We start from the raw sequence: 243793 nt of genomic DNA on the forward strand, positions 1-243793 counted from the left end.
CCACAATGGACGTACAGTGTTCTGGAAATCATGCCAATCGCGCTTCTATATAAAGTGTGTACAAGTGTATACTTACACCAGTGTTTTGACTTGTTTTTTTTTATAATAGCCGGGTTTTTTTCCCATTCTAAACGCATCCTTTAGGTAATAATAATAATAATAATAAATAAATACAGCCTGTTTCGTTATACTGCAACGACAACGTGTCCGTGATACCTCTGGTAATTACCGTGCAACCGATAATTACCGTATTGAACTGCCACGGTATAGTAATTGGTCGCTTATGGTTATAGGATATTACTTATTATAATGGAGAACGGAGGCCGTGCGACGAGGGGTAAAGTCGTTTCGTCAAACCATCATCCTGACGGGTTGTTTTTTTTCTCCACTCCTACGCATTACATATTATCCATCGCAATCACGTATAATTATCCTCGTTTGGCTACCGAATTATACCCATAATAATAATATAAGGTCGGCTTAATACCGCCGCCCACCTGTAAAGGTGGCGTTTGGCACCAGTTACCACCTATATTTGTAACTTTATTGGTTTATACCTTATATATTATATATATATATATATATATATATATAATATATAGGCTGTTATTGTTACCCAAAAGTAGGTCACAGATACGTGGGAGTTTAAGTAAAAAAAAGAAAAGTATATATATATATATATATATTTTCCCAAAACACAATATTTTCTTATGATTTATTTATTTAAGTAATATAGTAATTAGTGAGATTAATTATTTAGAGGAAGCGTAATGTCAATACACACTTTATATAAAGTACATACGTCATACGTTTATAAAGTATACATACGTTGTGTGGGAGAAATTTCGAAGCCATCATGCCTCTACCCGCTATCAAGAAAACTGGAAGCCTATATGGCCCTTGCACATGTTTTGGTAAAAATGTAATATTATTGATACTGATTTACCGGCTTACTTTAAGAGAGGATCAGATAGGGTCTCGACTCAGTGGGCAATTTTTAAGTCGGCAGACATCATTTGTTAAAAATATTATATACTTGTATTTTATAGAACTAGATGCCAGCCCAGAATGACCGACCTAGTTATGCTAGTAGTTATAGTTTTAGAGCACAAAAAACCAATAAGTAAAATCATTGAATATATATTGTACAATATATACTCAAATATACAATATATAATCAATGGTAAAACTAAGTGCAAACGTATTAGAATTTGTGATTACAAATCTGTTTTATAGGTTAGCCGTTAGGTCAGTCTACATAATCGATTTTTATACGCCGTTAAATATAATCGGCCTGGATAATTAAAGCACTGGTTAATTGGATAAATGGTTAAATAGCAATTAAGTAGCAGAAACAAGATGTTTTATTTTATTACTTAAACGACTAAAATTCATATAAACGCAAGTGTAACCAGAGTTAGTTGTCATTTAATGTTCTTGTTGGGTTTTTTTTTATTTTAGTCACGTTGTATGTATAACGCGATATTATTTTTATTGTTTTTACAACTTGAAGTAAACTTTATAAATATTAATTATATTAGCATTAAAAATTATTTTAACAGCACGCTATTTTATAATTGCATAAGTAAAGCAAATATTTTTTTCATTATTTTTATTATTATTCTTTTAACCATTTTATCATTTCTTAGTTTAGTTACAAAATGTAATTTAATCCAATTTCGATAATGATAATTGCCATAACATCTTAATATCTCAAATTTTGTTAATTGTGATATTTTAAAAGTATTTAGAATTGAAATAGATCTACTAAAGATCCTAATTAATTCATCACACTATATTTTCAAAAACGATCTTGATTCGAAAATGAATTGTAAATATATATTATGAACAATTTATCTTTAAATACCATTGATGTTATTATATTAAAGAACCTGGAGACATTAGCAGTTTACAAAATAACAATTATATTAATTATTTATTATTATATTTAATCAAGTTTTAGCGAGAAAAAAAATCGCACAATATGATTTCTTTTTATTATATTTGGTGTATTGATAATAATAAATAATGACCCTTTTACACGTATTTCATCTCAGAATGATTGCATCGAGCTTCAAAGAGCGATTAAAAAAATTAAAATAATATAAATACCGTGGTTGAACACTATAAATTCAACATAGGACATAGGTGGATTGGGCTGGGTGACGTGTAAGAAAAAAAATGGCAACACAGCCGGTCCACTGATGGCCAACTTTGAGTATAAGATGGAAAATTAACAGAGACATAATTTAATTCCGAAAACAATATTTTATTACCAACAAATGATTGTTTTTGTATTTAAAATAATGATGTTTTATACTTTATAATTGCCAGGATAATAGTATTATTATATAAACATTATTTGTTGGGGTTTTTTTTTTAGTTAAAAATGTATTGGAAAGTGTGATTGAAAAAAGGCGTACAAACACTAGTATAAATGTAAACAAGCAAAATTAATTCTAATCGCATCGTAAATAGTCGTTACAGTTTAAAATGTAAATTAAAAGTAAACCGTAGTCAATAATTATGTTTATTTGGCGCTTAAACCTGTGTCACACATTTTTCATCTACCAACATATCTATTTACTGTGCGGGACAAAATAAAATCTGTTCGATTAAATTCAATCACATCAAAACTTGTTATACCCAATGCTTATACTATATTGATAGGTACATATTACTGAACTAAAATTACAATTTAAACTGTAAACACATAAATAAAGACACTTTATAATTATTTCATATATTAATATAAAACGGTTATAGGATACAAAACAAATGACACTTTTATTAATACAATATACACTATAGTGTATATTATATATGTATTTATAAAGAATATAGGATATGCACGATTATATTTATTATTATTATACATGTATACAAAACACAAGAGCATATAAATTAAAAAGCGTGATTAAGTACAATAATATTATATGTAAGCAAAATATATTTTATTCACTAACAGATCTTTGCCAATTCCATATTTACATTGCACGGTTGTAGAATATAAAATATTATGTGACCAGTATTCGTATATGAGTAGACCAAATGTATAAAATAATATAATTAGTCATTTATCTCAAACGCGCTAAAACTTGAAATTCCATAATCGCCTACCACAACAATAATTATAAAATATTCGATGTTATGTGCAATGGGTAATAATATAGTTATTATTTTTTAGTACCCTCCTAGAATGTATATCTGTATACAGCATGTTTGCCAAGTGTGAGAATAGTTTTACAAAGTACCTACATAATAAGGCATTTGGAGTAGTCCAGTATTCATAAACGATAATAAATTGTGTTACCTACCATAATCTGCAAAGTGGAATAACTTGGGAAAGTTCAAATTTCCGGTAAAGTGTCCATTCCTAGCTAAGCTAAGTTAAGTCCAGTCTATGTAAGTATAATATTATTATTGTACATACCTACTAGTACATGAAGATTTGTCCAACTTGGTTTCTATATACTTGGCGTAGCGATGCATTAACCCCTTTGTAACATTTGACATTATATTTTACAATTAGCACGTTTGAATTGACTGTACTAAAATTGTTTTTATTCATATATACAGTATATTATGTTTTTTTTTACATTGTATACATACATATATATATATAATATTATGTATATGTTTAATATAATATAATCGGCCCCGCTCGTTTCTTGGTCCGACTGCTAAGGTAATTTACAGCAGTTGTGCGCGAGTCGCATATTAGATGAGGCCTGGCCAGTTACCAAACAATGAATGTGTTTAACAATGGTCGTTTTAGATGTCCAGTGTGTGTGTATACACGCATTTTATTCCATAAAACCCGGTTTGACACCGTGTCTGGAGCTATTTTGTACCAACAACACAAAAGAGAGTATAATATGTTTTAGTAATAATGTTAATAACAGCGGAAAGTCACACCGAACGTTTATTTTTATTTATTAGTAGTCCTGGCATTAATAGAGACGGCAACCCAGTGAGTTGTTAGTACGTGGGAGGTACACGCGATAATGATAGTAAATTTAAATGGGATCGTGTCATGTGTTCAAAATCAAAACTTTTAAAAAAATGTCTGAAAATCAAGCGTTTGAATGTTTATACTTTTAATATTGGTCAATGTTTAAAAAAATACACATTTTACAAACAAATAAAATTCAACTTCAAATGTTAAGTTAAATGTGATTCCGCTTAAAAAATTATAATATTTTCATTTGTCCGGTGCACACGAGATGCGTGGCAAAATATAAACACGAATTGCGCTCAAAATAGCAGCCGTAGTTAAGTAATTTACATAAATTGCGCCTATACCTCTTTTTACTATTATAAAACAAATTATCAAGGTCTCCCAAACTATTTTGGGAGCCTCTCGTGTGCATTGTAGATAATATAATTTTAATAAATCATAAAGAAACGCCCAGTTATCTTGAGCGAAATGTTTATCACATTATAGTATAGATTAGTTATATCATTTAATTTTTGTTACATAAATATCACTGAACTCAATACATGGAACATGTATTGCCTATAGTCGGCTGCTTATGGAAATGTCCCCTGGTATGAGGCAGCCATTTTGTGTACAAGTATTGTTTTTTCTATGATTTGTCAAATATATGACCACAGACTATATATAAATAGTGTGAGATAAGACGATATATATTTCCATATTATATATCTTGTCATAAAAATAAGTATTTAAAAAATGTTATGTTAATTTAATTATTTAGTCAATCATAATTCATAACTAAATTTCAAGAAACGTTTCTTTTTTATAAGGCTTATTATACGGAATTTTCGGGGGTGTGGTTACTGGTAGTATGTACTTTTCTAGACTAGACTTCTAGATTTCCTACACCTGTTCAGAACGTCTACATCACTACTAAAATATAGCTGTTATATACTTATTTTAGTTAATATAGTCATATATTTATATAAGATTATGTAGGAATTTAAATATTAAAAAAAAAAAATCGTTAAATTACAGTGTACAAGAAATAGTTTTAATAAATAATAATATATCAAATATATATTTAAATTATACCTATCTTATATATTTTATCACACAATCTATTATAAATTTGTATAATATAATATCGTGTTAAATGAATATTAATTAATTACAAACTGAATTTTTTTCTTCATTTAAGTGTTTTTTTTAGAATAATTAATTAAATATACATCGATTAGTAAAAGATTTGAGTTCAAGAGTATGGATACGATATTACAAATTCTTACACCATTATTTTTCCATCTCGTATTCAATCAGTCAACTAAAATTAACTACCATATGAAAATCATTTAATTTTATGAGAATATGTAAAAACAAATATTATTGCTTGTCAAAAAAGTATTCAAATCTTATACTTATATTTTAATTTCACATACAAGTTTTTGTAAAACACGCACAATTGTAAGATTGATTAATTAATACTTATTAGTTAATACTTATACATTCGTTCTTATGAAGTTTATTTTAACGATTTTCGAATTATTTACTAGCAAATAATTTTATGATTGAAGTATATAGATAAGAAAAATAACTTATTTGAAGTTTATTAGCGAAAATGTGATAATTTTCCGGTTTTAATTTTAGTAATTAATTTAGATTTAATGCATTTACACTTTAGGACTTGTATTTATATTCAAAAATTGTAATGATATGTATTTTGAATTTACATCAGTGTAAACCACATAAATATTCAAACAGTAGGTACATAGTTGTACATAGCGTAAGACCATAATAATTGTTATTGTTATTGCCATAATATCTTAAATTTATATTTTTAGACCCCAAATTCAAGTGGGTTATCTTTATTACATAATATTAAGTATTAAATCTATTGTTACGGTTTAGTTTCACACAACCCTTAATTTATGTATACACACACATACATACCCAGGTTTATTAAAAAAACGTGGGTTTTCTACGTGCTAGGGCGTCAGTATTTGTCATTTATGAAATTGGCTGCTCTTAAAATTAGTACTTACTAATGAGTAATATGTGTACAGTGTTTCGATATATTAATATAACAACTACATTTTGTTGTTATTAAAATTGTTGTTGTTTATCAGGTATTTAGTAGATTGTCTAGCAATTATTGTTTTCAAGTACTGTAGTCTTTCCTCGAGTTCCTTATTTTTAGACGAGTATTGCATTTTTTTTTTATTCAATAATACAAATTATTTCAATTTGAGGAAACAATATTCATTTTACGTTTGTAAAATTGTATATTACTGACTATAATATATAAATTATTTCACTCTCGTAAATAGTGACCCTTTGGCCAAACCCGCTAGGCTGAGATGGTGACCGTTACATTCTCAAGAAATATTTGTACTTTATAACTTTATTTACCCTATAAAAATATAGTGTGCATTGTATTCGAGTTGTACACAAAAAAACCCAAGGAATTAGTTATACAAAATTCCCAAATGTTTAGAACTGTTGTGTAGTGTAAAACAGGAATATGCTGCATAACATTACGGAGAGTGATCTAACAGCTATAACTTTGAAGAATTTTTTATCAGGAATTATTTCAACCACCGTTTGATGAATTCGAAATAATCATATTGGGGTATTTTTAAAAAAACACATTTTTGAATATTTGTAGGTATTTTGGTCGCTTCAGTTGTCAGATCGACACTTAGGCTAGTGCATGTATATACCGCATACAGTGTAACATGTTAACTTCAAGATTTATTCGTGATCTTAGAAGTCATATTGTGTAGGTCGCATTTAATTTTCTCGCATTATTATTAATTTTTAATTCTGTTTTGACCTATCGGGTGCAAGTGAGAAACAACAATATAATATTATAATAACGTGCGATGACATATTTTAGTCGAATATAGTGTTCTCTGGCCAAAGGATCTGTTACCTACTTAGGGACGTCGTGTGACTACTCCGGTGACGCGGAAGCGACCGGTGCCGACACCATGGTACCTTGTGTATGTGTGCATTTATATCTATTGAAAACAACATTATACAGAGGCGGTGGCGGGTGACGTTTTATGGATATGCATTATACACGTTGTGTGTGTGTGTAACCGGTACCACGGGCATTATGTTATTATTATTAGTATTATCACTATTATTATATGGCCGTCTCCGTGTGCTCGTATGTGAGCGAGGACGTATTTATCCCCCGAACGGACAATCCGTTTTTTGGGTGGTCTGTGTCAATAGGTATGCCCATACACGTATTGTGGCGGTGTCAGTGCGATGGTAGCCGCAGCCATAGCCATTGTGTACAAAAATAATATAACCTTTTCGATGACTTATCCGACTTGTACTTCAACGTCCGGTGTCGATAATAATAATGTAGCCGCATTTCCGCGACTACTGAGACTAAAAACTCCGTCGCCTTTGTCAATAGAGATCCCGTACTTGAATATTATTGGCCGGCGGTGAACCAAAAGAACGCGGGTTACGTCTAACCTAACCTCTCGAATCTCTAAAATAACTTCTCGAGATTTTGCATTACTCTGACTCAGTGCCGCAACAGAGGTCGGCAAAAGAAAATATCGGCGGTGTTGGCAAAGGCCGTACATGCATTCGATCTTGACTGTAATTGTATCTATAGTATGTATCTACGTATAATAGGTAGCTGGGTTAACCGCAAGCGTGGAATAGAAATCTACCGCGTGGTATCTGTGAAACTCGCGCAGTAAAATATAAAAATTATTTTAAATAAAAGGCAAGCCATTTTGCTAAATATTGCCATATTTTCTATGGACACAGTGATAATCAAACCCAAAGACGACACAAACGACAACAGTTTATGTGAGCAAAAAAAAAATAAAGGTTTTGTGCACATTATGTCAGTGTTATACCCTTAAATAAGGCCACTTCACATAATAGACAAAAAATGTACTATTGGATGTTTAAAATATTTGTCTACCGCGGTACCTCCCGAATTGTGATTTTTCAAGACATTTAAATAAACGTTTCAGATCGGCGATTGTAGGTAAATACAAAAATAGGACCTAGGTAACATACTATACTTATGTTATCCTTTAATGGCTATCCTTTAACGTGTCTATCGCCAAATAGTTTAAACACAATATAAATATTCATCCCATTTATCTTTTATCTTATTAAAATATTTCTCGTTACGCGTTTATTTCAATAATATTTATTAAACCTTTCTCACTTCCAGCTTACAAAAGACAAACCTCAACACAGATGACTGCGGCGACAGTACTAGGATTAAATTACATGTTTTTCTAGGCGAAAATAATAGTTTGCGTAGTATAATGATAAATTTGGTCTACCCTACTTGTAAGGAGCTTGACGAAGGAGCAATAAATTATATAAAAATCTATGATCATGATTTGTTTTATGTACTATTGTTTAAATTTAACGTGAATTTTTTTAGGGTTATCTCATTATAATATATTGTGGTCATTGTGTGTTTACAATATTGACCCTTCTCTTGGAACTGTCAGGCCTGTTTTTTTTTGTGGTAGAAAAATTTCGGCGCTACGAGGGGGCACTTCGACTACTGTCGAGCCTGTGCTTAGACTACCAGGGGCTAAAGGGGCGCCAGGGCTCTACAGTTTTCTCTAATTACCTTTTCATAGAAGGCACTTTTTTCATTTTCTGGGGACGCCAAATACATAAATCAAATTCTGGCAACTATTGTGATTTGTGGTTACCTACAAATTGTAGTCAATAAATCACAAGGAAACCGTTATTTTCATAGAGATCGTTTTCAGTTATTAGGTTATGACAAAGGCTACGAGGAAACAGTATTAATTTATTAAGAAGATGTGTTTTTCTTTTACTAAGTAGATGATGTTGAATTAGTAATAAATACTCATTTTCGATTAAATACACTTTTTTACAATTCCCATAGTTGTACGTTGTTTTTATAACTTTAATCGTAATATTATAATATGTTATACGGTTACAACCTCTGATACACGGTTAATAGTGAGAATCAATGAGGTTTAATAGCGAGAAACATAAAAAAAAATGTATATACTTGCGTGACTGAACACTATTTTAATCTCATATGTATAATAAACTATTAGCTTTCAGAATTGTCAATCTCAAAAACCAGTTTGAATTAATCCGGTCGTTAACCATTGGTGTCTTGAAAAATGTATTAATCCCCTTGTACGACACCAATGTTCGATATGTACTTAATACCACACACACTCACGTTTTGTCTCGAAAACCTTTAAAATGAAAACTAAGATTACACCGGTTTATAGGATATATGTTACGGGTTCGAAAAAGCACGGATCCAAAGCATTTAAGTTTTATTTTATGTTTCGATGTGTTAATAATACAAAATAACATGGAAAATTGTCACCTATTGAAATTCATGTATAGAGTGGCTAAAGACACCCATATTTTTTCACATTATAATATAGTGATATTATTTTAAAAGTATCAACAATTTAAAGTGGATGAACATTATCGTATATTCGACGTATCACGTATAATTAACCCTAAAATTACATTCCATAAAAACTAATAACCGTATACAATGTGTAGAAACGATAATTAATTTTAAAAAAAAAATTATTATTTTAAATATTTACAAGCAGATTTTAAGAAAGATGTTTTATAAAAAATATTTAATTTTGCAATAACGATGACTAATGTCTTGTTATAAAACCTCTGACCATTAAATTACGAAGTTTTAGATAAATGAGAAAACTTCCGTTGGTTTGCTTATTTTTTCCTTAACAATTATAACTGTTTACAAAAAAAACAGTTTTTTTTATAATACTTCTTTTATAATATTAATTATAAAATAATGTGTTAAGCCAATTAAAACTCTTTTTTAATCTCATAATAATAAATATGCCATAAGAGAACATTTTCTTTTAATGTTTTGTCCATTTTGTAAATTTCTTCTATACAATTTTTTTATTAATTTGACTTTATAAAGAACTAAAAATCATTTTTTTTCTTCTTCAGCTTCAGAGACCGTTCAGGCCCATTGCTGCAACACACACTTCCTTCCATCTCTCTCCATCCATGCTACCTCCCTGTAGTTTTCAACTCCTAGCGTTGTTAGATCCTTTGAGACTTTATCGTTATTTTATTAACCAGTTATTTTATATTAGAAATAGAAGATGTTACAGAACTGTTAGAGATGCCTGCTATCATATTTGCCTATATAGTCAATTAAATCTGTAAATAAAAACGTAAAGGATTGACACATTTTTTAACAAATATGCGTGCAAATATTTACACAACAACTAAAAGTATACATTATTCCCAATAATCTTACACAATGCAATGTTACAAATTACCAGTTGTTTTTTATTAATAAGTAATAAACTGTTTTGCTCAATCCCGTGTCACATAAACCCAATATGATCACAGACAAAATGTTACCTTTTTTAACAACAAAATGTTGAAATTTCATTTTTCGGAACTTCAGGCAACGCCAAGTGGATGTAACATGATATTATGATTTCATCCATGAAATTATATACTCCAATTCAGATTTATTGCTCAACAATATAAAAGACGGATATAATTTGTATATTATGGTATTACTAAATCAGAAATCTAATATAATATCGATTTTATTTCATACCGAGAGTGTTAAATCTTTATATTATTACATGCTATGATGAAGTAAATTATCAAATATTATAATAATTATAATTAAAATAACAACAATTAGAAAGTTATAATTATTAGATTTCTCTATTCTGATATCAGATTAAGGCAACCGTTAAAAATTGCATTTTAATTCTCACATGCATTACATTAAAAAAAAAACAAATATTTTATATACAACCCTAGAGTTTTAGGTATTATAACTATTTTATAATTAATATGCACTTGTAATGTCTCCCATGCATATTATTTATGCAGTACCTAATTCATACCTATCCGTTTTTATTAATGTGTGTCCAAACATAATTATTGTTTATTAAATACATTTGTCTTTGGCTTTCTTAATGTATTTTACAAAGGGCTACAAGGTAACACCCTCGTACCTTAAGGCAGTATAGGCGCGCCCACGCTGCCATAACTCAACTAACATTTAAAACAAATATACTTACGTTTTTTCTGATGTATAATTTATACAATTTCAAACGATCTCCAGATGTCTAATTAAAAAAGTAAGTATAATTTTCAAATATATATTCGATTATAAATGAAACGCATTCTGCCATGAGGAAAAATTATAAAAACACCGAGCAGCTAAATAGATGCAAATAAATTAAAACTGTTATTCTAGTTTTCTAAAAAATACAATATAAATTATACCGCATATTTTACGATATATTAGCGAGTGCAAAAATTAATATAAAAAAAACTGTAAAAATATTAGGTAATCTTATTTTATTTAGATACTGAAATAAAAGACAAGTATTTACGACAGAACAACAGGGCAAATTGGCACTAAATAATTTATACTTAATTTTTACACATACTTTTTTAATAATGGTTAGTCTAGTCTAAGGGACAATTTCGAAACTGTATTTTTTTAAAATTAAATCCATGTTATAGGCTAATTGATGTAAATTAATAGACCTCTTATAGTCTTGTATTATAGATGCAATTGTTTAAAAAATAAATTTCAATTTTCATTTGCATTTACTTTTAAACGCTTAAATATGCATTTATCGCAGGATTTAAACAACTGCTAACAGCTAAAGTATTATTTTTTTAGTACAATCCTTATAGTTTGTGTTCTATTGGAACTGACCGTACAGGACATTTTAATGTGACGCCAATCTTTACTATAATATACATTTGTATTGTTAAATAACAACATTATTATTATTAGATTTCAACATTGTTAGGCGTGGGACCCAGAAGGCGATTAAAACTCTAACTATATAGAATCGAAGAAACTCTATTGGGCGTTTCGTTGAAATGATAATATGATTATTGATTATATTAACGAAATTGTTACCAAAAACTAGGGACACTCGAAATAAGGTAATTTAAGCCGTCTCGATTTTCAACTTCTATACATATTCATTACAATATTATAGGTATATATATATATATATATATATATATAATATTATGAGTGCTATCAAAATAATGTACACATATTTTCTTATACCCTACAGCCGTAAGTGTGTGTGTGTGTGCGCTTCTATCTCCGCGTGGCATCGGGTCCGTCGACAATGACACAATCTTCCAGAACACACAACAGATGTTAAGTCGCGATAATCTCATGTCCGACGGCTTGTTAACTCCGAGATAATTGGTCTATCAAAATATAATATGGACCTATTTAACCACCCCAGACTCGTTTTCACGTGGGTTTTTATGTTATTTCGAACCGAGAACAGAGTGAGAGAGCGAGAGAGAGAGAGAGAGTGAGAGACGGATACGACTGTTATAACGTTGAAAAATCATATAACTCTATAACACGGTTATTATATCCTCTTTATACACACACATTTAATAGTATATAATATATACATTTATAATACACCGGGTTAAAATACGATTTCGTATTATTTTTTTTTTTCTACATACAGTTATCCGTATTATTATTTACACGACCAGTGTGTGTGTGTGTGTCTGTGTGTAATATACCGGGCCGTCTCTCCGGTCCATGTACAAATGCGGTCCAACTCAATTATCTCGTTGGAATCATTCTCTCATATTAACACGACGCGCGGACGACCGCGACGATTGCTATGGCTAGCCGCGCGCGCTCACACACACACATTCATATAATATATATATATATATATATATATATATATATATACCTATATTTATATACACACATACTACATATAGGCTGCTGGCAACTTTTCACTGTCACAAACAGGTATTTCTACATAATTATACGCTATCCGATACTTCTCGACACGTATCGAAGAAGAAGAAGAAGAAGGAAAGAAAAACCTCCTTATTTATAAACATAATAATATACCCCTTCCCGCCCTCGACCTCCCACACCCCCCCCCACCGCCCCCGCTTTGGCTAATATTGTTTGGTTTTATTTTTATTTTATTAAATCTTTATTTTTTTTTTTCAAACATCGTATTGTTATTGTTATTACAGATACGTGCGACTTGCGAATGCCTATACAGCACACTCCGGCTGATCATGATTACACGCAACGGTTGTGTATGTGTGTATAATGTATACTATACGTGTAGGCAAGTGATCAACAACCCATAACGTTATCCCGGCACGAGCACTAAAGGTATAAACCGCTCGAATCGCAGAACAACGTTTGTCGCTCGCCGCAATTATTATACCGAGACAAAAATGACGATCCAGCTTTTGTGTTGGTCCCGGCCCACTTGACTTGAAGAGACAGTTTGATTTGGGCATACTTAAAATAGATATTATTTTCAACCGAAAGTCAGCGAAACCTTTAAATGTTTCTGTTCGGATGATATTTTAACGCGAGTAGGCTATTGTTGGTGTTTGCAATAGTCGGACGTAGGATATTCGTCGTCCTTGGACCAAGTCAAACTAGCGCCTCTGCAGTCCGCTAACCACAGCTTATATTGTAATCATTTATGTTTCCATTTTGTTAGCGTGTAGCTCGTCGAAAGCCCACCAAAAGTCTATGTCGTCAACAATTTCTATTTGAACCTGTACAGATCCAAAAAAAAAATTTCACTATTGGTTCTTGTAACGCTAAAAATAAAGTACAACATGCTCTCTCTTCGTCTAGGTCTTAGTACCCCCAGTCTATATGGCTAGTATTCGGACATCTTTGGACAACATTGGAGCTGTCATAGATTTTGAGCTCAAAAACCTGTCAAACCAAATGGCCGAGTGACCGTTTAATCAAACAGTTTTGATTCTGCCTTTGGTCGCTAGACAATATGTCATTGGTGAGACGTTAGTCTTGTGACGACTAATGATGTGTTGCAACGATCGTCTCTGGCATTGGATAAACTTTTCGCTGAGCACAGTCTGCAGAGATGTACATAATATGATACACAAAGGCGAATGAAAGATGTGAGATGCAGGAGCGACAAATAACTCGGTGTGTTTTGACGTGGTTGTGTGCAAGACGTTTTACTTATCGGAGGGAAGTTTTTTTTCTTCTGGTATTCTCAGTAATCATACGGTAAGACACGACGCGAGGCAAACATCTATTCAACACACTCTCTCTCACACACACATATTACACATAAATATATTATACGGGTACACGATTAAGAACGAAATATAAACGAGTCATGATCTACGGTGGCCAACGTGTAATCATACACGTTTATAATACATACAAATAATATACATATAATACGTATAATTTATGTTGTGTAGGTATGTATAATACAATACAAATCCCAACGGTGTGCGGTATTACTGTTATTACTCATTGTGTGTGTTTTAAAGAAACTCTTTATTATACTATTATCATTATAAACAAACGGTTTTGATTGTATTAACGATATCGCCTTACCGTTTATTTGTTCATCGAAGGTACAGGGCGTAACGATTTTTTAATATTTCACCACAACAGCACATTTATAATTTCTATATTTTAGCTGCACCGATGTTATACCCGGTATATCGTACGTATGTGCTATAATGCCTTTTGAAAAAATACAATAAAAAATTGAAATATTTTTAGCTGGAGTGTTTTCACGAGTCTCTGGGAAACAAATGCGCGAACGCTGTATTTTCATAATATACGATAACGTATCAACTATCATTTTTCGTACGGCTTTACAGTAACACAAAACTTAAACGACCATTAAAATAATAACATAATTATAATTTCAAGTGGAAAAATAAATCAAAATAGGCGTGTACCTATGTATATGGAACGAATAAAACATATTTGTAAACGTCACTTCTCAAATCGAGATATAGCAATGTTGTTTTAATTATTAATTTTAAAGTTCAAAGCGAACCGTTTAAATACGGCTGTTGTAAAGAACCTGTCTGCAGTATATTTTTACTCTCCACTCGTCGTGCAATTAAATAGCTTTACCTTTTTTTTTAATTCGATTGGGTGTCTAAATTCGATTAAACAAATATATTGAATGTATTATATTCCCGTATAGTTTCATCAAACATTATATTTCACAACAGAAACTTAAAAATATTTGTGTAGTTCAACCTTTTTTAAATAGTGAAAATACAAAAAACAAATGTACATACAATCCAGGAGTCTTAACTGAAGTCTTCAAAAAACAGCTCATTGTCCGACAAACTGTCATAATGACAAGTGGGTTATGCGTTTGTGTACACAAGAAAGCAATAATTACCGCTTCTCAGTCGATGCCGCCCTTACCATTGCCTCCGGTATTTTTTTTTTAGACATTCAAACTCACGACTGGAGTCAAAAATAAAATTAAGTCGTATAAATATACTGCAGTGGTATAGATGATACGACCGATGCTATGGCGCCCGGTGTTGTTTCATTAGTGTATAATATTTCACATCGAAACAATTCACTAAAATAACAAAATATTATAATTACACCACCGCGCAGTACTTAGAAGCATATTCCGGCGTGTTTTTGTCTCTACAAGAGAAAAAGAAAGCAACGCGCGTACCCCACATAGGTACGTTTATTCATTATATTAATGAGATTTTTTAAGTTTAATTGGTACCGCTGCCGGGAGTCCGTTGACGTTTACATGACGTGTACTTGGCGTATAATATTTTAATTTGACGCTTGTTGTCTATATGTTGTACCTGAATAATATTATATTACATGCGAGTTGGTAAAGACCGCGCGTTGGTTAAACCTGAAATTCGACTTAATTTGTTGTATTTGGTTTTTTTAAATTAATATTTTAAGCATTAGTTACATGGGTTATTAGCTATAGTAATTACATTGATCATTAATTATTAATTATCCATACTATATACATAAGGTATATTAGGTGAATAAAATTAGTGCCTTTTTGAGGAGAACGTATTGAACAGGATACAAAATAGAAGGAGGCGTAAATAGTGGTAAACGAAATTTCACACAGATACTCTGTGTTATATTTTTCGCTTATAAAAGGCACGTGAGAGGTTATTCTTAGCATGTCGAATTGAAGCAATACACAGGGGCGGAATTTTCAGTTTTCTCTAGAGTGAGGCATCCGTCCAATAGATACACCAGAAAATGACTTTTCATCAAACTTTCGTCATAACTCGGAGAAAAATAACTTTAAAGGTTATATAACTAGATAAACTTAATACTTTTTCAATTTAAAATTAGTCAGCATATTTAAAACAGCTAAACTAGATAGAATATTGCCTATTATTTGCCCCTTAATAACTAGCGCTTTCTGTTCCCCTTTACACATGTTCAAACATAAAGTTCTAGGATGACAGTGCCGGCCTTAGAAAAATGACTGGGCCGTGGCCCCAACGGATAACCTACCACCTTACCAACGGCACAATCCACCACTGCTCGTCAACAACAAAAAAAGTTATACGATATAATTAGTCAAAAACTATGTTACCATACAATAAATATGTACCAATTAAAAAGTGTATATAGTGTTCTGTGAAACGACGCCGTCTCAAACATATTTGATATTAATCACAAAGGTACACTTTAGTATGGTACAATGTAGGTACAGTTGTATTTCACATTTTCATTAAACAACAATCTGTAAAAGGTAAATTTCATATCGGCCCTACAAAAGTGGAAAAAGAAATCGGTCCATGATAATCATAGGGTGGGGCAAATGCCCAAGTCTGTCCCCCCAAAATGACGCCCCTGGTAATACAATTATAAGAAATGAAAGGACAATATAAGAAATGTTTAAACGACAGCCGAGTGTATATGTTAATAGAGAATTTGTGAATAAGATGAATAAGTACAAGGCAAAATGAAATCGTGTAAACGCGTTTTAATTTATTAGTTAAGTGTTCGGTATTTAAAAAAAAATCACATAAATAAGTTGTTATTAAGTCATTCTGGTCGTGTCCGGACGCTGTAAGTATTTTCATCAACTAAACGTGGCATGCTATAAGCTCGTTAATTCAGCTCGGGTGAAAATTGAGAAATACAATTATATATATATATATATATATATTCCCATTCTCATATAGCGTGTTCCAGTTCACCTGCTGCACTTAAGCGTTTAATTACTATCTTTTATTGCGATTGTACCCAAAGATACATTCAAATTACACTAACACGTCATTATCAACACAAAACCCTTAAGTATACAAAGGCTCGTTATTTTATGTATTGCACGCGTAATGTATATTTTATCGTTGTGTGTAATTAACACATTTATTTCATACACTCGACCGGTATTCACAATTGCTGATTACGTTTGAGTTATTATTTTTATTCGTTACAGTTAACTATTATGCACTCTGTTTTCAAAATAACCAACAATTCTACTTGAGTAAAATCCATATAAATTCATTGTAGTGTAAAGAAAAAAATAGCCTTTACATTATTACATTACATATTCACGTTATTCGGTAAAAAAAATACATTATCTAGAAAATCTTCATACATTTATTTTTACAGACATAAATTTAACCAGCACGGTATAAACATCTCATTAGTTCCATACAACCAGTGAGTTATAAATATATAATCGATGTACACTTAATGGAGTAACTCATTATACTTGAATTCTATAATAATTGTAGCATTTGTAATAGCAATATAAATAATTAGTTTACGTTAAACAGTAATTTTTCAATCGAAGAAGAATTATAATTTTCTTTTTAACATTTTCATGTTTTCGCTCTGTCACATAACCGAAATACTTGTCATGAAAACTTGTCACGCTGTTATCTGATAAGAGATTAGAGATAAGAGATATGTTGTATTCACAACGATCAAATTATAACTGAAAAATAAACGCAATGTAATTTAACAGGTCATATTTCCTATGAATTGTTTAAGGCCAGATATTATGAAAACTCTAAATTATAAACTAGAAACTTGATATGTTTACTAGCCACCTTAGATACTAGCTTGTTAATATACTATTTCATTATCTATAATTCCACCACTACTCTAAATTTATTCGGTACTTTAACGAGACATGAAAATGCTCTTTCGTGGTTGCAGACTCGGCTGAAAAGCTTTTTTATTTAGCTTTTGACAAGTTCTTAGCTATTTAAACAAATTAATTTGTACCTGTCGATTTATATCAATGGTTTTAACTGTTATAAATTGTATTTGCACGCATAAATTATGTTCGAAAAGAATTTGCAATAATTCTGCATTATCATTTTTAGACTACAATATATATGTGTATAATATATTTTTACCCAACGCGACGGTGCTCAAATTTTATTTATCCATTTTTAAAACTCGTATCTAATACCCTAAGTATTACGTTTGATGTTACTTAACGAAAATTTGGATACGGTAATTGATATCGTTCCTTAAGTTAAACGTTTCCAACAACAATACAAAATAAGAAACGACTTCGGTTCTGTACGATTTCGAATAACCCGACATAAGTCACTTGTACCATGTCCATACGTACCTAGGTAGTAGGTACTATAACATATATATCTATAACTGAATGCCGCCATCGACACTTGACCCGTTTCGTGACTCGTAGCCGGAGCGGTTGTACGCGTGCCACAAGCGTTATAGCAATAATATCATAAACTAGGATCCAGCACGGAGAAAAGGTTAAACTAAATTATAAAGAGCAAATAAAAATAATTGTTACCTATCTGTAGTGGATAAGAATTTCGAGTTTGCTCGGTGGCTTCCCTGCCGACCCAGAGGCAGACCTAGTTGCAGTCGAGTAGCGTTTAAAATGATTACCAGTTTGTTTTTTTGTAACTGTTATTATGTGAATAGTTTAACAGACTTGGGTTTGTTTCTGACGGAGATAGGGGAGCACAACATAATATAGTTCAAGTAAAATACGGCAATTCTTGGGTTTAACTCAAACTTCACGAAGCGCAGTAAATAATAACAATAATCATACTGACGGTATAACAACAGTGCAAATCATATTTATCTTAAGTTCTTTGCAGTACGGACCATTGGGTAAGGGAGCTGAGAGTGTACAAACACGTTCAAGTATATTTAAAAACTGAAAATTGCATGGAATTTTGCCTCGGACAAGGTTACAAAATATTTCTTTTGTGTTCCTTTTAAACAAACAAGCGCTGTAAATTTGTTGTTTTTTATTATTTTGCACACTAAATTAGCTACGTAAGATTTTATCTTTTGATCCCATGACTTCACTTTTTGTGTATTGTTTGTATATTTAACCGAAGTCGGTGAACACTCATAAACAATAAGCGAATTCCAACAACTAGTTGAGTGTATAAAGAAATGTATTTTGAAGTGGATCAAATAAGTTACAAATACAAATAAATGCGAAGGTGAACTATGTTAACACATTACAGAAGACAATTCGGTCGTCGAAAATATAATCGTAACGTGCAAAATATAGTATAGAAAATTACCTATAGGCTATAGTGGTTATTTAAAAAAAACATAATAATAATAATATACTGAAGGTAGTATTAATATAGTATTAGCCTGAGCATTTAAAAGCTTGAACATATTTCATTGTATACATATCGTTTTGGTCATTATTCATAATTAATATATTATCATTTTTTGTTTTAAACATAAAAGTATATACCTAACACATAAATTATACAAATTACCTACAGTAATAATTTATTAACGACTCTTATAATAAACTTCTTGTATAATATAATAATAATTGTAAAATAACGTTTAAAATCTTAAAAAACTGTTTCTACGGTTTATTCTTCCTTTTGCTTTAACGGTAAATTAATTTGAAATAAATTGTAAAAATCTGAGTACTCGATAAAATGGTCTTAAGGTAGGTACAGACTATATATGCTATATAGGTACTATAGTATATGATAACTTCTTTTTTTTAAAACTGTTTTTCTTTTTATATTCATACAGTTAAGTATTGTATAATTTTAGAAAAGAAAAATGATTTTTTTTTTTTTGCTTAACTTTTTAATGAATATTTGTTGATATAAAATCACGTACCTAATGGTTGTTAACTTTTGCCAAAACATAAAAAAAATCTTTATTCAAATGGCCAAAAGCTTTGTGTACAGTGGGCATGGTAAGAACCTGCACGCGGCGCCCCTGCATAGCGATATAATCCATACTAGAAAATATCGCTAACGAATCTTACCACCACCGGACGAATAAAGAAGAAGAAGGCTTTGTATGTAAAGAGACTTTTATGACAAACGTTTCAATTCTATTACGTTGTGAAATGTCAAGTAGTCATCTCGAGTTATCTAAATATAACAAAGTTATCATCAGTGCTATTGTCCGCGTTTATAATATTAATAGTCTTCGGCGTCAAAGTTTGACTAAAACGTAAAACGTTTCTTACGACTTTCTGAACGACCTAGGAACCGAGAAAACTTATATTATAGTTGGAAACCGTTAAATGTTATTAACAAATGCATCATTCGCCATCTAAAAGCATTGTTTGGTCATGAATACACGTTGACTTGGCCGTGGTACTTGGTCGACTCGCCTTGAGCAAAATATATAAAGTGAACCACAATAAACGCAAACGAATTTAAAAATATAGTTAAATAATTGTCGATTAGACGTTCAAAAATAATTTAATCCAATTACATATTACAGAGTCCATATTATTAACGTCCATCTTTCATAATAATAACAATAATAACATATTCGGTGTTCCGTTTAAAAAATGTCGATTACAATAATAATTTGAATAATATTTGTAGCTTAGGGATACGCTGAACTGGGTAATTGCATATAATACGTGTGCAGGTTATAGGTACGACTTCTCGCTGTATACTCTTTTTTTAAGCACATTATGTATATAGAATAATACATATATGATATCTGTTGAACATCTAACATAATTGGTTTAATGTTAATCGGTCGGTTGTCCTGAGTTAATTGTGTGTGCTATTTTAACGTTGAATTCTTCCTCTGAGTAAATTATGGAACCATGATACTTCTTTACGCTGGTAAGTAATACCGTCGTACTGCTGCTAATAGTTCAGTTTAATCGTCAGTATACATTACAAATAAAACAACAAAAGAGCGCGAAGACTCTTTAGAAGGATGTTAATTAAAACCCGTGTATGTGTTTAATTTTCGTAACGAACGTCTGATTATGTAAGCAAACAAAACGAAAATTGGTCTGTTATAAAACACAATGGTCACACGGCACCATATTAAGTTATGTCGGATTCACATTTCACGTTCAATATTCAGCCGGTGTAATTACCGGCCGTCACTAATACATCCTGTTTTCTGCACGGTATATATATATATATATATATATATATAATATATATATACATGCGTGTATAGTGTGTACATCTATTATTTTTTGTTATTTTTTCCCCTTCATGTTTTTCTATTATTATCGTCAATTTGAGTAATTTCTGAGACTTGAATACAAATTGACCTTAACGTCGCCACCGCTACCGTCAACAGGCTATGCTCTAGTATACATTAGTAAGCAGCTCTCTAATGTATAATATATATTATATTGTTTCTAATTTGTGTAGTCCGAAATTCTATCGCGTTTGTCATATCAGCGCAGAACCGTGCGTGGAGGGAATCGGTTTAAAGCAGCCATCGTCAATCACTGAGTATATTTCGTACATAAAAAAAAAAAATGTAGGTATGTGTGGAAAATAAGCATTGTTCTTGAATTTTTCTAAAACATTTAATTAATGAACACGGTTAGGTTCTCGTTGAATATAGAAGGTACAAATTACAGTCAAAATTCAACCATAATCCAAAAAAACTATACTACAATAATTTCACATGTTATGTACCTAACATGTGGAATTATTGAAAATATTTTATAAGAAATAAATGTTAAATCGAAAATACATTATGCTTTCTCCCACGATTGAAAAAATGTATAATAGTCTGTGTTTCTTATTCAATATTCGCGTATGCGAGTATATTTCTCAATATTATGTCTGCGTGTTACACGTGTAAGGATTTGAAAAGAAAGAACCTCTAACTTTAGTCAAAATCACCACGCATCTATACAGTATTCCACCCTCTCGGAATAACCATCTATGTCAATAATGGGAGTCCATTATTTGTGTAGTTTATTATTTGTAGTGTAAAACCCGTGTTTTGGTACCTCTTATTGGTGTTTCTGCGAAAAACTGATCCCCGTAGAGATAACATAATATCATTCTGAGAAATACCAAAAGTATTGTTAGGATATATTTATTAACATAAAATAATTAATGTGTTTAGACAGTTTTAAGAATACGTTTTATATAACATCTTCAATAAAATCAAATTTATTTGACGAATATTTTAACAATCACTAAACTACACTATTCAGTAAAAATTTAATAGATTAGACCCATTCTTTGGGTCACGAATGGATTGTAATATAAAAATTATATTAATCAAATACGATTTATGAACGGATTCGTATGAACAAATTGTCATGTACTTACACTAGGATTTCCACAAGACTTATAAAACGTCACATCATTATCATTTATCATTTAACACGTTATATTCGCATGTTAAACGTTTCAGTTAATTGCCAGTAAAAATCGTCGAGAACACAAAGAGTATCACGCGTAGATCACGCAAATAATAACATTTAGTTGCTAGATTTAGTAATTTAATCAACGTTTGATATAGGACATATTATAATAATAACATCGTTAATTGTTATAAATTTAGGACTTGGCTTTTATCATGTAAAAATAATGTAATTAATTATGTTTTAAGTTATGTTAATTGTGTCATTATTATTGTTAATAGTTCTGAGCAAACACTTGGAAAATTATAAGTGTAAAGATAAAGCGACGAATTAACAGTAGCGTTATGTGTTGAACAACAACCAATTATAAATCATATTAACAACAATAGCTATTTCTCATTATAGCTAGTGTAATTATGTAGAAGAACCGCAAATAAACTAATTGGTTTTTATAGACCCATACGGCATCCCAACAATCTGACGTTTAATTGCAAAATAAAGAGTTTTTATGACAATAATGATGATAGCTACACGTTCTACTCGGTAGAAAATTACAATTTAGTTCACAATAAGTATCAGAATAATTTAGAACAAATAACATGAAAAACAAATCTATGTAAATAAATCAAAAAACGATGTGTAGCGTCTTCCACACGTCAACGACGCGATGTCAAAGAAGTCTTTTTTAGTTATCCTTTTTTTCTTTTATACATTCATCTTCCATAAATACTTTTACTGTAAGTATCTTTTTTATATCTCCTCGAAACATTTCTGAGCCAACACCATCAGTTTTCCTTTATATTTTCTTCTTAAAAAAAAACACCACGCCTGAGCTTCTTTTTATTTATGTATTCTTTATTTTATCCATCTTATTGTTAGTCACTCCACCCATACCTGCACCTCAACACTTTTTCTTCAAATCACATATATATATATAAAAACAAAAGTAACTCTTTATAAATGTTAACGAACTAATAATTAATCTAACTATATATTTTATCGCGTGTAGGCAATACTTCTATAGTCGGGGCTAATAAAATGGAAATCTTTTTTGGAATCCACGACATTCAAATACATATAATTTATTGAAATTTGCTCGACAAGAGTATGTTTTTTTTGTTGAGTTGTATTATATATTTATTTTTTATTTGATCACTGTAAATCTGTGTTCTCTATAATTGGTTATTGTTAAATAAAAAATAGTGGTTCATAGTATCAACTTTTTTTATAAGTCATTACTCATTAGTAGTACATACATTTTATGGAAATTGGAACATATGCATTTCTAATGTCCTTTTCTTTAACAATCAAAACTAAACTAATACTAATTTTATATTAATTGACCAACTTAATTAAAAAACCAATTACACCATTAAAAATATCAAGAATGGCATGTATAGTTTACCAAATTGTATGTATATACTTATTATTTTAATAACTCCGTAGATATTATTATACTGGTTTGGTTTTGTTATTACGATAAATCATGATTAAAATACAACGTCATCAATCAGTCCTCATTAGTGTTGTCTATTTGCAGTATAATTAATCAACGCTATTAAGTATTAACTTGTATATGAATTATACGAATTGAACTTTCGCCGTAAAACTGCAATATTGGGGTCATGGCGATTAACATACGAAATTTAAATATTTGTTCGTTTTACGAATTCGCGATAATATTATATGTATAATAATAATATTTAGGCTGTATTTTTCGCTAGAGTAAACAATTTATGGCATTACGATACGCGTTACTAACGAACTTAATTATTTTATTACATATATTATCTTATTAAGTATGTACAATATTATACTACATAAACAATAGGGCCCATTTAACATTTTTTTTTGTTTTTTATTGTTATTACTATTGGACTTATGTGCTTCTATTATACTTACAGGGTTATTTTAATCTGCCTCGACCGTTGAATAACAATATAATTTATAATATTATTGTTCTCCACGTGCCGTGTATAAGATATGACCACGACCGGTGGCTTGTGTTGCCGTGCGAACCAAACCGTGTTGAGCATCTCGCGCGCTACAATGAACGTTTAATATGTGTCTCGTGTCCACCATAAGAACGTCATTTAAACGACGGCAAACTGGCAATGGTTAATATTACCGGCGATTAGCGCTACAGTGTTCCCGATGACGGACGTGAACGAATTGGATATGAATCGAAAAAAAAAAACAGACACAATATATACACATTGGCGTTATTATTATTATTATTATATATGTAATAAAAACGCATTGGGAACAGCGGGCACCTATATCATATATATATGTATATATATATATTATCAGATACGAACGCTCATAAGTTTCTATGTGTATAAACACACGCCTAATACGTACTCGATGAATTATTCAAACAGCAAAATCGTTATCCCCGCACCGACACAAATGCATTTTGTTCTGTACAATAATGAAAAAAAAAAAATAGTTAATTTACAACGTTCACGGGACTGTGTACCGCCTGAATATTAACGACCGTGCTGGCAAATGGTGCAATTTCGTCGTGGGAGCTACCTTATGATAATAACTGTGGTGCGAGCAAACCGCTACCGGATATCAACTCGACGTCTTCGAGGATGCCATTTTGTTTTAATATATTTTTTTACTTATTACTCAGTTAAGTTATTTAAAGATAGAGATTCTCGTTCGGGCTAGTAAGAGAATGTTAGAAATCTAATATAATGATATGTAAGTGTATACAGAGAAATGTGAAGAAACGACATTATGGTGACCGGCCCTTTTTTCTCTAAGTAATCACCGACACAGATTAGAGAAACAAACACTGCCCTGATCTTATAAAGAGTTGAACTCGCAACCAAGAGCGCCCGCAGATGAAAATTCAAGGGGGCCTATAATTTTGAGAATTCGGGATATTGGATAATTTTTTTTTAGCTTGCAGAGAAGCTAGGGAGGATTTGACCCCCTTGCCCTCCTTGTGGGCGCCCTTGCTTGCAACTGTGTAAAATACTTTAGCCTTACTACCACGCCGTCTTCCAAATATCTCAAAAACATGTATAAGTTGTGTAAAAGTGTCCTATCAAAATATATTTACAATATGACAGTTATAAATGGATTTTTCATTAAAATTATTGTATAAATGTATGCCAGAGTTTTTTGATGAATGATTGATAACATATTACGCGTTTTGATTGTGGATACGTTGGTGCAGACTAGGTTTAAAAAATAGAGATAACAAAGAAAATTATATGCACCTACTACTACTATTAATATTACTACTATAAAGTAGTACTAAGCCGTGTAGAGTGGTATCATAATATTAGTATGTATGGCTCGGAGCTTGGTTTTGTTCGACCGCTCGGGTATACTAAATCATTGTCTCTAATCGCCATGTACCTCACTATATGCACATAAATTGTATTGTAAATTACATTATAACTTTAAACGGTTTTTTTTGTATGCTTACCATCAACTATGTATATAAATGACCGTGGTAGAATTAGGACGCGGCAGGGTAGTGTGTGTGTGTGTTTGTTATAATTATCCACGCTAGAAAATAAAAAAGCACCCCGAAGCTAACGCTATTATAATGTTCGGTGTTTTTGGGGCGGTACCTCGGTTGTATTAAACCATTATACATGTCTTCTGTCCATTGAGAAAACCTATGCACTCCGGCGATGTTAAAACCAAAGCGTGTACATAATATTATATTTTATTAAATGGTTTTGAATTTTTTCGCTGTCTAATGAAAAATTCTACTTCATTAGTCACTCACAGTGTGTGTGTGTGTGTGAGTATATAATAAACAACACGACTTCGGATATAATATGTGTGTTATGAAGAGGTAATATAAACATCAAGTGATGAGTATACACGTCAAGCCTTGTCTATAACACCGGTCATTAAGGTCAGATGACAAACTACCTCTTGGCGCTGTGCGCGTCGTTTTTTAATTTATTTTTTTTCCTCTATGCCTTCCCGGCTTATTATCATGATATACACTTTGCGTCCCATGCTTAATATACTGTGGAATACGACGCATACAAATTTATTTTATTTTTCTATACTTATTATATTTATTTTGTTTTTCTTTCTTTAGTTTAAAAACGATTTAGCTTCATTATACACACAAACGGTGGTTAAGATTCTTTAAAAATTACTCTCGTCACCGTACACGACTTAATCTAATTAATTTTCCCGGGTTTTCGATAAGTTAGCTCCCGCGTAAAGCTTTGCTTATAGTAGAATAGAGTCTTACACTTGGAACTTTTTTCGAAACGTTCCGGGTCAAAAATATCCGCGTAAGGTAACTCGGTACAAATCGGCTTTTTACAATTTTTACTATGTGAAAATAGGGTGAGCTATTCATAACCGTTGCAAAACGTTTATATGGTTCAATAACATTTTAAAATTTGATGAAAAGAAGACTAAGCTACTCCGTTATTTCCAGCTTTCAGATGTCCTTATAATATGTATTCGGTGTTACAAACTTATAAAATAATGATTTTAAGAAGTCTATACTGATGTTTATAAGTTGTCAATAAAGTGGTGGACCTCGCAGGCTATACTTATGTTATACGGCTGGAATGCGAAATTTAAATAATAATCAATCGTTTTTCTCTTGTTTGTTTTATGTATATCCAGCAGTTCGAACAATGAAACAAAATGAACACGTTATAGCTACACACGTTTGATACTTTCTGCAGGCTTAATCGTGAAGTAACAGCATTTCACGAATATAAACATATAACAGCTCACGGCCTGTATAAATATGCCTCACATGCGTGTATCGAGATCAGAATCGGTTGAGAATTATTCGTTGGCGATTTGTTTTTTCGAGATGTCTATAGTACCTACGCAGGGTTGTTGATGTGCGACCATAATTCTCAATTATATCTACTATTGTTTCACTCGAATCCGTTAGATAACGCTTTGCCAATGATTTATACTAAAAAAATGCGTTCCGACGCGAAATATAGCGAAATAAATCTACACACAATAAAATACCGCGACGGCCGTCTTAAATGTGTATAGTGGTGCCGGTGGTGCTCACTGATAGTGGTGGCGATGGTACAGGCAAAAGTGGAAAATATTATACATACCTACTCGGGAGATATTACAGGCGTGTTCATAAGTGTATGTACACACTTATGTGTACATACAGTGCGACAGTGATGCGTGTTGTGCTGTGTAGACGAGACAAGGCATCAGTGACTGATACGCCGGTGTCGAATGCCCAAAGAAGTATTAACGAGCGTTGAGATAAATCGCACAACAGCAACGAGCTGCTTTTGGAGACGATCGACAACGGCCAGGCAAACAATTGTGCAATTGGCCGAGAGATGCGAGGACGATTATTATTGAGCTGCTGCGTTCCTGTAAGAATGGCGGTCGTGTCTTCCGGCGACACAATTGCGGCGCACAATTTGTTTTCTGGACAGGTTTAGTTCCCTTCACATCACAACCGTCAAACAGTGGTACCAGCCATTCAACACACACTGAAACAATACACGTGGATTAGTCGTTACCGCCAATTGAAATCAGTCGCTCCTGTGTCATTGGAGTCGTTGCCTGGTAGTATAGGATTCAATTATGCACAAACAGTAATTATGATTATAACCTACCCGGTGGGTGGGTCTGGTACACACAGAAGAAGAATAGTCGTTTCTGTCGACCGCGTAGTGCATAGTTTTCAATAGAAACCACTCTTCGCGCGGATGTAGCATTGACTTTGTGGACGACGATACGCACTAGGTCCAGGGGTGTCTGAGAAATATCAGATCGAATATCGATAACGGCTTTTTTCATTGGTTCTGGACGACTCGCCGTAAGACGTAACCACCGCCCGTTGTTCGACTTATCAGTGGAATTCCAAACAACTGCTATACTGTCTATGTAGCTCGAACCTTCCCGCGTACCTATACCTATCATATACAACTGTAGAAAAGATCCCCTATCACATATGACCGTTTGACTGTTTGTTTACGACCCATCATTTAATAACAATAATAAAATATAAAATATTGATCACGACTTATCGAAGCCAAAACCGCGACTGAGGGTCAACAAATTATGTATAATGATAATGCAGTTGATTATAACAAGACGATGACGAAGACTTGACGTATCTAGATTAATCAGTGTATCATTGTTGGGGAAATGATGTTGTTTTTAATATAAATGGTATAAGCTGTTCAACAAACACATAGGGACTGATAGAATTTAGTTAGTTTAGTAAGTAAATGTAAATTGTGAAATATGTTAATATCAGAGAAATTTACAATAATGAAGGCTCTGGGTTTGAAAAGAGGAGATGCTTTGTCACCATCATTACATAACATCTCGCTTAAATACTGATTGAAAGAAGGAAATAATATTAAAAGTAATAGGTATACAATTTAAAGATAATCAGCAGCTAATATATATATATATATAGCAGCATTTACAGATATTGTAGTTGTAATGATAAAAATCCCTGACTATGTCTTGCTTCGCCTCTCAACATTTTATATCGTAATAACTAATATGTTGTTTTTATATGAAATACAAGTGAATTGTAGAAAATAAGTACGTTTTATTTTATTTACTAATATACGAGGTATGAGAGTTACACGCCAATTCATTTTCAAATATATTTTTTTTAACGAACATACAGCCGAAAGGCACATATTGTGCTGCAAAAACTGTCATCGTACTCTGGGTACCTGAACAGTGGTGCTGGAGAAGTAACGGCCGGATATTTGCATAACCGTGTAAAAACGATTTACAGATTGGCTCAATATATGTACATGTGTGCTATGAGAGGACAAATGACCGGTTTGATAATAATTCGTAATGATCGGGGCAATGACAACCGAGTCCGTGTCGTGCAATACACTGTGGGCTGTAACGAGTCATGACCGTCTCTAAAGCGTTGAAGCGGTAAATTCATTGCGTTCATCTGTGGTATTTTTTACCACTAAATCCTGTTTGTGTAAATATTTTTATCAGATATTTACAGTAAACACGATCAAAATCTTTCATGCCATAGTTAAAGTATAATCAAGTTATTTCTCGGTCGTTAAACATTACAAAAAATATAATAAAGCCTATGATCGTTTGGTTGTCGTTTCATTGTATGTTTTATTTATTTCATTATATTTTATTCTATTAGTACTTACACTCATATGAATTCCAGAAGTAAACTTCTACGAACACTTACACGTCACTATATTAAGTGCCCTCTTCAGATATCACTGCTATAATAATTATTATCCAACCGTTCACTTTTGTTCTTGTCATGTAAACCGCACAATTTTGAAAAACTAATGCGAATTTAGACCTTTCCTCATCTAATATGTAACACAATTCTGCAGACTAAAAGTCTGACGTTAGCGCTGAAGATGACAACATTGTTGTCGAAATACGTATAGGTACGCAGAGAGTGTATTATTTTAGAATTAAGAGTTTTAAATTTTAATTTATTATACATAACCATAAGTTTCTCAAGTTTTTTCTATATCATACTATGTTAACTTCCTAAAATTTAAAGATTTTTTTAGGGAAACTAGTTTTATGGTAATGAGTAATAGGTAGGGTTGTTGCTTTTAACCTTATTTGTATTCTCATACTAGAGGCCATCCACTCTAGTCTCTACACACTTTAATAACATTTTTATCGACAAATATAAGTGATGTAGAAACGCAAATTAAAGGTAAGGATCTAGTAAGTACTAAAGTCAGGTAGAGCAGCCATTTGCGTAACTGGAGACTAAAGGGACAAGACATTTTTTGCGCCCTATATTACATTGTATAGCAAGCTGTACAAAATCGCCCTAAATTAGAATGCGCCCAGGGGCAGTTGCCATTCTGCACGCACGGTAGCTACGCCACAGAGAGCAACCCCCAGGCCAAGAGTAAACCTAAGTTTCCGAATTACCTTTAAATTATTTACTTATTTTTTCTGCTTTTCCAACAAATCTTATTATACTGGTTTACAAAGAAAACTTAAGTGGCTTATTCTAGATGATTAGAGGCAGGTACCTCATATTAGCATATTTAGTTATTTGGAGGTAATAATAGAATAACATTCAAGAAAACGCTTTGATGTGAATCTGTGGGTACTGGACCCCAGTTAGCTAATTTCTTACTGTGCTGGATTAAACTGTGTTTGGCTGTACTTGGTTTCACTAATCTAGTTTTCAGATGCCTTAAGGCGCAAATCATTCAATAACACTGTTGTGTCAAGTCCAATAACCAGCCATTACTGATAATAGGGCTAATATAATAGGGACTAATACATTCTTTTTATGGCGCTGTAAATTTATATAACAAGAGATTACCTAAAACTTGATGAAAATATCATATGGCAATTATTCAAAAACACAAGGCAAAATTGTATTGGGGGTTGCTAATTTAAAACCAGAGGTGTGCAACCAAAGCCTACGAACTACAATAAATATTGGAAGTATAAACATTTTTTATCAATAAATCATGTAACTTTTGAATATAAGACACACGAGTGTGGTAGTATATTATATAGGTACTTGGTTAAATAAATAATATGTGTTACAACGGTATGCATACGCTTTTGCTATTTCCAGTACCCTATAATTCTATAGTCTATATCTACAATAATATTAGGTCGTGATTGCCAGAAATATTGAATATATATATATATATATATATATGTGTATATACATATAATACGATCGGCGTGCATGGGAAATTAATACTCGCCGGATACGAATTTATACGTATGTACATAACATGGCGTTACCCAATGGCAAACTAATAATGACAGGTTAAAACAAACTTGCACACACGATTATTCTATCTATATATATAACATATTACTATCGAATCGTGTCCGTGTCATTAAAATTATTTTTTATTACCAGCATTTCGTCTATAATTAAGCAAATACAATATTATGCACATGAAAGCGATAAGTACAATAATAATAAATGTACAACTGTTCTCGGGTACACCAATCAATAATCATTTTCCCGGCCGGTTGGGTTTCAGACATTGTTCTATATTATTAAATTATTATTTATATAATACTAATAAGTAATAACAATAATAATATAGCTAAGCTAAGAAATAAATCATTTTTTTTTAGAAAATACGTTAAAACTTAATATGGTGTATTCATCAATATACAATTAAATTAGAGTTTATCATAAACGTCCTCTATCAATATAAAAGCTATCCGACTTAATACTATTATAGCGTGTGCGTTTTATACATACCTAATATAAATGAAAACGAAGTTCATATTGAAATACATTACAATGATAAAAGTGATAACTATCCAACGTTCGCTGGCTTGTTGAATGTGAAATAAAATCTGTATAATACTTTATGTATACAATAATGTAATTACCAAGCAATCGGTATACGTTTAATTTAAACCTTGAAAATGAGGTCAATCATTTAAACGATGGAAGTTTATTGTGACGTGTGGGAGTGTTAAATTTATTTTCTTTCGTCCGATAACGACCAGAGGTTCTATTATTGTAATTGCGCAAACGCAAAAAATAATATTTTTATTGTTTTTATTTGAGTTACAAACATTTAAGCTACGTTCTACGTCCAAGTGAATCTATTTTTTAATTCTATTCGGTTTTTCGCATTTTCATGCGAATTGGCATAATTTAATTATTATTTGGTTAGGTTTAAATATTAAAACTTTAAAACTGCGTATAAATATCGCTTAATACAGCCTTTCTGAATGAGGCATAAAACAGCTTGGCTGCAACGTACTCTGATAGGCTGACTTTTTTAGTTTTTTTTAGTTCTTTTCTTTCCATCACCCACATAACTCCTACGTGAGTATACAAGATACTGATGTTTTATGCCTAATTTAGTAACTGGCCGTGTTACGAAACACATAGTGTTAAGCCATAAAAATAAAATAACAGTAATACTCATGAAAGTATAAGAGTGAAGTTATGGACTAAAAAATGAGCAGATTTGGCCACAATGTCACTTCTTTTGGGAGGTGGTCTGGAACTTGGCTATTTTTTTACGGTCAAGTTTTTGTTGGCGATATCATTCTTTTTTGCTGGCTTCAACATCGTCGGCGTCGTATTTGGTTTTCTTACGGTGCACTGGAGAAATTATGTATGGCGATTAGATGAATATTTATGCGCGTCACTTCACACATTAAGAACTACCCTCCTTAAAGTGGCATTCATTTTGAGATAATTGAAATTTTCAGATTTTTCCCTTTACTTACACTACAAGACCTACCTTTGTGTCAAATTTCACGTTTCTACCTATACGGGAAGTTTCTTATAATTTTGATGATCACTTAGCGATTAAGTGAGTCAGTGAATCAGTGAAAAAAATGCAAACTACGAAATTCTCCCCTTTTGAAAAGGCTTAATATTAAGAGCTCAATTGCTTATAGTGTTCTAAGCTACTTAAGTTTAACCTTTGTTTCAAATTTCAAAAGTCCATCTTAGGAGCAAGCAGAGATATAAGAGTTAGAAAACCAGGTTCATGTTCACGTTTTTTTTGTCAAACTATCAGTTTTTTTTGTTATCGTACGGCGGCTTGACCGGGTTTGGACCTAGCTCGGTCGCCAAGTAGAGGTTTACAGTCATATCTGTAGACAAAAATACAATTATTTTCACAGTAACTAGGGGAAAACATTATCTGTGCTTAAGCGTTAATACATTGTCGATTACTTAATCCACTTATTTTTAATAATTTATTGAAAAATACTAAAAAAACCTAAACTTTAAATAATTACCATAAAAAAAATATTCGATCTATCAAAAAAATCGCAACGCTAAAGCATAGATAACAGTCTCCTCTATTTTTCTATGAAAATTTGGTGATTATAGCACTATCACAGCCTCTACAGTATTGACTCATGCAAACCCTGTTTTACACTAAAAACTACGGGTAAAATATATTTTACACGTCGTTCTATTCCTATTCCTTCAGTTTTTCGCTCTCTTCTTTGTTCTATTAAGTTCTATGTTTTGGATTTTGTCACCTTATATATCATCAAAACACTGAAAAAATGACTCGGTGATGCTTTAAAAATCTTTAATTAGAGAGTGAATAATGCAAGCCTATGTTAAGCCATTTAAAAATATGTATTGTTCTTTTTCCGTTTGCTCCTTTAATATAGTTCAACCCTTAGACTTTTGGATCTAAATCCATACTACAGAAATTGGCAGAGATCTTAAAAGGGACTTGGAATTCTAAAAACCTTAAAACCTATAATTAATGCTACATTTATTTTTATTTAACAAATCTCTCACTAAAAAATAAATGTATGTATTTTGTAAAGCACTAATTTTAAGTTCGAATGTTTTTAGACCTCCCCCCCCCACTGGTCGCCGCCAATGACTACGGATGACTTAACTATGCTCACGAAAGATTTTAACGCAAATGTCGCGCTTTTAATCTTGATGCCTTCGCCCAAATGCATTGCTTTCCTCACAGTTACACTCCTTTGTACGTAGCTATCTACATCGGTTCATCGTTAAACTTAAAACTGTCAGTTTAAAGCACCTCTTACAATCCTGAGAACCCGGGTCTCGATTTTTTTATTTTAAGACAATACGAAGAGCAATGGTGCAATTAAAATTATCTTATGAATGTATGAATGTATCATATTATTTTACTATTATCTATATTTTAATTGATAACTACGATAATTTACGATACAATATATGTAAAACGTAAATATTGAATATGAAATAACATTAAAAAAATATATCACTTTTAAGTTGTAATAATTATTCCGATGACAGCTGTGCATCGACGGTCCCGTTAAATGGATATTTAAACGTACCTAATTGTACCATGTTATCACGTTGGGATCTGCCATTTCATATTTTTACTTGGTACCCAAATAATATTATTTAAACACCTACATAATATTATAGAAACGGGATCTTTTTTTTATCACGTGGTAAAATTTTATACTTTGGATAGTAAATTATAAAATCGTCAATTGTTACACACAGTACAGATTCAGCAAGTCGTGGTTGGTGATACGACAACAATAGAAAATAAAAATGTTCAGCGATATACGGCGCATTATTTTTCTTAAAACAAAAAAGGATTCTGTTGATATCCCACATCACCGCGTTGGATCTACTATAGTCTTAATAAACAGCGACGTGGGCGTATGACCCTAGTAGTAGTTTATGAAGCGATTCACAGTGTATAATAGGTACTATACGTTGTACATCGTATGCGCTGCAGTCGGTTTTACCTGCTTATCGGTATATTAATTGGTAATTACATGATAGTTGGCGTTCAGTGCTTGTACTTATAAAACATGCAGATAATATAGCCTATTAGTTCATAGCTTATTCAACTGGTTTTTTAAATTTTCCAGTATGCAATTTGATTCGAAAATCGAACAGTAAGCTGTTACCTACATCAAGTTTTTGACCACGTCATCCCTATGGATACAAAAATACTATACACTTATGACTTACCTATTTATATATTTTAACAATTACAATATTTTTGACCGAAAGTCCTTGAAGCTGTTCTAGATTTAAATGTACAGATTGTCGTTAGACTTGTTTTTAATTAATACACTGTAAACTAATTGAATAATAGTCGATTCAAATGTTGCAAGGTCGTCAAACGCGAACAAAAAAAAAAACATTTTTAGACCAACCTAGTGTGCGGGTAGTTACAATATTACAATACTCCATTACACGAGACCTTGGTGGCGTTTACAAGGGTCACCGGTCACGTTTATCGCAATCATGACTAATACAGTCGAGTGTAAGTATTCCAGAAATTAAGAAGCTTTTAAAAGAAAAGTTTAATCGATGTGGTCTCTCTCATAAGAAACAATCATCTGCGTATAACCAATAATACAGTAGGTAGGTATAAACATATTACAATGCGACTGCGCGCGATGGTGATAATATGTACCGAACAATACAGGATGTATACGCTCACATAATCGTTTATAATAGTAAATACACGAACAACAATATGTACGTATATATGTATTTATACATAATGTGTTGTACACAATGATTGGATAACAATGATAACAGTATCAGGAAAAAAAAATTGAAACAGCCGGCTGCTAGTTGCTGCCGTTGCAGGTTATAGGTGGAGTATGATAATATGTGTGTGAGCTGTTGTGTAGGCCGTTTTGATGACAATATGAGCGTTTATAAGTTATGCCCAGGGGACTGCCTGGGGTGTCGTCCATATCTTAATCAGCGTTTATTGTCGCCCCGGCAACAAGACCACAAAACCAACGAAGCGGCGGCGGCGGCCGACCCGGCAGGGGTTCGCCGTTTCCCCCGCAATTAACCCGGGCGACGCGGACCTTTTAAAAATATTTTAACAGAGACTGCCCGGAGACTGGATACAGTGAATGAGACAAACACACACACTGTATTATTAGTACATTATTATAATACACTGAACTGCGTTTATTATAATTCACTCGTTTAACGCTGATTGTGATGTTACGGCAGCTATAGAGGCTGCAGCGCCTCCACATTTTTCATCGGCTATTATAATATATTATTATTTACACTCCCGTCTAAATGGCCCCCGCCAAGTCTACGTTCATAACACGTACCTGTATAGAGGTCCCATACACATTATTATAAATAATAATATTATATTATGTTATATACCCAGAGTTGTGTGTTTGGGTAACAGTTTGACTTTACGACTTCAGATCTGTTATCTGTTAAATTGAATATGGTTAGACTGTGGTATACCCTTCTCCGGCGAGTGAACAAACCCACCGGTATCATTATTGGTAGAATAAGATTGGTTTTTTGACACTTCTCGAAACGTCTATTCAAGAATCACATTATTATATTGAAATAGAATTGGAAAATTGAAAACCGGACATGTATTTTTTTAAATGTTCAATGTTTCTAATTATTAGAGCCGTGTGAGTCCTCATAAAAAGTCCATACGCTGAGTATTACCACTCGGGTTAACATTGGATAGTAAAATGAATGATTATGTATTTTATTGACGTTATATTAAGTACAATAGCACAGTGCTATCATTTTTACGCAGTAGTAAATCGTTATTAATTACCAAAACAATAACTAATCGGACAGTTTACCCGGATGCGTTTTGCCGTTTGTCCTTATGCAAAATATAGTATAAATTAATAAATTAAATTACTGCGAAAACAAACGTATATAAAATAAATAGGATCAACCGCTACTAATTCACAGAATATTAAGGTCCATTGTGTATGTTATTTTTAAAACGCCAAACTGTTATTTTTGTATTTTAAACACCGTTTCGATATCATTTATTATTATGGACGAGATGGGTTCAGTAATTAATTTATCGAACATGGAATTTACATATTTAAAGCTTTGCAAATGTATTTTCAAAAACTAGGTCGTTAACTAAGTGCGAGTATTTGGATATTATAGTTGTATATATAAACTTTTTTTTTATAATAGCCCTCTCGGTAGATATTGAAAATAAAAAAAGACCATACTATAGGTAACATTTATTACCATTTGCTCGTTGTCGGTATACAATAATAAATAATGTCATTCGACACAGAATAATGTCTATCGAGAAAACAATGTCAAATCAACGTTTGGCTACGATAACGCGTTTGGTTAGGTAAATTAATATATTATATTGTAATTTTTTAAATTATTATATTATACCTATTGTAATATAACTACCTTTAAATGATCACCGATAAAGAACACCTGGGCTGATCAACGCTCGGGGACCAGGGTCCAACTAGTTTTGGTATCGCTTTTTGTATAAAAGAAAATAGCCTATTCATAATCGGTTTAATTTTGAATATTAATAACTGTACGAACCCATAATCAATTATTGTACATTTTGGCCTGTAACAAAATTCTATTGACGTTACCAGTATTGTAATAAGGATGTAGATTTTACAGAGGCTTTTTTTAATATTTGATGTCTGTTAACATTTTAATACGATTAATTTTTTTTTATGTTTGAACTGTCGGGTGACCGGAATTAGTAATGCAATTTTTACACACTGTACTTTTGTACATGCTTATACCTAAACATAGATAGGAACAAATCCTAATTATTAGTCACTGTCTCAAATAAGCTCTATGCCTCGCAGTGTTAAAAGGCAAAAGCTAAAAAATTATTATCATGATTTCCCGTATAGGTATTTTTATAGCAGAAAGTACTATAAATCTGTGGTACTTAGTACTTTAAATATTAGGCATTCTATAGTAATCAAAAATTGGACGAAATTTAATTGATCAGCCTTATATATAAATGTCTAGGAATCCTGATTCTGCGGCGCATCCCGCGGTCCCATTAGGCGGGTTCAGGGTTGTTGTGTTATTAATTATTATTATTACTTTTTTCCTCATTTATATCTTTTATTGATTATCGACGATAAACGTTATTAGTGAAACGACGTAAATTGGAAGGCGTGTTGGGACCCGTCTACTTAGTGACCGTATCGGCGGCGGGAGGGCTGTAATTAGACAGGGTTGGTTTTTATATTATTCTCCGCCCCATGATTCCACAATCTGCGCTCAACCCCCGCGCGTCAGGTGTGTTAAATATACAGGCATTTTAAGAAAAATACGTGTCAAAAGCGGTATTTTACTCATTAAAAAAAAAAAAAAACAACAAAACAAGTATTAATAATATAAACACACCGGGGTTGAAATTCGACGTAGTAATTACCACTTAACTGGACAAACAAAAATTCCACAAAAAAAAAACCCATAGCATTCATTTGGGTTTTTTTTAAACTGAGCCGTACCCTATGAGCTCGTTAAATTAGTTACTTTTTTCCCCGTTATAAATACTACTTATTAGCCCTTAAAAACTGTTATTATAATTCATAAATGACGCACGAATATATAAAAAAACACTCAACTCAAAACTGAACACAAAATATGTAGACATTTTACTTCTACATTTCATTTCACTTTTTAATTTTACTTCAACTAATAATAGTCAAATAATTATAGTACCCATGAATACAGTCACAAGGTACAAGACACTCTGATTACACATGCGTAGGTACCGAGGTGCGATATGAATAAACCTACTTAAATAAATATGTTTTAAAAATGATGTAGAACAATGACTTACACACAATTTATTATTTTAATCTCTTCATAATGTAAAAACTTAACATTTGAGTTATTAGTCGACCGTGTATAATAGACTTATAAATAAGTTTATATAATTATTTGACTATGACTTTATTCATAATAAAAAAGCTCTGAATTGAAGGCTATACCTGATGGTTATACCTTATAACTTCTGTGTTGTATTTTATATTATACGGTTTTGGATTCTTTTTTTTGTATTATCCGCAACTATGTAATAAATCACTCGACAGTGATTTAATCACTTTTATCCACTTGTAGTGAACGACTTAGCCCTTTGCCAACTTTCTACATGGCTATTGGCTTACAAAATACTTTAGCTAATCCGTAGGGTTTTTTGTGTTATGATCGTTGAACGCAGATTGTGTGAGCAATGTTTGAGTAATTTTAGAGGTATATCATTTAAAAGTGTTCGTGTATACTATTAATACAGAGATATACGAATCGTACAACCCAGCAGAAGCAGCATTAGCAGATCTGCCCATCGCCCTGAGCCCGACACGTCCGATTATAAGTAATACCTATATATTTATAGCGTTATATTATGTGTGTGTGTGTGTATGTGCATTATAATCGTGTAAGCGACATAAACCGGTTTCCGTCGTGTTGCTCGGTGTACCTATTATCGACGAAATTAGTACCGATTAGAATACCAATTTAATTGACAACAGCACAAGGCGAAAACCGGTCCCGTTTATATTAATTGCGCAATTATTACGGAAGTGGCGCATACCCTCGTATATTAAATAAATGATTACGGGCTGTTTTTCTTTTATTTTCTGATCCTAATTTTTTTTTTTTTATAATCGTTGCCAGTTCTCGGGTACGTTGTCTCTTAACACACGCACCGATTCCATTGCACGTACGGCGTACCTACTCATCGACCAGCATATTCCGTGATGGCTGAATCGCAGAAAATGCTAGTGTGCCAATTGGAAACAAATAATAATAATAATAATATTGTCGCTATTATCGACTCGACCGCGTGTAAGTCGATTAAGTACAATAAACAAGGGGAATGTTTCAAAGTCGTAAGCCACTAACGAATTAACGAGAAAAAATAATTTTATTTTTCTTAATAATATTAAGTGTGCATGTTTGTATTATATTTAGCCTCAAATCAATTACCGGGTTTACGTTAATTTGTGTGTTAATCTAACACAAATTATAAACATATAAAACTGCGTAACTGTGACGTAAAATCATTTTCGAGATCCGGACAAGGTAAATAACATTTTTTTTTTTGTTAAATAAAATTCATTAAATTTCAAAAAACGTTTCGTTATGAAGCGTCGTCGCGTGACTCACAATAGCCGCTCCTATAAGTTGTATTCTATGCTCAACACAATTCGAAAATATAATAACATATGAGTTTACGTGTAGGCATTATTATAGTACATAACAATATAGTTGTCTACACCACTATGTTTCATAAAAATTGTATTAACATTAGGAGTGAGTATTGTACAATATAGTGCACCTACATCGTAAATATTTTGATTGTAAATAATAATATGATCAACGTGTGACGCAAAGAGTGAAATGATCAAGTTACTTTAGCGGCGACCAGAAGAAATGTAATTTTATATATTGTGAAAGTAAAGTATTTAAATTTAAATTTATGACTGACTATAACATCTAATATTGATACCTTATCGGGAATCTCCTATTAAAAAAAAGTCATATACGTAAAATATGTTAACTAGCAAAATTAAAATGCGATAATTTTAGTCAAGCGTTGGAAAAATTAAACGTGTGACGTCAAATAAGTTATTACTTGTTTACGTTAATTACAGTATATACATATACTAGTTTGATATAAATTAAACAATTTTCTAGTTTGTCTAGTATAGTATTATACTATTTTTTATCGTCTATTTTAAGAATGCCTAATTTAACAATGTTTTTCGGAAAGTATTTTTTATGAATATTAATGGTGTTGATCAATTAAATATTGAATGATAACCACTACTACTTTTTTGGAGTCGGTTAAAAATATAAAGATGCTTATTATTATAATATAAAGTAACGAGAAAATTACATTAATAGTATAATAATTATATGATGGCGATTATAATTTATGCAAATATTGTGTCCATAGGGAAAATACTAAAGCGTTGAAATTAACAAGAATTGTACATATGTGTCGTCTGCAGTTAATAGTAAAAATAATATCTAACTAATAATTAAATTATTGTGAATTAAACTCAATGATTTGTGTATAATTTTACTTTGGTTATAATTAAGTCCTCATCTTATAACAACGATATTTTCTCATCGTTAATTATTACCATAATAGTCTATCGTGAAAGTCGTATCAACCGTAATGATTTTGAGACTATTGGACTATTACTACAAAGAGACTAAACACTTTGGTTGGTTATGCAGCTTATACTACTATACATATGATAAATAAGCAAAATATAACTTAATCGCCGTTTGATGTAAAAAAAAGTCAATATGCGTTACTGAGTGCATCTAAAGAAACTGTGATTAGAGGATCTGATAGTTTTAAGTCGAGTCACAATGACAGTATTATTGTTGTCTGACACACGAGGAAGTATATGTCATCATAGTTTTATAATAATGTATTGGAGTTTTTCTGGAACAGTTAATATTATTTTATTGCACTTTTACCCTTTTACACAGTCAAGTAAAATAAATACAAAATTGAACGAATAAACTATTATTATTATTCTTAATTATTATGATATTATTATTATTATACGAAACCGGGTGTACCTAAATATGAGTTTTTTACAATAATTGTATGGTTCGCTGCTGAATTAAAAATTGTTTATGCAATGAAGACAAAACGTGATAAGACAAGAACTCTTCTTTCAAGTTCTTTAGTGTTGTAAAATACGGTATATTACTCGTAAGTCGTATGTATTAGTGTTTAAAACATTTTACTTTAAGCATATTAAAAACGGTATACATTGTGTATTATATACATAGGAAACGTGTTAACTTCAATTATTAACTCATCGTCTTTTCTCACTTCTTGAACAAATGCTGTCTGTATACTGTCAGTTAATCGAGGGCTTGTTGCCGATACACCAGAGACCAGTTATCTTTGCCTTCCTACTATAGCATACAGTATAACATGCTAGGCAATCATTCATTCCGTCATTTCCCCCTCTGTCCTGGGGGATTCCTTTTCTGTTGTCCGTGGTGCGATTGCTCATATTGGCTAGGCCATGTCATCACTTTCCCGGACACGCTTACCAGTCTCTATTATGGCAATTCCATTTTTCATTAAACGTAATAAAACACGTGTCCATAAACTGCCGTTTAAGATCATCTGGAACTGATTTCACCTCAGAGTCCATAAAACATAAACAAATAGCCCTGACCAATCACCAATTCGTATACTCTACAGTCATTAGAGGGAAAATGAAATCTGTACAGTTTTCTTCTGAAATCGCTATAGAATATTGTTGTCGAATGCTTTTTGTAATAAATCAAGTTAAATAAAATCAAAACAATTCTATTAGAATATTAAATCATATTAAAATTTGTACATAATTGACACCTCGATTATTTATTTACATACTTGTGACCATAAGTGAAATGATAATATTTCCAAAATGAAGTATTTTTCAGTACAAGTTTAAAGCGTCTGTTTTGTAAAAATAAAAACAATGATAAAAACAAAGAAAAAAATCCTAATTTTTGAGATCAATATTTGACGGGTGGCCAAAAATATAATGTAATGTGTACGTCACAAGTCAAGTCTATACCCATTAATATTTTTTTCATTTGTCTCAAAAATAGTTGAATATTATAATAGAATCGTTTTGCACAATACAAAGACCTTTCGTAGTGCTCTTGTATTTAATTGAATCTTTAATATTAAATCATCTTTTTTTTTCTTAATTTTTTATAACAGCAGAAAATTATAACGGTATCTAAAAATTAAATTACAATCATATCTAAGCTGGTTTGCAACAACCCTTTAATTTTGGGCTCTTCCGTTATTACATGATAGGATTAATTTTTTTTTTTTTTAATGATAAGGCTTCGACATTAAGTCATGTAATTTACTTTTAAACTTTTACGATTATTACATTTTAGTAATTTCTATTTACATTTTACTTATATTTAGGTTACATACAATATTATATTTTATAGTTTATTACATAAGTTTATTGATTTTATGTATTTTAGAATGTTTTCCTCATTGTTCTCTTCCAGTGCGTGTTGTGTGTTGTTTGGCTGGCTGAGTATGTGACGTTGGTTGTCATAGCTGTTTCATTCTATGATTATGTGTTTCACGGTGTTTGGTTTGTTGCAGGTTAGACATATTGGTTGAGGTTCGTGATTAAGTAAATGAACGTGGGTGAGGTGGCTGTGTCCAATCGAGTTCTTGTTATGTCTTGTCTTCTTGTCAGTGGTACATTTGAATGCCACTTTTTTGGAGTTGATTCATTAGTTTTTTGATAAAATCATATAATATAGTTTATATCATATTGTAATTTGTGAGGCTTGAAATTATTTAAATAATTGTACTTTTCGTTACCTTATTGCGTTTCCGCTGTCATCCGCATAATATTAATTAACCGCCACGTATAAAATGTGTAGGTAGAAGTGCTGGCAAACAATTAAAATCAGTTAATTATACACATTCGAAATATGTTAGTACATAACTGCTGTGTCTATTGATAATAATTTGTCTCGTTTGAACGAATCGATGAAATGTTCAAGGCGTGCACACATAGCAGTCTACAAGTGATTATGTTTTTTGCCTGTTACTCGTCCTACACCAAAGACGTATAAAATTATATATCCATAATACAGAAAGCACGAACGAGGTGGCCAGCCCACATGTAAAAAATGGGCGAACTTAAGAACATAAAATAATAACATCTCCAATTGGATGTCTTCATAATAGCCAAACGGTTGTCGAGTGCAGTCCGGCGGCGCGTGGAAAGCGCAATTAAAAACAAAATCTTTGCTCGTTTAATCGCATACACGTATAGAAACGCCATTGATTATAAATGCCGTTTTGGACGCGATGAATTCGCTTCTAATGATGTGGTCAGCTTAATGCGAGTAGTAAGTTGCCCACGGCGCGGCGGCCGGCCAACATGGAAGTCTAGAGGAGACTTCATGCACATTAAAACTAATATTGGATCGCGAACACGGCTGAGTAGCAGCAACAACACATTGTGTGCCTACCTGTGCCTATATAATATAATAGCAACAACGAAACAGCCCCTTGGGCAGACGACATAAAGTCCCGGGCGTTTGCATCGTAAATCTTCCACGGCGGAACAAATAAAAAAACAATTAAAAAAAAAAAAAACAACTACAACAACAACTCGGATATAATGATAGCCGAGTGCTACACGGACCGAAGTTCGGAGCTGCCACGTCGCCCAAGCCAGTTATAGGTTTATTATAACTACCTGTCAACCGAGATAATTTACTCGGACACGACTCGTTTGGGATTTGATAAATAGTCTCGGTATTCATATTATTAGCAGATGGATATCGTTCTAAGCCAACCAACACGTATATAAATATTATATACACCGCGTTTGTATAGTGTGGCGTGTGTCTATATGTGTATGATGATATTATAGTGGACGCGGATCTCGCAAAATATCCTTTACTTGTGTCCGTACTAATTAATAATAATATTACTATTACCACCGCCACATGGTTTACTTTTGGCAATAACACGATGGTATGTATACAGGTATGGTTTACATTGTGTGAGAAAAATAATATAGCGAATTGTTTCACCGATAATAATTGTGAACGCGGCAAGTTCGTGCAGATATTGTAGTACATAATATGTAGGTATAGAAGTAAGAATACAAAAAATAAGTGAAATAATAATAAATTAATAATATCTGATCATCGCAGGAAAGGTGTTTGAGCTGATCCGAGAGACGGGTGGATGGTTTATGGCAATAATAATAATTGTTCGGATTAACATTTATATTGGCTAGCGAACGGTTTAAACGTGAAACGTTTTTTTAATGAGACGCCGTACACAAAACCAATAAGTAATAATAATACCACCAGAGAACATATTATACCCGGCTGCGGCGAAATTTATAATGTGTTTCAGCGTTTTTCAAGCACTTACCAATATCGTTGGTGGTAAATCACTGGCCAATTATCCTCTTTCACCTCAGGCTGGGTCACCCTTTATTGCTTTTCTCCCTCACTACCTCTCACTCTTTCTCTCGTTCGTGAGCCGTAGATGTACGTTGGTGTACGCACGGCCACTGCAGCAGTACAATAGTCAATAATATGTATACGAGTTATAAGAAAACAAGACATGGGAAACGGAAAAGAAGAATGTAAAAAAAAAAAACATTAAATAATACTTTTACTGTTTAGTAATGTATTTTATAGTCTCTGTTATTTGTTTCTTCCTCTCTCCTCCCCTGCACCCCCCTAACCCCATACGTTTAACGCCTCCGAAGTAGGTGGACCGACTTTACATTATTTAATTTCATTTACGGCAATCGGTTTCTATAATAAACGCAACGCTCGATTTTATAAACATTTATTATTACTTATTCGATTGTTATCGCTGTAGCGCGTTATATCGGTCTGTATGTTAATGTGTGCACCGCGGATAAACGACGACCAAGCGCATTATCATTTAATTTGTATGCTCATTTGTGTTTATAACCATCTGCATTGACTACAACTACAAGTGCAGTTAAATCTCAAACTATAAATTAATAACACAAAATTCTCAACAAAAAAAATCTCCCAACAATCATAATTGTAAACATGGTTTCCGTTTACTCGGAAAGTGAAAAACAATAATTATTCTTTACTACGATAATTGCCGAACAAATCTAATCTGTTTTGTTTTTACTTACATCTCTAAAAATTATTTTACTTGGAAAATGTCTATGTACATTTTTCGTATTTGCTTACATTGAGAAATAATTAAGAATTTTTAAAATTAAAACCAACTATATAATACATTTTAATAAAAAAAAAATTATAATATTTATTTTATTTTTATTGTAGTTAAGATGACAAATCTTTTCTATAATGATTGTACTAATAAGGTTATTTATAATTAATCAATAAATCTCATAAAACCATTTAAAATAATATATTCGTAATTCTAAAATTTTGTTTTTGTCAGAGCAGCCCAACGCGGCGGACATTTGCCTATCAACAGTACAGTACCTTATCTCACAATCTCTCTATCCTAGTATTTTTGAAATGTATTTAAACGTGTTTGATTCGCTACACGAAAACCAATTATGTTTTATTAGCACAACCGTCGGTGTTTGTTTATATATATGATACATCGTGTCGGGAATCGGCCATTTATCATATAATAATAATAATAATAATCTTCATATATTAGTTTGTCCGCATCTATAATATTATAACCATGACATATTAATGAGCAGGGGCCCATCGCAGCAACTTATATCTACGTACTATTATGCCTATACAAAATAATATGTAATAGCAACTCTCGCATTCACGAAAATAACAAGTTAAAATCGTATCAATAAAGTCGAATTGCGGATGATATTATAGAAGGTGTATTCAAGAACAGCGGATAACCAGAACATGATTTACCATATCATATATAATATATTATATTGGCGTGTGGTTGCACATAAAATAGTATATTACCATTGACCGTATTACGTGTAGAACAGACCATATATAGATACATAAATATCGTATTAACGTGTCCGGCTGTATACACACGTATAAAACATATTTTAATATATTTAATCGACATTAGGTCGTTTGCCTATGAAAATAAGAAATGCTATTGAAAAACTCGTTTTACTATCATAATTATCTTACAGTCGTAATGCTTTTATCGTATATTTAATATACAGACCTAGTGGCTATCGTGGCAAATAAATAAATAATAAGGATAAGTATATTTTTTTGTAACAATGGATTAATCATTGGCAGATGTTTAGCGAGGCTACGGTCATACCGCCCTAGGGTATACCAACCCATATAATGTAAAGTCTGTATAATAATATCATATAGGTACCTAAGGCACACACTGAGGCTATAAAGAGGTGTTGTACTGGCATTTTGATTTCATCGATCAAGTGTGAATTCTGTTTTAGGCTACTGCGCGCACAAAGTCACCTGGAGTTTAGTCGTTGCCTCTTTAGCCAAACTACATTATGTGTAAATGGTGGCCACCCTTTTAGTACACCTCGTATTACTACCCCCGCGGTCAAACCTTCTACGGACCCCATTAACGATGAAGGCGTGTAATGGTCCAACATTATATCTTATTTTTTTTTTTTTTTTTAGTTTCAGTTTTGACAAATATTTTATTGATACGTTTAAAATCCTATTCGCGAGATCAAAGATACAACATTTAGATACACAAGGCGATGGTTCTTCCGAGAACCTGGCAGTAATCGTTTCGAGTTCGCTTGTATTTTATTACATCAAAATCTAGGCGTCTTTTTTATTACCCATAATATAATTCAGTACACACGCAGTCACACGTATGTGGGTACCTGGTACATACGAAATGATTATTATTATTAAAAGACCGCGAGCATGTGTTTCACGCTTCATTAGAAATTACCATTTTGTTCTTTGGAACCATTAAGATTTATACATATTTCCATTAAAACATCAAAGCGATAGTAAATTTATTTCAGCTTTATTTTAATTAAATGCTTTTAAAAACTGTTTGTTTTTCGACGTCTTAATCTGTAATATCGATTTCAATGTTAATTATATAATTACGTCATTAACGTGTTATATTGCTTTAATAATACTATTTTATCATTTTAATCATATCGATTTAAATGTACGGAGCCGTGTATAAAGAATCAATCTGAACTGTTTAAAAATGTAGTATTGTGATAAAAACATTATTATGTTCAAACAAAAATGCGTAACCTATAACTGCTAAATTTACTTACTGAACCTACTCTATTTTGTCTGGGGCAATTCATTTTAAAACTAAAGGTAGGTACTAAGCACTAATTAGTCTTAACCGAATTGTGCCCCCAATCCATGTATCAATACAGTAGACAATAGTATGCACTGAAGAGATAATAATATTGATAATTTACTATTTTTTGACAAAAAAAGTATTAAAAAAAACAAATAGTTCTATCAAAATTGTAATGCTTTTATTTATTTTGTAATTTTTTTCATCGTTTTCATAGACAAATATTATCTCTATGAAAATAATTTAAAAATGTTGCATGATAGTACCAAATTTAAATACAATATGCTCTCTTAAAATAAAAAAAGATTTAATCAATTGCCAATAAGTGCTTTATAAAAATTGACCCTTTTAAACCCGGGTACAAACTTATATTGTTAAATAAATCATCATTATAATCATAGATTATGATGTAGGTACATGCAATATAGGTATTTTGTAAATAAAAATGACGTGTGTACACGTTATATTATGACGCAAATTATTCAATTAAATTTGAATTGATATATTTATATATATATTTTATTGATTATATTTTATTGTTTTCGGGAATTTGCTCAATAGGTTATACTTGTATCACAGTGTTTAATCAGGTAAAACTACAATAAAGTATTAGCTAAATACATATTAAAACCTTTTGTACTGTCTGGCGTGACATATCACATTTAAGTTCATTTGTCATATTTAATTGACAATCAGTCTGATTAACACGTGTGTACGTACTAATTAAATAAACTAATCGTTTAGAAAATTATCAGATGGCTAAGGTGAAAGTACAACACGTGTTTTTTGTACCAATCTATGCGCGGTCTTTTTTTTTATGTTATTCAAATATTTGTAATTGGTTTTTTCCTATTGTATTGGCGACACCTTTAAAAAATATAGGTACCCAGCAGTTGTAAAAAAACGTACTGTTTGCCATTATTGAGAAAATATTACTTAACAACTTAACTATTGATATAAGTATTATTTTATTAATTTAGTTTTTTTAGACGGACAGGCGTTTATTTCTTAAAATATGTATACGAAAATTCCGGCATAGTAGTCAAGTATTAGCGATTAGTCGTTCAAGAAAGCTTGAACGACGTGTTATGACTTACCGAATCTTATTTAGCGCTTAACACATACAAATTACTAAGTAACATTTTTAAAACATACGCCAAATATATTTCTTTTAACTAAAAAAGGTTAATTAACGGTAATTAAAGTATAGGTATTTGCGCGTAATTAATATAATTCATTTATTTTTTTTATTGATTATACTTTTTTGTTATCTTACACGATTAAAATAGACGGTTATACTTATTAAATAATAAATGTACTTGGTAAACATTGCCAATTTTATGTATACCGATTTCCTTGAGCTATAAAATTACATACACTGTAGGTATTATTTGTACATCATGATATAGAACAAATAGTGTTGGGATTTCCCTAATTATTAGGAAAATATAAATTATGCATTTGCGCCAAACGTATTAAAATGTGATTGATAGAATAAACACAAAAAAGTAAAATACATGTTTTAAATTATAATTAATTTATAAAGATATGCATGATAAATTTACTGAATATTTTTTTTTGCTGTGTGGGAATATTGTACAATATTTAAATTAACTACTAAAAAAATTAGGAGAACAATCGTACTAGCTGAGTTATGAGTTTAATATAATTTTTTAAAAATATATTACATTATGTCACATACGTGATAAAATATTTCATATCAGTGAATAATTTGTGTCTACACTTCCTTCACTTATTCATATATAAAAGCATTACAAATATAATTGTTTGGTGTTTAAAAACCATAATGAAGTTGAATTTAGAAATACCTCAACTTAATAGAACATCCGTGCTATAAATAGGATATTATTATTTATTATTTCATTATAGATATAAATTGGTAATAATTTGTATATATATAAGAATACGTACTGTATTGTGTAATCTAAAAAAATTGTTTAATGCCTTCGGCGGAAGCGTTTCGAAACGTGTTCGTTGTTTTGTATTTAATTCGTATAACTTATTATATTTTTGTACACCTATAAAATGATTTTTAAAAAACAAATTGGAAGTACTGTGTGTACTTTAATGCTAACGGTAATTACACGTTATGCGCCACTCAGTAATGAACTGTACGATTTATGTTGTGGTCAACTTGATCTTCAGTACACACGCGTTCCTTATTAATTATAGGATAAGATAAGTTATTATTATTGTATTTATTTGAAAATTGCACATAAACTATCAATTATTTAGCACTTGGTATGTATAACATGTAAAAGAAAAATTATTTAGTACATTATTTAATAATAAGCGGATGTTCTATGATACCCACATCATTTTTGAGTGTAATTAATTAAGCGTTGGTTTTGTTGAACATAAAAACAATAACACTATAAGTAAAAAAGCATGATAATAATTATAATATACTTGACTGTTGGCTTGACTGTAGGCCGTAATTTGTTCTCAGTGTTATGTTTCTGGGGCTGCCTGGATTTTTGGTACAACTTCCGGATTGTATGCTATGAAGGTTAATAATATAATTGGTATGTTTTCAATGTTTAGAACAAAATCTCAAAATAAACAGTATTAGATTTTACATCGGGGGATGGGTAGGACAAGCTATTGCTGTATTAAAAATAAAAGAATTGCAATAAATTTTAAAATGTTTTATTTATATATAATTTGTATACTATGACAAATGAGTATCTCGATTATTTTAAAAATGAATCAAAGGCGGAAGGTCACATCCGCTTAGCTTTGCATTATGTATACTGTAAAATGTTTTTTAAAACGTATAAGTAGTATAAATCGTAACGCCATTTACAATTGAAATAATGAGTATATAGTACAATGCATAGTTGAACATAAATTCAGAGACAGAGTATACATATACACATAGTTACATAGCTTATAGCAATCATAGACTTCAAGTTTTTAAAAAATCATGAGGGGATGAGACTTCGAAGCAGATCCTGGAAGGTGACAATTAATAAATCGAAATTCTCCCCTCTCTAAGTCATTTTCATAATCCTTAACAAAATTAAAATATTTTCTATTATCTTACATAATAAATTATGAAAACAATTATTATATTACCAACTTTTGTACACCTATTTTCACGAAGGACAGCGCCTATATCTAAACATCCAATACACCATGACCGTTTTTGAAATTGTTATGGAAATGTATTTATTTATCCAGTCATTTGTTTATTTTCATTTTAACGTTGTGTTATCTTGATGATGAATGATGATAACGATAACAATTATTTGATGATGATAACGTTCAATCGTCACTGTCCGGCCAATGGGTCGAAAAGCGGCAGCTCTGAGTTATGTACGTTCATCGCTGTAATGTTATGGCTGGTTCGTGTTATGTGCTTAGCTACCATAAAAGGAAATTATATAGAAGAACCATCTATACATACATACAAAAACAGACACATAAGATTATACTACCGCACCGGCAGCAGAAGCGGCAAAAGCACGTTTATACATTTATACATACGGATACAGGCAGCGCAGTTAGATATAGATGGGAAATTATATACTTTCCAGTAATATTGAGCGATTTCAACGTGTCATTAGCATAATAATCCGACCAATAAAATTGATAAATTATACGCTTAATACTAACATTATTTTTATCTTCCCGGTTTTTCTTCTCTTTCTCGCACGAACACATGCCGATCGTGATTCTTTCAATAACATAGGATTTATGGTATTATTCTTTTCCACAATATTATTACATAAAGAATTCGTAAACTAGATCTAAATGTACGGTCGTACCGTGTTATTTTCTTTTTAAACGCACAAGAGTATAATTACGTTTTTAGTTATTCATAGCTTTATTGGTGCTTAAGGTGTATAGGAAATAATATTTTGATAGTACACTTGGCGTTATAATATTTACAATTTTTATTTGTGAGCACACCGAATGAAAAAAATCATATCACGTTCTCGTCCATCATTTTCCTACATGCGAATTGTACACAATATCTTTTATACAAAATTTACTATATACCCAAAAATATTTTTAAATAAACTTATTATTTTGCCCGCGTATGTTATACTTAACTGGTAGTGAAATGTAGTGGTAAAGCAAATTGTATGTTTTGGCTAATAATCGGATATAAACTAAAATAAAAGGTTCATGCTATTTGATACATTTTCTAATGCCGGATTGCACGAAAAATTAATGAATATACAACGATTCAAGTAGTGTAACGGACCAACTACGGGCAGCAAACTTAAAGAACAGGCATGTGGACATAATACACACCGACCACAATATGGGGTTTCCCTTTTCTGTCAAAGGTTATGTTCTGATTTTTGTCGAAATAAATTTAAATAATATGTTGACTAATATTTTTTTAGGACCTCTAGAACCTAAACCTACACAATCGTATGCTATAAACGTGATAGATAAATGGTATACCGTATGTATGGTTGTATGCAAATGACATGTTAAGCGTAGTTAAAGTTTCAGATTATAACAAAAATATAAATTCAAAAAATACATAAATTAAATTTAGAGCACTAAAAAATGTCTTAGAAAGTATTAGGTAAAAAATGTTGAATAATTTTTGATGGAAATCAAAATACGACTTATGGCGGAAAACGGTGTCCTATTACCTTACGAGGAGAATGGCTCAGTGGTCATTTGCCAATCCTCCATTCTGCCCTCAGTACTACACCTCGGTTGTTACTTGTATGTATCAAATGTGGGATAGGCACTTACATTTTAGCTTGCTGTTTCTGTTATGTTTCAAGGGTGCGCCACTATCGACAACCTCAACATCAGCGATATGGTAATAAATAAATTACAATAGATGAATCAAGAATTTAATTTGACTTGATATACATGAGTATTCAGTATTAGTATAATATTACGCATCTTGATAACTTCATATGGACAAAACCCGCTGTAAATATTACAATATGGCACGATGGTAATATTTAAATATACACGATTGCTATTTATGTGAAATTATTTATTACTTTACGTTTACACGAATGAATATGCAGCCCATCGTTTAATAACACTTTTTATGAATTCCGTTTACTGTCGCGTGACTTATAACATTTAGGAAAACGACGCGGTTAATAGTATCCAAAATTAAATACATTGTCACTTTTATTTTTATTGCTTTTTACACGGCCCTTTTCATTTTTATTATCGTCATTTTTTTATGGATGGCAATTAAATCATTGTGCTGTTCCGATTAACCTTATTCCGAGTATCATGCGCAGTAACATTCTAAGTGGCGGCTCGAGATAATCATAGAATAACCCTTTTCTAAATTTAAAAAGAGATTAAAGTAATAAAAATACAAAACAATTTAACTTTGAGGGAAAATGGCCATGATCAGTTCGTGTGTGTATGCTCAATACATAAAATATAATACACCAAAATCTGTATAATATTCACAAAGTGTTTTATGGAAGTGGGTTCAATCAAATCTGACCCACGCCCACCTGTAATTAAAAAAAATAAAATAAAAATGTCATAAAAGGTAATTGGGGGTAACAAAAAGTTATATGCAGTATGTGACGCCGCATTAGAGAAATTATTATTTACTCTTTTGGTTTTACCAGCAGTAAGTATCTGATACGCTGCTAATAGATATTATACCTACACATAAACGCAAGTACCACTGTCTACGTAGGACCATTGATTATAATAACAATAGATAGGTAGGCAACTGGGCGGTTTGTTGGCTGCACGTACATTACAAAGTTTTTAGTTACTTTTTAACAACTAAAAAATAAAAACAGTAAACTTAAACAATTTAATGATAATTTTTTTTATTTTAGTTAATCGAGTTAGGTTGAGTAGTGTTACTGGACACTCTCTTCTGTCACGTCGTTCTGTCACTGTATTTAATTATCAACAAATTTAATTGTTGTTTTTAATTAACACAGAATGTAAATTCTTATTTTTAATAAAAAAAAAACTAAAATCACTGTAATTTACCCGAAGTTAAAAAATCGACCAGTGCCTATCTATTGTATTTATAGTTAATGGTTGGATATTTACGATGTACGGACTAGGCAAATTTTGTTGTCGTCAGAAATAGCTTAACTAATTAATAAATATTTATTATAAATACTTGTCTGACTTTTTATACTTCATTATAGTTTTAGAATTTAGTGTGTTGAAAATCGTTTGGCGGCGATCATATTATACGTTACTTAGCAGAACCGGAACCGTATAAGTTGTTTATTTATTATAAATTAATACTTATTAACTAACTTATTATTAAGATGTTTTTTAATTAATTAGGTATCTATAAGACGAACCAATACTCATTATAATGTTATTATTATATATTTATGTAAATTAGTATAACAAAAAAAAAAAACGTACCATGCATGGTCATACTAAGACTGAATCTATTTACAAGTTAATTTTTTATTTAAAGGACGGTTTAGGACGTAGTCACTTTATAGATTGAACATACACACATAGCACGGATGGTTAATAAATTGTTAATACAAATTGCTAAAGTATTTTGTTAAATCGTCAATTATTATTACTTATTATACCTAATGTAGGTACTAAGTATACATCTATATATTTTTTAATTTAACGGAAACTTATAGAATATGTTATATTAAACAAAATGTCAATTGATATAGTACTTATAAAAGTGAAATAGTAACTTTATTAATATTTTTTAAATATATTTATATTTGCTTGATATAACCCAAAATTTTTCTATCTACAACGAAAGCATGAGTTCTTTATCTATTCCGTAATTGCAGGTGTTTGAAACCAATATGGAGGTCGATTACTCCATTTGCATGATCTTGTTTTAAGACTCGAGTACAACGTCCTCTTCTTACATATCAATTAATTAATTGCAACAAGTCACGCAATCATTACGCGTTTTTTTTCGATGGCTATTAGTTCATTTTACGCAAATAATTAATTTTGTTCCACTTATAATAATTTATTATAATCCTTCATCCATCGCATGGAATCTTGTTCTCATATTTCATTACTCAAAACCCGTTCGCAGTTGTCTCTGAGACTAGTATGTAGAAAAAACTAGTTTTGTACGCTAAAACCGAATTCTTACAGACATTTAAATAATTAATATTATGTACATATTTTTTTGGAAGTTTTTATAAAATATCATGTGTTATAAACATTCATAAGTATTAAACGACGTATAAATTATTGATAAATGCTATTGGGAATCGATTAATAAAATGTGACAGCAGTTAGTAGTCGTAATTGTTATTACCATAAAATAGCATTAACTTTTATATTTTTGTATTTATGGCATATTTGAAGTTCCGTATATTTTTTTGAACTTGAAATAGTAAACCTAATGTGTAGTAGAAATCTACTTGTAGGTAATGTAATAAAATAATGATAATTAAATTCGCAAAAACCAATAACGTATAAGTGACAATATTTTTCAATAAAAGCTTATGCCAATGAATTATTGTTCTACCTGTTTTTGTTTAACAATTTTTTATACATTTTCAAAAGAGATATTGAAGAAAACTATTTAACCTAATCTTTAAGAACACATTGAATAAATAATATTTATTTTTCTTTCCTGTACGATTCTATGAACGGTTAATTAAAACCTTTTGATTCTCACCGCTTCAATTATTCTAATTCAAAATGGCATTGTTTAGTAAACGTAGATGTGTACATGAGTAAGTTTATTATAAGTTTATACCAACGATATGAACACTATGATACAAATCTATACAGCTTTCAGTACTACAGCTTGCTGTTTAGTAGCAAACATTTGTATGCTTTTAGCAAAACAAATTAAGGTCGTTTGTATTTGTTATAAGATATTATTATTTTAAAATCCGAGTTGGGTTTTGTTGCTGTATACTCGTATGATATGTATTATGTAAATTCATTTTATTAGGTTAATCGTTTAGCTATTCAACTTACGGCTTACACCGTTCCCGCATTGTGAATACAGATTAAACAAATACGTGTTTAAAATAATTTAAAGAAACAATTAAACAAAAAAAATACACAACAAATAAATTAACGATTATTATTTTCATTTATTCATTATAATCGAACGAGTATGACAACAATATTGTTTTATATTGTTCAACAACACATAATTACATTAAACGTTGCATTTTCAACGTTTTTTCGCAATCTATTTTTGAAAGTACAAATATTATTAGTTTCATTTTCACGTACACAAGCCATCGTCTTCAATCATAATAATTATAGTAGTTATAATAATAATAATTATAGTAATGTAGAATTTTATAATAATAATATTATTCTAGTCGTTCTAAAATGAGAATATTATCTTTAGTCTTTCATATTTTTTTTACAACAATAATAATAATATTAAATATAATAGCAATAATAAAAAAAAACTCACAAGTTATACATAAAAAAAAAAAGAAATCATTCATTTATTTTAGTTATATACATTTATGTACAGTATTGTTTGATCGTCATACTTTCATGTACGAATATTTATACACAAAATAATAATAATAATATTAATAACATAATGACTAGAATTTAGACAGTTTGCCCGCACATGTACGCGTACGTACCTCGGCGATATAATAATAATTTACAAATAATAATAATAATAATAGTATTAATAAAATATATAATATTTACGATGATTATGAGAGGAGCACATGGCGCCACAGGACGATAGGGGCACGTCACAAAAGAAGATCACACAAAAACCACGTGATTTCTAGGGTAATGCGTAACCCGGTTGTCGGTAACTGTACAGTTTTTTTTTTTTTTGGTGACCATACTATATGCGAATATGCACACCATATTATAAACGGCATCTAGTCTAGTCGGCGGTCCATGGCGAAAATCATACAGGATGGCATGTTAATGTATATGTATATAGGTATGGAGGGTGGGTGGGTCGATGTGGTTGATAAGACACCACGTACTTAAACGTCGCTGTCTGCGTCGGAGCTGTACCCTTCGTAGTGCTGGAGACCATCGTCCCTGTGGTGTTGTGGAGATCCACCGTCGCCGTAATGATGCATCTCGCTGTCGGACCCTCCACTGTTTTGGGTTTCTTGTTTCCACTTGTTCACGTGGTGAGTGTTGTTTTTAGGGCCGTTGTTGCCGCCGGACTGTTGGACTTTAGCTTCCTCCTCTTGTTGCATCCGTTTGTGTTTGGTGCGTCTGTTCTGGAACCAAACTTTGACCTGTAACCGAAAAAAAACCCGATTGTCAGAAAAAAAAATACATCTTATTTGACCACATGTGCGTATGGACAAAGCAACTTTTTGTACTATTTTGGGCCTTGTGGAAGCCAAAATTGTACGGGGATTTAAGAACTTCGTTAGTTGTCACTTTCATCACAATTCTTTAATTGTATTATTTATAACAATACAATATTATATTATACAATGAAAAAGTGAATAATATAATTCGACGGTATAGTTTTTGTTATTCGAGTTGTCATATTATTATTGTACCCACAGGAATCCGTAGTTTTAGAACTTGTGTTTACCAGGTTGGTCGGTAAGATTTTCGAACGTACCATAATATTATCATATCACTCTGGACCCCTCATATACCTTCCGACTTAATATATAAAATTATTATTATTATTTAGTGGTTTTCATCGTTAAGGACGTTTAGCGTGTTTATAACAACAACAACGCCTATAATAACCATAATAATCCGTGCGGGCAATTATAGTTAAATATGTATAGTACCACATACCACGATGATGATAATTATAATAATAATTCCCGCATAACAAGTTGGGCTCTCACACACATCATCGACATGCACACAAAATAACACCGTTATACTTTATTAAACTTGAAAACGAAATTGCTAAACGCGACGAAAAACAACTGTCGCGTTTAATCGAAAAAAGTATGTGTATATAATACTACGAGGGTGTTGACGGAAGGAAGGGAAACGATGAGATTTTTGTTTTTAATTGGAAATCGTGTATCTGTATTAGGTATATCCTGTATGTGTGTTATAGCCTTGGACGGACCCGACGTTTATTTTGTCGCGACTAATCTCGCCGAGGGTAAAAGCGAAACCCTTTATTGCGCGCGGGGTGCGCTTTATATAATTAATATTTGTGTGTACTCAGGTTGCCCCGGATATTATGTATGTATGGGAATTGGAAAAAAAACAAACCGTAGCCGCGGTAGGGCCAAGGGCGATGGAAGTCCGCAGGTTGTTTACTCGGCTGATGATTGCCGGTTAATCTGCGATATATGATAGCAAACAGCAGTACGTGACAAAAAACGTATTGGGCAAAAACATATAATACAATATAGATTTCATTTCCGCGTAAAACAGACGAACCAAGATGGCCGCCGATTTATGTGTAAAAAATGAACGATTGAAAAATAATATTTGCTCTACCGTAATATCGTGTGCGAGAGTAAGGCGAAAGCTGCTGTGCGTATAATATTATCTATTATATTTATATATTATTATTATATAGAAATAAAGAGGGTTGCCCGGACAACACACGCGTAAACGCGACCCCATTGCAAGGGTATACCTATACAATATTAATACTGCATCAAAACCGTATCATGTGTAGAAAAAACGGTTACATTATTGTTTTGCCACTGTAAGACGCTTTTTTGCTGTAAAAACATTTTGAAGGTATAAGCTTTGATAGGAAAAAAATCGAAATCGATTATGTGAAAACCGTTATATTTTTATGCTCTATATTTATATTGTAATAATATACTGTTATACCTCCGATGATAACTCAGCATGCATACAAACTGCAAGGTTAAATAAATATAATCAATTTAATTAAGCCCAATTACCGTATAATATAGAGATAAGGTGACCGTTTTGCGTTATTTAATAGGTATATTATTATATTTATATAGTAGGCAAAATATTCTGTTTGAATGGATGTACGTTATAATATTAATATGATGTGTAAAATAATATAAGTATTCTATGTTCAACGACTTTGAAAATACTAACTAATCAGTCAATATCGTTTTTTTAAAAATTCATTTAATTAATAGACGCGCTTTGTATATTGTGCATTGGCGTAATCTCTAGTTTATTATTTTAATTAATACACATACTGCTTCTATTAATTACTTTTATAATTTGAATACTACACATACACGCTGTGCTATGCAATATAAAATTCTTGGCCGAACATAAATATTCACGACTAAATTTTATTATAGAACAAAAAGCATGGCGCATATTTTTATAAGTAAACAATTAAAATCCTAAGCGACGCAGCAACAACAATAATACAAATTATAATGGTAATCATTAATATTATTAAATACTTTGTAACGAACGCACTTAATCGTTTAATGACCGTTAATTGTGTGTTAAGATATTCGAAAATGATCGGTGACCTTCCATGCGTCCGATCCGTGTTAAGGTTTGACAGTAATAATAATAGCATATAATTTTCGAATAAATCGCCTGGCAGTTTAATAATAGTTATTACATACTAGACCATGTGCATATGAACGATATGCGCGCGGCCTATAATATTATAATTATTGTGTTATTCTCGTTTAATATTATAATTACAATGTTTTTAAGCAACGACAACCGCAGCCGAGAATATATATATATATATATATATATATGAACATGTAATATTAAATCAACAATATTATTTAAACCCGAGAATACAGATGCATGTCAGCCGTTATATTATTTTGATCCCCATAATACTGTGCTATGAGCAAGTAGTATTCCGCTTTGCTTTATTTCCTCCGGATTCGCGGCCATTTGTCGGGACGTCGGCAATAAAAGCCTGTGACGCACAAAAGTATATAATAGAAAATATAATATGTTTTCCGCTTCATCACAGTTGGTAAAAAAAAAAAAAGAGAACAATTGCGCAGAGCTTGTGAGGGGGGGGGGAATATATAAGTATTGGAACCGTATCATCCCTCAATTACACGTGAAAATGTTTTACCGGCGGGAGTACCCGAAGCACGCTTCGCATTTAATATGTTCCGTTATACATAAGGACATAAGTTGTATACTGTATAATAATAAATATATATATCACAGTCCACGTTTGTACACAATATACAGTTTGTCATGTGTAATAATAACATTGAGCTTGTAGGTACGATATTTGAAGTTTTGCTATAATACATAGGTACCGACTCCGTTCATGCAAAACACAAGTCCGAAATCGTTTTTTTTTTCTTTTATATTATTGTTATTATTATCATTAATATAAATCCTATTATGATTTCTACGTCGTGCGTTACCAAAAACGGAGCTAGATTTCTTGCCTATGCGCAATGCGTACGGCGTGGAGATGCTCATAAAACGATGAGCGGCTCTAATCAAATGACCCGTGATGGTTGGCAATCATTCATGTCTGCTATAATACAGCTACTATACCCGGTATGTATGTACACTACCGCCCGCCATTCCCACGGGGAAATTGTATAAGCGCTGCTCCCCTCTCCCTCATTATCAAAAACAAGCTCAGTTTTCCACTACATTAAACGGTGCCAGCCGTCGCCCCCGGGGAACGTTTTGTTAACACAATGCCTCGTTGATGGTTTGTATATTATTATTATATTATATTATATTATACGCCAACGTTGAGTTTACAACAACGGAAAACGGGAAGAACAATATCAGTAGTAGGGGCTTATGGGTCCGACAGGAAAACCGCTTAAGCTGCGCAATATCGTCATAAAATAAAACACAGCCCCCTTTTAGTCACGAGTATTTGTATAATATTTACTATAAAAGTAATACGAGCGGCCATGAAACGTTCTGAAATCGTTGAGTCTCAAGTCGCTTGTTTGGGTCAATATTTTTAAGAGAAATTGTATTTAAAATTAGACCATTGTTAAATAAATCAGCTATGTGTGACACTGTGACCAAACGAGCGAGATTAGCAGTATTTGTTCGGCTGAACATTATATAATTTTCAAAAGTTCACATTTCAACAGCTATGCAAGTTCACAGCACAGAACACTGGTGAATTCATTTGCTCTAGATTATTAAGATTTAGTATGAGTATAGCAGGTTAAATGATAATGTTACATAGCATTTTTTTTTGTTGGTTTTGCTCTTTAAAAGATTACCATAAAAAAAGGGTATCGCAAATCGAAAACGTGACAAAAGTATTTGTTTTGAAATACTATAATTGAATACCTATAAAAAAAAAAGAGGAAAAAACATACAGATACAATATAATAATATTACAATTGTCGTGCTATGAATGGAGCGCATTGAATTCTGTTTCCGTTTTGTGTTACAAATGTTACGATTCAACGCTAGATTGTTTTTAATTGCATTGTACATCATATAAATACATTATAAAGAACGGTTATTATTATAGTAACCAAAATCTAGACCCATTCTTCTTCTTCGGTAGTTCAGAGTTTGTTTCTTTTTTTTTTTTTGGAGGGAAATGCTGGTCCCTTCGAGGACATTATACAAAAAACCGTATTACAAATTGACGCAATTATGGTAGTCATCATACGGCGGCGATAGGCGACAGGGGACGACTACGACGACAACGATGATGATGATGTTGCTAATAAAACGCCGTTTGTCCGCCCGTGTAATGTAAAAGTTAACGACCGCCATGTTACACTAACACGAGGACCCCTTAAACGGATCGCTAGAAGGGTAACTTCTACAGTACATGTACCACACCCTCCATAATAATATCATGACCGCTCGCACCGCCGATTGGTCGAATTTATATTATTATAGTCCCCAGAAGGGTACTCGAAAATAAATGCCCCCTTTACACAAACAAGTATAATACCGTGACAGACCTCCCGATCAAAAAGAATAACAACTAATTTACACGAGTGTTATTATAATACCGGATCGTCTATATATAACAGCAATACTAATAATAAGCCCAATCCAATTGGATACGACACCCTTTTTAAAAAACATTTTCTAAGCGGCCATTATACTTTACCATTTCTGTATTATGTATAATAATACAATTGAACAAAAAGCTATAACGCGCAAAAAATAAATGTTTGCCGAAACTCGTTATACTCCATTTATAACATAAACGATTCGAGTGTACGCTAGACAACTCGATATTTATGTAGTATGTGCATTGTTAATACTGTTATTCAATTAAGTACTTTTTTAATGTTTTTATTTATTATAGTTGTGCGCCGTGCGTTACCGAAAAAATAGTTTAAACAAATAATTGCATTGCCTCTCTAAACATTGCTCTTTTTTTTTAATTACCCTTTCATCCATGCATAAATTAATATGATATTTGGCCATTTGACGTTAATTCCGTGCCACCACCTAGTCTAATAAATTTCTCAATTATATATGTATATTTTATATTATTATTAACATTTTAAGCATACAATAATTTAATATTATCGTCACACAGTGTTGACATTTTTCAGAGTTAACTACCCGGAGATTAGAGACACTTAAGAGCGCAGTTCAATAGAATAATCACACTATTTAATATGTAAATAATCATTAATAATTCGGTCGCACGTTTAATAATGCTTAAACGGTTTCAATTTATTATATACATACGTATGTATTAATTTTTTTATGACGTTCGTTTAATGTGAATTTTCTCAAACGTTTTGTGACCAATTAGAATAGTTAAGATAAAAAAAAACAAATCAAGTTGAGTCTCAATAACGGTCGTTTGACACGCATTGCAAGAATTCCAACAATTCAAGTTTTTATAGTATTGTTTAATAATTATTTTATTTTATTACAATATTGTATACATCATACTATTAAGAATTATGTTTTAAATGATGACCTAGACCTATAGCTAGATCGTGTACTGCGAGGGGTTTTTAAATAATATTCTGTTTTCAAAACTTAAAAAGGATAAAATCAAATTGTTTTTTTATTAATTATTTTTTTTCTAATGCCGCCGACAACGCGTGAAGAGCGTATAGTCATCATAACCGTTTCACCCTTATATTTATAATGTATATACGATTAGCGTTTGGGTAACATACCCGTTTAATCCTATTCCCCGTATAATCCTTTCGTGTATAGCGTAACGTTAACTGGAAAACTATCACGCGTATAATAATATAATACTATTATTATTATTATGACGCTCTTCGTCGCCACCATGACACCCGCTCAATTCCCAAACGGTAATATGTTTTATAGTACTACTACCAATAATAATGGGAAGATAAAAAAAAATAACAGAAATTATATTATTCGCATGGGTCGTTGTTGTTAGTACTTCGTTGTATACACGTTAAGGTGATGTGACGGCCGACGTGTGTTATTATTATATTATATCTCGACCTAACCAACTTAACGTCAAAATTAAAATTAAAAAAAATTCATCTAATCCTCCGAACGCTCACGCCGACAGAATCCGATTACACGCGAGGAGTCGTCGAGTACCTAATTTCTATTATCTGTAATGATATATATTTTTTTATTTATCCCAAGAAAATGTATGTATAAACATATGTGACGTATTTTATACTAAGTATATAGGGTTTAATACCAAAATCGCAATGGAAGATACATAATACTTTTTTTTTTTATGAGAAACGATTTTTCTGTTTTTGATCTTAATTAATGCAAGTACAGTAATTTAGCGAGTATTTATTTAAATTGAATTGAATTATTCAATATGAACTATTATTATTTTTGAACGTTATATCCAATAATTTTGAAACATGAACTGTTTATAAATAATACATAATACCCTATACAAGAAGAATTAGTATGATAGGTCGTATAAGGATTTTATCTTTAATCGGATAAAATATTATTGTTTCTTGTGTGGAAAATGATTAATATCTGTAATTATTTGTGTTTGGGGAACCGCAATGAGATGGGTTTGACACATTGTCTGAAGGCCAACCGATATATTGTTGTATACTTATAATAATAATATGATATAATAAAATGTTATAAAACTGATAACTCACCTGAGTTTCTGTCAGGCTTAGCGACTGCGCCAACTGTTTTCTTTCGGCGCCCACCACATAGTGGTTCTTCTCAAAGGCGTGTTCTAATTTGAGTAGTTGACTGGGACTAAACGCCGTCCTTATTCTTTTGGGTTTTCTGAAGGGTTGCAACAAGAATCCCGGTATGTCTGGCCCTGAGAACAATAAAAATGTAAAACGTTTAAAAAAGGTGATCAGGTTCGCGCTCGTTTTTCCAAGGAAAAATAATGCTATCATTATCGAAAATGATTGCGTTAGACTATTATTATATTATACTAATGGTTGTTTTCATTTATGATGGGGGGCGCATTACATATTATAATAAACGTTAAGGAATAATAGGTAATATCATTACACCTATACAATATACGATATGAGAGTCGGTTAGGTTTTAAGGAGAATAATCGTTACGCGCCAGCGTGTGTACATCTCAGCGAGGGGTCTCTAAAATCCACGATATCATTGTGTGTGTATACCCACTCTAATTTGAAAGCCAGCAGTGATAAAATATTCAACGGCGGTGTCAAATAAATTTATTTTTGAAACTCGTTTGGAATATATTATATTACAGAGTTAGTGGTGTTGGTAGTGGTGGCGGCGGCAGCGTTGGTTCCACAGTCCAATAATATTATACATTATGATTTTTCACCTCCTTCGTTCACGGCGTTTCTCTGTCTGTTAACAGCTTCATTAGAATACACAATTGGACAATGATCTTGTTATAAGTTAAATATGTAATCGACGTGCGTGAGCGCGTAGGCGAGACTCCAATATTGTCTCGTTACACCTAGGTTCAGTCATAATATCATTGCTGGTAATAATAGCTGGTATCCACCACCTGCCACCAGGTTACCATTCTCTTACCAAAGCCACCGGTCATTCCGAATTTCTCATTGACCTACCTAATTCTCGTTATCGACAAGAACAATTGTTTTCGGCTACTGTACTTTTTTTTAAATAGTCACTCGCATCATGATCATCAGCATCACATCAAGTATATAGTATCCCAACAAAACCACTGCATTAGCTCAGTGTAAAATGTAAATGGTCGATAAGTAAAAAGAAACGGGGGTGTTTTAGCATAAAAGCTGTGATGTAGTCTAAATAATATAATAAATAAAATCTTTGTATAAATTGTTTGGCCGTATATTACTTACATAATTTCTAATTTATTGTATCTTTTCAATCTTATATCTTATTGTATTCAGCAACTATTATTAACATGTACTTTATTTCATATATATTGGGCGTAAGCCGGTAAAATGTTAATAAAATAATAAGCGAAATGATATAATCGCGCTAGGTAACAATAAAATAAATTGTATAGCTTAGTGTGAACTCATTACATGTCATAGATTAAACATTAATATACCACGTTGATATTATATAGTATAACAATGATCGTTCATAAACTATCATTATTGAAAACGGCTATTTGATATCAGACGGCCCTAAATCTAGATATCACGGTGGTCTACTATAGGAAATTGAAAAATACAATAATAGTAACACCAAATCATGCGGATGTTGCCTATCTTCAGTATGTCATTGTCATACATGATTATAAAACAAAGTATATAAGCCCTAAACAACAATGATCGATCACACCTCGAAGAAGTTATCGGTAAAGGTGTCAATGTTTGTTACCGATATCAATACTATTAGAATCGATACTAACAGTGTTAACAAAACAATATAATGTATTGTTATTGAAGGTGTCCATAGTTCAAACACGCAGATAACTTCAACCTGTGCGTTAACCTTCAATAAATAAACAGAAAACCTTGTTTATTTTATTTATTTATTTCATATTTATTATACTGGCTGCCGGGGCAAGCTGCGGATCTTAACTGATATTTCCCCCGGGAGTAAAATAGTGATTAGTAAGCAGGTACATTTCCGTTTAATGTAATGAGGATAAGTGGTTAATATTTAAGAACATAGTAATTAACAATTGCTCGTTGGCTATTTATGAAAATTCAACACGACGTTTTAATAATATGCCTGTATAATAAATCTATCCTACTCATTTTAAACATGTATATACCTATAATATACACCTTGCCTCAGAAAATTATACAACCAAAACAAAACAAAAAATAAAACAACGGATTATTATCGTCGTTGTTTCAGACAAAAAACACGTCCGGTTTAGGTTAATTGCAGGGTTATTTAGATGAATATAATAGGTATAAACATATACATACAAATCTTGTACATAAATTATTGTTCTAGTAATTTAATCTGGTCCTAATAAGAAGCTGTCCGATGAAATAGACGTTTATCCATTGTTTTTTTTTTGTTTTACTCAATTCGGATTAATTGGTACCGCCTCTTTTAATATACCTTCAGTGTAAGACCATCCTCCTCCGGACTGATCTTCCACAGCCCTCGAGCTATGAGCTATGTTAGTTCATGGTATATTATTCTATTCGCAAAGTACATAATTTACAACAAAAATTAATTACATAATATCACATAGGTATCCTCTATGTTAAACGGTGTAATTAATAATTAAAGGCGACTCCGACATATATTATCGCTATAGTTTATAAATTATACGGGTAGGTATTTATATTACTGATAATTATGACTGTTGTTTCGATAAGATAAAAAAACAAAAGAAAAGTTCCACAACTGTAGATGTCATCGCCATTATGGGATAAGATCTCATCATCATCACGTAGTAATTACATATTATGTGTATGCGGCTATTGGAACGCCATCTGGACGCCGCCACCGCATTGCCTGCGGAATAGCTGTTTACATAAATAAATATTCTCGTATTGTTTTGACAATGGTAATTTACATTTTCGTTTTTATTATTTATTTGTATTTTACTTTTGTGTTTTTAAACACTAATTTATCGCTGTTAATTAACCGTCACGCCCGCGCGTCGAATACCGGCAATTAATAATAATAATAAATATGAAAAACGGTCCGCCGCATCACCACCGGTCGTTTACATCACATAATATTTAATACCTATATTTTATAATATATCTATATCCTTCTCCTCCCCAAGTGTAGATACACCTTATATTATATCCTATACTATGGTCGCTCTCGGCTACGGTATATTATATCTGTATGTACCTTATTTATATGGTCCTATAACAGTTGTATACAATACTCGAAATTCAATTTTCGGTACATGAAATTTATGTTTGGAAAGCCGAGTACACTGTTATAAACGCTTTGTGGACTTCGGGAAGTATTTTGTTTATTTTTACATGCAATTACAATAATTATAGGTTGTCAATAATATAACTGAATAGTTTTTAAAGCGTCTATTTACAGACTTAGAATGAAACGTATAAACATTTTAACCCACGTGTATATCTTATACATCATGATGACATATTCTTCTTATTACAGTGCTTATAATTTCTATTACTATGAATCGATGGTCATTCATCGGGTAAGTAATTAGGTATTCAACGGGAGTTGCGGTCGAATACACGGTAGTTATATGCAATATATTGCAGTCATTGTGTATACATAATGCATATATTTTTTCGTCGGGTAAATCAATATAAAATATATTTACTCATCAACACGTTCGTTTACATAGCCCTACAGCGATTTCGATTATATAACTGGCGTTTCAATAAATAGCCTAACCACGTTGCTTTTGTTATAGTTTACAAACATGTGAACTTATTCGTATATCGTGTCACGTGTGTGTGTAGTTTTCGGTGAACATGAAAATATAATATGCACTTAGTCTCTTTAACAAGTGAACCTAATCGTATTTTTATAATAAACAGTTGTTAGACCTATTATAACGCAAGGCCTATATTATGTATCAACAGTGTATAACAACCTAACCGAACTGCACACTAATAATTATATTCGGTGTTAGGTATTCGCTCAAAAGTAGGTACAAACAAGCAGCCGTGTCCGGATCGCATAATATAGTATAGATTATATTATTTTTATTTGGCACCTCGAGGGCCAAACGGCTAACAACAACATGGAAAAAAATAACACGGTTGTTGTTTTTTTTACGAAGGCGTTACATTAGTATCAACTTTACAACGCTCATTATCTCGTTTTCATATTATATATTGGACAATAATTATACAAAATTATGTCGTTGTAATTTGCTCTCGAATATACTGTATATAGTTACATAAATACATTATTATTATTTGTAACCAACAGCTCTAACCGTCGAGGGTCATTATTATATACATTACACGATGATGATGATACGGTATACTATTTAGCGTGTACGCTGATGATAACCGGTACCTACCCGTTAATAATCGGTATTATATACCGCAGTATAACGAATAATCGTGTACTAACTACTTATGTATATATATATATATATATATAGTAAATGAATGCAGGCGTTGGTCTTTTTGAATATCATAAAACCAAAAGAGTTAACAAGTCCTCGTTTCACCGTTTATGTTATGTTTAAAACGAAAATAATAAATACACCACCTCCTGGAAATTTCGAACAACAATAATTCTCAAAGAAAAATCTAATCGTTAATGTCTAACCACCCCGTATTTAAGTAAGTGACGATGTCATGTACCGCAAGCACTTTACGTGAATTAACTATCCCACCCCTGTACAAAAAACCAAAATACTTTAGAAAACTATAAATTTAGTTGGCTTAACTGTTTATTCAGTTATTCCAATTATGCATTTTATTGAGCCTCTATTTTAACCATTTATATATAAATATATATATTGTTTAGCTAAGGTATTTCACTAAATTGCCTCCAAAAAGCACCCATACACTTACATAATAAGATATTACTTCAATTAAAATTCCTCCTGCCTCCACTATATGCATATAAAAAAAAATTACAGTTTTCTCCCTATGTGCTAGACTAGGTGCTTTTAAATATTATAAATGCCTAGTAGTTAACAGTATAATACTATTAGTTTTAACATTTGACTTCAAAAATATGTATATAACTAACTTCGTGATTATACAAAACTAGGATATATCTGCTCTTTTTGGACAATTCGGTTTACTGTAAACTAGGTACCTATGTAAAGGTAAAAAAAAACGATACTTAGTCTTTTTCTTTGTGCGCTAATAATACTAGAGTACTATAAGAGACCTATAACGGGATCACGCAGTTACGCAAAAGTGTTTTTAAGAAAAAAATGTATATAAAATAAAAAAAAAAAGGTACAGGGAGATGTAAACGTATTGGCCGAACAAATTGTGGCGGAACGTCACGCTGCGAACCAAAAAAAGGACCTTACCGAGATTTTTATGGTTTTACCGAAAAATGATTTTCTCTTAACGCAATATCATTCGAACGGGACCCGACCGCCGCACGTTGCATCATATTATTGTAAATATTCTATTCAATAATAACATGTTTGAATACCTTTTTTTTTTCCTTACACCCAAAAACAAATCGTCTGTTTACCTACGGTGTATTTAGCGTTACTGACAAGCGCGCGTTGGGTGCGTTTGGATGAATTACTTTTATTATATTTATTATACAATAATGATTTTCCAGTTTCCTTGAGGGACACGAAACGGGTCTTTAGCATTATCGCCAGCATCATCTTGTACACATGTATACCTATTATGGTATTGTCCGAGCATTGCGTAAATGCCCATCACACCGGGGGTGGATTGTGTCACTTTCGATATTACATAATAGTTATTTTTATTATTGTATTACGAGTGTAACACCCCCGAAATGTCGAATGTGCGTTTTTACCGCAATGCGCTATACACCAACGCGATTATTATGTATTACTATTACCTATACGTTTAAGCAAAAAAAAAAAAAATGTACTTCTATAACACAGAACGACCTTGTGTAAACTCGAAACGAGTCGGTCAGAATTAAGAATATGCCACCGTATTGTTAATCATATATATTACATACTCCGTAATAATTATTATTGTAAATCCAAGTAAAAGATATTGACCGGTTATTATAATATACAGGATTTTCTATTATAGTCTCAAACGCGGTTATTAAATTACGATTATTATTGGGTATTATAATTTTTAATAAAAACATATAACCACATACACATGTATAACGCGACGGATCACAAAATAATTAGTACTTAATCGCTGTCAGTATTACAAAAACATAATAATTACGATTCTGTAATGAACAACAGTTGACAGTTGGGTTTTAAAGAATTCACGTTTTAATTTATTGCCGGTGTCTGAAAGGGTCGACGATCTCATGTTCTGTGAGGAAACATGAAGATATTATTTATTTTAGAAAAGTTAAATAGAACAACAATGTACTTGCGACAAATTGTGTTAATGCAATTCGAACAAATATGAAATAAAAACCTAGTTAAGATTTAGTTACCCTAAGTACAAGAATGTATTTTAATTTGACACGGTACGTTCAAAATACATTCAGTTTAAGTTTTATTATTAGGTATAATATACTGTAGTTAAAAATAATACTGGCATGCCGACGTTATTGCAGCTCGTTTGAGATGACCTCATAAATATTGCACATGATATAAAAAACAAAGTGACTATTCAATAATATTTTCCGCATGTATTTTCGGTTCATAAATCGTTTGAAGAGTTTTGTTACTATAGCTATACTGTGTTGTATTATAGGTTCGGGTTAATTAATTTTTATAGCCGGCATGTAAGTTTCGTGAAGGTTTTATGCGCGTAACTCCGCCTACATGTGTCTGCGGACTGTGTAGTGTAATATGGTATACCATATAGGTAATAAAACAATTTAAAAAAAAGGAAATAGATGTATAATAACTGGCTAAAAAGTCAATAGATCGGCTTAAACCGCGGTCTTACCTCCTGGGAACCGGTGAGGAAATATCCTGCCGTGCCTGGACAAAAGCCACGGGTACAGAGGGTACGTGTCCCTAGTGGCCTGATGGTGTTGCGGATGGTGCGGGTTCGGTTGAAAGTGGTGCGCGGCAGCCGCCGCTGCTGCGGCCGCGGCAAACGCGAACGGATGGTGTGGGTGCGGGGCCTGTGGCGGAGGGGTTAGCGGCTCGTGGACGTACTGCAGGCCTTTGGCCAACTGTGCGGCCGACCCGTAACCGGCGGCCGACAGCGCGGACGGCTTGAACACGGTCTGCTGCTGTTGGTGATGGCGGTGCGGCGATTCATGCCGGCGGGCCGTTTGCGACGTCGGCGGAGGCGGCGAGACGCTGCCCGGGTTCAACGGCGATCCGGCCGCCGAGCTGCAGGCCTCGCTTTCGTCCGGCGCCACCGAGGACCCTTCGCTCCTGGTGGGCGACCTGGATCCGGCGCCCACTATTGATTCGATCGAGAAGCCGATTTTTGGTTTGACGATCATCGGCGTCGCGGCCACTTGAATCATTTTACCAAAGATCTCTACGGTTTGTGTTGCGGCGCTCGAAGCGGCGTCGTACGCTTAAACTCGTGTTCACACGCGGCTGGCGACGATTCGCATTTGTATCGGTTCGAACAAAATATATAATATTATTTCTCGTCGCGGTTTTTTGGTAATTTAACTATACCTCAGTATTTAGCGTACGTCAAACGTATTTTATTTAGCTCGAAAACACACTATAACGACAATCGAGTACTAGATGGTGGAATAATAATAACGTACATATAATAATGATATTGTTATTACAATAGTGCGGCTTGAACAGGGAAGGCGTGCGACGTACGGGCAACGACGATTAACTGTGCGGCGTATGGCGCGGGCTACTGATGATGCTGCCGGTGGTGCTGGTGCACGCGGTGACGATGGTCAGCGGTCGGGTGGGGGGACCGGTCGTGCCGTATACGGGCGGTGGGCGTCGGCGGCTGGGCGGTGACAAATGTGGGAAACGCGGCCGCCCATTGGTCGCAGCCGTCGCCGTCCGTATCCGACCGTTCTCGCTGTTTACTTTTGGACCGTCGTTAACGCCATAACAAACATGTGTATTTAAGGTGTTAACTGTACACTATAATATGTAAAACTGGTTTCCCGTCAGATTATTGCATTACACAGCGTTATATTATTATTATTATGCCAGTTTCTCTATCTCTCTCTCTCTCTCTTATTGCAAAGCCCTCTTATCACGACTAAGCTATACTTTAAATACATCATATATTATTATTATTGACATCACTTGACGAAAATATCAATTAATATTAATTGTAAAATTATTACTGTAGGCACGTGTACCCAAACACCCTAAATAATTCCACAGTTAATTATACGCGTTCGACATACCTAATATTTTTTATAAATTATAATTATATTTATCTTACATATTATTTTATAAAGATTAACAATTATTATTCTGCAGACACCGTAAATATTATTGTTGTAAACACGTACAAATGCATAACTAATAAAAAATGGTACAACAGATTGATATTGTTATGTTTACACCATACTTTTTACACTTTAATACCTAATTATTTAAACAATATTGTAAAACGGTCATTTAAAACACGCTATTTTGTTCTTTGATGTTTTAATTCGTGCACCTACGTTCAATTTTAGACGAAATATTGTTGAAACATTTAAATGCTTATAATAATAACTATATTACTTTTATGATACCGAGACAGTTATAAGTATAAATAAAAATTTACAAAATAGGTACTATCATTTTATAATCTATTCTATTGATAGTCGCAGCCGAGTGGCGAATGATTTATACTTGATAGATCGACTTCTTTGCTATACTGTAGGTGTTAAGTGATTACACATGTGATCTATAAGGTGTTTCAGGCTGCTTTGATTAAGAATCTGTCAGTTAATACAGTATTGAGTTATGTAAATAAATGGACACTCTTATAGTTATTTCTGTATATAAAATTGTAGTTACTAGTTAGGTAATACATTTAAACATAACGTTGTTCTCTTAGATTAAATATAATACTAGAGGTAGGCAATATTAATGTGACAATCGCTAATACTCTTTTACCCCCATTTCTGTATTTAAAACAATTATGAAATCGAAATAAGGGGCGTCAATCTAAATACGAACGTTGTCCATCTATAAGACTATGCTTCTTAGTCTGTATAGGTAGGTACTTTTTATTATTATTGATTATATCGGTTTACTATTAAAAAAATAACTATATATTTGTAAATGGCCAGAGACTAAGAAAACAATGGGACGACATGAAACCGATTTTAATAACAAGTATTCTTTTTCTACATTTTTGAGTACAATGTTTGTTTAATCGTCTCCCCGACTTAAAGACTTCCGCCTCACTAATGCGTTATGTATATGGTATAGGGGTAAATATAAATGAGTATAGCTGTGTTTATCGCTTAGGTAAATTTAAACACTATTGCGATTATTGCAATATTTTTCATTCGCAGTTGGATACGGGATAACACAAACATGGTGTACCTACTCGTACAACACAAAAATACGTTACACGCATGTATACATTAAGTATAACTTATAAGTATACTATTGTACGTCATAAATATTATTAGTGTCTTTTTGTAATTGTAATTATATTATATTATACATCCGGAGAACGGAAATGGCCCACAGTATATCTATAAAATGTTTAATATATATACTTACTGTATGTAATGTATATAATATTATGTGCATATTGGTTAGTGCGGTACCTATATGCTCTATGTGCAGGTAGGCCGTAGGTTAAAACCTAGGTATATATATATATATATATATATAAGTCATTGACTAATTTTATGATGTACATATAAAAAATATACCCTTTAGAAAATATAATGTCTTTCACCCCTGATGCAACTGTGTCTGATGTTTGTGTGCGTATCCAGATTTTAGACTTGAAACGCCGCATCCAGTTACGTCACTGCGCTGCTGTAGGTACCTATATTATAATGGTGAATATAATATAAAAATCGGCAGTCAGGATATTCCAGTTTTCGCTTCCATCCGTAGGCCCTTTATAAAAAAAAGATTTATAAAATACCAGTGAGTACACAGATTTTTTATTATATTATAATAATATGTACCTATGTTACCGTTATATAATTCTGTACCTGAGAGCAAAACGGTCAACGGTCCACGTCCATATTTATACATTATCAGGAGAACCAAAAAAATAAAATATCTGTATAATTTTTTTTTAGTGTTAATATTTTCATAAAATATTTACATATTATAATTTAATAAAATATTAGGTAGGTACATTAGCCATGTATATATATTTTTGATATATCTAGTACAGACTTATATATATATATAATCTCACATATAATCTATATATCTGTCTGTAATATAAATATTGAGTTAAAAACCAAAACTGATAAATTAACAAAACTTAGACATTTTTTTTTCGCAATTCCGAGCTGGCAAAATCGTTGATTATTTTTTCGAAGTTTATCGAAGTTGTTATTTCAGCGTTTATTAATAATAGTGCTAAGGCCGAACAGCGGTCTTGTGCGTTATAGTCAGTAAATCGTTTGTATTATTTTTAAAATAGAAAAGAAACGTAAAAATGTGTTTATATACTTTCTACACCATGCCCCGTCCTCATTGTCAAGCTTTTTGTGAAATAACATTTTTCCATATAATTTCTTAAATTATAAATATGAAGAACGATTACACGGGTATAAATACACAGGTATGTCGTGTAAATAAAAATCTGAATTTTGACCTGTGTATTTATGTAATATTTTATGTATATTTATGTAACTTTTTTACTTTTAGCTTTAATGTGTAGCTGAGAAGGTGTATCAAGTCTATATTATATATCATAAGTTGTACTTAAAACGTACTTTAATGGACCAATATTTAAAAACTGCACCCTCGCCCCTTCAAAACTGATAAGGATATGACGAAATATTTTAATCTGTACTCCACCATACCGGTCTAACAGACCTAATGAAATGTTAATAACTACCAAAGTATTTATTCATAATTTTTTTTTTCTATTTTGAGAGGTAATTGTAAGACTAGGTATCTAAAAATTATATTGAGTCTCTAACTAAAAGTAATCTAGTATTTACCTATAAACTAAAAATCTGTAAAAATTGTCCATTGTAAAAATCAAAAGTACACCAGCTTTTGAAAAGACCACCAAACCCAGAAGATGAGGAAGATCTGCTGTGCGGACCCAACGTGGAAAAGCTTCCGGACGGTAGTCATAGGATAGGGACCATCTAATGTGGAAGCCTCTGATAAAGCACGGACAGCCTTCGTGAACATGGTAGGCGCTATCGTGGACGCAAAGGCAAAAGATGGAATACTATTCCATGAATAGAACGGAAATAAAAGCATTAATAATAATTTAATAATTACAATTGTATAGGATATGTCAATGTGAGCCCCCTCATCTATATTTATATAAATAAATGACGGCTAATGAGGGAAAGTCATGTGATCAACCGTTTCCCCCGTTCATTGGTTCTTTATAAACAAATATATGTATAGTTAATTATATGGTATTGACATTTTTTTAAGTGTGTACCAGTTAAAAAGATAGTCAAAATTTGGTATAGGAAGTTTATTGCCCCATAGTCTAATTTTTTTTTATGGTGTAGTTATTTAATTAATAAATGTAATTAACGTGAGTAGTTTATTAAATGAGAGGTTTGGGTTTTAAAGGAAAGCCACCATCAATTGTAGAATACTAACGTGTTTCTAGTTGGAGATCATTATATCTAGTTATAGAGTTTAGACTCAGGTCGATAATAATTTAGGAGTATTTTAATTATAATAATAATAATAATATAGCGATAATATATAATTATAAATTGTTATTCAGCCAGGTAATCAAATTGATTACAGGTAATAATTAGTTATAATACCTGTAGTTTGTTCCTTTACTGATATCTATACCGTTTTTGCTGATTTGATATACTCTAACTTCTATGACTATGTTGTTCGCTCTAAGTAAAAACTACAAATATTAATCTAATAAAATATACATATAATACATTGTACCTAACGCCCTAACTTAACACTATAAGATTGGTAGATAAATTTAGTCAAAACTTGTTTGTTTTTATTATATTAATGTAATACAAATTAACTATCATTTTATGAAATTATTGTCTATAATATATATTTATTATATTATATTATAAACATTTTTTCCCATTAATTAATTTAAAAATAATAACCATTAACTATTTTTTCAAAAATGCACAATTTATTATAGATTATACATTTTACTTTTATACTGAATTTGATGCTACATTTTATTTAATATCGGATAATGTCGAATCGATAATTATCTAATATACAATATTAAATTGATTGAATCAGACTGGTGAAATTACGTTAAATATCAATAATTAGGTTTATACGAAATTAAACTTAATGCAAAACACATAATTATAAATTAATACAATGTTATTCATAATGATTTCCACGTCCTATACTTTTTTAAATGAAATTGACTAGAATCTATTTATATAAAAATGAAATGGTGTTAGTTGCTGATCGCACCACTTGAGAACGGCTGGGCCGATTTGGCTCTTTTTTTTTTAAAAAGGTTCTTAATTGTCCGAATAAGATTATAGCGAAAAGCAAAATTGGAAAAGTTGCCCGGAAAAATGGAAAATTTAAAATTTTAGTGAGTTTATTCCAATAGATGGCGCTACGTCGCAAATATCACAGCTAAGTGCTAACAACTAATCAGCTATCATACTGACATAGTTGCATAAAATGAGATATTATCGGTTAGTGGAATCCAATCGCATGACAATGAATTTGAATAATCGTGCATAAAGACAAACAAATGTTGCGTTGAATACTCATCGGGCTCCGTTACAACGCGACAATTGATTACAGTGCAGAGTGTAGACCAATATTAATTTACAAAACATATAAGTTGATAACATTTTAAACACGAATGAATTGTATATTAAATAAATAGATAGGTTGTTTCGGTCGTTATTTGTTAAAAGAGTTGAAATTATTAGAGCCAGCAACAATTTTAATAAACAATCGCTGGTAACACAATTTAACAACGTTGACGAGTATTAAACGATTGTAAAAATCAAAACGAAAAAAATCTTCGTGCTTGCAAAATTATAATAAAACGAACATAGGTGCTGATGGTCATCGACGCCACACAGTTATTTTCTTCATTATAGTGTTTAAAAACGGATTAAAATATTTTTAAATTGCATAAACTTAGTACAAATAAAAATATAGAAGGATTTATATAAAATTAGAGTTATAGAGTCAGGATAATTTTATCCATGATTCGGAACAGAGAAAATGTTGGTTTTGTGATAATGTGCTTTTATTTATATATTTTTGTGTTTGAGCCACGACATCTTTTAAACCGCTGAACCGATTCGTGTGGCAACTCTATAGATCAGAAATCGTAACCAAAAGGTACATTAGAGTTTATTGACCCAAAAGTTCACCCCTTCCCTTTCAAAATCTGGAAAAATTTACATATTTTTCAACTTAAAATTAAGGCGCTCTAAAACTTTTTTTAAAGTAGTCGAAATAGTTTCGAATTTGCATGGGATATTCATTAAAATGAGTAATATGGGACAGTTGAGTGCCGGTGTTGAAACCGTGTAAAGACCAAAAACTATAAAACTGAGAGTTTTAGTGTTGTATACAGAACGTAAACGAAATTATAAAACAATGTTTCCTAGTCTATAAAAATACCTGGCTATTAGCAATTATTTAAAATTTGTATAGGTATTAAAGGGATTGCATGCGGTCGGTTTTTAAAGAGTTTTGTATGGGCAATATTTAAGAAAAAATAGGTTTTAATAAAATTCGACCATGTCAATTAATTTACCGTTTAATTTGTATAAGCTTCAAGGTATTATTTTTAATTTAAATATTTTTTTATATGAGTAAAAGCCATTTTTGGTTTATTTTAGATCAAAATGCCAGAAAAAATTTCGACTACTCATCATAGTCCAATCTCAATTCAAAGATATTTGAGTTCTTTGGCTACTTTATTTTGTTATGTAGGAGGCCATTTTCATTTTAAAATGTCGGTTTCTTGTAATTAAATTTGTAGTTTTTTCAATATTAAAACCAAATTTTTTTTTTAAAAAAGCAAAAAATAAAAAATCTGTTTCTATTATATTCTAGTAAAGTTGCCAAAGAACTCGTATATCTTTACAGAATTGAAATCGTTTCATCGTAAGTAGTCGAAATTTTGTCTGGCTTTTGATCTTAAACGTCAAAAAGTAGACCGCACGCAATCCTCTTATTATAGGACATAGGTTATAATAATTACTTATTTTTACAATAAAATAATAATAAATAATAAATATAATATTTATAATAAAATTCTTTATCCTGTTAATGAAATAACAATTTTTAGAATTTAGTTTTTTTAATACATGGCAGAATTTTCACAAATTGGTTTGTTGAGATGATACGAGAATAACCGAAATGTGTAGGAAACTCAAAGATTGTTTCGCCTGAACACTGATTTGATACCATCTCTTAAGCACGAATGGCCTTATGGAAATGAACAACAACGTTTGTAGGCTCACCACTAAGACAAACGGCAAACATTTTAGTTTCTATATTGTTCTGGCTTTAGCTTCGATGCGGAGCTGAGAATATAATATTGTTTTTACAATGATGTTTTTTTAAATATATTTTTTTCCTGTGTCCGTGTCTGTGATGACCTAAGACATCATTTAAACCACTGAACCGATTTCTTCGTGTGGCTATTTTTTATAATTTAAGTTGTGATAATTCATATTATAGACCTGTGACCTCCCACGCTCCAATATGCTTCGTCCCCACTATGCCCCGAGTCCTGACCCTTTTGTACTGTTTATTTTTTTTTACATATATGCTATACCGCCTATAGTATAGATTATAAATGGTAACCGAAAAAAATTACAATTATTATAGGAAAGACCCGACGTAAAAATTGACTAACGAAAAATGTCTTTAGGAAAATGTTTTGTAATTATAAAATCCCAAAATCCCTAAATAATAAAAAATGAAAAAAGGATATCAAAAACTGACATCATCGTTTTGGTTTGATAAAAGATATTTTGGCTATAAGACCGGCATTGACCGAATATACTTTAAAACATTCTAGCCATGGTTAGAAAGTAATGCCAAAGGCGCTATGAAGATCTTCTGATAACATTATTAATTACCATAGAACCAATGAAGAAACGTCATGACTTTAGTTTTACATAATATTCTACATACGTAGTTGTGTTAACTTTGAATTTTTAAAAATAATTTATACTCATTTGCGCTATAAGCACCACGGTTTTTAGAGTAAACCGTGTAGTTATTTTTATCTACGCGCGTTAACTACCGCACTCCACCTCATCAGTCATCCTCACTTTCAAATGAATATAACTTTTGAACGGATGAATAAAAATACAAATTTTTTTCACCAATTCTTTTTTAAAAATTATTTGGAATAAAATGGCCATCTTGAAAAAAAATAAAAATAAATTTAAAAAAGTAAAACAGGTAAGTGCGCAAATGAGTAAAAATTATTTAAAAAAAAAAAATCTCAAAAATATTCACTAGAACTAAAGTTATTTCATTTGTCAAATCATTGTGGGCCACCCTGTATAGCCTACCTTCGCCCTATTGTGATGTACGCCTGTGAGACCGGGTCAACAAAAAAAAAGCGATGAACTAAAACTTCTATTTGAGAGAAAAATGTTAAGGAAGATATATGGTCCCACACTAAACCAGGCGTCAGGAAGTTTTGAAAGAAGGAAAAATGAGAAAATCGAAAGCATTTTCAATAGACCAAACTTACAAAAATGTCTGAAAGCTAAAAGGCTAGATTGGGCTGGCCATGTATGGAGGACAAAGGATAAGCTAATACATAAAAGACTAATCAATAAACCCAGCGGGAAGAGGCCAAGAGGGTATATAGTGATTATAACACTTTTTATTGTCTATTGAAATCGATTGAAAAATCATTTTTATAATGATATATCAGTATCACTTTCAGTTATATACAATTTTTAAAAGCCTCCGACTCCATTGTGCTGGCAATTTTTAATTATAGCATTATTTTATTTTTATACATATTAAAAGCAATAATTTATAAAATACAACATAGTTTATTCATGTAAAAATTGATATTTAACAATACTAGAATCATAATTGCATTAATGATAACTAGACTTTAATTTTTATGCTTTTAGCCAAATTAACTTTGATACCAGATATTTCACCATCATATCGACGTAATTCTGTACGTGGCTCACGGATCTGAAAAAAACAAATTTTAATTAATAATATAAAAATAACACTAGTGTCATTAAATGTTCAATTATGTAAATGACTGATTTATTAGTATTATTAATAGCTAAATTTTTTTAAAAATATTTGATTATAATAAGTTTGTAATAAATTATAATGAGGTGAATAAAATAAGTTAAGAGCACGAGGATAAGCATTAAAAACATCAGTTGCTCTAATAACAGTATTATACAAAAATTAAAAGGAGATCAACAGACCTATAAGCAGTATTTTTTATGTGTAAACTTAATTTTTCAAAATTCAACGACTATCATTTATACTTTTAAATAATGTTAGAAAAAAATCTGAATTCGACATAGTTACGTCTATTTTAGTGATATAATACTTAAAAAATGAGCAATATGGGTCATAATTATTATGATTAGGATATTAATAATACTTCAGTTTATATATATATATAACTAAATACACTAAATCAGCAACCATTAAGGCATAAAGTGATAAATAAGTACAAATAACAATACATTTTTTCAAAATTTACTAAGAGTTGCTTTTAAGTAAATTAACAATGATAAAAGAAGATTTGGACTGTATAATTTACAGTGCAAAATTTGTGATTCTTTAATTTTAAAGTACAACTTCAATTAAGTTTTTTAATTAATATTTTGTAAAAATATTTAAATATTTATGAAAGATATTAATTTAAATGACTTTATTCTACAATTATAAAAAAGATTAGTTAATATTATGTTATGGATTTGAATTAATAATAAATAAATAAAGTTATTTTACCTGTCCCTTTCTACGGATTTTAGCTTTTCTGTACTTCATACGATTCTTTACTCTTGGATTTCGTAGTTCTTTCTTACGACGAGGTGTAAGACCCTTGTTTTTGGCTATTTGATAAGTGATACCACGCTTTTCATCAGTTGTTAACGCTTGATCTACTAACAAACATTAAAAAAAATGTCAGTTTGAGTAGGTATAATATAATCAATTAGACATTATTTCATGAATTGTATTTTTTTACCAGTCATTTGATTTTCGTCTTCATTTACACTATTTTCATTTTCTGATTCACTTTCATCCATGCTATTTTCTTTTTCATTAAATTCTTTTGTTTGACTTTTATTAGTTTGTACTTTTTTACATTGAACTTTTTCAGGAATATTTGTTTTTGGCTTTTGTGTCAAAATATTTAATAATTTTTTGGGTTTTTGCTTCACCGGAAGTTGAGATGGACTTTAATTGAAATGTACATGTTTTAAAACATTATTATCACTTTACAATAGACTACTATAAATATTAATTAACCTTATTGATGTTGTATTTAACAATAATTCGTCAATTTGTGGCAAGATTATTGAAATATACCGTTTATCTTGTTCACATAATAATTCTCGATATTGTAATAAGCGTTTCATAATTGGATGATTTTGAATTGGAATACGACGAGACTTCATGAGCAAATAATAACCAATGTTCATACAGTAACTAACAAAAACAAAAAGATATTTGCAATTTATTATCAAGTTGTTTAATTAAAATAAAATATATATTATAATACTTCATGATTATCTCGTAATAATATTGTATAAAATCTAAAGCTGGGCATTGTGGGATATCCCTAGACTTGACTAATTTTAAAATTGGAACAAGTTTTTCTTCAACCGTTGTCATGTGATCTGTAAATAATACTCGTATTATAATTTAACAGGTTTTACACAAAATTATTAATAATACCTTTAAAATCTTTAATCAGTCCAAAAATTTCTGGTGATTCTTTTAATAACAATTTTCGTTTTTCGCGATCACTCATAGAGCTAAGATCTTTTTTAATTTTTTCCATTTGTGTAATATCACTTTTGTCAGCACCCTCTTTTACATTTTCAACATTTTTAGTACTCTAAATTTTACAAATAAATAAAGCTTTGCTCAATTGAAATATTGTCTAAGTTATGTCAACTTATAGGGTTCTATTTCTAGTGTAAGATAACAACATTAATTCACCCCAAATAATTCGTTGTTGAGATCGACATTTTCCAACTCTGACATCATTCTCTGATGGATTTTTCGTGCTTCTTCTTCTTCCATTTTTGCCGTTTCTTCATCTTCTTCACCCTCGAAACCTTAGAAAATTTAACAATTAATAAACAGTTTTATAAAGAGATGAATAAATATTTGTTCAACTTACCTCCATGATCTTTGTCTAAGTAATCTGTATTGTAAAATGACTTTCGTAATTGACCCCAAGCTTTATCATTAGGCAAATCATCGGAACCACTTTCAACTGCGCCTTCTATGTCACTATCGCTCAAATGTCTTTCATCCGAATCTGAATCAGAATTTTGTTTATGAATTTCATTTTCATCATCGTCTTCCTCTTCTTCTTCATCTTCTTCTTCACTATCTTCATATTTATCTAATTTAGTACGAAGTGGAAAAACTTCTTCCTGGAAAAATAATCAAAATTTAACATTATTTAATGTTTTTATACTTTATTTGTACTAACTTAATAAAATGAAAAAAAAGAGTAATTTTCGTAAACTTTTTTAGATATTTTTACCAAAGTACATTAGATTAGAGTTCCCAGGTCAGGTACAGATTTTTTATGTACTGGTCTATGTGTATAATGAAACACGTTTCAAATCCTGAACTCTTTTTTACATACTTTACACAATAATTAAAAGCAGTGGCATAGTAAGCATTTATAGACAAATATATATTAAGTTATATGTTAATTATATACACATATTAGTCACCCTTCTACAAAGACTCCTGAATTGTTCTTCTTTACACTAAAAAACCACATCACACCACTGATTGAAAGTAGTAAATAAGAAAATTAATGATTCGATAATTTAATTCAGTGAGATCTGCCTAGTTCTATCATAAATGCAGCTTTTGATATAGCATACACGTTTAATAACCTTGTGTTGTATATTTGAATAGGTATAAAACGAATTACATACTTCACTGTCCTCATCAGTTACTTCTCCGCCTCTAGCAAATTCTTGTCTTGTTTTTTCTAGGAGTATTTTTTCATTTTCATCATATTCACTTCCTGAATCTTCAGCATCAAAATCCACAGAATCATCATCGTCACTTTCTGGTTTTTTCTTTGCCCTAAGAACATAAAATTAAAATTTTTATGTGAAATTCTACATCTATTGACTAAAATTTATTTTCGAATTCTCATAATATTATAGTCACCAAGGTCTTTTCTTCATTGCTATTTTTAAACAAAACGAAAAATCGGTTAAATCGTTAAAGCTTAAAAGTACCTATGGTATGTATTTAAATATTTTACTTGGCTATTTTCACATTTAAAATTTGAATTATTATGTATTTTATATTGTTTACACTTTGAGGTTATTTTGACATGCTTATTCAATTATTTTGTTATCAACTTTATTCATCTCTATTGTCGGATACAACTTCATATCCTATAAACACATTACTTATCAGTTATCATCATCTCAACAGCTGCTTATAATATTACTTAAATGAATAGAATGCTAATAAAATATTTTGTAAAAAAACATCAAATTATTTTAATTAATAATTAGTAATATTTTTAATGGCGTATAAAAAAATTTAGAATTGATGGGTAATTTTTTACTAAAATATTTCTATAAATGTATATTTCAAGTTTTCGAAATTGCGTATTGAAATATTGATAACAAGTAAACGATAACTTGATAACGTTTTGTATCGGAGTCTCCGGCGGCGTTTGGCGTTCACACTTCTCGGTTGGACATACAAAAAACGTACTACTTGCTAGTATTTAAAATTTTTTCAAATATTATTTTATCGTTTTCTATCAAAAGGACTATTAAAACTCATTAGTCTAGTAGTTGTTAATACTTTTGTAAGTTCAAGTCTATAAAATGGTTTTTACCACAGCAATGATGATGGTTAGAAGCAGAGGGCCAGATGAATTTTGGAGAAAAAGAAAGATATTTAAAATTGCAGCTGTTAGTATACGCGTTATACTATTATAACTTGTTCGTTATTTATTTTTACTTTATACTGTTTTATTAATTTTATATTGATTTTAGCACTTTTCTGGCCGTAGAAGGAACTGTTATTCTATTGCCATTAGGGCAGTTCATCGTGCATTGCAATTTGCTACAATTGGACGTGATTTAAAAAAACAAGATATGGGACAAGTAATTAAATGATATTATAAATGTACTATATTAAATAAATAATACTGTTGACTACATTTTACTCCTACTAAAATTATATTTTGTTGGATCATTTTTACCTGTTGTAAGATAATAGGTTTAGTGAAATTAGCCAAAATTTACAATTTGCAGTCTAACTTGTTAATTAAAAAAACAAAATATTTTCCCAAAAACCTTTTTTTAAATATTTATCCGCATTTTTTAATCCTGAAATTTTAATCCATTGTCGTCCTTGTAAGTCACAACTGTCCTATGAAACCTGGATTTTAATTGATTTTCCTTTTATTTTGAATAACTGAATATTGATTTCTACTTTATCAAACATGATTTATTTTATGTTAATCATATTTTGTGTACTATATACTCTTCTTTATCCTAGTCTATGATAAATATTGTCTAAGCTCTCTATTTCTAAGTACTAAGCTTACATAGATTATAGAAATTTGTAAGTAGTAAGAATTGTACACTGCAGCTACAGAAATAGGCTAGTTAGTATTATAATACATCTATGTTATTACATGTATAATTAAACATTTTTACTATCTAATATTTTTTTTTGAAATTTCAGCTGTGGAATACTCGTATTAAAGCTGGATGTGAGGAACATGGAGTGGACTTGGCCACATTTAGAGAAAGTTTATCAAGGTGTGATGTACAATTGAATCGAAAAGTGTTAGCTGATCTAGCAATTTGGGAACCAACTTCATTTAAAGTATTTTATGAATTTGTACTTTTATTTTATTTAATACATTTATATTTAACCAAAATGTTGTATTGTGTCCAATCATGTGTTTTTGTATTCTGACCTTATGCCTATGGTCCAACCCCTTATTATTTAATTACGAATCAAACCAATAATTTATACTGAAAAGTTAAATCTAGTTAAAATTTACAATTTTCTCAAAAATCTATTATCAAACTTTTATTTTTTATTAAGGAAAAACCAAAAAAAGGGGGGAAATACACTGGTTGTAGGAAATGTCTAGGTTGCTATATAAAAGTGAATCAACAGGAAACAGGTATTCGAAAAATAATTTTATAGTGTTGTTGGTTTGTCTATTGGTAACAACCACAACAAAGTATTAGAATAGACAATTAAAACCCACTTTTGACATTACGATTCATTTATTGATTTATTTGGATTTCTACCATCTAGAGTTTCGTATCGAAGCGTTTATTTTAAAGTGATTTTCACTACTATTATATATTAGATACTAATGTACTTAGTATATTACTTAAATCAACAACACATGGTTTAGTGTATTTAATATACATTTTTCAGTATTAATATTAATATTTAACAGATTTGTGAAGTGTTATTATTTTAGTAATAGCAATATTATTTATTTTAGGCATTGTCTGAACTAGCCAAGACTGTTGCAGTTGAATATGAAATACCACATTCGGACCAATTAAGAAATTCCGCGACTGTAGTCACTAGAGGTTTATTAAAAAAATAATTATTGTTTGTGTTAAAAAAAATGTGAGCTCATATCATACAAAATATATTGTAGAAAATAAAAATGTACTTGTTTTATATATTATAACTTGTTATTAATTCTTAACTTACCCTGATTTGAAGTTCAGATTATTAACTTTTTTATAGTCAACAGAATATATTGCATTAGATATTTGAATTTAAAATTGTATATTTTTTAAATAATACTACAAAAAACTAAATTGATTATCGATTGAAGAGGGAAACGATTATTTGTTTCTGAGTTAGTGCCTCAAGTACATTTCATGTATTTTTATTTTATTTTATTAATAGTTTACTTATTTAATTAATATTGAATTATTTCAAGTAATTGCCTAACGCTGTGAGCTATGTTTTGTTAGCCATACTAAAATACAAACAATTTATGCTATATAGTATAGTAACTAAAATGGAAAAACTATAAAATTAACTAGAATTTACAGGTTGTTTTTAAAAATATGTTATTTAGAAATAAAATCGGATATTGTTAATTTATTTCTAGGTGCTTTTTAAAACATCAAGACTGTCTTAGTTGAAAAACTGACTTTTCAGAAATCAATCGTCAACACACTGAAGATAGACGTTTAGGATGTATAATTTCCATTTTAAGAATTTAATGTCTAATCTTCATAACATTATAACTACCTAGGTACAAATTTAATTATAAAGTAATAACTTCAATTTATTTATATTGTTGATGGTTCAGTTTGTTTATTCTGCCTTTTGTTGATTGTTTGGTTTAATTTTCAATCTTAAATTTTAAATGGACTTAAAATTTACAATAAATGTAATTTCAACGGATTGAAGAATCGTGGATGTGATTTCTTCTTATCATATAATATACTTCTTTGCAATATTAATCTTGCGGTTAAGGTATAGATTATGTTTGTATAATTTATGTTACTACATATATATTTTCTATAAGTTTGTGTGGTAATGTAATGTGTCTTATTTTAACAAGATAATTTAAAATTATTTTAAATAGGTACTAAAATGTTTGTTTTTGAGTAAATATTTAAAGGGATGCTTAGTTGCTAATTTATTATATTTTTTTGCCGAATGAACGTTCATTAAGGAGTCGGAAATCCCTTAGTCTCTTAAACACAAGATAGCCACTTTCTTGCGAGCTCACCGTTGAATTTGAATGAACTGATAATTTAATTGGTACTTATTTTTTGCAACTCAGCATTAATTTATAATTATATTCATTGTTGTATCTGAATTACCTATATCGGGATAAAGATAACATTTATAATTATTGACATAATATAACCTAAACTTTTAAAAATTTTATTTTATAATTATTATAAGCGCCATTTATATCTTAAATAAATATATATGGTATAGGTGTAACAGTTTCTTTTAAAAACTGATTGGAAAATGCGTCAGTGGAGCTTACGTATATGATTTACGTTGTGATGGTATCTTTTAATATATAATATACCGGTACTAAGATCAAAATAATTATAACAAAATGAGAAATTTATATTACATTAATGCTCGAAAACTTTATTCATTTTAGCCAACATGCAATTTAAATGGTAGAAATTGAATTTTATTATAATTATTATAATATAATATAATATTATAGTAATATATTTATATTTTATTCATAATAGATTTCTTCAAACCACCCCTTCAAAAAAATTTTAATTTAAAATAAATTATTTGTATAAGTATAGAATTTAGGCATTTTATTAAATATTCTAAGCTTTACACGTGAGTTAATAAGCTAATGAACCAAATATGTTTAAATTAAAAAAAAAATCAATAACTTTCAAGTAATGTTATTAATGTTAAGAATTAATATCTTTTTTTGTGAAAACAGCAAAAATAAATAATTAATACCTAATTAATTGGAACTTGAATATGGTCATTATTTTGTACACAGCATCTACAGACACATAACAAATTATTATGTAATACTTAGATTATTGTAAAACTACCTCCTCTCACCTTCATATCGGATCTAAAATATAAATATTAAATAATAATGAATAATGATAAATGATAATAACTAGTGGACTGTTGACATCATAGATATATATAATAAACTAGATTGCTAACTAGCGATAAGAATTGAAGCCGACGGTCCGCCATTCTGGTGGGATTTATGTGTGCATATAATATAAATCTGTATATATTATTATATCAATATTATATATTTATGTGATTGTTATAAATATTTATTATTCTCGCGTGGTAAGGTTCTAATTACCACCAAGATGGCGGAAAGTGGCTGCTTCAATCTTCTCTATTGGTGACATGTACAGTTAGCAATCTAGTTTATTATATAATATATTGACATTGTGACGCACTAACCTAAAAGACGGCGTAGCTGTCTCGAAAAGCTTATGTTTGCAGGCAAACAGCTACGATATTTTTGTAAAGTCAATACCTTTTTAGCTCCACACAAAAGTTTGAAGTTATGTTTATGAAGTTTATTCGAATAAGAGATAAAATATGGTTTTGTTACTTTTTAAAAGTAATCTTAGTAGGTAGATAATTCAAAAGCAATAGCCAATATGATAAACACTATTATCATTTTAAGTTTTGGTTAGTTTTAAAACAAACATTTATGTTTGTTAAAAGTTTCTATTGTGTTCAAAAATCATGAAACAAACTTATCTCAGCTATAATAAGAATAATATTAAATTTGTTTGAATATTTTTTTACCTCGCGATTAATAATTATGAACCTTAGTTGGCTAATAAAGTAGTTTGCATTGAGCATTAGGAAAAAAATGTAAGTAAAGTATAGGTAGCATACATTATTTAAAGCTTAAAACGATAAACTAACGTTATTTCTAGTTTGATATTAAAGGGAGGAAGTAGTGTGAAAACAGTCCCCTCCCAGATGTGCGATGTTTGAGGGGAAAAAAAGTTTGATATTAAAGCAATTATATATTTATTTATTTTACAGCTACAACTATAAAAGTTAAATCCAGTGACGGTGCTAAGAAATATGCAAGGGGGGGGGGTGTCAAAATGAAGATGCCGACTTTAAAATTTTAATTACCGACTAAAATATTTGGGTACTTTCGTAAATATTTTATGACATTTTACATCACAAGTCACAATTTTTTGCTAAAATTAATGGGAATTAATAATTGTTGAAAATTATTATTTTATTTTTTAAGTATTAATTTATACAAACAAATTTAGATAGTACAAGTAAAAAAACCATCAAAAGTTAAACTATATTACGGTGTTTTTTTTAATGCGGACTATTTCTTTGTTATTTCTTCCAAATCAATTACATCGAGAATATCTCTGGTGGAGTTTAAAATCATGAGGGTCATTTTTTATTATTTTTAAAAGAATAAAAAGAAAAATGATAATGATGTGATATTGTTATAAATTGTGACTAGATTTTTTTGATTTTTAAAATGTTTTTCGGAGCATAGAAATATTTTAGGCAGTTAACAAATTTATCTATTACAAAATTTTCAGATCTCAGTTACCAATACTAAAACAGTTTGAGCCCTACTTTAAAAGCATTATTTTAAAAATGTTTGAATTTATTTAACATAATTATAACGTATTGCAGTTGAAACTGCAATTTAACCGAGATAACGACGGCCACTGTTTTTTTGGACAACCTAAGAAATAGGAGAAAATGTAATATCTTTACAAAGTCGATCGGATTGATGAAAATAAAAATATATACTTATAGAGGGATAGAATGTTTGTTTACAATAGACCAATAGGTCCCATGACCGAACATAGTTTGATATAATATACACCACAGTTATTATAATCAAATAATAATACTTCTGCTAAAATCGGGAATAACCGAAAATGTATTATTTTTTTTTATACCCAAAACTAAAATTATATTTTTGTATGGTCGTCCGTATGCAGACTATTTACTATTCAGTCGCCAGATTCCAATAAAAATTATGTACCTACCTACTTTTATAAAATAAAAAAAATAAATATGTTATTTGTATAATTTTATAAGGGGTTATGATATTTACCGACTTTTTGTCCGAATGTGCCGACTGTGTATACTTGAGTTTTCCGAGTGGGGGGGGGGGGTGTCAAACCCCCCCACACACCCCTCTAAGTCCGGCCCTGGTTAAATCTTACGTACTATATGTTTCAAACTATATTATTTGGTTATAGCTTGTAACTATAAAATGTATGGTAACTTACAACACATTACATTCCATACATTTTAGATCCTTTTGATAGCATTGGATCTAACGAATAAAATTCGAGCTAGTATAATGGGTCAAGTGTTGGTAAGCATAATAGTAGTATAACATATAGTTGGGGGGGGGCGGAGGGAGCAGAGATAACTAGTGATTTAGGTGTCTGTTTACAGGCTGTACCTATCAGTAGAACTGTTTGACATTTGACAATGAAATACTGTTTCTAAAATGATTACATGGATTTTGGAATTTCGGCCTGAAAGTTCCTTTTTATCCACTTTTTAAGACTTCTCACCTGTCATTAAACAGTTTTTATTACTATTGCTAATTTACATGCACGGGTAAATATTGTTTACACAGAAAATAATAGCAATAGAATAAAACAGTTAACCTAGGTATCAAGTTGTAATACAGTTTATTTTCATAACAAAAATAATATTGATGTGTTTAAATATCATATAGTTATATAATCGTTATATTATTGTAATAATGTATAACATTTAGATGACAACAAACAAACAATTTCAAGATTAGAGTTAATTTTTTGAAACAGTTACTCATCTTTAATACAATACAAGGTGTACAGTAGATAATAATTTGAGTGAAATACTTTTGTGGATGGGATAATTGCCCGACATAAAATGTTAACCTAAATAATGAAAAATGTTGAAAAAGTGATGATAACAATTTAAAACAAGGAAAAGCAATTTAATAAACAAGCATAATGTGTCATGTGAGATTGTCGAGAAACTAGACCTGAAATAAAAAAAATTTGATAATTATAATTTGTTCACAATATGAGTGTTTTTAAGTGCACAAAACAAAAATGGTAATATGTACCACAGTTACTTTTCGGTGTGGCTGAATCAAGTACGAACGCATATTGTTTAAATTAAACTAGCGACGATTCGTATAAAATAATTTGAAAAAAAAACAAACGAGTATGACAATAATTGTATTTTTGTCAGGATGTTATTAAATAATTGTACACACGATGGTCGTTACGGTCGTTGAGCTATATAGGTTATATAGAGTATATTGCACGTGTTTAAACTTGATAAAACGATTACGACGATAATTAACAACGTAACAGGACCGTGTAAGTGTCAGTTGGCCGGGTGACCGACATGATCATCTTATTTAATTGGTTGCATTTCAGTAGGTGTACAAGTTTCTTGGGTTTCTTAGTTGTGTGCTGCAGTCAGAGCAAAATATAATGGTGTGGTTGACAGCGGTTGCGTTGGCCGCGGCCGTAGTGACTTGCAGTAGTTTTGACAGCGATTCGTACGACTACAGGAGCAACATTACTTGGATCAGACTGTGCACGATAACTAGCAACGGTAGTGTCAACGCTCATGTGAAAATGCCTTGTGGCATTCTGGTCGAGGGCGACAAGAACTCAGGATTGCAAAAAGTCCTCACGACCATTAGTGTTAACCCCTTGCAAGTGCACCCCGAGGCGACCGACCCAAAACGCCCGGCGACAACTACACAATTACCGGACCGCATCAATTACACAGAAACTAATACGAGTCGAGTGGACTTGAATGTCGAAGAAGATCCAGAAGCTGACGACGAACGGACTGACAGCGACGAAAACGACTTGACCATCGAAAGTGTAGATGATGATGACGACGAACAACAAGATGAACCGGTCGTTGTAGACCAGAAGGTGCTCTATACTGGTAACCAGACAGAAGATGACGATGCCGTCGTGTTGGTAGAACAACATCAACGTGGTACGGCGGCCACTGCCATTTTTGAATACTTGCGTTCTGCTCGTGCTCTATTCTTCAACAGGATACGTAAGTAACACTTTTTAATAATACGGATTAAACATTTTTAAAAACAAACTAGCATGGTGTGTTAGGTTAGCAGTAAGATTTTAACTGTAGGTTATGCCAAGGCAGTAATGGTGTAAGGAACTAATGGTCATTACATGGGAATTTTTACAATTCAATGATATTAATACAATAATTGGTTCATAAAACAAATTAAAAGTAGTGGATTTTGTTACAGAGCATATAGGTAGGTATTGCAGCTGTGTCCAAAAACGGTTGAAGAATTGTCTGTTAACATTTAGAAATATTTACGATTTGGCAATCCCGCCCATAAATTTTTGGGCCATTGGCCAGAGCTGTGTAAAATTAATGAAAACTTTTTCGGTATCACGTTAATTTTTTGTGTAGCTTGTTATTAATTACTATGCTGTATATTTGATAAAATTATACTTTTTAATGGATAAAAAGTAATTGTTTTTTACAGCTACACTGCTCGCATTAATAATATATTGGTAAATACTGTGTTGCAGAACGGGTACTAAAGCAATTGGAGTTTATTTTCTTCAACAGCGGTGGGTTTAGTAACTCCGGACGCCGTAATCGCCGCAATGCTATACGAAAGACGTTGTTTAATATGCAAAGAATCCAAGAGCGAGCAAAAAAAAATTCTGCCTCTTCAATGATTACACAACCGTCGTTTGAAAGGTCACTAATGACTATGTCGTTTCTTATGTTTGGCGTATTTGTCATTCAGGTGATACAGGTAAATCCTTGTTATGGAAATTTTAGATGGTTTAAGAAGATAGGTTTTCAATTCCCAGCAGTCCGAGAAGAGATAAAATAACTTAAATTAGAAAAAAAAAACACTTGAGACAGTAAAATACGTTGTTTGTAATTTTATTTCAACCGCGACCGTACTCAGGTGCTTTACACCACCAAACACTAAATTGATTTTAGACAAACTACGTCTTGGTCTGACAATTTTCATAGGATTTTTTTGTTAAGGGAAAACCAATAAAATAAAGGGAAAATTACCTACACCTTACCGCATTACATTTCCTGGTTACATGTGTGAATGAATCAACAGTCATAAAAAAAATACCATTTACAAATACGCATCGAAGCGTTTTGTTTAAGAGTGATGTCATAACACTCGGCTATACTGCCCTACTAGTGGAACAAGCAGTATCTCCAATAATTGAACTGTCGGGAAAATGAGTTTTTCGATTTCTTCATTTTTCACCATGAAATTATTATTTTTACTCACTTTTTTTTTGCATTAATTATTATTATTATTAACTATTAGCCATAGGCATCCTTAATATTTTGAAAGATTTTTTTGATACTTAGTTTATTATTTTCGCTTTTTTTTCATTTTTAAGGATATACTTCATTTCTTTCTAGTATTATTGTGTATTAAAAACAAAATGCAGTATATCCATAAAGATATTTTTTAATATAATAATATTAGTAGAATTATAAACACATAATGGTTATAGTTAGTACCAAGGTATCTGATAAATCTCAATAAATGTTTTGGTACACATTGTCGTGTCTGACTAGTACCATGACCATTTATAGATAAAAGATAGTGTACATACTGCAAAGCCGTTTTAGCTAAGATTACTTGGTAAATATGCAGTATATGCATTGAGAAATTTGGTTACTAATAAAATAAGCAGTATCTCCATTGTGTATACTGCATTATTCCCTAGGACATGCTACATAAATGTACATACTGTGTTTTCCCCTAGTATTTGACAATATTTTGGTCGATGCGACATTTTATAATGCATTTTAAAGGCATTTTTAATGGAGATACGGTGTTTTTCCCAAGTAAAAAAAAACGCAGAACTATTCGATTACACCGAATATAAAATAATCTCAATTTTGAAAATTTGGCATTTACTGCTTCTTTTACTAGGAGGGCAGTATACCAAGTAATTCCTACAATCCTATAACTACACCGACTTCACTATGCTCTGCAGTCTGCACCCACTATGATCAGGCTTACTGATGACCCTACTGATGTCTTACTGACTGATATTATCTTAAGTATAAATCTAACGATTTGTATTAAATACTTCATATTTTTAAACACATTTTAGTGAGACCAAAACAATGTCATAGGATAGTCAATAATATGCAATGTTTTAATGTAATAATGTTATGGTGTATAATTAGAGACTTATGAAGACATTTAACAGATCCGGGACTGCGCAGTAATGGGATGTCACTACCGGTAATAATTTACCTACATAACTATAAGCCATAGTGTATTAAGCAGCATGGATTGAAACGAACACACAGTCAAGTACCAAACTGTAACATCTGAAGAGTTTTGTAGCTACCCAATTTGTGTAGTTATGTTAGAACAGTTGTCTTATCCTAACAAAAAACAATAATTTATTCTTAATATATTGGTCATATTTATATTGTTAACGATTTTATAAACGGTTTTTTGTAATTTTATGATTCGTTGAACGTTTTTATTGGCTAATTTTTGTTTTGTATTATATTTGAAATTAACTAGCACATTTTCTGTAATAAAGTTGCAAATTCTGACTAAAGAACTTTTTTGTTAGATAACAAAATTTGATATGTGATATTCTGCTTATTTAAAATTATTGTGTAGATATATAGTTATTACATTGAAAACAAATTTCGTGGGATTTTGGAATGTGGAAGCATGATAATGTTTTTATGATTTGTTATACATAAATAAATCTGGTAAACGAGTAAATTAATGTTTTATATTTATCATAATTCATATACAAGCTGTCCGGACCCGGCGTTGCCCGAGATTTAGTTTGCCAGGGCTGAGTAAAATAATTCCCATTCCCCATTCCCACCACCCCCTTCATCCCCATCCCTCATCTCTAGTCTCTAAACTCTCTTTTATGAAGATACTTAAATATCATAATTTTTTTAAATTTTAATGTTTTTTTACAATACGAACATTTGAATATGATTTCTTATGCAAATAAAAGTGGGTATTGAGATTTAGAACAATTCCTACATAACGTTTGGAAATTGGTGTAGTAAGAATGCTCTTTAATTCTTTTGTATCCCTCTACAATGAATGGTATTATATTTTAACCAGTGATAAATTGTGGTTGGTTCGAGATATTAATCATTTTATAGCCGGTACGGTAAACTTTTTGGTTGAGACATTTTGTTTCATTCGTCTTGGAAATATCAAGTACTTACTGGAACTCTACTCTTGGTATACAAGCAAAATTATTGTAGTGGTGGTACACGAAGGAAGTTTTCGAGGAGTTTACTGTAAGAGGGAATTTATTGTTAGGAATTTACTTTGACAATAAAAGTTGAAATTCGATAAAAGCTCAGATACTCCTCTTTTTATCTTAAATGATATATATTTTAATACTATTATATATATTTTTTTAATTTCTTTAGTACTTAATTATATAGAAAATCAACCGATGGGAAAGTTTTCAGATAATTGAACACCTATATAATCTAAAAAAAATTATTTTTTTGGTGTATTATTTCCAATATGTGTTACCTATAGTTACACTTTAGTTAACCTATAACATTATATAAAGTACCTTCTCAATCAGAACTAAGTAATACAAACAGTATTATAATATGTTATTAATTTTAAACTGTGGAAAGTGTAAACTATAATATTAAGTTTAGCTATGCAGTCATCAATGATTACAGACAAAATACTCACTTCGGTATTATTACTGTTTATGTAGTGTAAATTTACCCTGACGTCTCAAGAGTTTTGTGAAAATAAATTCGATAGTGGAACCCGTATTGCGTTTTTAAAAATATGAATTTTTATAAAAGATAATAAATAAAACTAAAGATCTAAATTCTCTATAATTTTTGTAGTTTTATAATATTCTAGTTCTAGTAGAATTTTCGACAAACGCAAAACTGAATAATGAAGAATAAACCATAGTTTATGTATTCTAATTATGGAATACAATCAGTGCTTAACATATTTTTACTACACAATGTCACATTTAAACTTTTAGTTTGACCTATTTACAATATAAAACAAATATATATTAACTAGAAACTCACCCACTAGCCTCCCCTTTGCCCTCTTTTCCCTCTATTGACAAAAATGGCTCTAATTAGCTATAATTATATTGTGGGCTTCAAAAAACCTTTTGTTCAATTTTCGCAGTGGTAACAAACAAACCATTCGTATTTTTTTTAAACAATAATTAGTAATAATATATAGATATATGTAGCATAATAGAACAGGAATATTAATTTATATATGTACTTTTCTTATACGCAGTTAGTTGCGGTAACCAAGTTCAAGTATTTTTTTTTGTAAATTTTTGGGCGTGTACGAAATTTAATCAAGACTAAAAATTCTGCTGGGCTGAATGCCAAAAAGGTTTTCCAGCAAAGTTGTTCGTGCGTTAAAACCTTAAATATCGGTATTAGATCAGAAGTGACCCTTCATAATATAGTCCTATTTCGTTAGGGGAAAACGATCGACCCGAGGCATAAATTACATAGAGTTAAAATCGTCTGTAGAAATAAACGAGTTTTGTAAGTTTATTAAGACACTTTTTTATGCATTTTTAAGACAGGTATAGTTTGACAAAGAAATAATTATAATTTATTTTAGAATTATGTACATTTAAGCTGTACAAGACAACAACAGTACAACCAAACAGTGACGCCAAACAACAGTACAAAACGATTTTTTTATCTATACATACGTAATAATATATGTGCGAACATAATACTCGACGACGAAGCTTTATTTGAGTAATATATTGTTGTTGGAACCACATTTTTTATTTTACTGTTAGTGAAACTGAAAGTTCAAATTTTTCAATTTTCAAGAACACTGAATTGGAGTTCTTATTTATAAACTATTATAATTAGTAATACAGGGTGAGCCAGGTGAGCCAATAATAGCTTTAAACCAGGTACATTACATTAAAAGGTACATCGTATGTTTGTATTTTATCATTGACGTGGAACTGAGAAAGTATTGACTATTGGTCTTAAAATGATATGTTGGTTTTTTACTTCTGGAGACAATTACCATTTCCTAGCTTTGCTCAAGTAACAAAGTTATCTCTATCGGTTAGGTTAGGTTTCAACGATCTTGAATCACCGTATGTTATTATACTGGTATAACATACGGTAATAACATAAGGTAGTAAATTACAACAGGTACTATATTATAATGGGGTTATAATTAATGTCGGAATGCAATAATAATGTTAAGTCTGACCTATAGCCATCGAATATTCCAGATAAACGACACAATCGGAAAGAAGTTGTTGTATTATTTGATTGAAAACTCATTAATTTGTGCAATGACGTACATTCGTATTTTGGTTTTTGTGTAATACAACATAAATATTTAGAAAAAAACTAAATAATAAATTACAGTTCCTGATAACTGTAATGTATTATAAATGTAGTTATGACTACAAATTGGTTATATAATAATTTCTGTAGGTAAGTTATAGGTGTGTTTCTAATTTACAGATTTTGTGCTATTATAGTTATTTAATGTTTCGCACATGTGTTTAAAAAGATCCACAAGCAAATACAATTGTGTTATTGACTTACCATATTCACCATAAGGAGGTAAAAAAACCAACATATTTTTAAATTGTTGTTTACTTTTTGACGTATGCCACTTTTGAAACATATGTGGGATTTGCTAACCTATAGTTGTATGAAACTTAAACACAATTACAATCATTTGTACGTTAACCACAAGAGTATATTATTTCAAATCCGGTTAAATGTTTTTTCGCCAAATGTTTATGTTTAAGTCTATAACACTTTTTTACTTGATTCTGAATCAAGTATTCAGTGGACAGCTATCAAAAGAAAAATATCTCTCAAAATTATCACAATATAATATGTATGGTCGTTTACTGAAATTGGATACGGGATATAGAGTTAATAATGAAGAATATCATTTCACTGGAGCGGACCAAACGGTAATGGATATGCACAAACGATTAAACTGCTGTTATATGTACAGAATTCAACACCACTTACATCTTTTGAAACCACTGTTGGAAGGTGAAGGCAAGTCGGAAATAAAGTTAAATACGGTAATACGCAGTTTGTCTCTTCGTGACGAAGTTCGTATAATGTTAAGGACAACGTTTAATTATGGTCACTGTTTATTGACAAATGCATTATGGTTAATGTATACGTTTGCGGAGTACATTTATTCGATTGATGTAAAAGATATCAACGATCGGATTACTTATGTACTTGAAGCTCACGAATACGTGCACGTTCGCCTTGAGCCCTGTTGTAAAGTAAAGTGTGATCCGGCAAATGATTTTAATGACGAAAACGAAAACAAGTGGAATGCCGATTTAAAATCAATTGATAATGTTCAACATAATTTTACACTTTTAGAGGATAATAGGGATTCAATACATACACAAGTCCTTAACCATTTATTAATATCGAATTTTAATAAACATGATTTAAATCTTTCTCTTGAAATGTTGCTCTTTAAGGGAGTGGCGGACAACTCGTCAATTCTTAAACATTTCTTGGAAGTTTTTGGACATATTAACGATTCAGAGTCGTTATCAAATAAATTGCTCGAGGACTACTCAAAAACTAAAAATAATGCTTTGTTGGGCGAATGGATTCAATACATTGGAAATATACAGAGTAAAACTATTAATCTTTTAAAAATTGTAATGTTAAACATTATTTTGAAACATTTATCGTATATAGATAATATGATTTCGTCAGAATCCACGGACAATAAAACGAAATGGTCTGGGAAAATAATACCTACGGTTTTTGCATATGTTTTTAACTATAAAATGTCAACGTATTTGTTTAAATTCAAACGGCTTCTCAGAATAAAAGAAAACAGTTTAGAAAAGGTTTTTAAAATTTTTAAAAAGACCAACTTAAAACGCACTACTAAAAATATAATTACAAAAAACATTAATACTGTAAAGGAAACACTTAAACATATCATCCCAAATTTCTATGATTGTGAAATCGACTTTTCAACCAAGTTTGATGACAGTTTTGCAATAAGTTCCATTAAAATTATAAAAGACTTTGTAGCGGCTAATGATTTAACCGAGAAAAGAGTTACTTTTTATTTTAACAATAATTTGTTAATGAAAGATAGTATTTTGACTGCTTCAGTGTTTATACAATATACCAGAAAAGTTTTCAGTACAATAAACTTAAACATGGTTAATTCATTTAATGCTTTTTCAGCCAACGCTGGACATAATTTAGTTGACCATTTATTGTATAAACACATTAGTAACGAAAAATAGACATAAAGATTATTGCATCGTTTTAAATAAAATCTAATGAAAATCATGTTTATTGTTTTAATAATATTATGTAACTAATATGTATTAATATATAACATATTTATCGATAAAAACATGTTGTGTGGTTATTTCTTGTATCTGTAAAAATGTTAACAATAATCGTAATTTCCACACATAACAACAAAATAATGGTGTTGGGCTAAGAAAAAAAGCGTAGAGCTCACATCCCTAATAACCGTGAATATTATACCACAGATTATCTAATCTCATGAATACTTATGAATTATGTTTTATCTAGTCTGTGATTATATATGGAGCAAGGTCCCAGTCAAGTAAACTAAATTACCAGTTTTACATGGCTATTTTTTTTCGGTATAACACTATTTGTTGTCAATGGATTTATTATTTAGATTCCATTATTCTATTTACTTAGTTCCCATTTTATATCACTCTTTGGTATATGTTAAAACAAAACTTTAATTTTGTTTTAAAGGTCTTCTACTTCGATATTTATATTTTTACTTAGCTAACAAAGTATTTTTGTTGCTATATTTTGTTTCGAGCTTTAAGGTGCCTCTACATCTGCGTAGCTTTGGTAAAAAATAATATTCTATATATAATATTCTCATTCTAATTTTAACCATACTCTAGTCTTTTAAACGGGTAATCCGATAGGTAACAATCATTTTAAAGGGAAATATCTATTTTTTAATATTTGCTTGATGTATCGATTGAATTATATTTTTATTTTTCGTTTTTAATATTATTGTAAACTTTATTTTAAAAAACTTAAAAAATGAATATTTTTTTACACATAAATGAAGAGTGGAATCAAAAAAGGCTGTAAGTGCTAATCGACGAGGAAATGTCTGCCTCATTGCATTACATTGGCGTTGGAACATACATCCTTTTTGGCTGAAAAAATAATTTTTGGAAATAAATGGCACTTAAAGCCTTTTTTGATTCCACTCTTCATTGTGAAAAAAAATGTGTAAAAAAATATAACCCCTCTTTTAAGGTGAGCTTTTTGCACTGAATAACAGGGAATAATTAATTTTTATTTTTATGTCATTACTTTTTTACTTAACTGTCGAAATCTTCAATTTTTTACATATCGAAAAAATGAAAACGGGGGGCTTATTTGGGGGTTTCCCAGATGTTCAATCACCTATTACTTACCTTTCATGCTGGAACACCCTGTATATGTTATCTTCTAAAAACTCCGGCAACCGATATCACTGTGAAATGGTTAAAATGTTTTTTTTACTTACTTGCTTTCTTAAGTCACCCGTCACTTGGGAATACATAAGGGTATCCGAGAATTTTAAACGCGTTGAATTTTGGGCTGTCTATATTTTATATTGTAAGAAATAGATATTGGGACCTAAATGTCAAGCAAAATGAGACGTTAGGGTTTTTGAGGTGTTGGAGAGCGGTGGACATATTGTGGTTTTGTACAAACATAGACGTTATCAATTTAGTCCTAGTAATAAAATATCATCATTCAGATATCATATTAAATAGAGAAAATTAATTTAAAAAAAATTTTGTAAGCTATACAATTCTCAAAAGTCTTAAAAATGTACAATAAAAGTCTTAGCATTTAATGGAATGCCATTATTTTAGAATACAATTTACAAGTACAAGTATAATTTTTACTAGTTATTTAGATATAATAAATGAAAAAAGGTAATCAATTATTTTAGTTGAAACTATAATATTATAAGCAGTGAGTAATCTTACACAGGGCCGGTGCTAAGAAATATGCAAGGGGGGGGGGGGTGTCAAAATAAAGATGCCGACTTTAAAATTTTAATTACCGACTAAAATATTTGGGTACTCTCGTAAATATTTTATGACATTTTACATCACAAGTCACAATTTTTTGCTAAAATTAATGGGAATTAATAATTGTTGAAAATTATTTAATTTTATTTTTTAAGTATTAATTTATACAAACAAATTTAGATAGTACAAGTAAAAAAACCATCAAAAGTTAAACTATATTACGGTGTTTTTTTTAATGTGGACTATTTCTTTGTTATTTCTTCCAAATCAATTACATCGAGAATATCTCTGGTGGAGTTTAAAATCATGAGGGTCATTTTTTATTATTTTTAAAAGAATAAAAAGAAAAATAATAATGATGTGATATTGTTATAAATTGTGACTAGATTTTTTTGATTTTTAAAATGTTTTTCGGAGCATAGAACTATTTTAGGCAGCTAACAAATTTATCTATTATTAAATTTTTAGATCTCAGTCACCAATACTAAAACAGTTTGAGCCCTACTTTAAAAGCATTATTTTAAAAATGTTTGAATTTATTTAACATAATTATAACGTATTGCAGTTGAAACTGCAATTTAACCGAGATAACGACGGCCACTGTTTTTTTGGACAACCTAAGAAATAGGAGGAAATGTAATATCTTTTCAAAGTCGATCGGATTGATGAAAATAAAAATATATACTTATAGATGGATAGAATGTTTGCTTACAATAGACCAATAGGTCCCATGACCGAACATAGTTTGATATAATATACACCACAGTTATTATAATCAAATAATAATACTTCTGCTAAAATCGGGAATAACCGAAAATGTATTATTTTTTTTTATACCCAAAACTAAAATTATATTTTTGTATGGTCGTCCGTATGCAGACTATTTACTATTCAGTCGCCAGATTTCAATAAAAATTATGTACCTACCTACTTTTATAAAATAAAAAAATAAATATATTATTTGTATAATTTTATGGGGGTTATGATATTTACCGACTTTTTGTCCGAATGTGCCGACTGTGTATACTTGAGTTTTCCGACCCCCTAAATAAAAATTCAAAATTCAAATGCTAAAATATTTTTTTATTTTTTGTCTACAAATGTATGTAATTAAAAACATATGGTGCCATTTAAAAAAAACTAAAATCCCCCTTTTTGGCCTTTAAGGATGAGTGATATAAATTTTCAAAATACTGAAAAATATAGTACAATGTGTACCAAAAATCTTGGAAAAAAATATTGTTCAAAATATTAATATATTCCAAGAAAATGAGTGTCTTATCCTTAATGAATCACCCTGTATATATATATATATATATATATATATACGTGTCCATCTATGCTCACCCACGCTTGATTATTGTATTTATTAAATAAAAAGAGACGTTAAATTAAAACTAATCAAGTAAAGAGCTATTTTATTCTTGTGTGAAATACGCAAGAACAAACTTTGCCAAATTATAACGATGACATCATCATAGCATGATTGTGAAATGAGCATATAATACAAAATAAGGCTTTTACTCGATATGCTGTTGCATAAATAAGTTGTCAGGTAAGAGAATTTAAAACCCAAACGGTCTTCATTCGATTTAATTCAAGTATCGATTACAATCATGTTGATGGTTTTATCTCTTTCTTATTTGATACAAAAAGCTTTTAGACTTTACTTGACATTAGCAGCTTATCGGTTACCTCCGTTGATTTGTATTAGATACTTTTTTTTATTGTACCTACAGCATATGTTCAAAATCGTAAAATCTTTATACGATTTGCAATAGTTGAATTAATGGTTGTTTCTTAGTCTTTATATTTTTGTTACAGCCATTCAAATTATGTGAATTTGATCAACAATGTCATCAGCCATTTCATACTTTTACACAATTTTCTTTTATTAAATGTAAATTGGCTAGCACATTGCTACTAAATAGTTCCATTGAACCGTGCGAATAGTATGTTTTAAAATTTTCTTTCTCACGAATTAATTAGCTTCAACGCTACAAAATAAAATATATTATAAAATAAGTTATTAGTTTTGTTTTTAATGTAATCTTATAAAAAATTGTATATTTTTACAATATTAACAACTTTTGTCCAAATTATTTTTCTATGAAAATGGGGTTTTTTACTTCAAATTACGTATGATAGGAGTACAAATTAAATTGTTTTAATTGTCCAACAAAATGTGTATCCTGATAATATATTTTGCAGTTAATCGCGTAGCTGTCAGTATAATGATTTAAACACTGTATTATTTTGTACATGTAATTGTATTATGATATAAACACAACAATAACACAAATATTTATACATGATGGTTGTTTAAATTGTTGCCACATTTACAAAAACAATTATTATTTTTATAGCGCATTAAATTAGCTTACCCCGTTTATTTATAAACACAAGAACTAACCATCACTTGGGTTTTAAAACAAACATTCTACATCACGAATTTAAAACTCTTTCGCGGACTATTTTATACTATGGTGTTTTACCATGTTATTGAGTTTAGGAGTTTCAGATATAATTTGTATTTATTTTTTTATAAAAGTTATACAATAATGTTTTTTTGTGCTATATTTATAATGTACATCATTAGAGCCGACAGACCAATTTTACTGATAGAAGAGGGTAACTTGAGTTAAAAAATCTATACTTATTGCTTAATTTAGGATATAGTCCACACATTTTTTTGAAACTTTTAACTTTGAAGCGCTATAGTTTTGTAAAGAATTTCACATGGAGTCAACATTTACGGGACATTAGTAAGCATATTTAAATCGAACAATAGTTTAAAAAATTTAAATAATTACAACTCCTTACCCCATTAGGGGGACGGTCTTATGATTTAAATTTTTTTTAGGAGTAACTATGCGCTTAATTTATTTATTAATATATTATTTCTATTGTTTATTATGTATAAAATATTTGTCTAGCTAATTAGAAATTTCTAGTACGAACCAACATATTTTTTAGACATTGGTACCTTACTTCTAGTTCTCTTTTCTATACTATTTCCCCTTCCCCGTATCTTCATATAATTTTAACATTCTTATATGTTTCTTTTTTCTTTAATACAACTAAAACGTAGCGTTTAAGAATATTAATTTATCTTAAACATGTTAAAGCTTACAAGAAATGGGTTGAGGGTGGGGGTAAGAATGGGTTTGGGGGTGAGAATGGGGTTGGGGGTGGAAATTAGCTCTGGCACATAACCGAAAAAAGTGTTACGCTGTTATCTGATAAGAGATAAGAGATATGTTGTACGTTCAATGTTCAAATTAGAACTAGATGATAAATTCAAAATAGTTTAAGGGCCCAAATTCTCTATATGAATTGTTTTAAGCCAGATATTAAAAACTACTATATTAGCCAGAAACTTGATGTTTTAATATACTAGCCACCTTAGATACTAGCTTGTTACTGCTTGTTAATATACTATATCATTATCTATAATTCCACTACTCTAATTGTATTTGGTACTTCTACGAGACATGAATATGCTCTTTCGTGGTTGCAGACTCGACTGAAAAACTTTTTTTTTCCATCACTTTCATGTCTTCAAATAGAAGTTTTTTTATACAATCTTACAAAAGACTTTTGCTCTAGTAAACCATTCAATTTTTATTCTTAAGTTTAAAAAATTGGCATTTTTGGAAAATATTCTGGACTGGTTTGAATATGATTTGTGTTGCACATTTCAAACCAAGTACAATCCAAACCAATCACAGTATAAACCAGCACTTTGGTACTTTCTTACGCTGGTTTAGACACTTGGTTTGAACAGTGCCTGATTCTTACTATCCTCAGATACGCACAGAAGCGTTTATTTAAAAGTGATTTTATCACTTTTAGTTGTATAATAATTCTTGTAGACTTGTAACCTCCCCCGTCTCCACTGTACTGACTTTTTTTACAATTTCAGTTTATTATTTTAACTCACGTTTTTCGTTTAAAAGGTAAAAAAACTAAAAATATAATATGAATTTATCTTTTCTTATCGTGTACCTAAGTGTACCTGATAATTGAAACTTTATAAATCCGGAACAGTTTTGTGCAGAAAAATACAAATTAAATTTTAACTGAAAGAAACGACAAAACTTATTGGAGTGACGTCAATTTTCTTATTTATATATATAGATTTATAATAATTATTATTTATTATTATCAAGAATACTCGTGCTTTCTTTCATGTACAGAGTGGAACACCGTGCTTGACAGCCAATATAAACTGTACTCGGATCTGTAAAAACAGGGTTTGTTGCATAGCGCGAGTATTCGGTGTCCACACGTCATCGACCGCGGTTATGAGGGGGTATAATTTTGTTTACAGACAGTTAAAATGATATGGCTGTCGCAATCCCATGTGAAGTAGGGGAATAGCCATCGTTCCGTCACATTTTTGTCCACGTACACTCCTAGCTAGCTTAATAACCCTCTCCTATGTCTTTATCTTTCTCTTCTTTCTACTTAGTTTACTAAATACAATAATTATTATTATTGTTATTTTTTTTTTTGTTATTTAACAAAACGTAAAAATAAACAATCAAAGATTATTTTAACAAATAAAATTTGATAATTACAATGTTTTAAAACCAACATTTCCAAACATTTTATTTTTAATAATAAACTTCTCAGTTCTGCTTCATAATATACTACATCCCACACTCCATAGTATAATGTTTTATACAGCACGTGTTTGTCTATAAAATGTCGCGGGAATGGTACTAGGTAGGAAAACAAATTGAGCCACGTGTATAGTATTTCAAAAGCGAACTGAATATTATAGAAATCGGAGATCTAAACGAGTACGGTCTACTTAGAACATGGGACAATTTGTCTATCTGTACAAAAGGTATATAGTAAACTATCGTTCTCTGTTACATGTTCCCATCGCGCATTACTGCGGACCAATTCATCGTTTTTCTTTAGATATCTTTTAGTATACATTCAAAGCGATAGAAAATACTTTCTAAAGTCTCTGTTTTAGTTAGCTAAAACCATAAACATTGAATTAATTATCTTGTACATTCATGTAGGTACTAGATAATATTACTCATAAGATTCAATGTTAAAATTCTTCACTTGTATACAAAATTAATAAATAGAACGCTGTGTTAGATAAAAATTATACATACAAGTTTTAAAACACTTTATCATCGTCATCATTATCATCATATAATCGACTTAACAGGTCATGAAGGCCCAACGCTGCCACCATGACATGGTTTCTTGACGAATTCGCTATCCGGAACGGGTCATTTGACTTATTGAGAACTGTGGCTATAGGTTACAACATTTTATATGTAGTTGAATTTTTTTTTTTAGTCTACGACCTGTTAGGTCGGTTTGGACAACTCTTGCTCTACTTGTCTCTAATAGGGCAAGAGTTTCCATCCTGGGTAAGTGGTTATAATGCCGGTGGTTTCCAGTTGCCTTCCACACCAGTCGGGTTGCCATTTTTTTCTCCAGGTGGTTGCCCGCTTAGCTAGAGAAACGGCCAGTTACCGAGATTCGAACCACGGCTAGTGCATAGAAACACTGCCGTGGTAACCCTTTCGGCCACGACGAGATGAATCGTTATGTTTAATGAAATAAAGAAATGCGGTTGGGATTATCCGGATGAGATTAATTTTAAATTTTAATATATTTGGTTTATTAAATTAAATATCCTTTCTCATTTTATTTGCTGCTAGGTACTATAAGACCTGGTCCAATCGTCGTTTTTTATACAATCAGTGGAAAAATAGATATTTAGAACACCAGTTTGATGCATGGTGTAACATACTTTAATTTAGCCGGGTATACGCACCAGTTTCTACGAACAGGAAAAAAATAAAAACAACCTTGTAACAGAATAAGTAAAATTAATTTTAATTTTATATATGTATGTTGACCATAAAAAATAAACTCATAAATAACATTTTTATAATTTAATTATTGTGTCTTTTGTTTTTAAAACTAGTTCTTGTTTAAGAAAATTTACTAATTGATTTGTGCAAATTACGTCATGCACATTCTTTTTGTTATTGTCTTGAAATTCGCATTGCAAATCTTAGAATTAAATATTTATAATTTGATACTCAGCTGGGGTTTAGCCTTTACCGAACATTTAACATAAGTTGTGTTTCTCATGCTCTAATCTGGCCTATCAAATATTAACTTTAAGACTATGGCCAGAGTCTGAGTATTTGATGTAGTTGGCGTTACTCAAAATAATAATAATATGGTATAATAGATATCGAGTTATTGTACTAAAAGTAAATTTACTTTTTAGATTGCATCATACAAAAAATTCACAGTTATCAAATATTGATTTTTTTAATGCAAGACAGTAATGGCTTCTAAAAAAGGTACCGTAATACGATTTAATGTTAAAAGCTTTTATCGGAAACACGCATAAATTCCACGTTATAAATCTTTTTTTTATACTATAAAAGTATTTCAAATTTTTAGTAATAAGTTTTATATTAGATTTATGCAAGGGACATCAAAGGAATTAAAAAGCTACAGTTTTTTGAGTTTGTATTTATCTCATAGGTGCCTACTATTTTGTTTAGCAAGTCCTAAAAAGTAAAACCCTGGAAATAAATGCATCGAGTTCAATCGGTAGTTTTAAGATTATAAATAAGTATAAATAATTTGTGTTTATCATTTCAAATGCAAACTCTTTAAGGGTACTCAATATGAAAGGTATAATTATTTCTAACTTGTTCGTGTCGTTCTGTATATGATAACAGCTTTAATAAGATATTAAGCTACTAACTTCTTATTTTTTGTTAGGGATAAAAAATGAATGTTTTTACAATTATTTTGACCGCAAAAGTAAAAACACAAAATCAATCACTTTGACATATATTATAATTACTTTTTATTGTATTTTGAATTTTTTTTTTTTTTTTTTTGTTGCTTAACGGGCCATGAAGGCCCAACGCTGTCATCATGAGATGGTTTCTATTGTATTTTGAATATATGTTGAGAAATATTGGTTTTTGTCACTTGCTGTGTTGGTTTTTTTTCAAATAAACATTTTTGATAATTGATAGTATTTTAAAAAAACTACAATAAAATTGTATGATTATGAGTATTAAGTTGTAATGTATAATATTACCTTGTATTAACAAAAATATCTCATCAGTGTTTTTTCGTACAAGATACATGTATAATACGGATTTAAAACGATACGAGCGCTAATTTTACTAATGGACGAATGGTTTGGGTAAAAATATAGTCGTTAAGCTCTTAAGTTAATTATAAAAAAAATAAGTAACACGCTTTGTGGTACACTTTAAAATATGGCATTGGACGTTTGCAGTACATAAATACCAAGATTTACACTCTTGCATTTTATATAATAGATATGTTAACGACATTAAATGCCTATTCTTCAAATCTATGTAAAACTCATACAATTATAAGTCTAAAATATTTTGTTTTTGTTATTAAACTATACTCAAATTCAAAGCCGGCTAAACATATTTTTAAATGCAATTTGTAAAATATCGTTGAACTTGTGAAACTGTGATCACAAGTGATCTTGTGAAATGTAATATAATATATTAGTGTATTTTTTTAATTTAACTTGTATGAAGGGTCAAACTTGGAAGTTGCCATTACTCACACGCAGATAATGAAGTCTTAGAACCGAATTATATAATTAATGATGAGATACTTGTAAACCGATATTCTATCTACTACCACAGACATAGTCTATCACACACGAGGCATTTCAAAAACAATCCATCACAGTCACTAGACTATCCATGAAGGAAGCATATAGTGTATCCCGGGATGGCAATGATTATCAAAATAAGAAAAACATATTACGTACATAGGTGTTTTTGGTGAATTGAAAACTACAGTTGATGTTATTTATTCAATTAAATATACATGAACAGGGTAAATGCTGTGCTTTGGAAACAAAAATTCAGGCGAGGATACATCATATTAAATTAAACGTTGTTTGTGTGACACAATACACATGGGCTCAATACATGTATTGCATGACACAAACAAATTTTCTTAAAAAAACTAATTAAACATTATAAAACTACTACAATACATATTGATAAGCACATATAAAATAATATAACATTAATAAGTAATAATTATTATAATATTTTTTTTTTCTTAAATAGATATTATATAACTACACAAAACATTTTTTTTCTATAGTTTAACTTATGTATATAGTTTTTAAATATTTTTAAAGAACTTACAACTATCATAGCCATACCGTTTGTTGTAATAATATTAATATGTAATTTTTTTTAAACGCATATAAGCTAAGAATATTTAAAGAATATCTGTATTATAAATTAACAATATTTTCTGTACAAATAGGTCAAATCGAACATAAATTATACACAATGCACATCATTATTTATTCTATTTTAAATAATTAAATATAAACACTTTAGGCTACAATATATTATTTTTACGTTTAATATATACTTAGGCATCTATAAGTCTTATAATTTTGGGCTAGGCGTAAAGTAGTTTCTGGCGGAAAATGGACATTGCTCGTTACCATTACTATCGTGATCAGTATTATGACCTGAAATAATATAGTAATAAATTAATTAGAGTAATTTTACTTAAAATATAAATCATTATTTATGTTAGTGTCAAGTGCTTATCGAGTTCAAAATGTATATACATCGTACTAGCCAAAAATAATATTTTTTGTATCCAGTAAATTATTTAAATCAGTAATGATAAATAAATAAATAAATAAATAACGGTTTAAATTGTTGAATGTAAATATGTTTTATAAACTTTCTCAGAATTATAATATAATTAAATTTCTATGACATGTGTGTAAAACGAGTGACAATAGGACTGACTATGACAGGGATTTCTTGGTAATGACCACTGATTTGCTCAATTATTATCACCCTACTTTAATTACCTATATTTTAACCGTTTCTCATTTTTTGTTTATTTACGTTTGCATTACTACCTGAAATAATATAATTTCTGGTTGATAAACGTAATGATAGAAATATCGGTCCAGCAATTTTAATTTTCAACAATATAATGCGTTAAGTAACAAATCAAGCTGTTATTGTAATACCAGTATACTCTACTGCGAAAAACATATAAAATACAAGCGACTTCAATGGAATACAAATTCAATTTTAGGCTATTGGTTCTAAAGTCTAAAAATGACATAATAAATAAGCAACTTTTTATTGTAAATTTTATGCACATGTAGAAACTATACATATATATATATATATAACTATAGTGTGATTGTATATTATCTAGCCTGGGCGTATGCTGAATAGTAATAAATTTCATCGTTATTTGAAATTAATAATCAATTTAGTTGTTATTAAATAATACACATTTTTTTTATAGGATTTTTTAAATTTATTTTATGGTATATTTTTATGATGGTATAGCCTAATAGATGGAATATATTATTTATTAACCAGGTCAAAGCTATCTATAGAGTGACTTCCGTTGAAAAAAAATGAAAATAATCTGAGATACTTAGATAGGGAATACAGGCGATTCTGAATCAAGCCGTTTTTATTATAAATTATTATCCTCTTGTGTAAAAGCCGCGATCACGAATTCAGAAAAGGTATTGTTTTGTATAATTATTTATAAAACACTGCGTTAATATTGTTTCAATGGGTTTATGAAGTGTTCCAACGGCCTGTATTTAGCTGTACCGCACGATTTTTTTACAATAGGTAGATATTTATTTAGTAGTTGTAGCCCTACGGAGTTATTACCTACGAGTTTTTTTAGAACATTTTCCTTCTGATATTGTGACCAGGTCAAAGGGATTAGTCTTTAGAAAATGCTGGCCAAAATGTTTACCCGAGGTAAGCAAATCAATATGTATCTACCTAAAAAAAGCAGAAAGCTGCAATAAGGTACTTTGAGTATTTTATCTTTTTATTATTTTTTTAAGAGCCACAAGGGGATCAAACGAGCTTTAAGCTCGGTCGTACTTGTCCAGTAACTGTCAAAAATAAACACTCTTTATCCTAAAATTAATTAACAGGTTTTCTATAGTGGTTGTCTCACCCCTACCAGGAATTCACAATGTGGCAGGGTAAGATACAATTAACCCCGGAGCTTATGTTAAAAGCAAACACAAGCCAAGCGCCCTGACCACAAAACCGAATGTAGGATGAGCCTGTGTTTATGTTTGTATGAAGGAATCAAGCCTTTAGTCGATCGTGACCTGTATCCAAATTTCTGCAAAAAACTATTGACTGTGCGTGTCACGTTCAAGATACTTCCAAGTTTCCCAAACAGTATACCATATATTAGCAATCACGTTATGATAATAATAATAGTAACAATAATAATAATAATAATAACAATAATAATAATAATAACCAAACACGAATTGCAGGGATCCAATCCATAAGCCTTTTAAAGTCTAAATTGCGTCAAGCCTTCGGGCCAAAGCGTTTATTGCATAGAAATACTTTATGTGGCGCGAAAACCTAAACGTGGCAAATTGCTTTTATGATAGTTTTATTTCAATAGTTTTAAACTTATTCTTATAAATAAATGAGTGACCGGAGTAAGTATTTTTGTATTAATAAGTTGCTACTAAAATAAGTTTAGGTAACTGCTAGGATATTAATCACAATTATCACAGACATCAAACTGGGCTAAAACGTAATTATTAACCTCATTTTCTATTAAATTATTAGTAACACATATATTATATTGCCACGTATTGTTTTTAATAGAAATGTATATTTAGCCTTAAACTCATTGTAAATTAAGTAACCATTTACCATTAATATGTTATTATTGATTTAGTGTTATTTCTTTGTTACTATTATCATTTACCGTTGTCTAATTATTACTATTTTGTATCCGTATTTTCATTATTTTTGTTTTAATTTTAGTTCTTATTGTTACTGTAAAATACTTAAAAATGTAAACCTTATATTGCTAACATATAAGGGTCATTACCCGTTTATTATACATAAATAAATAGATACATATTGTACAGTATACATTCCTACAATTTAACCAAGTAGTGCGACACAATACAGTTAAGAGTTCATTTATTCAACAAAGAAATTATTTATAACAATGTTATAACCACTACTTTTTTAGGCATTAGACGTTTCAGGATTTTATGTTTCCAAAATTATAAATTATTATGTTTATTTAATATTGAGATAGTATATATAAATGTATACTTATCGTAAACCACTCAATATCTCATAGGGTTTAATAAGAAATTACAATTTTTTTTTCATATTGTTTTTATACAATGTCATCTCAATTTTTCACAATTTTTTTTGTTTTTACCCCCTTCCAACTTAGTTTTTTTGATAGAAACTTTTTAAACTTTAATGGTAACGTTTATCTTTTATTGACTTTTTAAATTGAGAATAATGTACTAAGGTTATAAGAGTTTTAAAGTTAGGATGTGAGGGAAAGTGCGTTTGGGAAATGCGTGCAGATAAAAACAATACTATACTCCACCTTTCCTTCTGCCTTAAACTTGTAACTCTTATAACTTCAAAAATAGTTATCCTAAACTAGTTGTCGACCAGTCAACAATTTTAATACATTATTCTCAATTTAAAAAGTTAATAAAATATATACGTTACCATTTAAGTTTAAAAAGTTGCTATCAAAAAAACTAAATTGGGAGAGGGGTAAAAACAAAAAAAAATTGTTAAAAATGAGATCAAATTGTATAAAAAAAATATGGAAAAAAAATTGTAATATCTTATTAAACCCTATGAGATATTGAGTGGTTAACGATAAGTGGCTCACCCTGTATATATATACTATTTTGGCGTTCAAAGATTCCATATTGAGTAGCCGAAGTATGTTAACTTATGTATTATGTAAATTAATCAGTTCAATTAATTAAAAAAATCAGAAGAGTACTGTATTACCACAGTGCAGTGGGTTCATTAGGAATGATGTATCAATGTTACTTTTTGTATTCAGTTTTAATTTTAAGAAATATATTTTTTAATGAGTGAAAATTATAGTGATTTAGGTTATTTAAGGCTCTAAGGTTTACAGCTGTGTTGGATGTTAGTTACTAATACTATGTTTTAGTAACGTTAGAAGTCACTTTTTAGTTAAAATTTTGTGTAACACAGACATATTTTTTGGGTAGCGTTACTAGAAAAAATATAAATTTTATATTTGACAAACTGTTTTTACGTGGACAAGTTATTTTTGGATAGGGGGTAACACCTAACTCCCCTCTGGATTCTTTACTAGTAATAATTGTATTGAAATTGTATTAATTATTTTTAAGTTCTGTGAAACAGCTGTATTAATTTAAAAAAACGATTAAACGATTAAATTGAGTATAATATAGTTATTTAATTTATAAAAAAACTTACATTTGAATTGTTTATAAGATAGAATTTTTTAACGTTAGGAACATAAAAATATAACTCATTAACAAGAATATAGCTATAATAATTTAAGAGCTTTGTAAAATATTAGGTAGAGTTTTTAGAAGGTATCTATTATTTTATTTGTTAAAAGTAAACATAAAATTAATTAGAAATAATAGAATTAAATACTTTTGCAATACAGTATAATGTTTAAAATATTGATAAATATATAATATAAATAATTTTTCAACTTTTATATGGTGTTATAATATTTTTAGTGGAACCGACTTGGTATATGAAAAATAATAAAATACATTATCATTTTATCTAGACAAAAGATGACATACTTCTTCCATAACATAACAGGAAAAGATAATGATTAATTACTATACTGCTACCCTGGAATGAGTTTAGTTTAAACCATATAATCATTTATAATAATATTTTATCAGTTTGGGTTACTGCTAACATTAGTATATTATATTCATATTTTTAGTTAATTTACAATAATATGGTATTTTAACTTGAAAGTTTATACTTAACTACTAGAAAAACACTAGAAAATACAACACTGCTTTGTTTGCTGTAGCCAAATCAAATACAAGAGTTTACAAACATTGTGCTTTTGTTTAGTGAAAGTTTAAATTAATTAAAAGTTTAAAGCAACTGACGTCTAAAAATCATCTACCCTGTCTCCGATAAATATTTAATAAAATATTCAAAAGACAAACAAAGTAAAATAAATCAACTCAACACAATATGAAGTTTAGTACTCAAACAAAGTAATTAAAAAATAAGTTTGCCTCATTGTAAATTAGAACATATCAGATAAACTATTTTCGAAAATCCAATCTAAAATTCATTAGTTTTTATATATTTTGTATAATTATTTATTTTATATACTTTGTAATGGACTATGAATAAATGTTTGCTAATTAAACTAATTATTTTTATATCAACTTTTAAAACTTAAATGGTAAATCATAATTTCATTAACTTTTTAAATTGAGAATAATGTACTACAAATTTTGACTGGTCGATAACCAGTTTCGGGTAACTATTTTTGCAGTTATTGTTTTAAGTTTCAAGTTTAGTGCAGGAGGAAAGGTGAAGTGTAGTATTATTTTTATTTGCACGCATTTCCCAAACGCACTTCCCCTCCCATCCTAAATTTTAAACTCTTATAACTTTAAAAATATTTGTCCAAATCTGATTATCAAAATGATTTACTTATTACAAACAGCTCTTTTTATAGTATACAAAAAAACAAATGTTCCATTTTTAACTTCTTAATCATAAGTTCATTCCCAGATAAATGAGTGTAATAATAATTGTAAATATTATGATACACATACTTTATTTTTAGTTCGTAATATTTTTAAGTTTTGATTTTTAGAACTGAAGTTTGTGTAACATTTGTTCTGGTAATTTATTAGTGTAAAAAGTTTTCGTTTGTTAACCCTTCGTTAGTGTGTTGGGGTTTATTAAACCCCACATGATAAGACTTTGTGTGATATTAATAGTTATCAAACTAGATCAAATTTTCTTTTCCATGAAATCCTTCTTTTCTATGTTACTTTATGATTAAAAACCGTTTTGGTTGATAAATAACCACATGTTTTACTGTTATTGTGTTTTGAACTGAGTGGTATCGGTAATTGGGTATTTAAAACCCCAACACATTATTCATGTACCAATTTATATTTATGGTACCAAAGACTTAAAAAGTGAAGAAGATGACTGAAAAATGAATTTGTCTACTGACGAATGGTTAAACCTAAAAGTGATTATTTTATTTTGAAAAACAGCATGTTTTAAACAAAGGGTTTTTTTTTTAAATTTTATATTAATTAATTAAAAAGTTCAATACAAAAAATAATATTTTCTATTAAAAATGTTTACTACAAATTGTTTTTTTGTAGTAGTAACTTAATCCTAAACATACAAGTTGTTATGAAATTAAGTTGTATAAATATTTAACATTATTTTCAAATTTGTTTAAGATTTGTTGTTAGTTTAGCTTATGGGGTGTACTACAGTGTTGAGCGTAATCGTAATCATAATTACGATTACGATTATAATCATAGAATTTTCAAAGTGTGATTCCGATTATAATCACAGGCCCCAGAGATATGATTACGATTACGATTGTAATCACAGCCCTGAAGATATGATTACGATTACATTCATAATCCCGGATTTGATTATGATTACACTCGTAATCACAGAAAAAGGTTGTGATTACGAGTGTAATCACAGAGGAAACCTGTGATTACGGCCGTATTCACAGAAAAAGTCGTGATTTTTGGTGTAATCACAGGGTAAATCTGTGATTACGGCTGTAATCATAGAAAAAGGTTGTGATTACGAGTGTAATCGTAATCGTAATCATATCTCCGGTATCTGTGATTACAATCGTAATCGTAATTATATCTCCGGGGCCTGTGATTATAATCGTAATTGTAATCACATCTTAAAATCCTATGATTATAATCGTAATCGTAATTATGATTACGATTACGCCCAACACTGGTGTACTAAACCCCAACACACTAAATGTGGGAAAAAATAGCAACACACTAACGAAGGATTAACTTTAAATTGTAATACTTATATAAATGCGATACTTCTTGAAAATCAAATAGGAACAAATTTACGTAAATTAAACGTTATGATTTATTTGATATTTTTATTAGTACAATAAGAATACCATTTATCTATAATCTATAACTTGTGTTCATTTTTATTGTTTTGAATTATGATTTATGATACACAACACATTTCTAAAAAACTCATTGAATTTCGAATTATAGTTTACATTGTGAATCATAAGTTATTGAGAAATTCACAAATAATTTTTTGATTAATTATTATTGGTTTAATAAATAATAACGTATAGAAACTTAATAACTACTTAATATGTTATGTAGTTTTTAATTTGCAATAAAATAGTACTTCCAGTATTACATTGCTAAGTGTATTTATTTTTATAGAACAATTAATTGATAATACAAAGTTGTGCCAAGGTATATTTAAATAATAAATGATATATAAAATAATCATCGGAAAAAATGTTTTTTCAGGATTTCTTTTATGAGATGTTCATAAAAAAATAATTATTTTCCATAAAAGCCCTATAACTGTCTTAACTGCCTTAAGTTAAGAAGACAAGTAATTGTGTATCTACTGCATGTGATGGGGTATGTGATAACTGATAAGTTAACATTATATTATTATGTTTTATAAGGTAAAACGCTCAGCAGTAGATTACTCTAGTTGAGTAATCGATTTGTACCGGCCCCGGTAAAAAAAAGTATAGTTATGATTAGCGAAAACACTGAAAGTTAAGTTAATACAATTTCAATAAATCACGAATTCTGAAGAGTTTTAACTCTTCTTACCAAACATCATCAACGCACTAATAAACGTCGAGTCGATAATTTATTGATACCGAGTTTATTCTTATACGCATACCACAGTGTAACCAATCAAGGGCTTTATCAAGAGTTGATTAACAATTAATTACACGATTCATTTGTAACACATTCGTCCGCATACCTATTTGTTTCTAATGCTGTTGCCGCCAATTTTCTACGTAAAGCTATTACTCAGCACTTGACAGCTAATGTGATTGCGTTTGTGGATACATTTGAGCGGTTTTCGATTAAAATATCGTCCGCGATTTCGCATTCAAAAACAATATTACCATTTTGTTGAAGTAAAATTAGGATTATCGAAAATAACTTTTTATAATGGGCGACGCGACGTGTTCGCATTATAACACGTGTATAGTTCACAAAAAAAATATATATATAATATATATAAATATACAGGGTGATTTTTTTTATCATGGGCTACTCAAAATCTCATAGGGTTCAGAGCAGGAGGAAAAGTGGAGTGTAGTATTATTTTTATTTGTGCGCATTTCCCAACCGCACATCCCCTCCCATCCTAACATTTAAACTCTTATAACTTTAAAAATAAATATCCAAAACTGGTTATCGACCAGTCAATTTGTTTAGTACATAATTCTACATTTAAAAAGTTGATGAAATATATACGTTACCGTTTAAGTTTCAGAAGTTGTCATCAAAAAAACTAAGTTGGGAGGGGGGTAAAAACAATAAAAATTGTGAAAAATTGAGATCAAATTGTATAAAAACAACATAAAAAAAACAAATTAAATTTCTTACAAAACCCTATGAGATATTGAGTGGCTCATGATAAAATAAATCACCTTGTATATAATAAAAATATATTTATATATTTTTATAAAAAAAACCTCTGAGAGCTACGAATAAAATTAATTATTATAAACTTGCCGAGAGTGGGACGTCGTAATTTAAAGCGGATAGAAAGCCACAGATCCGTCGCTTTTACGTGGTCTCAATTCTTTATTATATTATTATAATATTAAATGTTGTAGAAAATATATTTTAGAGGTTCCATTTTTTCCTCACACCGCCGTCTGTGGAGAAAATCCCGGGGTTTCGACTCGGCTATAACCGAAAACCCGTCAACGACAAGGTGAACGAGCGAGCGGAGAACGATTAATCGAACTTTAGAAGACGATCAACCGAGCGCTTTGTAGTGCGTCAGCTGTACATATTATATATGTTTGCATTATCGGAATAATGATAGTCTTTGTAAATCTAAATGAAATCTCTTTCAGCCCGAATGAACACGTTCCACTCGGCGCAGCCATTACCGTGCGCCGTACAAAGGCATTGGTTTGCATTGGCGATAGAACTAATTACGACTAGCGATGAAATTTACCCGAGTCATTTGATCCTTTTATTCGGCGGAAAGCGCATACGGAAAATAATACCTACATTAAAAACAGTATTATAATATTGTTGACCCTATTTCGAAAGTAAACGCCCTTATAACGATAATAATAATAGTAGATTTATAATAAAGACGTTTCGCCGAATCAACCATGTACCTCTCCTTTTAATTATTTTCGGGGCGCTTGATATCCGTCCGGGCTTCTGAAATCTCTTTCCTATGAGCAAACAATACTGTAGTTGGTATCGTACAGCGTAAATAATTCCTAATTCGTTGGCACAACAATTACCTTCATTATTATAATGTGTGTACATTAAAATATTGCAATGTCAAGTAATTAGCTACAGATGATATTTAACCAGATTATATAGTTAGAAAGTTAAATATTTGCTTACATAACAGTTTTCGATGAATAGTATTTTAAGCCTTTTAAGCAACTCCTTTAATCCTTTACATAATTCGGTTTTTTAATCGTCCGTCAAATTACCGATAATCTCTTTATCTTTCAATTAGGCTGTGACTTTATTCCTGGTATTTTTTAAAGAAGAAGAGAATAGCTCAGATATTGAATTCAAATCTAAATAAAAACGGGAAAAAATTCAAATTCTGCTATCTGCTAATAGGCCAGTTAATAAGAATTCAATTTTGGCAAATAGCAGAAAAATATTTTAAACAGAATTTTATTTTTTTTAAAGTCGCACTTTTAAATATTTCTATAAATCGGCCGAACTGGAGTTTTTTTATAAGCTCCGGAAAATTAAAAATTGTAAATATGACACATGAAATGCATTAACCATGTTATATTTGGTTACACTATGAGTCGAGGTTTAAGTGTGAATCATTATATCAGGCATATGCCCTCTAAACTCTCTCGGTGCGCTGTTACTCACACAAATAAAAATTTCTAGGTAAAATTGTAACAATAATTACTATAAATTAGTACTATATTCCTACATTAATGTTTTAGTATATTAGTTTTTTTTCGGTGTTTCTAATGTGATGTCTAATATACAACTGAAAAATGTAGACATCTCAGAAAAAATAAATCATTTGTGACTGTACTCCCCATTTACATCTAAAATTATCAAGAAGGTAGTGCCCATCTACCTACACGAATTGTAAAAGTTTCTTTTTATGCAGTATAACTATGTTGTTTATTTTTTGAGAAACTTGTTTGTTTATCAGTTTTAAGAATAGGAAAGTGTGATACTCAAATGTACAGTAGTCCTATTATAGGTTATTTATAGCTATATATTGTTTTGCTCTCTTAGTCGGGTTTCTATATAATTAATGCAATTCTTATTCTTGAGTTGCTATTGAATGAATATTTCATTTATTATTCGTCACAGTAGGTTCTATGGGCTTAGCAAGTTTTGACTACCAATATTTACTGATCTATTAATTAATTTCTGAATACGAACATTGAATACTCAACAACTAGATACGAACATTGCTCAGTTGGTATATGTATCGGCTTAATTGTGTTTTTGATTATACTAAATATGTGATGATATTATAGTTATGCTGAAATAAACAATTTGTTTTTATATATTTCTATCCTTTTCCATTAATTTGGCCAGGGCTATAATTAAAAGAACTAATTACTAGAAGTAGACAGTACAAGGAATAATAAATAATACAAAATGCACATTTCGGTTGGTTAAGTTTTGAAAAAAGAACAAAATTTTGATTGCGCTCTAACAATACAATTTTTTGATTATCATTGTATTTTTTACATTTTTACCTAGAAATAAATTATTTCAGACAAACATGGAGTAAATGGTGTGCCAATTTATCTGATTTCACAGTTACCGTGGAACATAGTTAGTAGTAAAAACATGTCGGCGTGTAGATTATCGTACGGAACGTGTATGGTATTAATAAAGAAATACCCGGAATTTGAGCAATTTGAAACCCTGTAGGATTTCGCAACGTTAAGTATTATGTTGTAGATTTATCTAGGAAAACATGACGGGATATCCGAAGTTTGTCGGTAGTACAAGAGTTCCTAAACTAATCGGAATGTAACGAGCTTATGACCCTTGGGAATTGGTATTGATTAGTATAAGATATATGGCAAAAGTATTATTAAAAATTTCAATCACTCTACAATCAATCCAACATGCCTATATGACGTATATACATGTATACGCATATATAGTTTTTTTTACAATTATTTTTTAAGTACTACATCGAGATAATAATACACCCAGCAAAATGTTCACATGAGTCCAATGGTTATAGCAGGTTAACAATATTCACCTGAACAGCATAAGTATAATATTAATCCTTTTTCTCGAAAATAGTAGTGACCTAAATATTTGCTTCTGGTATAATATATAGAGGTATATTATATATATTATACATGTATTGTGAAACGTTTCATCTCTTCTCTCCAGTATAATATGATAGCGTGCTTTCAGTTTAGAGTACACACCTACTTAATAAAAACAGAGTATGTTGGTACATTAAATCTCATAATGCTTGAAAAGTTAAACTACGATTACGTTTCGCGGAAGTAGTATGATATACATAATATAACGACTGCTTTGTTTTAAATTTAGTACCAAGCACTGTAAAAGCTGTAATGTACTTAAAATTTTACTTTTAGTAAATAGAGGATATTCATTCTGAATTTAGGAGAACAAACTGTATACAAATTTAAAAGTGATAAAACCACAAAATCTTTGTAGTTTTTTACAACTTAAGAGGTGTTTTAAAAATGGTAAGATTTGTTAAAAATGTTGAGATTAGATTTGGATTCAACGAAAACATAAATAAAATAGATGTATTTTGTTGATCTGTCTTGTTCTAAAAAAAAGTAGGGTTTGCTGATAATAGAAAATTGTACATACTCTCTCTCTCTCTCTTTCTCTTAATGCCAAGACTTTATAAGACAAAATATTTTATGATATATGACAAATAATATGTGTTACTGAACAATAGCTGAACCTTATCTCTCTGTAGCTTAAGAGTTATTTTTATTTAAAACAGTTTTTTTCTCCTCCTTGTTGTGTTTCTTTATGTAAAAGTTGTTAAATTTCAAATAATGTAATATAGTTTATCTATGTTTTCCTTTCATCTTTTTGACTTATGACGTACCGTCAAAAAATGCCATGTATAATAATCAATACTGTTTGATCTCCTTAGCGACCTTCATAGATGTTACACGTGGATATTATGGGGCAAAATCTATAAGGTTAAATACAATTTTATATTATGCTAATTTATTACTGAACTACAATATGAAAAGCATTATTTATATAACATGGACCAGTTATTGTGATTTACACATATGGCCTTAAGGTGACATGACAATGGACACTTTCTACATAGCCTAGACAAAGTCTGTTTAATTATCGTAATTGGTATAACCATTTATATCTTTTATTTCTTATTCTTTGTTAATTCTTGTCACCGTTAAACATACGTGACGAGCAAGGTAAATGAATGAAATGACATGGTTGAAAAACGTGCTACAAACACATACATTGTCATTACTATTATTATTACAACGCATGTACTATTAATGTGCTTATTGCATATAGGCCTTCCAAAATTACATGCCCAATATGTTTTATTAAATCGGAACAAATATGTTTTTTAGTACTTAATAACGACCAGTATAAATATTAGTTTTTTAGTACTTATTAACGACCAGTATAAATGTCGTCTAATAAATCTTTTTGTCATTTTACTCGTAAGAAAATTGATAGAACTTCTATACAAACCGATAACGTATAGTCGATAAGAATGAGAGTTCAGCAAATAACATTTGTATCACGGAGTTCTGTTTAGCAATATTTAAAGATTTAGTAAAATAACTAAAGCTTAAATATAATAAACTATACATATTTTATTATTTTTAGTTAATGTCCATTTAGTATAATGATAATAATGTAATATATTACTCTTCAAAAATGCGTAATCCATTTAGACAAAATAAACAGTTATTTGTACCCGGTAAGTATTTAAGAAATTACACGATTGATGACATAATAGTATGGAATAAACTATGATCATCTTACCGTTGAGATGTTTAAACTTGGGTTTTAACGGAGCTCTGCTGCAAACTGCCAGAACGTCCAGACATGCCGTCATCTCGGGAATAGGCTACCAACATCACTTCAACTGCATCTTGATTGTCTTCTTGGTCACCCATCATTAAACCATCCTGAATGAAATTTATAAAGATATACAATTAACACAAACATTAATAACAATTATTACTCGTATAATTTAAAAATGGAGATTTTCATAGAGTATATGACTTAGAAGGTAGCGAACAAGAAATCGATATTATGGCAATGGAAGATAGATTGATAGATGAGATTGACAGGTTCGAGTTAATTTGGTATAGAATATAAATGGATAAATTAAGGAGAGAAACGACGGTAAATTTGTGTGACAAAATACTACCAAGTAATATTTTAGCTAAAGGGTAGGTTTTCATAAAACGAAAATGTGTTATATCGGAGTGGGTGCAATTTAAGGACTAGAATAGCCGATCCCAGCAAATAGCTGGAATAAGAGAAGAGGAAAAAACTTTAAAAAAATATTCATTAAACAGAGTTTTTAATCTTTAAATTATTTAAATTTTAAGAATTTTAAAAAAAGATAATAAGTTACACCATCTTTTTTCTTTGCATATTTTAAATATTTATTATTTTACAAGAATATTATACATTTTTATATTTACCTAATCTAATTTTTATAAAATAAACTCGTATGAAAAAATTTAAAAATGTGTTTTTAAAAAAACGTTTCATCTTAATCTCGGACAAATACACAACATAATAAGATAATATATATGCATTTTTTTTTGTTACATTTACATTCTTTCAATTTCACCTTATTAAGCGGGAAATAGGGAACCTTTTTAATGACAATATGACGTAGGTGTGTGGATATAACCTCATACCCACCTTTCAGGCTGTAGTGCGTCGTAATTAATCCCTGAGCTACACAGGACGCCACTTTAGCTCATCATTTTTGCATGAAAGATGTTTAAATTTTAGGAGTTATGTCATAACTAAGCAATTAAATAGTTTATCCCTTTTTGTTTGCTCAAATTTCTATATTCATAAAATCATTATGGTAGATGCGATTTAGTTAAAGGTATATCTTAGCAGGCTTATGGAAATTCGTGTAGAAAACTTAATTGGTGCTTGATCATATTCTACAGACTACGTAGATATTGATTATAAAATACAGATTTCTAACGTGAAACTAATTAGGAAACTACTAAATAAACATTTACATTCTGATAACTCTTTTATAATTATTCAAAATACATCAAACTTTGATTTATCGTTTTTAGTAATTAGGATACCAAAATTGTACAAAGATAAAAACTGTATTTGTATACCTTTAATTTTTCAGACCATATGTATTTATTTTAGCAACTAAACTTGACAAACAACTTTGTAACTCAAACTTTTAACTACATTAAATTTTGTTAATGTTTAATCATTAGGAACTTTTGTTTGGATGAGACAATTATTACCTCACATTTAAGCGCATATAAATGTTGTATATATTGATATAAATAATATTTTTATCAAACTGCTTCCCTAATAAAATACTATAGTATAGCATAATAATAATATTATTAAACAATAATATTTTAGGATCCTTTGCAAAAATTAACTATAGAATTATATCATTTTGTGGAAAGCAAAAATGTCGTAACATAATATTCGAATAGGTAAATATTTTATAATTTATCAAGATGAAAAATATTAATTTATGTTATCGTTTAGTATTTAAATTCGTATAGTATTTCGATTAATCTTAGATTGAATTTCCTTAAATAATTTATATAAATGTGCAAATAAATGAAATGATATGATATTTTTCACCCGTAGTTTTTTGTTAAAGTTTACATATTTTATGAATTAAATGATTGGCGTTATTACTATATTTAAAGTTTCGGTTATAATATCATATTTTAGAATGTCATTTTGGAAATTGTATTGATGAACAATAGAAATAGAATATAATAGAACTAGTAATAGACGGCTAAAATGATTTAAGAATGAAATATAATAATGCGAGTAAAAAGTTGCAGCATAAAGCCAAGTGGATGAAAAGAATTAGGATATATTATTTATCATCAAAGAAGAAACAGTTGTATGACACCATCTGTAAAGGAATTTTACAATTTAAACATGTATCTGATGATAACTTTAATTTCCGGAGTATCTCTTTAACTGACACGCATTTTGTTGGGGAAGAAAGGATAGGAAACGTTTATAAGACAAGTAAATCACTGAACTGATAGAAAAAAATAAGTTATGTTACTTTTTAATTTTGTGATGTAATGTATTCATTTTTAACGGGTATGTACCTATCTCGGAAGTTAATAACAAATCTTAAAAAAAAAACAATGTTTCCGTTGGACGGCAATATTAATTTTTATGTTATTTTACGCCGTTAGCTTTGATGTGTAGCTGAGAAGGTATTGTTCTTACAGTGAAGTGTTTTTATTTTTATTTCATGTCTGAATTCACGTATCATGTAAACCGCTTTAACAATTCCTTGGTATAGCAACTCTATAGATCAGAAATCGTACCTCAAAAGTACTTTATTGGACCATAAGTTTAAAAAGTTCACTCCTTCCCTTCAAAATCGAGAAAAACACGCAAATATATTTTTAAACTTAAAATTATAACACTCTATAAAAAAAACCGAATTAGTTTCAAATCTGTATGGAACATTGTTTTTAGACTTAGTACTACCGATAAAAGTTGACAAACCAAAACATATCCGTAAACCTTTACCCCTACGTTTTCTTTATTTCGGGTTTCAGGTGAATTTGTATGGTTTATGATCTGAAAAATAGACCGAAGTTGGATCTAGAATGGATCATATAAAATGTCCTTAAAAATCTGAAGTTAACATTTTTTTAATTAAAGGAAAATAAAAAAAAGAGAGAAATTACACTTTTACCGTAGTCAATTTCTTGGTTGCTAAGTGTGAGTAAATCAACAGTCAACAAAGTATTCATGGCAATAAATTATTATAAACAGATAATAACCCAAATCGTGTCCATCTTAATACTAAAAAACATATTTTTCGATTTAATCGATTTTTCGATTAATGTAACTTATGTATTTTGTGCATTTCATCGTGAGTCATAATCGAATTTGCGAGCATCGTTGACAGTTATGCCCCCCAAACCGGACCGGGACCGGGACTGGGACCCTTGAGTAAGAGGGGGACATAATCAATATAATGTAATGTACATATGTAGATCCAAACAAAAACCGAGACGGGGAATGTTAAAGCTCTGCAATATACAACCTGGAGTACTGTGTTTTTTATCTTAATTGTAATTATTTTACTCAGCCCTCGCAAACTAAATCCCGGCTTGTTATACGATATTTTGTTGTATTGTTGAACTAAATAATGTAACATAAATTAATCGACCAATAAATGAAATATTTGTCAGAGGAAATGTCGAAATTACTAACCAGTAATTTGGCATAACATAAATGTGAGTTTATATAAAATAATAATACTTGAGTAATACTACTTGGAATACTGGTATGAGCACCATTACTGTACTATATTGTAAAACTATGAATAGTAATTTAATAATTTCATGAATACTCTGCTTAAGTTTTCATAATTTATGGGTATATTATGCGATGTAGATATTAAGCAATAAATTATGATATAACGGTTTATTTTGGCAATACAACTTTTAAAAGACATGTAATATATCATTATATACTACGTATATAAGTTTGTATGTACGTATGTATATTCTTATATAAGCAAATAAAAACAGAGATTATTTTATTTTTTAATATTAATCTTATAAATTCTTATTAAAACATGTAATGCAGTTTAAAGACTAGGAAACACAGGGTTAAATAAAAAATAATTTAAAGCTAATAGGTTTGAATTAAGCGTATAAGAAAAGGTTGCATTTTTTACTATAATTATGCATTTGCTAGAAAAATTATTTTACAACATGTTCGTACGAGCATTAAATACTTTCGCAATATTCGCTAAAATTAAGTTCAATGTTTCTTGCGTACAATATTTAAACAAAGTAAACTTAAATAGATAAATTAATAAAATCGTTATTATATCGATATGTGCCTCATTATTTACGATTATTATATAGCGATATTAGTGCAATAATATAATGAAGGGTATAGTAAGAAATCCCTTTGCCATACACTAAAAAAACAGAAATATATTAACTGCAAAGTGCAAACTAATTAACTTCATATTTTATCTCATGTTCCGCGTTACTTCCACAGACTAGACAGTTTTAATTCGTAATGTTAAAATTAGGTCACGTGCTAAGGTTTTTGTTTTGATAATTTATCATTAAAATGTTTAATTTATTAAACTAATATACATCTACGGTTAGATTCATCATTGAGTTTTTAAGTCAATTTTTTATATCCACTTTTTATTTAATTTCATTGATCTTTTGTAATCACCAAGTTGGAAAACAAATTTTAAAAAATCACTAACCTTCTAAACTGTCATCTATAATATTATATATATATATAAACACCGAAAGCGTATCCACGGTTTTACTATAGATAGGAATTATTTAATAGTTCCTATTTTTTTTTTTGCACGTTAGCCTCTACAAGTCACTACGAAGCTCTCAACTAATGATTTCTATTTGATGATTTATTTGTTTTCTCTCTCTCTCTTTCTTTGAGTACTCCGAGTTAAAGAGTACTCCGAGATTTTTTTGTCAACCAACATGTGCGGCTTTTATTTTTGCCACGTTATTTACTATGAAATGACGAAAAAAAAATGTAATGACCGTCAATTTTAGCCGTTCGACTTTCCGCTGAATCGTTATTTTTTTATATATATATATTATATACCTATATTGTATAGACTGCGAGCAACACACTACCGAAGTAACTACGGAGAAAAGAACAATAATTATTGTTATCGGGTGCTATTTTAACGGTCATAAAAAGTTAGAAATTGCGAAATCGTTACGCCACCGGCCGCCCGCCCGCCCGCGCTTCAACTAAACGTGAATTACATTACATTTGTCAGATTGTGTTTGTGGCGAAATGTGTATCACCGCCGGGGTACGTGTACTTGTATAGATATATTTATTTGCCACAGTCAACGAAAATCGGTTATAACGATAATTCGAACTACATAGACGTTGATCACGCTCGGAACCGTCGCTAATGAGGAACATCGTTTTAAAGGGGTGAACTCCAAGCGCCTATAGGGGTTTGTGGTCTAGAAATTTAACGAGGTACTTTGGCCGTTTCCACAAGTAACAATGCACGAGCAGAGGCCGCTGTCTCTTCCTTAGCTGCGGCGCAAATACACGTTCTTGTATTACGTTTCCCGGTGATTTATGCTCGCCCCTGCGGCCTTATTACCCATTTCCAATTAAACCTGAGCTTACCTAAAACTTAGAAATTGGAATAAAGGGAAAAAATGCACGCACGAACACGTAAAAAATCGCAGAGGGTTATAACGGTTGAACCGAATTGCGGACAACGCGCGCACATCGGTAGCTGCTGCTGTTCTGTCTCTATAACGCTGCAGGATTATTATTATCAGAGTTTAGAGACATCTGACTACGTTTTGGAAATTTACTCAAACGACATTATTCTGTCGGCCCCTAGAGGTAAGTGTGTTCAACACGTGGTGGTAATTTTTTAATCACAATAAACACATATTGCGCGGAAGAGGCCTGCAGCAAGTAACCAATGCCGTATAAATTGCCAAAGTTTCCTTCAGTGTGAGGCGGGTTGCAATTAAATAGTGTAGACCACAGGGGACGTTGCCTCTCGTTGCCACAGAAGACGTTCAATATGCGGTTACTACGGATTAATTGATTTGGTCATTGTTTTTGGAATTCTCATGCGTTGAAACTGATCACGACCGTATACAAGGTATACAATACACTATTTACGCCTACACGAGGGTAAACGATCGGCCGAATGAGAATTCATAAATCGCAGTGAGGTCAATGTGCTACGTATTCAGTAGTTTCAGTCAAGTCAACTCGGTTCGAGATTTGTGACCCTGGAGCGTATTAACGATAACCTATGCATTTGAACTTTAACAATATATCAAATCTCACACGATTAGTAAGCCCGTGTGCGGTGTGGCAGTTAAACAACGTTATCAGTAAAAGTACGTGTTCTCTTTATTTAGAAGATTTGTAATTTTATGTTCTCAAACGGGTTTTTTACCCTTAACACTTAAGTAATAATACATTTTTTAAAATCTAATAAAAATATATACTCTTAAACATCGCCATTTTCGCTGTAGAGCACATTTATAATAATACAACTTATTCAATAATTTATTAAAAAAACTTCTGAATATTTTCAGAATTATATAAGTCGAATACCTATGAAGTAATATTTCATCCGTATCTCACGTAATCGCTTTTTGAAAACATTTGATAAGTAATAAAAGTTAAAGTAAATACTCATAAATACGTTTTATGAGTACCTGTTACGTATAGTTCCGTAAATACATATCTCCGTTAATTATCTATTCTTGTTACTTGGTTTGAAAAAGTTTTTATTGACTGGGTTTACTCAAAAGTAATTTTGTGATTATTATAATTCTTTTAATTTTTATAAGCTCTTAACCAAACTAACAAGTATTGTATAAAAGGAAAGAAACCATTTTGCAAAACTATTTCCATAATTATTACAAATAAATTGACATAAAAAATATTTAAAGGTACTGCACGTCTAGTATAAACTATGCAGGTGTAAACTTATTTTGGCTTGCATTGATTAAAATTATACTTAATAAACTATAATAGCAATTAAAAAACCAAACAAAAATATTCCATCATTTCTTTTTAAATAAAACAAAACAAACATTTTAAATGTATAAAAAAATATTCAGCTTTGAAAAGATCACCATATGATCCGTAGCACTGATACATACACATATGTACATGTAAACTATAAAACTATACAATTTATGTTGTGCTGTTGTCAAAGAACAATTATGGTTTTAGTTACAAAACGTCAGATAACAAAGGTTAATTGCTTATACTTCTAAATCCTATCCCATTTGTCATAAAAGAGACGTTGTGTAAAGCTCGTGTATATTTTATGTGTATGTTCCTGGTTCAGTAGTAGTAATGAAACCGGCAGTGCATTATCGTGTAGGAACCTACCTACCCACATATATTCGACAACTAAATCTACACACAACCCTACAACGATGTTTCCGTTAGGCCGTTAGAAACATATTATATAATTACAAATACTATAAGTAATGAATTCTAGAAAGGTCGACTGTCATTTTTGATATATGGTTTCACAACAATAACACACTGTACGCTTAGCGGGGACCAGTTTTAATAATAATGTATATTTGTTAATAATATGTTATACATTATTTTAGTTACTTTATCAAAAATGTCATACACATTTTTTTGTGAAAATATCTTAGTGGTTAATCTACATGAATAATAATCTAGAATTAAGCTTTAATTACAAATAGTTAATTAACACTATATATATATTATTATACGGTACGTGTTAAAACGATTGAAACCACAATTCTGTCAAAAGCCGTTCCAACATATTTTCTACTTATATGTACATAAAAACACAATAAATGCGGTTATTTTAACCTGCCAAGCACGCAAACCGCTGTACAAAAACAAATAATTACATCATTAAAAAAAAAGTCGCATTAAGACCACTCGTTTTTATTAAGAGTTATTGTTCTCGATCATTTGTTGGAAAATTCAAAATGATCAGTTTCACATTGATCGTGTCACTTAGGAAACACATGCTTTTAATTTTGTTTATGCGTGAATTTAATCATGCACCAAACGCGATATATATATATCGTACATATCTGATTAGTACACGGTTTTTTTCTTTTATCTCTCGTTAAAGGTGATTGAGAAAGCGAATCGAGAAAAATGTCAAAGGGCAATAAAATATCGAACGTTTTAAAGAGCCCGTACTTGACCTGTAGCGGCTTACCTACAAAATTCACTAACCGTTAATACTCACTGGCTTGGCAAATTGAACGCTTACACGCACTCGTACACAGACACTGAAAGCTTAACGGCGTTTTAAACAACATCTAAATTTATTAATGTAGCTATCAATTGTGACGTCGGTACTTCGAAACCAATGAATTATTTGGTAGTCTTCCGGTTTCGAAAAAGAAATAACATTATACTGCTCTCGCACTAATTAATGGACATCAGAGGTAAATAAACTACAGTGGCTTCGGTTAAAAACAATATTGTATTTTAATACGATAATTATACAAAAACTTTTCTACTTTATCTGTTTTCGGCGAACTCATATCTTGTGGCCGAGCAGACATGGCTGTGTTCCGCAAAAAATTGTATCTTCCCCTTTTTGCATGCCAAACCATGACTGCTGAACCGCATAGGTTAAATTTCAGCTTAAGTTTTACATATTAAACAATATTATGAACAGTATAAAAAACCATACAAACAGTGAGGAGGAGGGCAGGAATGGCAGTCGGGGTCTCGACTGCACGGACCAACAGATAATGGCAGCTACGTAACGGGGATGATCCCGTCGATAAAAGTTAAGTGAAACGTATTAAAAATTGATTGACTATATACGCAAATCGTTTTCTTGCTCTTTCATAAAATATGCATAGTGCCAAAAACATTTGATGAAACGATTAATTACACCTGGCTTAAAGTAATCCGAAATTAAAACGATGTGTGCTCAAATGGCGTTCTGCCATAAAAGCTTAACGTTACACTATAAAGGTCGAACGATTAGCAAAAGTTTAATTTCGACTTCATGCATGTTCGTGCTCAAACAAGTGACGCATGATAAACACGCAAATGTAAAACGACTGAAAATAATAAAAAAAATATATATTTCACTAATATGAAATTTTTTTTGAAACATTTAAACATTTTGTTTTGTGTTATTTTTTTAACTTCACGAACTTTTTTTTATCAAATAACAAAACTAATGACCATTTTAGTTAACAAATTATATTTTTTTACCAATTATTTTAACGTTTCAATTAACTAAAAATATTGTAAAAGTCAATAAAATTTAGAATTATTACTTAAATTAATTAAACGTTGAATTCATTGTTCGCATAATACTTAAATGAAATTTTCCTATTTTGGTGACTTGGTAACTCATTTTTGCTAAATGGTAAAATTATTACTAATAGTAACTGTAGGCAATCATAAGCAGACCATGCCAAATTAGCATGTTCATGTGACTAATTATAACATATTGTAACCTATCCATAAAAAATGATACTTTAAATTAACATAATATATACATTTTAGCTTCGATGCGGAGCTGAGAAGGTATTGTTTTTACAATGATGTGTTTTTATTTTATTATTTTTTTTTTTGTGTCTGGACCCACGATATCTCGTAAACCGCTGAACCGATTTCTTCGTGTATTTTTTTTTATTAAGGAAAAACCCCAAAAATAGGGTAAATTTACATTTTGGCCGTAGTCAGTTTCTAGGTTGCTATTTGTGTGTGAATCAACAGTCAACAGGAAATGAAATTTTTTCATTATATTGTTAATTACGATAAATGGGTACATTTTTATAGACAGACGACCAACCCTTATCGTATCCACCCTGCACAAGACTAAATATTAAATTTTAAGTACCTACATTATTGCTGGTCCCACGATCTCTTCTAAACCGCTATAACTGGTTTGAACATACTATCCACAGATTCGCATCGAAGCGTTTATTTAAAAGTGATTTAATCACTTTCAGTTATAATAAAATCTGTAGACCTGTGACCTCTCCGTCCCCACTATGCTGCGACCCCACTGTACTGGCTTTTTTTAAGCGTCTGTTATTAAAAAAAAATAATTTAGTAAACTAAAAATAAAATGTTGATTATAATTATTATTGCACTATTAAAAATAATACCCATAGCTTATTTTAAATCAAGTTTTCCTGTAATTGAAAAATGAAAAACTAATTAAAAATTGCTTTGAAGGTAAAAATATCATCTTGTAAAAATAAAAAAGTATGTAATGAACAACTTTACTTATTCAATTATACAACTTTTTTTTATGCGAATATCTTCAACAAAAAATTGTTGGGAATAAGAAAATAATTACTATATTTAATGAGCTTTTTCTATATTTTCTTTGTATTATCAAATTATAATCGCAAATAATTAAGTTATTAAACAACTAAAGTAACAAATCTAATAGATCTTCATACTGCGTATTTTAATATTCAAGTTTATCTCACTCTAATATTTGTTTTTTTATGAAAGGCTTACTGGTATTTTATGTTAATACAAATAATATTATTACATTTTTTAAAATATTGATAATGTAGTGTCTTAAAACATTTCTGACCTCATTCATTTGAATAAATATGCCATGTGGGAAATATACACTATAATAATTTAGAAAATAAATATTATACCAATTGTGACATTTCGATTAAAATGTTTACTATATTAACGCTTTATTTTAGGGTAGTTCTTAATTTAACCAAATACTATCAAAAAAATAATGATTATACCGGAAGTCAATGTTAATTTGTTTTGATTAGGAATTTTTCCCACGAAAACAGTGTTTCCTAAGTTAAGGAATAAAATTAGCATTATTCTTAAACGATGTCTACACTGAAAATTGAAATTCTATATAGGTTTATTAAATATTAATTATTATCATATTTACTATGCATACGGTATATTGTATCATAAGATACAGGATGATTCTTTTATCACGAGCCAACCAATATCTCAAAAGGTTTAGTAAGAAATTAAACGTTTTTTTCATATTGTTTTTGTACAATATGATCTTAATTTTTCACTACATTTTTTGTTTTTACCCCCTTCCCAACTTGAATTTTAAATGGTAGCATATACATATTATTAACTTTTAAATTGAATTAAATTAAATAATATACTAAACATTTTGACTAGTCGATAACTAGTTTCGGATAACTATTTTTGTGGTTATTAAAGTTTTATGTTTAGGGCAGGAGGAAAGGAAAGAGTGTAGTATTTTATTTTTCTTAACTAAATTGTAAGGGAGGTAGAAACATAACAATAAGTGGAAAATTGAGATCACATTAATCATTAAATAAAAAAATAAAAATAAAATGTCTTATTAAATCCTATGCCTTATTGAGTGGCCCATGACAAAAGAAGAAGAACACCCTGTATGGTTACACTGATGTAAAATTTGTTCAAGGATATTGAGTTCAGAGAGGACAAACGTGTTTATGAACAAACTATTAGACTAAAAAGAACAAAATCAGACGTATTTTGGTTATTTTACAAAAAAAGGTTACATTTTATTGTACAATGTAATTAAATTCAGCCACTGAGAAATATGGAATAATGTCAACGATAATAGCTTGTATATTCAAGCAATCAATATATTTTTAATTTTTTTTTTAAATGTAAATTTTTATTTTTAAACTTCTACTTGTAATAATACTTATTTATTATACAGACCGAATAAAGCAATATTCATGTAAAGAAAATATAGCTGTATTAAATGTCGTTGGAGAGAGAGGGAATAAATAATTAATAGTTTATAATTAGTTTCTTATTCTATAAGCAATTAAACTACTAAATTTAATTCGGTGACCTCGTGCAAAGTTCTTGCGGTATACTTACAGAGGAAAACTGGGAAATACCGTTTAATGAAATTCATTAAAATCTCGAAAAGTTATAATAAAATAATCTTCTAAAATTTCAACAACAGCTTTTAGCAATTATTTATTGTTTGTTCCGAATCATTGTTGTTGTTGTTTCGAGTATAAATTAAAAAATATAACTCATAGCTTTAATTCAATCAATAAATACAATATATCAATCCATTATCTTTTTACATATTACTTAATATAAAAAAATACTACAAATTTATGTAAAATTAAATGGATATTGGATATAAATGAATTTGTATAATTTCCATAGTCACATTACAAAGCTATTACTTGGTAAGCTTTGTAATGCTTCTATATTATATTATGGCGATCTATTATGAGATATACACAATTAAAGTGATGTTATTAAAATAAGAAATTCATCACATACTAACGTTGTTATTTTTAATTTATTGCGTTATGAGATTTATGCTTCAATATTATAGTTGATAAAGTTAATTTTCGTTGCTATTATTTTACTCAACTTTACTCATGTTACATTTTTTTAAATGCGATTCGCTTTACTTGTAGAGAATTTAGTAGCTTTTAATATTTTCTTTTTTATAATTACTATTTTTTTAAGTATTGATTTTCAACTCTGAAAAGAATGAACATTTCTTATTTTAAAATTAATTTCCATAAAAGAAGAGTGTTTTTAAATTACTTGTAATTTTAAATTATTATTTATTTTTCTTGTAGTGCTAAAAGCATAACACAATTATTTTAATCTAATCTATAGAAAAACATTCATTTTCATAATACTATACATAGCTGTTGCGTGTTTGTTTTTCCCTCCGTATTTTACTTGAAGCGCGGTAACTTTATCCAGAATCCACCCTTAACAAGGTTTTTTTCTACAAGATTTTGTACAAGCACGGTTTATATTATTATTTACTTTTTTTTCTCTCAGAGGAATTAACAATAATTTACGTCTTGCTCTTTTTATAAGCTTTGTATTTATGATGATAAATTCTTACCTTTTCATGATTATGATAAATTACGTTTTTTCTGAAGTATTATTTTACCTCGTCTATATTACTTTTCCAATACTTATATTCTACTTTTGAAAAACGCAAATTATTATAATGTTTATGGCTATTAAGGAATCTTTTAAAATTATACAGGTGTATTTCAATTGAAAATCAATTGATAGTTAATTCTTCCAATATGTTTACTAAGAAGAAGTATATAGTTTGTGTATCAAAACTATAACCGTTTTCACAAAATTCTAAAATAATGTAATTTTCAATAACATTTATTTTGCTTTCATTTAATACGTTTTTTATGAATGTAGTTTTAATAAGTGTTATACTTTATGCTATAAATTGTATTAAACTAATACACGCTCATAACAATTAATATGTATTACTACCGTTGTACGGTTATTACTTATTACATTTAATAAATGTGTGTGTTGTGTTTATCAAACAGATTGTAAATGAGCTTTTAGGAAAAAATAAAATATGAGCTGTAGTATTCGACGTCTAACATTAATCATAAAATCAGATTTTAGTTGTAACAAATAACATTTAAACACAAAATATTTACGTCATATGCAGCAACACATGTTATTGACAACATGGTAAACACGATTTATATTTCATGTTAATATAATACTCGATGTAATATTATATACTTGAGTGTAAAAATCCTACTATATTTTTTAACAAATTTAACGGAGTTTTGTAGGTGTTATTCAGAGTTTATTCAAATTTATTCTTAATGAATACAGAAGGACAGTTGACTTTGAGTACCTGCTATATTTTACAAGCAATCGTTTTAATTAACCCACGTCTTTAAACGAGCTGAATTAGAAGCGTTTGTAAATAGAGTACCTCGTTGCCGGTATGAATAATGTATAGTATACAATACCGCACTGAAGCGTCCAATGACTTGGACGGATAACGCAAGTTTTCGGCTGTATAAGCGTGTCTACTTAAAACTTAAACCTCTTGAAGTTTACCCGTGTATCACATCACGGTTAGTATTTTTATTCCCTATCGTGTTGTAAAATAGTATTACTATGTAAACATTTTAGGATGACATAGAGATTTAAAAGGGTTTCGTTGAGCTTAATTGTTACAACGGTAACCGTTGTTTGATTATAATGTACTCAGTAAAACGCCATCGCACACGGCGCCAAGCCCGTCACTTAAGTATACGGTTATGTTTAATCCACAGCGATCCCGATAGTTTTTTTTATTGGCAATGGAGTTCGGTATAATCCATACGCAGTACTCGCAACGGCAGACACAACGATATACATAACGGCAATGCCTTCGATAAGTAAGTAAGTACTGTACTTACGACTAAATCAAGTCCCGTGCAGTCGGTGGTGACGGTGGTGCGACCAGATGGCAGGACGACGGACGTGGGCAGCAGAGTCTCCTGGCATGTGTCGTTGCCGTTACAAGTTCTCTCCGACCGGTAACCGCCGATCCTTCCACGTCGGCCCTGACCCGAGTCCATTCGAGCCGTCCCGTACGCTATACCATCTCGCCAGCAAGGCAGCACTTGTTTGAATTCTTTTCGGAAGTTTTCGTTTAGCCAGGCGTACAGGAACGGATTGTAGCACGTGGAGCTCATGGCAACCGCGTGAGCCGAGAAAAAGAACAAGTAGTAGTGCTTCCAGGAGGCAGTCTGCAGGTAGAAGTCATTCATAAGGTTGATGGCAGTGAGCGGTAACCAGGATACACCGAAAATTGCCACCATCGCTATCAACATCCTGTGAAAAGTGGGAAAAAAAAAATGATTACGCTAAGTAAACCAAGAGAGAGTTTTCTAAGAAAACAATAAATTTTAAATATTTTTTATCCGTACGTTTACAATGTGTAGTAAACATTGCATGTCAAATAAAAAAAAAAAAAGACAAACATACGAGTAATGGAAAAGTCGTTTCATTTCCTATGTCAGGGTAAAAAATATTTTTTCAAATCTTGTTATAATAACATTAATAAATAAACGGTCCGATCATTGTTACTGCAGTGACATTTTCTCGGGAAGAGGCGTAGTTGCTCGTTAATGTTATCAATTAGGTTCAAAATAAAAATATATTATTTAACTTGACAGCTTTGCACTTTTGCATCGCTATACAGATGTAAACTATTGATTTATTTTTAAATGGTTATACATTACTAAACATTAGAGTTTAATTCCATTATTATTCGATGGCAATTCTGTTAAAAGTTTTTTTATAAAGGTTTGAAATATAACTGTTTAATAAAAATTGTCTTAAAAAATATTATTATTTCTTAAAATTGAATATTGTTTACCTAATGCTTTTTTTAATGGGGAAAAATAATAATTCCAATACAGATTTATAAAATTTTATAATTACATTTTAATACAATACACGTTTACAAATTACAAAATAATATGTGTAAAAAAAATAACCCAACGCTAGGGATAACGATTTTGTTAAAATAAGACAAACCAACATTAGTAAAATATTTCATTATTTTTTATCCATACCTAGATGCTTAAAAATAATGGCACATTTTAATGAATTTTCAATTAATTTTTAATATAACTAAAATAAAAAATCTTTTCAGCTTTATACTAAAGTTTTGTTTTAATATATTTTAAATTTATTCAATAGGTTTTTACAATTTTTCTCCGAGTACATATTCTTTTTATGATATTTCAAAGAAGAAAATTTTCTACCATATGGCATATTAAAATTTACATATTTGTATCTTGGCGAAATTAAAATAAAATAATATAGCTCAAAACCATTATTGTGATTCTATAGTTTATTTTTAATGAGTAGAGGTACAAAAATCTAAAAAATTGTCTGTAAAAGAATTGGATATTGTTTTAAATTTAATGATTTTTATCAATTAACGATAGTTCAAACAACTAACGCTATTGAAAAAAATTACCATTTTTTCTATCGTAGAAACAATATACCTACCAAGCAAATTATTAAAACTTTTGAAGCAGCCTAAAATTAAGTTTGTAATGTATTAGTGTACTGCGTTTTATAATTAAACTACCTAATATTTATAATAGGGTGTACTCAAGTACTAAAGAACCTCATTTATAAATTACCGATATTGTTAAAAATATTTTTTTTTAACTTTTAAATATATAAATAAATAATAATAAAGTAGAATTAATGACTGTACGTTTTGTTGATCACTCTTAAGTCAAAGTATCGACTCATAAGCTATAAGCTGGCTGGCGACTTGAAAAATGATTGCTGAAAAGATCAATTCGTAATCAGGAGCACTGGAGAAGGTTGATTGACTATTTCTTTCTCTGGACAGACGGTTTCTTGCTCTAAACATGGCCGGAAGTTACCTTATTTCACTTAGACATCACATCCCCAATGTAATTTATAAAATACAATGAAAATTAAAATTATTTTATAAAAGAAATGCTTAAAAAAAAAAGTGAATGTTAATCAAAAATATATCTCAATCTGTATTCGCCACAAAACTGGATTACTTTAAAAATTAAATGTAGAGTTTTTTTATTGGATAGGTATAAAAATTTGTATTTCAATGATTAGTGATTTACATCCACCGTTGGAGTATTCAAAACCCCCATTGTGCTATGGTGTCGTTATACGTTTATACAATTATACCGGTATAATCGTGTGTATACAATATAAGCAATATTAATGCCAATCATATTATTGTCACCGTATAAACGTCATCAAACGCAGGATAATGTGACGACGGCTTTACAATGCCATTCGGTTATGCCAAGGGAATACCGCCGTTACAATTATTCGGCCCGTGGAATTAAGCATGATAGCAAAGTTGGTCCCATGTGTGGGGTGATATATGTGCCCCAAACAATATATGTACGATACTACCGATGGATCCTCCCAGAGGTCACCTCGGGTTCGCCACATCATAAACGTGCGCCAATGGGCGTAATCGTTTTTATACCGATACTCAGAAACTCTCAGAATTAAAAAATACTGAATTTCGAGGATCGCTTTGGCCATCTTTGAATAATTGTATCAATTTAATTTTGTAACTGTACGTTTTAATACGTAATCCAATAGATCTATTTACATAAACAAATTGCTTGTTTTCACAGAATTATTGTGACAGCGAGATTGTCAGAGTTTAAAAACATAATGTATTATATTGAATACGCTTAGGAGAATATGTCTTTATTATTACGAAAAAGATATAAAGCTAAGGAAATTACATTTACAGTAGGAACAACTTGGCGGTAGTAAGCGGCTATTCATCATAAGTTTGAGTGCAGTCACGGTCGACGTTTAGTAATATAATAATCATGAAAACGATGAAAATAATAATAATAATGACAATATCCCCTTCTTAATTCGCTCATTTCACCCTTCCGCTGTATCATGACCCCGGTCTCTTTTTCTAATATTTTTTCTTTTGCATCTCTTCTGTATAATACATAGCACGAGTCCAAAAGTGGATATGAAACTGGAACATCGTACATACGCATGCCAGAGCAATGTCATTTGTTGATTATTTATAGTTTGCTTTTAACTTAAGTATCTAGTAAACACGAAATAAACGACACAATAATATATACAATATATAAGAGTCCGATGGGAAATCATCCAAGTCGGTACACGAGTTTTTCCCTTTACAAAACTCAACTTAATGGACTGAAATACAAACAGTCCCGCTTCGGGTAACAATGAATAAGTCGACATGAAAATAATATTTTTGTGCAATTTTCTTGGTAGATGCGTTCACGCTTATACTAGTGTATTTTTAATCATATTTCCTATATGGCAGTTGTGTGTTCTCAATGATGTTATTCTAAAAACCCGTTGGGTATTTTTTTGATAACAGTGTTTTTAAAACAACGAAGGTCAATGGATATTGATTGACTAAGTATTAATTATTATTATTAACCATCCACGAGATGGCTAATAAATTATAATATTGGTATTAGTGGTATAAAGAGGATGCAAGCGGCCCACCCCATTTGTGTATTGGGAAAATTAAAAATGTAAATCGATTACTAATTGAATAACGTTATAGTATTCAAATTTACCTGTTAGTTCGACTCTTTCTCTCTCTCTCGACCTCTTCTCTTCTGGCATTTTTCGTCGACGAACCTGGCTTGCACCGTGCACGGTCGTTTAACTTGAGCCATACCCGGACATAGCAAAATGCTATAATTAGGAACGGCAGCACAAACTGCAATATAGCGGTGATGGCTCCAAATATCTGAAACAAAAATCAATTTCCTGTTATGCTAAAAAGCTAGTACACTGTGGTCGGAGCAGAGTGGAGAGGTGCGGTGATATTGGCGTGGGGGATGTCATAGGTTTATACGAATTATTACAATTAAAAGTAATAAAATCATTTTCAAATTAATGCTTTAATGCAAGTCTGTAATGGTAGAAATGCAAATATCGATTAAAGCATTGTACCTAATGACAATAATGTGCTTAAATATAAATTTTTGTTTTTAGAGTGGATACGAATAGAGGTTAGCTGTTAGTCGTGTGTCATAGTTAACAATTGTGTGTCGTAATTAACAATTAAAATACTTTCAAAAATACGTTTTTTAAGATAAGCAATGGAATAAGTAGCTTTTTAAGTATAATTTTTTTCCTAAATATAGCATTTTTATTTTAATACCGCTGGTACATTGTTGTCTGTTGGAAGTCATATTATAAATATTATTGCAGTATACTTTAATACACTATAACATATAATTTAGAGTAATTGTAATATACTTTTATTTTTGGTATGGCCTTGCTAACCGAGAGTAGTCCTAGTTGTGTCCATTTATTATCATGGACAAAATATTATGTTACATTAAACAAATTTATACGACAATCTACAGTTTACTCCATAAAATATATAAACTTACTTAAACATCATTTGTGTAAATAGGAGTACAAAAAATAGTACTCTTTAAGGGTATGTTACTACCAAATATAATATTTACCAACGCCTTTAGATACCCAATGCCTAGAGACCTAAAGACCAATGTTTTTGTAATACTGTATTTACATACACCGATTATGTTAAGTAGGGTGAACCTCTATCCTGACAGTTACACGGCTTGTCTTTGTTCGTTGTACACCACGTTATGTGAAATTGCTTAACAGTATTATTTAAAACAAACACAATTCCCCAAACTAATAAAAACTTTCTAATCGTGACCGCCATAAAACTTATGCTATACTATTTTAACGATATAAAAACTAAGTAAGTACTCAGAAATTTTAGAAAATGATTGGAATACTTAAATGTATAACTATTAGCTTTGATACGGAACTGAGAAGGTATTGTTTTTACAATGAAGTATTTATAGCTTTTTTTAGTCTGAATACACTGTATCTTCTAAGCCGTTAAACCAATTTCATTATGTAGCAAGATTAATCGTACAAGAAATCTTACCTAAAAGATACTTCATTAGTCAAGTATATATAAAGCTCACCTTGTACCTTCATAATCGAACAAATATAATACAGATTTTTCAATTTAAAATTACGACTCTATACATTTTTTAAAAATAATCGAATAAATTCTAAATTTGTATGGAACATTATTTAGATAAAGTACTACAGATAAACATTGACAAACTAAAAAAATATAAACTAATCAATACGGAAGGTGATCACTTTTCCTTTATTTCGCTTTTTTAGTGTAGTTTTAGGCTTTTAGGTCTGAAAATAAAATTTAATGTAGATCTAAAGCGGGGACTATATTATAACAGATTCCTTAAAATCGGCAATCGAACTTTTTTTTTACTAAGAAGACCCCAAAACCGACTGTGGTGAACTTTCATGTTGGACTATGTGAGTGAATCAACAGTCAACAGGTAAATAAAAAATGTTCATTATATGTTGTCGATTCGGCTTTTTGTAACAACCCTAAACGTATCTACTCCGATACAAAACATATATTTTAATTTGTACTTAAATATTTCATCAATGATTTTGTTGCAATTAATAACCTTACCTGCAAGTATTTTTTATTACCTATAGATTCAAATTGAAGAGTTTCATCACTTTCAGTTATATTGATCCCTGGAAACCTAGGATCCTCCTCGATCCCAATGTTCTCCGTCCCCCTTATGCCCACGATCTACTGTACTAGTTTTTAGTTAATTACGAACATTATCGATTTAATTTATTGAAAGAGTATTGACAGGACGAAAAGTGCCGTGTTATTACAACTTGTTTAGTTTATTTTAATAAATTATATAAAAAAAGCCATGATAATGTAAATTGTATAACAGGATACTGGATTGTATTATTTGGAAAAAATAAATGTTTCTTCTTGTCATCTTTTCACTTTTGTACGTTATAAATAACATTTTTTTTTATACTAAAGGTACTTTAACTTGAGGTTTAACCGATTTGTTCGAACGAAATCTCAGTGTACAATTACGTGATGTAATATTAGTTACTTAAAATATTATAGAGCTGTTTAAATAATTCCGTACTGTGCCATGAGGGGGCGACACATTAAATAAGGTTCGATGTTGAGTGTGGGAAAACGTACATGTGGTTAAGACTCTAAAGATGAATGCTGAAATAAAATACATCCCAGTATTGAAAGGATTGTAAGCCAATATTAAGCAGACAAAAAGTGGAAAATGTTTTTCGTGTACATAAAAGCTGTAGATGGACGAGAGAACAAAAGGGAAAATAACACTTTTATTTAGGCATTGTTTATGTGTTCTGAACGTTTGGATATTTCATCGTCATCCATTAATCGAGAACAAACTAAAGTTTTATATATTTAAGAGAAGTTCGACTTACTTTCGGATCTTCTACTTGGTCTACTGACTAATGATAAATGTTAACATATACACAATATAATATGACTCAGTACAAAATATTGCATTATACAAAATAAATTAAATTCATAACTGTGCAATAGGTTAAATATAATATGATACGTTTAACTGCATATTTTAAGTTATCGGAGTATAACACTCATGATCAGATTAATGATATTTTATGTACCTATTGGCTATCCATCAAACGATCGACATCCATAATGAAGTGCGTTTCTCTCTAAAGGCAGAAAGTATGGTGCTGCCTGTTGGTAAAAGACAGATCGCTTGTAATGGCAAACAACACGCTATTATTTCAGTGTGTAATTTAAGTTTAGGTTATTTCATATTGAATAGATTCACAAAAAAATGTACAGTAAAAGCCTTTAAAACTGAATGATTTAATGTTGTTAATTTTTTCTGTAAAATTACAGAGAAAACCCGTTTTATAAATAGAGAAACATATAATCGAATTATTTGTATTCAATTTAAGTATTTATAAGAATATTAATAGAAAAACCTTAAATAAAAAAAAAACTAATTAATGGTAAAAAAAAAAAAGATGTGTTGTTGTAATGGTTATTTTACATGTTAGGAGATAGTCAAGGTTAAGCAGAAGATAATAAATTGCTCACTTTTATTTGAAAACTACTCCATGTGAATATTCGGGTAGCATACAAAAACCTCTATCATTATTTAACCATTGACAATAGCTAAAACAAGTCTGACGGGTAATTTATAGAGATATAAAATAATCGTACCAAAAAAAGTTTTAACATTTTCGGTGATTTATTAAAAAAAACTATAGACTCACATCAAACCTTTTTTTTTAATATTAATATTGATTTATCACTTAAATTTATTGTCACTTTTGAAGGTGACCACCTCCAAGCCAGTGACACTAGATTTTAGCACTTGAGAAAATTATTGTTGTCAAGTCCTTTTAACCTGTCAAATGATATTGAATAATCGACTCGATGGATTATTTTATACTATTCGTTTCAAGGATATATATATATATATAAATAGAATACATATATTTCAAGGATATAATAATTAGGTAATTTAAATATAAAGATATAACTTATACTTTGTTATTTCTGTAATAAATAATTGTTATTGTATTCTAAATGTATCAACCTAACTATGATTAGAACTTTTTAAAATAAGTTATAAATACTGTTTGCATTGCTTTACTTTGTTTCGGTTATGTTTTGGTGGTACACTAATATTAAACCTCTTTCCAATATAATATTTATTGCTTTTTAACTATATATAAGCCTTCAATATGGTTAGTATTTTTAGCTTCAATAAGTAGCTGAGAAGGTATTTTTTATGTTACAACGATGTAGTTTTTTTGTGTCTGGAATTTTTCATGTAGCAAGCCTACAGATCAGGAATTTTACTTTATTACTACTAATACATTAATGGGCTATAAGTTTGAAACTCAAGAAAAACATTTAACATTTTATATAATATTTTTCAACTAAAAATTACAACGCGCTATAACTTTTTTAAAAATAGTCCAATTACTTTCAATTTGGTATAGATTTCTCTTAAGATAAAACACTATCGACAAACGTTAACAACCTAAAAAAATATCATTACCCATTTCCCTTAGAGGGGTGGAACTTTTTCTTTATTTCTCTTTTTCGAGCAAAGTTTAAAAACTTAAAGTCTGAAAATTAATCTGAAGATAGATCTAGAATGGGGCTATACAGTGGAAAATTACACTTTGACAGTCGTAAATTTATAGGTACCCAATTGTGAGTAAATCAATAGTCATAAAGTATTTAAGCATATTTTCAATATATTGTCAGTTACGATATAAAAATACAACAACGGCAACAAATTATTATTAGAAAGACGTCAAACCTGATCATATCTTCCCAAAAACTTAATATATAATTCTAAGTACATTATAGTTTTTATCGATTTTTGTATTTCTACCATCTGTAGCTGATATGCATAGAAGCGTTACTTGAAAGGGTTTTAATATAAGTCCAATTCTTCCCATCAACTACGCCCCGACTTTGTTGTATTGAGTTTTTTGTAACGTAATTATTTTTCGGTCAAAATATAAATTATAACGTAGTCGCTGCTTGACAATAACCACATTCAAACTAACCATCCAACACAAATTATATTTTCAAAATATTAAGTCATAGTCACAATCGTATATTATGTTAATATAATAATAAACTTTACTAAAGCAATTTCAAACAAAGTTTTCAACAAACTGAATCGAAATAATTCTCAAAACTTATCTGCTGACTGCGAGTAATTATATAAGTTAAGTGGACTTTATTTTTAGCTTTAAGTGTCCGATCACTCCATCATATTTGAAAAAGAAGATAAAACTAGTTTTCCCTGCATTGTTATGTCTTGACATCTGAAAGGGCCATTATCACCATTACTTATGATCTATATGGGTTATAAGTTTAGTTTAGTTTTTGTTTTATGACTTTAGAGGGCTTATTGTATATTTTTTTTTGGTGGGTTTGATGTAAAATACAATACAGGTTGGTATTTTTTTGGTTAAATCTTCTTAAAGTACCACAATAAAAAGAAAAAATTGTCTAAAAATATATCTCGTTTAAATACTAATCCCAAACGTTTAGAACTTATTATTTTGAACAACTAATAACTGATTTTGTACATAAACATCAATTTTATCAGATCTCAACTCGTTTGCCCTTAAATTAAAAGTTTTTTGGTGATCGATGCAGTTTTATTTATATAAAAAATTTGTTTGTTATATATCGTATTAAGTATTTCAAATATTATGAATGGACATAAAATGTATTATCAATGCAATTAGGAAATATAAAAATGTAATTTAGAAGACGGCGCCCAGCATAGGCAATTTAGCTACATCAATGAATATGTGTAAGGGTGGTCCTTAAGACATGGTGTTGAATGGCCGAAAACATATTTTCCTAAATATTTTTGATTTCTATTTCATCCCTGAAGTCTCCCTGTTTGCACATCAAGTGTTTATTCATAATAGGAAAATATACGAATTTCCATACGTTTTTAAAAGTGTATACTACTAGGATAATTCTTAGCAGGCGATTAGCATTTTTGTCGAGTATTTATAGAAATCACATGATTTTAATATTAAACGTTCGAAAAGTATAAAATTGGTTTTTCATCAGATTATACTGGTAGTAAGCTCAATTTAGAACTTGTGTAAAATTGTATATTATTCTTAACAATTATGAATTTGACGTAAAAACAGGCAGGTCAATATATAGATTGCTTTTTCTCATACAAACCTGTATACTGTCGGTTAATAGTTAAAATCTATAAAAGCGTTTTGGACGTCATGTGTAAAAGTATATATTTATGTTTCATTACTTATGTCGTATGGCGTAAATCAATTTTAAAAAATGTGTTTAGTAATAAAATGATCAAAAGAGGTTTTAATAACTCAGTAGAAACATTTTATATACATTCATCAAAGTAATTAAAAATTGTTGTATTAATATTTTAAAATGATATCATTTTGTAAAAGGAAAAATAAAATACAGCGTAATTGTTTTATTGCATTATTATAATATATTTTTAACAAGTTTGTGTGTAAGTTATAATAATTAATTTAATTTTTCAGTATATTAAAATGAGAACAGTCTAATTGCCGTAAAAAATAATTATTTGTAATTTAATATTATATATATATATATATATATATACAGTTTTATACTTGTTCGTCTTCTAGGTTTTTTTGTTTGGTATTTATTTTCTTAGCTTAGGTTGTAAAATCAAGAGTGAACCGTCGGCATTGCTTTTTGTGTGATTGGTGAGTGAGCCCTTAAAGAAATTGAAAAGCACGGAGTAAACGATCTCTGAAAGTTCATTTTCTCAGTGAAGAATTAAAAAAAAACGACGAGGATATAGTTACTAACATTTCTTCAATCTCCCAGTTTGTTTTCTCATCAATAATACCATTAGTCGAAGCGCCAATACGGCGAGAGATCTGCGAAACAGTAATATCGTTATTCCTTTCAGACTCACTAAACCTACGTTTTATATTCATTTCTATAAAACCCCAAGGGCTTACCCTCATCAGTTTGCATAAAAAAACTCCACTGTTGTTGATATAATATATATATATATATATATAAGATCATGCAACGGAATAGGCTCTTGGGGTATTGACCATGTTGAATGGATGGGCAAATATAATTTTACACGCCAAAAGCAGACCGATATGTTTTTGCTTTCTTCCCCCAGGTTTAAGAACGTTGTGAGTGCTCTAATGTACGCGTTGTATTGGATAAGCACTTAACTGAACCTGAAGTATATATAAAAATAGTATGACTAAAATTTCGTTGTACAAAATATATAGTAATAATTACTACAAATCGCCTAAATCAAAAAATTAGAACAAGAAGAAAATTTTATGTGATCATATATTCGCTTTACTATTTTCAAGGTGTATTGTATAGAACATTTTTCACTAACATATAACATAAAGCTAAATATTTTAATCTTACATATTAACATAAGAAAGGAGGATCTATGTTGAAATTTAATGTTTTTTTCAACTTTTATAACTCATATATAGTTTATTGTTGTACGAAAACAACTCATTCTACTTAGAACATAACTTTCCTAAAAATACTCTAATTTAAGTTTTAAAAAAACATTTGGATTCTCCAAAATATTTCCAAAGTATGGCATAATTTTAAAACTATTTTTAGTTAATTGGACCTTTTATTGTAGGGTCCCTTAATAATTTATAAGTTTTCTTATACCTTCATAGGTTACCCAGTACAATGCTTGTCTTTACAGAAAAAAAGCATGAAAACAAAGTGATAACCAGATTTAGTAATCAATTTTACTAACTAAATAATATTTTTACTAAATATTTAGCTGGGTTATCTAATTTAAAGTTACCTAAGTTAAAAATTTAATTGAAATTATACACGTAGTCTTAAGTCAACTAAGAAATCCGATTGTTGTTATTATGTTAGCTATCATTTTATTGATAAAACAATACTTTTTTATGCGAACTTATTCTATTTAATTTATTATACATAACATTTTTTTTAAGTTATCGCGATGTGTTTCTTATAACTGTTTATCATAATAATGGTTTATGACGGAAAAAGTTGTTTTTGCCAAATAAAATCTAGTGGTGCTTTTGAAATAACTGGAAAACTCGTATAGTTAATTATAGAATATATTATTTTGTATATGTAGCGAGGAGGAAAAATAATTGCTTTCTCAATAAAATATTTTTTTTTCGGTGGAATATTTTTTAAATGTGGGAGAATACGCTATAAATACCAATTAATAAAAGGTTCGATTAATACTGCATACAATATAATATTTATTCAGGGAATCAGTGGGGTGTAAAGAGGTTGGATGCGTGTAGGAAGTGGTTTAGGCATGTTATTACACTATAGTTTAAAATTGAGAGCAAATCTTAAGTTTCCTGATTTAGCTTTAAAAACTTCCACAATAAAACCTATTATGTGTTTGTGTAGGTAATCACACCAAAATAATAATACGAAAAATAGTCGAGTTCATCGTAGTTTTTATGAAAAAAAAAATGATAAAGTAATACTGAATTTGAAAAAAAGTAAATATTTTAAGTGATAGAATCGGGTTAGAATTGAAAATAAAGATGAACGTTATTTACCGATGTTATAGAATTACAAAAACTATAAAGTTTCTCGAACTTTCAACAAAAAATCCGAAGTATAAAAAGGTCTTATGTTACAGGAAAAGTTTTAAATTACCTACTGCCTACTGCCAACTTCAATCCCACCGTATTTACTGAATATCAATATAAGTTGTTTAGGTCGTGCATCAATATTAAGTGCTTTTAATGTCAAATTAAACAGAAGATAGAAATCATAAGTTCAATCATATTTCTAATAAAATTCCCTGCTAAAGATCAATATTTCAGAATTAGTAACTCGAATGTTAGTCAATATAATTCGTGTAATCGTACATTTTCGGGTAATGGTTTCAAACGTAATAGCTCGAAAACCACTGTACGCGTTTCACTGTTATGTCAGCGTACTTAATATAGTAAAGGAAATTGCACTGAAAGCACAGATATATGGGTTAACCATTTGAGATCTACATCCTGTCCGCATAAAAGACTGACGATCAGACGATTAGCTTAATCATAATCATATGGCGTTGAAAAATACGCCTGTGTTGTATATCAAATGTTTATAGCACTCTTATCGGCGAATTTTTTTACAACACTTGTTATTATTATTGTTGTTATTATTTTGATAGTCAATAGTTTTATTGGCAGATGTGATAGTAAAAGAGTATTGATTTTTTTTTTTTAATGCGAATCTCTTCAAAACATATAAAACAACGGTAAACATTTTTATAGTCCAAGCATGTCTTTTATTTCAGATTTCTAGCCTCGTAAAATACAGTCTGTTTCGGGTTTAATTAAAATTCTAAACCATAAAATGCTAGTTAAAAAAAAAATAAGTTTACACAGTGAAGCACAAGAAATAATTCACTGTAGGTATATTAATACTGTATTATATTACATAATATAGTTGGGACATAGTTGATTTTGGTAGTTGTTGTATTATGGCTTTGGGCGACAAAGAGTTTGCAGGATGTTGATGATTTCTGCGAGTTGTTTACGCAGCGATTGCCCGGGCAGATTTTACATAAATTCTTAATGTATTTTACTTTGAAATTGGGGCTTTTGATTGTTTGTTGTGTCCGCAGTTTTCACCGATAGAGGGTGAAAGGTCTAAAATAAACAACATCAATCGAAGTACTATGTGTTTCTCACTTTTGACAAAACACAGCGATAGAATCCATACAAAATAGATTGATTATACGGGTGTTATTAATTTCGGAGAAAATTAAAATATATATATATGTAGAATAATGATTGCTAATTTATGACGCAACACCGATTTTGTTATGAATAAAAATAATTAATTCCACAATAAACAGCTAAATTATAAACATAAATAAAAACATTGCACGAAGAACAGTTGTTTAAAAGTGGTACAGGAAGAATAAATCTCGAATTACTTAATTTTTCTTATGATCATTGTTTTGTCATCAAATCTATTCAAATTGTATTTATAACGAGTAACCTTGAGTAGCCTCAAGGCTGACCCGTTGAGTTACTACATAACTAGCCGTTTATAGTTGCCGTTATAGTAGTACTACTTGTATGTTTCAATTTTGTGTTTGAATAGCTATATTCGAAAAGGTGTCATGTCTCTAAAATTATATTGATACGAAAAAAGGTTTTCTTTTCAATTGTCATCAGCAGTGCCTATAAATTAAAAGGTCAATTTTTTCTTCGTCTTAACATTGAACAAGCCCCATTCCAAATAATGGGCAGTAGTAAGCAAATCATGAAATTAAAAAAAAAAAGTTTTTCAGCTGATTCTGCAACCACGAAAGAGCATTTTCATAGTCCGTTGAATTACCGAACATACCGCCCCTTATCTCTTAACCCCTATCTCCTATCTCTTACCACCCATCCCCTACCCCTATTTTTTGTCCTATCTTTTACCCCTATCTCATAACTCCTATAGCTCACCCCTACCCCTATCTCTTAACCTAGCTCATATTTCTTACCCCTATCTCCTATCTCCTACCCCCTATCTTTACCCCTACCCCCTATTTCATATCTCTTACCCTATCTCATATTTCTTACCCCTATATCCTATCTCTTACCCCCTATCTCATATCTCTTACCCCTACCCTCAATCCCATTCCTACCCCCATTCTTACCCCCAACCCCATCTCCGTGTCCATAATGCTTTTTTGGTAACTTAACATTTAATTTATATTTATTACAGATAAGGTATTATAATATTACAATATTTTAGAGGTTAATTGTAAGAACGCATGAGCTATTTTTCTCAAAACCAAAGATTTCATCAAAATATTTAAATAACATTGTTTTTATATTATATATCTATTTATTATTATATAAATTCTGATAGTGATGGGATGGATTCCGTTAAACTGTATTTCAATATTTGTATAATATAAAATACAGCTGAACAAACTTCATAGAAATTTATTCATCAATATAAAGCAGTTTCGCAGGAGGTTAGTTTGCTTACAAAACGTATTAGACTGGATTGATGTATGATGACAGTAAATCAATAGACGATTTGTACTTTAACATATTAATCTATTTTATATTTAATTAAAAAGTATCAATCATTTAAATATCTATAACATTTTTTTTTCAATCGTAAAACTACTGAATGTAGTAACCATACCTAGGGCATAACTGCAGTATTATGATATAGTTTATTTAAAGTTAAAATTAAAACAAACGTCAATGATTCGCTGATTCCAAAAATTATTTTTAACCTCAAATAGGTACTGAAAATTAATTAAGTTATCAAATGATGATCGACCATTGTAATTACAAAACAATACGAATATGAAAAGGAATATAATAAATGTATCTGAACTCTCTACTTCAGTATTTAAGACTCATACAATAATATTTTTTCTTTTGATTTATCGTAAAATTTAATCAAATTGGTAGTTGGTGAAATCCATTAAAATTCGAAAAAATGATTTAAAACAAGTAATAAAGAAAAATATCAATAAAATGTAATTTATACTTGTATGGCTGTATAGTGAAATAATAACTGTGAGTAGCGTACGGTAATATTTTTTTTGAATTATTAATTCTGGAGTTACATTACAACTCATTATTAATATTAAAAAAATTTAAATACGGGATATCGATTATATTTTCATATTGAGTTTTTATTGTAGTTTTTGGCCTTAATGTGTGTTAATGAAATGTAATCGTTAATTTTTATTTTGAAACAAAAGTAGTTCACAGAAATTGTACACTCTGCCTTGTACACTTGACGTCATTTTGTCTCTGTTAACTATAATAATATTTTGCTTACAGCGAAAGTATTTTTTTAAAGAACGGAATTTTTAAAACGAAAATCATGTTTTTCTTGTTAAGTTAGACATTTATGTTGCATAAATAATACCTAAAGCACGAATAAGCAATTTATATTAAATGAATATAAATGGAAGAATAATATTATTATATTTTAAAAGTTCATTTATACCTGTTATAATTTTTATTTTTATGTTATACGTCCCCAAGTTATGTGTTGAATATATTATTTAGTATAGTAAATGAGATATAACATATACAACTAACCTCGGCAACTCTTACCATTAAAAATATTTTTTTATAAAGAAAATACAAGGTTTATACATAACTTTGTATAGTTTTATTCTCAACTGCTAGTAGTTTGGTGGTATTGAACCTTGTTTGCAAAGCAACAGTGCTAACCGATTAGATATTGTGTACTTTTATTTTCATCAGATGGTTGTTACATTAAATCTGTTACATTAAATTAGTGTGTAAGTCGATTTCAGTAATTTTACAGAGGAGCGATTTTAAACTTTGACCAGCTGCCATAAATCAGGATTTCATTTAAAGCATTTGATTTTTATGATTATCTTATATGATCCTTGATACTTGATCACATTAGAGATACTCAAGTGGTTTCTTTCAAGTTTAAAATCGCTCCCCTGTAAAATAACTGAAATCGACTTACACACTTATTCACAGTTGTTACAGAAATATGCAGGCCGAATTGTAATTATTTAATGTATCACAATTAATTTTGGTAACTATATCAACTGGCAACGATCCTACTTATTATTTATTTTTAATATTGCAGTGTGCAGTTATTATCCAATGCCTACCTATAACACTTGTTATAAATATTGTAATAATTTACTTCGCTCGATATAAACTCAAAAAAAAAAAAAAAATCATGTTTGATTTAATAAACTTAACTTTTTTATGTTATGTTATCTAGATGAAATATTAATTGATAATTCAAAATATACTTCCATGTATTGCTAATTCAAAGTGAATCTACCGAGACTGAAAGACCGAAAGTCAGTGTGATAAAAATTTGTATCACCGCTTTTTTACTTGATTTTTTTAAGGTGTTGAATAAATTATGTTGTCATTCATTATATCATATGAGTGGAAACATTTTAGTAAAATACAATATATATTATACAGGGTGATTCTTTATCATGAACCAGTCAATATCTCACTGGGTTTAATTAATAATTGAATTTTTTTTTTTATAATGTTTTTATAAAACGTGATTTCAATTTTTCACATTTTTTTTTTTTTTGTTTTTCCCCCTTCCAACTTAGTTTTTTTGTTGGCAACTTTTTAAACTTAAACGATAACGTATATATTTTATTAGCTTTTTAAATTGAGAATAATGTACTAACATTTTTTACTGGTCGATAACCAGTTTCGGATAACTATTTTTAAAGTTATAAGAGTTTTAAAGTTAGGATGAGAGGGGAATTGCGGTTGGAAAATACACGCATATAAAAATAAAAATACACTCCATTTTTCCTCCTGCCTTAAATTTGAAACTTTAATAACTTCAAAAACAGTTATCCGAAATTGGTTATCGACCAGTCAACATTTTAAGTACATTATTCTCAATTTAAAAAGTAAATAAAATATATACGTTACCATTTAAGTTTCAAAAGTTGCTATAAAAAAAACTAAATTGGGAGGGGGGTAAAAACAAAAAATATTGTGAAAAATAAGATCACGTTTTATAAAAACATTAAAAAAAAAATTCAATTATTAATAATTAAACCCAGAGATATATTGACTGGTTCATGATAAAAGAATCTCCCTATATATAGGTCTTACATTATTTAATAAAAGCAAATCCAAAGTGATCGGTTATGGAAACATAGTTTCAAAAATAGACTTACGAACAAAACGAAAATGGTTTTTTAGAAAATAATTTAATACTCTGACTTCGAGGTCTGTACTGATACTTTCGCGCCGTAACATGATCTGCGGGTGATTGTAAATAATACTGTTGCTCGAGCAGCTCTATGGCCTACAGCGTTAAAATAGAGACTAAATAATATCGAACGCTAGTATAGACTATAGTTGGCTTACAGGATTGTTGGTGAAATTTCCGTTATCTGGTTAGATTGTGTTACGGTTTATGGGCAGAGGCGAAAACGCATAGCGAGAGATGTACCGACGGGGGTTACACGAGAAATATAATAAAGTAAAATCATACCATTTTGGATCATAATCGTTATTGTTCTCATCCCCTCGATCAAACACAATTTCCGTTCCTCCTACCGCACTCATCCATTAGCGGCAACAGCTCGATTATCTATTGACCTTTACTGCGCTTTATATTAATAGATATATAAATGTGTGCACAGCACCAATACCCTCATGAAAATCCCTTCCTTCCGCTGCGTCACGGTTAGGTTGGTTTGTTGACTAATTAAAAAATGTAATAATTGATATATTATTACACTCTTGATTAGTGGACCCATGATGTTTAAAAACATTGCTATGACTAATAACATATACATATATTATAATATAAACATCAAAGCAGTCTTATTACATATACAAATAAATATGTGAGTTAGCCGCCGATTGTATAGTAGAATTCATTAAATAAAAATATATTTTATTTATACGTGGAACGCTCAAAATAATAGATAAATTGATTGTTATAATAAATAGAACTGAATAAGAAATGGCAATTAAAATATCGTACAATGAGCGGTAAAGCTAGCTTAAAAGTTAAAATACAAATTAATTCTATAATTTAAATCTTTCATTGTTAATTTATTTTATTATATTATATTACTTATATCATTATATCTTTTGGATATGGTTAGATGATGATCAATGTATCAATATAAGTCATTTATTATATTATTACAATATATCAGCCTATTATTGGCTGTAACGTGTATACTTTATTGTAAGTAAAACTGAGTAGTGCTACTACTAGTGTGCATCCTACTGCGATTTGGTTAAATTGGTATGATACGTTATTTTATATTACCTTTGTAACGTTTCTGAATTTAATCTGTTCAATTTATAGTTACATCATTTCCAATATAAATATATCTTCTAATATCAGGTTTCTTCTAGTCACCAATAAACGCCTATCGGCTATCGGTCCGGGACACAACTTGTAAAATAAAATAAAAATACCGGTGGATATTCTTAAACAACAAATTGTCTTTTACTTTACTATAAACCTAACCTTATTCCTTCAATAACTAATAGTTGCTAATTGCTATTAGTTTCAAATAAACCTTATGTCTATAAGGTTTATACAACTGTTTACTGTACCGATATATTATGTATTGTGGAAAATGAACAAATAATACAAAACTATTTGTTATTTGCAATGTCCACAATAAGCCTAAAATTTGTTAAAATGATAATGTAGTTTTCAAGAATCATATAATTTTGGTTCTAACTAAAATCTTGTTGTATTGGGTCTTCTAAAAATGCACGTAAGCCGCTAATCCTAATAATGTACATTGTACTACATTCAATAATTCACGTCAATAAGAATTTTAGTGAGATCGAATGTTCGTGCGGATTAAGACAATGCTACCCATCCATAATTCATCCACGAAAAATAGGTTGGCGAGGGATAAAAATGCGAGGGCGGTATTAACAGTAACCGCATACAATTTTTACAATGAACAGAGAAGAGCTTTATCTTTGGGGTAGTATTTTTTAGTTTTTTGATAACTTATGCACAATCAAATTTTTCATTCGTAGAAGATTCATTTTTTTCATTTTTTCATTTGTTCATACAAAATATTAAGTATATAGATATCAAGCCTACTGTAAATCTACTGTTAATACTGGCCTCACATACTTGTCCCACGCGAAGCAGTTTTGTTGTGAAAAAATTGTAATTTATCTTATAGAAATGACTGTGATAGTCTGACAAAAAAATATCAAAGTATCCTCATTGCTGTATTAATAAGTCACCTGTCGTCAAAGGCGACTAAAGTGACGTAGAGCCCTCCGATAAGAGGCCTTCTAATAGGTCACTTCTTCTTGAGACACACCTTCCCCGGCCCTCAATCAGCACCCAGTGCTACTAGTCGGTCCGCGGTCGTAGGGGATCCCTTCGGGGCGAACCACTAAAGCCAAGGAACACCTACTACATTAATAAGTAGACATACTTAAAACTTCAAACTTTAAATTACGATTTTTCGAAAAATTACCTATACATTACTTCTTAGAAATGCTTTGAGTAGTGTCCTCTTAAGGCTGCAGTGACAACGCACATCGTTAACGGCTCTAACCCGGCCACAGTCGATATTTTATTCTCTGGGCAGACAACTGTCTTAAGATAATAACCACCGTCCTTCTTCCTGACATAATTAATTAATAATTCTGCCAAATTCACGATCGATTTATAGGAATATCTATAGACTCTATAGTCATTGTACAATATACAAATCACGTAGTTTAAAAATTAAAATATGATTAGTTTCATACATAAAACTTAAAATACTAATTGATTTTGAAATGTTCCAAAGAATGATACAAAATTCGTTTCATTAAAAAAACGATTTTAATTCTTTTAAAAACAAATACAACCAATTAGTAGAGTTTCCGGTAAAACGATTTTAATTGAGAAGCTAAAATAATCTTAGTTACAATGCAAAGTAGTGGCCGAGTTTTTATAGGTCATGTTGGCTATTGATTAGTTGACTAATTGTTTTATAGCACATTGGTGAAGTTTTAGACGAGACTTTGACTCTATTAATAAGTTTAATAACCTTAGTTTATAGATAAAATTTGTATTAACTTCCATGGTCCATATAAAATTACTCATTAAGATATTTCTCAATAAATGTAACGATTTTTTTTTTCTTGTATGATTATTAAAAAAAAAAATGAATATAAAAGTCATTTTTACAAAAACTAAATCGCATTAATTCACTTTTAAGAGGACGCCACACTGGCCATTTCTAAGCAGTAAAGTATTTACAATTTTTCGAAAAATCTTAATTTAGAGTTTGAACTTTAATGCATCCTTATTAATACAGTAATGAGGATACTTTGTTAATTACCATTTTTTTTGTCAGACTATCACAGTCATTTCTATAGAATAAATTACAATTTTTTCCCTTCAAAACTGCTTTGCGCGAAATAATTGCGCCTAATACAACCAACGCTATATCATTCTTAAAAAAAGTTAAAAAAGTCCTTTCTTAATTAATTATTCATTAACTGGTTGAAATATTTAAAAAAAGGGCAATGTTAGAACACAGACAATGTTGTTGTCTATATTATGTACAAATTTGGTTTCTTAGTTTTGATTATAGCTTTTGTAAAATTAATCCACGCAAGGCGGGTTTTTTGAAAAAAATAACGGGTGTGTGACGTCTTCTTAATTTTTTTAACTTCAATACGTTTAAATCCTCATTTCTCAAATACAGAAACAACTTTTAGGAGAGGTCTATGTTAGAGCATAGTAATTTACAGCTATTTTTCACACAACTGGATTATTATGTACAAAAATTCTATGTTTTAAAAGTAGTTGGATACATTAAACTAATAATTAAATTTAAATAGTTTTAAAAAAAATAATGCACTCATCCAATTTACAAAAAATGTATGTATATATAAACGTTAATGAGAGGTTTAAATGTCAAATCTTAGACAATCAGTCTTTTATGTAGTCAGTGAGAAACTATTAAACGATCACGCACCACTGAGTTAATATTATAGAAACTATTTTCAATACGATTACTAAATCGACTATAGTTCATTATCTAACTACAGCTGCGCTACTCTCAAACACTCTAGACTACGTTTAATTACACATAAACGTAATATATTGTAAATATACTACAAGTAAATATATTAATAAACAGTTAAATTACTTGCGGGGATTTCTTATTTAAATACAAATTTATAATAAATCTACTACAATGTTATCCAGCGAAGCGGTAGTAGTGTGGAGCTAAGTAAAAAAATTAGAGTTTGTTTTCGTGCTATAGTTTTCCTACTATATTCCTATTATAACAAAAGCTATATTTACTAGGTCGCAAGTAGAAAAACAAATTTCGACTACCGGCCAAGTAATCTAAATTAACATTTTTTCATGACTGGTTTTTATGACAGATTTTTATTTGTTGGTAACAATGTATAATACATATTAAATTACATTATGGTATTTAATTAGTTCCTATATTATATATCACGTATTTTAAGGCGCTTATGTTGAAACACTTGTTTTTTTTTTACTTAGCGACCATTTACATTGAGTTAACAAAGAGTTTATGTTGGGATTTAAAATACACTAATCATGTATATTGCATACAATATGTCGATTTAGTTTGGGCATGCTAACAGCTAATGTAATTGTTTAATGTACCTACATAAGTATTATAGGTTTGAGTAATACGCAAAACTATATATATTTCGTCTAAACGACATACAGCACATTTTTTATACACATTATAGAATCTTAGTTTTATCAAATATTTAATATCTGTAAATAAACTAGAAATGTCATATACTTAAATAAGTGTAAAATAGTAGGTCTTCACTTATTTATCAGATATATATTTTACGACAGTTTCAAGAAGAAAAATAAATGACTTGATAAGGACACAATCTAGTTGTGACGATCAATGATTAGAAAATAATGCTGTACAAAAATGGGTACGCGAATGATCTTGTTAAAAGTGTTAGAAAAATGGCTTAATGCATTTGATTTTTGTATTATTATCTCTGGTTCTTCCAACAATTTATCGAGAGGTGGATAAAAAGAAAGAGAGGAGCACGCGAAAAAAGTTTCTCCTCGACCGTTGGACCACACACAACGGAATACGCATAAATCGTCGGTGAAAACTTTATTGCTTCATAATATCAGTCCTGTCTACCCTCATACTTAAACGCATAGTCTCGTTGCCAGGGTTATAAATCGCAAACACTAAAACTCGGGTCATTATTATCTGTTTAATTTCAGGCCATCATCTATATACCACTCGTTTTAGACATGCCTAAACACTAATCAAGTGTATTAAAAAATGTCATGAATAAAAATAAATTATAAATTTTCGTTTTAATTTATAATCACTATAACGTCAAGCGTCTTGGGACAACAACTCGAGTACATTGTATGCATAACACAACTGCCGCGATCTCGTTATTGATATTTTAGAGTTTTAGTGATCTATAAAAAAAAAAAAAACATAAAAGGCGAAGACAATATTCTTTATGTACACATCTTATTGGCAACGCCGTGTAGATTTTATTCTTTACTATACAGTAATAAAATAGTATATGACCGTTACTTTGTACTATATAACATATATAACTATCTGGACTGAGCGTGAGAATATTATATAGTTATCATTAAAAAATACATCATAATAATATATCAACACTCTCAAAAGATTTTCCAAGCGAACGACATGACGTTATAAAATGAACCTTTAACGTATACCTATGTTTTTATTTCCTGCCCTCGAATTACATTTCACATGCACAAACGTTTGTTTCGTATTGTAATCGACGGAGACCCAAAGTCACCGAATTTAAATTCTACATTGAAGTTTATATCTTTTAAGCCATCTATGCTAATGCGAATTGGAAAGTTTTGAAATCTAGTCGTTGACCATAAACTTGGGAACACTCTGACTTACCTTATATCCATAAAGGAAATGTCGCCCGAGTTATGCACCACTTGCGGGAAAACGGCATGATGGATATACGCAGTACATCATAGTTTCGGTATAATATATTATTATTATTCAAATGTAAATAAATCACATTGTTTTAAACGACTTATTTTATATTTCTTGTGGTGACTCCGGTTTGAAAATCAAATGTCTAACGTTTAAAAAAAACTGTTAAATATATGAGCAATGTAATATACATTGCAGTGGTTGACTTATTGTTGCGACGCCCAGTAAGAATGTTGTACAAACTATGAACGATAAAAAGTTATAAAGTCAATAACGTCCAAAATGTTCTTGTTAAGTTAGTATTCTGCACTGTGTTAGGTTTTAAAATATCTATACTTTTACGGCTTTGAAGAATATAAACCTTTTGATCCGATTTTCAGAATCATTTTGATACGATGTATTAATATTAAGCGGAAATAATGTAGCATTTTAGTAAAAAAAAACAGCAACGTTAAATTGTATAAATAATATTATTTTCACTGTACAAATGTTATAACTCATATGGCAACGCATAAAACATAATTTTAACAACAAAAGTGGCTCATTATAATTAACGTTTGTATAAAATGTAAGGCGACAAAGCGCAATGAGTTATAGTTTAGTTTATTGTGATTCTGGTAAAAACTGGGTATGATATGGTTATATAATGATATATATATATTATTTTTCAGAAGAAACGCTAATAACACGAATATACCGTTAGGTAGTGAAAAATATTTTATTAAAAACTAAGAGCTATATTTTCGAGGTAATATATTATTGAAGTAAATAATATAGGTTGTAGGTGAGTTGTGGCCTGAGGTGTTGTTTACGATGTCGGAGACCGGTGAATTGCGGCCCGTCAGTTTTCGATGGACGCATGATTTGCGGTCCGTATCTTAAGTTAAATTTTTGAAAATATCGAAACTTATATACAGGATGATTTTTTTAAAGAGATCCACTCAAAATGTTATAGGATTTTATTTTTATTTTTCGCATTGTTTTTATATTATGTGATCTCGTTACTTTTAAAGTTATTAGAGTGTAAAAGTTTGGACGGGACGAGAAGTGCGGTTGTATAATGCGCACAGATTAAAATAATACTACATCTCAGTCTTCCCGTCCTTGGCTTTAGTCTTGAATAACAATCGAAATAATTATCCAAGACCGGGTTATCGACCAGTCAACATTTTAGGTAAGTTTTAAATTTTTGCCAAACCAGTAATTTGAAAAAAACTAAAAAAAATGATAACGATATAACCGCTCATCAGCCAATAGCATCATTTTAAAAACTTGACCAAAAAACATATTTTTGGGCGACAATTCAGCCAACCTACCCGTCGTGTCTCCTGGGTAACGCTAATAGGCTGATGTGAAGTGGTAATTATTATGTGACCGCAATTCGTACTTGATTTAGGGATTGGGCCGCAACTCACCAACACCGATGGTATAGCTGGACCATTGTGAGTGGAACCTAGCGTAAAAATAGTTTCTCAGTGATAATAAAATAATCAATTAAAAAACCTGGTTATAAATAATAATTAAGATGGGCAGTTTTATAATTTATAGTTACCACCAAAGAAAGCCGAGCAACGCATTTATAGTTATGTACATAAAACATCTTATAATATTATTGGTATCGCATCTTTACGATAGACGTGTTAATTGTTTAGTTGTTGGGGTTGTGCTTATAATAATTACTGTGTGTATCTCTGAGAACACTTACCTTTCTAAACGTTTCTTGCGGCCACGTCTCTTCGCAAAAGTCTGTGCCGGATATTTCTTTGTTGGCCATGTAAATGCCGTACGGTAAGGTGGCCACCAACGATATTATCCATATGGCGGCTATTATCTGCGCCGTCGTCCAAACGGTCATCCTGGGCTGAAACGGATAGATGATGACGAAAAACCGGTCGATAGCGATGGACGTCAACGTCAGAGTAGACGTGTACACGCTAGTGCCTTGAGCGTACGGGACGATGTGACAGAATATTTCGCCAAACATCCAGTGTCCTGTCAAAAAAAGAAACAAACGGGTAAAAAAACGTTAACCGTGATTGATATATTATATATACACTATACAGGTCGATCGCGTGCTGCTGGGTGTGTGTGATTTTTTGTCTCGAACGTCGCAACACGACCGTACATGCGCGCACAAAAAGACGTCACATAATACATTAATGTCGGTCATATCGCATAGAAGACGGCTTGTAACAGACGGCCCGGTTGTAGTAACGGGTTGCGGGTGTACTCAACAACAGCTGTAACGGCTTATAGGGACCGTCACCGCAACAGACATCGTGTTCGATTACGGTTTACTCGGGACGTCCACGAGTAATCCAGAAGGATAAGTCCCACTGGACAGGGTTCGCCGTAAAAGGGTTGGTCCTGTCTCCGATCCGCGAACGCTGAACGGGCGCGGGCGACTTACGGTCGACTGGCGGTCCCTGTGAAACCATTCAACTCAATTTTCTATTCGACAAATGCAACCTCCGAGGTGAACGCGAAACAATGGCCCGGCACACACAACGGGGCGAAACACAAAAAGGGTCTCCCGCAATAAATATCCTCAACGCGTCAAAAGTATAGGCGCCCGCCGCCGCTCTTGTCCTTTTAATCGCCTTCTGACAGCTACGAAAAATATGATTCGCGCTGTATAATATAATAAATTTATCCGTCCGGCCGTATTATTGATGTATATTGGGTTTGGAAACAACAAAACGATATCGGAGGGGCAAGAGAAAAATAAAAATAAAAATTATACATTATAGACTATCGTCCGCTACACGTTATTGAAAAACTAATGGACGGCCCGACGACGGGTCGGATTCCATATCTGTGTACGTAATACATATTATTTTACTAGCTATTTTCTCGCATAAATTACCAAAAAAAAAAAAAACATATACATATAATATATACATTATACATGTATCAAAAGCATCACCCCGGGGCTTTGGTGGCTGAATTTTATAATACAGAACCGTCAACCTCTCCGAGTGTTCGGCAAGTTTACCGTACAAAACACACACCAAACGTGCACGGCGGGCTTATTTGTTTTCAAAACTCACTTGCCGATGGTACCAACATGTATTCCCTACATTACAAGAGCGTTAACTCGATTTTTGTAGACGCGTATCTCCTGTAATTGATTTTCAATAAAAACACTGACAAAAACAAATACGGCTTAAATTTAATTACGGTGCTGTATAATCCTTAAACCGTTGAATTTTGTTTTTCTCTAGTGAAAGTAATTTTTCCCTTTACCAGAAAACATTATTTTTGAAAAATAATGGCAGCGTATCCGTTGTTCCCAAGCAAATTCATCATGTTCACCGGCTACCCGAACTCGGAATGGAATTGTTTTCATTATACTACACACATGCTGCTATTGTTTTTCATTATTTACCAATCAATCTTTCCAACGCCTAGGGTCAAAAATATTTTATTTTCGGACGGCAAGAATAAAGAAACGAGTTTACCAAAACAAGAGCATACTACACGAATTTTCCATTGATCGATATAAACTGTATTGACTATTGAACTTTCAATTATAACTAACATTAATGGTGTCATTTTAAAACGAAAAGTAGAGGCCATAGAAAATATACATAATGTATTTTTTTATTGGTTGACGTAAGAATTACAAATAGTTACATGATTTTTTAGACACAGCATTTTATGCTATTTTATGTCAACAATTATGTATAGTGGCTTAATTATGCGTAAACAAGAGTGTAAAGTGTACACAGGGTGGTCAGCACTGCTTAACATTTTAGTCCATGTTTTTATGTTATTTTAACTATTAAGATAATGGTAATTATACAACTTTTCAATTTTTATACTAATGACATTGTCATTCATAACGGTTTTATAGACTTTTCCGTAGTTTTATAGTTAAATAATTTATTATAATACCTGAAGAATATATAGTTTAACTGGTGGCTACGGTGGAGTTAATCACTCTAGGTTACTTAATATATTATATAATTTGTTCCTTTTATTGAACTTTATCTTCAATTAATTTAGATTTTGGGGTCAGGTTGATAATTATAAGCCAACGATATAAAAACAAATTTAAATGCTTTAGTTATAGTAATATATACTATAAATGATCAACAATTTTTTAAATTTTAATTGAAAGCAAAGTCTAGCTATACAAATATTTAAACGTATTTTTTGTTAAAATACAGTATGTTTTTCGTTAGGTCGTACAATGTACACGGATGACGGAGGTATGAAAAAAGCAATAAAAAGTGTCGTCATTGTCATATAAATTATGTTTTTCGAAATTTATCGCCGCTTACGATAATCGCGTTTATGACCTACAAAAGCCTAAAATATTGTTTTTGGTAAGAGTGGAATGCGCTGTTTTTTCTACTAGGAATTTGTCGGGATGATGCCGAGACGACACGGATCACCTGTGGTGACAGGATGCGAAGTTGGGCTGTACATCACAGTAAATAAGTTGACCGAAGCTTTTCCCACCTAACTACATAAAAGCGGACAATGGAGGGAAAAATATAGTACATACTTACCATTTTTTATACGTAATAGCGGCGTCACCATGACGAGACGTTCGGGCGTTTACACTGTGTTGTATTTGACTCTTTTTTTTTTTCTTTTACATTTATTTATTAGAAAGTAAAAGTTGCCTTTATACGTTAAACCCGGATATTAATCAACCGCCTTATTCACGCAAATACTATTAACATCATATTGTTTGCACAATTGTTATGTGAATGCATTAATACAATTTCATTACCAATTGCCCAAAACGGAAAATGCTAGCTCCTATACAAACTAATTTAAACGTATACCTCACATTACTCTTATTTGCATTACTTAACGTAATATAATAAAATTGTTACAAAGCATATTATTGGCATACTCTGAGAGAAATACGGGTCTAATGTATTACATTTTCCTATTAGACGTTCGATAAAATTAAAATTAGAGCAGTCAGACAAACAATTATATTTTTTTTGTTACTAAACAAACAAAACCTTCAAATGGAATTTTTCAAAGTTTGGATATTATACGTGTGCACTATACTATGTCATAGGCCTTGGCTATGTTAAGACACGCCATACCTATTATTTGTGTTTCGGTTAAAGTTTTTTCTATTTACGCTTGTATTTTAATTTTTAAATAATTTATCCATACCTCTTTTACATTTATTTTTATTTGAATTTCATTATTATTCAGCACAATTAATATAGATATTTCTGAAAGATTTTCATCTGAGGGATGTTCACCAATAATATTATTGGTTTGTGTTCTTATTTCTAAGGTTTGGTTTAAATTTCCAAGTGAGTTTTTAAGAGGACATCTGAGGTGTTATTTTTGACAAAAAACAGGTGACTAGTTCATCAGTACTAAAGACACGGTATTTGTAACATCATAGGCTATTAATAAAAATCATTTTTTTTGTAGATCATTGTTTTTATAGAGTCTTAGTCTTTAACTATGTTCACAATACACATTATGCGCTAAAAGCGTTCAATTGCACTAAAACTTTTGAATCTCCCAAAAAAAAAAACTAGCAGTAGACGCGCACTTAAAATATATAGTATTATAAAGCTGTTTATTAATTACGGCCTTATGTTTAAAATTATTTTTAAGCAGTGATTGTAACCCTATAAAGACAATAATTCAGATTACGTGTTTGGCAAATATGTTCACTGTGCTCCTAGATAGGTAAGTAAGACATTACTTCTTATCATTGTTTACTCGTTAAGTGTGTTTACAGAATATAGATAGGAACGTTAAAGAAATAATTATTATGTCACACGTAAATGAGTACGAGCCGGTACGTCTGTGTATTATGGTAAAAATGTGTAATACAATAATTAATATAATAATTATTATTCAGTTTTCATTAATATATATATATATATATTTAATACTGAAAAATACCATATGATTAATAATAGTATACATTAAAATTTGCAGTGTATACGTCTATATATAAATCAAATATTAATAAAATGTGTTATACGAAGTGTTTTAGTTTTAAAGGCACATAACGTCCCACGAACGGTTTCTATTACAATTATGTTTTCATAAATTAATCTAGAACTTTCAAAAAAAAATCTGAAATACGAATTTTAGAATTTTTAAATAATTATTAAAGAAATAAACAGTACGTTCGAAAATCGCATTGTGCAAAAATTAGTTTTTTTGTAAATAAATAACAATCAACGTTTGTGTAAAACAATTTTTTTGTTTAGTTTAAGTATTGGAATAATTGTAACAAATATATGTAGACAACTTTTATGGTGGCCATTATATGGAATGTTTAATACTTTAATTATTTAATTATTTTAAATAAGTAACACCCTCTAGGGGTACATAGTATTTTTAACATGAATAAAATATGCTGAATCTTATATAGGTGTTTTGTCATAGTGTCATAAATAAGGATTTTTATTTTTACTTGGATACAAATTATTGTGGATTGTAAATTTTTTAATTTTAATAATTACAGAGTAACTGGAACCATGTGTATCGTTGGTAATTTAATTTGAGTTGTATAATAGAAAGGATAACTTAACTAATAAGAGACTATCGCTGGGTAGTTAACCTTTTACCCAAAGGTTTTTGACAAAGGATTTAGATAGTTTGACGTTTATGGGGATATTTTGAGTACAAAGTAATGCGGTGTTAATTATATTAACATGCTTAACCACAATACAATTAACTAATATGAATTAGATAGAACACATCCTAATTTCAGCCTTTCCGTTTTAAAGTTATAAACTACAAGTACCTTGCAAGTTGCAACTGTACCACAATGATACAATTAGCTTAGTTACAAGATAAAAGCATAATATCCGTTTAAAGAGTATAAATAGCGAAGTGAGCAGCATATAAAGTGGATTTTTACAGCTTAATATCGTCATTTTGTTCAATAATAACCTACTTAATAATAAAAATACAGATTAATTCATGTTTTGTCTTTAAAGTTTCATGTAATTGTATTTCATCGTTTATTTATAAGAAATATATAGTTACATAATGGTTCATACGCCATGTATATTTTAACATAAATTATTACGGATATATTGAAAAACAAAAAATAATTATTTTAAAAGAAGGAACCTAAAATATTCAGAAGAACCAAGTGGTTGACAAAATAAGAACTAATTAATTTAAGTTTATAATATGTCCTATTAATTTATAACAAACCCTTTTAAACATATTACTATAATAATCATTTGTATGGCGGCTTTTATTGCGTTATTTAATGTACAAAAGTCCATTGTCAAATATAATCTACAATAAGTATTTAAATTAAAGTATTTGTCATGGTTATCTTTGTTCAGTATTTCAGTGTCATAGATGACACTAACGTCATAACACATGAAATTATGGAAGTACTAAAATTAATTGAATTTCTCTGGACCAATCCATTAGGCTCCAGGGTTAGCCCCAAAGGAGCTTCAGATGCTTTTAAAGTGACACGGACCTTACAAACCAAGTCCACGAAAAATTGCCATGAATGTGAATAGAAGACCCTAAGCAGTGGTATTTAAGAGTAACTGGGATGGGATGACTACTGGGATAATAAATTCCATTTAAACTTAATAGACCTTAGGTCATCATTGGGTCTACCAAACGACAAAGCATTTCAGAGACCACTAAAAATGTAGATAAATATGCCAGTCAGAACATAATCCGGCGACATGAAACAGGTGAAATAGTTTGTAACTATCTGTTTAAATATGTTAAATATAAATTACGCATTGTTAAGCCCACCAGTACAGTGGCAATACTTCTATCTAATGATGAAATGACAATTTATTATTCTTGGTAAACTTTTTTTTCAAACTTATCAATATTTAAAGACTATATTTTAATATTAAAATATTGAAAAACTTGAGTTAATTATTATGGACCGATATTAAAGTGTATATACATAACAAAATTTGAAATTTGTATTACTTACGACTGAGTATATCTATGCATAAACATTATAATATTTTTCTCCATTATTTTAATTTACAGTAAACTAAGAGTTTATTGCATTGATTAAACATGTCTTCACCTAGCCTGCGTTTTCGTTTCATATACCAAAGTCTTTATTGTATATTTTTAACATAACTAATTAAAACTATTATTATATTGGTTGTTCATTCAATTGATTTTAAATGATTATTGTACTTATACAAACTACTATCAAGGTTACACTTATTTTTTTATATATTTATTTACACATAAAAACTTATATTTTTTCGTGGTTGTTAAGTTACACTTAATTCTCATTTTATCCAAGCCTAATATCTAGAAAAATAGTCTGAATTGCTCTTAAATAAAATCCTATTCCTAATTTTTATAAAACGAAATTAATTGATATGCTCTACTCAAATACATTTCTGTACGATAAAGAATAGCCTTTGTATGAAATTACTTTTTAAGTAAAATAATTATTAAATTAATAATTCTAACAAAATAGAAACAAAGTATTTATTTAGATAATATTTTAATAATAAAAATAATTATATCACTCATAAGAGAGGTATAAAATATAATATTATACTGACAATAATATTAATGTAATATAAAATATTAGCATCATGTCTGTAATAATACAAATTAAAATAATATGTCAGTACTATCACATACAACTGTGAGCGAAATATTCATTAATTTTAATATGAACCATAATAAATGATAGCGAGGATATCCTGTTTATTAATTATTTGTGTCATAAAATAAGAAAAATGTGTGTGGTACATTTTGTACTACACACATTTTTCTTAATGTTTGTCTTTTCTTAATCATTACTATTCGTAGAAAATAAAAATAAATACAAATCTTTAATACAGTATGACCAACATCATTTAATGACGGTTTTCATAAAATACAACTGTGTAAAGCTAATAGGCTTAAGGGAAAACGAACGAGCTTAATTGTATACAAATAAAAACTTAAACGTGAAGTCACTATTCAAAGTCTACTGAACTGATCTCAAAAATATGTTTTTTGTTATAACGTTTAGCATCTTGCCTATGGGAGCTAAGAGGCAAAATTTTATTTTTGTTTTCAAATATGTCATAAAAGCGTTTATATTCTTACTTTCTTATAGTTATTCTAAATAATATATTTCAGTAACTAAATAAACAAAAAGGTCCTATAGCACCCATAAAGAAAGTAGTAAGCTTGGCTACCTCTTTGGCTATGATAATAATATAAGAGTTTACAAATTTTAGTTCAATGCTAAATTTTATTGAATAATTGTTTATACAATGCGCTTAAAAATGTTAGTTTAGAGGCTCCTTAAGACTAAAGGATTAAGGATTTGTTATATGGATTTTTCACATCGTTAATCAAAATAAACATAGGTAGCAAGAGCAGAGATGACTAAAATATTATGTAAAGTTGTTACCTTTTTTTATAAACTGGGCTGTTTCAGAGAAGATGCCAACATCATTCTAACTTTTAATTGGACTTTCCATTCGAACGTGTAAGTTATTCAAGGGTAAAGGAATACAAGCAGCATAAAAAAACATACTTACGAGATGGGTATTTTTTTTTTTTTTTTTACCTATCTACTTATCAATAACTGTGTTGTTACAAGAAATCGGTGGATGGTGGAAACTTAATTAAAATTGAATTATTATATTGGTACGGGTGAGAAATGTTTTTACGCTTCTCTAGACTTGACGCATTAATTAAAACTTCTATTGTTTTTTTAACGAAAAGTTATACAAAAGGTACAAGACGAGTAAGGAGAAAGGTTGCCGAACGCTATAACAAAAAAATATATTATATATTCTATAGTTCAAACAAAAAAGTTCTTTTAATAATTTCAATCTGATATTCCAGCAAAACTTGATAATAACATTATAAATATATTACTTGTATAATATACCTGTAAAAATAATTTGCATTAATGATATAAATTTAGTTACGTGTATACTTATGATTCTTAATTAAAAGAATTTCAAAGCAAAATGAAATATTGATTTTATATAATAAATGTGACATTAAAATCACATCGAAGCTAAAATTGCAGAACGTTAAAAAGGAATCTAAAATACTAACTACAATTGAAATATTATGTACACTTTTTTTACCTGTAATTTATAGTTTTCATTTTTCTAAAATATATATTATTACAAATTTATTAAATAATTTAAAATGTATACATACTTGTTTTGAATAAAATATATCGATTATTAAAATAAGCATATTATTTTAGAATAATAGTTTCCACCTAAAAAATAAATCATCCTGGTTTCGACATTGCATTATATTATAAGTATATTATAAGGCTTTCTATAATAACTAAAATTATTTATTTTTTATTTATTCACTTTAATACATTTTTATAATAGTTAATACATAATATTACCATATACAAATTTAATCATTCGTAGTATATCAAATACATTTTCTAGTGCGGAGAATATAATATACTATTCTATAAAGAAAAAGTAGGCTAAGGCATATTCAGAGCGACAACAGTTAATGGAAATAATGAAATTATTAAGAGCACATCTCATGTAGGTTTTGAGCATGAAAAACGAAGAGCTCTTGATTAATATGGAAGCAGTGACACGAATTTTGATGGGTTTAATTATACCTATTGTATGTATATAAATATTGTAGTATTTTAACCTCGCATTATGCATGTGTATGGTGGTTGACAGATAATATAAGTAGGTTTAATTTATAAAATAATTCAAGAGAAAAGTATAACAGCAAAGTCAGTGTTAATAAAATGTTACTTGTATTTATAATTGGGTAGGAAATTGTATCCTTTACCATCGTCATGGCAACTTTTAACGGCAAGCAACGTCGTATACAATATCACTTGACAAGTTAGTTAAATGAACACTTTAACATTGAAATGTATACTTTAAAATTTTAGATTAGAATGTGAACTGAGTAGGGATCGTTTACCATTATAAACGCATTTATACATTTTTAGTTAACTTCTAATAGTTTACTGGATATAGTTAAAACAAAATAAAGGTTTGATATTATCGTATATTAATAATACAATTAATTACAATTAATAGCTAATTATACGGCAAATTAGAATAATAATAATATTTATTTATTCCGTCATTACAATTACAAGTTACAATATTATGAAATGGAGGTAGACTTAATATTATGATGGATCTCCTCAAAAGCCCATGGTTGTGCAAGAGGAAACTAATCTAAAACTTCCAAATAAAATAAAATAAAACTATAAGAAACTAATATGAAAATTACATAGGAATACTGGAAATGGACTATACAATATTACTTACTGTAAGTAATAAGTATACTATACTGCAACATTATGTTACTCTACCGCCGTAATAGTTGTCAGTTTAAAATTGAGCTATTGCCTTCAATATAGTAATAACAATAAAGGTTACACATTTTTTTATAAATCCAAATAGTAATGATGGATTATACATCATAATATGCAATTGTAAATAAACGAATTAAGTATTGATTGATCGTCTATGAATTTAATTTTAGTATAAAATAGATTGATGTTGGTGGACAAAAGTATTTATTTTATAATCAATCAGCGTAATATGGATACCGACTATAAAAAAAAAACCGCTTAACTATAAACTGAATAATATCATGTGTTGTTTCTCTTTCTACGAATGATTTTGATATTATTAATAATTCATTAGTTTCGATTGTTTGCAGTCATGGAAATTAATTCAATGAATGCCCAAAAATAATGTCTATGTATTTACCTAGTTTCACTAATAATTGGTATTCACAACATTAAAAATCAAATAATATTTTGTTACTTTCTTATATCAGATCCATTTGTTTTTACAAGTAAATGTGATACATCTATTTGTTTTGATTGTTTTCCATTCTATTGTAATAACTATTTTGTGAAACATTTGTTTTGCATTAACTACTCGAGTCGGGCACTTTTCATCAAAATAGTTGACTGTGAGTAATGTTTTTAATGCCCAGTTCGAAGATGGTTCGTTATAACACTTTACAACTTTGTTTGGTAGATTTTTTTGGTGTTCGAGCTTCACTTTACGTTATGGTGTATACATTTTTAAATATAAATTGTATTTTATCATAATCGATATGCACAGCTAACAATATTGGTATTCAACAAAAATATATGCATCCACGACTTACAAAGGGAGACATGTCAGTTTAGAATATCCAACAATAGCTGATAGTTTGTGGTATTATAACCACTATAGTCATTCAAACGGTATAGTATTCTTTGTAAAGGTAATCCATTAAAAAAAACACATACCCATACATGGGCTATGACTTATGGGTATATACAATAATACTATAATCACAATTGAATTATGTATTCATGTTCTTTTCTGTGTTATTGGAAAAGCAATAGCGTCTACCCAGAGTAGCACAACGCACGCGCGTCAATGGTTGTCTGAGACCAGAATATAAGTTATTATAGTAATGCGTTGAAAATATTTTGTCAAATCTACTAAACGGTATTCAGTACTGTATTATTATGATTTATGAAATATCGCAGTATTGTATTATGTATTCTATTATAGATTATTATACATTGTAATATTAGTTTAAAATAATATGTAAGGTGAACAATACAAAATATATTCTATTTTCAGTTGTTCGTTTTAAATAATTTTCACACATGGCGAGCAGCCGATTTGTCCGACTGTCTGACGCCTATTCGCATAAAGCCGGAACTACCCAAAGGGATTTGATGTACACGCACATGTGTTTTGAATGATAGCCCCATCTAAAAAACTGACAACGCCCAAGATATCGCGAAGGTAAAAAAAGAAAAAATACATGTATTATATCATGTTGTATGTAATATCATTTGCTCATCAAATTACAAATATAATCCATTGTCGATTGTTTTTTTCTGTATGTTATAATTTGTTCGTCTGTTAAAACTTTCAAATTATGGTTTGTTTGGTATTTATAAAATAGTTTAATAACAAGTTTTTATGCGTAAGTAAACTAAAAAAAATTCTGTAATGTAACATTGAAAAGTGAAATATGGCTTCCATATTAATACTATTATTGTTGTTCATGATAATAATTAATAATACATAATATTATTAAAGTAGTTAAACCATCCCTATTGGATCAAAGTAAAAAAGAGAGGGGTTCTACTTATTATCCAATTTTACTCTGTAATTAGTAAAATTTGATTAATTGTCGAAATGGAAATAAAACAAAGAGGTAATATAAGAGTAGGAAGTTATTCTTTCGGGCGAATGGATGATTTTTAATATATTATTATTTAGGAGTTCAAAAAAAAGGCAAAATCAATATCATGCACGACCATTTTCGACTAAATCGCTGGAAGTCGCAGTATGAGCAAACAATTCTTAACTCATGGTTACTATATCCGAAGTTAGGAAAAACAAACTCTGGTTCTATTAACTATATGGCCCGTAGCATGTATGCCTGTGAGACATGGTCCACCACTCGGGGATGAAGAAAAGTTGCTTCCATCCGAGAAAAAAAGTTTTAAGGAAAATATATGGAGCGATATTGAATGCAGACAGAGTATATACGAGAGAATAACATAAGTGAACCTTGAAATGCTTTATAAAAAAATCAACCATTTAACTATTATTAAAAGCAAAAAATCGACTATGGAGTGGGTAAGTTCGACAAACCATTGGAAGAGCATCTTAAAATTTTTCGTAAAAAATCCGTTGAAAAAAAAGCTCTTGTTATCGAAGATCTGACATAGTGTACATAAAAATGCAATATTATAATGTTATTTATTATTTATTATTTTTATAAAAACAATTTCATAGACAAATAGATCAGATTTAAACCAACATTTTTCGTTTAAAAAATGTATTCAAGTTTTATTATAATATAAGAAGACAAATTTAAGCAATGGTTAACAAACGGCATGGTGAGGTGGTTAAAATCTATACATATCTCGTTGTCCGATTGCCGGAAAAATAAATTGTATTATTCATACAGTGTAAGCTTTCTGGCTCAACGAACAAAACTAACAAACGTTGTTCTTTAAAACACGACCATTTACCCAAAACGAAATATAAAAACATGTTTTTTCCAAGAATTTTTTTTTTTCAATAAAATGTTATATTTATTTTAGTTGTGTTATTTTTGGTAAGTCTAAAACCACTCGATCTCCGAGTGTATTGTTTGGAACGTTTTCGTTTAGATAATATTGACCATGTTTTTTTTTCCACTAAAATTTCTACCCAGCCAAATCTCATATTTCTATCGCATCTATTGACTTTCGCATTCGAAGTCATAGTAAATATTATTTATCATATTACATTTGTTTTATTTTTTACAGCCACGTTGTCCAAGTGCATTCTATACGGATGGCGTCAAACATTTACGACAGTTTAAACTCATTAAATAAAATATAGCACGAAAGTAATGTCACGCGATTTTATTTATTTATATATAGGTACGATATCTAAATGTTGAAACTTGGCCCTAAAAGGGTGGTACTGTCCCCGGAGGCCGGAGCGCTACACTTATGGCACGCTGGGGTAATGTTTAAACGGCGAATTCCCTTTAACGCAACAAAATAACACACCGAAAAAACTCCGACCGTACAATTATTATTTACATAAAGAAATAAGTTATATAGGTACCGGTTAAACGTGAACTTTAAAAATGGAATTAAAACACACACAGTAGTAAAAACACTTCATGCGAGGAGAAAACGTTTTGCCCAAACAATATTATTTATAATAAACTTGAATGGATAATTGCAGAAACGACATCAGTTACTTTTTCTATGAAAATGAGTTTTTAGTAGAAACTCGTTATGGTCATATGTTTCTATCCGCTGAATGTACAAACGCCTTAAGTCGTAGGTACTATTTTTACCGATAAAATTACTATAGTCGTTCTAAAATTAAACTTTATTTCAAAATAATTTATATTGCGAATTTTTCATTAACCATCCAAAAGTTAAAACATATTTTATTACGTATTTTAAATGTTTAGTATTTGCAATCAATCTATACAATATGTAATACGCCGAAAGCGGTTTGCGCGTTAGAACAACGCAATAAATGATTTGTGCTCGCGTGGAAGAGTATCTGGACGAAGGACATAAACGTATGGCCGGCCGTGGAGAAGAGAAGAAGGAATTCTGTCTTACGAGATTTGGGAAATCACTCAATGGGGATACCACGGCGTACGCTATCATTCACACTCCGGGACGCAGACACAAAAATGACATGAAATTGATGGCAAGTGCTCGGCCCTGAATCCCAATTGAGTAATTCGAAAAATTTAGGACGTCATTTTTTTTATTATTTTTTATAGCTTTTCAACAAACGCTAATATTTGGCAATACGTTAACTACTCGTTGCACGCGTTACCCAATAAAGAAACTACGATAATCGTCTAAATGTATATAATATATATATATATATATATATATATATATTATTTTCAGATTAAATCGGCTACAATTATTCATCTGTATGTATCCAGAAAAAAAAAGTTTCAAATAAAATATTGCCCGCAAAATTATTGCAGTCCCCGAGAAAAAAAATATGGCCTACATTCAACGCTATAATAATCATTAACGACAATTTTATTGTCTGTATAGAAGCCCTTAAACGGTATTAATTAAAAGACGATAAATATTAGTGACTTATTTAAAATTGTTATAGTAACCAATATTTGACAAAAAGTCACGTGCAATCTATTTAACGAATTGCACAGCAGAAATTAACGGACTCCGGAACTCGAATAATTAAAGAAAAAATATTAAAATAGCTACTGGTTAATTACCATGTTTCGTATAAGATTATATTGTTATGTTGATGGAATGAATTTAAAATTAAAACTGTTATTATTATCCGAATACTTTTTTTGTTTGAGTTTAACAACCGGGAACTTGAAAACAAAGAATATTCGTTTGTTTATTATTAACGGCCTTTTTTTAATGAATTCCCACGAGGAACATAATGATTCGCATTTCATTAATTTTGTTTTTACATTTCTGGTATGCCACTAAAAATACATGCGTATAACGTTTTTTAATAATAATTACGTATTCCATTTTTAACAGCTCGATACTTATAGGTTATTTATTGTAATAACATATATTACCTACCATATTTACTCTAGCGCTAAAAAAGAATATCCGTAATCTTGTCTCAATTTAATCCTTGAGTCAACTCTGTAACAATATAGGCTTACTGTGAAGATTTCGGTATTGAGAATTGTCTGTATATGTCCATGTTAAACATTATATATTATCTGACGTAACAACAAATACCTACAATTCGCATAGCCTGACCGAATTGTGTATGATTTATAATAATGTTATGTGTTTATTTTGGAATAAGGATGAAACAGTCATCAGTAAATTTATTACATCAGTAATCCTAAAATTTGTCAGATTTTGGTTTGAAGTTTACATATCATGCGGAGTTAAGAATTAACTAGTGTGCGCAAATCAATATAAATTTACTATACCAATAATAAATGTGTTAAAACTTTTATGCATCAAACTAATACATTTACTAATTATAGTATAGTGTATAATTTAAATACAAATGATTTATTTCATTATAACTATGCTAAGAAAAAAACACTTTTAATTAATTAACATTCTGGGGGTGATGGAAACTTCATACTTATAAAAAACTTAATTACCTAGGGTAAATAACATAAAAGTATTATTTTTTATATTTTTGTTTGAAAATTTGAATTATTTGTTTACCTAACGTACACAGAAATTTACTTTATTATTTTCATGTGCTAACTAACGTTTTTAAATATTCTACATTTAACTATTGTAACTATGTATTTTGTAATACGATATAATATTACTAGTATGGTTCAATAACTAATATATATATATATATATATATATATATATATATATATATATATGTATATATGTATGTATGTATGTGTGTGTGAAGTATATACCTAAAGACTTTTTATAGCTATACAACTAGTTTTTGTAATCAAATGCACGCCAAAGCTGTAACGTAAATGGTACGAGTATTATTTTAAATCGTAATTTAATTGTAACTCACGGTAGTCTAATTAAAACGATTAAACGATTAAACGAGTAAAAACGAATAAAAACGTTTCATTTTTCATGTCTATGATTTTAAAGTTAAATACAGTTTTGACACGTACTCTAAAAAGTTGTATGCTATTTAACACACGTACACAAAAACAATACATTTTATTCAATTGAATAGAAGAATGAAACTGAAAAACTTTTTTCATTTAAGTAAAAAGCAAAAAAAACCCTATCACTCAAATGTATTCAAATATAAAAGCGAAAAGATAGCCCCCTCTTAATGTGTTTTAATTTATCACTCGTTGTTTACAATTAATAGTGACCATAAATATCGTTCAACAATATATCGTCCATACAGGGTGCCCCGCGCCATTTGGTCAGCATTCCAGATATTATGTTTTTTTCTCACGAAAAATTGCCAATGTTTCTAAAGAACATCCACTGTGTTCATCAGCATACAAGTATTGACTCGTGTACTTACCGGTGAAGGTGTAGAGAGGCGTGAACGGTACGGCTAGCCCACAGAGCATAATGTCCGAAATGGCCAGATTGACGATGAATATGTTGGTGACGGTTCGCATGTGTTTATTAGCCCAGACCACATAGACTACCAGCACGTTGCCGAACGTGCCCAAAGTGAATATGATCAAATACACCAAGGAGAAGGACGTCTGGAATATGTAGTCTTCGACATATTGCCGTTCGATGTGGTCCGTGTGATTAACATCGGAACCGTTTGTGGATGTCGGTATGTACAGCGGTAAAAACGTGTTAGGTTTAACGTTCTGCAATGCCCCGAAATCGCTGCTATCGTTTACCATGGTCACGTTACCGCAGCAATGTCCGGCCGGACGCTCATTGATGGCCGCCCGCCAGGTTGCACTTTCCCTTGCTGTAGCCTTTGTTTTGGCTCACCCTAATTAGTTTTTACAGCAGCCTGGGCGATCGACTAGTCGTACTCTACTTATCGTTCTGGAAAAAAGAAACCAAAAAAATATTATTATTAAAGTGACCGTAATGAAAAATACAAATCGTTTGTATTATGTACCATCAGAGAGGGACAACATAAAAAATGTATAATACAACTTTGGTCATTTTACATATAATTTCTTATTTTAGTACTTTATTAGACATAAACGATATTTTATATCGTATATAATAACTGTTATTTTAACAATCAGTGTGATTTTCAAGACAATTTTCTAATAGGGAATTACGCGATACGATCAAACAAACTATATCACGAAATTGCTTATGCCACGAAAATACCTTCCTTCACCCTAATTTCATGACATATTGTAAAATATTGTTTAATGACGTACAGCAATATTAGAGTTATCGATTAGTTTATTCAGTAGAATGTGTTTATTTTCTAATCGCAAAACAATTTCATTATTATTAAATGACAAATAAAAATGTAAACTGTATTTATGGCATATTTAACATAGTATATTGAACTCACAGAACCCACTCAAACTAAAGATGTATATAATAAAAAAAATGTAATACATATTATTGTCAAGAGAAACAAGTCAACTAACATCGAGTATCTCTGTAAAGAATTTGTAATTTCCGAATTCCCAGTGAGAGCATCTTGACTTAGTTTACTGTTTACGTCACTCTAGTTTGCTACCCTAGAAATAATAAATCAAAAGAGAACTAGAATAGGGTAGGAAATACTAAAATAAACGTAGACAACGTTTACAAGTGCCAAGTGGAAGTCCAAAGAAGTCCATGGAAGTAAGGTGAACAATAAACGACAGTAAAAAATAAATACTTAAAATACCATTTGTACTTTTTAAAGGAATTCTATTGTCTTCTAAGAAAAATATGGCAGTATTTTCAAAAGTGAAAGAGAAAACAAAAATAGAAAACAAAAGTTATAATTTTTAAAGTGGTTTTATATGTAATCTAGTATCTTCAATAGACTAAATAATGGTCTTTTCAATAACCCCATTATGAGTGTGCTTAAAATATGTCTTCTCTGAAAATGTCTTCATTGTTCTCAAGTTGTATTATACTTTACACAGCCAAATTTGGTATGTGTTGATTACTTGAACGAATAAAGTTTTTATATGGGACGAAACTAGTAACTACTATTAAGAGGTGAAATACATTGGTAATAAGTAACAATAGAAATGTATTTCCATAGACAGACCAACAATGTTAAAATATAAAAAACATTTTTATTTGCCAGTTAAATTACCAAATTATAATACTATATTTTAGTAGAAGTCATTTACGGAATCGACTACTGACCACAATTGAATATTTATTATGTATTTTTTTTTTGTAGTATGACAAGTTTATTTAATAATTACTGAAAAGCAATATAATAAATTATGTTTGAACTTCTAAAAAGCAATTTTAATAATTCGATAATTTTAAGCAATTATTATTATTGTTTTATTTTTTTGATTAAAATATCTCAAATATTATAACATGTCATGCATAACAATTAAGTTATTTCCTATAGTTTATTAACAATCAATTAGTTTATTTGTTTATTAATTTAGTTAGTACCTACTAGGAATATATTATCTAACTCATCACCAAATAAAATATCACTTAGCCAGATTAAATAACTTTAGCCCAACGCTACATAATACAATCCATATGAGCCGAAATTAATCAAATGTATTTTGCTAATCCTATGACACCCAAAATGATAATTATAAAAAACTGTTTCCAGAAAACTTTTTTGTTTAAATATCGTTTACTATGATGTAATTAAAATATCAATACTCGTCCTCACCTCCAGCTCTGCGTAAAAGTACAATATATTTAAAAGTTCTAATTAATGCTAATGACCAAACAAGTCGAAGCCCCTTTTTTTCAAACACAAAAAAAAACAGTTTTTTTTGTTATCGGATAACATCGAAATATAATAGAACGCAGTACTACCAATTAAACAAATGATATAATACCTTAACAGCATTTATGTGAATGTAATCACACACGTAATGTGTTTTGTACAATGTTATTATTATGTAAATGTATTTTAAATTCTGTAGTTTAATACCCGGGCAACATGACTATTTGGATAACAATATTTACGAGGTTTAACAAATCACATTACCAACTATTTTCGAGGTAAAATACAAGAGAATATCTAATAAAGTGTAGGTATACTATAAAGTTAAAAAATCCATTAAATTGTAATCGATTGTTTTTTTTAACTTCGTAAATTCTATGTAATCATAATTCTAAATCAAGGCGAGGTTTGCAGTGACAATGGGTAATATTATATTGACAACGTTTCAGCTTTATTACTATGAATATATTAATATATTACAGTTAAATGGACTTTTTTTTTATTTAGTATGTAGTATATTCTTTTTATATAGTATTTTTATGTTCAATCGATATAGTAATGTGTAAGCTAAGTAGCAAAAGTGCGATTGAAAAACTACATTAATTTCGTTATTGTTTACACTATAACCGCTTTTAGTTGGTCGTATTAATACGACAAATATAATAGTTGTATGAATAACCAACGAGTTTTTTGTTGTTGTTATATCTGTCATAAATTATAAAAAAATAATGGTTTACCCGAGTTTTGGGAATAAAACAGTAGAGACGATTACATAATAGAAATAACCTGCGAGGGGCAAAATGAAAGTTGACCCTATCTTAGTTGGTTATAAAAACCAAAATATAACACGACCACTGTTGATTGTAAAATAATGACATGCCCTAACGTTACGGATTTCAGTAAAAAAAAACACCATTAAAATGGCAGCAAATACAAAAAACACTTCTCAGCTATCGCATCGAAGCTAAAAGATGTTACTTCAAAATCGATTTTGGCATTCAATTACCTCATCTATAGTATGAATATCATAAACTACAAAAAGGTTCGGGAACAAACGAGTTTTTGTTATTTTGATTTTAGGTGATATCCGTTAAATGTCAAAGGTTTGTTTGACACGTGTAGCGCCACACTTAGTTAAGTAATTTCAATTAAGAGGAAATTCATAATATAGCCAAGGCTATATTATACATACATTGTTCATCCGGTTGATTGTCATACTGCTTTAGGCCTTTACATTCTATTACTTTTTGTATAAAATATAAAATGGTGTAAAAATGGAATAAAAACATTTCACATTTCCTGTAAAAGCATTCATAAAAAATACCATGTCACTCAAACCACATTTTTTTTTTCATTTTTCCGTTACAAAACAATGACAAGATCGCGTGGGAACGAAAAGTTTTTCTTGATGAAATTAGGAAATTTCTGTTAGTTACTGACAATTTGTATGAAAACAAAAAACGTTTTTTGGTTACACATCATATATTTTTATAAGAACTTTTCAAAATATATGACAGAGCCTTTAAAAAAAAAACAAAAAATGATAGATTAAAACTATTATTGATAATATTTGTTAACAATTAATCATACAATTTTTAATCGTTCTCTTCAAAAAAGTGTATATGAATGGAGGTCTATCAAAAATTTGCGAGATCAAATTACCTATATAATGATAAGAAACAGCTGATAAAGGATTAGTGATAAGATAATAGTAACAAAAGACAACTGATAATGGCTCCTGATAATAGACCAATAATAAAAGATTATTGGAAGCACCGGTAGGAGACTTTAGATGGAAGAAGGATATTATAGATAGAAGAAGGAGAGGGGAGGAAAATAAACATGAAGCTTCTTAAAGCTGCCATAAGAAATTTTCATAATGCCTTATCTTTTTTACTCTTTTAAAATGAATATCCTAAATCCTAGCCAATATTGTTTTAGAAAACATAGGTGAACATATTAATGCACTAGAAATGGCATAAATTTAAATTTATTAAAATATCTTTCTTTAAATTTCAAAATAAAATATATGATTCTAAATGCAATAATTTATTAGTGTGGAATCTGTATGAAATTGTTTTGGTGGAATTACTTAAAAGAATTCAAAGGCGATTTGTCTGCTATATTGGCTTCCAAAAGTGGTGTCTTTATAACCCTGAAAGTTGATGACTAAGTGTTAACCTTTAAGTTTGCCCCTTGCAACTAGACGGAAATTTGCTGATGATTCTTTAATGTACCAATTAGTAAATTACCATTTCTCTTGTCCTGAGCTTTTAAGCCTTGTTTATTTTTACGATCCACAATATTTTTCACGTTCCTGTCCTGCCTTGTTTGCTGCTCACCATAAAACGTCTTACGGCTATATTTATCCTTCTGACAGAATTTTTAGAGAGTACAATACCGTAGATTTTGATATCTTTTGCCCTAACTAAACTACCAGGCTTAAAGTGGCTGATTTTATCATGAACGTTTATTTTATCAATGTTTGGAATGTGTATAAAATATATGTTGTTTAATGTTGTAATGTACTTAAAAGGCTAAGTTTAAAACTTCATCGGTGTGTAGATATAATCATTACGCTGTACTGAAGCTCTAACCAGCGTTTAGGCAATTAAATGACATAATATTATAAAAATTGTTTTTTATGAGAACAACAAAATGTGCTGCGCATTCCACAAGCGTAATCACGGGCTAAACAAAATATATTTCTGAGCTCCATATAATTGAAATATATAGAATTGTGTGTGACTCATGTGTCATTAAGGTCTCACGTATACTAAATTATATTAAACTATAATTAATTACAATATTACATATTTTTGTTAGGTTTAATGTATCGTTGTATTTAATCATAAGTAAAAATCATTCCACTCGAACCATTCATCAGTAAATGTATAATATGAATGTTTTCTACCGTACGAATCACTCCCAATCGAAATTTTAGATTTGATATTGATAAATAATTTTCATAAAAAACGAACGTTTTCAAATGAGATGCTGACGCCCGCATGGTGAATCCAATTTAGCTGACAGCCGCACTGTGTGCACCTATCGAAAGCCCATCTTTCAATTGAGCGTCGCCGTAAGACCGATGAGCTAGTATTAATGCGGGCCGAGAAGTTCGATGAAGGGAAAGGCCGCTCTCTTATTCGCGTTAGTATCGATGTTGTTATGAGTACAACTCGTCACGGAGTAATCGATAAAATATATTAAAAAAATAATAACGCGAATCCGACAAAAATAAAAAAAAGGAAAAATTTGTCCGGCATTCAAGTGTAATTGTTCGTTAATAAATTCAACGCCATTTGGTCTCGACACGTGTTCGTACTTATGTAATTCGAACCGTCGGGTACGGTTAGCTTTTGAATATTGCGCGTTATGATGGTTTTGTTTTTTTATACTCAAGGCGGAGAATATCAAATGCCTCGTAAAATCGGTCCATGTCGGTAGAGAGGGGAGAAAGAGAGAGAGAGAAAGTGAGAGATAAATGACTTTAGGACTTTGTGTTAGACAGCCCAGCAAAATAATATACAGCGGGACATCGGGCGATTTGACTGGGTTTTTTTTTGCTAACGTATATTATAACAGATCAGAGTTTACTTTCGATGTATATTACTACCTGCGTGTTTCTGCGGTTGATACGGTTTACGTGCATAAAGGCAAAAAACGGGTCTGGAAAAAAATATTTCGCTTCGTACAATTTGGTGTTGTCTACCGGGTGATATAGTGGCCGGTTAAGAGGTTCTTCCAGATAAAAGCGTTCGGTTGTAATGTCCGTACGTCATGACCTAATAACTTACTACCTTTTACTTTTGGCTACTGTCGACGTTACGCAGCTATTTACAATAGCAATGAAAACTACAAGTTTAAATGCACATGATTTTTCACTAAACAGCATTTAAGTTAACGATAAAATGTCCTAAAAAAAAAACAGGTCACTGTGAAGGGAGGGGGCGGTAAACGCTGTTTAAATGTGATACTATCATTCGTTAATATGTACTCGGAGGTTACTTATAATAACTCATCTAAAAAATCCTATACAATATTATGGTTTCGTTACAGATAAGTACAATTTTTAGTTACCATTAGGTAACTATTAATTATGTGAAGTTAAAATGTAATAGTTACTTAATGAACCGACCCTATGTAATTAGAAGAGTAAGGCAAAGATGAAGAATAAACGTAACTTATAAACTAACACTCCAAATTAAAGATAATTTAAAAACTATCTACTCCTTTCCTATGTTGGTATCACAAGCAATGAGGACAATGAAGAATAATTTTGAACAAATCTTTAATAATAACCTAAATTAAACCTACTCAGATTCAATAAAAAAGCACAACGTACCAAAATCAATGGTACACATTAGACGAACAAATTCTAAAAATGAAACAGTATAGTAGTACAAATATTTTCTGGTTTTAGCTTTATAGAATAGTAAAAAAACTATAAGCATTAGCATTAAAGATTAATAATATTATACATTTTTTTTAATAATATATATATACAAAAATACGGAATTTAAATAAATTATTTGTATAAAATTTAAACTGCAGACCGTTTTTCTTATTAAATACTTTTAGAAGAAACATTTATTATTTTTCTCCAAAAATTTCTTTGGTGAACATAAGCTATTATTATTTTTCGAGCAGACTTTTAAATAAGATCATTAGCAGACATTCATTTTGTGCTTATTTAGTACAAAAACATAATATATTGATGGATTATAAATATACTAAAGTGAACAACAGTCATAACATTAAGGTATATAAAAATATATAGCTAGTAAACAGCATTTCTAATTCCATACGAAAATTCACAAGAACACAAATTAAGTTTACTAAAATCATCATTAAAGTACACATCCTTATTATATTAAAGTAAATAACTGATGTTTTTTGCTTTCGTGTTATTAAAGAAGACGTTGGTACTTTATTTACATTCTGGAGCTTATAACGATACATTACAATTTTCACTACGGTTAGAATGAAAGTACAATTATACTTATTGTGGATTATTTCTTTAAATTAATTTATGGAAATGTTACGATAACCTTACTTTAAACAGAATATCAACGCACTAAGCAAAAACGTCGCACAAGGTCCCGGATTTAGACGTTTCATTAGAAGTTTGTTCACCTATCTGGTACCTTAAAGCTAAAATAACACTTTTTCTCGTGAAATTAAATTTGTCTTGCCGTCGCGTTATGGAAATGTTTAATGTTTTTATTTTTTCGTTGACGCCATTTCGGGAAGTAAACCTGAAGTACTTTTATTAACTGTCATAATAATTTACTTAAAACCCGAATTTGTTACCAATCGTGTTAAGCGGCATGTAGATAGGTACATTTTTGGTGCTAATATTTTAACACTAATGAATTAATTATATTTTTAACCTTTTATAACTTATCCTTAATATCTTAGACAAAAAAATAGTAGTTATTACGTTAACAGTAAGTAGGTATTGCAAAATAATGCACACCATATTTATACCACAAATAAATAAATAATTAAAAGCAGAAATGTTTTATCTTTCTTATAGTAGCTGGGTGGTATCTTATTACAAATATTTGCTGTAAATTAAATTATCAAGTATAAATAATAATTTTCTTAAAATAGTTTTTTTTGTGACAAACGTATACATATTATAATATATACCACACGGCCCTTACAATGTATATATATGTACATATATATATTATGTAGGGTTTATATATAGGAAGATTTTTTTATTATGGGCCACTCAATATCTCACTGGGCTTAATAAATAATTTAATTATTTTTTTCGTAGTGTCATTAATTAATGTGATTTAAATTTTCCACAAATTATTACGTTTCTACCTCCCACCCTATATAGTTTTTTTAGTAGCACTTTTGAAACTAAAATGGATTGTATATATTTTTTAAATTTAGATAAAAAACCACTAAAACTATTGACTAGTCGATAACCAATTTTGGATAACTATTTTTGAAGTTATTGAAGTGTTAAGTTTAGGGTAGGAGAAAAGGTGCACTATAGTATTATTTTTAAGTGCGTTCTCTTCCCAACCGCACTTCCCCTCTCGTCCTAACTTTTAAACTTATAATTTTAAAAATAATTATCTAAAACTGGTTATCAACCAATCAAAATTTTTAGTAAAATATTCTTAATTTAAAAAGTTAAAAGAATATATACGTTATCATTTAAGTTTTAAAAGTTGCTATCAAAAAAACTAGTTTGGGAGGGCCTCCACAGTAGAAACATAATAATTTGGGGAAAATTGAGATCACATTACATAAAAGCATTATGAAAAAAATTATTCAACTATTAATTAAACCCAGAGAGATATTGAGTGGCCCCATGATAAAAAAAATCACCCCGTATATTATTTTTCCTAAAAAAATATTTACATTTCAAAACAATATTGTGTTGGTAGATTCACAAAAATACATGTTATGAATGAATACTGTATAGAATACATAAAACAAGTAATACTGAGCAAATTATAAAAATGTTTTATTCAAATCCATGTCCAACAGCTGGGATAATACAGAAAAATCACATTATTTACTTAGTATGTTTTCCTAGTATAATTATTGTTGAAGTTTACACACATATTGTTTTTTTATTTTTATTTATTTGTGTGTCTATTGTCTTTTTTAAATTTGCTTAAAAGAAAAAAAATTGGTATTTTTGAGCAGGAAAAGTTATACCACTATAATTTAACAGTTTTACGGGACAACTTTTCGTGGTTTTATATTGTACAACACATTTTTATGACAAACAAGCTGTCCCGACCCGGCGTTGCCCAAGATTTAGTTTGCCAGGGCTGAGTAAAATAATAACAAATAAAATTTTAAAAAAGTCAGTTCTCCAGGCTGTATATTATAATGCTTTAGCATATCCCGTCTTGGCTTTTTTTTTGGATCTACATATGTACATTACATTATATTGATTATGTCCCCCTCTTACTCAAGGGTCCCAGTTCCAGATCCCGTTCCAACAGTTAAAATCTTGCTCAGAATCTTGGTACATAGAATCGGCCTGTTCCTTTAATCATCACCTACCATTCGATCAAGTACCGTGGTTACCATGGTTACAAACCAAGTGTTTATTTTGGGTTAGCAACGAAATATATATCGTATTAAAAGAAGAAAATTCGTGTATGAGGCCATCCTTAGGGGTGGAATTTTCGAAAAGTACCTACTATGCCAGTTAGGTTCGCGAGAGTGTACTCAACAGCTTCTCTAAATTTCATGGCGAGACAAACAGACATACATTCATTTTATATGTATAAATTAGAATACTATATTAACAATCACTAAACGTTTTTTAGTGGCAATATTAGAAAATACAGTAGACTCTCGCTAATCCGGCCATCGATAATCCATCGCGTCCAGTAATCCGGCCCTATTATTTTCGTAGTACAAACGAACAATACTCGTATTATGTAGTGTACTTCAAGAAAACGCCATACGATGTCATTTCGCGTGCTAAGGCAACCAAAAATTGACACTTTTTTTTAGACCTGTCCCCTCAAAGGATTAATGCAGTATAATATTTAAGTACATATTTATTTATGTATAATACATTTATATATTTCGTAATACAATTTTGTAAAATAAATAATGTATAATAAATAATAATTGGTTTTGCTATTATAATTCGTTTTTTTAATGAACCTCCACTAATCCGGCGTTTTTGTTAATCCGGCAGTACCGTGGTCTGATATCTGCAGGATTACTGCGAGTCTACTGTACGTGACTTTTATTTAGTATAATAAGGAATACATTTACTACAATTATAATTTATCAATAATCACGAGATTTTAATCTATTTTATTATTAGGTTATTTGAAAACGAAATAATAATAAAGCTTATTATGAAATTAGTTTATAAAATTAATATAAATTACATTTAATGTTTTGGCTATGGATTTGAATTTCTAGCGTATCAAATATTATTTACTATGTTTTGACTTTAATGTATTCGGTCTCTAGTTCATATTTATAATAACTATATTCAAATTTAATTATCATGTACCACGAGTAAACTGGGTCGTAGGGCAACTCACGCGAAAGAGCAATCCGCTATATTATTATTAGTAAAGTTGTTTGTACAAATTATTAATTTTCTTCTTAAAAATGTATTACTTATTGTATATTTCCAAATACATCGAAATATTCCACGAATAGCAAACAACTCCAAAACTTCCTTCAGTTTTCCAATGAAAATTAAATTGTCTTTTTTTTATTAATAACCGTTATTTCACCACAGGTTAGCAATTTTGGTTGAATCATTTTTAAACAAAATATTCTATACATATTCTTAATAAGCAAATAAATCAGAATTCTTTCATAAATCATACTTTAGATATCATTATTTTATTAGCGTGACTAAAAAATGCAAAAATAAATTAATTCATATATACTCATATTTTGTAGTTTATACCAATATTATACGCAGTTACAAAATTACATATTGATTAAATTACTAAATTCTGTATTAATCCACAATACATTTTGCTGTTTTTATTTAATTGTAGTTTTAACATCTCTTTTTAATGTGTATAAACACTATAAATATATTTTTTGACCTTTGGTATTACTTTGTTATTTCAGAGTTATTATTTATCATCTATTTTGACCATTGATGTGGAAAAAACGGACTATACCTTATCGACATTGCATATTCATAGTCAAATTAATTATAAGTCTGTCTCAATTGTTATCACGTGCAGACTAAATTTAATCGAATACAAATATTATTGTTGCATATAATTATTAGGCTCTACAATGCTATGCAAATTGTTTGGAGACGAGCAAAATTCCTGGTCTAGCATAATCACAGCTGTTGTGGTCGTAAACACGAATTTTCACGAATTATAGGCACGACATGGTTACCTTTAACAATAATAATAATATGAAATGTAATATACATAATCATTTTATATATGTTATTATTAATCGTGGTATTTTGATAAACGCTTGCGGTGGTGGTAATAAAATCATAAATTACACATACAGTTTTATGGCTTGCTTCTCTTGTTTGGTCTAATGCGGTTAGTAATTATTAGTTTAATAAAGTTTTTGAAGTTTTATGTGATTAAACGAAAAAATATATATTTTAACTAGTATTATCCCAGAGTTCCAATATCGAGAACGGTTTACGATTATTATAATATAGAAAGAATAATAATAATATTTACAAACAGTAGGAATGAATACCAGACTAGAAAACAAACATTCTCATAAATTTGTTGATTTTTAATGAAACAATAAAACGCTAAAATTGACATGTATTATACTATTACATAGTTGGTAATTTCTAATTTGTTTTATGCATTATTGTTATTGACCAAAATGCATTTTCTAAACTATATATTATTCACTCTTAAGAATGAAGAGTCAAATTGTCATAGAACCATTATAAGATAGTGGAAAGGATGAAACCTCTTGTGAAAAACCTCCATACATAATACATTTATCATCTTTAAATACTGTCAAAATGCCTACAAACTGTATAAATTATCCTTTTTTGTTAACTTTATTTTAACAAAAAAAGTATTACATAATCGTAAACCAATATTTCTGGATAAAGTTTAAAAATATTACTTTCAAATAGCACAGTAATTAAATAGTCAGTTCTTTTTTAAAATATAATAATGGTTATTAATAAAATACTGTAACATGTGTTTGAGATGACTCTGATAATAATATTATGTAGTTATAACACCGAACACGCACAACAACTATACTTCTCTTTATCGTTTTTTGAATACAACGATGAGAAGGTATACGTGAGTCGTAAGCTATTTTTAATTAAAAAACGTACTCGATTTGCTGTTTTTGTATATACTGTATGGTATTTACACATAAGGTCTAAAACATAAAATAATGAATCGCATATATTTATTTTGTATTAAAATATACGATTTTATCATTATGATGATATGGTAAAATATATTCATACCATGCTCGACTTCAAATGTTTACTCTTTTAAAGGTTAAATTGTTTTTTATATCGTCCAATTATATTAACGGAATTTTATGTGGAGTTATCGCGTTTTCAGATCATATGCATAAGCAAAACTCATATGTATGTACAGAACTGAAAAAACTACAGCGTTTACTTGTAAATTACTTAAATATTGAAATAATGCGTTCCACATATTAACAGCTCGCATAATACAGTGTTTTTATGTTATATTTATATCGATTGACGATTACAAGATAATATGAGTACTAGGTTATTGATCTTTTTTCCTTTATTGATTTTCGAGTTTTTTAAGTTTTAATTTTTGTTTTTTTAAGTGAGAATTTAATTTTTGGTATATCTATTTCCCCCTCTATACTTGATTTAATTAGCTACCGTGTTCCAATTTCCTGCTATAGCCCTTCTAAATTACAAAGTCTCGGATGTTGAACCAGTATAATTATTTCCCAACTCGAGTTAACGCTGTCTCCGCGTAGATTAGATCCGTTGCCGCTAAAATATAAATTTAATAATAACGATGCGAAAATGTTTCCTCGCGTACGTTGTGCAATTTCTAGTTCAATTTGCTTTGGATTCGTCATCCCGTGAGTAAATTTACTGTGCTGTGGTGTAAGGAATGACCGTTTACTTAATCGGTCGAGTGTTGTCAGAGCAAGCAAAGCATAACAAACAATAATATTATTAATTTATTAGCATCTAAACGTTTTAGTTTGAAAATTGAAACAATAAAATATTACATTTTTAAATTGAATAAGCTGATATCGAATAACGAATTGATCGTTTGTCCATTAGCCTCCGTTTCGCTGAACCAAACTGCGAACGTTGTAAACATATATTAAATGTTTGTTACATTTTACGCTCGTTTATTAGTTTTTTTATGTTTAGTTCGGCTTAGTAATAAAACACCCATTTAAATGCAATTAGTTTGCAAGCATCATAATGCGATTACTAGTTGGCGGCAATCGAATGGAAAACTGGCGAAAATGAACAATTAATGGTATGGATTTTGCGCGCGAAACGGGTTATTTGTAAAGGCGTTAAGAGAAATAAAATAAACACTCAAGACGTTCGTCTCAAGTATTTCCGGACAAATAATTGCACCAGTGTATTTTACTTGGCAACGTAATCGACTACTTACGGTTCAGAGACTTAACCGAGTTGTTTGTCAAGTTATTTTGGCCGTTTTCCATAAAACCATAAAAAAAAGCTTAAAGTAAAAATTTACATTTTTTTTGATAATCCCGAATGCCGTTGTAAAAATTGTGATCTCTCGCTATATCAAGTGATGCTAGTCTTACATTTTCCTTAAAAAAAAAAAAAAAAAACACCTCATTTATCATGTTACATTATATAAATACACGTGTCTACTACAATATAATGTGGCTGTATTACTTTAACGTATAACCATAAAAATAATATATTTCAATGCCACTATTATTCATAAAATGACAGCAAAAATAATTTTGTTTCGGTATTATTTCCAAAAAATGAAAACTCAATTATTATGTAGCGAACAAACTACACAACTGATTCAATCAGAAGGCGTAATTCATAACAGCTTTACTCGATATGAAATTACGGTAACAGTGCGAAAATAAATTAACAAGAAAAAACATTTTCGTTTTAAATTTATTATAGAATTTTCAGTAAATAAAAATAAATACAATATTTCAAATTATATTTTTACAAAACCAATTATTAATATACCGTTCAATGTAAAATAAACCAAAATGTACTCAGAACGTATTCAAAAAAGAAAACAAATAATTACACTGAATAAAGTGAGCTTGTTTTATTACGGTTTATTAAAAATTAATAACGTGCAATATAATTCAAGTGCAAGTTTAACTACAAAATGATAAGGATTAAGGTGTCAGTTTACCATAATAGGTATAATAGTAAATTTCTAGGTCGATATGCGTGAGTGAATCAGGTGAGAGTCATCAGGTATTTGAAAACATTTTCATTATTTTGTTAACTATGATATGTGGGTAACTATGGCAATAAATTATTATAGACCGACGATCAACTCTTTTCGTATCCACTCTAATAACAGAAAAGTATTTTTAAGCACGTTAGTGTTATTAGTTCGATGCTTTTTTCGATATTTGTAATTCTACCATTACAGATTCTCACCGAAGCATTTATTTGAAAGTGATTTTATTACTTTTAGTTAGGTATAACAATTTATACAGGCCTGTGACTACCTCCGCCCCAATATATTCCATCCCTACTAGTCCCGACTCCACTATACTGGCTTTTTTTAAAATATATTCACTTTTTTAACATTATTCTTTAGATAAAAGAGGCAACCAAAAGTTCTAAATTTACAAAAATTAAATTCTCAGACTTCTGCAAACTAAAATTTATGATTAAAAAATATTTTAAAGAAATATAATTTTTCCTGCTTTTAGTGTAGTTTCTGCCCAGTGTGGATCGCAAGAAAAATGTATTAGTTAAATTTTTCAGCATTTATAATTGTAAATTCATTTCAAAATAGTTGGTCAATATACATAATTCATTACTTATAATAGACTAACAAAATAGTGTAAAATAAATTGGAAATGTAAAAAAAAAAACTGCAAAAATACTAACCATAACACATTAACACACATGCACAACAAAGTGAAGAGTTTGCAATCGAATTTTATAAAATATTATTACTTTTGCGTATTCTCGAGCTGTGTGACTATTATCAGCTTAAAATTTTCCAAAGTACCATATACATAGTGTTTTCATTAAGTATACCATGTACATTTTGTTCTAACTGGTTCATTAGCTTAACTTTAACCTACAGTCGTGTCAACTGAAATTATTGATAAGTTGCATGGGATGAATACAATTTGGATGTTTCCTCTCAACATACACAACCGGTCTATTGCAATAGCCAAGAAGGTATTTTGCTTAACTTTATATCATGACCGTCGACAAGGGCACCAACAGGGAGGGGCAGGGGGGACAACCCCCTCCTAGCTTCTCCGCAAGTTAAAAATGTATATCCAATAACCCAAATTTGTAAAATCTATTACAAACCCATAAGCGGTCCCCCCCCTGAATTTTCACCTGGGGGCGCTCTTGACCGTCGAGCTGGATTGAGCTCACTAAGATAATTCATGTGGAGTCAAGAGTTCTATACTGTATTGCGGCTTCCGAAAAATAACGTCCTAAGTGTAAAAAGTTAAATTTTACAGGAATTGGAATTGAAAAATTGATTGTTTTAACATTTGTAATAGTATAAAAAAAAACGATAATTCTAGAAAACGTAAAACTGCCTTTATCGAAATATTACTTATCGACTGTATAAAGTACTTGATCCTGACGCCAAAACTACGATAAATCCTTTTCCAAGAATTTGCTCTTAGAACGTTATTTTTCGGAAGCAATGTAATAAAATATAATAGAATTATTATTTTAAAATACTTAAAATGTTAATTGTAATTGGTTTTCTTTAATTTGAGTCAAACTAAAGTTTAAACATTGGCTTGACGATTTTTTTATTAGTAATTTATGTGAAAGTATTACAGACAGTTTAGTGTGGTTGCCTTATGCATAAGATATCATTATAAAGTTGATACACTATTATAAGAAAAATATTAATAACTACATTGTTTTGTAGTCAAACCTAGTCCAACTATCTTTTTGTATAAATGTAAAGATGACAGTTGCAAAATAGGATTAGAATTATGTAAAAAAAAACACGTTGCACGAGAAGATACGTTTTATTAATGCAATGAAATTGATTCGAACCACGTTAGAACCAAAAAGTATAATGTACACATTGTGTATATAATATGATTAAGCTGAGATAGGGTACGGTTTGCTAACATTACTGTTTAGAGAGTCGTTAGTATAATGATGTTGACTACAAGGATTAGGTTATATGATTTAGGTAATTTTTTCTCTCTTGATTTAAGTTTTACAAATTATGATAAACTGTACTAGTACAAATAACGATCATTTTTCTTTTTGTATTCTTCTCTGACAATCTACATATTCATATTAATCTGGTTATAAGTACTCAAAATAACAATTATTGATGTTCCTCAAAAAGTTTGTTTTTTATATTTATATTTACCAACAATAGAAACTGTTATAATTGTGGTAACATTAAAATCAATAAGTTTCTTACTCATTAAGTGTCATGAAATCTAACTGATAAATTTGAGTTAATTAATTTAATTAAATAATACTAGACTTTCATCTTAATAATAATATTATTTTTGACAAGCATAAACAAGAACAGTTAAAATATTTTACTAATGAATCATTTTTACATTAGTTGTAAAAAAAAATCGAATTCGCCAAAATTAAATATTATAACAAAGGCTTACAATAACAAAAAATAAAAATCATAGTTAAGTTAAAAAAAAAAATGAATGCACTGTGTGTTCAAGATTCTATTATATCTCATTTTATTTTATTTTTCAGGGTTTTTTTACATGTTGTTTAAAAAAAATCAATGTTTTAGAAATTCTCGACGAAAATAAAATAAAAATCATAAACTAAAATTACATGCGTTTAAAATGCAAGATTTATTTTTTGCCTACTGCAATATTTTAATATTATAACTAAACAATAACATGAGCAATTTTTAAATATAATTATACATTTGTTTCATATATTTTTAGAATAGGTTTATGCAAAATATTTAAAACGTATAAGCGATATTTCTCTATGACGTTTAGTATTTGAGACACTGCTTAAGAGGTCATTGCAATGTAAATAATCACACTATATAATAATACACTAGGTAATAACTCGCGATTTAGTTTTAAAAAATAACGCATATAATTGCATTAAATAAGAAAGAACAAATTAATCTACTTAATCTCCTATTGAGTGTTTTTGAAACATGAATTTGTTTTTTCTTATATCCTTAAAAAAAACAAGATATTTAAAAGCGATATTCTAGATGAATGTAATACAGATACATAATTTTAATTGTTTATAAAAAGAGATTTACTCTAAGATGACGTAGTTTAAATTATAAAATGAAATGTATAAAGATTAAACACTAAATGCTATTACTATATTGTAACACGCTATTACAAAAAAAACCATCCATTGATAGTATATACTATATAATATGATTTACATATCCATAAATGTGTAATATTTTAGCGCTATGAGTTTTTGATCCGAATTAGTTAAATCTATACTATTTTAGATAAAAAATTTACTATAATTAGTAATTTGATAACGCGATAAAGTACTACAGTCTACATACTATTGAAACTCTCATATTATAGATAGTAGATATTGTCAAATCATTAAAAGATAATTGTTAGAAAATAATTATATTTATAATACTAATGTAATGCCTAGAACTTTGTTATTATAAACATTATTATATATATATTTATATAAACCGTCAAGAATTCACCGTTTATTTTTGAAACTCCATTATAATTTGAAATAGTTTATTTACACATATTTATTGTATTTTTCCTTAAACTTGAATTATTTTTGTTTTATTGTAAACGAAAAATAGCACTCAAACTCGAACTTTGGTTTTGTTTTATAACATCAAAAGACAAATATGTATTTTTGGCTTAAATTCAATTACTCGTACTAACCTGAATATTTAATACTGCGCGAATGTGTTTTTTTAGTTTATTTGCATTTTCCATAAAAAACAAAAGTTATACTGCAGATTTTTGAAAATATTTTATGTTTTTAAGCACTTCTGTAGATACACAAAACTCCGGCAAAAAAAGATGAAATTAAGAAAAATGTTTCTTCAAGAAGAATGTTTTTGATATTTTTTAGTTCGTCGTATTTAGAGTACTTGAAAATATTAACAATGCCTTCTCAGCTGCACATCGAAGCATATAATATATATTTTTTTACTTTCAATCATGTTTAAATTAAATTTATTAGTATATTTTGTTGAAAAAAATCGTTTAACATACTAAATTAAATGAGCCTATATCAATATTAATAAATGTCATATTTAAAATGTGCTCTCATGTAATACAAGCGTTGTGTACAGTGCACTAGTGTAACAGTAACTTCTGTTTTACATAAAACTTTAGTTTAAACTGGCTCAATCACCTATTGAAAACAGCTCATGCCAAGTTCACATTTACTTTTTACTTTAGACTTTATTTAAGTGCCTCGTTTAAATATAAAATTTAGAACAATTCTCAAAATCTGTTAGCCACAATATAATTTTAAAGTAAAATACTCTATCCTCATAAAAAGTTCTATAAACCGAATGGTATAAAAAATTAAAAAGTAATAAGAAAACAAACAAAATACCATTACGTGATAAAAACTTGCATAATGTACTAACAAACAAAAAAATCTATACTATGTAATATTTAAATAATATAATAAACTAAGATAGGAAAAGTATAGCAGGTCTCAGATAAACATTTTTAAAAGACCATACCCAGAATATAACACCTATTTAAATAACAAATGTATTTATTATTTATAGTTAATAATCTAGAAACCATTTAATTTACAACAATTATTTTATAATAAATTATGTATGTATGTGGTGGGTATATTAACTTAATAACACAAAAAATTCAAACTACAATAATGCTAACATAATACTAAATCAGAACACTATAAATATAAAATAAACTTTAATATACTTAACAATTTGTGTCTTATATGTAAAATATAGCCTTCATGATAATTTTATTTGGTTCGATACAACACTGCTCTCTCATTAATTTTTTTACAAATAAAGACTAAAACGCGAAGTCACTTTCCGAAGGTCTACCGAACCTACTTCAATATTTTTTTTATTTATTTTATATTTTAACATCTTACCTATGGGAGCTAAACAGCCAGTTTTTTATTTTTGCTTTTTTATAGCTTTTTCTAACACATCTAACTACTTTTTTAATCACTAAATCAAAAATCGGTCTTTCAGTCCCCATAGAAAAAAAAGTAAGTTACACATTTAAATAAAAAAACTTAAATTCCGTCTAATAGATACGTCAGAAAATGACTTCTATGAAAAGTCATTTTTTACTAAACTTTGGTCTTAACTTGGAGAAAAATAACTTTAAAGGTATTTTAATTAGAAAATTGTAATATGTGTTCACTTTGAAATTAGTAGGCGTATAAAAAATGGCTATTAGATCAATTTTTGCCAAATATTGCCTAACCTTTGCCCCTAAATAAATAGCGCTTTCCGTTCCCCTTAAATTGCATTGGATAAAGCGTCGGACAACCTTTTTCAACAATAACTCTTTTCGGACTATTCTATCTCCAACGCATTAAGTTTATTTTTGGTTTGGCAAAAGCCGATTGCTTAGCCGATTTAGGTTTTCCCAAAGTTTTTATATTTTATTTAGGTATAGTATTTTGAGGTTATTTCCGGAAGCTAAGTACTCGGTTGTACACACCCATTCTGATGCCGGCTAGGCATCTTTCCTTTTATCTAATTTACATATTTCTGAGGTTTAAGTAGAGAAGGGTTCCTTTGGGCGCAGTCGATGACACTGTACATTGACTGTACTTCAATATAAAGTTTTGCAGAGTATAATAATTATAAAGTGGCTGCCTTTCATAGTACTGCATTTGTTAATTTCCTCTTATACAGCTTGTTGTGTATTGTTTGGTAACACGCATAAAGTATATGTATTATATATTTTATGTAATCTATTTGTTTAGTGGTAAACATTTCTAGGAAAAATGTCATAAAAGAAAAAATGAGATTCCTCAACCAAAATTGTATTTTCTCAACAACCAACGACGATGATACAAAAAAAAAAATAAACAAATTACAATTAATACATATTATTATATAACTAGTGAAGTGACCTTGTAATTTCTTTTAATAATGTAACTGCCAATAATTAAGATGTCGTTTTAATAGTTAAAATTTGTTAATGTAATTATTTGTGTTTTTTATTATAACAAGTAGCTATTAGTGTTAATCTGAAACAATTGTATTTATAGAATATTTTTTTTTATAAATAAATATTATTCCAGGTGACCCTGGTAGGTTAGGTTAGGCTAAATCGTAAATGGTGTCGGGATCTGATAGCTGATTAACATTAGCTACTCAAGTCATACAGTTCTGTTAATGTTCTTCAATTAAGTAACTGCCCTTATACATTAAATAATCATGAATTGTATGTGTTTATTGTAGAAAATGAAAAAGTTCACAGATTGTACATAACTAATTTAAAGAAAAATAAATATTATTTATAATCGGTAAGGCTATTTATAAGAAGGTTAAATAAGAGAGAGGAAAAATAATCATTAACATTGGACATAAGGACAAATTGCCATTAAAAGTGCATGATGGGTTCGTTGACCAAGAACACAATAAAAAATGTATTTTATTCATTTATATAACGAAGCACATGTCGTTAGACAGTGCATTTTTTACTACAGTTTTTAATGATCACTCGTGGCGTGTTTTATAGAAAAACATCAAATTCAGAAAATACACCGATGAACGTTAAAACAAAAAAATGTAAAACTTTTAATGCATAAAACATCTTTTGTTTGAATCCAAATAAATTGAAAAAATAAAATTATAGTATAACTCATTCAAAATATTCTTAGAAGGTTCCATATCGCGTATGTGGTGTATACATTTTACAACAAAAACTTTACAAATGTTTTATACAATTATATTAATACTGATAATAAAATATTGATATTGTGTTTAATCGAAAAGAGGCAAAAGTATTATATAGTAATCTACTGCATAAGATTTTAACAACATATTGGGTTGTACTCTAATTATTATTACCTATTAAAACAAATTTAATATCATAATAATTACATGTACCATCAATCAATCAATTGTATAAATTATAAAGCGTGCAATGATTGCTCGACCTATCTGTATTGAAAGTGTGTTATTCAAACTTCATATTTCTTTTACTTTACTTGGTCTGGTATTTTATAGGCGGTACAATACTGTTCGAAATTGTCATTGTGTTTTTATATGCACACGACGAACGTCTACACTGTAGGTAAACTATAGTAATTTGATTGATAGTTTTGCATTTTTCGTAGTTAAACTGTAATCCTATAGTTTAAAATATTTTCAATCCTTCGGGATTAATGAATTTGAGTAGTATACCAAATTTGAAATTATTAATTATAATTTTCTTAGTAAATTTATCAAACAACTATTGATGTCGTTTGAAATGATATTATTTAATATCGTGAAAACAAAACTGCAAACATGTAAATCTGTACTTGGAACCCGAACGGTTTGATATTTAAATTACTGTTTTTTACAAAAAGGATTTACCCGTCACGGGTTAAAACTAGTTATTCGTGGATAATAATCATCATACCGATCGTTGTAATGGATATGAATCTGTTAGAGAATTTTGAAATGAGATCCGGAAACGGCTGTTTTATTTAATTAAGCTTCGGCAGTGACGTGTACAACGATAGGAAAAAAACAATTATATAAAGTGTACAATTTCATTTAAAAATCAATACATACGAAACACCCCTTCGACTTCATTGTTATGTTAAGCACTTTTGACACGTTATTTAACGATTGCGGCTTAATATAAAGCGTATATTAATATGATAGTTGGTTACAAAGTGAATAAACTTCAACTTACTCGGAAAACACACTTCGGCACTTTTTTTAAATATATTTAACCGGCTTAGATTAAAATTATATTTTCTCAATGACATACCATAGGGCTCACTACCGCCTCATCCGCACAATAACAAACGTCAAACTTTAACCCTGTCTCACCCCTCGGTTGAGCTACCGGATGTTGTTACAAAAATAATAGTATGGAGTAACCGACATGGTTGTTCATAAAAAAAAGACAGCCCGTGTTTTATAAATACTTTGTTTATGGTTTAAAAATAGGGTGATCGCTAAAACCAACTTGCTAACATAAATATTTAATTTTTTTTTAAGGTGGCTAAGCTCGCAAAATCAAGCATCAGGTCATCACTCATCCGCATTCCGAAAAATAATCCACCTTCACTAAAACTATCACAGCATTTGGTCCTAAATTAAATAAAACTGAATCCATCGAAACTCGGAGAAATGTATGTTTTAGTATAATATATTTTTTTAAGTCTTATATTATATTATAATTTATATTTTATTTATTGTACACGTTGTATGATTAAAATGTCGCTTTAAAACTAGTTTTATATGAAACACACCGTGTACTTGAAAAGACATTTTATAAAATACACGTTAAGGAAATACAAATCATTATTTATGTAAACGAATATTTGATTAAAAAGTATAGAAAGTTCCAGTAGTGGTCGAATTTAATATACCATGAAACATAATAACCTGAATGACTCATTATGTTTGATAAATATTACAATTATTCTCGATTTTATATAGCTTAATTATTCTAGTCAAATTCCAGCATCACATCATAGGCATTATTAAATATTAATTAATCTTTCGTCGTTGACGAATTATGAAATATATGAGCTAGTAACATTGTTAGTGAGACATACCATTAGCATTGTTTGCAGTCATGTTGTACATGTTTTAAGACTATTTGACTTTATTATTGGACGGACTACTGTTTAATGAAAAAATAGTCATCACTCCAATTTATATCTCGAATTTGTTTTGATCGTCTATAAACTCAATATGCTATAATATCTAAACTTCACCAAATCCTGTGACTGGTTGGAAAAGTTTGCGAGTCAAAACTATTTATAAACTATCAACAATTTCAGGCTCAAAAATATTAAATTTATTCTTCTCTACAACATGATATAATTCTATAAGTTCACATTCGTTATTTTTGTAATAAAAAAAAACGATTTTATACGACGCGGCGGCAATCTCGAAACTTTCAAAAGTTTTAGATCATTAAAACTTTAAGATTTACTTGCATTTGTTATATTTGTTTGCTTAAAATGTCAATTAAAGGTATTTACTTCCAAGAATATTGTATTTGACAGCGTTAGTTTCAAACAAAATATTATTTATTTCGAGCTTTTGAATTCCGTTTATAAGCTTTAGCTCTAGCCAAAATTGCTTGGAAATAATAATATTCGCAATTCAGTTATGTAGTTAGTAAGAAGTCATCCGAATTTCACGTCATACTCGGTTTCTGGTTAAATGTGAAAAGTACAGAAACAATATCAAGTGAAAAATACCATTTAATTTATAAATATGAACTGTTAAACTTTGTTAAGCTTTTGATGAGTTTAGAATTTGAATACATTTATTTGTTTAACGAACAAATATCTTTATTTTAATGTTTGGGAAATACCAGAATCACCATTTCCTAATGAAATGCAAACAAATAAGTTTATTCAATGAATTATTTTTTTAAATTATTATTAAAGTTTTTGAACTACGGTTGTAGGATTTGGATCTTTTAAGTTTTAAGAAAAGTTTATATTGATGTGTTTGAATATATTAGACGAGCGAATTGTATGTTCATAACACCAAGAACAAAAGGTATAGCTTAAAATTGTTATTCAAAATAAACATACATTTCCCGTAGAATACTAAGGAGCTATCAGGCTTAGTAATATAAATCAAGTGGTTTATTTTTCATGGTCCCGTAGGAATACAATTATTTGTAAAAGATAATATGTTAATATAATTATTTTAGTAGGTAATGTAATAAAAATTCAAAATCATCGGGAAAAAATGAAACTGAAAGCCACTAAGAGAATATAATATTATTAAATTATCGAACCGATATTAATGGCTGTATTTCACCTAAGAGAACATCATATTTATCTTTAATTCTGGAAAATTATAGCATTTGTCTGTACCGCGGGAAATGAGAGAAGTTTAACTCTTCTTTTGTCTTCCGAGCCGTGTATTCGTAATTCAGTTTTTATACAACCTAATTAATTTTTATTTAATTTAATATTCCTCAAACAAATAGCTGAGCGAATGTGTATGTTCTACAATAAATATTATTATATACTATATGTACATAACAATATAAAATATAACGAGAAGCGTTCACGCCCAACGGCACTATTCAGTTTATTCCGACGGGAAGGATAACACAATCATAGTAATGACAGAATATATAATACATATACAAGCGTAAGTCTCTGTGCGCGCGTGTGTGTGTACCGAATAAAAAGAAGGAAGACGTAGAGAAAATACCCGCTGAGATTTGCAATCACGGGCTAATATCAGGGGAGTTGACTGAGACGGTGGGTAATGGCGCCTCGCCGGCGGGCACACACCGAGAAATAAGCACTTTCTCCGGGATATCTAATACCAACACGTTTTATATTACACTGTATTGGTGCCACAGAGCTTCGAAGGCGTATGCCGATAACGACAACGGCGATGGCGACGGACGGTGACAGTGTTTTAGAGTAGAGTGGTGTTTGGCAAGAGGGCGGGGGGACCAAGAACGGCGGGCAAGGGTTAGGGCGACAGAGGCGTAAGGTTAAGAGTGGTTTAGGGCAAATCGGATTGTCTGAGGTGGCAGAGAAAACGTAATTAAAATTTACGCCACGTTATAATGTCTGGATGAAGTGCCAGGCCGCATACGAAACAACCACATAAATCTCCCCTATATAGTATATATATAAATAGAGCAAAACAATAATACTTGGCCGGCCACGACGACGGAGGTGACCAAGCTATGGCGGAGTAGCCGACCCGGTATGGGCTTGGGTGTCCCAACACAATGTGAAAAACTGCGAAAAAGTCGTTAAAATAAATAGAAGAGGAAAACGTAAAAAAAAAAAAATTTAAAAAAACTCATCTGAACGGCAAGAAAACGCTGCAAAAGCCTATAACGAGGAATTTCATTTTCAAGCGTAAAAACCTGTTTCATTATTCACAGTCCGGCTTATGCCGGCTGGTGAAATAAAAAATAATCTGCTCTGACAAACAACATTATTTTCTTACGGCATCCGTTTGGCGCCATTAACAATTATGTATATACTTCATTTCATTTCTGTATACAGCGTTTATATTCGTTTGATGTTATCACCGGAGAGAGTCAAATAATAAATTGCCATGAAAGCAAGTAAGGAAAGTCAAGAAACTTTTCAATCATCCGTCCATTGTTAAAGTTGCAAACACGATGATTATTTTATTATCGGGATAACATCGGTTCATTTTGTAAACTGATTTTTCATAATATTTTTATACTCTTATACACATACCAAGGAGGATGATCGATTTTTAATTTATTCGCTAAATTTAAGTTTAAATCGTTTTTATTTTTTTTACTGAACGAGTAAGCTAACGCGTAATCGATTTTACATTGTTTACTGGTATCTCAATAAAAATGCAAAGTCTTTATTGCATAAATTAATATGATAAACGGAATTTTGTATAAAATCAATATATGTTTTACTTATAAAATACAATTTTAAACGTATTTACATTAGTATTATATTCCATTGGAATATACATAAATAAACACATACCTTGTGTTTCGTTATTCATTTTATTATTATTTCAAACATATTGGTCAGGTAAGTGATGACAGCTAACATTCTACGTTCATTATATTATTATCATTGACACGGTTTAAATAATTAAAGTATTAAATAAAAGTTTGTATTATAGAAATATCTATAAATATTTTAGCACTTTTCTTGATAATTATTATTAATAGTGTATGTACTAAAAAAACGATTGTTCAGTTGTCAAAGTACATAGTACGTGGGACATGTATAATAATGTAATATCGCGCAGCTACTTATAAAATAATATAGTATTGAGAGTTATCAAAATAATAGTCAAGTGGATTAGGTTTCAATGCATCACTTACGCCCGAAATTACCTGCACAAAGATCACAACGGTATTATATTATACATTTTCACAAGTTTACTTTTTGCAAAAACAATACCACATTCAGCGTCTATTGACTGTTTGCGTCACGAGGCAATTTTTAAAAACATCTATTTAGGGACAACGTTTAAGACTAACCTTTTTTTCCCTCTCGACCTTCCCAGACATCGTATTGATGCTATAACGTCGGTAGCTGTAAAATATTAAGCAGCTTGTGGTTAGATTTACGACCGTTTACTTAGGCGCTGCTCGGTCAGTGTTCCACTAAACAGTTGGAGCACAACGAAACATATCATGATGAGTTTCAGACGAAATTATTGAAGCAAATGTCGACGTAACCATTAGATATTGATGCCAGCAATTGACAACCACCGATTGCTGAAGCCTCGGTGACAGGTAAAGCAATTTTTTTTTCCCGTTAAATTTTCGATTATTTAATTCGAAAGCAAATTTATTTTCATTAGCACCCGTGTTAAGTTGAACTAACAATCGTGCCTGGTAATGGACGCGAGGGTTTATTGTTGTAAGGGCTACAATAACAACGCGCACACAAACAGACACAAGTGGAAAACCAGAGGCCTTTACTCAGTGCTTTCGTGGATAAATTCACGAATTCATATTAATCATTATCGTACAGCCACAATAATATATTACGGTTCATGTGACATTCTCTCGTAACTTGCGTTGTCCACAGCCATTATGTCCCTTTCCAAATAATATGTAGTCAAAAGCCCGGTCGGCAAGGCCAGACGGAACACACATTTATTGTTTCCAAAAGATTTGACTCCGAATAACTTTATGGGCGCAGTTTTACAAAATATATATAATCGTCCTTGTCCTTAACTTGTTCTATACTCTAGTTTTGTCAATTATACCCTTATTTTGATTCATATCCTATATTTTTATCTAAATATTTAATCGTATTTGTTCCAGCCCCCACACAAGTTATGATAGCGGAACGTATGAACATACCTACTATTAAGTTTAATGTAAATATTACTGCTAGGACTTAAGAAGTGAGATTGTACCGGTGTACTCGCATAAGAAAATATTCCCATAAAAGAAGTTTCTTATGTGCGTACACATTACACATAGGTCATAAATGGTCGTTTTCTAATAAGTTAATGTAAAGGTGGTATTAAAATAAGCACGTAACACTGTATAATATGTATCTAAAGTTAGTTATATAGAATTAAATGTTTATTAAAATTACGATTTACGTGTTGGCTTAACACTTTTATAATAAAACAGTTCAACAAAAAGTGTGAACATAAAATATATTTAATCAGAGGTCACCCTAGAGAGAAGCATAATTGTAAACACTTAAATAATACAGATGAAATCATTATAATACAATTATTTATATTATTGTTTTCAGGCGACAAAACGTACATAATATCCTTTTGAAGTAAAACAAAATGTTCAGGTTTATTTTGGATAAATGCATACAATTTTGGAATTTTATCCAATAATTAATCATAAAGAGAGCGACGGAGAGGGGTAGTATTAGCCCTGTCGTTTCCTATATTCAATGACATCACCAAATTAAATTCAACTAGTTTAATTTTAAAATTAAAATTTTACATATTAACAGACGATTGGTCAAATAAACATATTATCAATTAATTATTATATGTACTGTATTTAAGAGATTAAAGCTGATACAAAATAAGTATAAATTCTAAAGCAACAAAAAAAAAAAGATTAATGACCGTTCACACCAACTATACTTAAAATTTAAGGGTGGTTTAATAATACTGAAACTATAGGTTAAACCCTATTTACATTTTAAATATAAAATTGTTATACAAAGTTTGTTCAAACGACCATGAGTTTTGTTATACATTTGTGCATTCATGCTTAAATTGCATATTTTGTCAACGCCATATAATAATGAACTATTGTCAAACCACTTTATACTATAACCGTTGTCAATCAGCAATTGACATAATTAACTATACGCTTTAGAATACTAATTATTACTTATTATACTATTGCATGTTGTCTATAACGTTTAAACTGTCATAAAGAAAAAATTCTAAGATAAAAAAAAGTATATAGATAACAAAAACCGGCGTTTTTCAATGATCGCAGGGAGGTCGATCCAACACTTTCTACTTATTTGATTCGTAATCGGATTAATTCGGCAAACATAAGCAAACACAGTTTGTATTGGTTAACTCGCTTAAAATTGAATTTATTGCTTGAATATCGTTGCAATATTTTGTTTACCGTACTACCTGTTGAATATATTGACGGATAATAGTAAAAAAAAAAAATTAAATTACCTGCGCATCACGTGGCCCTCGAATGTAGACGGATGGTAACATCCCGTTTTGGACTAACGTGTACAAACGCGCTAGTACGATTTCGGTATCATTGTATTTTTTTACAATTTGTACATATTTAAGTGTGTTTGCGTTTACAAGACGGTAACACAGGACCCATACATGTGGCTGGCGGAAGTGGCGTGTACGGACTGCTTACGGCGCGAGTGGCCTTCCGCCGTTAACGCTGCCGCTACTGACGAACAACGCGTGCGCGCCGCAACACAAACAGGTGATCTTGAAGTTTCTACTGATAGCTTCTGTAACAATACCTTAGTATATTAGGAACACTATATTATTGTTATCGTTCAGCTACGACCACGACTCACGCAATAATCAGCTGAAAATTAAAAAAAATCGTTAAATGAAAAAATAACAACAATAATAATGACGATAATAACTATAAAAAAAAAAAAAAACTGTTCTCAATTAGTTCTGTATTAGTGCTATTCGCCGAGTAATATGATTGTTGAATGTAGACGATGTACCTATTATACAATTAGACGTTATACATATTATACAATGATATTTTGTCGCTATCTACAAATACATGTTGTACACGGCATACTAATGACTATTAAAGCTTTTATGCCGACCTATCTGAGTGTACGACTAAAATGGTAGTTAACCTAAGTGGAGTAATAGTTTCATGAACTTGTTGCCATTGCCGAGGTCGAGAGCAATATTAATGTTGGTAATGTTGGTATAAAAAGAAATAATTATAACTTTTCAATTTGATAGAGCCGTCGGTGACCAATTTTATTGATTAGAGATCTATGAGTCAAACATCCCAACTCTAGAGATTTTACATGACAACTTACTATGGAAACGCTTAGTCCACAATTGGCTTGACATTATTTTCCGCTTTTTAGACGTTCTGAAATTTTATAAAGTAATCTTAAAATTACTTGAATTCTTAACAAGTGTATTGCGGCATACAAATGTGTCTTTTTAGCTTATTACAATCAATATGCTTACTAAATCCCAATCGGTTATTATACTATTAATACTGAAAATGGGTGTAGAGTGATATACATTCCAGAGTATAGATCAATCACTCGTTTAAGCATTATAAGAAAAAAATACCTAATGGGGGGGGGGGGGTGTTGATTTCAAAAAATGTTTATCTGCAGTACCTAATAGTCCAACTATTTTTACTCAAATTTTGAAATGTTTTTCTATCGATGGAATTATTAAAAAATGTACGTACAATACAACATTTTTACAGGAGAGTGTCAAGTTTCCCTTTTTACATTTGCTTACATATTTAACGTATGTTCTAACGCTATCTAGCGATTTAAGTATTGGTTATATTTTAACAAATATTTATTCTTTTATCTGATTTTATAGTAAAAACATATTTTGGACAAAAACGTATCAACAACATTTTTAATTTTAATCATCGATACGTGAAACTACTTGAAGGGCTGCGGGGAAAAACGATCATAGTCAACATACCCAAAGTTTTCAGTATTGCTGTTTTAAAGTTTCAGAATTCAAAAAGACTAGGAGATTTAGTATAAGATAACGCACATAAAATAATATTATTCTTTAACTATCTTTATTGATTAGTTTAATTACAAAACAATCAAATTTATTAATCTAAATTTTAGAAGAAAAAAATTTACGAGTGGTAATGATCGTTTTTCCCCTCGGCCCTTCATTTGTTACTTCTGAGTCAAGCAATATTAGTCAATATTTTAATGAAGCTCTTATCGAAATTTGCAGTTAATAAAAAACTAAAATAGTATTATTATTTCGTCGGGGTAAAATTTGTTTTCGTCAGACAACAGTTAAGTAATACAACAACAGACTATGATAATACTGGGAGTCGGGAACCGGGGTCCTATTTAATGAGGCACATTAACCGAAAAAGAGGAAATCCAGGGGAATAATAATAATGGTAGTAATAGGGCAGAGAATCGTACAGTCGCTATCTAGTTTTTGTTAACTCAAAAATTAATATATTCTGTTAATTATTACCCATCAAGCCTGACGGCATTATAAGCAAAAACTTCTTTAGAAAGGCTAAATTTGCTTATGGTCAGAGGGAGTCAGGAGAATACAAATCTAGAACTGCTGTGTGCATAACAATAACAAAACGCTGAATTTGCAAGACAAAAGCGGCAAAATGTACAGGCTTCCTTCGGGTGCGGTCGATCGTGTAATTGAGACTAGAAATGAATAGGCGACAGGCAATGGTAGACAACTTTGCGGCAAGACATTTCAACGGACCTAAAAGTTTGAAGCAAATGAAATGCTGTGTATAAAATCAAAAGTTTAACAGCATTTCAGGAAATTACTTTAGGCTATTAGATATAATCGTAATTCTGTAGACGTTTTACGTCAAATATAAGTGATAAGGAAATGTACCAACCGTTTTATAATAATAATTGGTAATTTATCATCTTCTTACATGATACATATTGGTTTCAATATTTTTTTTAAATTTCATTTCGACAAAAAGTTTATGGTAAAACGATAGCGTAATTTTACTTGTTGATATTTGATAGTTTTTAAACAATTCCAACTAATTATGAATAATTGTTTTTATTTATTTGGCAATTATTACAGTCGAAAAGGCAAAAAATATGTTCAGTATGTCATTTCATCACAAACTTTGTTTTATTTATGTTAGCTATTAATAATGTTACAATGTTACAATGTTTACAATGTTAATAATGTCACCGATCATGAAATCAAATAGATGTATGTTATTAGAAATGTCAGAAAATACAGATTAAATGTCATTGTCATCACTTAAAAAAGCGTAGAAAATTACAATAAAGTTTTATGCACAATTTTTCATAAAATATTATAAGTCATATCATAATAAAAGTGTAATGAAAAATAAGTTTTAGCAAAATAAAATATTAAAACGTACATTTTCAAACTAAAATATTGTATAAGATACCTATTTAGGTACCTACTTTAGGACACGTAAATCAAATAATATATTTATAATCACGATGAGAGATATTTTTCACGAATTGTGTCTACTGCTTAATATACATTAAACCTAGTTTGGTTATTTTATTATACTATTATTTTTATTTGTCCTTATTATATAATAAAAATCATTAAAAAAGTTCAACTTTTTAGCATCAACCCAAAAATGTTCCCAGTAATGGTCATAGAGTTTAATAATAATATTTACATGTTTAACAATCTTTAATTATTTATTCAACTTAAATAAGTTTTGCTTAATAAACTTTGTCTTGCGATATCGGAATAGTATGGCAGCATTATTTGCAAAATGATAGTTTTTGAAGAAATACCATTCAATCGACAGCAAACTATGGGGATCTCCTTTTAGGTATGTAACAACATTGGTACCACACTTCTTGGCCATGTTTTAAATTTTTAAAGTTTTAAATATTTAGGTTGTATTACTATAGTATTTACTTTGTTTTCATTTTCTATTAGATACTTTTAAGTCTGTTGTTTTATTTAGTGAATCTTTACACTGAGCTAACGAAGTGTTTTTGTTCAGATTAAAATAATACCTGCACAGATAATGTAGTGTTAAAATTCTAAACAAGTTATAAAATAATAAACTATTTGAAAAACTCTTTACTACCATAAAATAATACACCTTGGTGTACGCATAGTTCGGTGGCATTGTCATCATTATCATCGCTCACAACAGACTGGCCCTGATTACGAATAAACAACTTTCCTCTATACCTATACAGCAGCGCTTTACTATGTCATAGTATCTACTAAGATAATTATCGCAGTGTGGAAATAAAGGAATAACTACGATTACAAAAATATAATATTACTTGTTTCCTCAATATAGGTACATTGTAAGGCACAACGTGTACGCAAAATAAGTACACGAATGTATATAAACGTTTACAGTTATATTATTCTATTTAATATTATATTGTTTTATACTGTAGTGTTCTAAATTTTAAACTATTATTATGGTTTCAATTTTTTTGTTGCAGTTAACATTAAACTAAGCTTGAGACAAAATAGAGTATTTTTTTTTACATTGTGATATAAATTATCAACTCCGTCCTAATATTAACTTTATTTATATTAGGAGTGGCTATGAAATAAAATGAACAGGAACACACAAAATACATGACGTGTATGTGTATTGTGTAACATACATATTTTAAATAACATTTAATAAAAGAAAATAATAATAATAATTCTATTGCTGTTTGAGATGAAATAAACTATTATATAGCCATCTCCATTGTCATGAAATAAAAAGAAGAGTAAAATTTGAATATCGGAAGAGAGATAACAGATAAAAAAATATGAAAAATCTTTAAAGCCAAACTTGGTTAATAGAAAACCCTTTTTTTTAACAATCATTGATCTCACATTACTAAAATAATAGAAGGTCCCTTTGTTTTCCCGGAATGTTCTAAAGCGGTATGTAAATTTTATATTGACCGAATTCAAATAAATTATGGAAAGGTCTGAACTCGGACATTAAAGAATCACTAGAAATTCTAAAAAAATTGTTGGTAGATTTTTTTAGTTGAAGAAATAACGTAAACTTTTTATTTAATTTTCTCTGTTCTCGAGAGTCCACCTTAAATAATAATTGACATGTAATATTTTTTTATAATCAAATTAAAAAAGGAAAAAATAAAGAATATTTACGAATGAATAATTTTGATTGTGCTTAAGTTATCTAAAAACTAAAAACGCTACCTCGTAGATAAAGTTCTTCTTTATCCATTCTAAAAATCGTATACGGCTACTCTAAATACAGCTCTCACATTCTTGTCCCCCGCAAAATCATTTTTCGTGGATAAATTACGGATGGGTAGCGTCCTCTTAAAATTAAAGTTCGAGAAAGTTGACATGGATATGTCTTAAGGCTGTCATTCTGAAAATTTGTTCGTCACGTTTTGAGCGACATGTATAGTGTCACAGTGTTGGCGTCATAATCATTATTTAAGGACCATGGAAGAAGAGTATGGAGGAAGATTTTGTAGGAGTATGGAGGAGGATTATGGAGGTGAATTAATAGAGATAGTGGATTACAGTTAAGATATTAGAGATACTAGATGGCAGGACATATCCATGTATTGATGTATCTGCATGAAGTGTGGATACTCTTCACTTTTTTTTCCAAGACAGATGATACGCAATAATGTATGCTCAATATATAACCTACTTTAATAAATGGCATGCGGTACTAAGCTTGTCAGTAATAGTTCTGCAAATTTTAGTTCCAAAGACAAAACATGGGTTATTTAATAAGGGCGAAAAACACATTAATTTAGAGCACATAGTTTCTTTGACTTAAATGGAAGTAGGTATATAAATATCCTGCTCGTTCTTAACTAGTTTTATCTGTCGCTGTGTATCTAAAGAAATTTAATAACAAGAAGGCCAGTGCGGGTTTCAGTGGGCCTGGAATGTTTGAGTTGCCGAAATAACATTTATATTATTATGTATGTATTAAACATAAGGTAATTAAACTTGTGACATTGGTTAAAGTTCATTTGAAGCAGTATAATAGGGTTTTACTAAGTTTCGGCTTAAGCCATTTTGTTACATTCAACATTTTCAGGCATTCTATGGTCGTGTATTTGCCAACATACAAGTACCGTGTAGAGATTGTCAAAGACTACAGTCTACAAGGTTATAGATGGATTGAAAAGAAAATGTCAACATTTTGATGATACCTACAAAGGAATAGAATACTCCACAGTGAAATTTAGACATATTTATAAAAGAATAATAAGATAGAATTTCACGATGTCAGATGCTGAATATTGTTTGGCTAAAATGATTGAGTATTGCAAAAAGAAACTAGGCGTAAATATATAGAAAAAGATTTTTAAAAAGTAAATATATTCGAATGTTTGAATCGTGTATTTATCCAAATATATTACCATAATCCTATTTACAATTATAATATATAAAATACTCATCATACAATTTTATAAACCTAACATCAATTAATATACTATGTATATGAAATAAATAAACTTAGGATTAGATAAATAATTACAAATCACGGGTGTTTTGAGAACAGAACACCATTAAACATAGTTTAAGAATATGCAGGGTGATCAATTTAATGTAAGACACTCGTTTTCTTTTAAAATAATTGCAACTTTATAGTTATTATTTTTGAAGACAGTTTAGTTTATGCTATTTTACAATATTAGACAATACCTATTCAATTTTTTATCTTAATTATTTTATCAATATTCGAAACTTAAATGGTAACTATTGAGGGAGACGCTAAATTTGGCTGTTAATTAAAAGGATATTAAATATTTTTGATAAGTAATAGAGTTTTACATTTTGTTATTAACACGTGGACAAACAATTGTCTAATATACGATTCTATTAGAGTTAACATTTCCAAGCATTTAAATCACGCTCGCGTAATTACAATAATAATTTTGAAGCAACAGTTCGTAAACCAGACACGAGTCGTCCGGCATGACAAATAGAATTTGGAAAAACGCGTTACCCGTGCGGTACGCGCACCTGGTACCAGACGGTCGTCATACCGCCAAACCATTTACAAGGTGTATAATAAAAACGGATAAAATAGAACGGTACGTGATTTGGGTGAAAATCCTAGGCCTTATAGGAACACAGTATCCAGATTTTCTTTAGGTCAAGGAAAAGGGGAAATAATTGGTCTCGACTGAACTCTGCCGTCCACACACGTGTCAATGCATTGGTGTGACGCTTAAATATTGCACACACGCATACATGTATAATATATATATATCTGATGTTAGCGTGTAATTTATATGTATGTGTTTGTATGAGCTTTTCTCACCCTTTTTTTTTTTCATTGTTATGTCTTGGTTCAACGTGACGGCAATCCAAAACAGCTAAAAACTCACGCGGCGGTTATTGATTATATTTGCCTGTCATACACCGGAGGTAACGTAGTATCTTTTAGAACTACCAATAAACTAAAAAGCCAACATACGATCAGCAAAAAGACGAAACTTATAATAACAAAAAACAAAATCTTCCTCATTCCGCCCTGCTTTAAGCTATCGTTTTAACTATTATTACGAATAATAGATAAATAGTAATAAAATCCTTGACCTTATTCAGTATTTTGTATGACCATTGCGAGTGATAGTTGATGCTATAATGTATAATTTGTATAAAAATAATTTATTTACTCAAAAAATTAGTAAAATTTGTTTTAATCAAATGAAAATTAATTATGTAATTTAGTAAAAAAAAAAAAATGTTAAAATTTGCCACCCTCCAAATGTCGCCGCTCTAGGGTCGGGCCTAGAGGGCCTGTGCCTAAATACGCCTCTGCTGATTCTGTATAGTAGTGTAATGATTGGAAAAAAATTTAAAAATTAAACTATTACTTTTTAACATGGATATGTTATTGGGCTGGGGGTCAATCGGAAAATCTATGCGTGTGTGCATCACGCTGAACCTAACCGAGTACTTAATTAAGATTTATCTTAAATGAGAATTTATCCTTTAAACATAACGTGGCTCTATTTAAAATAATTTTAACTAATAATATTAGTGATAAGATATTAGAGGTGCTAAATTTGAGATAAGATATGAGAGATAAAAATATAGATAATGAATTAGAAATAATAGATTGTATAATACTGAACGTGACCGAGGAAATTTGTGCGTGTGGCGCGATCTAGTGGTCAAACTTTAGATTACGTACATTTTTACATTTTTTGTGGCCAAAATACAAAAACATCTTACTTAAATTTTCAGTATACATATAACTCGAAATCCGCAAATGATAAAATAAAATGTTAAAAAATGATATAACTAATAGTTTTAATATTATTCATCTCTAAATAATAAATTTATCTTTTAATTAGCAATACAAGTGTTTTCAGTTATTTGTAATTAATAAAACAATTTATTATTAAATATAAAGTAATTTTAATAAACTGATAATACATTGTTACAACTGATGTAATGATAAAACTGTAACTGATTATACAATTAAAAAATGTTTTTTATCCGTTTCTACTATCTGTAATATCTGAATACCACATTGGAGAATCTGAAAAATCCTAATTTTAGTTACACCTCTAGTTAATACAGAAAACCTGGTAGGAATAGCCGATATTAATTGGAATTTATCCTTTAAACATAATGTGGCTCTATTTAAAATAATTTTAAGAAAATATTGTTTGTTAATAAATTAATTTCCTAAAGAGCAATTTAAGAAAATATATTCTTACGTTAGGCCTGTTATACTTTCAATGAACGATAAATTAAGTTATTAGTTTCTGCCCCTAAAGATAATTTTTTAAATTTTAAAATAAATTGTATTATATTATTAATAAACATCTACATTATAGTAATAAGCGGAGACCTGGGCAAATTGGGTAAAGATGTAAGATTTTACACATTTAAAAAAACAGATAAATTTTGCTGAACAAACAGCATTAATAGACCACTCTTAAACCTAAAATTAACACTATGCAATAGTTTGTTCAATAGTTATTGTCAATATTTTATTTTTAGCAGAAATATCAAATTATTTTTCTGAAATACATTTTTTATGTCATTTACTAGGTAGTATATCTCTGTAGTTACACTCTGCACAATGTCATCTATTGAAAAACCTAGTTTGGGGCTAATTAATTGACGTGATCATTTTTTTTTTTACTTATCGCAAAGAAAAAAAGAAAATAACCGTATTAATAAAAAGCCAAACCCGTGAAGTCGGCGCATAGTAAAAAAAAAAAAAATACATCATTGTAAAATCAATTTTAAAAGTTTCTTCTCAACTCTACATCGAAGCTAATAACAATAAATATGTTTTTATTCCAATTCAAGAATACTTTCAATGAATATTAAAATGGATAAAGTATACTGTTTTCCTTATAAACATTATCTATAATTATGTGGACACCGTTGAATAAAAAAATATAAAGCTGTAACATCATAATATGCCCTGTACTCAGCAACGCAGTAATCAAAAAGACCTATTTTTATAAGTTGTTAAACACAGCACATTTAATCTTTATCAATTATATAGATCATAAGATAAATTAAAATTCCATATAATATCATGATAATGTAATAATATGATAACTGATAGTTTGAGACTATGACAGTTCTGCTATGACACAACTATGACAGTTTAGTAGGTAGTGAATTAATTAAAAATATGTACTAGAGAAATGACACTGCAGCTCGCCTTTACGCTTACTTCATAATATTGTACTTATTGCTACGCCCTGATAGACTATATATAAACCCTATGTTTAAAAAATATATTTTTGTTTATTGAGTTTATTTTAATAATCAATTTCCAGAAAGGCGAATTTTTGGCAGAAATAATATATCTTTCATGACGGCGCATCATTATAAAGTCATGAGAAACGATAACGCTATAAACATGTTGATGTTTATAAAATGTGGGGGTTATAATATGATTATAGCCTCAAAATCCCTGTGTCCAATAGAGTTGTCTGGTTGACTGTCGATAAGCGTCTCATCATTCAAAGGACTGTGGTCTCTTCAAGTGTATGACACAAAGCTATAAAAAAAACAGTGACCTAAATTTATATTCGTTTTGCTTACATACCTACACATTAAACAGCCGTTACAACGTACACTTATGTGTACGTACTTGATACAAATGTAATCGGTTTTTTTCTTCACATTAATAATAATTATTCAAAAGCATGTTATTCTTTGCTTACGATTGACATACGGTTTGGTTATGTAATATAATTATCAAAGTAAATATCATATCATTTATACACAAGTACATTATCGTTATTGGGTATCTATGCTTATATGTTATATATCGGAAGGTAACATTTTTGTTCACGAGTATTTAAAAAAAAATCAAGATACTTATGCATGACTGAATTTTAATAGAATTAAAACTTATCGAAGATTGGTGAATAACAAGTAGAAATGGTAAGTGGTATGATATATATTATATCGATGGTTGATAGATCAATAGACGTAACCATCAAAACTTAAAAGTAGTTTAAGTATAATTTAATGTACTACTTGCAAAAGTAAATAGAAGGCTTAAGCAATTAATTTTACTCCAAAGTGAAGTTACTCGTTGGTAACACTACTTGACTTGTCAGAATAAAAACTATTGTGGGATAATATCGATGGATGATAGGTCAATAGATATGTGTATATAACCCTCACTTTTTCGATTTCGAGGTTCGGATTGCAATCGATTATACAGATAGAAATACACATTTTGGCCAATTGCTGTAATCCTCACATTATTTTTTCTGATCAAAATTTAACATTTAATTTTTTTTTATGTAACCCACACTGACATAATAATGCCAAATGATGTAAGCCACTACATAATAATAATTTTTAGGCAAACTAATTTGTACGTGGTCAGTTAGTGTAACCCAACAGTACATTTAGTAAATACATCATTTTAGCGGTCAATTAGTTTAAGCCTCTTTACAAAAATTCATCAATTTTCATTGATTTTAATTACAGTTTATTCAAATTAAAAAAATTATATTTTATAGAAATTAATATTCAACCTGCAGTTATCAATCTTTTTTCACTAGTTCTTTATCATAGATATTTTTATTCAAGATAACAACGTTGTGATTATAGTTTTCTGTTAACAATATTTTATTATTATCCTACCTAACGGCTATAACAATAAATTTAAAAATTGTTTTTTTGTTATAGTTATAGTAGTTAAACTACTATAATAAATTAGTGCTTCGTATAATACCAATTACAATAACCAACACTAGTCAATAACAATATTATGATTAGTTCTGAAATCTTCATCATCGTCAGCTAGGTGATTTTGAAATCAACCACAATTTTCCGTAATTAGTTAAGATCAGTAATAGACAGAATATCTATTCTATGGTAATAGCCTTGTTTGACATTCAATATTTTTAAAAACCATGTAATACAGTGTGACCAATTAGGAGATACAAAAAACCCGTTTCGAAAAATTGTTCTTTTATAGACACCTTACTGTTGTCGAAGTTAAAACGAGAAAAGTTAATAGTTGAAAGTTAAAAAATTAGAAAATAAATTATAATCCTGCCATAGTATAGGTTATTGCCTATACTAGGTAGAGCAGTGATAATCAATTTTTATAATTTAAACAATCATTTTTTTGTAATAAATATTAGGTAACATTATAAATAATTGAAATTGATATTGGCTTTATTTTTCTGTGCATTTGATTATTTTTAGAAATAAAAAAGTTAGTCTTATCCACTTTCTGCTCTAAAAGGCTAATATTATTTTTAACTATTCGGAATAAACTATTAACAAGTTTAAGAAAACGTTCAATTTGTAATTAGACAAAGAAGGAACGGTAAAACAACATTATAGGATTTATGTCTTGGGTATAATTTTAAAAGTCTTTGTTTCTTCTTTGCCACAACTATTTGTACAGTGATTGTGCAGCAACAATGCATTCTTTCTTATTAATAACCTGTCTATCCGAGTCTAATTGAGGCAATTTTACGTCATAGTCTTCAAATGGCCTATAAAACTTTAGTTTTCGGTTCTTGTGTACTACATTGTGTTGTGTCGAAAATAAAAACTTTGTGTTTCTTTTTTTTTTTGTTCTCAGAACTTCGAAATCTATTTTGTAGTAACGACCCAAAACTTTATACTCTCTACACATACTTACGTTGTTCTGGTTTAGAACAATTAATATTGACACTGAGTTTCATGTACGCATCTACGTAGGGTCATTCCGCGCGAAATCACCTTATGTGGGTACGACTACAGTCAAAAATGTTTGAACATTTTATCATACATTCGTTATAGGTCCTTAATGATAAAACAAATTAAAAAAATAATTACCCAAAAACACCTTATGTTCAAGACTCTGTAATTTAACCGCCGATATCAACATGAAACTGGCACAGTTAAAATACAAAGAGTACTTTAACCATATTTTTTTTTTAATTTTTCAAAAACTTTTTTTGGGTCAAAAAATTAAAAATTAAAAAAATATATTTTACTTATATAAAACTCAAGTTATGTTCTTATGACCCATATTATCTTTAAACCAATCAATTGTTTTTTTTTGCTATAAATTTGTGGTTTCAAACATTAGCGGTTTGCTAAAACTGCCAACTTTAATGACTATAGGTGGAGATTGGGGGATTGGGGGGGGGGGGTGCTTCGGGGGCTTAGACCCCCCAGCATTATTAAAAGCCCCCCTCCCAATTATTTCATCACTCATCAAAGTAACGATGAGGGGGTGTGAAGCACTTGCGGGCCATTGCAGCTAGAAAAATGCTAGCCCCACCAAAAATTCAATCAAATCTCCGCCTAGTATGTTAATGGCCTAATACACATAGTATGTGCTTGAACGAAAATTGTCCAAATTTATGTAATACTTAATTATAAGTTAGTAGAATATCTGGTAATGTTTGGTGATAGAAAAATTATAATAACACCAGTAGTGAGGGTTCAAATTTTCTTGTTTACGTATGTTGGAATTATACATAACTTAAGCGAACTATTTAATTTATTCCTTATTATAACTGTGTCCAAATACAATATAGAAAAACTTAAGCAACACTTTTGGTTATATATTATATAGTATTTAAATAGACCCTTAACCCACTTACTGTATGCGCTGTTGACGGATTATTTTTGCGGTTAAGGGTTTATTTAATAATTTTATTATTTTACTGGTCTTCAAATTTGTATCGTAGTATTTGGTTTATTATAAGTTTTTACATTTAAAGTAATTTTCGAAGCATATATCTTGACAGCGACAAACACCTTGTAAAATTGGTTATCTATTATTACATTAGGTTTTTTTACGTGGTATGACCTCGTATATAATTCTATGACGCCATATTGTACCTATTTGATAACCGTCTTAACCTTTTCATGGCCAATGATACTTAAGAAATAATTTTTATAAATGTTTATTATTGTTATAAATAAAATAGATAGTGAAACTATCAATTTTCTATTTTACAATACCTGATATCACATTAAAAATTATACATAATATATACTCCATATATTTTGATGTATTCACTTTTTGTTTAGTAAATACTGAAATATTATTTATAACTGGATTTATTATTTCTACAAAAACAATAGAATGAAGGATTACAAATTAATCAATTATTCAAACGGTCAACTGTAGCGCAAAAATTTAATTTAATTTTTAATTTATAAATGTATAATACATTTTTAGAGGCCATTTAAAAGTTTGATTTTTAATTGGGAAACAAAAATATTAATTGTTCTGAGTATTAAGATAACGAAATAAAATATAACTCATTTACACTCACGATGTACTAGTGGGAAAGTGTACCAGAATCCTAATATACCAATAACAATTTGAATCTTCCTACTCCGTTGCCCGCTTCCCAATCGTATTCTTATAAATTATAATCCACTTCAATTACATAAACGAAACTTAACATATAGTGATTTCAATACTTTTTTAAATAATTTTGAGTTAATTATCTAAATATTGTTTAATTAACTAAATTAATATTTTATCTAACAATATGTTATATCTTTTAAAGTAATCTCAATGATCGTCCACGACATAATTCCCGAAGTTATGACTTGTAGTCATATGTGTGTTTAATTTACTACTATTATTATCTTTCTTATACCACAGTGTCAGTATACTACTCGTAGTTATTTTATTGTTATGTTAATATAATATTGCTTATGAATTCTTATGTGTTTGGCCAAAAAGGGGATAAGTCAAAGTTGCAAGGTTCTAGGTTAAGTTTCTTTGATAAGAGAATTTTGCAATTCTCCCAAACATTTCAGCCCATATTACATTATTATTTATGTTAGTGCTTCAACTACGCTTTATCAGCTTTTTACTACTGGTTCAATTATATACAATTTAGACTTAAGACATGCTTATTTACTTTCTCAATAGAATCACAGATTTATACATAATGGTTTTTAATAATGATTAATAATATATGTAAAAAATCCCAGCACAGAAAGCACAGTGTGATAATATAACAATTATCTTTACCCCACTCCTAACTTCTTTTTAGATCTTAAGTTTTAAAATTAACCCTAAGCAAGCAAAGTAGAGACAAATTTTGAACTCCATTCTGGGTGGATGTTTGGCGATAATTTGGATGTTTTTCGACTACATTTTTCAAAAAGTTAATGTTCCATATTTTTAAGTTATAACTTATATAGACTCTCATATATAGGGGTTTACTCTCCAAATTAAAATGGAAAAAATTAATTTTGCCGAATGAAGTAAATTGCGTGTATAGTTTAAGATAGGAAAATGTCTACCATCTGATTATCGTGTTTTTAGTATAGTTTTTGGGTTTTTCCTTAATTAAAATTTAAAAAAATGTTTACCCATCATTTTTTGATAAAATGTCAGGGATTTTATACAACTAGATTCTAATAGCGTTGATTGACAAGTAGTAATTAGCATTATATCTAATTTTAGCTGTAATGCGGGGCTAAGAGGTATTGGTTTTACAACTTAAAAGTAATTTTATTTTTAGCTTTTGCTATTGTTGAACTAATTATTATTACAAAAATACTTACAACGAATTGTTAATTAAATATCATTCGTGAACAACAGTAATTTATTAACAGTACAATATAATGTACACTGGTCATATTATTTCTAGTTTTCTCGGTATTACTACAGTCTACAGTTAATATTGGGCCAATTATTGCCGATTGCGTCGGTAAGTATTGCTTACTAAGAAAATATTTCATTTAATATTAAATTATTCATGATGATGGTAATTTTGTTGATTAACGAGTGGTTTTCCTACTGATACCTACTGTAGTTATTTTATTTCAGTTGGCTGTTTTATTATTATTAATTGTCTTGAGGAAAAATATGTTTAATTGCTAATTTTAACCTATGTTAAACCACTATATTATATCTATCATACTTATAACCACCTCTGATAATTTAAATAAATTATTTAATAAAATATATAAAATAAATAAAGGGAATGCTAATTTAGTGTTGTATTTAAGAATAAAAACCACGTAACTTATGCAGGCGTTTACCAAATCTTAAACATGCACACAAGATAAGTAGATTAAAAATGTACTTTACCTACTTAAGAGGACGCTACCCATCCGTAATTTATCCACGAAAAATGGTTTTGCGGGGGACAAATATGTGAGAGCGGTATTTAGAATAGCCGTATACAATTTTTACAATAGATAGAGAAGAATTTTATCTACGGGGTAGCGTTTTTAGTTTTTTGATAATTTAAGCACAATCAAAATTATTCATTCGTAATATTCATTTTTTTTTCCTTTTTTAATTTGTTTATAAAAAAATATTAAGTATAGATATAAGAAAAATTAAAACGCTACCCCATGGATAAAGTTCTTCTATACACATTGTGAAAATTTGGTAAATTTACTGTTAATACTGGCCTTACATACTTCATACTTGTCCCGCGCAAAGCAGTTTTGATGGGAAATGTTTTTAATTTATCCAATAGAAATGACTGTGATAGTCTGACAAAAAAAAAGGCAATCAACCAAGTATCCTCATTACTGTATTAATAAGTATGCATTATAGTTCAAACTCAATTTATGATTTTACGAAAAATTGCCTATACTTTACTCCTTAGAAATGGCCTGGGTAGCGTCCTCTTAATACAGGAAAATAAACCATCAAAATTTAGAAGATAGAGTTCAAGCAGACTTCTACGATTTTCCCGTATTATTCAGTGTAATATCTATAAATTATACATCATTATTAACGGGTAGGTATTAAAAAATACCGACGTCACTAGTTAAGAGACTTACTATTATTATGACACTATCACGCTCTACGAACTTGGTATGTAATAGGATCAAATGCCAAATAATATATGTATCGTTGGCTTTTAAGTTACAAGTGAAATACGTTAAGTCATGATTTTGTAGTTTTGAGTTTTTTGGTTTTTCTGGTTTAAAATGTTGTGCTGGGCTGATGAAATCTGTTGTCATATCTTTGTTCAAAATAGGTTTTTTTTATTATGGGAAATACATTAAGAACATCACCTGTTGTTTTCCTAAGAGGCGAAACACACAGTCTCTAAGGTACTTAGTTGCTTTATTGTGTACGAACTTGGGTTATCGACTGTATTTCACTTGTAAGTTGTAAGCCAACGATAGTATCTTATCAATTATTATCACCCATACAGATAACAGATTAGAGGGTAGGCGTGATAAAATGTTTTGCTAGTTTTGGTGTTATTGTCGTTTACTTACATATTATCAAAATATTGCCTCTTGACTATATTCAGTGACTGTTTGATGACATTAGTCATTACTACAGGATAAAGCTGCTTAATACCATCACAGAATTAATTTAATCAGAAACAACAGTTTCAATGTACAAAACAAAAACGTGGCAGCCATGTTTAAACCGGCTTCTATCTCATCAAACGTTATCACTCCGATTGGCATTTGGCGTAATTTAATTAACAAAATAAATAATATGCTTAATTGTAACAAATTGTATATTATTTAGTTAAATATAATAATAGGCAAGATGAATTCGACGAAATACGTACAATACTGTGCAATTAGGTGTAAGAACTCCAGCTCCAAAAATCAGTCCAGTGATGCTAGAAGGTAAGGCACTTTAATTATAATTGGGTATTTAAATATTACTAATCTAATTTAATGTTTTTGCATACATTTTTATAGACAGAATAAATAGTTGAAAAATTGTAATTTGACAGAACTTGCTGGCCTTTCAAATTTTTATATTAACTACATAAATGTAATCTCAAGATTTGTTTGTAGCGTTCACTATGAACTCAACGTATTTTAAGAAATCAAAAAAACAGGTTGAAGCCAAACGCTGGTCCAACATTGCATATATTCCATTAGGTATATCAAGTTTATAACAGTTTTACAATATTAACATATTTCCTGGATGGTTTAAATATTGTAATACCTACAACAGCTGTAAAATGAGTGATAGTGAGTAATTACTAATTAGTATAGTTTACCAATATTATAAATAAATATAATGGGTCAAAACGCTAATTACGAACAAACGTTTGAAGCGATCTCCTATGGATTTTTTTTAAAATTACACTGCTTGTCTGTTACAATGAAAAAAATGTTTTCAAATTATTTTGGCCATGGTCGTAAAAAGTATTTTTAGTTTTTTTTTTTTACACTTCTTTTTTTATTATTTTTTTAATAGTACCTTTGGCCATTAAAAAAATCAGTTATTATGTAAAATTTTCTCAGCTTTCTGGTAAAAATCAAAACATTTTCAAATTTAGGAATATTTGAAAAAACAAACTTTTTGGATTATAAACTCAATTTTAATAACTTTCTATTACTCGTAAAAACAAGCAAATTAGTTTTTCAGAAAGCTGTAATAATTTTACATAAGAAACTGGTTTTCAATTTTTTTTTTTTTTTTTTGATGGCCAATATACTATAAAAAAATGATAAAAAATAAGTGTTCAAGAAAAACACAAAAACATTTTTTTTGTGACCGTGGCCAAAAAAATTTGTGAACATTCTTTTTACCGTAACAGACATGCAGTGCAATTTTCCAAAAAATTCTGCCGAGGTTGGTTCAAATTTTTGTTTGTATTTAGCATTTTCAATCTATTATAACATTATTATTATTAAACGTTTAATTTTATTATATTTAGATAATAAAATAGCCATCAACATAGTATGTTTGTTATGACTTTTTTGATTTGCTTATAATAATATAGTATATTTTACAGTCTAATATTAGGATAATTATTCTTTATTATATTCTTTATCTTTTTAATTAGATAGCTTGTTTATTGGCTAGTTAAAAATTTTAAAATAATGTATTATTTTTAATGTTTAATAGGTAGGTAGGTCAAAAGATAAGACGGGTAGCAATTGATAAACACAGATTTTTATTTGCTAATGAATACAATAATTTTATGTATAAAATAACTAACAACAACTGTTGTTTATAAATTTGATTAGCGAACTGATGATGTATCCTAGCTAATTAAACTGCAAACGTGTTAAGATGACTGCCGCAGACACTAACATTCGTAGGCCAGCTGCTCATGGCTCACAAAAAACACTACCACTACCCTACTATAACGAAGTTGTGGAATGGAACTTGCGCTATCTTCTTAACTTGGTCGCAGTATATATTACAACGGTTATTGAATTTATTAACTGTTGTTATTTGTCTGTTAATCCTTGAACATCTAAGATTGATGTAAATTTAGTAACTTATATACATTTTTAATACTTTAATTTAAGATCTAAAAAATATGGCACTTGCTACAAACAATTTAGAAGTGCTAAGTTTAGCGAATCATGACTTTTCATTGTCTTTATATTCAGTGAGTATTGTATACCATTTATTATATAAATGTAATATGTATCTTTTTTTAAAAAAATTTTATACTTGGTGACTTAAGTTTATTTACCTATTATTTTTATTTGTAGAAATTTAACCAACAAGATGGGAATATATTTTATTCGCCACTAAGCATACATTTGGTAATGTTTATGGCTAGCATTGGGGCAGCTGCAAAAACACTTGATGAAATAGTTAACACGTTGCATTTGACTAAAAACAATACTGCATTGGATGCATATAAGGAACTATTGGACAACTTAAATGTAATATAATTATATACAATTACCATACATTTTTAATTAATAATTCATTATTTAAAGGCACGGAGAGTAGAACTGTTTAATTAATATTCAGTATTGTTATTTATTACATTATTAAGTTAGTCGTAAATTATATTATTAATTAATTTAAGAATTGTAATTTTTTAACTTTAAGCTGTTGTTATACAATCTAGAATGATGATGTTCTAAAAATTGCTACTGGAATGTTTGTCGATAATTCATTTAAAATAAAGCAAAGCTATTTAGAAAAAACTGGAAAGTATTTGCAATCTTCTTTAGACAAATTGGATTTTAAAGGAAATCCTGAAGTTCAGCGTGTATACATTAATAATTGGGTCCAGAACAAAACAAATGGAAAAATTAAGGATTTATTTCCTGAAGGTAGTTTATAACTTTGTTTTAATATATTACTTTGAGGGATTTCTACAGCGGGTATTAAAGTTTGAGTTTAAAATTTAATTTTTGAACATTATTATACAAATTTAAAGCTCACCATTTTTGTATTCAGTTTTTTTTGTTCTTCTTAAAAATTTAATTATTAATCAAAGTTAATCCTCGCTGTAGGAAACGTCTCTTTAAAAAAATTGATAAAAATCAGATTATACTACAAAGCTCCATCATTTTTCTTGTAAAGTAATTTTTCACTACCAAAACAAAGTGAACCTATAAGTTATTAAATAATACCCTTAAGCTAATACAAATTAACTAAAAAACAAATTGGCATGGTCGAGAAATGTATTAAAACTGCCTTTTACCAAATAATATTGAAATTTAGCCACGAATGGATTTCTTAAAGTAGGTTTTCTGATGACACGTCACTTATATTTATTACAAGTTATTTTTTTTTTAACAGTTCTATTTGATTTCTAATAAATTATTTTTAATTTTTAGGCTCCATTCAGTCAGATACCCCTTTGGTATTGGCAAACGCTGTGCATTTTAAAAGTAGCTGGAAACATGAATTCCACAACACACAAGATGGGGCTTTTTTTTTAACGCCGGAAAACCAAACTATTGTAAAGATGATGAGCCTCAGAAAAGACTTACTTTATTATCATGATGGTGAATTGAAATATACTGCATTAGAATTACCATATAAAGTAAATACTTCTTCATTTGAACAGATTTTAAAAAATATTTTAGTTTTATAATGTTCAATTTTCCTTTAGAATTCTTTTTTTAGCATGATTATTTTGCTGCCTGATGCTAAAGATGGTTTAAAAGACTTGGAAAATAACTTGCATAAAATCAAATTAAATAAGCTACCAAACAAAATGACTACTTACAAAGTTAATGTTAAGTTGCCACAATTTAAACTCGAACAAACAATTGACCTCCACTCCGTATTAATTGAAGTAAGATATTTGTTGTGTAATACTGGCTTTACAATTAATTGTTATATATTATCAGTTGTTTATGTATGTATTTTATTATAAAATGTTTTGCAGTTGGGATGTGCATCAATGTTCTCGCCAAGTGCAAATTTTTCAGAAATTTGTGAATCAAATACCGACTCCTTGTATGTGACTAAAGTTCTCCATAAGGCTTACATCAATGTAGATGAAAAAGGAACTGAAGCAGCAGCTGCTACAGGTAATAAACGAGTTATGGAGCAAAAATATTAAAAATGAAGTTGAAAAATCAGCAAAATTTGTCCTGGTATTGGGGGTGAAGAAATTTAGTTTTTCAACTGAACAGTTTTTTTCATTTTCTCGTAAGTTGGTTTTTTTGGCATTTTCTTCATTTATTACTGTGAATAAAATTATTTATTTATTATTTTTATCATCTACAGTTTTGCATCGAGCCATTATTCAATAATAATTAAAAAACTGAATATTTAATGATAATTCCTGAAAACTTGTGGTCTTTTGATGTTTACAGCGGCGTAACTAGAGACTAAAGCGCCCAGAGGCAAGACATTTTTTTGCACCCTCTAATAAATTTTAACGTGTATAGTAAACCGTACTATACATAAAAACGTCTAAAATTAGAAAGCGCCCTAAGGCAGCTGCACACCTTGCACCCACGCCCCTGAATCTTTATTATGCTCAATCACCAATATGCCTGACCGCACTGCGCTGACTTTTATTGTTTTTTTCTACTGGTTTTAGTTTTAATTTAATGTGTCGTCATCAGAGCTGCATAAACTGGTAGAGGAACTGTTATATGTACCAAGGCTCTTGAATGTTTATCTTATTTTGATATTCTTATGTCTTTTTTAAAACGGTGTTTATCTTATTATAAGATATTATGGTATTTTTGTGTTAAGGTATTGGATTTTCGATGAAGAGTGCTTATGATTCGAATAGGGAAAATGCTGATTTTATTGCTGATCATCCTTTTATTGTTGCAATTGTTACTAATGGAGGCGATGTCATATTCTTGGGCCGTCTTCAGAAACCTTAGTCATTATATGTGTTGTTTAAATAATTGTGATATAAAATATTTATTATAATTGTTAATATATTTTATTGTCTAAACCTATGTGTTTTTACTACAACCAGATTAATATATTTTACACGTATATACTTATATATTATAGTTATAAGTATTAAAACTATATAATGCTAAATAATATAAACTAACTTTTAATCCTAGTGCTGATGATATTTTGTTTTTTGAAACTGTTTTCCTTGTAATAAATTTGATTTTAAAACACATTTGGTGTCTTGAAAGAGCTAATTTTTTGTAATATAATGGCTGTTATTTTTTTCTGTTGACATTTTATGTCTTTTGGCACACAGCAGGAAAAAACGACAAAAAAAAGTAAAATCCTAACGAAAATATTAGATGATTTATCTGATAAGATAAAAGAGATTAAAGATAAGAGATAAAATGTCTCCCGTGGTGGCGGACTCATACGCAAGCTGCTGTTGTAAAGGGATGGAGATGGATGTACTGTTTAGTTTTTACAAATATATTGAATAATTGATAGAAGAGCCGCCATTAATTTCCTACTTCTTCGACTCGGTGACACAGATTCATGAAACATCCATCTCAGCTATTCGTTTTAAAGTTTCTTTCTATTTTATAAAGAATATTTATATTTTTTTCTATTTACAAAATTTCACTTAATAGTGATTTTTTTTTTGTTAAATAATTATTTTAGTTAAAAGTTTCTAAACAAATCATGAATTAATTTTTGACTTTTTTTTCTTTTTAATGAACAGTTTTTTAATTATAGCGTGTATCTTTAAAAATACACTGCCACATAAAGCTAATTTAACATTGGTATCTTTAAAAATACTCTACCACATAGACCTATTAGAACAAAACAATTATAATGTATCCAGTTATTTATTATTTTTACAAAATTATAAGTATTTTACTATTAGGGAAATGTATCTTTTTGGATACAAACGATCATTCTGGCGAACGAATCATAGTATATTTTAGGATACATGAGATTTTATAATTAAATATATTTATTAGATAACTAAATAAGTTATTGACTTTAATTTAAAATAAAATATTTAGACATACATGATCTGATTCTAAGAGCTGAGTTAAATATATCTAGGTTTTAAACTGTAAATAAAATGTGTTGAAATTTTAAAATCGATCAAAAAAACAATTATGATAGCTGTTAATATGGTTTTTGAAACGATAAAACTAATATAATACCACGCGAAAATCTGTAAAATGTTATCAGTAAGGAAGAACCATAATGATCTCTCCAAAGAACATAAAAAATAAACAGTCCATACTCTTTGATTTTTCACTGGAATATTTATTTCAATTTTGTGTATCTTTAAAGATACATCGCCAAGTTAAGACTTTAAAAGTCGGTTAAATTATTGTATTTTCTCTTTTTATTTTAATAAGAACATCAATTGTAATAATAACTATAATTGTCGAGCTCTAATACCTTTTGGTAAAAACTAATAAAAACAATTAAAAAAACTAAAAGTAAATATCCTTAACTAGTTAATCGGCCAGTCAAAAATTTCAGCAAATTTCAGCTTTTTAAGCTTCACTTAAAAAGTATATTATGTTACCATATATTTAGTATATTTACGTTACCATTTAATGAGTTTAGAATCATAATAATATAATGTTTTAACATGTAAAGGAATGGAGTTATATTTAAAAAAATAAATTAAAATTGGGTGAACTATTAACTGTAAAAGTATAAAAAAGAATAGTTTAAAAAAGTCCGATATCTTCTAAAATATTAACTGATTTATACTTTGCGAATGCCGAATCACCCTGTACATATATTAGACTGGTTCGAAACAATTTTCTTTTTTCACCTCCACAATTAAAAATGGATACAATCAAACAAAAAAAAATCCGATTTGTTCTGACCACTCGCAAAAGCATTATTCATTTCCCATTTAAATAATCCACAAAATATACTAGGCTTTTTTTAATTACTTATAACTTAATCAATTTTTAAAACAAACAATAAAAAGCTCTTCAAGATTGATTATAACTATAATTCAGCTTTGACAAGTAGTTTAGTCGAAAAAACCTCGGAATATTGAAACAAAGACAAAAAAATTTGTTTTTTGTTTAATTTTACTGCTCAGTTTTTATTATTATTGGATTGATTTATGAATCCGTCTTAGATTTTTAAAATTAAACATTTAGTTAACATTTTTTTTTAATATAGTAAGTTTAAACTAGTCGTATACAGCTTTAAGTTCAATTTTAACTAAATAACATACTACAATAGCTTTTATATAATTATTTAAAACCTTTATTCATATAATAAAAGTACGGTGTTGGTTTGTATTTTATTAAACGAAGTTATTAACCGACATTGTAACCTATTCCGTTTGCAACTAGACCTTTATTATCTTTTATCGTCTATACAATAATTATAGTCGAGAAAACGTGGACTGTTAATGGGAATGACGATAGAACGCTGTTTTGCATAATTTTATTTACACTGAATATGGATTGGCCTCAGTAATCTTTGATCTTGAACATGTACATTAACGTTACACAACGCGCTCCACAGTTTATTTTATCAATACTATTAAAATTAGTCGGTTTATTCTTCCTTATCGGTTTTCCTCGGTGTAAACACTAATTTATATATTTCCGCCTATAGTCACTGTTTCCGACCATTGACCGCATCAGTCTCGTTCTATGCATTAGTTGGACGTAGCATTTTATTTCTGCAGGCTGGGCACGCAATGGATTCCACCATAACCAACGTGTCTAGTTACACGGCTTCCACCACAAATTTTTCATTCGCTTTTTACAATGTCAGTACAGTATATGATGTATTCAACTTAATTAACATTTGTGACTGTTCATAAAAAAAAAAATTACCGGCATTATTATAGGAACTTAGCAATACCGAAGGCAATTTGTTCGCTTCTACATATAGCATTCATTTGCTATTACTGCTGTTGACCATTGGGTCGAAATCGAAAACCTACGATGAACTCACCAACACGTTGCGTTTACCCAAAAACAAATCACCAAACTTCGAAAAGTTCAAGTCGATCATCGAAGACATCGAGGTAAGATCTATTTCGACTGTTTCTAAACACGAAAAAAATGTTCTGTAATGGTATGTCATAAGAAATTGAGGAGCGTAAATGACAAAAGGGTATGTGCACTTACTTAACTATGCAAAATGCATTTTCTTATCACCTCGTTTATAATAAAAAAACATTTTTGAAAAAGTTAAAAATTTTAATTACCTATAATAACTACTCTATAATTATTATTTCTTATGGTTTTTTTTTTTTACAGAATCCGAGTTATTTAACTGTAGCCAATGGAGTATTCGCTAACAAAGCGTTCGACTTAAACGCCGATTACGAAAATCAAGCACGCAATTACTTGAAAGCCGAAGTAAGGAAGCTTGATTTCGCAAATACGGGGGAAAAGGAAATCAACGACTGGACAAAGGCGAAGACAAATGGCAAAATCACAGAACTCTTTAAACCGGGTTAGTAGAATAAATTGTTTAATTCCAGTTAATATCAAAGTATGGTATGATATAGTATGCAATAATTACAGCAACAATTTTTTTATTTCCAGTCTTTTAAGCCTATTATAATGGTTATTTGATTTGTATTTTTGAGCAATGTACAACTAATTATGCTTTGATATCTGTTCTCTTTCACCTGCGGGCGTAAACAATAATTTAAAAAAAATAAATGTTTGTAATAATAGGTGTGATTAATGCTGACAGTAGTTTAGTGTTGGCGTCGGCTGTCCATTTTAAAAGCCGTTGGGACAGTTTGTTTATGGAGGTAAAGAAGGAGTCATTTTGTTTGTCTGCCACAAACCACATCGACGTGCAGATGATGCATCAAACTGATTACTTTGATTACTACAAAAACGATAACGATAAATTCGCCGCCATCAAATTACCCTATAAAGTACGAATTAAAAGTAAAATACAATTTTTAAACAGTGTACTTGAAAAAAAATTAAATAACAAGCCTAACTCTATATCGGACTAATGAGGAGGAATTAAAAAGTAGTCGCTCCCGGTTGACCGACGGGTGTTCAATAATGAGAGCTTTTTATTAATATATCTTTATTTACATATGTCTTAACTTATATGCTTAATAATAGATGGGGACTGTACAAGTATTCTGTTATTAAAAGGAGTTGCTGTGTAGAATTTTTATTACAATATAATATACACTGTTTGAAATGTAATGTTTTGTTAGTCAGCGAAGAACTGTAATTGAATTTATATTACAACAGGGTTCCGAATTTAGCATGGTAGTTATACTTCCAGACAAAATGGACGGCGTCAGAGACGTTGAGAAGGTAGTTTTGAAAAATTCTAAACACTTCCCCATTCTCTTGGCCAACATGACAACTCACAAAGTAGTATTGGCAATGCCGAAGTTTAAATTCGAATCGGACTTAAATCTCCAAAAACCACTGAAACAGGTAGCTATAAAAACTTTTTTTAATTAGACAGTTTTGGCCTATGCTAAACTAACTGTTTTTACTTAGGTACATTTAGCAATTTGCTAAATGTAATTATCACTATAATACGAACAACAATTTGATTCGTACTACTCGACTTTACGCTTCATTTACGTTATAATGCACCTATATATTTATAGGTATACTATTTTTTAATTGTTTAATTAATACTGGTTGTTACAGAATGTATTTTCAATTATTTTACAAGTTATTCAGAATTAGAATTCCTTTTCACATAATATGAGAATTGATATGAAAAACGGAAAATCTTAAGTTCAAAAGTCATAGTGTTTGCTTAATATACCTATGTATTGAGGGTATTTTGAATTTCCTAATATATGGTTGATATGCTTATACTGTTTACAGTGTAAACTTTACACTATTTACACGCCTTGCGGTTACTCCCATTTGGATATCTTGACTGGTTCGCCAACGTTTCGAAACACTTGCATGTTCCATCTTCAGGGCTCTGGTTAGATGTTGCTCGTACCGCGTTCTCCCGTAGACCGTTGTTTATATTAAGTTTCAGTTATTCGTATTTGATTCAAAACTATTAAAACGGTGATAAAAATATTTCGTTGTACATTGTCTATTATAATAACAAAAGACAAAACTAGTTACATAACTAGGAATCTCTTACATAAGCAGTTAACAGCGTTTACAACACTAACAATTAAAGTTCTTAGGATAAACAATCTAATAATGTCTAAAACGGCTTTATACTCTACATAATTAACTATAAAAGTGAGGTTGAAAGAATTATAATTTATAATGTAATGTATTTAAAAGTTATAGCGAGAGAATGTACGATTGACTAGTGATTGGTGCAAACTGTATGAGTCAATGAACTATTCAACATCATACATAAACCAGTTTATTATTAGCAAGGGGAAATGAGAGTTTTTTTACAAACTATTTTCTAAACGATTACATGCATGAACTTTAGACTTAAATATTCGATATATGTTCGAGTATTTTGTAGAGTACCTATTACCTATATAAATAATTAAATCAGTGATTTAGTTGAATTTAGTGATATTTCAGGATAGTAGGTATAAAATATTTAGAAGACAAAAATACAAAATTGTCTCGTTTAACTTCAATGTGATTAAAGATTAATCGTAAATATTGCTACTTCCAATTTTGTATTTAACAAATAATATAAAATCGAAATGATGATATAATTATTTATAATAATTTAAAAACCCATTAGTCACGTTACACCAATACGTGTAAGATACATGATTTATGATTCTACTTTACACAATTAAAAATATATATACAATAGGGTCACTAAGTAGTCGATTAAAATAATTATTTTAGATTTTTTTAATAACAAAAAACATATTTTTAATCACTACATTTTAATTATGCCGACCTTGGACTCAAGACAAATGAACTCGACTATACAGATTACGTTATGTACATAACGTAATCAAACTAATAATTTGTATTATGATTTATAGTTCTTAATAGAAGTAACACGTATGATCATTTCAAATACAATATTTCACTTTATTATACGGTTAGGTTTACTTTAACTACTTGTCCGTATAATAAATACGGACAAGTAGTTTCGTTAAAAATTATTTAGTGTCTAGTGTATCTACAATGTTCTAAAAAAAATAATAATAATCATAAGAATTATTTAATAAGTCTACATGCATACTATTTCAATAATATATTACTAATTGTAAATTATTATATGTATACAATTTATAATTAGTAATACATTATATTAACCTTTATTATTTTCTTAAATAATATTTTTTTTTAGCTTAATAATATTTAGGTTCTTATACTTATTTATTTATAGATATGTCCTTTAACATTAAATCTATGCTTTGTTCTAAAAATGATCTTAGTTATATCACAGATAACGTCTATCTTGCTTGCAAAGTAAAAAAGCCAATATTTTAATACATTGTATAAATAAATATTATTTATTAAAATATATTATTATGATAATAATATCACGGTTTTTGACGGTAAATTATTAATTAATGAAATGCGTTAAAAAAAAATATTTGAGAATATTCTGTAGCAAACCATTTATCTAATAGTATTGAGTATATTATATAGTAATATAATATACTCAATTCTAATAGTATTGTAATGGTCAAGGTCAGGAACTATCACATTAAATTGCTTGTTTTTCCGTATTTTTGGTTGTTACTTGTTATTGTTGTTAATATTATTGTTTATAAACAACATCCAATTGTTTTAAATAAATATACTTGGATAACAGATATTAGACTGTTTTTATGTGATGATATATTGCATTATATTATATACTAGGTACAATATCAATGTATCGCTTAATAAAATATTACACTACTAGAGAGCGTGATATAATATAAAAATTAAATTGGTATGAAATGTATTTTCTAAGCTATATTTGACTGCGTTTACGGTTTATTTCTAAGTGTAATATGAAAATTAAATGTTGGGAAAACTACATTTGTTTTCTACAATATTTTAGTATGATAAACTAAGTGCTAATTAAACTTGGTGACTTCGTAATCGGTAATTGTATTAATGAAATGCTATTAATGAGAGGACAACATATATTCCGTATTACAGTATGTGGTTGTAATTTTAGTTTTACTATTCTACATATTTTTATAACTTATAGTAATGACGAAACTAGTATTAGAGGATAAAGAAATAATACATATTAAAAATGCAGAAGAAGTGTCTTATGAATAGTAAGATGATTTAGAGTTATTGACTTACGACATCTCTTTCGAAGTTAGTCTTTTGGAAATTTCACAGTTGGCAAATTTTTATAACGAATTGAAACCACTTAAAAAAAAAATCACCCATTCTGATAATCTAAATATACTGCAAAAAATTGATTTCGAATTAGTAGATAATATTGTAAAAATGGCAACTGTGTCATACTGTAAAATCAGACAATAATCCGTTAAAATTTTTAGAAATATAAATATGTCGTTTATTTACTCAGTTTTGTATATTCTGTTAATTTTATAAGATTTAGCTATAATGTAATGATATAATTTAATTTTAAAAAGTCTTCGGGGGGAAAATATAAAATAAAAATAGATAAATATAATACAAACTATATGATTTATAGTTGGGATGTTCGACTATGTTTACAAGCGATGCTGATTTATCCAAATTAAGTGCGTCTGAAACGGGAAAGCTCATGGTCTCCGACATTGTGCACAAGACATATGTAGATGTAAATGAAGAGGGTACTGAAGCAGCTGCCATTACTGGTAAGTCGATTAAAAAATAATACTTTTATCAAGGTTTCTTTGTTATTGTGATTATTAAAATGATGGATTTTACAGGCGCTAACTTGGTCTTATATTCGGCTCCGTATTTCTCACCTCACGTCAAGACAGTTCATTTCCACGCGTGTCATCCATTTATGTTCTTTATTATAAAAGGCAATGATGTAATTTTTACAGGAAGACTGGCCGACCCCACCAAATGAAGTTTTTTTGGGGGTTAATTAAGGATATTAAAAAATTATTTTCATCACTAATTTTATGATTTATTAATGTTTTTTTATTTTGTAAGACCTATAGTATACATAATAAATAAAGTTACAAAAGTGTCTCTCCTTGACAAGAATAATGCAATTTTTACCAAATTGATAAAGTATAATATTTATTTACTGTTGTATAATATATATTGTGATGAACTGAAATTGTAATTGTAGAGTATATACATATTTATACTTATTCATACTTTACAAGCCACTCTTATATAATATTTAAAAGAAACATGTAACAAATATAACAATTGAACAGACAAAAAATCGTATTCTAAATTTATCGATTAAGCATTAATTTAAATAAAAAAATGATAACTATTAAAAATAAAAATAAACTTATTGATTTGGGTAGTTATATAAAGTAAAAACCTATTGAAATAATTGACTTGATAAAAAGTTACTTTTAGTTATATCATATTGAGATAGTAGTGAGTTAAAGAGTAAAAACTGTTGATGGTTTTGTTAAGTTAACTTAACTTGATAATTTTCTTATAGCTATGACGTTAATTATTGTCGTGGTAGCCTGGGGGGTCTAATGAACTACCTTATGCTCACCGGTGAAGCCTCTCACATAGTTGTGTTGAATTTATCGTATGTAAAATGTTATTATACGAAACAATAAATATTCAACATTTTTATATATTATATATAAATTACGACTACATTATATTGCTATACTACACGAAAAATAATTTAAAAAATATATATATGTATATTTCTCAGCCGAGTTGCATAAATAATAGAAATCTGATATTATAATAAACGATAAATGCCTAGACTTATTATATATTTTAGTATTGAGTCATGTAACACAAGTAAATGAAACAAATAATAGAAAAAAAATCAAAAGAATATTGCTTCGAGAAGCCGTATAACAATATTTGTCAGTACTTTATGATAGGTAATTTAATAATACAAGATTGTTTTTCCAAGTGAAACATATTATATTTTATGTAATAACGTCATCGATTCATGAATAAACTCTAGAGCCACTTATTTTTATCATTAAAAAATAAATGCTTTTTAATACATTATTATTGTTGTATGATTAGGCGAATGCGATGCATCGATTCAGTATAAGTGAAACTAGCCGTTAAACAATTTTTCGCGATTCATTTTTATTTTATATTATGACGTTATGAAACTTATCAATAGTTAAGTAATTAACAAATAACCTTTTTTTAACTTAAGACATTATTTTCTTGTATAATATTATTTTTTAATCAATATTTTATAAGAAAAACTTCATAGTATAGACAAATTAAACAATACATGATGTAGGTAGGTAATTTGTGTTTTCATAAAAAAAAAAGTATTAAAAATGTTATACAACTAAAAAGCCTGAACAAATAAAAGAGACAGATAATATTATTATGATTAGTTAGGAACTACATATTTTAATCTGTTCGACATATTTAATTTCGAAAGAATATTATACATAATATACCTAACCACTACTTGAGGTGAATCTATCTCGTATAATTGTGCTTTCGTTAGCGAATTGTGGTCAACGAGTTTGACATATTGTAAAAAGAGTACCATATTTTAATATTGTCACATCAGCTGTTAACGGGAGATGCGAATACTGTTACAACACATGCGACAACATGACCCCTCTTCATCCCACACAATTTGCTTCTAGACTATCAGTTTCTTTTTTATTTCAATGTTACTATTCGTTGTGTTGTGATTTCAAGTGCGGCATATGGTGGAACAACATCTTGGTGGTCTGACAGCATCCTTAATGTTATCGTTAAAAAACTATCATTTGAATATCTTAATATGACGGCGAACAAAGAATGGATTGTTGTGTGGTGCTGCTTGGTGGTATTCTTAATCCTTATAGGAGATTCTTCTTCTATAAAATTAGCGAAGAAAAAAAAAGATAAACACTGGAAAGCTCGTGTAATAAGCAACCATTTGAAAACACACAAGACCCTAGAAGGTATGGTAAGGCTGGTGGATGCCGACAACGAATATGAAGGTAAGGAAGCTTTGTATGAAATATCTTTAGAATTTTTTTGAACGAGTTTTGTGAGAAACATGATGTCTAAAAATAAAAACTTTCAGGAGACAGTAAAAACTTTAAAAAAAAAACAAAAATAATAAATAGTTTAGAATTTAAAATACTTTTAACAATTTTTTTCCAAGAAATAAAAGGTTTTAAACTTTTTTTTAACATTAAATTGTTAAACATCATGTTTCTCCAAAAACAGATTATAGGACATCTTTAAATTTACTAAACTAATATATTCATTAAGTCCTTTATTATAGATTTGTAATATAATCTATTTAATAGAGAGGTGTATTATTTTATATTTTATATTATCTTATTATTATTTGAGGATTTTATTAGTAGGTATAACACTAATGAAATCCTCAAAAGTAAAATTAAACCCAAAACCCATAATTCTTGTTAGGAACGTGGCTATCGAATCATAATGAACATTAAACGTAGATACATATTAAATACTTATGCAAATCTCATAATCTGTCAGTTGTCACTAAGTATGATTGAAAGTCTGGGCTTTAAACTTGGGACTTGACATTTGATGTATACACACATACATATACCGAACGAAAATAGATAATTTTTTTATAATCGCTATTTTAAAAGTATTTATGTGAAAATAATAAAATATTTTATAGTTTTTTTAAAAATTTTTTGAAATATACATTTTAATCAACATTTCATTAAACACAGAATTTTTGTATATTAAAATAAAAGTCATTCCTAAAATAATTTATGGATTTTTTAACGCATTTGGATCTGTAGCAAGATCAGACCCATTACCATATTTTAAACGAGTTTATATTTTTTGAAAGGTGAAGAAATTTAATTTCAAGAAAGATGCCATAATAATATTATTCGTCTTTAGGGTGGTGTATGTTTGTCATAAAATATAAACCCATTCCGTATTTTATTGTGACATTTTCTATATTTGGGAGTATGTTGTGTAATAATATCTAAAACACATTTATAGGATTTTTGTCCACAAGGCTATTCGTGGGCTGCCTCTCGATAAACTAATGAATACCTTTGGACGTACATCTTACCGAGTTTGGATATATTTTAATTTTTACAGGTGTGTGTTTATTATCAGAAAATACCAACTATAGATTATAAATCGATGATATAACACAATCGACAAAATATATAAAGTGATATATACTAAAACTGCCACACTGGTTTTAATATTAAAAATATAATTTTATTAATTTTGTATGAGATAATAAATAGATATCGTTCACACTAAGTTTTACGCTTTCTTACTAATTACTATAAATGTTTACTCAGCTACTTATGTTTAAAAACTGTGCTGAACGTTTGTTAATAATAAAAAAACAACTTAACAAAGAGAGAAAAATAAGGTGAATTAATAATTGATTTGTAAGAAATAATACTTTTTAAACAATCGATATTGATTAATATTTTACGAATGACACTACGATGTGGATTTGTAAATTATATTATATAGTTAGCGTTAAAACACAATGTTGGTTAACATTTTTACTTTTTATTAATTTAGATGTATATGGACATTAGAAATCAAAATATATAACACTAGTTACTACTATTATAATTTGATAATTTTAGTTTAAGTAACTGTGGTTTTCGCACAAACCTCCTGCATATTATTTTATTTGAATTATATTAAGCAAAATAAATGTCTACGAAGTATGTTATGTAAAGCGTAGAAATAAAAAATTAACGATAATCGGCTAATTTGTTTACTCCGCAATTTTTAGGAATATTGTACAGTTAAGGTGAAACTATAGCGAAAGAAATGAAACTTATTAAACACATATTGACCCAGATTGACCATACATTTCTATTGCATGCATTCACGATGCTATTATCTATCTGTATGATTCTTACTATACTGATATTCGCATCGAAGGGTTAATACTTTCAGTTATAATAAAATAATTTCTGTGACTTTGCCCGCTCCCTATGCTCCGTTTCCACTTTTTTCCGACCCCACTGTAATGTTTTTTTTTTACTTAATAAGAAATATGATATTCATAATATTACTATGAGTTCAGTTGCATGTTGATAAATGTATTCGTTGATGATTAGTCTTGTGAAAATGGTGTTTCACTTGAAATTTACTATTCCGGTTTCATGATTGGTTATTAGAAATTTAAATTAATGAATAAATAAATCAAATAGGTTTTTTTAATTTTTATTTGTATTACACATACACTCGCAACGAAGAAAAAAAATAAACATGTAATTATTGTTTTTTAGGAAACGTAGAAATCCTCCATATGGGCAAGTGGGGTGCAGTTTGTGATGACGAATGGGACGTACGCGACGGCCAAGTAGTCTGTCGGCAACTTGGTTTTGACCGTCTGCTTAAGGTCACGCATAACTCTCATTTCGGACAAACAACTAGTGAGTGGTTTTTGAATAGGTGTTTTTTGAAATGTGAATAAATGTGTTTTTGGTATTTTTTATGCCACAGGAAGTTATTGGATGGACAATATAAGGTGCGGTGGTGAAGAAAAAGAGTTATCAGATTGTAGATTTGATAGCTGGGGTGAAAGTGACTGTGATCCATCCGAAGCTGCCGGTGTAGTGTGTGAATCCTCCAACACTCAACAGAATATCACAACAACTGCACCTACAGAAATACCACAAAAAAAAATTAAAAAACATAAAATAAAAGTATTTGACTACAGTACATTTAACTAACGTTTTAAAACTATTATAATAAAAAAATAGATATTCACTTACAAAAACTCATAATTATACTAATATTGATATATATATAACACACATTTTAACAATTTATTTCCAACTTGTTATATATACACAAATAATTTATATTACTTTTAGTGATACTTCATTACATAGAATAAATAGTAGGTAGGTACACAAATGTAATTATTAAGAGAGACGTGTGTTGTATACAGTGAATAGATATATTGTATTCTCAAATAGGAATAATATGGAAATGAGGATTAGAATGGTCGTCCCCACTTAATGTAAGAGACTTAGAATACATTACAAATTACAATACCTCACTTAAAGGAAACAATGAACTATTATATATTTAACGGAAAATACCACTGAATCAAACCCTCTTCTTCTACATAATGTGTTATTAAATAACTAATTAATTTGTAACTAAAATCAAGCTGTAATATTATTATTACTACTCGTAAATAATAAATAGTCCGTTAAAACATAATAAGCTGTGACAAACACACTTAAGTTGTAGTAGTTTTAAATATCTATGGTTCTTAAGATAAATAATTAGGATACATTAGGAAATACATTTATGTTTTCAATATTGATTAATTTTACAATATTTAATACCTGATATTTATAATTAAATCGGCGATTTCAAAAACGACATAAATCACTGGTTTTACAAAAAATTACTTTATGTCAAATTTGATCATTATTCATCATACTACATTTCTCAAACTAATATTTAATAAAAATATCGACCGTAAGAAACTAGTTACTGTAAAGTTAATATCTGGAGTGCCTAATTCATTTTTTTTTGGTACAATTAAAATTTAATGACCTCTGTCATTTCTGAATGACCGATTCAATTATGGGTTGTATACATTACGATTGAGAGTGGTTTGTCCTATACACAGGACTCTGCTGGATCAAACTTTGAATTACGACTGGCTGGAGGTAGAGAACCACAAGAAGGTCGAGTTCAAGTCAAAACAAAAGATGGTGAGTACCAAGTGCTATAGGTATTAATTAATTATGTTTACCGGAATTTCAAGATTTTTACACTATTTAAAACCCGTGTATTAATATGTCAACATATAATAATGTTATAACATCTAGAGGTTACGGATATGAACGGGTAATAAAAATAAAGGAATACCCGAGTTCGTTTTCCGGTTATTACATATTTGCCTAATCGTAACCTCTAATAATTATTATACATATAGCTATTATGTCTTAAAAATACTTACTAAAAATCATTTGAAAATAATTAAAATAGTTAAAATTTAATACATTTTATACTTAATTTTAGCTTAAATGTGTAAAGAGTAATGCGTATCATTAATGTATGCAAAAAACTATAATTATTGGCTTATGCGATTCTCGGTGTTGATACACAAATATTATTCTTTAAGCCACCCGCTTTCAATTTAATATTATAGTATACATTTATCATATTTTATATTTTTTCTTGTCATCGTTATGTGATATCACTTGATTTAAAATATTTGTTTTATTGAAGTGTAAATACATATGTGACTACAACTTAGATATTTTGTTCTTCTTAAACTTATATGCGCAACAGTAATATTATTGATCGTACTATGAATAAATCATTCGGAGTTTGGTTTGTGATCATATCAAAATAATATATTTTTTTGGCTTGCTTCTGAAAAAAAAAATGTTTTAGACACTGTTTAAACGATGTCTCTCGCCTATTAATCTAGTATAAAAAAAAAATTTTTGGTAAAAGCTATTTAGTTTTTATTTTAAAAAGCATTTTAAATAATTAAACATAAACTTTATTAACTTTCAACACTTATCGATAGACATGATCTATACTTAACAAAATAATTTGAATGACTTTGATAGGAAATAATAGGGTATTTTTTTTAATTTACCTATTGAACTATAAATAATATTTGTAAATAAAATTAAAACAGGATGGGGAGTGATTTGCGGTGAAGGTTTTGGCGTGCTCGAGTCAATGGTAGTATGTCGTTCTATGGGCTTAGGATATGCAGCCGGCGGTATCTATCAGACAGATCAGTTTGGAGGCTTAGATGATATGATTGCCTTGTCAGCAGTTGAATGCAAAGGCGATGAATCCGGTCTCGAACATTGTTATCATCAGCGTAGTGCTGACTGTGTTTCAAAGAAGAAGACCGTGGCAGCCGTCATGTGTGTTACAGGTGAATTGTAATTATATAATATACAACAGTAGGAAAACAAGATTAAGGCATTTACGTACATATATGTATTATTTATATTACATATATTTTATTACTCATTAAATATATTACAGTATAGTTATTATTGAGTGAATAGTTTAACAATTAGTTCTAATCGAATAAGCCTTATGTATACAAATTAAGAAGGGTTTTTACTGTAATTTACACATTACGTATAAAAACCACAAACAAAATTGTATTAAAAGATACTAAAAACAGTACAACTTTTTTAAGGATGTTTAGATACGGATAAAAAATATCATCTTCACTATATAATTAAACACTAAAGCACATTCGATTTAATACAATCATTCCATATAATAAATATTATATTTATATATTATATGCTAAGCGAGTTAAATTATTTCAGTTCGGCACAAATAAAGTTATTTAACAAAATAAAATAAAAATTGATAATACTTAGCCCCTCAGTTGATATCATTAACTTTTCTAACTTAATTTTTTTTTACTTAGCAATATTTTACACGTAGTTTGTAAAGTGTTTTTATTGGGATAAATGTCAACAGAAACTACACAAAAAGTTAATAAGATAAAAATGTCTATGTTTTTCATATATTTTAATTATATACATAAATTATTCTTACAAAATATACTATAAAGAAATGTTTTATTGAAGAAATGGCTGATCTCTCTATAAATGCTGATGAAATCATTAGCTCAGCGTATCTCGAAGACAAACAAATGTACTTTTTACAATGTGCAATGGAGGAAAACTGCTTGGCGTCGTCTGCTTACCAAATTCGACAAGAAGACAGTTATAATTGGCATATTATAACCAGAAGATTGCTACGTTTTACTGCCAAAATAACAAATGTAGGAACCGCCCCTTTCCGTCCGGCTATACCTAAACATTTATGGCAGTTTCATCAATGTCACATGTATGTATCTTTTAATATCCTATTGTCAAGTACATAATATTTTTTTTTTGGTATTTAAAGTGAGTTGTAATCTGTGATTTTACTTCATAAAAAACGTGTTTATTTAATCATTTGTTTTTAGTTTTCATAAAATTATATTATAACATATTCTCGGTTATATTCAGCGCGATTCTTTAAGATTCAATTAAATTGTACTTCATAATATGGCCAAATAGACATTTTTTTATCCAATGGATAAATGTAAATATATTTGTTTTATACATATAAAATATATTCTAAAATGTTTTTAACATCTTTATATGTTAAAAAAGTTGTAATATATAATTGGTAATAATTATTGGTTTCTTTCATTTGAAAATTGCATTTACATATACCATGTTCTGTATGCTTGACTTTAATGTTTATATAGGCATTATCATAGCATGGAAGTATTTGCCACTTTTGACGTGATGGACATGGGCGGTATGAAGGTAGCTGAGGGACATAAAGCGTCGTTTTGTTTGGAGGATAACCAATGCACTGATGGAGCAAAACCAACGTTTGCTTGCGCTAACTACGGTGACCAAGGAATATCGGTAAACTGTTCGGATATTTATCGCCATAACATTGACTGTCAGTGGGTGGATATTACAGATCTCAACCCCGGATTATATACGTTCAAAGTAAAGTACCCACGCATTTCAATAATCCTATAACAGCCTTGAGTGGTCTAAGTATTTTGTGGAGAGAGTAATCGATTAGCTCATTTTTTTTCTTTTAAAAATAGTTAATTGTAGCTCATCGTAATATTATTGTTCTAAAAAAAGGTTGCTAATATATTATAAACAAACATATTTTAAGATATTTGGGCATTGTCAGCCAAAAAAAGAAAGATTGTAACAAAATTGTGACAAAATAATAGAAATTGTCTAGATTGAAATTTTATTTGGATAATTTTCGGATGTATTCCCATAGTCATTGTTGGATTCATTTATTAAGATAATGCAACTGCCGTCACTAGTCAGTATAGTCATAACAGTCGAATAGTGACTATCGCTCCGAAGATAGACTTCACAATGAGTCCGAAACGTCAGCATAAATCTAGACATGAACATATCCGACAATTATCCAAATAAAAAGTCTACATATAATCAATAACCAACTAAATAGTCAACCTAATGATTTTTTTGTGCAGGTTTCGGTCAATCCTGAGTACAAAATTCCTGAAATGACATACACCAACAATGCGGTAGTTTGTTCCATGTACTATTCCGAAACGTTTGTAAAAATTCACGACTGCATTATCCAAAATCCGTGATAACACATTTCTGTATTGGATAATTACTTTTAAAATTAAATTGAACACACTTAAGTAATTTCTTATTTCAATAAATAGTTGCCTGGTATTTTATTGATTTGTTAACATCAAATTAAAATTAGCAATAAAATATGCTATCGTTCGAATCCTAATGATTGATGTAAGTTTTTTCTCATTTGTTTTTCTAAGTACTATAATAATAATTATCTTTTGACGATCATCATATATTTTTTGTCTTGCAGATACTTCAAATTAGTTTTGTTGTAAAATACTTTTAATAGTATTCTTTTAAAAATAATTTTTTATATACCTTTAACATTTTCATTTATTAATATTAAAGGCATATTTGATTACAATCGTTTGTTTATAATTCGACTTTCAAAGGGGTTTCTTCTAAGATAACGTTGTTTTTGTAAAAGTGGTAATGTTTCTTCCCCAAAATGTTTCTAACTGCACCAGGTATATTGTACTTTTCCAAATACACATTTTATTTGGTATTGTTATCACTTACAATAATCGCTATAGTATTTTATTATTTTATCTTATGCATGATGTTTAATGCAAAAAATGTAATGCGTTCATTTTTATTTGAATGTCACAATTGTATTTTAATTTTTCATAGTTACAAGATATAAATTATCTAAGAAAAATCTGACCGTTTTAATAGTGCATCACACTTTTGTGATAAAGTTATAAACAAATATGCCAAAAGGAAAGTTAGGTGTTTAGAGATTAAAACCCATAAATATGATGTATAGTAAATGTTGAAGGGCTACACAAAATATTAACGTATTATTAAATTGGAAGGTTTAAAATTTTGAGTGTCTTATAGGTCGTCGTAAAAAATATAGCCTTCAGAGTCAATGTCAATGAAAAAATAGTCCGGTTTGTTTTGAGCGTGAACATTTTCTAAAAAGTAGGGTTCGTCACATCACTAAACAAGTTATTAAAATCTGAGCAAAAAAAACGATTTTAGTGGGGGCTCTAAGGTATTTAATTAAAGGTAAAAAATTAACTTAGATATTTAATAAATTTACTTTATAATTGTACTACATCAGAGGGGAATTGTATTCATTTTAGTCGTTACCTCTTTTTCTCTATCGATAATGATCCTATACTTAAAATATTTTACTATGTTTAAATTTGAATTTTCGACTTTGGATGGACTATAATCTCCCGCCACTCTACCACCATGTACTCTGTTTTGTTTTAATTTACTTGTAAACCAACATTTATCACCATAGAAGGGTACCAGTACTGCAGCTATAATACATACCTAGAAACTTTAAAGACTTAATAAAACAAGTCCATACAAATGCGCTTAAACGTCACAACATATTTTCTTAAAAAAAATATAAATATAAATTTAATAAAATAAAATAAAAAACAGAGTATAATATTAAGTTGTAAGTTAACTTGAACACCTATTATCCATCCTTAAATGAAAAAAAAAATTGTTATGTTTCTTAGGACAACTTTTTTACCTATTTGATTTGTATCTATTTATAAATTCACTATTTTTTCTGATAGAGTTAAAAAATTAGAGGTTTTTTGAGTTCTTAGTCGATCAAAATACCGACTAGTCAGATAAAGAAAAAAACCCTATCTTGTATAAGTAACGATACAATGACTTGTTTTTTTTG

General features: G+C 29.7%; 8 protein-coding genes across 9 annotated transcripts; 5 read left to right on the forward strand and 3 right to left on the reverse strand.

Annotated features, from left to right (window-relative positions):
- Nucleotides 1-55421: 55421 nt before the first annotated feature.
- On the reverse strand, nt 55422-70988 carry LOC126838320 (homeotic protein empty spiracles-like). Its single transcript, XM_050572655.1, has 3 exons — nt 70099-70988; nt 63299-63471; nt 55422-56584 (listed from the first exon to the last, which is right to left on the reverse strand). The coding sequence occupies exons 1-3, from the start codon at nt 70631-70633 to the stop codon at nt 56321-56323; spliced, it is 972 nt and encodes a 323-aa protein (XP_050428612.1). The 5' UTR covers nt 70634-70988; the 3' UTR covers nt 55422-56320.
- Nucleotides 70989-79250: 8262 nt separating this feature from the next.
- Nucleotides 79251-82794, reverse strand: LOC126838832 (something about silencing protein 10). Of its 2 annotated transcripts, none has more exons than XM_050573574.1 (10): nt 82626-82794; nt 82385-82538; nt 81607-81865; nt 81423-81541; nt 81156-81318; nt 80980-81097; nt 80727-80906; nt 80443-80654; nt 80205-80359; nt 79251-79421 (listed from the first exon to the last, which is right to left on the reverse strand). In XM_050573574.1, the coding sequence occupies exons 1-10, from the start codon at nt 82640-82642 to the stop codon at nt 79329-79331; spliced, it is 1470 nt and encodes a 489-aa protein (XP_050429531.1). In that variant the 5' UTR covers nt 82643-82794; the 3' UTR covers nt 79251-79328. The 2 variants fall into 2 exon arrangements, with proteins under 2 accessions (XP_050429531.1, XP_050429532.1); XM_050573575.1 differs by having other exon boundaries at nt 80205-80356; nt 82626-82793.
- Nucleotides 82795-83032: 238 nt separating this feature from the next.
- Nucleotides 83033-85143, forward strand: LOC126838834 (39S ribosomal protein L20, mitochondrial). The gene is made up of 4 exons (XM_050573576.1): nt 83033-83389; nt 83474-83584; nt 84171-84314; nt 84955-85143. Exons 1-4 carry the CDS (start codon nt 83303-83305, stop codon nt 85060-85062), a joined length of 450 nt encoding a protein of 149 aa, XP_050429533.1. The 5' UTR covers nt 83033-83302; the 3' UTR covers nt 85063-85143.
- Nucleotides 85144-90451: 5308 nt separating this feature from the next.
- LOC126839338 (uncharacterized) lies at nt 90452-93433 on the forward strand. The gene is made up of 3 exons (XM_050574617.1): nt 90452-91040; nt 91547-91779; nt 93201-93433. The coding sequence occupies exons 1-3, from the start codon at nt 90452-90454 to the stop codon at nt 93240-93242; spliced, it is 864 nt and encodes a 287-aa protein (XP_050430574.1). The 3' UTR covers nt 93243-93433.
- Nucleotides 93434-96701: 3268 nt separating this feature from the next.
- LOC126838555 (uncharacterized) lies at nt 96702-98362 on the forward strand. The gene is made up of 2 exons (XM_050573060.1): nt 96702-97676; nt 97743-98362. The coding sequence occupies exons 1-2, from the start codon at nt 96779-96781 to the stop codon at nt 98306-98308; spliced, it is 1464 nt and encodes a 487-aa protein (XP_050429017.1). The 5' UTR covers nt 96702-96778; the 3' UTR covers nt 98309-98362.
- A 9575-nt stretch (nt 98363-107937) lies between these two features.
- On the reverse strand, nt 107938-204245 carry LOC126838802 (neuropeptide Y receptor type 2-like). The gene is made up of 7 exons (XM_050573514.1): nt 203969-204245; nt 175650-176140; nt 159899-160185; nt 138892-139067; nt 135199-135616; nt 121269-121414; nt 107938-108653 (listed from the first exon to the last, which is right to left on the reverse strand). Exons 2-6 carry the CDS (start codon nt 175987-175989, stop codon nt 121280-121282), a joined length of 1356 nt encoding a protein of 451 aa, XP_050429471.1. The 5' UTR covers nt 175990-176140; nt 203969-204245; the 3' UTR covers nt 107938-108653; nt 121269-121279.
- A 17589-nt stretch (nt 204246-221834) lies between these two features.
- On the forward strand, nt 221835-233086 carry LOC126839339 (uncharacterized). Its single transcript, XM_050574618.1, has 15 exons — nt 221835-222285; nt 222392-222568; nt 222760-222967; nt 223478-223686; nt 223756-223941; nt 224035-224179; nt 224856-224975; nt 225922-225971; nt 227581-227802; nt 227884-228063; nt 228299-228497; nt 228725-228933; nt 229268-229459; nt 232596-232740; nt 232816-233086. The coding sequence occupies exons 1-15, from the start codon at nt 222214-222216 to the stop codon at nt 232959-232961; spliced, it is 2460 nt and encodes an 819-aa protein (XP_050430575.1). The 5' UTR covers nt 221835-222213; the 3' UTR covers nt 232962-233086.
- A 1591-nt stretch (nt 233087-234677) lies between these two features.
- On the forward strand, nt 234678-242365 carry LOC126838801 (lysyl oxidase homolog 2). Its single transcript, XM_050573512.1, has 8 exons — nt 234678-235008; nt 237277-237423; nt 237494-237696; nt 238641-238725; nt 239667-239915; nt 240592-240853; nt 241263-241515; nt 242028-242365. The coding sequence occupies exons 1-8, from the start codon at nt 234807-234809 to the stop codon at nt 242148-242150; spliced, it is 1524 nt and encodes a 507-aa protein (XP_050429469.1). The 5' UTR covers nt 234678-234806; the 3' UTR covers nt 242151-242365.
- The last annotated feature ends 1428 nt before the right edge of the window (nt 242366-243793 follow it).

Source organism: Adelges cooleyi, unplaced genomic scaffold, assembly GCF_023614345.1.
Source record: "Adelges cooleyi isolate 19-005CV unplaced genomic scaffold, UGA_ACOO_1.1 ACOO_flye_CR_arks_rails_tigmint_CR_PRNA_30, whole genome shotgun sequence".
In the NCBI taxonomy this organism is placed as follows: Eukaryota; Metazoa; Arthropoda; class Insecta; order Hemiptera; family Adelgidae; genus Adelges; species Adelges cooleyi.

Bases quoted from the DNA above. Each gene is read 5' to 3' on its own strand.
- LOC126838320 (XM_050572655.1), bottom strand. From the start codon at position 70,633: ATGATTCAAGTGGCCGCGACGCCGATGATCGTCAAACCAAAAATCGGC. The intron at 63,472-70,098 runs GTAAGACCGCGG...TATTGTTCTCAG, and splicing joins TCCTCACCGGTTCCCAGGAG to GGCCAGACATACCGGGATTC. The intron at 56,585-63,298 runs GTGAGTTATCAG...TTTCGGTTACAG, and splicing joins TAAGCCTGACAGAAACTCAG to GTCAAAGTTTGGTTCCAGAA.
- LOC126838832 (XM_050573574.1), bottom strand. The intron at 81,098-81,155 runs GTATTATTAATA...TATTATTTACAG, and splicing joins ACTGATTAAAGATTTTAAAG to ATCACATGACAACGGTTGAA. The intron at 80,655-80,726 runs GTTAATTAATAT...TTTCAATTAAAG, and splicing joins TTAAATACAACATCAATAAG to TCCATCTCAACTTCCGGTGA.
- LOC126838834 (XM_050573576.1), top strand. From the start codon at position 83,303: ATGGTTTTTACCACAGCAATGATGATGGTTAGAAGCAGAGGGCCAGAT. The intron at 83,390-83,473 runs GTTAGTATACGC...TATTGATTTTAG, and splicing joins AGATATTTAAAATTGCAGCT to CACTTTTCTGGCCGTAGAAG. The intron at 83,585-84,170 runs GTAATTAAATGA...TTGAAATTTCAG, and splicing joins AAAAACAAGATATGGGACAA to CTGTGGAATACTCGTATTAA.
- LOC126839338 (XM_050574617.1), top strand. From the start codon at position 90,452: ATGGTGTGGTTGACAGCGGTTGCGTTGGCCGCGGCCGTAGTGACTTGC. The intron at 91,041-91,546 runs GTAAGTAACACT...ACTGTGTTGCAG, and splicing joins TCTATTCTTCAACAGGATAC to AACGGGTACTAAAGCAATTG. The intron at 91,780-93,200 runs GTAAATCCTTGT...GTGTATAATTAG, and splicing joins TTGTCATTCAGGTGATACAG to AGACTTATGAAGACATTTAA.
- LOC126838555 (XM_050573060.1), top strand. From the start codon at position 96,779: ATGTTTTTTCGCCAAATGTTTATGTTTAAGTCTATAACACTTTTTTAC. The intron at 97,677-97,742 runs GTAAAACTATTA...TATCGTATATAG, and splicing joins ATACATTGGAAATATACAGA to ATAATATGATTTCGTCAGAA.
- LOC126838802 (XM_050573514.1), bottom strand. From the start codon at position 175,989: ATGGTAAACGATAGCAGCGATTTCGGGGCATTGCAGAACGTTAAACCT. The intron at 160,186-175,649 runs GTAAGTACACGA...TTTTTTTGACAG, and splicing joins GCCTCTCTACACCTTCACCG to GACACTGGATGTTTGGCGAA. The intron at 139,068-159,898 runs GTAAGTGTTCTC...TTTTTGTTTCAG, and splicing joins CGCAAGAAACGTTTAGAAAG to ATATTTGGAGCCATCACCGC.
- LOC126839339 (XM_050574618.1), top strand. From the start codon at position 222,214: ATGGCACTTGCTACAAACAATTTAGAAGTGCTAAGTTTAGCGAATCAT. The intron at 224,976-225,921 runs GTCTTCAGAAAC...TTTTACTATTAG, and splicing joins CGATGTCATATTCTTGGGCC to GGAAATGTATCTTTTTGGAT. The intron at 225,972-227,580 runs GTATATTTTAGG...TATTAAAATTAG, and splicing joins ATTCTGGCGAACGAATCATA to TCGGTTTATTCTTCCTTATC.
- LOC126838801 (XM_050573512.1), top strand. From the start codon at position 234,807: ATGACGGCGAACAAAGAATGGATTGTTGTGTGGTGCTGCTTGGTGGTA. The intron at 239,916-240,591 runs GTGAATTGTAAT...GTTTTATTGAAG, and splicing joins AGCCGTCATGTGTGTTACAG to AAATGGCTGATCTCTCTATA. The intron at 240,854-241,262 runs GTATGTATCTTT...ATGTTTATATAG, and splicing joins CAGTTTCATCAATGTCACAT to GCATTATCATAGCATGGAAG.